We start from the raw sequence: 243,793 nt of genomic DNA on the forward strand, positions 1-243,793 counted from the left end.
AAAAATAGACCCAAAAACGGTAACTTGTTTTTTAAAATTTTAAATTAATAAAAAAAATGTTATCCATGAAAAAATTTAATTTTTCTAACAAATTTAAAACAATAGGAAAAAAATTAATTATTTTATCTTCATTAGTATTAAGTTTCCCACATTTAATAACACAATGTTATTCCACGAATCAACTTAATAATCCTATCATTGTCTTTTCAATTATCCAAAAGCATATTAAATTCACCTGCTTGACCACTTTGTTAATACATTTAGTTTCATATCAAAATTTCAATAAAATAAATAATTCTGCATTGGCTACGAAATTTGAGCTTCTCACATTGTTGCTCAACTCGTAACTTTAGTACGTCGCACATGACGAACGAAAAATTTCCCGGAACAAAATTTTCATCTAATGGCCTTTTAATTTTATTCATGATGATGAAAACAAAACTTTTCCTTTCTTGTTTATTTGCAGAGCAACATTTCCGAAAATATTTACAAATTTACGAGTCGCTTTGTAAATAATTGCCGAAACGTCGAAGTTCATTTCACTTCATTTCGAGTTTCGGCAATAATTTCGCTTTATTGCTGTGTTGATTTTATTGCCCTTTTTCACGTTGTTGATGTTTTATTTTTTCATTGCGTGCGTGAATTTCCTTTTTTTTGCTACCCTGACATGGTACTGTTGCCGGAAAGTTTTGCGCAAAACAAATAAACATCAATAAATTAAATTAAATTAAATGTTTCCACGTAAAATTTTGTCGGCACATCATGATATAGGTAAAAACATTCAATTATGCCATGTTGTTTAATTAATGAAAGCATTTAACGCAAAGTATGCAATTTCTGACATTTTTCCGTGTAGCCATTGAAAAATGGATGAAAATAGAAAATATTTCAACAAGCATCGTTTAAAAAAAGTGCGAGAAAAAAATTTTTCATTTCAAAAAATTAGTTTAATGACTCAGACTTTCTCGCAGAGAAAAAAAAATTAATTGAAATGCTTTGGTTTCAAAGTGGTAGGAACGTTTAATGTTTCAATCAGCACGAGTACATTGGTTCCGATACGCATCAATATCATGGACACGGATATTTTAGAGTAAAACCACTGCTTCGGCATGTTCAGCATTGATTTCATCATCATCCGTTGATGCAACACTAACAGTTGTTTGTGTTTCCTTGGCATCGTGCGTCGTCATAACAATGCTGTTTTTCTTCTGCAAATGCTGTTGCTGCTGCTGCTGATGAACTGGAGTATTGTAAATTGTGGTGTTTGATGTTAAAGCGGGCGAACTTGGTTCTGAAAAAAGCATGTTTTTGTATCAAAAGTTAAGTACAGTGTTTTTAAAAAAATTATTTAAAATTTAAAAAGTTTAGATTTTAAAAAATTTTCAAAAAACTGATGAAATCTAAACTTTTTAATTTTTTAAAAATTATTTTAATTTATTTTTAATTAATTAATTAATTTTATAACAAGAAAAATAAATTAAATTAATTTATAAAATTCAAATTAAAATAATATTTTTCAATTAAAATTTTTTAACAGTTATTTTTTATAAAAATAAAATTAAAAATAATTTCAAATAATTAATTATAATTATAAATTTTAATTTTATTTATTATTTTTTTTTAATTTTATTTTATTTTTTTTTATTTTTATTTTATTTTAATAATTTAGCTTTTTTTTAAGAATAAAACAATATGTGTCAACAAGGAAATTCTAGAAAAATAATAACCAAAATTTCTGGGTAAGTTTTGATTTAAATCAAAGACAAAACCTGGAATTGACCTGAAATTGACATCACTAAGCAAATAGCCTTTATGAGACAACAGTTCAATACAAAATAATTAATTATTATATGAACAATGTCATATTAGAGAAAATTGCTCCTGTCTAGACCTAGAGATCGAATGAGTATTTTGTACAATAACTTATTGATCTCTCAAAACACAACCAATCTTCACCACTTCAAATACAGGATAGAGAAGTGCAGACTACAAAACAACCTCTTAAGGTAAGTTTAATTGATTCTACGAAAAATATTTTCTTCATGTAACTTATTCTAGCCAATGGTTGAGCAATGCTTCAAATGAATTCCATGGAAACGCAGATTCAGTAAAAACGATCGTCATTAAATAAATTTTCTACAAAAGATGAGAAGAAACTTAGACAAGGATACTAAGATTCTTCTGTAGCTTTCAAAGATTTTGATGTTAAACCCTCAATAGAAAGTTGCTTGGTCGATTTCAGATGTTTGAAATTCGTGGCTAATTAATAATTTTACAAAAATCCTCAATGGATATAAACTTTCAAGAAGTGCTTTGTTAGAACTGAACAGATTCAGTGTAAAAAATATGAAATAAGTTGAAGGAAGAAGATTGTTAATTATAGGAAAGAAGTTAAAAGAAAATAAATAGTTGCGATTTTAAGGAGCACATGTGTTAAAGAAAAAACCAAGAAAAAATACCAAAGGCTTAAGACAATCTAAAAGATTTATTCGGGGTTTTAGCCAGGAACGTACAAATGAGTTACTAACTATGACAAAGAAGCAAATAAGATGGATTGTAGGGTTTTTCACAGTTTCGTTACCACCGATGAAACGAATGAAACTAGTACGTGATGAGCTTTACCGATACTGTTAACAGAAAAAAGAAACAGCAGAACACTTGGTATGCGATTGTATAGAACTCTGTGGCAAAAGGAAAGAAATCCTGCTGAACTATTTCTTGGATCCACCTGAACTTGAAGAACATCGACTTAGAAAAATTTATAAGTTTTTAAATGAATTTGAACTGACTGACTTCTACATCTGGAGATCTACATCTGAGCATCACATTTTGTCATAGCGAACACAATAGGTCTTCGGACCGCGGTGATGCATCCTCAAACAGAAAAGTAAAAAAGTGACATACAATCTATATCAAGTTGCTAATTTTTGTATGAAGTCTTAGGAAACGATAAAGAGCGAAAAGGACAGAATAGAAGGGAACCAGAAAAAAATCTTATAGTTCGACAAAAGTAAGAAATGATAGAAAAAATTGATTGTGAACTTGTACTGAATACTTTGCATTCTCAAGGTTCAAATTTGTTGTATTTTGAAGAAACATTGGTGAATCAGTCAAATCATCGACACAGGCCATAATTACTTCTTAATTCATATGACTGTAGTTCACAAATTCTTTCAATGTTAACTCTTAGGTTGTCTTTGTAATAAAATAACCATTAAAGATTCTTAACTTTGTTTATGGTTCTATACAACAAGATTTAAGAGCGAATCCTCAGAAACCTTTGAAAGATGGACAAATCTGTCATTTTTGTCAGTTTTCAGGTCTTTTTTGTAATTTTTAGTACATTTTGAGCCAAAAAGGATGTGTACAAAGCCCCGATGCCTCTGGATCCACCCTTGACAAGATTGTTTAAAATCAAGAAGATACTGAATTTTAGCTTAAAGCCTGTTATAAAGAGGCGCCCTCAAAATTCACTCAACTCTCCCAGAAGGTTCCAAAGCATTTCTAAAAGATCTTAGTAAATTTTGGCACGATTAGAGTCAGAGAAGTTTTTCATGATATCAATAAATTCTACAATAAAGCTTTTAGAAGACAGATATGTAAATTTAGGAAAAATGCTGAATCCTCTTGAATTCTCTCTATGTGAAATATTAAAGAAGTTTCGTTTTGAAACACTCTGTACACTTTTATACATACCTTTAAAAGCTTCCATCGCAACACCCGAATTTCCCATGGAACCATTTTTCGCATTCATCACGGGCGATTGTTCCGCATTGCTACTTTTGAAGCTCGCAGCAAAGTGTCCTCCTGCCGCTGCGCCAGGTCCGTAACTCGATGTCGTGCCAATGCCGCCCGTTGGTCCGCTGCTGCCACCCTTGCGATACGCCGCCGAGTTCATCGTCAATTTTCGAACATTTTTGTCCGGATGGAAGACCAATATGTAAACTTTAGGCGAATACAGGCAGATGAGTGCCACAGAAGCACTTAGATTGATTGATACACAAAGCGTGGTAATTTGAATCTAGCAAAAAATAAAAAAGAGGGTTTTGTTATGAAAACATCGACAACGACAGAGACACGCGCAAATATTGACTTACTTCATAAGAGTTACCCGTGCCAAAGTAGATCGGTATGAAAGCCAGCCAAATTATGCATGTCGTGTACATGGTGAAGCCAATAAATTTTGACTCGTTGAAGTTTTCCGGGATTTTGCGCGTTTTTACGGCATACACGGTGCAAATTGTGATTAAAATCATGTTGTACAATTGCGAAAATAAAAATGACATGTCTTGAATATTACACTTTAATATCACTTCTTTTCGACTCGGATAATAGAAACGTGTTCCTGCTGGCTCGACAATCATCCAAATCATTGTTATGAGAACTTGTATAGCTGGCAAAAAAAAATAAAATACGAGTTGAACAGATGGCAGGTGAACAGATATTGAAAAGAATGGAAGAGAAATAAAAAAAAAATTATATATTGATCAATGTGATGAATATAAAATGACAAATAGTAGATTTTGAATATGAATTTTATTACACAAAAAAAAACGAGCATAAAAGGTTGAATTTTTATGTCAGATTTGATTGAAATGGATTCGCAGAAATTTTTTCATTGTCTCTTTCTTTCTCTGTTTCTCTGTGAAAGTCTTTGTCATCCTTTTACGCAATAGAATTAATAATTTTTGGGAAAATTTATTACAAAGATTCCTGTGGCTGACAATCAAATTTGGAACATAAAAAGACTTCGATTCTCGCTTCAATTGTTTTATGAGAAAATTTTTGGTATTTATTCAGTTTGTTAGTTGCTCTCGGAAGAATATTGGGAAGAATTTAAACGCAAGTCAATCGTTTCTTGGAAAAAGTAGTTGAATATAATATTTAATTAAATTTGAAACTGATTTAAATTGATAACAAAAATTGGGCAATTTTAAATAAAAAAAAAACACTTTCCATTTTAAAGAAAAATTAAATTTTACATTTTTGTACTCCTCACGATATGAAGATTTTTTTTTTGATTATTTCTTTTATTTATTTATTTTTTTTTTTTTTTTGATAAATCCGATATCAAAATGGAGTATGAAAGAATTAAAATTTAACAAAAAAAAAAAAAAAAATAATAAAATAAATAAAAATCAATAAAAAAGAAATCTAATTAAAAAAATTTTTTGAGGAGTACAAAAATGAGAAATTTGGATAATTTGTTTTCCAAATTTTTATTTTTTTCCGTAAAAGCTCAAAAAAAATTTTTTTTTTAATTTTAAAATTACATGAATCACTTTTTAAAATAAAGTTTGTGAAAAGATTTTTTTTTATATTTTGAGTTCAAATTTAAAAATTACTTAATCTTAAATTGTTTTTTTTTTATTCAAACAATTTAATTTATTTTAATTTGAATCTCAAAGGTTTAAAATTGTTAAAAATCAAAAATGTTAAAAAACACAAAAAAAAAAATAATAAAAAATATTTATTTTTCTGAGTACAATAATTAAAATGAATTAAATTTGATTTTGATAGATTTTGAAATTTTTTTCGTTATTTTTTATAGCCTAAAATTTAAAAAAATCTCTAAATTTTGTAATTTTTTCCAGATTCTTACGGACCATTTAAGACACTCCAAATCCTCTCTTGTAAAAATGTTGCTTTCCCTTTTTTTAAAACCTCTATTTTCACAACAACAACAACAAATCTGCTTATTTGTTAAATGTTGACGTCAATTCCATCATTTTGCGAGTAGTATTGAACCGTAAATCATGATTCGCAAAACAACAATGCCAAATGGAGAGACATTCAGCCACAAGGCAACATGCACACCTAACTTTGTTATCCTCCCATTTTACAATTTTATCGGTTGTGAAAGGTATCTGTAGCGAAAAATGCTTCCTTCGACGTCATTCATGATAAAATGATGATGCGAGTGAAGCAGAAACCACTCAATTATGATATATTTTTGATATTTGCTTAGATTTTAACTTGCCGACTTTGCAAAACAATGATGGAAAAACAGATATTCGAGACGAATGCTGTGTACTTTTTACTTGTTTGAGATGATAAAATAGTTCAGAATTGAGAATTTTGTCGTTTTTGATGAAAATTTCGAAACAGAGACAGATAACCTTCTTCAACTCTGATTAATTTTCCGGTATTGTCAAATCATCATATTTGATTGCCTTAATTTTTTTGAGTTCATTTATGCATGAGATGGCATGACATGCAATTTTACTTGTACTTGCAACTGCTGGCATTGCCGAAAAAGAAATACGAAAATTTAAAGTTCTTGTAATCGCATATGTTCGTAATTTCGTTTTTGTACCTGAGCCTTTTTTGTTGCCGGAAGTGCATGTTTTTGAAGTTTAACAAGGCATTTTTATAACAGCCAGCAGTTGCGTTGAGTTAGATAATTTTTAAATAAATTTTTGACAATTTTTTGTTCAAAATTTCTTTTTAAAAAAATTAATTATTACCTAATTATTTAAAAAAATAAAAAATTGATCCGAAAAGAAAATTAAAACCTTAAAATAAAAAAAAAAATAAATAAATATTTAATTAAAATTTTTGTCACAAAAAAAAAATTTCAATAAACAAAACATAAAATAAAAAAGTTAAAAAAAAATAACGAAATTAAAATAAATTATTTAAATTGGCAAATTGGATTTACCTAAATTTTTAATTTATTTAAAAAAAGGCAAAAAATAATTCGTAAAGAAAATTTTTTGGAACGTTTTGTTTAAAATTTAACTTTTAATTAAATTAAAAGCTCAAAATTAAGAAAAAAAAAATTAATTGAAAATTTTAAAATTTTTTAAATATTTAATTTAAATATTTAAATGAAAATTTTAAATTTTTTGGCCTTGAAAATCATTTTTCATTTATTAATTAATTCAATAAAAATTAAAAAAATGATTTAAATCAAAATTTAGAATAAAACATTTTTTACTTTTATTAGCTTTAAATTTAAAAAAAAAGTTTAAAAAAATTGAAAAAAATTAAAAATAAATTATTTAAATGACTCTAAAATAATTTAATAATAAATAATTAATTTTAAATTTATTAAATTATTTTTTTTAGTGAATTATTTTTTAAAATCATTTTTAATGGATTTTAAATACTTTGATCCCATCTACGCTCCTGATTCTGACGATTTCACAAAAAAACAGAGAAAAAAGTGCCTTTTAACGATAAATTAATTTCCTTTTTCCGCATTTACTGTCACACTGCAGAACTTTCTTTTATTTCTCCTTCCCGTTTTAAGTGCTCATGAAAAATGCAATTTACTTACCGATCAGCGAAATCGTGATGACAACTTGTGACCTTGGACTAATGTAACTCGGTCTTTTTGCCGTTTTCGATGCCGACAGGAAAATCCTCGCGATGCGATTTGTTTTCGTCAAAAGTGCGCCATAAATGATGGAAAATCCCACGCCAACGCCAAATCGTTGCACGACGCACGTGCCAAGCGTCGGTTTTGCCAGCAGCACAAACGTGTTGCAATAACACAATAAAATTCCGACGAGCAACATGTAACTAAGTTCTCGCCCTGATGCTCGAACCAAGGGCGTATCGTGATTTTTGAGGAACAATCCGATCACGATGAACGTCACAATGATGCCGATGCACGAAAATGCCAACGGAATTAGGGCAAAAATTGTTTCCCATCGCATGTATTGGATCTCCAAGTCGAAACACGAGAGTTTATCGTCATGTGGCCATCTGCCATCGCCGCAATCGCGACACGTGTACTCGTCGTACACGTATTCGTACTCTTCGCAGTTGTCACATACCCAGCAACAGGTGTCGCCCTGCAAACGGAAAAAGTGTCATCAAAAGCGTTCAACCACAAAAGAAAACAGAGATGAAAATTTATAAAAAAAAATTAACATGTGAAATTTTGAAATGTGCATTGGGACAAAATGTCAAAATATACATTGGGGCGAAATTTAACAGCTTTCCCCTAATGTAAAATCTGAAATGTCGTCCCAATACACATTTTAAATATTTTTCCCCAATTCACAATCTAAAATTTAAAATTTTTGCCCCGATGAACATTCTAAAAATGTTCCCCAATGAATAAAATAAAATTTTTGCCCCAATGAGCATTCTAAAAATTTTTTCTAATGAATAAAATAAATTTTTTGCCCCAATGAACATTCTAAAAAATTTCCCCAATGAATAAAATAAAATTTTGCCCCAATGAGCATTCTAAAAATTTTCTCTAATGAATAAAATAAATTTTTTGCCCCAATGAACATTCTAAAAATTTTCCCCAATGAATAAGATAAAATTTTGCCCCAATGAACATTCTAAAAATTTTCCCCAATGAAAAAAATAAAATTTTTGCCCCAATGAACATTCAAAAAATTTTCCCCAATGAATAAAATAAAATTTTGCCCCAATGAGCATTCAAAAAATTTTCCCCAATGAATAAAATAAAATTTTGCCCCAATGAGAATTCTAAAAATTTTCCAAATAAATAAAATAAAATTTTGACCCAATGCAAATTCTAAATTTTTTTCCCTAAACCATAAAGGCAACATTAAAATTTCAATAAAAAAAAATCCAATAAAAAACACGAAAAATTACCTGTTGCTTTTTAATCATGCCAGCTTCGCACGGCAACGAACAGGCAGATGTCGGCAATTCGCTTGCATGATTCCAGACGACATCCTGCAAATTCAACTCCAGTTCTCGTTTCCATTTGCCAACCACCTAGAACGATACGAAACGAAACGAGTCAGGTAAATTATCGCGCGTTGTATGCACTCGTTCATTAATTATTAAAATATTTCCTCAGAGCAATTACAATTAAAGTTAATTGAGGACGTTAACGTGACTGAAATGCTGAGAACAATGTGCCATGTTTGACAAATACAAATAATGAAGAAATGGAAAAAAATGTTGTGGCACGGCAATTTACATGCAAATGAAATCTGTTGAACTTTGGTGCGACAAAAAAAAAACAATGAAATTATTAAAATTTCGTGTCTCGTGCGGAAAATCAAGAATGAGGAAACGACTGGTCATTTTTTTATGTGGAGTAAAATGAAAAGAAAAATTAATTTTATTTATGAAACAAAAAAAAAATAATGAAATTTATGGAAAACTTTGCCGAAAAAAAAAATTTAAATAAATTTAATGAAACAAAGCGGAAAACGAGAAATTACTGGAACAATAAAATTTCAACCAACAGAACTTCCTGCAAATTTCTCTTTTTCTCTGTGAAAATATCTCTGGTTTATTTTGTGTGATGCATTTTAATGAAAATCGAAAAAAAGAACATTTTTATAAATTAAAAAAAAGTTCATTCGATTTTTTAAATATGAATTTAATTTTTATTTCAATATTATTGTAAATATATTTTTTAATAAATTTTTTAAAATTATTTATTAAAAATTTATTTTAATTTAATTATTAATTAAAAATTTAGTGTTGAAAAATAAATTGATTTTAATAATTTTTTAATGTTTTTTCATTGAAATCTTATGTTTTTTTAAATATTTTTAACCGTGAGAAAATAATTTAATTTTAATATTTTTAACAAAATTAAACATTTATTAAATTAAATAAAAAAATAAATAAAATAAAAAAATAATAATTATTAACTAAATATTAAATAAATATAAAATTTCAATTTAATTTAATTTCAATTCAAGTCAATTTAAAAAATGACCGAATTTTTTTTTATTTTAAAAAATTGTTTAATTAAAAAAAAATAAATTAAATCTTTAAAATGAGAAAAAATTAAAAAAAAAATAAATTCAAGAGTTAGTTCTAAAACTAAAATTAATGAATATTAAAAAAAAATAAAATTAATAAAAAATTTATTCACATGAAAAATAAATATAAATTAATTTGATGAAAAAAGAAACAAAAATTTAAAAAAAAAGTTTTAAGAAAATCTAAATGCGCTTAGTTAAAAGAAAAATCTCAGAAAGTTGTAATTTGTTGTTCTATATGAAAAATTTGTTGAGTCACAACTATTAACTCAATTTTGTACAAAAAAAAAAATATCTCATAAATCTGGTAAAATTTTGTCCTTTTTTTACACATGAACATTTATACATTTGTTTTTTTTGCCAAAAAAAATAAATCGTTTTTCCCAGAAAAAAAAATTTGTGACAAAGTTTAGTGAATAGTTATTTATACAAAAGTTTGTAAATATTTTTGCTAATTGGATGTTCACAAACTGCGTGATAAAAAAGTTTGTCTCATTTCCATGTTCGGAAACGAACCCAATTTTTTGATACAGTTACTTTCACATGTTGCCAAAAAAAAAAGCAAAAAATAGCAAAAAATAGATGTAATAAAACCGAGATTAGATTTTTTTCTATCGTTCAATCAATCAACACTTAAGTATTGCTCAGAGGCTCTTAGAAGACGAAAAAAATTCTCATTATTTTTTATGTAGACAACTTCCGAGAAATGTTTATCCGTCGTCGTCGTCGTCGTCGTTTCATCTTATCATCGTTGACTGACCTTTGCGATCAATATTAGGTCAAAGTCATTAATTTCATTACTTACCTTATAATGGTATCCCGATGAGTTGTTTAGCTTTTGATAGTTCAGAATGTCGTAGCGCGCTAATCCGTCACCCTGTTTATCGAATTTTACTTCACTGCCAGCCAAATCTGCAAAAAGAATGGAAATTCGTTAAACGATACTTTCTAACTTAATTAAAATTTTGATCCCTTTTCATTTTTCGGGCATTGAAATTGCTTCATTTATTGTTTCGATTTTTTTTTATGTTTCTCCGTGAAAAGCGACGTCATTTATTCATCAAAATCCAAAATTAATTAATAATAATCTCCTTGGTTCAAAATTTTCTTTGGGCTCGTACTCGTGGCAACTGACGAATTATTATTATTTTGTTCTTTAAAATTTATCGCCAGCAGCTTTGGCGCGAATAAATGAATAGAAGTCAGGATTATGTCGTTATTAACAAAAAGACGGAAATTTAATTAATTAAATAACAATCCGGCGATTATTGCATGAAAATCGTATTAAAATTCAAAGTCCACGGGGGGTAATGCCCATGAAAAAAAGGTTCGTACTCACAGATGTCGAAAAAAAGCAAAAAAAAAAAAAAATCGAACGAATTCAAATCGAAAGTTAAGTAATTGATTAGGTAGATGACGATGAATAATTGATGAGATTCTAACAACACTGTGACTCTGTTTGTCACTCTCAAACACGAAAAAAAAAAAAATTTGGAGAATGGAAAGCACAGAGATGATTCGATTAATTAATTAAGTGCTGTTAACAGGTATGATTTTGGCAGAAAATGTGCAAGTGAATGAACAAATTTTTCAATAATTGGAGGGAAAAACAAAAGAGAGAGAGACAAGAATGTTCATTACGCAAAATGAGATTTTGGCATTTTCAATCAATTAAGGTGACTTGGATTGTAATTGGATTTAAGGTAATTTTAGACTTATGTAAATTTTTGATTTTTTTCCAGGTAAATTTTAATTTAATTTAATTTTAAAATTATGCTTTATTTGAGAAAAAAATATTTAAAGCGCCATCTATAGGGGAAAAATTGCAGAATGATCAGCTGATCCAGCACGTGGAGCAAAATTAAGGTAAAAAGCTTAACGTTTATTTTTTTTTTTACAAAATTTCCATATTGAAAAGGATTTTCATAATTTTCAAAAATCTTAAAAGAATAAAATAAAAATATTTTTTTTATAGAATAAAATAGAATAAAAAAAAAATTTTTATTTAAAGTATTTTTTTATGAAAAATAAAAAAAAAATAAATATGGCACGGAATTAGTTAATACAATAATCGAAAATGTTTCGGACTTTATAGAAAGTATAAAAAAATTTCTTATATTATTGAAATTTGACTATAAAAATTTTTATTCTTTATAAAATTAAAGGTTTATTTTTACTTTTTTTTTAGACAATTCTCAAGGAAAAAATTCCGTTCAAAATAAAAAAATTGTGAAAATTAATGAAACTTCATATTCAAAGTCAATAAAAAATATTTTTTCATTATTTTTTTTATTTAAATTAAAAATTATTTTTCATAAAATTAGTAATACAACACTAAAACTCCATTAAAACAATTCATTTTCAAAAAATTATTAGAAAAAATTAAAAATATTTGAAATTTTTCAAAACTAATGATTTTTAATTGATTTTATCGATATTTTATATTTTTTTTTTTAATTTTTTTGTTGTGTTAGTAGAATAACAAAAATTGAATTATTTTCCTACTGAAAATTAAAAAAAAATTAGGAAGTAGAAAATCTAAGACTTTTCGTCCTAAAACTATGCAATAAAGATTTTTTAAAAATTAAACTAATAAATTACTTAAAAAAACTTTATTGCATAGTTTTAGGGTGAATTTTTCTCTCTGTGGGTAAAACGAAGTTTACGGGTCCTTCAGTTTATCGTTAAAAATCCCTTTAAAAGCAAAAAAATCTCGTCCAAATTTTCAGTTTAAACTTTTAATGCTAAAATACATAAAATTATTAGACGTTCGATGAGATTAACATAAATTGACAGGAAAAGGTTTTTTAATCTTTCAAAATATTTTCTCTCACAAATCTGGATAAAGGAATGAACAAAAGAGAAAAAAATTAACCCAAATTTCTATCTGTCAAAATTCAAATTGAAATATCGAGTGAAAAGAAATCCTGAATAATTTTTCAAGCTTCACTCACAATTTAATTCGAGCCATTAAGAGCATTAACGTTGGAAACAAAACACATTCGTTAGAAGCCATTCATCATTCACCATTGTCAGACGTGAATAATCTCTCCATTCAATATTTAAATCACGAGTAATCATAATCAACTTGCATTGATTTTTCCCTTTTATCTCCGTCTATCAATCGACGATTACATTACTAAGCAAGTCTCTGTTGAAAATTCACATCAACATCACTCGTCATAACTCGTGAAATAAATAAAGAGAGAGAATTCTGGTCAAACGTTGATTTCGGTCCGATGATATGACGCGTTAACCTTTTCAATCATCGTTAACACAATTACTCGTGATTTGTAGCAGATTTGTGGGATTTTTGCATGGATTTCTGTGCCAAATGATTATTTGCGTCTCCATTGTTTTTTGACATCATCTTTCGTTCAAGGACATTGAGACAGGTATAGAATTCTCCCTTGTTTGACAATTCTTTTATTTTTTCTCCTTGTTGACATGTTTTGTTCTCTCTAGCGATCAAATAAATTTTTCACATCATTCTGACATATTCCTCGTTTTTTTTTGTGGGGTGTCATGTCGTAATCGTACGCAGCGCGATTTTATGTCAAAACCACAAAACAAAAGAAAAAACAACTCTTTCCGTAAATCCGCGCGCGTATTGATGTAATCCGAGGTAAAGTGAAATGGGAGAGAAAAACAAGCGACAAATCTCGTTTTTATTTGTGTTTTGCTGCTTTTTGACATAATACACCCGTGGGAGATAAGGAAAGTATCTGTTGCGTGAAGTTTTATTTTTATTACAAGATGATGATGATGACGATGGTGATGTGCGGAATTGGATTTTTCGAGCACTTTGTTAAGTGTGAGATGAAAAATGACAAAGGTTTTTTTTTTGCAGATCGGTTATTGTAGAAAAAAAATTTTTTTTAACAAAATTTAAAAAAAAAATTGAAATAATTTTCATATTTTCTTTAAAATTATTTAGAATTAATTAAATTATATTTTTAAATTTATTAATATTTTTTAAAAATAGTTCATAAATTTAAAAAACCTATTTTGAATTAAAAAAATAGTTAAAATATGAAAATAAGTTCAAAAATTAACAAAATTACAAAAATTATTTTAAACAATTTAAAATTTATAGAATTTTAATTAAAATTAAAATTTTTTTATTTTTAACTTAAATTTTTCAAATTTTATGAAAAAAATTTTTTAATGATTTTTTTTTAATTAAAAAAAAAAATTGAAATTTTTTTATTTTAACATTAGTATTTTAAAAATTAAAATTAATTTAAAATATTTATAATTAATTAAAATTAAAACAAAAAAATTTCGTAAAAACTTAAAAAAAATCATTAAATTTTTTTCAACGTTTTTTATTTTTAATTAAATTAAAAAAATTTTTATTAATTTTTATTAACAATTTTTCTATTTAAAATTTTTTCAAATATTTTTTTTTTTATTTAATTTGGATTTTCGATTTTTGAAATGGGGCAAATTTATTTTTTTAAAAAGATTTTAATTGGGAAATGCAGCTCGCAAAGTGTTTCGCATTATTTTATAAAAAAAAAATAAAATTTTTATTTTTAAATTAAATTAAAAAATTTACAGTTAATTTTATCAAAATTTTTCTACAAAATTATTTTAATATTTTTTTTATTTTAAAATTTATTTTTTTAAAGGAGATTTTAAATTAGTATTAAAAAAAATTAACAATTAATTTAAATAATTAATTAATTTTAAAACAAATAAAATTTGAAAAATTCGGGATAAACAAAATAAAAATCTCGAAATTATTATACAATTTAAAAATTATTATTAAAAAAATAGTTTATTGATTATTAAAAAATTTATTTAATTAATTAAAATTAAAATTATTTTTTTATTTAATTTAATTTACCTCAAATATTTTTTAAAAAAGTTTTTAGAAAATAAAAAAAAATATAATAAAATATCAAAATTTATTGAAGAAATTATTTAAATTATTTGAAGTTATTTTTTTACATAAATTTTAAAAAAGTTTGAAGTTAAGTTTAAATTAAATCTGTTTTTAGAGAATTTAAAAAAATGTATAAGACTAAATTTATTCATAAAAATTCAAATTTAAGCTTTTTCACTCTTCATCTCAAACATTTCATTAAAAAAAATCCCAAAACAATTCACGTCACATTTGCTAGAAAAAAACTTTTTTCCCCCAAATAAATAGCAAATGAGCAATAAATTCATCTTCCAACTAAGTACGTAAGGAGCCTTAACCTTCCAATCCATAAATTTTCCACACATGTGGTGTGTAAACTTTTTAAAAAAGCATTTTACTCGACATTTTGCCCACATTTTGCTCCACTAAATATATGATGGCACCATTTTTCTCTTCTTTTTATTTTTTTCTGTTGAACCTTCGTCGTCGTCACAACTCGCGCCAGTAATATTTTTCTGTCTATTTTTTCATGTCGCTCGTCAATTTTTACTACAATAAACCGGTGATGGAGGTAAAAACGCAAAAAAAAAAACAAAAAAGGAAGCAGATTAAGGACGTGTAATTGGACAATATTCATCATCCAACAGTTGACACATTTCCATTTTTTTTTTTTGCTCTTTTTTCCACTTTTGAATGACACCATTCAAAGCGCGCGAAACGAATAAAAGGAGAAAGAGCAAATCCTTAACCTTGTCGTAAATAAAAATTTCTTTTTTTTTTTTTTGACGTATCAATGCGAACGAATCAATAAACGGAGAAGAGGCACAAAAGTGCACTTCACAACACTTTCCATTTTACGTTTTTGACACACTTTTCAACGAGAAACGGGGGAGAAAAAAGAGAATTCCACTTACCGATGAATGACACATTCAATAAATAATTTTTGTAAAATTCGAATCCGTCGTAGCTGCCCATTTCGCGACAAATGCCTCCCGTTTGCCGATACATTTCCTGTTTGCTCTTCGGCTGGCCCTTCACACACAAATCGTTGTGCAAGTTGTGCAAGGCATAGGCGAACGCATAAACTGCATCAACGACAAATTGTGTTTTTGACTCTTGTTCGTAGCTGCAAAAAAAATAAAATTAAAAAGAAATCAATTGATTTTATGGACAGACAGCAGAAAAAAGTAAATTGGACTTGTTTCGGAGAGGAAAAATAAAAATTGGTTAAGGCAAGTACAAAACAGATAAAATTTTTCAGTTTCGTTCAATTTTGTTTTTATAAAAATATGAGGGTTATTTTATATTTTTCAGTTAATTTGGCTAAATTTTAATTGAATTTCTAAAAATTATTAGGTTTTTTTTAAATAAAAATTTTAAATTTATTTTTTTAATTAAATTATAAAAAATAATTATTTTATTTAAGTTAAAGTTTTTATGTAACTTTATTGTTTTTTAAAATTCGAAATTTAAAAAAAAATCATTCTTTTTTTTATTTAATTTATTATTAAATTAAAAGAATTAAAAAATAGTTTCAGAAATTTTTAAAAAATTTACTGAGTTGAAATTAATAATAAAAAATTAAATTATTTTAAAAATACTAAATAATTATTTTCAAAATTTTAAAAATATTAAATTATTTCAAAATTCATAAAAAATATTTTTGAGAGTTAATATTTAATATATTTTTTGGATGTTAGAAAATTGAAAAAAAAATTAAATAATTTGACAAAAATTTTAAATATATTTGTATAAAATTTTTATGAATTATAAATTATATTTTTAAAAAATTTACAAAAATAATTAAAAATCAGAAAATAATTAAAATTATATTTTTGACATTTTATAAATATTTTAAAAATTTTGTTAAATTCCTTAAAACTAATTAAAACTTTTAAATACAAAATTTTAAGTTTTGGAGTATTTTAAATTATTTATGAAAATTAATTATTAAATTAATATAAATAATTAAATATTTGATAAGTTCAAAATATTTAAAAAAGGTACAAGAATTTAAAAAAAAATATATGAAAATGAAAATATTTTAAATTAATTTTTTGACCATTGATAATTCTTAAAATTTTTTGATAAAACGCATTAAAACTCCATTAAAAAATTTTATTTATTTAATTTTTATTTTTTTTAAAGTTATTAAATATTTAAAATTAATTGAATTTAAAATATTTAAAAATTCTTTAATATATTTCCCGGGCGAAAAGGATAAATCGCACAACTAACATTTTTAACAAACTGAGAAAAATCGATTCAAAGTTTTTTACGGTTTTTAAGCTCTAAAAATTTTTTTAAAAACTATAAAAAAACAATTAATTAAAAACCTTGCCATATAAAAATGAATTTTTTTTTTCCAATTTCAAATTTTTTGGTTCAAGTTGACTTTTTATGTAATAACAGAGTCTTAAAAAAATTAAATTTTTGAAGATATTAATTTCATTAAAAACTATTGATTTTTATAAAGTAACAAAAAAAAAAAATCTAAAATATTCGAGTAAATTTTTTTTTATCCATGAAACACTTTTCATTATTGCCTTTGCCTCAAATTCGTCGTAAATTGGATTTCATGTAAATAAATTGCAAAAATTCACTTACTTGGCTACTTTTTCCGACAAACGAGCCGCCGTATCACAAACCTTCGGCGCTTCGGTCCCTTCCTTCACCTCCAACGGGTAATTCTTCTCCAGCACACACGCGAACGTATCTTGCCAATAATCCTCGAACCACGGATTCCGCTGATTTGTCTCTGGCGTCAGCCCAAACATGTACTCGTCAAAATCCGGAATATACTCGGATTGCAGTTCAACCGTTATCGCACCTTCCGCTTCGTCTTCCAGCCCTTCGACGAGTTGCGATTGCTTCCCCCACCCATCACTCGCTACCCAATGCAGCGGATGCGTCATATTCGCCCGTCGCGTCGCTTGCAAAATTCTCCTCGCATCTTCCGCTCGCGTAAATAAAATCACTCCTTTGGCATTCGGCTTTTTCAGCAATTTACTGATGATGGCGTCGAAAACTTTGTCATCCGCGGTACTTGGGACCTTTTCTGCAATGGCAATGCACACATTTCGTTCCGTCGCTTCTTTATGGAAGGCTTCGTAGCCGTATTCGCCATACGATCCTTCCGAGTAAATCACAGACAAGTAGCTCCAGTTGACTTTTTTCACAAAATCGACCATCGCGATCGACTGAAAGGAATCTGGCGGAACAGTTCGCGCGAAAAGATCAAATCGCGTCTTGTCACTGAGAGCTTTTGCCGTGGATGCCGGTGAAATTTGCGGAATGTGAAAGAGACGAAGTAAATTCGCTACTTGAAGCGATACGGAGCTATAAGAGCCGCCAATGACACCGAAAACGGGTCCCGTGACATTTGACTTCATTTTGGGCTTGGAGGTGTCGGCACACTCGAACAACGAGGTATCGAGCGTATTGAGGGCGCTGCGAACGAATTGCAAGCTTTGGTTGAGGGCGTAGGTGTCGCGCGAACACGTGTCGAGAATTTGTACGCCAATTCGGATATTCGGCAGCAATTGTGAGTCATTGTTGACTTTGTCGACGGCATAGAGCATCGCTTCGAGCCGCTGCACGCCCCGATTGTAGATTTTGGGACCGCATGGCGTATTTTCGCCCTTTTCGTGCACCGGAAAGAGCCCGCCGAGGATTATGTCGCCGGGTAACTGCACCGACTTGGCGTCATAACAAAATATGATAAAATAAAAATTACAAATGAAGTACGAGAAAAGGATCAATTTCATAATTTGCGGATCTGGGTTGCGAAGTAAGGTGAAGGGGAGTGAGGTTAGGTTCTTGTCGCGTCTCCCTTTCAACCTTTTTTTTTGTGTTTTTTTTTCTTTTATTTTTTTTCTTCTAATTTAATTATTTTTTTTTGTATTTTTTTTAAACGATCACGTTTCCTTCTTTGTCTCTTCTTGCAATAAATATTTTAATTTCATTTTTTCACGTTTTTTCAGGAAATCATTTTTATCGCGTTTCACACATTTTTGTTGTACTTTTATCTTCTCAGTACCTTTTGTTCCTTTTCCATTGTTCTTGCAAAAAAAAAATTATTTTTATCCCTATTTCATTATGTTTTGTGTGCTTTTTGTTATTTATTGTTGCTCATCGCTCGCTCCCTGGACCATGGACCAACATCACAACAATAAACTGCGTTTTGTAAGGTTACGCGTGGATTTAGTGGTGCCGCGAGTATTAATGATGATTATGATGTTGCTGTTGCTGCTATTATTACTTCTGGCGTCGTTGTCGTGTTCACTAATGTAATTTTTGCCTTTTGATTTTCGCTGAATATTCATTTTTATTGTTGCTCGAGCGTGAGGCGTGTGCTGGTTTTTTTTGTAATGAAAAATATGATAAATTGGTTGCTATTCCATTTTTTTGTTGTTACTTTTAAAGGATCTGAAATGAAAAAAAAATAAAATTAAATTGGATTTTTTTTCAGATTTTTTTTTTAATTTTTTAATGAAGAGGATGTCAAAAAGTGTAATAATAATTGAGACTGTTATTGATAGACTCTTGAATTATTTCACTTCCGGTGGAATAAAATTGAACAAATATTTATTAATTTTTTTTTTGTTGATATTGCTAAAAGCGAAATTTGATGAATTTCTTGCATTTATCTTATGAATTTAATTTTTCAGAGGTAATTTAATTTATTTATTGGCTGTTGGCGAATTCAAAGTTTTATATCGAAAAAATTCAATTTTTGTAGAAAATTTTCATTTTAGTAAATTTTTTGATTTTTTAATTTTAATTTTTAATTTTAATTATTAATTATTTAATTTTTTTTACTGAATTTTTATTTTTTTTTGAGTTTCGGGAATTTTAAGATTTTTAATCATTCAAAAAACTCATAATTTAGATAAATATCTGAATAATCGTTAATCATGAGAAAATAATTCATTATTTTTTTTTTAAATTATTTTTTTTTTAATTATTTTTTTTAAAAAATTAATCAATTAATTTTATTTTATTTAAAGAAATTTAAATGAAATAAAATCATAAAATTTAAAAAAAAAATTATTAAGATTTTAAAAAATTTTATAAAAATGAATGAAAAAAAAATTAAATAAAATAATTAATTAAATTAAATTAAATTAATTAAAATTTTAAATATTTTAGCATTTTAATATTTTTTTCTTTAAAATATTTTAAATAATTTTTTAAAAAGAAAAATAATAAAATACTAGACTATCTAAAATTTTAATTTAATTTAATTAATTATTTTATTTTAATTTTAATTAATATTTTACAAAACAAAATTTTTCAAACTAATCTTTTCTTTCTTTTATTTTAATAAACTATTTAATTAAAATTAATTTTTTTAAATAAAATTTTTTTCATCACAAAATTTTACTACATTTCCAAAAAATGCTTTTTATCACTTTTTCAACTCTCTGATGGCTTTCAAAAAACTTTCACTTTGATTTACGTACATTAACCGACTTTTAAATGTTCTTTTAATTACCTTCAAAGGTATTTTCTAAAGTTTTTGCAATGCTAATTGCTCGTGCGGGCGACTTTATTATAAATATACACGAAAAAAAAAGAAAAGTTAAACGTGGTTATAGTAAAAGTTAACGGAATGATGTGAAAATTTTATAATAATAATCTAGCTTGAAAAACTTTCCCTATCTCTCATTTTAAAAGTGGTAAAAGCAAAAAAAAAAGTTTTTTGTGTGTAAAATGAGATGTAAAAATGATGCAAAATCAAATAAATTTCTCTCTTATTCATCAATTTAAATAAAAAAAAAAAAAATACGGAGAAGAGGAACTTCTGTTTTGTATTCTTTTGACAAATATTTGTATATTTTTTTTTTGTTTTACGACGACACAAATGACAGCAAAATGATGGAACAAAAAAGGGAAAACTTTTAAATGATATTTAATTTTTTGTTCTCTTTCTGCGAAATTTTGCTAGTTGACGAAAAAGTTAGTTGTGGAATAAAGAAAGGCTTAAAGTTCGTTTTTTAAACAAAAAGAGAAAAAAATTAGCGTATTTTCTCTCGCAACTCAGACAGACTTGTATTTTTTTTGTTTCGTTTTTCTTGGAATTTTAAGAGAAAAGTAGGACCAAAGTTAAATTAAATTGTATTTAAATAAAGCGCGTCGTCTTCCATTGTCTCCCAGTACGCTTTTTTTTATATTTAATTAAAGTCATGTAATTACGACGAGAGTTAACGATGACGAGTAATAAAAACGGAAGGCGATGTGATGAGTCAAGTCAATTATTAGTAATAGAATAAAATGTTCGTTTAAAATGTAAACAATCGCAATGAAGAGCAAACAGACGAACGAAAATTTCTTTTTTTTTTTTGTTTAAATTTTGAAAAATTTATGATTTATTTGGAATTTTGGCGACTCAGTGTTTTTTTATTTAGGTGAAAAAAATTTTTATTTTCCTTTTTTTTATCATTAGGATTTTAATGAGAAAAAATTATAATATTTATTTTTGTTATTTTTTTAACGTTTATGGAAGTTAAATGTATATTTTTTGTTGAATTGATTTTATTAATTAATTATTTTTTATTATTTTTTTTATTAAATAATTAATTATTTTTTTAATTTTCCAAAATAATTATTAAAAAATTATTTTTTTTATATACATATTTATTAATAAAATATTTTATGAATTAATTTTTATTGAATAGAAAAAAAAATAACTTTATGTTATCTTTAAATTTGAACTCAAAAGTTTAGAAAAATAATTTGAATTAATTAAATAATTTTTAAAAAATTATTTTTTTTTATTATTTAAAATTTTATTTTTTTCTTAATTTTTGCAATTCAAAAAATTAAAAAAAAATTTCCCATTTTTTTTTTTTTTTTGATAAAATCCAAAGAGGATATTTCAACAAATATTGAAATCGAGTTTATTTAAAAAGAATCGATTTTCGTCGTCTCCGTTGGAATTTCTTTTCATTAAAGGTACGCTGATTTTCCGTTTTTTCATTATTATCTTTTTGTGTGCGCGTGTCTCCAATGGAATGCCCGTGAATGATATCTCCAAGTAAACAGAATAATATTGTGATAACGTGAACTTCCTCTCTCTTGTGGATGTCTCTTTTTTCCCTCTCATGAGGAAGTCGTTTTACGAGTTTTTGCATGCACGAACATTTCATTCACATTTATTATTCATTTGCTTGGTAATGACAAGGACGACATCGACGACACTCGGATGATGATGATGATGACGATGATGGGATGCATGATATGTTCGTTAAGTCATCACATCGATCATTAGAGATTTGACGTGACATTTCTGTTGACAACGAAAAAGAGAAAAAAAGAGATAACAATGACATTTTTTGTCATTTACGGGAAAAAAAGGTCAGACAATTTTAGTTAATATTTGTATTGTTAAAAAATTATTTCTCAGAATATTAAATTAAATGTTATAAATTATTAATTTAATTAAATTTTCGCCTTAAATTTAATTTAAATATTTTTTATAAAATTAAATCAAATAAAATATTATTAAAAAAAATTAATTGAAAAAAAAAATATTTTTACAAAAAAAAAAAAAAAATAATAATAAATAAATAAGAAAAAAATAATAGAATTTTCTCACATTATTCGCGGAAAATTTAACAAATTAATTTAAAATAATATTAAATTCTTTAATTTAAAAAAATATTATTATTTTTTTTAAATTTTATTGAAATTTAATTTTTAAAAATTAAAAAAAAAATTAAAATATAAATTTATTTATAAAAAAAATCGTAAATGGAATAAATTTAGAAAAAAATAACATAATTGGTTAAAAATTTACCCCAAAGCATATTTTAAATTAACATCCCAAGGCACATTTTGAAAGTTTTAAATTTGAAAAAAAATTTAAATAAATTAGTTTTTATTCTTCGATAAATTAAAGTTTTGAGCAAAAAACATTTTCTCCAATAATGAGACAAAAAAATTCTGATCACAAATTTTTGTTTTATAAAAACCTTTAATTGCATTTTCTTTCATTTTTCCCATTTAAATTCACACAAAAAAGCATTAAAAGCACACAAAACGATCTTTTTTTACATTTAATTGCCATAACTTGATGCAAAAATATCTCTCCCTTTGCGATGATGTTTTTTTTCTGCTGCACTTTTCTAATCAGGTAACGCTCATTGCCTCAAGTATATCATTAAGTCTTTATTCATGTTGTTGTGAAACGGCAAAGTAAAGCAAACAAAAAGCGAGAAATTGCAAAATCTTAACATTATTTTTCTTCTAAGAAGAAAAGTTTTTGTGTGTGGGCAAGACTAACATCATGTGAAACGAAACCTTTTCTAATAGTAAAAAAAAAAGTTAAAAGATGCAAGAAGGTGAAAAAATAAAAAGTTTTAATCCTTAAATGCATGCCAAAGTACAACGAAATGCATCTAAATTGTGTGAACGCATTAAAATGTCGGCAATTTTTTTCCCTTTTTTCTTTGCATGAAAATGGAGCATTTTGTTGTTGAAAAACAATTCCCGCTTAAAATGCATTTTTTTCTTTGGAATCGCAGTGAACCGTTTCGTGATGAAGTTAATTTGCAAACATTGTGCCTCATAAATATGTTCAAATTTAATTTAATATGACGGGATTTTGCTGTTTATTTTTTTTCCGCTTGTTTGAGAGACTTGTCAAAAGTAATAAATTTTACGAGGAAAACAATTTAAAAAACATAAAAATAAATTGTAATAAATATAAAAAAAAATACTCATGTGAGCCTTTTTTTCTCATTTTATTTCAGATTACGTTCGCATACTTTTATGCGTTATTTTTAGCTTCGTATGTAAATTTAATGTAATAAATAGACAAATAAAATGATGAAAAGAGAGAAACAAAAAGGAGAAAAAAATTCTCATTTTAATTTTATTCGTAATAATTTTAAATTATTTTTTCATGCAAAAATATATTTTTAAAAAAGTATTTTTTATGTCGGTAAAAATTTGAATTATTTTAATAAAAAAAAAAGTTAAAGTTTAAAACTCGTGAATATTAATAAATATCATTATAACTTGCATTTTTCATCAAATGAAAAATAATACTGTTGGACTTTGAGTTTGATTTTATAATGAGGGAAAAGTTTCATTTCATTCCGTGAATTATATGAATATAAAAACTTTGAAAAAAAAAACATAGTTTCAAATGAAATTTTCATATTTGAAAAAAATAATATAGAAATAAAATTTATTTAATTAAAGAAAGATCAATAGTTCCATCATTGGCCACCAGAGGTCTCTTTTAATTAAACAGATCTAAAAACTGATCATATCAGATATTTTTTTTTTAATTAAAAATTGATTTTATTAAAAGATCTTAACAGTTTGTCCTAAATATGGATCGATCTATAAAGAATATGAATAAATATGAATTTTCTGAATTCTTAGAAAATTTTATAAATTTGACCAACAAATCGAACCATATCTAGAATTTTTTTTATCTATTCTAAAATAAATTTAAAAAAAAGAAAAAAAAATATTATAAGATCAAATTTTGAAGATCTTTTTACCAAAGCGCCCCCTAGCGGCCGATGATAAAACTACCAATCAGCCAAAAACATATTTTCCCGCCTATTTGTCTCCTCGTTACTCTAACATGACAGGTAACTTTTCGTAAAATATATTAATCACATAATTGACACATGAACAACCACGTCAACTCACAAAAACACACTTTAATTAAATCAATTATATTGTCAGAGAAACCATCATTATTATCGCTTCATCATCATTTGATTGTTCTTGCGCGCGGTCAACTTTTATCATCAGCTACCTACTTTTTGACCATTTTGCCTTGAATTACGATTTTTATCTCTTCATGCGTTGTTCAGCCCTTGCAACAAATATTGATTTTGTTAACTTTTCGTTCGAAATTTCCGTGGGTTTGTCGGTTTGCGTGTCAATGTGGCACGAAGTTCGGAATGATTTATTTTTTTTTATTTGTGTGAACATCAGTCATCACTTACGAGACTCGGACTGAAATCATGCAATTCCCCGAAGAAACGGAAATGTGTAACTAACGCAAATATAGACCAATTTTATTTGGACAGATTATCAAGGATTTTGGGAGGAAATTGGAAAAAAAAAGTAACTAAGCTACTAAATGATTGATTGATTGTGCGATGTGGCGGTAAAGGACACTTTTTGACCTGTCTGATTGATTTTTCGATGAAAATCACAACTAAAAATAAATGGCAATTTTTTTTTCGGTCGATGATGATGAACTGATGTCGTAACCCGTTTTGAGTCGTTCAGGAAATTTTTTTTGTTTGTCAAAAGGAATTAAAAATAAAAAATTTTTCCTTTTTTTTGTTATGTAAAAAATTGAGGAAAATGAGGATGGAAGAAAATATTTTAAAAAGTTGACGTTCAACTAAAGACTAATATAATTATGGCATTTTGAAATATTTGATTAAAAAACTTATAAACCACGTGGTTTCTTTTATTTTTCAAACCACGTGGTTTATTTAAATTTTTAATTAATTGGTTAGTTATAATTTTTAATCACGTGGTAAACCAATTTTAACCACGTGGTTTGGATTATAACAATAATAATTTTATAATAATGTTAACCACGTGACTAAAAAAAATATGAAACCACGTGGTTTTTAAAATAAAATAATTAAAATAAATTTAATTGTTTTTAATTAATTAATTTAATTTATTTTTTTAAATTTAATTTTTAATTTTAATTTAAAAATTAATTAATCTATTAATTTAAAAATTAATTCATTTAATAAAATTAATTTAAATTTCGTAATTTTTAATTACAAAAATAAAAAATAATTTTTATATATTTTTATAAATTTATTCAAAATTTTAAAAATACAAGAAAAAAATTTAAATTAATTTTTTTAATTTTTTAACCACGTGGTTTCTTTAATATATTTCAACCACAGTCAAATTCCGAGTAAAAAAATATTTTTTCTTCGAAATGCGATAAAAAAAAAAGCAAGAAAAAGTTCAATGGCAAATCTTTTGTTCATTTTTTTCTTACTTTTTATTGTGATGATGATGATCATCATAACACATACCCTCCCTTGAATTGCCAAGTAAGCCAGCGAACAGACAGGCAGGCCATAGGAGGAGACAACAACAAAATAATAAAAAATCGATATCCTTCTTTTATATGGCTCCTCATTTTTTTTTCTATGGCTCTCGTGCCATCAGTGTCACACACAAAAAAAAAACGGGTGTAATCACAGACATGATTCCATTGTTGCATCATTCGATTTTATATTCATGTCTTTAAATCGACGAGTGACATGTTTATGTCTCTATTATTTGTTATCATTATTGACATAAATATTAATAATAGTGATGCGAGTGAAAGAGTGCGACGACTGAATGACATACCGAACATAATAATAACAATAAACGTTAATGGCAGAACTTGTGCATTATTATTTGTCATGTGATTCGTGATATTTCTCATGTGTTTGTTATTAAAAATTGTGCATTAAAATTGCTTTTTTCCCTTTTTTACGCGTAAAATTTCCAATCAATCGGATTACAAAAGGATGCTTTGTGGGAATTGTATTTGTTTTAAATTCATGGAAGAGAAAAACAAAAACTTTATTAATTTTGCAGCCATTCATTTGTCGGTCTATTGAGGGAAAACCAGGAAAAAATCGTTTCATGTTACGGAGAAAATTTGCCTTTTTGTTTTTTTTTGTTTTTATTACTATTGAGGTGAGTTTCGATAAAGAATCATCAAAAAAATTTTTTTTTTAATTATAAATAATAAAATTTTAAAATCTTTTCATTCTCAAAGCGAAAGTTAAAATTTTACATTTTTTAATTTTGTTCATTTCAGAATTAATTTTTAAATAAAAATTTCGAACTTGCTCATTTTCTTCAAATAAAGGTTCATTTTCGAATAAAAATTCACTCTTTTTTATTTGAAAAAAAAAAAAAAATTACCAATTTTTTTATTTTAGATTTTTAATTAAATTCAAGTAAAATTTTAAATTTGGATTTTTTAATTAAAACATTTAAAATATTAAAAATTTTTTAAATTAATATTGTTTTTTTAATTTTCAATTTTGCAAAAAAAAAATTAAATTAAAAAATAAAAAAAAATAATTTTTATTAATTCTAAAAAAAATAATAATTTTTATCAATATAAATTACAAAATAAAAAAAAATTAATAATTTTTATGAATTTTAAAATAAAAAAAAATAATTTGTATTAATATGAAATAAAAAATTATAATTTTTATTAATTTTAAAATTAAAAAAAAAATTAATTTTTAAATAAAAAAATAATTAATTTTTAATTCAATTAATTAATTTATTTATTTTATTATTTTAATTTTTCATTAAATTAATTTTTTTAAAATATGAATTTTAAAATAAAAAAATAATTGTAATTAATTTAAAAATTTTTTAATCAAATTAATTAATTTATTTATTTTATTATTTTAATTTTTAATTAATTTATTTTTTTTTAATTTTAACTTTTTTTTGATTTAAGATTTTTAAATGATTTTTAAAAAAATAAGGGTCATTCTCACATTTTGGTAATTTTTTTTTAAATTATTTTTGGATAAAATTATTAAAAATTTCAAACTTTTATTTATCGTGTTAAAAAATTATTTGTCCATTTTGATGAAGCTTTTTATAAAAGGCATAAAAAATTATTCAAAGCTGTAGCCGTAATCCGTATTCAAAACAAACAGAAGCTGAATACCCCGCACCTCTCATCAATCGCATTGAAAAACACGCGCTCCCCAGTGAGTGTTTAGTAAAAATTTGGTTTTTTGTACATTAAATCAGATAAACAGATTTTTTCCAATTTTTTTCTCCTCCGTTTCTCTTTTTGATTCCGATTTTTTTTTTACTTCACACAAACCGAACTTAGCATTGTGAATATGTGGTGTGCTGTTAGGCATTTTGCTATAAACTAATTTTTTCTGCTTCAACAGCATTTTTGACTGAATGGCACAGTGCGACAAAAACAAAAGTTTATCACCTGCGGGACTCTGTCAAACAAATAAATTTAATAAAAAATCTCTTCCTTTTTTCTGTGGACTTGATGCCCGATGGGAGTTGTTGTTTGTTTGTCAAAAAAAAAAAAACGAATTTCGGGACTCTTGTAACAGCGAGTGATAAATGACGGAAGTGCTTGATTAATTTTTTTCGTTCAGCTGTTGGTTGTTGGGCTGTTGAACAGCGATTCCGAGTGAAATGAGAGTAAAGTGCTTAGCAGTGAATGAACAAAAAAAAAAGTGGTGATAAATGATGCTTACAGCATCATAGAGAAAGAGGGCATTTTGTAGTCCCAGAAGATTCAATTACAGCTTTTTTGTTCGTTTTGTTTTCAAATCCTATAAAATTTTTCCATTTCAGTGTTCACTTTTGAGAAACAAAGTCCACGCGAATCAAATTCTTCAACATCATTTTTCATGTCTGATCACTTTATTCGTTATTTATTTTATGTTTTCGTTCCGTGTTTTGCCTTTTTCTCTTGTTTCTCAGGGCGAAATAAGTGAAGAAGTAGCGTAACATATTTGAACATTTATGAAATATGACTTTCAATCTTTCATGCTTTTGTTGTATTTCTCATCAACATTCTTCATTTCATCAAAAACATCCAGAAGCACGTAAAAGCAGGGACAGAAATTGTAAAATGCTCACTGGGCATGTTTATGAACTTTTAAAATTTAAATTTATTCACTGGGGTAAAGTTTAAAATTTTTAAAATGTGCATTGGGCAAAAATTTTGAAGATTTGTTGAAAAATAAAAAAACAAATGTGCATTGGGACAAAAAATAAATAAAAATTTTTGGAAGCTTTTTGATGAATTTCTGATGATGTTCTGATAAAATTCATTTTTTTAAATTCCCAGTGCACAATTAAAAAATTCGTTCAATACAAATTAAGGAACTTTTATCCCAATTTTTAATTTTTTAAAAGTTTCGAATTATTTTGAATTTTAGGCCTCACACATTTAAAAAGTTTGAATTAAACAGGGACAGAAATTTAAAAATGCTCACTGGGCCAGTTTATTAATTTTTAAAAATTAAAATTTATTCATTAGGGTAAAATCTGTTATTTGTCAAAAATTTTTAAATGTGCATTGGGCAAAAATTTTAAAGATTTGTTGAGACAAAAATATAAAAAATGTGCATTGGGACTAACATTAAAAAATTTTTTTTAAGCTTTTTGATTCGAATTTAATTTTTTCGTCCCAATGCACAATTTCAATTTTTATTTAATACAAAGTTTGAATTTGAATCCCCATAAAAATTAAAAATTTGACCAATGTTTGAATGAATTGAATTTGAATTTAAATTTTTTTTAAGTTTTAAAATTTTCTGAATTTTGTCCTAATGCACATTTCAAAATTATTCACGTAACAAGAAATCTTTGAATTAGTTCCACCTCTGTACAATCTAATAACTGAAAATTAAAAAATTCTCTCAACATGCCGCTGCTTTTTATGATTATATCTAATGAACATCCCTTCACTTTGCTCAGCTATGAGAAGAGAATTTCTCTCGTTCATTATCAATGATATCTTCATTAAAAATTTCCAAGAAGATCCGTAGCTTTTCATCTATTTCATGCTTTTTATTTATTAATGGATTATCTGCTTCGCCACAAAGGTGAAAAAAATGTCCTTTTAAAAATTCTCATAAATCATAAAAAAAATTATCTCCCTCATTCTCTCTTTTCTTTGCTCTCATTGGCGACAAGTCCATTGAATGTCCCTTGTTTTAACATAAAAAAAATAAGTAAATGCTTTATGACATAATTCAACTTAATTTTTCTTCATTAATTTTTTTCTCGGTACTTTTGTTTTGTTTCCTTCTTCCTCGAATGAATTGCAAAAGAAAGTGAGATATAAAAGGGGAAAGATTTACTGTCCAAAGATTAAGTTATGACTTGAAAATTTTTTCTTGTTTGTTAACTTTTTTGGCCTTTTTGCCAAGAAGAACAAGAAAAGAAAAGTAAAAACAACAAAAAAGTTTTTCTTGGTTCAAGGAAAAAAAAAGTGAAAGGAAGAAGATGAAAAAAAAAAAGATTTTTATTGTTGTGAGGCACAAAATGGGTAAATGGGCGTGCAAAACAATACAAAAACGATTATTAAATTTATGACGTGTTTAAAAATGGATTGCTGCGTAAAATTTTATTAACACTCTGGCATGGTATAATTTTTTAAGAGCGAGTGTAAAATATGGCTTCCGTGAAATAATTTTGTTAAAAGAATTTTTTGATGTTTTTAATGAAAGTTTTTTCAAATGTGCATTGGGCAATAATTTAAAATTTGAAGTTGAGAGAAATTATTGAATGTGCATTGGGGTAAAATTTGAAAAAAATATTCAGAAATTTTTTAAAATCTAAATTGGGGCAAAAATAATTTAAAAATAAAATTAAAAATCATTAAAAATGTGCACTGGGTTAAAAAAATTCAATAAATCATAAATAAATTAAATAAATTTTGAATTAGATAGAAAATTAAAATTTATTAAGACAATATTATTAATTGTGCATTGGGACAAAAAAAGTTATTCAACGAATATTGAAAAAATGCATTGGGTCAAAATTTTAAATTTCATTGAAAATCGTTAAAAAACAAGAAATTATTTCAAGAAAGTAAACCCCAATATCAAAAGTGTCTCAAAAATCAAATCAACATCCATCCCATTGCACACACACCAAAGTAAAGTTTAAACTTAATTAAGCACGTAATTCAATGAAAATACTCCAAAATCCATGAACAATTCAAAACATGTTTTTAATTGACTTGACTTGACTTGATTTGTCGCTGTTTCTCTTCTCTGCTTCGTCAATCTCCGCATCCATCTGCGTGACAAGGCGAAACTTTTGAAGCAAATGGAAAAACATGTTTACAAACTTAATCTGCAATTAAAGATGGGATAAATTGTTGGAAATTTCGTGTTGTGCATGTCATGTCACTCAAACAGCATGGCATCGTCCATCAACAAAACAATTTGTTGCATTGGACCGAAAACATAAAACGACAAACTTTTATCTTTTGTCTCTCTAATTCTGTCTCACCCCAAAAATTTTGGTTTTATTAAATAGATTTCAAGTCTCGGTTAGGTCTTTCTACATAGTTGACCGACTTTGAATGGAAATAAACCCAAAAATGTTTTCTCTTTACCAAAATGAAAAAAATATTGTGTGAAGCAGATGAAAAGTTTTTATTTTACTTTTGCATTTTCTCACAAATATATTAGGTATTTGCAGTTTACACAAATTACTTTTCAAAGTAAATACGTCTCTTTTTCGTCTCTTCTTTCACACACATGTAATGAAAAGCGAACCGAAAATTGATGCAAAGTGTGTCTCACTCTTTTTTAATATAAATTTTCCATCGTAAACTTTTTTTTTGTTTTTGTGTACATTTCAACTTTCATTTTACTTCTTAAAATTTAAGTGAAAATGTGAAAATTTTTATATGAAAAAAATCACTTTGGCGCATTTTTTTTTGTTCAAATTTTTTCTTAGAATTTTTTTTTAATTTTTGTTAATTACCGTAATGTAATTTATATTTAAAATTTTAAAATAAAAATTGTTTTTTCATTAATTAATTTTTTTAAAATTATTTTAATTTGAATTTAAATTTTATTTTTAAAATTTTTTATTCTTTAAATTCGAATTTTGTTAAGATTTTTTTTTTAATTTTTAATTAAATAAATTTTAATAAAAAAAATTTAAAAATTAAGAAAATATTTTTAAAAAACTTTTTCGAATTTCTGTAGATATTTTTATTAATTTTGATTTTTTTTAAATTTTTTTATTTTTTTTTTAAATAAAATTAAAATAAAATTTTAAGAAAAAAATTAAAAAAAAAATTGAGTAAATATTCCAATTTTTTTTAAATTTCTGTAGATATTTTTATTGTATTTTGATATTTTTTTAATCAAATAATGAACTGATTTAATCAATTTTAATTCTTGTTTCAAAAATTTTAAATTTAGGTTTTTATTGAAATATTTTAATTAATTACAGCAATCAATAATTAATTAAATTTATAAAATTTAATAAAAATTTATAAATTAATTTACAAAAAATTCTTAATTAAGTAATTTAAAAGGTTGATTTATTGATTTTTGATTTATTTTTTAAAAAATTTCAGAATTTATTTTATTTTAATTAAAATTTATTTTAATTTAATTTTTTTTTTTAAATTTTTTTAATTCATGTAGGTATATTTTCTTAAAAAATTTTTATTTCAACTTAAAAGACGAAAAAAATTACCTTGAAAAAAATACCACTAAAATGCTTTAAAAAAGTGGGAGAGAGAGATGAAAATAAAAAGATACATTTCAATTTGTTGAAAAACTTTAAAGTTTAAGAAGTTTTCTTCAAAAGTGGTGAGAAGTTATTTTTTTTGTTTATTTCTTTTCTCCTTTCATTTTGTTTGTTAGTTAGTGGCTGGCAAGGTTTTGGTCTTTATTTCTATTTTGACCTTATTTGCTTCTTACGATAATGGTCTTTGACTTTTTCTTCTTATTTTTTTCCTTTTTTACGACAAATTGAACTATATGAAAAGGAAATTACGTCAACGAACCCTTTTGTAACTCGATTTTCCTTTCAATTTAAGGATTTTCTTTTAAATCAAAGAAAAAGAAACTCTTTTGCTTAAAAACAAAAACTCTCTTGAGGAAATATTTTCGTTGCAATAATTCAATTAGAATGCACTTAACTAAAACTTGTAGTATATTCAAATTCACGGTTGGTTTGAATTTCTGCATGACTTGAGTCTCAAAAGATAACGCAAGGTAAACAAAGCGTGTGTTTGTGAATATTTTGCGACAAGAAACTTAATAACAAAGTTGTTGTTGTTGTTATTGACATGGTAATTTTATGCTGATATCGTCTAACCGCAGATTGTATGACAAAAACACTCAATCCTCTCGTCGTCGTCGTGAGAGGAAGAAAAAACATCAATTAATGACTTGGGAGATATTTAAAAATAAATACAACATTTGCATGTCAATTGAGAGACGACGAAAAGTGGTGCGAGAGGAAAACGTGCGGAAATGTTCTAGTTTAACTTTTATTTTAATGAGAGGAAAAGTTTCATAAACAGCGATAATAAACAAGAAATTCTTCAAATTCAGAAGTACTTAATATTAAAGTTTGTTATAACAGCATGACACTCAATGTGACAGAACATTTTACAAAATTCAAATCATGAAATGTTGAGTGTTTCTTTTCACAGTTATTTTGATGTTTTTTTTTGTTTTAAATTTTCGTTTGCATGGAAATGACATGCTACATGGACAACGTTTAAGTGGTTGTTGACTGATTAATAGTAAAATAAACGGAAATATTTTTTTTTATTTCATGAAAATTTTTTTGAATTGTTTATTTTTAGTTTATAAATGTTACAAAAAAAAAATTTTATTGTGAGATTTATTTAATTTAAAAATAAATTAAAAAAAAATAATTATATAAAGAATTAAAAGAAATAAATTGAGTACAGTTGAAGATTTTGAAAGAATTTAATGAAAAAATCTTTTTTTTTTTAATTAAAACCTAATTAAGTTCTTAATTTTTTAATTTAATTTTTTTTTTAATAAAAAAATAGCTTTGATGCTAATTATTTGCTGTTTGTTAAACGCGTGCCATTTAAATTTAAATTAAAAATTAATTCTAATAAAAAAGTAGCTATATATATTTTTTAAATTTAATTACATAAAAACACTAAAAATGCATTAATTTAAAAAAAAATACAAAAACTGATGAACATTAAAAAACTATTAATTTAAATATTTTCATAATATTGAAAAAAATTATTATTTCTAATTAAACTAAGTAATTCTAATTAATTCTAAGTAAAATAAAAAAGGTGTAAAGCGATAGGAAGAGACTAAATAAACAAGAATTAATGTGATTTTTAAAGTTAAAATATTTTTTTCTATTTTTATAATTTCTTTAAAATGTAGGTATTTAGTTGAAAATTTAATTGACTATTTTCTATTACATTTAAGTATTTTTATTTTTTTTTTTAGTTTTTGAATTGGGTTAAATTTTAATTTTTTTATGATTATTTTTATCCTAAAAAAATTAAAAATAAAATTTATTTTTAATAAATTAAAAATATTATATTTAAAATCAGAAATTAAATTAATTAAAAAAAAAGTTTAAAAAAAAATATTTTTTTCATTAATTAAATTAATTTAAAATAAATAAAAAAAATAAGGCAAAAAATATGGGAAAAAAATAATGAAAATTTTTGAATAAATAATGAGACTTTTTTTTTTGAAAAATAGGAAAATTGAAAAAAATACATAATTTAAAAAAAAAATGTTAGAAAATTATAATTGTTTATTTTTTTTTGAACTAGATTAATTTAGATTTTTTTAATTTCTTAAAAATAAAAAAAAAATGATTTAAAAAATTAACTAATTAAATTTATTAAAAAACTAAATTAATTAAAAAAAATATTAAAATATTAAAATTTAAAAAAAAAATCAATGGAAAAATTTTAATTTATTTATTTTTTTTATTAATTATATTTATGTTGATTGTTTTGACTTTTTAATCTCCGCTGTCAATAAAATATATTTTTTTTTAAATCTAAATCAACTTTAATTTTAAAGAAAATCAAAATTTAAAAATAAATTTTAATTTAAAGGATTTTTTATTTTTTCAAAGTTTTGAACAAATAAAGACAATGTTGCAAACTGCAGTTCAAACACACTCAAAACAACAAATAATCTCACTCCCGCTGTTGCAACCACTTTATTTCTTGTTTATTTAGTCTTCTTCTATCGCTCTACAGTTTTTCTTTCTATTAACTTTCAAAAGCAATATAATAGGAAAAGCCACAAGGACATCTGCCACTGGATGTTGTCTTCGGTCCAATAATGTTTTATAAACCGAAATAAATAAACAGAATCACTTTGCTGCTTTACCTTACTTGCTTGCACCAAATGCAGTTTATTTAAGATTTTTATTTTATTTCAAAGGAAAAAGAAAACAAAACAAGAAAACACCTTCCGGGATCGAAATTGTTAGAGTCATTGATATTGTTTCCATTCAATCCAATTCCGGACTGATCACTTCCGATTCGAGAATTATGTAACTTTTTTTTTTGCAATTTAAATGTACCAAAAAGAAAGAAATGAAACTAGATGTTTTTTCTGCTCCAAAAAATTTTTATGAAAAAATTTCCTTATTTAGAAAAAAAAGAAGAAAAAAGCCATTCAAGGATTTTTCTCAATGCAAAGTCGTCACAAAAGTTTTTATTTTTTAAATGAGAACGAACGAGTTTGGACAATTAATACAACGGCGACGCGCATCATCTCATGAATAGAGCACTTAAAACTTAAGATAAAGGCAAAAGGCGCAATTATTTTGTTTCATTGTTTTCACATCTCAATTCTCCTTTTTTTTTTATTCGCAGCTCCTGTCAATTGACACTTTGGGGGCATTATTATCGAAAGTTTTTGTTAACGTCGTGGGAACAACTAAAATTTTCGCAAGAGTAAGAGAGAGGCATAAGTTATGACAAAAGGAAACCCTGAATATAATGTGCTCGAAAGGAAATCAAATCGGAATAATATATGAGAAAAGCTTTTGTGTCGCCAAAAACTTGGGAAACGAGAGTTTGGGAACAAAAGAAATTTTTCGATTGATTAAATCATTTTGGAATTTCTGTTGTCGACATTTATTTTATTGGCTTTCGAATTATTTGCAGACAAGTTGTTAAATGCCAGACGTCTCCACATCGCTGATAAGGATTTTTTTTACTAAATTAGCACTCTTTGATATAAAGACCACGAGGAGAAGTATATATGGCGAAATGGAATGATGAACGGTACATTAACTGAGATAATTGAAAAAAGAGACACAATCTCGCTCTCTCTCTCATAGACGTAATCTCTCATCAGTAGAAGGAATGACAAGAACGAAGAGGTTGAATCTACTGTTTATCGTAATGTGAGAAATTCATGTTTAGTAAGTTTTTTATGGTTTGGAAGAATTTTGTTGGAACTTGGTTGAAAATGAAATTTAATTAAGTCAATTAGTTTGAGTCTTTTAATATTTTTTAAACTTCATGAGAAAGTTTGAAGGTTTCAGAGAGAAAATTGAGACCTCAAGAGAGAAATTTTAAACTCTCTGAAAAATTAAAAACCTCGAGAGAAAAATTTTAAGCTCTCAGTGAGAAAATTCAGACCTCAAGAGAGTAATTTTAAGCTCTCAGTGAAAAAATTGAGACCTCAAGAGAGCAATTTTAAGCTCTCAGTGAGAAAACTGAGACCTCAAGAAAGCAATTTAAAGCTCTCAGTAAGAAAATTGAGACTTCAAGAGAGAAATTTTTATCTCTCAGTAAGAAAACTGAGACCTTAAGAGAGAAATTTTAAGCTCTCAGAAAAAATAAAAACTTAAAGCTAAAAATTGAAAGCTCTCAAAAAATTTGAGAACTCAAAAGAGAAGTGAAAAATTCTCAAAAAAAAAATTGAAACCTCAAGAGAAAAATTTTAAGGTTTCAGTAAGAAAATTGAGACCTCAAAGGAAAAATATTAAGCCCTCAGAAAAAATAATTAAGACCTCAAGAGAAAAATTTTTAGGTCTCAGTAAAAAAATTGAGACCTCAAGAGAGTGGTAAAAATTCTCAGAAAAAATTAAGACCTCAAGAGAAAAATTTTAAGCTCTCAGTGTGAAAATTGAGACCTCAAGAGAGAAATTTTAAGCTCTCTCAAGAGAAAAATTTTAAGCTGTCAGAAAGAAATTTGAGACCTCAAGAGAGAAATAAAAATTCTCAGAGAAAAAATTGAGAGAAAAATGTAAAGCTAAGACAAATAAAACTCTCTTCCGAAAAAAAGTAACAAAACATGAATTTTTCCCATTTTTCGTATATGATACATCACTGTCTAACCAGTCACTGCCAAATTCCGTTATGTAGCCTTCTTTTCTTAGACATTCATTTTTTATCTCTTTTTTCATGTCTCACGTTATTTTATTTTATTTTCCCTTTTTTTTCTCTAATACATTTTTTTTTCGCAGAACGAGTGCTCAGAAAAATAGACAAGACAAGGCAAAAAAAAAAGTTTATCATAAATATAATAAAGACAGAAGGATAAACTGATTTGATATTTTCTGTCAGGTGTACGCTGAGATATTGGGGTAGAGAGAAGCTAAACAAAAGATTACGAGACAGGCAAAGAAGCTATAATCTTAATCTAAATTCGATTTGGAGCTCGTTTTGTATCTTTTTTCCTTTCTCCATTATTTTCTTTTTGTCCCCAACAAAACATTCGATTTTCGTCATCAATCACCGAACTGAATGTCTTTTAAGTGGCTGATTTGATTGTAGCCAAGCACGCCAATAACGTTACACGAGTTGATACTTTTTTTTTTGGCAATTCAATTAAATCAATTGAATTCAATTTGGTTCTGAACATTTATCATTTTTGCCACTTGAGAAAGTTTCGTTGCAAAAAATGCAATCTCAGCGAATCGAATGTCGAAGTAAACAAATCAAATATTGCCTGTTTAGCATTTATTTCATGTTTCATTCTTCTTCGAAATTCCCAGACAAGGCAATATATATGAATATTTTATAGCATCATGTTGCTTTTGTTGTGCAATTTATCATTTACAAACTTTTTTTTTCTCTATTTGCTGCGAAAAAAAAAATACATGAAAATGCATCACGAGATATTTGTTCGCAAATAATGACAACACCAAGAGCTACATTTTTGCACGATGTACGAGAAAAATTCATAATCTGGCGTCTGTTTGTCTGGTCTCGTAGTCGCTTACAACTTTTTTTTTGCTTGTTGCGACTCGTGTTTCATTCTGCTGCCAGTTTATTTGCGAAAAATGGCAGAGCAAGTACTTTGTAAATAATAGATGTGAGAGATGCAGTTGCTTGTTTGTGTAACACTCTTCAAGTCACTGTGTATTATTATTATTATTGCTTTTCAGCTTCTCTGTGTGTGTGAATAAAAGATAGTCGAGGTGACCGAAAGACGGCAAATAATAAGGATAAGACGATAAATTTTTGATGATTGTTTGTTCAGAATGCGTTTAAAGTTGAAACGTAAATATTTTTAACTTGAAGTGACATTCAGTGCAATTTTCAGTGATTTAACTGTTTTTTAATTAATGGAAAAAGTTTGGGTAAGTAAAATTATTTAATCTAGATATTTATTTCATGAAAAGTTTTCTATTTCAGACTAATGGAAAATTCTCAAAAAATGAGTTTAAAGTCAATTAAAAGATTTTACGAAAAAAATTAAAAATCCATCATGATTTTTTTCTGTAATTTTTTCCATCTTGAATATACTTCAACTTTAATATGATGGAAAGAAAAATACAGAAAAAAAATTCATGATGGAAGCGTTCTGAAACTTATTAACAAAATGAAAAATCGGATGCAAAAGAATAAAACTCTAATCAAGAGCGGATCCAGAGTGGAGGCTTAAAAAGCACTAAAAATCACAAAAATGACACAAAATTTAACAAAAAAGGTGATTTTATATAGATTTGCACTCCCCTTTGTAATCCGCTGATAGCCCTCTAGATATTCCCCTATGTGAAAATTTTAATTTTTAATTTAAAAAAACTTTAACCAGGCGTTTCCATAATTTTTACAAATTTTGCCGAGGATTCTCCAACTTTTACATTTTCCGATTCTCCAAATTTTTTTCACTAAAGTTGAAAAAATTTTCTTCCATAAGTTGTAGCTCTAATCAAGACCTATCCAAAAATATATGACTTTCATACCCTGTGATGAAAATTCGGGGAGTTATGCCCGGAAAAGCGGGCGGAAAAACCCCCAAAAACCGGTTTTTGGGAAAATTTAGGCGGAAAATGCAAAATCGAATTATACCATCTTTTAGGGTTTAAAAAATGCTATCTTTTGAGACAATGGAGGCTTTTGGAGGATTTCGAAAAAACCGTTAACCACGTGGTCAAAAATTTGTTTTCCCGATTTTTCACGGAATTTTCACTATTTTCGGAAAAGTTTCTTCCATGAGTTTTAGTACTCGCCGGGACGCTTCCAACGACTTTTAATCTAGCCTGATCCAAACGGAAGTTATGAGACACTCCGTTTTGAGATTATTTTCCCATTATCTCGGGGAAATTCGTGGAAAATGAAAATTCTGTAACCGCAGTTTTTCTTCTTTTTTCAAGTACTTTCAACTCACAAAGTTTCAGATAAATTGGGGGACCTCATTTCCACGAGTGGTATTAAACTCAAAGAATTACCCTTAAAAGTTATAAGTATGAAGCACAATAATCTACGGACTGAAAAGGTATGAGGATGATTCCTTTAGCGATCAGATTGATCCCTTAAACCTAAATTGAACCTCTTAAGAGATCAATATTGTCCCTTTGAGCACTTAAGAAATCAACTTGATCTCTTAAAAGATCAATTTAATACATTTTCTATCCGTAAATCAAGACAATGAAAACCTGCTACTTTCCTTTGAAGGCAAAATTCTCAGAACAATATTAGATAACAGCAAAGTGAGAAGACGGAGGATGGAGACGTAGATACAATTTTGAAACTGAGTAAAAGTTTTAAGACTTGAACGGGTCGATTGCTTGAAAATATCCTGAAGGTCATTCAAGGTCATTAAGGATTCGTTGACTTAAAACGATCTAGAGCGACTTTACCTTGATTCCAATTTTAAACATAAGAAAAAAAACCTTCATTTGACCTTTTGTAAGCCCTAATATAACCTAAGTAAACTGACAAATTTTAACTAAAATAACTTTTTTTAAATATAAAAACAGATAAAGACTGAATTTATCTTCAACACTCAGTTTCTTTCTAAGGACTTTATTTTTACTGATTTTTTTTTTCGGAAAATGGTAATGTTTAAATTCAAACAAATCTAAAGCAAATTCCTCAAACGAAATTCCATCTAAAATACTTTTAACTTTCTCAATGGAGACGCCTCGTTACAATTTCATATTTATTCAAACTCACGACAACTTCATTATCTCAGACATTTTCAGACAGATTATTATCATTAAATGTTTAACATACAAGAATTTATCGCGCACGTGACAATATTGTCTCCGCAATTTGCAAGATATAGGTAACGTAATTGTCATCTCATTTAAATTCCTCGTATTCATCAATTTATTTGATACCAAGTCATTTCCCTCCCATATTTTTTTTTGTTTTGCTTTGAAAAAAAAAATATTTTTACAAACAAATTGTTTCAAATATCACAGTTGAATGCATTTCAAAGACACAACAAGAAACACATTAAGTTACTTCTCCCTCTTATTTTATTTCTTTTTTTTCTTCATCTCTCATCTCTCTTGAATAGCTAGTGAGCTATTTCGCAAATGATGATGATAATTATGACAACAATGGAACAAAAGCCACACTGTTTCAATAACTTTGCGTTGTTGTCTCGTCGTCGTCGGTGGCTCGAGTCAGAACGAGAAACTGCATGAAATGGAATAATAATTGTGGAAGTGATTAATTAATATACGTCTCCGGCATGCTTTTCATTTGTGTCATTCCCAATGAAATGTGAAAAATAAAATTCTCCTTGTTCAATTTTATTTTTTTTCTAACTAACGTAATAAGTTTAAGGAGAACATGCTAGATTTTATTATTACGTAATCTACTACAAATGAGTAAATTTATGATAAAATTGTTAATTCTACCAAGTACAAAAGATTTCTCTCATAGAGATAGACATAAAGAGGAAATTTGTTGTCACGTGCGTAAAATGAAAGAAAATAAAGAGCTTTTTTTATCTTTCAAAGGCAGGTTCTGGCTTTAAACTTTGAAATAAATGTGAAAAATATCATAAAACTCCTTTCCACACATCATATTTTTGTTTCATTATTTATGAATTCTCTTTATCGTTGGCTAGGATGTGGTGGATAGGAAGGAGGAGAAACAAAGCGTAAAGAAAAATCCCTAAAGCTAAAAAATAGACAAGCAAATAGCTTCTCACACAGATTTTCATTTTTCAAAGAGATTTTGAAAAAGTTTTAGTAATAAAGGGTGACTTAATCGCATTTAAATTTATCATGTAAAAATTTTAATATTTTATTTTTGATTTTTTTTGTGCTCAAAGTTTTCTTCAATTCAAATTCAAAATTCTTCAAATTTAAGAAATTTATTTTTTTTAATATTATTTTTTTTTATAATTTTTCAAAGTTTCAGAGTTTTCAATAATTTTTTTAATGTTTGTTTAAATATTTTTTTTTAATAAAAAAAATAAAATAATAATTTTTTATAATTTTTCACAAATTTTATAAATTCTTAAATTTTTATATATCTAATTGTGAAAATTTTTTTTTTTCAATTTTTTTTACATAAAATTTTTCGAATATCTTTTCTATATTTTTCGCTGATTCTCATAGAATTTCTATATTTTAAAAATTTTTCATGGACTTCCGTATAATTGTTTTTTTTTTCATTACGAAAAATTGTTTGAAAAATTATTTTAAAATAAATTAAATTAAATTTTAAAATTTTTAAAACTAAAAAAATTATTTAATAAAAATTAAAAAAAAAATAATTAAATAAAAATATATTTAAAAACATTAAAATTATTATTTTTTAAAATTTTTCAGAATTTTTTAAATTCTTAAATTTTAAATAATAAAATCTAAAATAATTTTTTAAATAATTTTTTTTCGAAATTTCCGAAGCTTTCCTATATTTTAAAAATTTTTCACGGATTTCCGATTTTTTTTTTGCATTATGAAAATAATTTTTTTTCGGATTCCCCAAAATTTCATCGAATTAAAAAAAAAAATCCATGAAATTTCCACGATTTTCGGAGACTTTGTCGCCGCTTTTTACTTACAAAATGTGGCAAAAAGTTTGTTTCATAATAATGAATCCTTTTTTAACGCACAAATAAAAAAAAACAGAAACAACAAATGAATGGCTTTATGTGACAATAAGGTAGCGTTCAGTTGAATATAATGGAAGTGACGACAATAATAATGATGATGATGATGTGTGGTTAAGAGAAACAAAAAAAAAAAGAAGCGACAGTCTATGTGATACGATGCTCGCTGACGACAAAAATGACGATGATGATGATGATGATGAACAAGAAGTAGTAATAAAGTTTAATTGAAATTTGAAGGATTCTTCTATTTCTGTGTCGCTGCATGCAGAAAAAGGAAACAAATAAGCGACTTGAAGAGATCTCGTATGTGTCTCTAAGAAGCGAGCAGAAGATGCTAAATTAAAGCGGAAATATGTTCGTTTCTTCCACTTAATTTCGAAAAGAGCTTAGCTCGACATGCAATCCCACATTGGCGACGAGGAGGAATTTTCTACACGCGTTTTAGAGTCGAATGAAAATTATTGTAATGGATGTTTGTAATTAAAGTTTTTGAGAGAACTAAACGTTCAAGCCGTGATGATGTTTATTTTAAAAAGTAGATTAAAAGTAAAGAAGATTATACAACTTGTTTGTTTGTTCGGCAAACTACATCATTTAATAATAATAATAAAAAAAACTAAAATCATTCCTTCACCGGACGAGAAAAAGTCAAGGAAATCCGCCAAATGAATCATTTGTGAAATGCCGAGAGGTATTTTTTTTATGATAATGAGGAGAACGATTTAGAAAGTATAGAGATCGTTAATAATAATAATCTGGCTGAATAGATTTTTATTATAATGAGAAAAAGTTTGAGATAAATATTTAAAAAAAAAAATATTTAAAAAAGTACATTAAAATAAAAATAAATATTTTTTTTTCTAAAGGATTTTGTAGCTTTCTTTTTATTTTTTTTTTAATTAATTTTTTTAAAATAAATTTTTAATTAATTTAATTTTTAAAATATTTTATAAAATATTTTAGTATTTTAAAATAAATATTTTAAATATTTTTTCAACTCCAAAAATTTTTATTTTTTACATAAATAAAAAAAATAAAATATTTATTTTAATTTAAAATTTATTAAATTAAAATTATTTTTTATTAATTTTGTTTATTAAACTAATTTATTAATATTTATTGAATCATTATTTTTTATGCGAATAATTTTAATTTTAAAAAAATATTATTTAGATCAAAATTTTTTAATAAATTCCAATTAAAATTAGATAAATTAAATTAATTATTTTTTTTTTAAATTAAAAATTCGATTTAAATTAAATTAAATTTCATAATTTCAATAAAAATTTATTAATTTTTATTTTTTTTTTTAATATTTTCGTAACTGTAAGACATAAAACAAAGCTCAATAAAAAGCATTAAAAAAATATAATGGTAGCAAAAAAATCCTTAGAAATTTTTTAATTCGTTTTTTTCCTCGTTACCGTTAGTATCAAACAAAAGACACCACTTTAAAACACTCACGCTATTGTTATAATTTTCCGCAAAAAAAAAAAAAATAATAGTAATAAACAATAAAAAATCCTCCACACACACAAGAATAAGCGAACATAGATACTTAGACGAAGAGAAATGACGGATAAAAATCTTTCTTTTTTTCTGTTATCATTAAAATATCATTATCTCCGGATTTATTTTTCACGGATGTCGAAACGTTACTTCTCAAAAAGTGATGAAACGGCTAAAACAATAAAAAAAAAGAATAAAAACAAGGATTCATTCAAATTTAGATCAGTGCATTACAGTTGACTGGTCAATTTGTAGGCAAAAAAAAAATATCAACATCATTTATATTGATTATCGTTCAAGCGCCTACTTTTCTCTCAACTTGTCTTGTCTTGTTTCGTGCTCAAACAAAGTAATAAGCACAATAAAAACAAGGGAAAAAGCAATAAATTGAAGAAATGAAAGTTTTTAAGTGCGCTCGAGCTGTCAATATTACTTTTGTATTGAACGAAGTTAACATGCCGAAGCAATTTCTCGAGTCAAGACAAGAAATACTCACACGATCGATAATTACTTATCAAATTTCCGACATGATGGAAAACAATTAAACTGTCGCCAACAATGTTATTTACTTGATAAATTCAATTTAAATACCGATGGGAAGCCACATCAACCGGAATCCTTGTACTTTGGCGCAGTTTTTTAACCTTTAAACTCGAGCGTTTCGTTAAAATGTTTTTTTAGTTGAAAGTATTGGTTTATCGTTTTTTTTTTTATAAAAATGTAAAAAAAAAATCAATTTTTAAGTAAAAAAAAATAATTTATTTAGTAAAGCTTAAAAAAAAATTAAATTTAAAAAAAAAATGTTAATGAAAATTTTCACCTTTTATTTATTAAATTAATTTTATTTTAATTAATTTATTAATTTAATTATTTATTTATTTTTTTAAAAAAATTAAATTATTAATTTTGTATTGAAATTAATTTTTTTATTTGAAAATGTATAAAAAAAAATTGAAAAAGTAAAAAAATAAAAAAGTAAAAAAAAATATTTATTCAGTAAAGTTTTAAAAAAATTAGGCTTTCTAAATTTTTGAAGATTTTTTTTAATTTTAATTTTTTTTTAAACGAAAATTTTAACTTTTTTTTTTATTAAATTAATTATATTTTAATTATTTTAATTTATTAAAAAAAATTTAAAATTTTCCCAAAACCTTAAAAAAATAGGTACCAGTCGTCTCCATTTTTTAATCTAAATCTCTTATCTCAGCCCTTTTCACTTCATTTTACGTAATAACTCGAGATAAATCTTTTATATTATGTGTGAAAACAATTAAAGATTGTCTCAACGGGATAAAGTGACAATCCAAATAAACCAACGAAGGATTTTCGTAGCATGGCGTCTCTCTCTATTCAAATATAAGCAGCCGGATGAATAACAATGTTCAACAATTGTAAGACAGGCGCAAGGAACGACAGACATAGATGGGACTGACGAGATAAATAGCAAGTATGAACTTGCGGGTTAACCCGATCTTGCGTCAAGGTCGTTGGCAATTTTTTTTTCTTTCTTACCTCTTTTATGAATTTTTCGTCATTCATTGAGACATCAAATCTGAGGCAAAAGAAAAAAAAAACGAATGACTTCAATCCGATGGAAAAATGATTCTCATACACGTGTTGAGATTTATTCATTCATAAATTACTGATAAACATCAGACGACTTCTATTTCTAAGTAAATACATAAATATCAAACGAACATGATTACCTTTCTCTCACACACACACACTCTCTAACTTTTTGCCTTTTCTCTCTCCCTGCAGATATCAAGACATTTACTGAGCAAATCGTACGTGACACCTCCTGAGCAAACAGCTTTAACGCACACAAAAGGGATGTAGCTAAAATTTTCTGTGAGGGATTATTACGAATTTTTGAGCACTTGACAATAGAATGTGAGTGGCAGTCAAAAAATCTCCAAGGATTATTTAGTAAACTGAAACTCAAAATTCATATGAATCTTTGTAACGAAATAACTCAAATTCTGTTTTGCGAATCTCTTTGGGATTTTTTGTAAAGTGTCAGGTTAAGCTAAGAGAAGGTTCAGGAACAGAAAAATTATGAAAATTCATGGGGGAGTTTATGAAAAAAATTAAAAAAAAAATATTTTTTTTTTTGAAAATCAATATTGATTACAAATCAAGTCCTATCCCTTTCCGTGGCCAAAATTCATTTGATTTTTTGCGCGTTTTGAAATTTCTCTTAAATTTCAAAGACCAAAATTAAAAAATATTTTTTTGTTGAAAAGCTTTAAGACTTGACTTTCAATTACAACTTGAAATATTTCCCGGGCGAAAAGGATAAATCGCACAACTGACATTTTTCACAAAATTGAGTTAAGAATGAGAAAATATGCCTTAAGACGAGTATTTTAAGATACATTGAGAGATTTTCAAAAATTTTTCGAAAAATTTTTATTTCAATAACGAAAAGGATAAATCGCACAAATGGTAATAAGTCAAATATAAAAATTTCTCCAAATCGGTTTTTGTTCATGTTTTTGTGTTGTTCATGTTCTGTTAATAAAAAGTCTTGAACAAAAAAATTTTTTAAAATTGGAAGCTTAAAAAATCTCATTTTTATATGAAATTTTGTGCAATTGTGCGATTTATCCTTTTTGTCAAAAAACTTTTTTTTCCAAATTTACTTTTGTAAGTTTAATTCAATGTAGTTTTTAAAAAAAATTTTACTTAAAAAACCGATTTTTCTGTTTGGTTAAAAACTTAAAGTTATTGAAAAATTAATTTTTCCAAATTTTGAAATGTCTTCCTCTGTGGATAAAACTCGGAAAGGGACAATTCGGTTTTTTAATTGAAACTTTTATTTTTGACTTAAACTTTAACTTTTAACTCTGGGAAATATTTTTTTTATTGGTAATCCATTAAAGACTTTAGCAAGAGAACTATTCTTAAATAAATTTATTAAGTCAAACTTATAAAACTTAAAAAATTAAAAGTAAATTATTGAGTTAACGTTGAATTAACAATAAATGAACATTTTCGGTAAATAATATTTATTTTTTCAAACAATTTGTAATTTTTTAAAAGAAAATTTTTAAATTTAACTTAATTTTGACTTAAAATTTTAACTTAAGAATCAAGCAAAACAAACCATTTTGCAAGGCAAAAAGGTTTTATTCAAAGGATCAAGATAATTTTTAAATGAAAATAAAAAATATACTTTTTTTTAATATTTTTAAATTTTAAATGTTTCTAAATTTTAAGCTTAAGTTTGATGAACGCAAGAACTTAAGTTAAGAATTTTTTATGAGTTACTTTTATAAAAATTTCCTGATTTTTTACAAATAGAATTTTTGACTAGACTTTAAAACTTAAAATTTTTGACATATGACTTAAACTTAAGTAAAGTTCACTTGAGTTTGACTTAAGTTAACTTAATTGACTTAATTTGCAAAAGTTTTAAAAAATCTTTTTTTTTCCTAACTTGGGCCGGAAATTCAAAAATATTTGACTTTCGATTTATTTTAACTTTTTTCTTAAACTTAAGCTCTTGTCAAGAGTCAATTAAGTCAAAATATTCTTTTGACTTTAACTAAACTTAAAGCTTAAGTCACATTAGTTTTATAAGCTTAAGCTTAAGTTATAATTTTTTTAACCAAGACTGCAGTTTTTGATGCAAAAAATAATAAAAAAAGTTAACCCAACAATTAAGGATTCAAAAAAAAAAATTTGAAATCCTACGTTCATAAACATTTTTTAAGAATTCGACAAAATAATGTCAAAACTCAATATTTTTTTAAAAAATTACTCCTTTGAACTATTTTAACAACGCTCCATCCCTGCCACACACACACACTCATGAAATAAAATCAAGATTTATACGCCTTTCCCTTTCTGAATCGCAAATAACGAGACAAGCTATGAGCGACGTCTGTTCAATTCAATTCATTTTCATTTCCTCTCCTTTGAACTTTATTTATTTCCTTAATTCCTGAAAAGCGAAAGAAAGAAAAGAAAAAAAAGACAGCATAAGTGTGAAGCCGATTCAATTTAAAGCAAATCCAACAGTTTATTGCTTCATTATTTTTTCCCCTTGCTTTGAAAAAGGGAGTGAAAATTATAATAATAAATAAATAAAAAATAAAATAAAAACAATTCACGCGCCGTAAAAAAAAATACAACAAGTACCTGTTCGCAACACGATTATGATTACTTTTATTTGCGCAGGCATGTCAAGAGTGTTAATACCGACAATTTTTTCCTTCATTTTTTATTTATATTGCGTGTACCTGATCAGCATTCAAATCACCTTCAAATACTTTTTTTTTTTAAATAAAAACATTAAATTCGTGCGCTTTTTTTATTTTATGGCAAAAAATAGCATCTGGCAAATGCCGCATGAGACAAGAATCGGTTTAAAATTGACATTTTTATGACCTTTCTGAGGTAGATTTATTTTTTTTTATTTTTTAAATTAATTACCGATCGACTAAAACTGGATTTTTCTTTTTTTTTTTACGTTCTTTGGGAAAAAATTCATCCTTGTGCTTTCAAAGTTTTGTCAAAAGAGCTGACACAAAGGAAGAGCACAAGGAGGAATTCTTAAGTGTGTGTACTTTTATTACACAAGCGATTTCACGTCTACTATACTTTGTGCTTTTCATACAAAGAAGAGAAAAAAAAACGGTAGATTTAATTCAATAAATACGGTCTCAAAAGCGTGGAGAGAGCTTCAAACAAATATTTAATTAAAATACCGATTTCAATTTAACATACAAGAACACCGAATCGCTTTTCTTCTTTCTATTCAGGTTTTTTTTTCATAAATATTGTTAAAAAAAATTTCTATCGCTCACTTCACTGAGCTATAGAGCATTCGAGATTAAAGTATCTCTCTTACATAGGAGAAACTTTGATTGGGCATTATGATTGAAGAAGATTATTATTAAAAAGTTTTCCTCTTTTTTGTATTTTCTCATATCTTTAATATTGATCTTTGTAAAACTTCACTTTTTAGTTGCTAGGTTTTTCAATTATGATGTTTATTTACCTTTCCGTTCAGTTTGATTCAGTTCAAGCGTGCAACTTTTCTGATAAATCAAAATTTTTTATCATTTCGAGTCGCAGAACGGAGAAGAGATTGAAAGAAAGAGATAGTAAAAGGTAAAAAGTTTCCTTTTTTTGATCAATTTTGGTTGTCACATATTTTTTCTCTTCTTCCATAGTAAGTCACCCATTGTTATCATCTAATTATTTTTCGTTCGTCCTTTCTTCTCTCGCACTCGAATTGAATTGTAACAGATATTGTCTCGTCGGGCTTTATGAAAGGCAGCATAGAAAAAGGGATCGTTTTCTAAATATAAAACAAAAGACAATTCATTACCGAAATTGTTTGGCAGTGAAAAAGTATCAAATGTTCCGAATTAAAAACACAACAATAACAAAAAGTTTGTCGGCGCGGTTATTATTTTCGGCAAAAAAGCCAAAAAAAGACTTAGAGACAAAGGTGGAGCTGTAAATTTCATCCTTCCTATTGAATTGATGTATGAAACAATGGAAGTTGCGTAACAACTAACAGATGTTAACCTTTTGAGAGCAACCAACACATCAGTAAACATAAATAAAAACTAAGCCCATCATGTTGCTTTTTGATGGTTTACTTTTGAACGTACGGATGAAAAACGGGTGAGAATGATCACTATAAGGGTTTTTTTACTTTTATTGAGTCAATTTGACCTTTTAGGAGTCAAATTAAACTCTCAGGAGTAAAAATGATTCATCAGGAGTAAAATTTACTCCTCAAGGAGTAAAATTGACTCTTTAGGAAAAAATTTACTCATTAGGAGTAAAATTGATTCTTTTAGGAGACAAATTAACTCCTCAGAAGTAAAGTTGACTCCTCAAGAGTAAAATTGAGTTCTCAGGAGTAAAATTGAGTCCTCAAGAGTAAAATTGACCCATCAGGAGTAAAATTTACTCCTCAAGAAGTAAAATTGAATCTTCAGGAGTAAAATTGACCCTCAGGAGTAAAATTGATCCTTCAGAGTAAAATTTACTCCTCAAAAATAAAATTGAATTTTTAGGAGTAAAATTGACTCCTTAGGAGTAAAATTGATCCCTTAGGAGTAAATTAACTCCTCAGAAGTAAAGTTGACTCCTCAAGAGTAAAATTGACCCCTCTAGAGTAAAATTGAGCTTTCAAGAAAAAAATTAAGCCCTCAGGAGTAAAATTGATTCATCAGGAGTAAAATTGACTCCTTTTAGTCAAAATTAACCCTCAGGAGTAAAATTGACTCTCAGGAAAAAATTGAGTCCTCAAGAGTAAAATTGATCCATCAGGAGTAAAATTGACCCTTTAGGAAAAAAAATTTACTCCTCAAAGTAAAATTGACTCTTTGGGAGTAAAATTGACTCTTTAGGAGTAAAATTGACTCATTAGGAGTAAAATTGACCCATCAGGAGTCAAATTGATCCCTCAGGTGTAAAGTTAAGCTCTCAAGAGTCATTATTAGCTCTGATAAAAATAGAGGGATAGAGTTGAGCTCTTAAAAAACCTTAAAAAAGTCAATCTCACCAGTTTTTCTTCCACAGGACACAAAATAGGTAAAAGCAGTGCAAAAACGGATTAAATCTTAATTCATATTATGAACTGGCGGTAGGACAAAGTTCTATGTTTGTATATCTTCTAAACTGAACATTTCGTTGGCTTATGTAACATAACTAACAATGGTTTTGTTCTTGCATGGATTTTCATTGTTTATCCTATTATATTCGTATTTACTGAGCCATCCATTTATTGTCTAGTCTCTGGCTCCTCAAAAGAGGAGGATTTTATGTTATTTTAAGTGAATATTAAATTGTCATAACTTGGACATGTGTTACACATAAAAAAGGCATTTTTGTGGCTTTTTTTTAGAAATTTCATTTTAAGAGCATTTAAAAAGAAAAGTAAGTGAAACAAAGGTTTGTCTGTGTTCAAAGCTGAGATTAAAACCGTATAAAAATTCAAAAAAATAAAGTGACTCAAAAAAATGTCCAAAGCAACTTGAATTCTTGTTCAGAAATTCATTAAATTATTTTTAAAAATTTTAATTAATTAAAAAAAAATAATTTTAATTTTTTAAGATATTTTTTTTTTTAAATAAAGTACTAAAGTTTTTTCATTTTTTACAAAAAAAAAATGTTGAAAAAATTAAAAAAAAACGCTCACTTTATCATTTTTTTCAGCAAAAGGCTCTTCTTTCTCAACACGTTATTTGACTCATTTTTCTCTCGAGACCATCTTTCACGACACATGACAACATTTTGCATCTACCTGCTTATGAGGGAGGAAAAAAAAACTAATAAAAACCTCTTGACTTGAGTCAAACGTTTTCCCCAAAAAAAAAAAATAAATAAACATTTTACGATGACACGAAATAAAAAAGCAGGAAAAAAATAAATAAACAAACAGCTGCCGTTGTTTTTTGCTACCGATAAAAAAAAATACATTGATGTTTATTATATCAGTCATGATCTACAACAACGACGTCAACATCACCGACTCGACGTTTACTTGCAAAATTCTTTTTTTTTATTGCTACATAATTCTTTTTTGTATCCTTGAATTCGGAGGAAATTGAACGCAAAGCGAAATTGACTCACATCTCCATCAGCGTGTCGTCGTCGTCGTCGTTGTCGGCAATACCTAATATGCGAAAATAATAAATAAATAAAATGAGTGGAAAACATATTTTTAAGAGCTACAAAATACGTGATTTTATTGCTTTTTGTTACTATCATTATATTGGAGTGAGTGGGATAGAGCATTCACTCGTGCGAACATTACCCAGTGGGAAGAAATGGTTTTTTTTAAGGCCCTGTGGGTTTCAAAATGAGGTCCTTCAAATTTTCAAAGGAAATTTTTCCAAATTTCTCAAAAAATTAAAAATTTTGAAAATTTTTATTTTGAATTTTCAGGGCCTTAAAAATTTTTAAAGTACCTCTTTTTTAAAGGAAATAATTTTTTGAAATTTTTTTTGAAGAATTTTTTTTAAATTTAAAAAATTTTTAATTTAAATTTTTAAATTAAAAATAAATAAAAAATTAAATTAAATTAAATTAAAATTAAAAATTAAATTAAATTAAATTAAAAATTAAAAAATATTAAAAATTAAAAAATAAAATTTAAATATTAAAAATTAAAAATTAAAAATTAAAAATTAAAAATTAAATTAAATATAAAAAATTGTAAAAAATTAAAAAAAAAATTAAAAATTAAAAATTAAAAATTAAAAATTAAAAATTAAAAATAAAAAATTAAAAATTAAAAATTAAAAATTAAAAATTAAAAATTAAAAATTAAAAATTAAAAATTAAAAATTAAAAATTAAAAATTAAAAATTAAAAATTAAAAATTAAAAATTAAAAATTAAAAATTAAAAATTAAAAATTAAAAATTAAAAATTAAAAATTAAAAATTAAAAATTAAAAATTAAAAATTAAAAATTAAAAATTAAAAATTAAAAATTAAAAATTAAAAATTAAAAATTAAAAATTAAAAATTAAAAATTAAAAAAATAAAAATTTGAAAAATTTTCCTTAAAAAAATTGAAGGTCCAAATTTTCAAGACCCGGGGCCCTAAAGAAAAATTTCACACCGTCCCACTGAGTGTTCAGTTCATCATTCAGCAATAAATAAATACGTAGAATAATAGAGCAGCACTACGTTTCAACAAATATATAATAGGTAATTGATGTGCGAGTGTCTTCTATCAACAACATGCGTCTCCTTGTTCCCCGACTCTCGAGCAGCTTTAATGAATTTATTGAGTAGAAGCATTTATATTGCGTGCTATCGATGTGAATTCGGGTGAACTCGAGCGAAAATATATTTTACAAAAAAAAAAACGAGAGATACGAGACGTTTGTCGACAAACATTTGCCGATAGTGGAAATCTCTTTTTGATATTCAAATTTGCGATCGATTGAAAAATTTATCGATTTTTTTTCTTCTTCTTCTTTTTTTTTTGCGAACAAAGCAAGATTTTTTTTTTCAAGCCAAGTGCGGAGTAATAATTTCAACATGAGGCGATATAAAATCTGCAAATTTATTACGGAAAATTAGCATAAACGACACGACTGCGATACGCGCCACGAGAAATAATAACTCTCCTGTGCATTCGCAGCAACATTCCGCAATCGTCATCGCGATAAGAGGAGAAGAAAAAGAGGAAAAAAAAATCATCAGTTAATGCCTTTTATGACTATATTATGTTTCCCCATCGTTATTCGGGTACATAACTATCTCTCCCCTGTGGATGGGCATGTGTTGCCATATCACTTTATTTATTTATATGATTATTAGTATCATCTTACTCAAGTGCCGAGCTAAATGACTCAAGTGCTTGTAGCATCACTTTGATGATGAAAGTTGAGATTTTTATCAGGTTCGAGTGTCATCTAGCTTATATTTAACACTTTTCCTCGTCTGTCATTGACAGTCGACATGGAGCCACTTCAGATCTCATATCAAAATTTTTGGTATAATCCCGAAAATTTTCCTACTTAAAGTTTCTGATAGTCTTATTTTATGATGGAAATGCATAAATGATGAAACTTTATCATTTTCCAGTGAAATTAATTTTGCATGCGTTTTCGTAGAAATAGTAGTATTGAAAGGTATCTCTCTTATTATTGGTTTTTGGAATATTTTGATTTGCAAAAAGTAGAAAGTTATGTTTATTGAAAAGCTCTTCATGTGAAAATTTTTGAAATATTTTATATGGGAAATTAATTTTTGAATCGTAAATAGCATAATTGAAATTCTGTTTCATGAACTTTTGTGAGGTTATTTTGAAAGGTTTTAATTCAAAATGCTATCTATGAGAAAACGATTTTTTTTTACGATTTTACGAAGTAAATTTTAAATAAAATAATTATTGATTTGAATAAAAATATTAAATAATTTAAATTTTAAGGAATATTCTTTAATTAATTAATTTAATTCAAAAAAAATTAATTAATTTAATTTTTTAATTTATTAAATAATTTAATTTATTTTTTTAATATAAATTAAAATTTCCTAGTTTTTATAATTTTTAAGCTGTTAAAAATTTAAATTTTTAAATATACTTTTATTAAGAAAGTTTTAATTTTATTCACGAAAGTTTTAAACAAATAAATATAAGCTGACCTAAATTTTTTATGGTAGGACGAAATTTACGGGTCCAATCATTTTGATAATATTTTTAAATAAAAAGAATAAAAAAATAAATAAAATCTAAAATTAATAAATTTGATTATTTTTAATTTTTTTTTCTGTTAAGTAAGTGTGTGTTTTTTGTACACTTTTTACGCACTGGCATGATGCATTATAGTAGTCCGGGAAATCCGGAGTCGCAGACTGAGTTTTCAGAGGCTTGATTGCTCTTGTTACTTAACTTTGGCGCTACGTAAGGCAATTAGTATTGGTCACGACCAGGGATAGTTGCGAAAATTTTCCGATGATGTTCACTGACTGAACTGAACTATGAATATTATTTTATAAAAAATCACTGACAAATAAATATTGACTGTTTAAAAAAAAAATAAATTTGATTTAAAAAATCTTATGAAAGTTAAATAAAAATTAAAAAAAAAAATAAACAAATTTTAAAGTTGCGTTTTTTAAGCATATTAATTAATTATTAATTAAATTAAATATTAATTAAATAATTAATTAATTAATTAATTAAAATTATTTCATTAATTCTTATAAATTTTCATTAATTTAATATTAATTAATTAATGAACGAAACTAAATTGATTTCTTAAAATAATTATTTTTTAATTAAAAGTAATTAAATTATTTCTATAAAATTAATTTTTATACATTACTTTAAAAAATACCGGTAAAATAAATATTTTTGATTTTTAAACAAATAAAAAAAATATATATTTCGAGAACGAGAAATCTTTTTAAATTACTCAATAAAATTTAATTATTTTTAATTCTTTAATTTTTTTTTTTAGAAATAAAAACAAAATCTTTTTAATTTTTTTTTTATCTCGCAATTATTATAATAAATTAGTATAAATAAATTAAAAATAAATACGTAATAATTTATTTATTTTTTTTTTATATAATTAAATAATAAATTTTTTAAAATAAAAAAATCATAGTTTCTATTTTAAACTATTTTTAAAATTTTTCATTGAAATTCAACAAAGAATAGTGAATTTTTTTTCAAGTTACAAACTTTTATTTTTTTTTTCATGATAAAAATCCATAAAGTTTATACTCTATTAACGTTTCATGCATTTAAGAAAATCCACACAAAAGAAAAATCCTGCAACTTATCTAAATATAAATTTCATCTCATTTACTTTTATTTCAATTAAAAATAATCTCACGGCACCAATATTCGAAAAATCGATTTTTTTCTCATCTCTCCCAATGCGCTTGTAAAAAAGGGCTTCGTAATGATTTCATTTATTTCTTTCGTCATTGTTTCAAACTCTTTCCATCACAAGCAGACTCGGTTGTTTTGATGAATGATGATGATGATGATGATGTGGCGAAATTCCTTTCGAACGCAAGGCAAACCACAAAATTTCCTCGTTGTTCCAAAAATTTTACGCGAAATACTTTATTCAAAATTTTAAAGTTTGTAAATGACAACGTCGAGGTGTGAACACGAAACCTTTTCCGCTAATATTTGCCCCCATAAATTACATCCTCGTACATTTATGGCAATAAATTATTTAATCTCTCAGCAATTTAAAATGGATTAAAACGGAAAATTAATATAAATGTTTGTTTGGCGATACGAACGCCCAACTTTGCAAGATTTATGGCGATTGTCTGGCGTGTCTAGTAGTTGAAAAAAAGGTCAAAGTGCAAGAGCTTCATGAATGCATTTCTAAAGCCACACTCGAAAAATATTTTTCAGTAAATCACTTGAATATTTTGCGAGAAAAAAAATCTTTTCAAAGCTCTCACGTCCAATAATTCGATAGAGAAAATTTTTTGGTAACCATTCATGCCGTCATAAGTGGCAGAACGTGCCATATTTTAAGCCTCTTTTATATTCTCTCACTCGTCAATAATCCCCGATCAAACTTTTATTTTACTCCGAAATCGTAACTGACGCTGCTCTACTTTTCAAATAGATTTAGATTTGACCTTGCGAGTGACATTTTAAAATTTTGACGATTATTGACAGAGATCACTTGCACGTGACTCGTAGAAACACTTAAAAAAATGAGAAAAAATGTTGACAAAAAATATTCGGTTTCAATATTGAGACAACTTGCAATAAAAAAAAATGAAAATGGATGACGACGAACACACGCAAAAAGGGTCACATGTCAAAGTTTTGCCAAGTATAACGAGGGATGATCGGGCAACGTCAAATGTTTTATGAAGAAAATCTTTCTTTTTAGTAAGACAAGAAAAGCTGTTACGACGAAGAAGGAGATTAGAAAAATTTATACGGGAGAAGGAGATTATGAAAAAAAAGTTTTAACAAGGAAGCAATAGGAATTAGGAAGAAAGTTTACTTCGGGTTTAATGTAAAGGAAATTTTTAAAGATACTTAAAAGTCTCGAGTTTGTGATTTAATATTTTTTTTTAAATTTAGCTTTAAGAAAAATTTTTATAAAAAAAACTAAATTAAGGAAATTTACAAAATTTCAAACGAAAATTTTAATAAATAATTTTTTTATTTTTTAAGAGATTTTATTTAGTTAAAATTATTAAAATTTGACCCAGTGCACATTTTTTAATTTATTTTCATTTTACAAAATTTTTAGATTAGGTAATTTTAATTAATTTAATAAATACTTGTTTTTCAAAATTTTAAATTTGTTAAAGTGGTTAAAACTATTTTAATAAAATTTAGATAAAAACTCATCAAGTGTTTAAGAAACCCAGTGCGTATTATGAATAAAAACGACGTCAAATAAAATAGCCACATAAAATTGACCCAATGCATATTTAATTTTTTTACTGAGAAGATAAATTGTAACTTTCATGAATCAGTTTAAAATTTTTGGATGAAAACAAAAAATAAACTTTTAAGATTTTAAAAATATTTTGATTGAAAATTAATAAAAAGTAATTTAAAATATGCATTAAAAAACTGTAAAAAAATTCAAAATGCTCATTGGGAAAATTTTATTTTTTTAATTGTTATTAATAAATTCAACTTTCGCTAAATTTTTCATAAAAATTAAAAATTTGCATTGGGTTAATTAAAAAATGTTAAATTAAATTCAAATTATATTTTAAAGAAAATTTTAAAATACGCACTGGGCAAAATTTATTTTTTTATGATTTACGTAAAAATTTCTTCTAACACATTCACCCCTGGATAGAACCCATTAACCTCAACTCTAAATATTTTTCCCACAAATATTTTCGCGCTACTTTACCCTGAAAAAGCGAATGAAAAAAAATCATGTCATTCGACACCAAAACTTTTCCACTCCGCCCGACAAATAATCCGCCATAAGAGTTATGCAATTATCCTTATGCGACACAACTCTCTACATCAATATATCCATAAACCACTAACCTATCCATAAACAGAAAACCATTAGGAGCATTATTTGCTTTTTTACTGAAGAAAAACGAAGAAAGCGATGCGGATGACAACATCGTGTCGGAAAATCATGCAAAGGGAAAATTTTATACCTGAAACATCTCTATCTCATGGTTAGTTTTTTTTTTCTATTTATGAACTGAAGAGGTAAAAAAAAAGGTAAAAACTTTTCCCACACATAGATTTACTGAGGTATACACTTTTAGGTGGCAAACCAACAAACGCAATACACTCGAACACGAGAGAGAGAGAAAAATGTTTATGGGTATTTTAACACCCATCATCATCCAGTTTACTTAATATTCATACATCAGGATTTTTGGAGCATTCCGGAGAAAAAAAAGTTCATGGATCTGAGGTCTGACTTGTAAAAATCAAAAATATCAGCTGGGACATTTTGACAAAATTTCAGAATGTTTATTGGGACAAAATTTTTTAATGTGCATTGGGGTGAAATATAAAGATTATGGATTGGGATTTTTCATCCTAATGCCCATTCCGAATTGTCATCCCAATGCACATTTTAAAATGTCGACGATGCTGATTTTAATATTTTGTCCCAGAGCACATTTTAAAATTTTCCCAATGAACATTCTGAAACTTTGTCCCAATATATATTTAAAAAATTTGACCCAATACACATTTTTAATTTTTAGCCCCAACACATATTTCAAATTTTTGTCCCAGTGCACATTTTTATTTCAATATTGAAAAAATAATCAAAATGCGATATGTTCATTGTTCTATTTTCTGACGTCGACTTTTTAAAGAAAAAATGTTCGTCCTTTTGGGAAAGTGGAAAAATGCTCTGTGATGGCAATAAAAGTGGTAATTTAATTGAGTCATTAGTACAGTGTCAGAGCAGAGGTGAACGATAGTCACCTAATCACCCTTATATCAATAAATTTTGATTATTTTACTCCACTTTTTGTAGCGGTTCTCAGCAAATATGAACTGATTGATTTATCAATACTCATAATTATGCATAATTATGTAAATTCATTGCTTCAATTATGCTAATTAACATCGTTTTCCAGGTAAGTTAATTAAATATTTGTTTTATTTAAAAATTATATATAAAAAAAATTCACATACCTAAAATTTTGTTCTGACAAAAATTCTGATGATATATTTTGGTCTCCAATTAATTAAAAAATATTTAATTTTTCACATTAACATTATTTTTTAATGATCATAATAATAGCATGTTTTGCGGTTTTCCATCAATTTTTATCAATTAAACTGTTTATTGATCCTTAATGACTGCAATTTACTGTAATAATCTTTTAAAATGCATCATCATTATCGTAAGCTTTTAAGATGATTCACACTGATAAATTGTATCGTTCAATCTATCGATTCACTGCAAATAAAAAAAAAATAATATGAAAAAAATCATTGAGGATGTTTATCCAATTATTATTTAATATTTTCTTGAGATTTTCTATTATTAACTATTGAATTTATTTTTTCTGATTTTTTTTTTCGTCAATGCTGAAACAACATTTGCTTATCAGATGACTCGAAAGTCACTTTATGCATAAAAATATATTTTTTTAATCTTTCACGTCACTTCATGTTTGCGTGTGTCATAATTCACAGCGTGATTTATTGAGGTTTGTCTCGCGTCTTCTGATTATTTTTTTTATTGACTGTTTTATTGTTTTAGTTACAAGTTTTTATTGATTTTGATTTAATCAGGACTTTAATAGAAATTAATAAGAAGAAGCGGGAATATCGTAAAAATGTGTTAATGGAGTTACAAAAATATTAATTTGGCGACAAAAATCGTAAAAAAATTTCTAATACCTAAATAAATAAAAAATTATTTTTTTTATTTTATGCAAAAAAAATCTATATTGAAATTTTTAAATTTTTTAAGCAGAATTTTTTTTAAAGAATTTAAATAAAATATGATAAAAAAATTAAATCAATATTTAATAAAAAAAATTAAAACCAATATTTTTTAATTAAATAATTAATTTTAATAATTTAAATAATATTAATATTAAATAATATTATAGAATAATTTTTTAAATATTTTTTAAATTATTCAATTATTATTTTTATTAAAATAATTTAAATTTAAAAAAAAATTAATTATATAAAAAAATTTATTTTTTTTTTAATTTTAAAATAAAATAATTTTTTCAACTTAAATTAATTTTTATTTTAAAAAATAACTAAAAAAATTATTTAAAAAAATACAAATAGACGAAATTCGACCCTTTAAAAAAATAAAATCATAGCACATATATTTTTCGTCTCTAAAAAATAAAATGTAAACCACACAATTTTTTTTCTATTTTTATTTAAATTTTTTTTTTCATCAAAACAATCAGAAAACGGAAACACGAGTAACAGATGACGCATTCGTTCGATGTTTTTATGCGATCAAAATAACAAATATTAAACAATTAAATTCAATTTGTTTAATAGAACGCACTGCAAAAAAATGATTGTGATACAATTAAAAAGCGCCACGAGATAGAAAATTATTAGCATTCTATTATCTATTCAATAAAATAGAATATATATTTTTGTTACACACTTCCGATTATTCGTTTCACTAAACTCGGTGTTTATTTCAGCGAACTATCAATTTGTATTTTTTTTATGTTGTTTATTTATTTATTTATTTCACGTTTATTGTGTATTTATTCCTTCTTTTGTTTCATTTCATTTTCATTTGAAAATATTCAGAATCATTCATGAATAAATTAACGATGATTTATTAGATGATATGCAATTTTCGGGATTTTTTTTTAATATTTTTTTTTACTCGAACTACTGACAGTTTTAATAATTATAATAAATTAGTTTTTATTTTTTTTATTTCCTTCTCATAATTTTTTTTATTAATATTTATTTTTTTTTGTTTTTCCTTCTTCAATGTTAACGACTTGGAGTCCACGGCAGAACTGAAGTCAGTTACCCACAACCGATATTATTTATACAAGGAGGCAATATTGCACTACGCACACTGTAAGTAATCAGTTCATTACATTAATCTTTCGTGTTCTGGCATCTACAGACGTTTCGTTAGATTTTTCGAAAATGTGAGTGCCAGATGATTTTTCCGAGTACGAACTGTTATCAGTTATTTTCGAAAAAGAAGCGAACAAGAATTTTGGAACGCGAAAAAATTTTTTTTTTTTTTAAATAATTTTTTAATTAAAAAAAAAAAATTATAATTTTAAAATTAATTAATTAAAAAAATATTAAAATTAATTTTAAAAATTATTTAAATTAATTAAAAGATTTTTTTAAATTTTTTTTAATTAAGGAAAATTTTTAAATTATTTTTTTTATTAAAAATTATTAAAATTAATTAAAAAAAAATTATTTTAAAATAAATTTTAATTTATTGAATTAAATAATTAATTATTTTGAAATTTATTATAAATTTTTTAAATTAATTTATTTTTATTCATTTTTGTTTTAACTTTTTTTAATGAGGAAAATTTTTAAATAATTAAAAAAAAATATTAAAGCGAAGCAAAAAATTCCATTCAATAGAAACGTTCCTCATGCAATTTTCGAAAATATCAATGCGCATGCGCGGCATCTGCCAAAACATTCAATTATCTTATCAGCGCGCTTTTTTGACGTTCACTCATTTCGGAACTCATTCATACACGAAACATGTGAATAACAAATATATTCAAAAAAAGTAAAACAAATTAAAAGCGGAAAACTGATAAAGAAAATGCACTTTTTCTTCAACATATTTTTTCTCCTTAATGAAAGTGTCACTTCTGCTTAAAGTTGTTTCGTAACATTTATTTATAACTTTGCGTAAATTTCTGCTCAAGATAAGTTTCGATGGAAATTTATTTTAAATTGTAACAAAAAAAAAATTGATGCAAAAAAGTTCGTGGTTGACAAAAACAGCGCAATGCAATTTGCAATGAAGACGACGATGACTAAAAAAAAACTATGAATAAGAATTTGATGATAAGAAGTTGTTTGTTGATAGAACCGCAGAATGAAAGTAAGTTTCAAAGAAAAATATCATTAGCATTCAAGAAAAACGAGAAGCAGAAGAGCGATAAATAAAATTACTTATAAACACTATTTGGAATGGAAAGTTTTTCGAAAGATTATCCGTATCATTTACGACCGACGATTTGAAATAATGAATCGGGTGAAAAACGATACAAGAAAGTTTCGGTATCGATTGATAACGAAATTAAGATTTGCTCTTCAAGAGAATTTAATTTTATCGCATTGATATTTTTTTATTTATCGCAGGATTTTTGATTTTTGAGCAATTATTTTTTTTATATTTTTAATCATAAATAAAAAAAAATGTTTAAATTATTTTTTTTATTAAATTATAAAAATTAATAAATAAAATTAATCATAAATTAAATTTTTTTTAATCATTAATAGTTTTTTTTTTCAAAAATTAAATTTTTGTCTAAAATATATAAATTTTGTTTGAATTAAAGACAAGGAACATTAAAAAACAAATTTGCTAGAAATGTTAACAAAATTGACCTTCAATTTACTACCGCAATTTTTATAATTAATTTTATGATCAAATGAAACGTTTAAATCTTCATCGGTTATTTAATGTCCTTGAAATAATAAAAAAAATTAGGTGTCAAATTTAATTTTTATTTACTTATTAAACGGAAATATTTAGATATAAAAATATTTTACTTTTTTATTAATAAATAATTATTATGAGAGATATCATTAAAATTGAGATAAATTTAAAAATAAAATTAAATTACTTTAAAATTATTATTAAAATTATTTTTAATTTTATTATAAAAAAATATTTTTTTAAAAACCAACATTGAATATTTTTTTCTAAATATTTAAAAATTTAATAAAATTAAAAAAAAAAAAATAAATAAATAAATAAATAAATTTGTTTAAATATTTTAAAATTTAAGAATTTTTTAAAAATTATTTAAATTTAATAAGATTTATGAATATTTCAACCACGTGGTAATTTTTTTATACCACGTGACTTAATTAATTTTTAAGCCACGTGGTTTATTAAAATTTTTTAAACCACGTGACTTTATTTAATTTTTTTTCAAACCACGTGACTTAAGTAAATTTTTTAATTTTATATTTAATAATTACAAAAGTAATTATATTTTTTTCAACACTTTTAACAAAAAAATATCACTTAAAAATAATTTTTTCTTCTTGAACTACTATTAATATTATTATATTTGTAGAGCACTTGCTGTAACAACTTTTTCACTGTAATTTCAACTTGTTTTCTCAATTTTTTTCCCTTTCTATCTTAAACATAAAATAATAATGTTATTATGTATCAAGTGAGTTGATTTAACGAACAAAGTTTATAATGAAAACATTTAAAAGCATTGATGGTGCTTGTGGAACAACTCAACGTTTTGCCACAAAAACGAAACTTTTTACGCCATCGTCATTTATTCGAGTGGATACATAGCTAATTATTTGTATTACTCGGGTCAAGTAGCTGCTGCCTTTGTTTTTCTTTTTCGCAAACTTTTTAAAATAGTTTTAAATTAAATTAATTCCGTTGCGATGATCGTGAGCAATTTGTTTGAAGGATTTGCTCCAATTTTAGCGGTGAATCATTGAAAATGTTTGTCTCAAAAGATGTAACTGACCTTAACTAATTAAAAATTCAGTGGTTGTTAAAAAACTGTTAAAAAGTTGTCGTTCGGAGAGTGACTAAGGGTGATAACGTATTTCGATTTCGTTAGATATGTGAATATTTTAACCACGTGGTTTATTTTTTTAATATTACGTGATTTTTTTAAACCACGTGGTTTATTTATTTTTTTATACCACGTGGTTTATTTAATTTTTTTAAACCACGTGACTTTATTACTTTTTTAAGCCACGTGATTTATTTAATTTTTTTAAACCACGTGACTTAATTAAATTTTTTAAGCCACGTGGTTTATTTAATTTTTTTAAACCACGTGACTTAATTAAATTTTTCAAGCCACGTGGTTTATTTAATTTTTTAAACCACGTGACTTAATTAAATTTTTTAAGCCACGTGGTTTATTTAATTTTTTTTAAACCACGTGACTTAATTAAAATTTTTATGCCACGTAGTTTATTTAATTTTTTTTAAACCACGTGACTTAATTAAATTTTTAAAACCACGTGGTTAAATAAATTTTTTAAGCCACGTGGTTTATTTAATTTTTTAAACCACGTGACTTAGTCAAAATTTTTATGCCACGTGGTTTATTTATTTTTTTTTAAACCACGTGACTTAAGTAAATTTTTTAAGCCACGTGGTTTATTTAATTTTTTTTAAACCACGTGACCTCTGAAATTTTTTTCGAACCACGTGACTAAATTCACAATCGATTTATGAAAAACAAAACTTTTCTCCGAAATGCCGTAAAAACAGACGAATTGCATAATGACAAAAACCAAACGTCACACAATCCAATGAACTTTCAGAGTGCGTCACGTTTTGTGTTGGTTTTCTGTTTGTTTTCTTCATAATCGTTAATTTATGTCTGTTACTGTTATACGACATTCACATCGCGTATGTTATTCGCGTATGTACCGTTTGTTTGGGAGTGTTAATTTGCATTTTAAATTTTGTGTTTAAACGAGTTTATGGAGTCTCTGTTAACTCTCGTGACCATCAAAGGCGATTTTTGGTAGTTTCGGATGATTTTTGTCTCTACGTGAGCAGAAAAAATTGGCCGGCGTTACAAAAAGTATCATTGCTCGTGAAACAGGTCAGTTTATTTCAAACCATTCGAGTGTAAGCATCACAAAAATTCCGAAGACGAAGTAAACAAAAAAATTTCGTAAAAAAAATTCAATGTCAAAGTTTTTTGAATTTTAAAATCAAAACAAGGCGCAATAAAAACCACAACATGAGTAGCCTCGGTGATACTTTATTCGCTGTGAACATGGCGCAAAAATCTATGATGCTTTTCCTGGTAATTGGACCATTCCGACAACGCATGATGAACCGACAGAATTTACTGATTCTCGCACAGTGCGAATTGTGGGCAGATGCGTTGCAGCCGAATTCCGTAATTTACTCGACACTGCACAATTGCCAGCGAATGTTGATGGATTCCGTTGTGCTGCACCGAGAAATTCTCTTTAAAATGTGATATTTTTGGACAAGTTTGCCTGTTTGTGATGTAATTTAAGTTTAATTTATATTTGTGAATAAATTTCGGATGCAAATGCCGTTCATTCAATTGCAACACGAACTTTCACTTCCCACAAAAAAATAACCAAAAAATTGTTGAATAAAGTTAGTTCGTTCTTTTTGTGCAAAGTAAGGAGCACAAGAAGACAGAGGATCTGGTTTAGCCGCAGGAGAAATGTTGAATAAATGGAGATGTTTTCGTTTGGTGTCAAAATTGATGTTGTTGTTAGGTTCTGCTATCAGAGGAGCAAGGGTGTAATAAAATACGTAACTTGATGTATTCGTAAAAGTAAAGAGAAAGATTTTTAAGAAAATATTTTAGTAGAGACTTGAGGAACGCATAAGTTGATTAAAATATTAAAAACTAAATTTATCTTAGAGACTTTCTTGTGAGTAGTAAAGTTATATCGATCTAAAAAGTTTAACGGAATGCTAAAAGGAAAATTAAAAAGTTGCTCCTTGAACATTGTCTCGAGTACAAAAATATGAAAAAATAAATTTTAACCATTTCTTAAGCTTAAAGAACTGTGACTTAAGTTAAGTGACTTAAGTCAAAAAATATTTTGACTTAAAAAAGGTATAAAATAAGTCTAAATCAAATAAATTTTTGGATATTCACAGAAATTATGGAAAAAAAATTAAATCAATTAATTTGACTTAAATAAAACTTAAGTGACTCAAACTAAACTTAAGCTTAAGTCGTATAGTTAAGTGGTTAATTTAAGTAACCCTTTCCATGTTTTGTTCACAGAGGAGGACATTTTAAAAAAAATTGGAAAAATTAATTTTTCAATAACCCTAAGTTCAGCTATTAAAATAATTCAAGTTGTAATTGAAAGCCAAGGCTTCAAGCTTTTCAACAAAAAATAATTTTGGTCTTTGAAATTTAAGAGAAATAAAAAAAATCAAAAAAAAATTAACAAAATTTAATGTCTTAATTTTTGTGACTTGGTGACTTTTTCTGCTTTAGGATTTATTTAAAAAAATAAATAAATAAATATTTTTTAAATTTTAGCTTTAAGTCTTAGGACTTAGTCGACTTAAAAATTTAACTTAAAAATAATAAAAAAATAATTTTAAATTTTTTAATATTTTTTTTTTCTTTTGACTTTTTTCTATTTTTTTTTTGTAAAGCCAAATTTTTCATTGAAATTAATTTTTGATTCAATTTCGGATTGAGATCAATCTAAAAACTAATGTTCACACTTTTTTTTTTAAATATTTTTTTTTTTTTGAAAATTTCGTCATTGACATTTTTTCTCATTTGAAAATAAAAATTAATCTTTTTCGATGATTTAAGCCTTTTAGCAAAAAAATTGCGACACAATTTTTATTGTGTTTATAATAATAACTAATTAGCGTCATAAACCTCTCTAAAAGTTTGATCGCCCATAACGTAATTTAATTTGAACTCATTTCCACATAATTTAAACTGAAAATGAAATTTCGTGTTTTTTTTGTATTTTTCAGTTGCAATCTTAAATTTTTACTAACAAGATGAAATTTAAACATTTATTTTTTACATTTTTAATTTTTTTCTTCATAAAAATTGGATTTTCAGTTAATTGACTTTAAGTATTTTGACTTTAATGTTTTAAAATAATTTTTTTTTCTAACAGGAAACTAACTACCCTTACACGATCAAGTTCATTGGAATGTCCTGCAAAGGCGATCCTCATTACATCTTGAACGTTACTTGTTTCATTCGAGCTGTTCGTGGCAAATTAGGTCTCATTAATCTCCACTATTTGTTCCAAAATATGCCGCCAAATGACACGTGGATCAAAGCAAAACTCTTTTATCGTAATAGTGGGGGACATTTTCTGCCCTACATCATTGACACGGACATCGATGTTTGTACGGCAAAGGAAGAAATGCGATCGAGTGTTCCTTCGGTGCAGAAACTTGTGGTGAAATTTATGACAGAATACGCTAAGCTTGAATATATCAAGCAAGGTTGTCCGTTGAAGGAAGGTTCTAACGTGAAAGATATGAATTTTGATGATATCAAGGAGAACTTTTTTCCACCCGTGATTCCTGAAGGAAGGTTCATGCTTTATTGGCGGCTTTATTTTAGCAAAAGTAATCATACGATATTTGAGATCAAACAACATTTTGTGGTAAAGTCTACTGGAGGGGTTATGCAACTATCGATGCTGAATATGGGATGATTTTTACATCATTTAAGCTCAAGGACATTTGAAGGTCAAATTTCATAAAGTACTTTGAAAGAGGATTTTTTAGTTAGTTGAATTGAAAATTAGTCAAACTTCACTAAGCAATACGATTTTTCTCTTATCCAAAGGTTTAAAAATGTTTTCATTTCATTGAACTTCTTCAGGTAAAATAAAATCTTTCAATTTTTCTTCAATGATTGACAATCAGAAAATTGGTTGTGAATTAATTCCTTCCTATTTGTTTGTTTTTTAATCATTAACTGAAAGACCTTTAAAAAAAAGGTTGAAAAATTTGCATTTGTTTTTTTTTTCATTGAAACAACAAATCATATTTTAACTTTTTTTTTAAATACTTCGTCTTTGACGCATTTTTTTATTCCCATCTTCATTCAAAATAACGGTAGTCACTTTCATCCTGTCTCACCTCAAGTTTTTTGACCTTTTTCATTTAAAAATACTTTCAAATTTCAAAATCACAAGAGATTTATAATAAAATAATCATCATCATTCATTGGAGTTTTCATAAGTTTCAAAATAACAAAAATTGATCACTGTCAAACCAATATTGCAAATTTACTCGATAAACCAAACAAACAGTCAATCCGGTTAAATTGCGCGTAACCTCATGACATGATGAGTGCAATCAAATGAAATTGTCACAAAAATTAATTAAATTTGTTTTAATTATGCTGAAAATCCATAAAACCACTGTAACATATGAACTTGGAAATTTTACGAACTGCGTTATAAAAAGTCCAAGCCAAAATATTAAAAAAAAGCGCGAAAAATTAAAATTATGGACCAACGAACAAGAAGATTGTACATTGGGGCAAAAGTGAAAAATATGCAATGAGTCAAGATTTTGCCCAATGCACATTTTCAATATTGCCCCAATGCAAATTCTGAAATTTTCACCAATCAACATTCTAAGAGTTTGAATTAGAATGTTCATTGGTCAAAATTTCAGAATTTGCATTGGGGCAAAATTTCAGAATTTGCATTGGGGCAATATTGAAAATGTGCATTGGGCAAAATCTCATAATGTGCATTAGGTCAAAGTTAAAAATGTGTATCAGGCCAAAAGCAAGAATGGTCGTTGGGAGAAATTTCAGAATGTGCATTGGGGTATAAGCTTAAAATATGCATTAGTCCACATACATTTCGTCCTAATGTTCATTCTGAAATTTTGTCCCAATGCATATTAAAAATATATTCCCAATACACATTTTTAAATTTTCCCCAATGCACATTTTGAAATTTCTTTCAAATTTGTAAAATCTTGTCCCAATGCACAATTCTTATGTTAGTATGTACCTCATCTAGCAAATTTTTTTGTCTCACAAATTTCTCGCGTATGTTTAGCTAATATTTTACTTTGCGAGACATGAATTTTTTATAGTGAGTTGATTTCCGGATTATCCAAAATTTTGTCGATTTTAAACAATGTACCAAATATCATCGTTCAATCACCTTCACTTTCATCACATTTGCATATGTTTATTTACATTATCGGCTTTGATTTAAATTTTCTCTCGTTGTCTCTCTTTCTCTCAATTTTAAAACAATCAAATTAAAGAGGACGAAGATGCATTTTGAGAGAATTCCATAAAATACAACTTTAATAACTCACACTATGACGATTTTTGCCTCTTTTTCGTTCACATGTGTTCCCGAATTGCATATGTGTTGAACTCGTGAGTACGAAACATGAAACATGTGTGTTATTCTTAATCTTTTTCTACACTTTCATGTTTTTCAGAATTGTGCTCTAGTAGAATATTCGACGCGTTCCCATTAACTTTGTAGAGCAATGTTTATGTTAGATTTTAATTAAAAATTAGATTAAAAATACCGGAAGCTCGTTCGTTCGGGCGTTGACGCGTCATCTCGTCGAACAAATTGATTAAAAAGTTCCCAAAAAACGTTTTTGCTGCATTCAAATCAACATCAATAAAAGAAATTTACCTCACTCGAATTCCAATCCAGTCGGAATATTGAACGATGATGAAGGACCGATTAATTTCAATCGTCATATTGTCGCTCCTTTGTTTCGGTGTCACTCGAGCGCTCGACGACAAAGGTGACACTTTATCGACGGACGAGCCAATTAAATTAGGCGATGCGACCGAAACTGAGAATAATGAAAATAAATTATTAGCTTGGGACGCGCCACTTGCGAAGGAAAGTGCTGCCGATGACAGCGCAGGTTACAATCCGCTTTATCGCATGCCATTCACCGAACTTTATGACATCGGTGTCGGCGCCTATCTCGAGAATAATTGGAACGATTGCATTGTTTACTTGGAAATTGCGGTGCACGAATTCAAAGTGTATCGGCAGGCTGTCGTTAATTGTCGCCTGCAGTGCGCGTATCAAAGTGAACGCGAAGAGCCATTTTACGATGTGAAATCGGACAATTTGCAATTTTATGATTTGATGCTGAAGAGAACTTTTTGTCTCAATAGTTGCTATAAAAAAGTGCTGAAACCGCAATATTTGCCACCGTTTTTCGTCTCGCAGTATTATTTCGAGAGATTTAACAATTTGAGACCTTACGAGTATTTGCAGCTTTGTTATTATCGGGTAAGGTTTGATTATCAAGTGGGTTCTTCAAGTTTAATAAGTGACAAGGATTGACATTTAAGTGCTAGAAATGTTCAATTTCTATTCAAATTTAGTTCACAAAGACAAAATTTCGTAGGTTTTAATACAAAAAAAATATTTTTATTTATTTTTAATATTTTATTGAAGAAAATTTTGATTTTGATTATTGATTAAAAGTTCAAGGTCAAAAAAAAATGACGTATTTTTTAATTTAACTTAAAAAAATTCACATTAAGTTTTACAATTTTTATTGAAATTAAATTTTTAAAGTCCTAAAACTTAAAATTTTTTGTTTAAAAAAAATTAAATTAATTAATAATTTAAGTTAAATAATCCAGGGTCGAAAAAACTTTTAAGTGAAAAGTCGAAACAATTTGACTTTTGACTTAAGCTTAAGTAAAAGTCAATTTCAATTTTAAGTCAAAAATTGACAGAAAATTTTTCAAATTTTTTGCAAAAATCTTCAAAAAGTCAAAATGTAATTGACTTTTTACTTATTCTTTAACTTAAGCTTAAGTAAAAAGCCTATTAAGTCAAAATATTTTTGTGTTTTTACTCAAGTCAAAAATTAAGCCTTGAAAAGTCAAAAGTTTTTTCGACCCTGAAAAAAATTAATTAATTAATTTTTTTTTTAATTAAATTAATTTTTTTTTTTAAATTTTAAATTAATTTTTTTTTAGATTAAATGAAGGCCGCTCCAAATGAAAATCAAAAATTTTTTTAAAATTTAAATTTTAATCAAAAATTTATTGAAAAATGGCCGTTTTTAAAAAGTTATTTCAAAAATTTTTAAAATTGATGTTCAATTTTTACTTATTTTTGTTTAAAAAATCGTAATTTAACATGAATTTTCTTCTTTAAATTTTTTTTATAAAATTGCTGAATTTTTTTTTTAAATTTTTTGACAGTTATTTTTTATAAATTTTTTTCTTTAATTTTTAATATTCTGAAACTTATTTAAAAAAAAATAGTAAATCTCAAAAAAGATAATTTTTAAAAATTTTTATTTAACGCTAAAAAATATTTTGTCCCATTGGATTTTCGGCTTTTGAAATGGGGCATGGGACAAAAACATATAAAAAAATTTGGAGCGGCCTAAATTTAACTAAATTAAATTTAAACTTAAAAAAAATAGTTTACGATCCTTATTTGGAGACTTTCAAAACTCATTTCAACTTTTACTTATTTTTTGTTTTTTCTTAAGCTTTAGCTTGATTTAATTAAATCTAAAAAATTTTTTGAAAAGTTTTGTGAGCCTAAAATATTTAAAGTCAAGATATTTGAATTAGGTTATTTTACTTAAAATTTAAAATTGAGTCTCATTAATAGAAATTGAAGTCAAAAAATGTACAGCCCTTAATTTTTTTGCCCCTGAGGTATGCAATGAAGCTTACATTTTAAAATTTTGATTTTCACGTGTTTTTAAGAATTTTTTCCAATTTTTTTCATTACATAAACCTTCTTATTGTTCAGTCTGAAATATTACTTAAGGTCATTTAGAAACTCATGAACTGGATTTTAAGTTAAAACGTTACAAAATTTATGCGCCTTTTAAAAAAAGTTATTTAAAAAAATGTCAAAAAAAATCAGAGGCATAAATTGAATCATTTTTTAAAAATAAATTTTGCATCAAATTCACAAACACTCTGAAACTAAACGAGAGACATTAATTCAGATAAATTGTTAATTGGTTCTATTCCCATCATTTACACGTCGCAAGATAGTTGCACAAGAAATAGCCTCACTATTCTATGCTAATTACATTCCATTTATTATATTGCACACACAAGCCATCTTAAGTGTCATTAAATAAATGGTCCTGTGTGTGGGTAAACGAAGATAAGAAACCATTTAATCTTGATTTAATTATTTAAACATCCATCCAGTATTTCTCTCTCGCTCATTTACTCAATGCTTTTTTTTTCTTTAATGTTTTTGAAGGATACGGAATATGAAAAAGCGGCATCAGCTACTTATACGGTGCTCATGCATAACTTGGAAAACTCACTGCAAATGAGCAACATGCAGTTCTACTTGAAGGAACAGAAAGTTGACATTTCAAAAGTCAAGGACTTGGAGGAACAGGTAAGAGGAAATTGATTTGATTTCTTATCATTAGATGTAAAAGTAAAGTGCAGGAACATAAATTGAAACGAAGCACCCTTAACTATGCAATGAATGTCATTTATAAAAAAAGTTAATGTTCTTCTGGGGTATGCAATGAACTTTACATTCAATATTTTCAGTTTTTCATAGATTTTGACGACCTTTATTTAACTTTGATAGTACAGAAACCTTCTTTTAGCTTAAACGAACATTTTACAAAAAACCCAAAATCGTTTTATCAAAAATTACTTAAGTTATAGCGTTACAAATTTTGTATGGATTTGACTTCAAAGTCCATACAAAGTTTGAAATGCTATAACTCAAGTTTGGTTTTAAAAATTTTCATGCGGTTTTTTGTAAATTGTTCGTTTCAAACAAAAGAAGGTTTCTGTAAAGAGAAAATTAAAAAAAAGTTAATTTATCGAAAATTCGTATGTGAAGTTCATTGCATATGACCATCAAAGTTTTTACTAAAATTATTGATCTTCACAAAAGCTTTTAACATTTGGCAAAATTTTCAATTGTCATGCAACATTTTCTATAATACGCTCAGTCACTATGTGAAAAATCTGTGGGTGAAAATCTAATTTATGTAAATCCATAATTCCTCCCATTTAATGCAATTTCTTCGTCAATTACATTCCCTTCGATCAAATAATTTCCCGATAAATCTCAAACATAAATATCATAAATGCGTTGACACAAACCACTTTATGGCTTGTAATTGTGGCTTAATAGTTTGTGACAGAACAATTTAATTTATTTATGTATTTTAACATTGATGAAATCGTCGAGTTTTGAACAAAAAACCACAATTTCCTGGTTACATGAGTTGCCTTTGCACGAGAAAAATTTTAATAAATTATTTTCTGTGCTTTTTCCATAAAGCGATGGGGAAACCATGCTGGTTTGTTTGACTTTTAATATTAAAAAAATGAATAAAATACCTTTTCAAAAGCAGTTATTTAAGTGTATGTTCAGACGATATTTATAAAAAAAAAATCTTGTCTGCAAAAGAACTTGCGAGAGTTGTAAGAACTTGTCCGTTTTTTCAGAGACATTAAACGAACGAAATCTCAAATTCAAATGAAAAAAGTGCATAAATTCAAAAGAAAAAAAAATGGAAACGTTCAAGTTGCATGAAAAGGACATTCATTCGGCATAATTTTGCATGTAATTCAAGTCTGAAGGAGAAAGTCGTTTTTTTTTCTTGAATGAAAGAAAAAGAAAATCCTTTCTTAATTTGATTTTACATGAAAACGTTTCATCTCCACAGTTTTTTTTTCATGTTCATTTAAGAGCAATAAAATAAAATTTTATCTTTAACAGTTGGTGCCCATTTTAAAAATTTATTTTTTTTTCAGCCATTTGTCCAGCAATTCATGGATGGCATGGATGCCTATCACAAAGAAAACTTTGAGCAGGCCATTAACATATTGGAGGAATCTTTATTGAGCTATCTCATGTCGCAAGATGAATGTCGTGCCTTTTGCGATGGCGAATTCGATCATGCGGGATGGCAACCCGATTTTATCTCAGCTATTGGAAGTAAGTCTTCCCTATGGGCAAAAAACGTGTTTGAATTGATCTCTTAAAGGATCAGGTTGACCCCTTAGGAGTCAAATTGATCCCTTAAGGGATAAACCTAACCTCTTAAGGGATCAGCCTGATCCCCTTTCGAGTTACTTATCCGTGGACTCAAAAAATTGAATCTTTCAAGAAATCATTTTGATCCCTTAAGAGATCAATATGAACCCCTAAAAGGTCAACTTGACCCGTTTTTCGCCCATAGAATTGACTTTTTTTGTTATGAAATTTTGTATAACAATTTTTTAAATAACTTCATAGACCATTTCATCTACGGCCTTTATTGCAAGCAAAATTGCACGAGAGATCTCAACAATATTCGCGGCGAAGCGTACGACAATGTCCTGACGATCCATTACGAGTATTTGCAGTTTGCCTATTTCAAAAGTAAGATTTTTTTGCCACTTTTGACGAGAGTCATAAATTGAATTTAGAAAAGCGACAAATTGGATTTTCTTCTTTCCATTGACGTAACTATTAGTTGGCGACATTCAACGAGCATGCCGTGCGGTGTCGAGCTTCTTGCTGTTTTATCCGGACGACGAGGAAATGCTTTATAACGTCAAGTATTACAGGACAGAGCATCAAGCGGCAGAGAACTATTTCAAGGCGAGAAGTGTGAGTAATTTGCATCTAATTTTGGATTTTTTTTTCTTTCGCATTTCAAGGGAACGATGGAAAATGTAGATTAGTCACTCAGAGATATGACATTTAATGGAAATTTAATTATATGAAGGAAAATTAAAAGAAGCAGAATTGTTGACAGAAATTAAACGAAAATTGTTACGAAATGACAAAAATTTCAATTAAAAATGCAAAAGTATTTTTGAATATGTAAGAACAAGCTAAAAGAGCATAAAAATGTATGCATTTTCATCTATTAGTGATTTTCTGCTTTAAAACTAATTTCTTTTGGTAATAATGGTTTTTTAGAAGTTTTGAGTTATAAAATGATTAAAAATAATAAATTAGAGCCCTCTGACAAATTTTTATCCATTTGGAGCAAGATTTGACAAAAATTGCTTTGACACAGTTTTTGACACAGTTTTTGATTTAGTTTTGCTCTTGATTTAGTTTTCAAAACAAAACTATGTCAAAGAAAAAATTTTTTTTTCAGTTTAATTTTTTGGCAGTTTTGAGTTATAAAATGATTAAAAATGATAAATTAGAGCCCTTTGATAAATTTTTATCCATTTGGAGCAAGATTTGAAAAAAAATTGCTTTGACACAGTTTTTGATTTAGTTTTGCTCTTGATTTAGTTTTCAAAACAAAACTATGTCAAAGAAAAAATTTTTTTCAGTTTAAATTTTTTGGCAGTTTTGAGTTATAGAATGATTAAAAATGATAAATTAGAGCCCTCTGATAAATTTTTATCCATTTGGAGCAAGATTTGACAAAAATTGCTTTGACACAGTTTTTGATTTAGTTTTTCTCTTGATTTAGTTTTCAAAACAAAACTATGTCAAAAAAAAAAAAATTTTTTTTCAGTTTCAATTTTTTGGCAGTTTTGAGTTATAAAATGATTAAAAATGATAAATTAGAGCCCTCTGACAAATTTTTATCCATTTGGAGCAAGATTTGACAAAAATTGCTTTGACACAGTTTTTGACACAGTTTTTGATTTAGTTTTGCTCTTGATTTAGTTTTCAAAACAAAACTATGTCAAAGAAAATTTTTTTTTTTCAGTTTCAATTTTTTGGCAGTTTTGAGTTATAAAATGATTAAAAATGATAAATTAGAGCCCTCTGACAAATTTCTATTCATTTGGAGCAAGATTTGACAAAAATAGCCTTGACACAGTTTTTTTTGCTCTTGATTTAGTTTTTAAAACAAAACTATGTCAAAGAAATTTTTTTTTTCAGTTTCAATTTTTTGGCAGTTTTAAGTTATAAAATGATTAAAAATGATAAATAAGAGCCCTCCGACAAATTTTTATCCAATTGGAGCAAGATTTGACAAAATTCCTCAAACCTAGCCTAACCAAACACTGAACGATATTCAAGGTTAAATTGTAAATTAAAGGAGACTGAAAATTGCTTCTGGACCAATATTCTTTATGAAAAGTACAAAATTTCATATGACAATAAACAATATATACAATTTCAATGATATCTTAAGTAAAAGACAAAATAATTAATTATTATTTAAACAATGTCATGTAAGAGAAAATTGCATCCTTTTGAAAGCCCCAGGCTTTTGAGCCTAATTCAATTTTACCTTAAACGCATATTTTACATAGGCAAATATTTTAGCAAAGCAATAGACTTTCATTAAAATCTTGACAAAAATTGAAATCTATAAGTTTTAATTAATTTTTCTGCAAATAGTGAATAATGTTATTTTTTCAAATACGTGAGAAATTTATTTAAATTTTAATAATATTCACACATGTTAGCTCGAAAAACAGCGAAATTTATTTAATTATTTTTTAAAATTTTTTTGAAACTGAAAAATTTAATGTAACCAAACTTTTTTGGAAAATATTGTATTTTCACACATTAAAAAAATTACTTTTATTCAAGAAAAAAAATTATTTAATTATTGAAATTAGTAGCTATTTTTCCTTATTTTTATCCTAAAAACAAATTTTTGCCGAGTAAATTAGGTTTTGATAATTTTCAGTTAAATTTTCCTAAAAATGAAAGAACAATGCTTTTACCGAAAAAAGAGCTTCATTAAATTCCAAGAAACTTATCACATTTATCGAGATATTTCGTCTATAAATAAAATCGAGTCCAAATTGGATTCGATCATCAATCGATTTTTCCATCAAAAAACTAATTTTTTTTCTCTCATCAAATAAATGTTAAAAACTTTCCCCCCCAAAAAATGAAAGATTTTTTTCCTATTAACAGGAAGCAACTCGTTTCTATCAACGTGCCATGTACGAAAAGAAGCTACTTCAGTACGCTTTGACCGAGTTTAATCAACTTTATGGCGAGGACATGCGGAAAAGGGTGAGTTACAAAAAAAAAATATAGGGGAGACTTACAGATGTTCTGTCAAACTTATTAGAAAGTAATTAAGGACGATAATCGTCTCTCTCTCTTCCTCCACGTGTCTCAAGTTTTTGTGTCTCTAAACAAACAAACACTCAGGAATAGAAAAAAAAAACTTTTCAGACCGAAATTAGGTAGAAAACATGACACAACGATGATGGACAAATTCCTTTTAATTTATCATCCTTGTGAAAATTTCTTCGGAAACGAGACAGGGACACAAACTGAGTAATTTATTCATGTAAAATTGTTGTTCAAGTTGTTTTACTCGAGACAACACGAGGATGGAGAACGAGAACGATTAGCCATTTACGGAAAATTGTTTTATGAAATATGGATGACCTTTTAAAAACTTCTTTTCCAACTAACAAAATAATATTTTATTCAATATTCTCGTCTTTTTACAGGCAATGGAAGTTCAACTACCGTCACTCTTGCAGCTCTATGCCAAATATTCGACAAACGTGACTGACGAGCACGGCAATGGAGCGTGTCTCTTCAAAATTAGTACAAATTTATTCAAAAGTGCAGTTTTACAGATGAACTAAGTTTATAGAAAATTTCAATTTTTTTTTTCTCAAGTAATTGTCTCCAGCGAACGACAAGCAAAGGTCTAACGATGATTATTTTTACGGGTTCGCAACCAATAAAAACATTGCCTACGTGAAACACTTTCAACCTTTTATTTTCGTTTCCTTAAATTCCTCGTTTGCACAAATGATGTCCAAACACATGGCGAAAAAAAAGCGTATGGACAGTTTATTTTTCTTTACTTTCAAAAAGGTTCAAATTAGCTTGGATAACGACCTTATCTGTCTCTATCTCTTGTTGGTTTTTGGTTTTTACTTTTTTTTTGCTTTGCTGCGTATGTGTTTTTATTTCTCGGAATTTTATCAAAAGGGAAAATTGCATTTATTTGCTTTTATAGGACCTTGGATGGTTTTATAAATATGTGAATGACCAAATGGATTTTTTTTTGTAAACGAAAAAGTGGTTAATGATTACTTTTGCAGAATAAAGAAGAGGTAAATGTTTAAACAGGTGGAATTGATTTTTTTTTTTTTTTTTTTTGATAATATGAACATGATTTGGGTGCGATGAAAATGTCACACTAAAAATGATGAATTTTTCTGTTTAATCCTCAATGGAACTCAAATTGTGTTTTTAACTGAAAAGAAAATTTACAAAACTCGAAAGCTTCTACTACTTTGAAAAAAAAAAACTTGAATTTTGTTAGAATTTTCAAAAAATTAAATAACGAATTTTTCTAAGTGATAAAATGAGGCAAGTAACGGTTTTCGAAAGTAACTGAGGCAATTGGATGTCCATCTCGTATCATTTGTGGCAATCCATGTCACTTGCCTAAGATCTCAAAACGCAATTAAACGCTAAATATGGTTTTGGCGCTTTTATTTTTTTTTATGTCGGAAAATAACAGATTTTTTTTGTATTAACTATTAGAATTTCCCGAAAAAGTTATAATTAGCAATTATATTTTTTTAAAATTAATTTCTTAATTTTTCTTTTTTTTTGTAACTCTTTCTTCAAAAAAAAAAAAAAAAAAAATCTTTTATTTGTTTTTCTTTAACTTCTTATTTTTTTTAAATTTAAATTCGATTTTTTTTAGCTAATAATAATATTTAAAAAAAACTCTCGAGGATTTAACTTGAAATAAAATTAAACTTTACAGTAAAGACTTTAACTAATAACTACAAAATATTCTAAATGTGTTTGATTCACGAGACAATAATTTATTCATCATCACTTTGCGTCTCATTGCAATTTTGTTAATTTGCATTTCTGTCTGTCTGACGTTAATTTGTTGCAAATTCTAATAATAATCAATTTATTTTTGTAATTTATTCGAAAATATGTCAACTTTGAACTTTTCATTAATTAAGTCTCAAAACGTATGAAAATTTTCCATTAAACTTTAATAATTTTAAATATTTTGATATGTCAGGCTAAGCAATAACAGAATTTCTGTTTGAATTTCAGTTTGAAATTCATATTTAAAAAAAAATAAAAAAAAAATTAATTTTAAACCAAATCCTTTAAAATAATCAAGGAAGGCCGCTCCAAATTTTTTTTCCAATGGGGCAAAATAAAAAAAAAAGTTTAAAATTTCATCAAAATTGGCCGTTTTTTGGTCTTTTTTTCATTTTTTTTTTCAAGAAATTTCCCAAAATTTTTTAAACAATATTTAAGAATTTTTGTATTAAAAATCGTATTTTAACATGAATTTTCTTCTTTAAAATATTTTCAAAAAAATTATTTTTCAAAATTTTTTGACAGTTTTTTTACGAAAATTTTTTGTTTAAATTTTTAACTTGAAATACCCTGAGATAAATTTTAAATTATCAAATCTTAATGTAGATGCCATAAAAACAACTAAAATAATGATTAATCACAAAAAACTGTTAAAATTTTGTCATTTTGTATGAAAAAGTATTTCAAAACTTTTTTTTATAATTTAATAATTTTAAACCATAACTTTAAAACGTTTTTGCTATTTTCAGTTTAGGAATATATAAGTGATTAGCTTATTTTGTATTGATGAAAAATATCTAATGAAAATTTTATTTCCAATTTTACTTCAGGTTCCAATTTATAATTACTTCAGGTATCAATTCTGATAAAAATGTTAAATATTATTTAAATATATTTTTATGAAAAAAATTAAATTAAATTTAACCTTTAATTTGTAAAAAAATTAGTGATCAAATTTGGCGGGAAATTCAAATATTCAGTTATTCTATTTTTTTCTACACCACACTTCAAAAGTGTGAAAATTAATAGGCAGCTAGACATAGTAACAAATTTTAACGACAACTGCTAAATGGCAAAAGGGTCAATCATAGAAAACGTCGAACATATTTGAAATTAAATGATTATCACTTCCTCCGAAGTGTGTCAATATATATGCAAAACCGAAAAAAATGTGCTTCAAGAGTTTTGTTTTCATGTCGATCAAAAACAAAAGAAACCGGAAAGTATTACGAAAAAAAAATTTCAAAGGACTTTGTACTTTGCGAAGAAGAAAAACTAAAGAATCGGAAGTAAATGAAGGACTTGAAGTTCACCTGTTTTCTGCTTGGGCATTTAAAAAGATACAAAAACTTAATTATTATTTCACTCAACTGAGCTTGCTTCTTTTCTTTTTGCACATACGACAGAAATGGAAACAATTACATTTCTAGTCTCTATCGTTCTAGATATAATGTGCATAGAGGAGTCGTGTATCAGTTTACACTGTGTATTAATATTGTTCTCAATTGAAGAACATCATATATATTTTTGTGGAAGCTCTGTTATGTGAAGGAAGGTATGGCAACAGTGGTCAAAAAAATTATTTTTTTTAAAGAAATTTTCTTTTGAAAAATTTTAAATTTTCAAAATAAGTATTTTTAGAAAATCAAAAACTTCTGAAACTTCGAACTAAAAAGTTTAAAAAAAAATCCAAGTTTCCGAGACACTGTGTCGAATCATTTATAACGATGGTGAACCTCGCAATAACAATAACTACGAGTCGTCATCGTAGGTATGGAGACAAAATAATAGAAAAAGATTTATTGTTTGTGAAATATTCCATGTGCCTATGTACATACGCCAGCCTCTATGAGATCGAGATGCATGCTATTCTGCCAGCCACTATGCATGGACAACGTAAAATGATAAAATTGAAATCAGTGTTATCAGAGACCTCAAGCTGTTCGGGAGTAATTGTAAAGAATTTGTTGCTTGGTGGTTGTTGGCTGAATACTCTATAGGTAGTTGTTGTTAAATTGTTAACTACTTATCATTACCATACCATCAAATATAACGGGTCAGATAAAAATAGAACAAAATCTGGGATTTAACGTGCAAAAAGTGACTAAAAAGTGCTAAAAATTTAAAATTTTCAACTACTTTTGAAAAAAAAGGAGCAAAGTAGGATCAAAGTCCTTCGTCGGTTTTCGACTCAAATGTCCAAAAATACGGATAAATTATTTTGTGTACTCACCAGTTTCACAATTTTTCTCATATTTTACTGGCTAGCCACGCAAAAGTCGTCGGTGAACGAAAAAAAGTATAAAATAAAAATTTAATCGCGTTACCAAATTAAGGTAAATTAGACAAATAAGTGTCAACTATCTCGTAACTTTACACAATAAATCAAATTTTATGATAACTAAACTAACAAAACATGCAAACTAACACGTTTATTTAAACTTTAACACACAATAAATATCGTGTTTGTTTCAATTAAATCGAGTATGAAAACAGTGAGTGTTTTCTATTTCGACTTCACCCCTTTTTAGAACATTTTTTTTTGCCATTCAAACAGACACATACACACGATACTGACCGGAACTTGGAAATATAACTCGGCACTTTGTGTGTTGTCTATCATCATCTCGTCGTATCGCCGAGATCAACGGATTGAATTGGGGGACGCGTTAAAAATGAGCATATCATGTCTCTGATCAATTGAAAAATATTACTTTTTTTTTCATTCAGACTCGTATTCTCACACACGTAGAGCCAGCGTGAAAAGTAATTGTTTTTTTCCTTCCCCCCATCGTTATAGTTGGAATTTTTTTGGTTGCAAGTTCTTTCTCACAAAAGACTAGTCGGTGATCAGACACGAAATTGTTGGATGATCACTGGCTTTTTTTCGTCTTTTTTTTTTGTACAAAAGTAAAATTGTAGTAAAAGTGGATTATCATAAATATAATATATTTAATAATGAGGACTTAATATTGTGCAATAATTTAAAAGAATTAAAAGGTGATAAAAAAAAATTATGAAAATTTATTCGAGTAAACGAAAATTCAAAGAAAAAGAAAAAAAAATATAAAAGAATCAGTGAAAGTAAATAACTTCAGTTCAAATTGATTCACAAAAAACTTAAAAATTGATAATAGTGAAAAAAAAAACTTTAGTAAAAGCAAGTAAAAATTTTAAAACTTTGAAAAAATTTTAGTAAAGCATAATTTTTTGGAATTTTAAATTTTTTAAATCTATAAATAAGCTTTTTAACAATTTATTACACACTACATATCGCCAAATGAGAGGTGTGAGAAATAAAACTTATGTTTTAAATTTTATGATCCAATTACATTTGACCGGAAGTTAGTTTCCTGTATCACCAATATGTCGTAATAGATATCAATAAGTGCTTTTTTTGCGATGATGACGCCTGGTAGCTTTAACATGTTCTTTATATTGAACATTTATTGTATTTTTTTTATAAATTTTCCCATATTGTCTAATGGATGGATATCCAGCTATGAAAATCTTAACTGAATTCCAGTTATTCAGTATTATGACAAGCATCCAGTCCGGATTCCAAGTTTTGTTCATTAATTTTTTAATTGTTTTGTTATAATTTTAAAATAATTTCCCATATTGTCTAGTGGATAGAATATCCAGATAAATAAAAAAAATTAAAAATCTCACCTAAGCATCGAAGTCACTTCATTTAATAAGACTTTGCAAAATTCTAAAATTAAATATTAAAAAAAATATTTAATGATTCTAATTTTCTTTAAAAAACATAAACTTGCCAGTTTTCGGGATTCGGAGCATTTTAATTTGATGAGTTTAAGTTTTTTATAAATTTTAAATAATTTCCCATATTGTCTAGTGGATAGAATATCCAGATAAAAATCTTACCTAATTTGTGATTTTCCTAAAGAACCTCATTCATTTGATCCAAATTTGCAAATTTCTAAAATAAAACATAAAAAATAAAAATTCATGATTCTAAATTTTATAAAAAAAAAAAAAATTAAACTTACAAATTTTCAGGAAATTTTTGACCTGATTTGAATAAAAAGCTCAAAAATAATAAACAAATGTGACATTGAATTTTTTCATTCAAACGTCAAAAACCATCAAAATAATTAAAAACAACTTACGTACTTAAGATATTCTTAAATTGATATTATCTACATGTCACTTTAAACACTTCCAGTTCAACTTGAATCATATTAAGTACTTCACTTCACGAATATGAAACTAAAAAAAAGAGTCCGTTAGTAAATAACCCAAAATAGAATTTAACGATTGACATATGTAGATCAAGTGGATAATTGCTTGATTCTGAGAAAAAGACAAACAGTCTGCCTCCGTTTTATTTACGACGTGAATCATTTTGGTTGTTATTTAATTCGATTAAGCCCATTACCGTTTAAGTTAGACTCACTGGAGATTATTTATGTTCGTTTAATTTTTTCGTAAATTCTTCCAAATTTCATGATTCAGCCCTTTTTCTCGTTGATTTTTGCAGATTAGTGTGTGAGTCATCTGAATAGAGAGAAAGTTTTAGGAGAAACGTTTTTTTAGAGAGAAACGCGCGATGACAGACAGTACGCAAGCAACAGAGCACTTGGATGACTCCGTGCGGAAGAAAAATGACGAGCACGGCATCGAGATGCCAGTCCGGCGAAACGATTCGCACGAAACGCATGTCGTCGTAGCGAAAAGCGACTTACCCGAACGAGGCTCCTGGAGTACAAAATTAGACTTTATTTTATCGGTAGTTGGTTTAGCGATTGGCCTGGGAAATGTCTGGCGTTTCCCATACTTATGCTACAAAAATGGAGGAGGCGCTTTCTTGATTCCGTACTTTTTGACGCTCATCCTGGCTGGTGTGCCGATGTTCTTTATGGAGTTGGCGCTCGGTCAGATGTTGACGATTGGCGGTTTGGGTATTTTCAAAATTGCCCCCATCTTCAAGGGTATCGGGTATGCAGCTGCTGTCATGTCATGCTGGATGAACGTTTACTACATCGTCATCTTGGCATGGGCTATCTTCTACTTTTTCATGTCGTTGAGATCAGGTAAGAGAAAAAAATTCTCAGTCCTTAAAGAAAAACCTTAAAAATTTTAAATTTCAGACGTTCCATGGAGAAATTGCGATAATTATTGGAACACTGCAGCTTGTGTCAATCCCTATGCCCGCAAAGATCTCCTTTGCTGGGACAAAGTCAACACTTTTAACAACACAGTTGTCAAATACTGTCAATTAAATGGCAAAAATTACACAACGGCAGCTTTGAGTGATCCCGTCAAAGAATTCTGGGAGTAAGTCCTTCTCTCATTAAGCTTAAAAAATCTGAAATAACTCAAAAAATTTAAATTTAGACGTCGTACCTTGATGATTTCCGATGGCATCGATGAAGTTGGCGGCATCCGATGGGAATTGGCTGGAACATTGTTGATCGTGTGGATTCTCTGTTATTTCTGCATCTGGAAAGGTGTGAAATGGACCGGAAAAGTTGTGTATTTCACCGCTTTGTTCCCGTATGTTTTGTTGACCATTTTGCTTATCCGTGGAATCACATTGCCAGGAGCTGCAGAGGGAATTAAGTTTTACGTTATGCCGAATTTGTCAAAGTTGAAAGAATCTGGGGTAAGGAATTTGTTCAAAAGGTTTAATTGGAATAATTTGAAATGTGCTTTGGGCAAAAAACTAAAAATATTCATTGAAGAATTTTTTTAAAATGTGCATTGGGACAAAAATTTAAAATATTCATTGAAGAATTTTTATAAAATATGCATTGGGACAAAAATTAAAAATATTCATTGAAGAAATTTTTTAAAATGTGCATTGGGACAAAAATTTAAAATATTCATTGAAGAAATTTTTTAAAATGTGCATTGGGACAAAAATTAAAAATATTCATTGAAGAAATTTTTTAAAATGTGCATTGGGACAAAAATTAAAAATATTCAATGAAGAAATTTTTTAAAATGTTCATTGGGACAAAAATTAATAATAGTCATCTAACAAGTTTTTTAAAATGTGGATTGGGACAAAAATTATAAATATTCATCTAAAAAAATTTTTAAAATGTGCATTGGGACAAAAATTAAAAATATTCATTGAAGATTTTTTTTAAAATGTGCATTGGGATAAAAATTCAAAATATTCATTGAAGAAATTTTTTAAAATGTGCATTGGGACAAAAATTAAAAATATTTATTGAACAAATTATTTTAAATGTGCATTGGGACAAAAATTAAAAATATTCATTGAAGATTTTTTTTTAAATGTGCATTGGGACAAAAATTAAAAATATTCATTGAAGAAATTTTTTAAAAGTGCATTGGGACAAAAATTTAAAATATTCATTGAACAAACTTTTCAAAATGTGCATTGGGACAAAAATTAAAAATATTCATTTAAGATTTTTTTTAAAATGTGCATTGGGACAAAAATTAAAAATATTCATTGAACAAATTTTTCAAAATGTGCATTGGGACAAGCATTCAAAATATTTGTTTTTAAAATTCAAAACGCAAAATTTACTTACAAAATTCCAACTTTTTCAGGTATGGATCGACGCTGTCACCCAAATCTTCTTCTCATACGGTCTCGGTTTGGGAACATTGGTCGCCTTGGGCAGTTACAACAAATTCACGAATAACGTGTACAAGTAAGTCTCATTCAAAACCTTTACAAAACCGTTTTTTACTACTTTTCATGTCTCAGGGACGCCATTATCGTTTGTTGTGTCAACTCAAGTACGAGTATGTTTGCTGGTTTTGTCATTTTCTCCGTTGTTGGTTTCATGGCGCACGAACAGCAACGACCTGTAGCTGAAGTCGCAGCTTCTGGTAACTTTAAAAAAAATATTTTTTAAAGTTTTTACTAAAAAAAAATATTTTAGGTCCCGGTTTGGCATTTTTGGCATATCCATCGGCTGTCCTGCAAATGCCTGGAGCTCCGTTATGGGCATGTTTGTTCTTCTTCATGTTGCTGCTTATCGGTCTCGATTCGCAATTTTGTACCATGGAGGGTTTCATTACTGCCATGGTCGATGAATGGCCTCAATTGTTGCGTCGTCGCAAGGAACTCTTCATCGGTATCGTTTGTATTATCAGTTATTTCGTGGGACTTACGTGCATCACGGAGGTAAATAATTTTTTTTACAAAAAAATTAAATTTTTAACAAAACATAATTTTAGGGCGGCATGTACGTCTTCCAAATTTTGGATTCATACGCTGTCAGTGGTTTCGTCTTGTTGTTTATGATTTTCTTCGAATGTATTTCCATCTCGTGGGCCTTCGGTGTCAATCGATTCTACGACGGTATCAAGGACATGATCGGTTATTATCCAATCGGATGGTGGAAATTCTGCTGGGTATTCACGACGCCAGCTATCTGTGTGGTAAGTATCAAAATTCCCTAAAAAAAAGAGAAAAAATTATTTTTTTTTAACCCAACAGAGCGTTTTCATCTTTAACCTTGTACAATGGGCCCCCGTTAAATACCTTAACTACGAATATCCGCTGTGGACACACTTTTTCGGATGGTTTACCGCTCTTTCGTCGATGTTGTGCATTCCCGGTTACATGATTTGGTTGTGGCGTCGCACTCCTGGAGATACTGGAACGGTAAAATTTCAATTTTTTGACATTTTTTCTCTATTTACATGTGAATTTTCTTCTAGAAATTACGTCTGTTGGTCCGAATAGACGACGATGTTGCAACTCTTCGTGAGAAAATGCAAGCTGAACAAATTAAACTCCATCAAGGAATTTAAAAATTCATCGCACAATTTTTTTTTTAAGTTAAGCACCCCCAAAAAATCACAAAAAAAAATATAAATGTAGTGTATTATTTGAGCATTTTCTGGTCGTTCATTCACATTGACTTTGTTAAGAAAAAAAAATATTTATTTACTAATATTTAAGAAATATAAAATAATAATAATTAATAAATAAAAAAAATCCTACATAAATGCGCTTACAGAAGAAAAAAAGATAAATAAACTCCTTTTGCAAATATTTAAATTAATCAAAATATTTATTGAGTTATTAAAATTATTATAAAAATATATATTATTAACCAAAAATTATCTAAAATTTTATCATAACCAAAAATATTACAAACTCTATTACAAACTAATGTACTGCCAATATACAAGATCAATCAAATTGACCAATATTTACAAACATCTTCAAAAGTACAGCAACATACATAAAAAAAATATTATTATTATATTAAAATAAAATTATAAATTATTAGTTTGTAAGGACGTTTAGTGTGTAGATGAAAAAAGAACAAAAAAATCAATAAAATCTCGAAAAAAATCGAATTCGGCAACTGAAATATCCACAGCACAATACATATTTTATTCCAACAATTATATTTATTAAACGAAAAAAAATTATTATTATTATCCCAAAAAGTATTATTAGATATTTATATATTTATAAATGTATAAGTCACACGTATCTTCTATGTATTAGTATAAGAAGTTGTAGATGTAATGTTGTTATAGAAAATAAGGTTTCAAGAAAAAAATAATTCTTTTTAAGGTTCACTATCATGTTCATAAACTATAAATTAATGAAAAACCAATATTTATTATGTCTCTTAAATAAAATGGTGAGAAAATGTAATAAATAAAAATAATACCAATGTGGCCAGGACTAAAAAAATAAGTGTTTTATTTTAATGGCTTCTTGAGTGTTTTGATTTTTTTTTAATTAAAAAAATAATAATTTTGTAATCGATTAGACGGAAATTTTTATATTTTTAATAAAAATTGGAACTTTTTTAATTTTTTTTAAAATATCAATTAGATATTTATCATAAAATATAATTTAAAAAAAAATAAAAGGAACTTTAATTTAATTTGAATTATTTATATAAATTTTTATTTTTATTTTTTTTTATATTTTATATTAATTTAATTTTTTTAATTTAAATCATACAAAAAACTAAAGAAATTTGCTTAATTACGACATTTTCTATTGAAATAATTTAGGCCGCTCCAAATGAAAATCAAAAATAAAGTCCAAAATTTTTTAAAATAAAATGGGGAGGGGGCAAAATAAAAAAAAAGTTTTGAAATACTATTTTTATACCAAAAAATAGTAAAATAGAAATTTTGCTGATTTAAAATAGATTTCAGAATATTTCATATTAAAAATTAAAGAAAAAAATAACTGTCAAAAAATTTTGAAAAACAAAATTCAATAATTTTATGAAAATTATTTTTAGAGAAGAAAATTTATGATAAAATATGATTTCCAAAACAAAAATTAGAATAAATTAAAAATTTGTTAAAAAATTTTTGGAAATTTTCTTGAAAAATTATGAAAATACACCCAAAAACGGCCATTTTCGGATTTCGACTTTTAAAATGGGCATCGGACTTTATTTTTGATTTTCATTTGGAGCTACCTTACTCAAAAATTAATTTTTGTTTTTTCTCTTTTTTTTTATTTTTTCATAGATTCTTAAAAGTAGCATATTATCTTACCTTTCAGTTTTCATTCGTGGAAAAAATAAGAAAAAATAATAATTTATTTTTGACGTATTTTTAAAAAACGCTTTAACATAGGTATATAAAAAAAACATGAAAATTAAATATTATTCTAAGAGTTATTTTAATTCAAATTAAAAATTTTTTAAAAATAAACTAAAATAAATTAAATTAATTTATTAAAATTATTTTAAATAAAAAAATAATTAAAATTAAATTTTTATTTCAAATTAAAAATTAATATCTCAATTGCAATAAAATTCAAAAACTTGACAAGATAAAATAAAACAATAATTTTATAACATTTGATTTTTTTTATTTATTTTTGGATTCTTGCACATCAACAAAATTCTATTGGATTTAATCAATTTTTATATTTATTATTATATATTTTGTTTTTTTTAGTAGACATCATTTTAATAATTTTCAATATTTTTTTTCCTAAAATTCCAAAATTTTTTCTACTTTTTTTATTAATTTTTTATATATAATAAATTTAAATAATTATTATTTTAAACAATTCGAAAATATTTTTATTTTTTCATAAATTGAGCGTTTATAAACAAAAACAGATCATATAGATTATCTTGTTAACCACTACTTATCATTAATTCATAATATAATTAACTTTATCAAATTTTATACAAACATTCACTTTTTTTCTTCATCTATTTTTTTTTTTTTGTATTTCACATTAAATTTATTTTTGAAATAGAAAATATTGAAAACGTACATAGTCAACAGGAATATTTCTACCGTACATCTCTTTTTATTAAATATTAATTCTATGGATAAATTGTGTTATCGAGTATTATTTGTTATGATATATGATAGTTATAAATTTACACGGTTTATTAACGATAATAATAGACAGTTTATCCCGTTTAATCCGATCGGTTGTGTTTATTTGCGTGTTTATGAAATAAAATTAAAGCATTTTCTATTTATTTTTTAACAGTTGTTTATATAGTTTGGTATTTTCTATAAATATATTATGTTTTATGTTCATATTTATATAAAAAAAATAAGTAAATAATATACAGTTTTAGATTTCTAACACATTTACTTATTTAATTTAGATTTTATGATGAATTCACTATGCATTGCAATTTTTCTATAATTTTTTATTTATTATACATTTATATATGTTACAAATTTTAATGTATTCTATATTTTTTATCATAAAATTGAGTTTCAAGAATAATTATTTTAATTAATTATATTATTTATAATTATTAATTCTTTTATTTATCAATATTTTCAATATCTAAAGGAACATCATATTAGTTTTTTTTTTGAGTTTAATATACATTTTATATATAAATTATTGATATGTACAATTTTTCTATTTTTTTTTAAATAATTTTTTATAATTAAATATTTTTTTACTATAACTTTTTATTTAATATTAATAAATTTTATTAAAAAATATATTTTATTTAATTTTTATTGAAAAATAATAATAAAATAATAAAAATATTTAAAAATAATTTTATTTTTATTTAGAGGGTTATTTACATTTTTCATACATATATTGGAAGACAATTTAAATATATATATTTTTTTAAATTTCATGTTTTGTTAGTTTTTAAGGGCTCTAACGATATTTCATGATTTTTTTTAATAAAAAAAAAATTAAAAAAATTAAAATGTAGATTTTGTCACTAAAAAGTCGGCTCAATCATGTGATTTCTTTTTAGTGAGAAATCTTTATATTTTTTATTATTTTTAAATAACAGAAAAAAAAATAAATAAAATGACATGAAAAATGCATTAACTTTAAATACTGTACAAAAAAATTTCATTTTACAATTTTATATATGAATAGTTTACAAACACTCGCAACTCGTGTTGTAACTACTTTACTCTATCAAATACTCGTATTCAAACTTGGCTTCTTTCAATTTATTTTTTTTATTATATTTTTATTTACATTTTTATATTTATTTTAGGAATTATTTTTTTTAATTTTTCTTATTCTGTATAAAAAACGGTAATTTTTCAAAAATAAACGACAAAAGCTTTTTCAGTGCGCATGTTCCTACTTTTTCTTTTAAATGTGAATAGAGGTCCAGCCTAATGAGCTTTTTTTAAACAAATTGTCCGTTTCATTAAACTTTGGCTAGATTATTTTTGTTGTGTGATAAAATACAAAATTTTGTAATTTTTTTAGTTTATATGAATGTATGTACATATCACTACAAAATGCATATTTTTGGTAAATAAATGTTGCAAAATTACATTTTGTGCCAATAAATGGAATAAATTTTAATTCATTTCGATGTTGGTTCATACATATTAATTTTCTGTATGTTCGTCGCGGAAACTGATACGAAACACTGTCACATACTTAAAATTTCGATAACGCCGAATTTCAAATTGTGCAAATTATATTCACTGAATTACATAATTATTCATACATTTTTCGTGCATTTTCACTATTTGACCAGAGAAATTGATTGTTTCGCATTCGATGCATTTTTTTTTTATTTTTTTCTTAATTTAGAAAAATTAGAATCATGATACGCTGCTTCGTTCTTCGACACTTGGCGTAATGACGGAAATTTGGTCGTCGGTGATGCTGCGTTGCATGGTTTTCGGGCTGCTTGCCGACTTGGAGACGGAAGTCATTGATTGCATTGTTTGAGATTTCGGGGGAGCGAAGCGCATACTGTGAATAGGGCGATCTGATGGGCCCAACTGTGAAAAAAAATAATTTAAAAAATTTTGGCGAAGAACGGAAATTGATGCCAAACAAGAAGAAAGTCAATATTTAGTTAAAAAATTTCAATAAAAATCACTCATTTATGATGAAAACTGTTTTATGGAGCGTTCATTAGATGCACGACCGAGAAAATGTGGTTGAAACTTGTTGCAAGTTAAACAAAATGAAGAACGAGAAATTAATTTATTGAATAAATTAATTTTTAGCATTATTACGAAGCAGTAGCGTAGCTAGCCGAAAATTTTTGGGGGGTCACACAGAACAAAATTTTTTTTTTGCCCCTCAGATTCTGAAAATTTCCTTTGAATTTTGAAATTTCTGGAGGGCAAGTCAGTTCAAGAAAAAAATTGTGGAAAATATTGGGAAAATTTGAAGATAAACTCGTTAAAGTAAGGTAATTTTGACAAATCTTTAAAATTTTCAAGAAAATTTTATAAATCTGTGGGAAATCTTGGAAAATTTGGAAAAATCAACAACTTTTCATTCAAAAAGTCATTCAAATTTGAGTAGCTTTATAATGATATCTGTTGCAAATTGAAAAAAAGATTAAAAAAAAATTGAGGGAATTTTGGAAAATTATTAAAATTTAAAGGAAATTCAGAAAATTATAAAACTATAAAATATTCTTGAAATCTTAAAGAAATTCCAAGTAATTTAAGAGAAATTTGAAAAATTTAAAGGAATTAAAAAAAAAACCGAAAAATTTTTTGAAATTTAAGGAAAATTTTAAAAAATAAAAAATTCCAGTTTTACAATTTTTCAAGAAATTTTGAAAATTATTGAAGTTCTAGAGAAATTTGGAAATTTTTTGAACCTGACTAAAGGAATTTGGGAAAATAATAAAATTAAAAAAAAAAAAAAATCGGAAAATCGTTTTAAATAAAATAAAAATTGTAGTTCGCAGGATAGTTTAAAATATTTTTAAAATTTAAAAAAAATGCTAAAAATTCTGAAAATTTAGAAAATTTTTTGAAAATTGAAATTAAAGAAAAATAAAAAAAATTAATTAAAAAATTTAATTTAAAATTTTTTTAAAACAAAAATTAAAAAATTCAAAATTTAAAAAAAAACTTAAAAAAAAATTAAAAATTTGCAAAAACTATACTATTTTTGAAAAATCTATTAAATTTTATAAAAATCATGAAAAATTTATTAGCAAACCAAAAAAAAAAATAGTTTCTCGTACAAATAACTTATCTTTCTAATTTTGTTGCAAAATTTGGCAGCAATTCAAACTTTTATAAAACTTTCATAATTAAAATATTAATTTATCTCTTGATAAACATTAAAAATTAAATAAAAATCCCACTAATGGAATTTCTGATTTTTTTTAATGAAAACTCAAATTGTATGGTTAACAAATCTTTCAACTAGACACTTAAAAATTTTTAAAGTGAAATTATTTGATTTTTGTGAGGTAAAACGTTTCACAGCAACTTTCAAGGATAATAAAAAATAACCAATTTAAAAGTTTCTCGCAGAACTTACAAACAAATCTTTCTTCATACAACGCTCATTACCCGCAAAAAAACATCAAAAAGTTACTTCTTTTCTCTCTGAATTTCAATCAAACCACGCCAATTCGCACCAAAAATTAGTTTTTTTTTGTTCCACAAGTTTATTAAAAAACAAAGCCGTTAAAAAGTTTTCCATGAGACGAGGACAAATTTTACCATGTTCGTGTCTGTTTGAGAAAAGGAAAAGTTTATCGCTAAGAAAAAGTTTTTTCCTGTGCATCTGATATTTGCATTCTTCTTGTTTGGTGAAAAAACTTTTTTTTTGTGTGTGTGAAAACTCACCTGATTGCCATTTGTACCGGGTCGCACATTTTTATAAGGCTGAAAGATGACAAGGTAGACTTTTGGTAGGAAAAGGCAACCGAGTTCCACGGAGGCGCTTATGTTCAAGCACATGCACAAGCTTGAAATTTGAATCTGTGGAAAAAATAGAAAAAAGACATAAAATGAGACATTTGAACAAAAAAAAAAGAAAAAGTTTGGTGACATTTAAATTGCAATCTCAGGAGATAATGGAACATTTTTCAATTTTACTTTGAAGAACTTTAAGTTTTTTTTTTTACGTGTTTTGCCATTCCGACATGCATTCAAGTAGAGACGACAGTTTTAGTGCCGCCGCTTACAGGAAACGTAATAAATTATCTCTGAAAAGCTCTTTTTGCTTATCTTCCGAAGAAAAAGTGCAGTAATTGAAGGACTTTCAAAAGGAAGAAGCAAAAAATTCTATTAAAAGTTTCTCTTTCAAAAAACATGCACAACAACTATCGGACCATTAATCACCGATATCGCTTAATTTTTTGAAAGCCACACATGGGATTTTAATTTAAAACCAAAAACTTTTAAAATCACACAAAAATTTAAACAATAATTATTTCGATTAAATTCAAAGTGAGAATTTTTGTGGGACTCGTGAACAATTTGTATTTTTTTTTTAAATAAATAAATAACAAACGAATACAAAATAATTTTTTTTGAAGGTGGAAACTTTTGTAACCCACTCATGCGGAACATTTGGTTTCCCAAATGTTGAATGCTTGAATTCAGTGAGGTTTTTCGAAACAAAAGTGAGGAAAATCGTGCGGTTTTTCCCCATATTTTATTTATTTATGAATAGAAAAAAAAGTTTTTTTTTCATGTGATTTGCTGTTGAGTTGAATTAATAAAATAATGCAGAAATTCTGATGGTATTGAGGTCAGTTTTTGTGCAAAAGAACAATAGATGCAAAAAAAATTTAAACTTTTGTTTAAAGTGAAAACGATGCTTTAAATTTATTGCAAAAGTCTTCAACAAAAAAAAATATTTGAGATAAAAGAAAATGTGAACTGGGATGAAAAAATATAAAATGTGCCTTGGGTAAAATTATTAAAAATTAATTAATGATTATTTTAAAATTTAAAAAAATTAAATCCGTGAAAAAAATATATTGAAATTAATAAAATGTGTACTGGGTCAAAAACTCAAAATGTTAACTGGGGTAAAATTTCATATTGGGCATCTAGATTAAAAATATCAAAATGTTCATTGGGAATTAATTTATAATTATTTTTACGTTGAAAGCAGAATTTTCAATATGTGAAATTTTAAAATATTCACTGGGTCAAAATCTCAAAATGTGAACTGGGGTAATATTTAATATTGTGCATCAAAGTAAAAATATCAAAATACTCAATGGGATTTAATTTTACATATTTCTTTAGTTGAAACATAATAATTTTTAATATGCTGAAATTTTTAAATGTGCACTGGGTTTACTTTTAAAATGTTCATTAATAAGATAAAATCAAGTTTTTAATTTGTAAAATCTCTTAAATATTCGATAGAACAATATTTTAAATATATTTTGATATGAAATATCTGAGTTTGCAATTTTTAGACATTTTAAATTGCTAACTGGGGCTGATTTTAAAATGTATTAAAAGTACGAATTACAATTATGAAATGTTTAGAAATTCAAAATTATTCATTAAAATAAAAATTAAAAGAATATTTGAGATAAAAAATAAAAATTTACTACTTTAAGACTTTTTAAAATGTGTACTGGGACTGATTCTAAAATGTTTAAAAATTACGAAATTCGATTATATTATTTAAAATTATTCATTTGAATAAAATTTATATAAATAATAACGAAAAATAATAAAAATTCACAGCTTGTAGACATTTTAAAATGTGCACTGGGACTAACTTAAAAATGTTTTAAAGGTACGAAATTCGATAATGAAATTTAAAATTATTTATTGGAATAACATTTAAAATATTATTTGAGATAAAAAACAAAAATTTGCAGCTTAAAGACATTTTAAAATATGCACTGGGTCATGTCACGTGGTTAAAAAATCAATTTTTTTCAAAAAAAGTTTCTCACTTACCTTATAATCATTATTCGTGCCAAAGTAAATCGGTATAAAGGCCAGCCACACGATGCATGTCGAGTACATTGTAAATCCAATATACTTTGCTTCGTTAAAATTCTCGGGAATTTTACGTGTTTTGAACGCATACAGCGTGCACAGAACAATGAGAATTATGTTGTAGATGAGTGACATCATCAGGGAGAATGTCGATACGCGACATGTGAGCACCGCCGTCAATGGATACGGATGAATTTCCTTTATGTCTGGCTTCTCGTAAACCAACCAGCCAATTGTTCCGATTAACTGAATGGAAACAATTCCTGTGAAACAAAAAAAAAACATTTTTTTTTATTTTTGGCCTTGACATGCTGCGAGGAAAATTTCGTTGCCATCATTTATCATTCGTTATGAAAAAAAAATTATAATCTTGTCTTTTTCATCTTTTTTTCCTTCTTTGAGATAAGAATAAACATAAACAACCAAACAATTGCAGAAAAAAATAAAACAAACGGAAATCATACAAATTACGCCTCCGGTTGACATCAAACCAACAACAACTGGGTTACTCAAAGCCACTCTGATAAATAAAAGGAAAGCAGATAACCAACAAAACCCTAATTTTAAAGGCGGAACAAAGCAAAAAAGGTACGATACGGGTTGTTTCAAAACAATTCTCATTCAAAATCAACAATTCTAAATTCGTCATGTAATTTCTTGTTAAATTAGAAACAAAAATAAATTTTTGACCTGTACAGACAAAAATGCACGTCAAATTTGTCTAAAAAAAAAAGAAAAAAAAATTTGATCGATCCTCAGGGATATTTTTTCTGTATTTGACTGACTTCAGGAAAAATTGCAACAAAATACGAAAAAAAAAACTCAGGAGATTAAAAAAAAAGTTTGTGAAAAAAAAATGAAGAAAAATGTCGTATCTATGAGCAGGCGGATATCAAATCTTCCTGTTAGTTAAGACGATGCCAAAGAAGAAGAAGATAAATTGAATTGAAGTTAATAATTTTCTGTGAAGGAACATCGGCGACGAGAAGGAATCACGGAAGTTTAATAACGTAAAACGAGTATTGATTGACGGAAAAAAAGTTTTTTAAATGGATTAAAGTGAGGTAAGAAAAAATACAAATAAAATGATGTAAATATTTAAAAAAATAAATAAATAACCAAAAATTTGAATTTTATAAATTATGAATTTTTTTAAATATTTTAACTAATTTTTTAAGAATAAAATTAATTTAAAATAAGGCGAATAAATTTAATATTTTCATTTTTTGTCCCATGAGGTTTTTCTCGAGGGGGGGGGGAAATAAAAAAATAAATATTTTTGAATTTTTTAACGTTTTTAGACGTTAAACGTTGATTCTTAACATTTTTTTAATTTTAGTAATTTTAGTAAATAATATTTAGTAAATAATTTTGGTCACGTGACTTTCAAAAAAATGTTTTTCAACATTTCAATAAAAAATGTCGTAATTAAGCAAATTTCTTTAGTTTTTTGTATAATTTTACCATAAACAGTAATTTTTCATGATTTTTTAATATAAAAGTTCCAAAATATGTCAAAAATATTTGTATTTTATATTTAATTTTTATTTTTTCCCCTGAATTTTTTCGACAAAATCCGAGGGGGGGGGGGAGACAAAAAATGGATATATTAAATTTATTCGCCTTATTTAAAAAAAAATAAAAAAAAAACTGAATTAAAATTTTAAAAAAATATATTAATTCAAATAAATTTTAAATTAATTAAAAATTTAAATAAAAAAAAATAAATTAAATTAAAATTATAAAAAAAAATAATTTTAAATTAAAAATTTTAATTAATAAAAAAATTAAAATTAAATTAAATAAATTAATTAAAAATTAAATTAATTTATTTATTTAAATTTTTATTAATTTAATTTAAATTAAAAATAGCATTTAAAATTAAATAAAAATGAAAATTAAATTTTATTTTATTCCAAAAATTAATTAATTATTTTAAATTAATTTTTTTTAATTATTTTCACTTTTTTTTTGTTAAATTGATTTAGACATCATCCAATGAAGATAATTTTTTTCTCATTAAAACCATTTTTCTTTCATTTTCACATCAAATAGAGATATTAGATAATATATTTTCACCACAACACTTTTCCATCTCTAAAGAAGTCATAAATCACTCTTCTCTTTCCCTCAACACAAAACCAAAACCAACAAAAAATGAATAAAAATGTTGCAGACGACCCTCACCTTAATTACACCTTGAAAGTGTTTATTTTACCCCTTTTCTCATATTTTTTTACAATTCATTTCTTTTTATCGCCGTTTATGATAATTTACGAACAAAAGATCGTCCTACATTTTTTTTATTGCGAAAAGCGGCGTGACAAATGTGAAACAGGAAAATAAGATTAATGCGCGTTTTATGAAGCTCATACATGATATTCAGCTTAATGCCACTTTTGACACCTCTTAATGTGTTCATTTTTCGCCCTTTTTTGGATTAAATCATAAAAAAATTATCTCCTCCTAAAAATCCCTTTAAATTTATTAAAAGCAATTATGCATCAAACCCGTGGCATTAGGTTGTGCAAAAAGCCATAAAAATCGGTTGTTCATCGAAAAATTGAATTAAATTTAATTGGTTTTGCGATTCACAGAATTGTTGCGGTTTTGACAGATGGTTCAAAAATTCGTAATTAATCTGGAAAATTAAATTATGAAACATTTATTGCACTTACCGAATGAGATTGCAATTTGCGATAATGGCGAGGTGTAAATGGGACGTTGGACACTTTTGACGCCGCGATTGAAAATGCGCGAAATGCGATTTGTTTTGGTAAAGATGGCGCTGTAGCAAATGCTGAGACTGATACCTAAGCCAATACGCAAGATGGCGCAATGTTTGACAGTGGGTCTTGCGAGAATGATGAAACTCATGGCATAGCAACTGAGGATGCCGCTCAAGAGGACGTAGCAGAGCTCGCGACCCGATGCCATGATCACGGGAGTGCGATTGTATCTGAAAAAGAGTGAAATTAGCAGTTTTTGAAACCACGTGGTTGAAAAGATCACACGATCTTATGGATCTAACGATCGAAGTGATCTTTTGAGTAGATAGATCACGTGGTAAAGCTAATAATAGAAATATTTTAAGACTAAGTGGATTGAAAGATTTTTATTTTTAGCTTAACCACGTGATCTATCTACTCAAACGATCACTTCGATCGTTAGATCCATAAGATCGTGTGATCTGTTAAACCACGTGACCTTTCCAAGAGCGATCTTTCTTAACGGATCTTATTTTGGAAAAAAAATTATCAAATCCTTTCTTATGAAGTTCGTTTCACTCCTTTTAGATCCGTAAGTTAAAGAGACCACGTGGTTAAATAAAATCGTTTATACATTTAACCACGTGATCACTACACCTTACGGATTAAAAGAAAAGAAAGAATCTTTTTAAGAAAGTATTCGATTAATTTCTTTTCCAAAATAAGATCTTATGATCAAACAGACCACGTGGTTATTTAGATCTTCTTATCTCTTTAACCACGTGACCTATTTAGCTTTTTAGATTAAAATTAATTCTACTTACTTGATAAAAACTAATGTAGTGAAAAGTGTGAACAAAATCCCGATACTCGAGAAAATAATTGGCACGAGTGCCCACGGACTCAGCCAATCGATAACTTCGGGCGTTAATTTATCACAGCCATTTTTCAGGAAGTTGGGCGCCCATCCCGGATCACAAACCATGCACGTGTCATTGTGCACGTAGGCATCTTCGCGACACTTGACGCAAGACCAGCAACACTGATCCTGATAGTTGCGTACATGCCCAACGGGACACGGATCACTGCAAATGGAACGCGGCATCTCGCCCGTGTCCCATCGCAAGTTCTCCGCTTGCAGGTCTAATCTGAAAGAACGCAAGAAAAAATCGCATGAGATTTTTGACACACAAATTTGCGTGATTTACGATAAACAGCAAAGCAAAATAAGCGGAAGTTGCGGGTTGATTAACCGCCGAATAAATCGAGGAATAAAAACAAGAAAATTACAAGAAAAAAAAACATTCAATCAACTTCAGATTCGAGGATTTTGCGGGGATAAAAAAAATTAAAAGTCATGCTTTCACGTGCTGTTAATAATTAAATTAAATCTAATGATTATTCTCGATAACGAGGACATCAAAAAAGATTCTCGTTGATTGAAAATACATTTTCCTTTAATCATCGCCAGGCGTCTCCATTTTCCCCTCTGTGTAATTGGAACAACTCAGGTGTAAATTTTTATTGATAGACTCTCATAACGATTTCAATAAAATTCAATATTCCCTTTATATTTATCAATATTGCGCGATAAAAGCAATGCAAACATTCAGAATAAAATCAAACGAGTCTCGAAAAATAAAGCAAAACACAAAAAAAAAACAACAAAGCAGTCAGTGTTACAGATAAAGACTGGAATAAAGTGAAAAATAATCTTCCATTTGTAACTGTTAAAAAAAACACAGCAAAAAAAAACTAAACGAGCAATTTATTGGTAACATATTGCAACTTGGTGAAGTAGTGACGCAAAATGAAATCCGGGTGATTTTGTGTCTTTCGGGTGTGTGTATTCGGGGTGTTGTGTGATGTGAAATGGGGAATAAATGAAAAACAACTACCGCCAAAAGTAGTAAAGATGGAAATGAACAAATAAATAAAGTTGAATATGTACACAAAATAGACAAATATTTTGAAATAAAAGGCAATGTTGTTAGGGGAGATGTTCGTACAGGGCGTTAACAAGACAAGAACAACATGATTTCAAATGTTTTTAAATTTTTGCAGAGCAGTTTTATAATTATTAGATCAAAATTTGTAAAAAAAAAATAATTTAAATAAATAATTAATTAATTAAACTAAATGTTTAATTTTTTTTAATTAATAAAACAAATCAAAAAATTTATTATTTTATTAAAATAAATATTTAATGAAAATAAAAAAAATTAAATATTTTTTTTTAAATAAAAATTAAATTTTTTGATTAAAATTAATTAAACCAATCATCTAAAAAAAAATTAATTTTAAAAGAAAAATATTTTTTAATTTAATTTAAACTTTTATATTGAATTAAGCAAGATTACCAATTTTTGTATATGTTAATATTAAAAAAAATTATTTCCAAAGAAAATTTCGTATTTTTCTTAATTTTAAAGAATAATGAAAAATATATAATTTAAAAATTAATAAAAAAAATTAATTTTTTTGAAAATAAGTTAAAAAATAAAATTTTTTTTAAATTTTTGTTTTTTCATTATGTGTCCAAAAGCTCGAAATTTTTAGAAAAATAATTTTCAATTTAAGTTCCAATCATTATCAAAAAAAAAAAAATAAATAAAATAGAAAAATAATTTTCCCCTAATTTAATTTAAACTTTTATATTGAATTGACTTTTATTGCAAGATTATCAATTTTTGTACGTTCATATTAAAAAAATTATTTCCAAAGAAAAACATTTTTTTTATTACTCTTTCAAAGAATATTATGAGAAATATGTATAATATTAAAAATTAGCATCACAAAAAATTAACTTTTTGTTTTTTATCTTTTTTCATTTTATATAATACATAAAAAAATAAATTTATATTTAACAAACTATTTGTAAAACAAATCTGAATAAATAGGTTTTGCGTAAAAATTTTAATGAGAAATTTTCCTTTTTGAAGGCAAGTAAAAAAAATAAGATTTTATAATATTTATTATTGAATTAAATATTTTTTCAAAATAATTAAAAAAAAAAAATTTCCAATTTTTATTTTATTTTTTTTTTTATTTAAAAGTTTTTTTACCTAAAAAATATTTTTTAAAGAATTTTTTTTTAAATATTTAAATTTTTTTTTAATCAAAGGAATTAATAAAAAAAAATATTAATAATTTATTTGAAATTATTGATAATTTTTTGTTAATATTTATTTTTTTTTAAATTTAGGTCGGATAAAAAATAAAATAAAAGAAATATTTAAAAAAATAATTTTTAATAATTTATATAAATATATTTTCTTAACTAATGATTTTTTTTAAATTTATTTTAATAAAATTCAAGTTTAAATGAAAATAAATAAGAATAAAAGAATTAATTTTAAAAATAAACTAAATGAGTAAATAATAACGAAATAATAATTTAAATATAAATAAATTTAATAAATGCAAAAAAATGAATAAAATTCATGTAATTCCTTAATTCATCCGTAAATATCCTTCTTATCCTTCGAGTCAACACCCTGTTTTTCGCTTCTAGTTAAAAAAGATCGCTCTGGAAAAAACATGACACAACAACTAAAAACCATCTGCCATAAATTATTGAGCAAATGCACTTAGTCTGTAGCCGTAGAAGATTACATTAGCACAGAAGACATTTCTACATTTTATAGATTAATGCAATGTCTCTCTCTGTCTCACCACTTCCATTCTGCGTGTTATTATTATTATTATTGTTGTTGTTGTCTTGTCGGTGCTGCACCGAAAATAACAAACAAACAAGAAAACTTTTGTATTCAGTGACAACGATTTAAAAATCTGTTTCATTTGAAATTCAATGCATATCCTTAACTTGATTTTCCATTTCTTCGTATTTTTTTCTCTCTCTCTCCATTTGCAATAAATTTATTATCATTGTGTTTGTTACCCTGGACGAATGACAGAAAAAATTGGCATAAGCTTTTTTTTTTGCTGCGAATCGAATAGAAAAAAATATCAAATTCAATGGCAATTCAATCAATTTAATGCCGAATCGAATGCACATCAAGAGTCATGTTACGGTTCGACCGAATTCGCATCCATCGAGAATTTTAATAAGTAGATCGATTCAGTGCGGATTTGCTGTCCGGATTGACCGAAAAAAAATCATTACTTTCTGTTTTATCGGAAAATAAATGCTAGCAATCATCGTTTTTTCTCCTTTTTTTGTGATGCCGCCTCGACCGTGGATAAAAAAAGACAAGAAAAAAAATTCTGCCAGTTTTTATGGCATCTCATCTGGATCTGAATGTTTTGCTCGGGATTATGTAAGGACAATAAAAATCAACATAAACACCATTTTATTGTCCTCTATCTCTTGCTCGATGTTTTTTGCTTGCTTCGTCGTCGAGTGGATTCGAGTTGTTTTGTTCTTTGTTTTTTTTTTTTTTTTTTTTTTTTTTTTGGTAGCAGACTTTTATTGGAGAAGTTGATTCAATTGTTCTTCGTAAATAGTTGGTTGGCTAGGTCGACAGCTGTGAGGAATGACATTTGTCTGGTTAATAATCCACTCGATTAGACGTGAAGATGATGAACATCGTTAAAGTGGTGCATGAACTTTGAGTGCAAATTAGAGGTTAATTTTCTTTTGATGAGAGAATAATTACTTTTTTCAACTGAAAATTATCAATTTTTGTGATTTTTAACAGTTTTTTAAGAAAAAAAAATTAAATTTAAAGAAAATTTAGGAAAATTTAATTTTCTTTAGAAAATTCTCTAAAAATTAATTAAAAATATTAAAAAAAATAAAAAAACATTTGATAAGAATCAAAAAACTCTGAAAATTTGTGAATATTTGAAACAAAAAATTAGATAATTTATAAAAAAATAAATAAATTTGAAAAAAATAAAATAAATTTAAAAAAAGGGCTTATAATTTTGTTTTAATCAATTAATTAATTTTTTTTTTATTAATTAATTTTAATTAAATTTAAAAAAAAAATATTTTTTTAAACTTTCGAAGAATGTGAAAATTTCAAACATCATAAAAAAAATAATAATTTTTATAATATTTAAAAAAAAATAAAATAAAAATTCAAAAAATGTGTGAAAAAATTAACTTTAATAAGAAATAAAAGAAAATTAATTAATTTTAATTATTTTTAAAAAATTTTAATATTTAAATTTAATTTAATTTAAAATTTTTTAATTTAAAGTTTTAATTAAGTTTTAATTAATTTAATTAATTTTATTTTTTTTTTTCATTAATTGATTAATTAATTTTAATTAAAATATAAATTAATTTTTAAACCTTAAAAAATTGTGTAAATTTTCATATTTGAGGAAAAAATATATAAATCAAATAAAAATTAAATTAAAGAAAATTAATTAACTTTTTGATAATTTTAAAAACTTTTAATACTAATTTAAGGAATTTTATTTAAAAATCTTTGAAAAAAACTTAAAAAAATTTGTGAAGATTAAAAAAAATATATTAGGCAAAAATTAGTTGAAAATGTCAATGCAAGTCTTTTTTATTTAAAATTTTTTATTTTATTTAATTTTCTTTAAAAGAAAAATTAAAAGTTCTTTGGAAAACTGGCAGAAAATCTCAATATTGAAAACTTTAACTTTAAAATTAAAATTTTTCCTTATATTTTTTTTTTTACATCTTCTTCATTTTATTAAATGCCCCTTTAGAACCCCCAATTCTCATCAAATTTCACGTTTTCAGCATAAAACCCTTTTCTTGCCCAATAAAATCGCTTATAAATCTCATCTTTTCCATTTTTTCTCCAAATTTTATGACTTCCTTGATTTTTTTTTGTTGTCCTCGCATCACCTTGCAAAGGTATAAAGAAAAATTTGATTCCAAATCCTCCTTCAGCAAAAAAGGGATAACACTCGTGAGCTCGTGATGTGTGACAAAACGTAGATAATAAAATCACCATAAACGACGAAGAGCGATGAAAAAACGGGGGCACTTCATGTTAATCATAAAAAATAAAAACGAAACAACGACATCACTCAACAACACAAAAGGAGCCAACTTGAGAGATATAATTTGCTGCAATAAAGATCATCCGCACCTTTTCATCGAGATACGAGAGAAGGAGAGCCACGGTGATGGTGTAACAGATGGTAAGTCAATTACCTGCCACTTTTTATAGTCTTTCTTTTTATATTATTATTAGTGTCGTCGTCAAGTTGGTGATAAAAACCAAAAAAAAAAGAAAAAAATTGGCTTTTCCTTTGATTTTTTTTTCTTTTTCTTTAACAACTCAAAAAAAAATTTTTTTTGTCGAGTAATGAGAGCTCTTGAAGTCATGAATGAATGACAAAAGTCACAAGAGACTGTTGGCGTTAACAAAAGTGAATGTTCTTTTGCACGCTTACTTGCGTCTGATTATTCCAATGCTGAATGTGCTTTCCAACAAAGAACATTTACGAGGCATACAGAAAAAATAAATAAACAAACTATTTACGGAGAGCACCTGAGTTGGCTGGCGACACACAGTCGCTTCACTCACAAAGCGCTACTTGAATCTTTTATTCTGCAAATCAACGACGGCATATACTAAAGTGCGATGTGTTTACATAAATAATGCAGATAAATGCATTTATGAATGCCTCTTCAGTGAGAAAGCTCGACGAAACACTTGGGGAAAAGCACGTGTAACACGAAATAAAATAGAAAAATAATTTTTGTAAAAATTATTGGCTTTATCGCATTATTTAGGTTTTAAAATTTTTGAATTAAATTTTTTTTATATTATTTTATTTTTTAAAATATTTATTTTTTAATTTTTTTAAAATTTAGGTAATTTATTTTTTTATGTGATTTTATTAAATTTATTCAAATAATTTAATTCATGTATTTTATTTTTTTTTTTAAATAATTGTAATTTTTTAAAAAATTTTTTTTAATTACCTTAATATATTTTTTTTTCAAATATTTCTTGATGTTTTGGTACTTAATTAATTTTTTTTAATTATTTTCGCAAATTTAATTTTTAGGTATGTGATTTTAATAATTTATTTTCTGAAAAAAATTAATATTTTTCTATTTTTTTTCAAGCTTTAATTATTCAAATTATTTAAAATTATTTTGAAATATTTTTAAAAAATTATTTTTATTAAAAAATTTAAAAATAATTAAATTAAAAAGAAAATTAAAAATTTTTTTTTTTCATTTTTTTGTTTTGCTCCAAATTTTGAAGTTTCCTTTATTTTTAAATTCCTTGAAATTTTCAATGTTTTTAAAAAATATTAAAAAATTAAATTTTCTACAATTTAGAAAAATTTTAATTTGTCTGAAGTTAGTAGTTTAATTTTTTTAATTTAAAAATTTTACAGATTTTTTTGCAAATTATTGAAAAAATACTTTTTAATAATAACTCACGGACAATAATTCCATCACAAAATCTTCTTTTTCCTTCAAAACGTGTTTAAGTTCAAATATTTTTCAAATACGAAAAATAAAAAAAAATCCATCTACGAAAAAGGAAAAATTTTAGTGACTGACTTTTCTACCACAATTTCAAACCTTTGGGGAAATTACGAGAGAAAAGTACTGATGATGATCACTAATGTGACATTTTTTACTGTCATCGCAGTCGTCTTCGTCCAAAAATTGTTTTTCATCCTCGAGGAATTAACTTGCACGGGACACGTTAATAGGTTGTGGAAATGTGTCAGAGTTGCAAACATGCGGGAACAAAAAAAAAAAGAAAGAAGCGGAAAATAATCATCATGCACTGCGAACAATGCGTAATTGTTATTTATGAAGAGGTTTTTTGCAGTTTCCATTATGACACACGAGAGTTAAGAATGCACGATAATTACTGTGAACAAAGCAGGTGACTGACAAGCATGTGCCACTAAACTGGTTCTAAAAATATCTGCTGCTAAAGACCGACAATTCATCTTGCTACATGCCACACGTCTCTAAGCTTTGGAGGCAATTTTCTACATTTTTCATGCGGCAGATTTTAGATAAGCCGTTTATGTTCATTTTACTTTCATGCCGCGCGACGCACACAAAAGCTCCGAACAATGTAAATATTTCACGAACCTTAGAGTTCATTTTTCATGCTAATCTAAGCAAAATCAAGTATTGTAATATTTTTTCTTGTTGTAAATTTTCAGCTAACGTGAAATTTTTCGACTAAAAAAATTTTTTAAAAGTCACTTTAGAATTATTTTATTTTTAATTTAAATAATTTTATTTATTTTTTAAATAATTTTTAATTAAAATATTAATTTTTTTATTAAAAAAAAAAATAAAAAAAATCAAATTAAAATTTTTATGTAAAGATTTTTAACTAAAATAATAATTTTTCTTTAAATTTAAATTTTATTTATTTATTTTTTTTTTTTAAATAAAAATAAATTCGGACAGACATCAAAACACTTAAAATAAAGTAAAAAAGTATAACAAAAAAAAATCATAAATTTCGTATTTTTAACGTTTTTACGTTGCCATTTCATGAAACTGTTGAGAAATTGTGAAAAATATAAAAAAGTTTGTCTTTTGTTACTAAATATCAGATTCAGTTCAGCTTTTCTCAACATAATGTTCAACCTTTTTTCCCCCGTTTTTTGCTATTCCTTGAAAAATATATAATTTTTTACATTTTTTTTACATAATTCGTACAAAAGTAAGACACCAGGCCAAAGTAAAGGGAGAAAAAACGGAAGAACATAATAACATTCATTACAATTGAAGTACATGACGCATGTCGTTGTGATAAAAAAAAATAATGATGATTTGATCTGGGATGCCGCCGCCCGTTTTCTCGACAGATGAAAAAAAGTTGAAAAATTTAACGCAGAATTTTTTGTTATTATTTTTTTCTTTAATGAGTTCATTTTATTTTATATTTTAAAGTATGAAAAAAAATTATGAAAAATCTGGAAAATTTAAAAAAAAATGTATAGTTTTCTTCAATTTTTGAGCTTAAATTTAAAAAAAAATATTTTTTTATTTAAATAAAATTATAACTTAATTTAAATTAATTAATTATAAAAAAAATATTATTTAAAATTTAAAAAAAAATAAATTATTAATTTAAAAAATTAAAAAATAATAAATTTAAAAATAAATTAAATAAAAAGCACTTTTTAAAAATATTTAAACAAATAATTAAAACAATTAAATAAAAATATTAAATTTAATTTTAATTTAAAAATTAAAATTAAATTCATTAATTAATTAATTAATTAAAAAAATAAATAATAATTATATTATTTAAAAAATTATTTTAAAATATTTTTTGTTTTTAATTTTAAATAAAATTTTTATTATAAAATTAATTTATAAAATTAATATTTTTAAATTATTATTTAAATAAAGTCTGAAGACAAAATATTCAGCAATGATTTTTTTAAAGAAATATTTTTAAATTAAATTTCGCTTCAAGCAAATTTTAATAAATGTTCAAGTGATGAAAATATCTTCAAAAAGGAATTCCTTGCTGAGTTTTCCCGGAAAATGTCGCAAATTTTTCCATAAATTTCCGAAAAAATCAAATAAAAACGAGACAAGTAATTACCGCATTTAGTTCATTGAACCGTAATCGAGATAAGATGCCAAAATTAATCACAACTGCTCTCTAACTTTGTTCAATATTCAACTTTTGTATATCTCCGAAACACTCCAAATCGTGGTTCTTAATATGCTTAATGATGTTGAATAATTTATGATTATGACCATTTAATATCACGTCATGATGACGTCATTTTGGCACTTTTCGCAATGAAAAATGATATTTTGACAGACACACACACGTTCTGCGTAATAATTGGCTACTGACGATTAAATTATGTAATGTGATAAGGAAACTGCGACTTGCTCTCATAAGTGCCATTTTTCTCGCACAAACGTCATGTCGTGACAATTAATATGCCAACGACGTCTTCCTTTGATCGCATTTTTATGAGAAGAACAAAAAACGGAAACATAAAACTCCTCGCACGAAGGATCTAAGTACAGCGGAGGTAAAATCTACTTTTTAACTGCAAACACTTAAAAAGAGCTTTTACCGACGTTTTCCTTGTTTTTTTTTTGTTACATGGCAATAAAATGTAATGCGTGCCTGAAGAAGATGAATGAACAGAAAAAGAGCGAAGACACTAAAAAAAAGTAGAAGAAAAAAAATCATTTAGAGAGAAGTGAATACTTTGCATAAAAAATTAGATTTAAATCTTTTAATTAATTTATAGAAAAAAGAAGGAAAATTTCATTCAAGACAAAAAAAATGTGAAATCTTCATCGGTTTACATAATTTTTTTTAATCACGTTGTCTGAATAGTATTTCCTTCTGTGTTTCTAATGACTTTTTCCTCAATTTTCATTTAAATTAAAAAAGATAAAAGAAATGTGTTCTCACGTGAAATATTTTTTTGCACGCGACTCATTTAAAATTCTTACTAATTAATATTAAGTCTTAGTTTAATTAATTTTATAATTTTTTTTTCTGACTTATTTTTTTCCTTTAATAAAGAAATATTTAATTAAATAAAGTAAAAATTAAATTTAAATTTTTCAAAACTATTTTAATTATTTTTTTAACTTTATTAAAATTATTTAAAGTTTCGGTATATTAAAAAATATTTTTTTTTAATTTAAAACAATGTTTCATATTTTTTAAAGGTTTCTTTTTAAATTTTCGAAAGAAAGTAAAATTTATGCCACTTTTTCTAATTATTTTTTTTTTTAATTTAGTTAGACCTTAATTTTATTTAAAAACTTAAAAAAAAAATCAATTAATTAATTGATTTTTACGTAAAAAAAATCTTTTAGATAAATATTTGCTTCATTAATTTTTTTAAAGATTTTCGTTTTAAATTCTAATTTTTGTCTAATTTTTCTGTTTTGAGCTATTTTAAAAATAAAAAAAATAAATTTCTCAAAAAATTTCATTCTGAAAAATTTCAACAATTTTTCTTAGAATTTTATTTTATTTTTTTTTGTTTAATCTTTAATATTTTCTCGTCTTAAATTTTTCCATCATATAGAAAGAACAAAATGTAATAACTCAATTGAGATCTATTACTTCACCATCACCGCACAATAGCACCTACATCTAGGTAATAACAACATTTTCACTCGATGGAAAAATTTATAGGTTTATTTATTTTTCTTCTTTTCCCACACACATCTAGATGGTTCATTTTCGATCAGAGGTGTTACTTAATTTTCAAAATTTAAAAAAAAATATTTAAAAAAAAATTAAAAAAAAATAATAATTACTTAAATAAATAAATTTATTAAAATTAATTAATTTTTTTATTTATTTTTTTAATTTTTTTTTTAATTTATTTATTTTCTTTTATTTATTTATTTTTTATTTTTTTTTTTTTTAAAAATTAATTTTTTATTTTATTTATTTTTTTTCGTCTCATGGGGGCGTCTCAACCCCTGTTTTTATTTTCCTCAACCCCCGTGTTTTCGATTGCCTTCCAAGAAAAAAGAAAATAACATAATTGACATTGAGCTCATACCAAGAACTGCACCGAGTAACATTCGATTATTTTTACCTGCATCCAACGTCATCCGTGTAACATGCGAGAAAGAAAAACAATAGGTTTTGCTGTGATTACACTGCACTTCAACTATTTTTCTTCTTTTTCTGATTTTTTTTATGTAATGATAATAATAGACATCTAATTTTATTTTATTTCGTACTTTACTTCTGTGACTGCCGTTGGACGTCTTCTTCACGTGCGATTACATTTGTAACGTGAATTGCGAGCAAAAGTTCCTTGCATGCGGCAAAGATGCTCGATAATAATTTTCGATTTATTTTTAGATCAATTCTACTTTTTTTTTTCCCACATTTTTATTGCTCGATGAATGAGAAATGTGAAATGGAAACAAAAAGAAATCAAATTATGGAAAGTTTTTAGTGGATGGTATCGTCTTCATCTCTCTATTTCTCTTGGCTAGGCAATCAAAGCTGTCAATTTAAATTGCTTCTGCTTAATAAATTAAATCACGGAAACTTTTAAAGGAAATTCAAGGACATTTATTGGTCATGAATGACTTGCAAAAATCGCACGGAGGCGAAACTTTTGAACTAAAAAGGTCGAATGTTAAACGAAAAATTTACGTTTTTTCAAACCACATGAAAGAAATTTTTTGTTCAAAAACTCAAATGGAATTTCTCTCGACCTTTTTTGACTCAAAAATTTATTTCCGAGTTTTTTTTTTGTTCTATAAAAAGACTCGAGAATACTCGGAAAAGTGACAATAAAAGCGAAATAATTGTCACTTTTGTGCCACTTTTCGTTTTTTTTTCTTTCTTCATTAACAAACAAATCGCTTTTTTTGATCTCATTCTCGTGCGGAAATGGCGTGGAAAGATTTCTCTTTCAACAAGACGGAATCCACTTATTTACGGAGTCATGTAAGGCATTTTTTTTTTCGGCAGTTTATATGAAAATAACGAGATACCTACAAGGATTATGATAATAGACGGATATTATGTGAGGCAATAAAATTAATACTTTAACATCTTCGTAATTAGTTCGGCTTTCACAACGTCTTCTTCGTGTTCTTAGGGACTTGGTTACGAAGAAAAATGAACAAAAAAATTTTTTCGAAAAGGTTTTGTGAAGGGAAATTACTTTATCGTATTTTTGTTTAGTTTGTGAGATTTTTTAATTTAAATTTTTACGAAAGTTTCAAAAATTTAAATAAAATTCAATTTACTTTTTTTTAAATTAAGAATATTAAATTAAATTAAATTAATTTTTTAAAATTTAAATTTCAAAAATTTTCGACTTGATTGTATTTTCGTTTTTTGAATTAAAATATTTTCATTTTTTTGTCCTTTAAAATTAATTATTTAATTAAATTTAATAAAATTTATTTAATTATTTTATTTTATTTAATTTAATTAATAAATTTAAAATTTTTTATTTAATTAAAATTAATTTATTTTTTTAAGTTTTAATTTTTTTTAATTTAAAGTTTCTTTTATTTTTTTGATTTTTTTATTAATTTTTTTTTATTTTTTTCTGATTTTTTTTTTAAGTTTTCCTTGATTTTTCCAAATTTTTATTTTTTTTTTTTAATTTTCAATTATTTTTGAATTTATTTCTTTTCTCAACGAATTTTTCTCCATATTGATAGAATTTTCTTTTTTTTTATTTTTGCCCACAAAACAGGATTAAAGTCGTTTTTTTCAAAAATTCCGCAAAACGCGTTAAGAAAAAAAAAGAATGATACACACCGACAGCTAGCAAGACAAAAGTTAAACAAGCAAGAAAAATACAGTCCCTTGTTTGTTTGTTTATTTGTGTTCCGAAGACAATGAAGATGATGATGATGATGACATAACATAAACACACGTCCCAAAATAAGCGGAACGAAAAGCAAACAGAGCGTTAACCTCTTATTTTAATGTTTTTATAAGCGAAAAAAAAAAGAAAAACAAGAATGAGCTGATTAAGAACATGCAGTTAAGCGCAAAAAGCCAAATAAAGCGAAAGAAAAAGAAGCTTAGAGGTCGAAAAATTTCTCCTACCAAAGGCTATCTTTGTCTTTGTTGAAGTCATCCTTCGGTTGCGTATGATCGACTTGCTCATTGAATATCCTGCCAAGAAATGACGAGAAAAAGGGAAGAAAAAAAAGGAAACATTTTATTGCTGCTTAGGGAACGTTAAACAGAAACGATTTTCGTTACGCATTTTAACGGAAATTTTATTTAATGACCGTTTTAATGCTTTTCTTATTTTTTTTTTTCGTTCATCGCCGCATCACCATTGATTGTATAAGTAATGATCCAGCGGAATTCTTTATGGGCAGGATTTGTCGAACAAATGTCCAAAGTTTTTTTTCCACGTTAATCAACAAACACATAATCGTCAAAAGCGATGCTTTTGTGTTCATGTTTAATCAATTACGAGGTAAGAATAACAGGATTTTTATTTTCTTTTCTTTTATGGGATTCGTGTATTTGATACTTGGCCACAAGCATTTCTTGAATACGTAAAGAGGGAGGGAAAATTTCTTTTGGTGCACTGAATTGGAAAAATTCTGCTTTATGGTCTTCTTAACTTGAATCGGGTGAAAACCCCATTTTTTGTTGAAAGTTTAATCTATCGGTTAGAAAAAAATTTTAATCGGTTATAAATTTTTCTTTAACAATTATTTTTTTTTTATTTTTTTTTATTTATTTATTTTTTTTTTATGAATTAAAAATAAATTTTATATTTTCAAGGAAATAATACGAAAAAAAAATATTGAAAAATATCAATCGGTTATAATCGGTTTTCAAATTTTAATCGGTTGAAAATATTTCTTTTATTAAATTGAATATAAAAAAATGTTTAATTTTGTTAAATAAACATTTTAAATCTTTTTATTTATTTTTTTATTTTTATTTTATAAAACAAACATTTTAAACCGACTAAATTAATTTTTACCGATGGATTAAAATTTTAACAAAAAAAAAAAATGTTTTCAACCGATTCAAGTTAAAAAGACCATTATCTAATTATTAAATATTAATTAAAAATAATTATTATATTTTCCGAAAGATTTATGGAGAATAAGAATTCAATCGGTTATAATCGGTTCTCAAATTTTAATCGGTTCATGAGGATTGCTATAAATATTTTTTTCGATGACACGAAATTTTTTCTAAATACTGTAGAAGTGTAAAATATGGTAAATTTGTCAAAAATAATTAATTAAAATAAATTTTTGACTGAATCGGTTATTTTAATTTGTTTATTCAAATTAAATTATTTTTGTTTTTAAAAATTTTTATTCTTCTTAAAATTCAAAGTTATTCATTTTTTATTGAAAATATTAAGTTTCCAAAATTAATTTTATTTTTTTTAATAAATATTAATCGGTTATCAAATTTTAATCGGTAATAAACATTTAAAACTAACAAATTGAGTGAAAATGCATTCAATAGGTGCAAATTTGACTATTTTGCTAACTAAAGCACCAATTTGTAAACATTGAATGAATGAACGACGACTATCTAATATATCAATAAACAAACGAAGGGAAAAGAGAGAAACGAAATGAAGCAACATCTGCTGCAAAAAAATGATCTCTATAGAAAAATATTTACAGAGAGAAAAAAAATTATTTACATTCTTCCTGTTCTTTCGTAACTTTTCTATTCTAGTATTCTAACATAACAACAAGTATCACTTTTCTTTATCACGTCTTTATTATTGGTTTGTCGCGCTGTTAAGATATTACTTTTTTTTTCTCTATTTTGCTTTGCCTTTTTCTTGACACATTTTTGTCTTTCGTTCTATTCTAGCTGTGTATTTTTTTTTTGTCTTCGACGTGTCACATAAAGACAAAAGTGAAAACAAGTGACTTACCGCTCTTTCCACGTTCCAATCGGAACATAATCATACTTTTGCTTGTCTTCGAGATATTGATACTGATAAATGTTGTAAAATCCATAAGCATCGCCGTCCTTATTGAATCTTATCTGTGCGGATTTAATGGAGCAAGAGAAAAAAAAAGGAAATGAAATTGACACAGATGGACATCATTTTTTGTTATATAAAGGAAAAAATTCGACGAGGCAGCAGAAGTTGTTGTTATTGTGTAACAGAAATAAATACGAGACAAGATGTTGTTAAATTGCGAGTTAATCTATTACTCTTGTGATGTCATTTACAAGCGACAAGTCGAAAAAGTAGTAGTGAGACACAAAAAAATTCCGAGAAGGATATCAATTTGTATGATAAATTTTATGAAACTTTTTATTTGTTCGTTTTGTATTTCAGCAACAAATAACAACATAAAGTTTTGTCGAGATATTTCCTGTTTATAGTGCATTTACTTATTTCGAAGAATTTGTTATATAATATTTTTTTTGTCCGAAAAAATCACATGCTAAAAATATTAAACTTCAAGAGCTTGAATTTTAACCACGTGACTTAATATATTCTCAAGATCTTAGTTGAACTGATCTTAATTTATTCTCAAGATTTAGTTGAACTGATCTTAATTTATCCTCAAGATCAGTTCGACTAAGATCTTGAAGTTAAATTAAGTCACGTGGTTAAGTTATTAAAGTTCATATTCCAAAATTTTAACCACGTGACTTAATGTATCCTCAAGATCAGTTTGTCTAAGACCTTGAGGATAAATTAAGTCACGTGGTTGAGTTATTAAAGTTCATATTCCAAAATTTTAACCACGTGACTTAATTTATCCTCAAGATCAGTTCGACTAAGATCTTGAAGATAAATTAAGTCACGTGGTTAATTAAAGTTCATATTCCAAAATTTTAACCACGTGACTTAATATATCCTCAAGATCAGTTCAACTAAGATCTTGAGGATAACTTAAGTCACGTGGTTGAGTTGTTAAAGTTCATATTCTAAAATTTTAACCACGTGACTTAATTTATCTTCAAGACCAGTTCAACTAAGCTCTAAAAGACAACTTAAGTCACGTGGCTTAAATTTTAATCGTTAAATGACATTATTTTCAATTTAGAAATTTAAAATTAATCTAAATAAAAGGTAAATGCACTTAAACATCCCTTTTCGAAAACTTTCTATATTTTTTTTTTTCGTTCAAAAAGCCGTTCAATCAACTTTAGAAAACTTCTTGACACATTACTTACCGAAGTATTTTGTCGTCCCACGAACGAAACATTGTGAATATGTCGCAGCAACTCATACCCCATGGGAGACGGTTGAATGTCCTCGCATTCGTGGAACGGAATGTCTTTGCACTTTTCCTTTATCATGTTGTCAATGGCATGTGCAATTGCATAAACAGCATCCACTGCAAATAAAAAAAAAAGTTTCAATCAATAATAGAAAAATATCATTATTAACAATCTCACATAAAAATCACTTTTATTTTCATATCCATATCGAAACGCAAACAAAACGAACGAGAAAGAATTCAATGAAAATCAAATTATCATTGTTAATTGGTGCCACATTGTTCGAAATAGTTCAAGTGTGATAAATTTAAATTTATTTTTAGGTCGTTGTCGTCGTCGTGCGAAAATTGTTGCGTCACAGAATAATATTTCATGTAGCCGAAAAGTGCGAAATAACAAACAATTATAAAATAAATAAAAGTATTTTAATGGAAAATTTAATTTTCAGCGAGAAATTCGAAAATGAATGTAAATAAAATCAATTAGAGGAAAAAGTTTGAACAAAGAATTTTAAAATAGGGTTTGATGGAGCTTTAATAATGTACCACATTTTTTTCTCTTTTCATCTCGAGTATCAATAAATAACAAGAATTGCGTCTAAGAACTCGATAAATCTGCGAGGAAAAAAAAATATTCAATTTATGGCTTCTTTTATTTTAAAATAATTACACAATATAATAGTTTTGCGATATTTTATTACAAAAGAACATGAAAAAAGTTGTGCAATATTAAAAAGTTTTTTATTGATTTACTATAATTTTCCACTATTTCTTGCATGGACTTGTAGTATCAATTACAAATTCATGTTGAGAATAATCTCAAAGTTTTTCTTTTGTAGTCAGATAAGTTTTGAAAACTTTTAAAAATTTGTTACAAAATTTAAAATTTTTCTACTAAAGATAAAAAAAACAACTTTTAAACATGAGGAGTACGAAAATGTGAATTTTCGTTTTTGAGGAGTACGAAAATGTGAATTTTCGTTTTTGAGGAGTACGAAAATGTGAATTTTTGTTTTTGAGGAGTACGAAAATGTGAAATTTTGTTCTTGAGGAGTATAAAAATGTAAAACGCACATTTTAGGTCTTAGTTTTTGTCCCAAAAGTTTCACTAATCGATTTGACTTAAAATATTTTAAAATTTATTTTTTAAAGTAGAGCAAAAATAAAAGAAAAATTGATTTAAAATAAAATTTTGTTCAAATGATTGATATTGATCGATGATTACTATATTCAAAAAATTGAATTATTCCTCTAAATTTCATTCTTCTCGAAACAGAAAAAATTTTTACAAAGATAAAATTCTGCACTGAAAATTTTGCTGCATTTGTTGATTATATCTGACGGAAAATGAAGATAGCTCGCAGTTCAATATCCAATTTACTGCATCATTCATTTCGCAAAAAAAGGAGAAATATTTTATTATTACTCGCACGTTTTGAGGCATCGCGCACGGCAAATGATGAAATAATGAAAGATTTTCATTTGATTACAATAATTTACGGGAATGGAACGAAACGTTGCATTGGACAAAAAAAAATGCAATTTTGCTGATATATTTGAAAAAAAAATTAGCTTTGCAGGATTTTCAATCAAATTTATGAATTTTACGAAAAAATGCTTTTAATTGAAAAATAAATGGCCCGTGAACTTCAATTTTTGAAAACTTCCTTTTGATCAAAAAATTTAAAGCTTTAAATCCGATAAAAATTCTTGTATTTCTTTCAAAAACCAGAAATCGGCTTGATTGAGTGCATCGACTTATCTTTGGAAAAAATCTTCAATTTTTATCATTTGAATGAGCATCAATGGAAAAAAGGGAAGAAATTGCACATTTGATAGACAGAGAAAAAAAATCGCATTTGAATAAACATAAAAGTCATGAAAGGCTTATCGTAATTGAAATGCATCAAAGAGCCTCAGAAAAATAAAATTTCCAAAAAAAAAAATAGAGAGGTAAAAAAAGTTACGATGCACAAATAAAACAGAAATTAACTTCAACTAAACTTTTTTTCTTACATTTTATATTTAATGTGACATTCGAAAAGTTTAGGAAGACGAAAAAAAATTGAAAAGAAAAAAAAACTTTTGTGGGAAATTCAAACAGTAAAAAAAACGATTTAAAATTTCAACACACCGACGATGACATCGGAATGCAATCCAAGACAAATTTAATCGAAAACACTCAGACAGTGGATGCAGGTAAGGATGAACGTTTTACAAATTTATCGACTATTTAGCAAGTTTTTTCATGAACGAAGAGACAAAAGAAAACTGCAGACAAATAATAGAAAATCACTGAATTGTTAAAAATGCTTTCTATATTACAATTTTGATATTTTATAAGAGAAATTAATTTTGAGGAAGATATTTTGTCTGTCTGTTTTTTGAATTTTTCAAATTATTTTAAAAAAATTAATAAATAATTTAAGAATATTTAAAAAAAATTTTTTTTAAAGAATTTTAATATTTTATTTTTAATAATTTCAAAAAATATGATTAAGATGGGGGATGACAAAAAAAAAAAAATGGAACCTGAATTAAACGTAGATGAAATTTTAGAATTTAATGTTGAAGTCACAGATTTTCTTGTCTTTTTATGTACCTTAATTTTTAAATCTTAATATTTAATTATGTTCTTAAAATAAATAATTATTATTTAATCCTCACCTATTATTGAGAAATAGAAAAAAATACGTCTTGATTTGTCTGTAGTTTCTCTCAAAGTGAAGAACTCTCGCTTAAATTGTGACTTTTTAACATTATTAAAATTCTTTAAATGCTACTTGGAAAAATTTAAAAATTTAAGCGGATATTTCTTGTTGAAAATAGTTTGAATTTAAAGATTTAATTTAAAAAAAATTAATTCCCGTCAAATTAAATTTAAAAAATTTTTTAATTTATTTTTACCTTTTTATAGTTTTTTTTTTCAACTTGCTTCGAATGTTAAAAATAAAAAAAATGTCATTTTCATTTAAAAAGAAAATTCTAATTTAAAAAAAAATCAACACTCCAAAGTATGCAATTAATATTATAAAATAAAAAATAATTTTTATTCTCTTTCGGTATGCAATGAAGCTTACATAACTTATTTTCAATTTTCTCTTCTTTTCTTATACTTTTTTCTAATTTTTCCTGTGTAAAATCTGTTGACCAAGTAATTTAAATATTTTACCAAAAACTTAAGAGATTTTTACAAAAAAGAACTTGAATTAAAGCGATTTAAAATTTGTATTGGACAAAAGAGACCTCTGGTGGTCAATGATGGAATTTTTGATCTTTTTAAATCTTTAAAATGAAATTTATAGAAACTTATTCAAAAGCAAAACAAAATAAAAAAAATAATAATTGAAAGCTTGAACTTTTTTTTACTTTTTCTCAAAATACGCTAAAGTTGAATTCTTAAATAAAAAAAATGTTAAACTTTTTGCTATTGTTACATGATAAAGTGCGAAAAAACCACAGGGATAAAGGACAGAGAACTTTCTTTAGTCATCTTATTAAAAAATAGTTTTCTTTTTCTCTCGGTTTGGCAAGCAAGAGTAAAAAGAGCAAGAAAAAAATGAAAGAAAGCAATCTTCCTTTTTAGTGCACCATTATTTTTTCCATGCATGAATGGCTTTAGTCCGTTTTTTCTTTCGTTCTCTTTGAAATATTACACCACCGCAGAAACAATGCATTTAGATGAGAAATTATGCAAGCAGAAAATTTTTCACACACACGACACGAATGAATAATTCAAAGTTGAAAATTACAGCTGTGACACATTTCCTTGTTAATCTTTAATCATTTAATGACTGTCACACCTTTGCAGTTCGTAAATTGTCTCCTTGCTCCTACATATTAAGGACACGTCTAAATCGTCTCTTCGTCATTCGTGTTCCATATTTCGAACTTGCCACACGCAAAAATGAACAACTTTGACGATTTGTGGAAGGTTTTCGTGCAAATTTGTAACGCCGCCGGGATTTATTCCTTCAACAAGACTCTTTTTGTGTCTTATTGGCATCAAATTTTTCGGATTTTCTGCATTTCGGTACTCACGTCATTCGTTCTTTCCATGCTTTACACGCTCGTGACGGTAAAAGATGATTTTGTGGTGACAATTTTCACGGCAGCTGGCTTGATGATTTACCTCACAGTCACTTTCGGTCCCCTCAAACTCATCTGGGAACGCAGGAAATTCGTCGCCGTCATCGAATGGTGTCGCAAAACGCACGAAAAATCAACATTTGGCGAAAATTGGCTAATCGCCGAACCAACTATCGCCAAGGCAAATAAATGGTCGATGATGATAACGAGATTTTTGACGCCGTTATTGAATGTCGATGCGTTCATTTTGACCGTTGTGTGGGCAATTTGCGGTCATTTAGTGCTACCGCAGAGATTTAAGCTCGAAAAGTACCAAGCTCCGTTACCGTTCAAGCTGCCGCTGGGGAATGAGAATTCGTGGCTGACGTGCGTCGCTAATACCATGTTACAATTTTGCGGTAATTATGTGGGAACGACTCTCGGAGGACTTGTGATGTCGATTTATGTGACGATTTTCCTTTATATGGCGGCTTATTTGGATATCGTTCGCGAAATTGTCGAGAAATTTGAAGTAAATGACCGCAAAATCACAGAAAATGTGGAAATGACAGAAATTTTGCAAGAAATTAGAGAAGAACTTTCAATAAATGAGCCAAAGAAGGATTTTGACTCTTTTATCGCAAATATCGTTGATTTATTGGCAGATTTTTACAAGTAAGTGCTTTTCAAGTTCTTTGGAATTTTGAGTTTTTTTTTGCTTTTTAGGACTCATTCGACGTTTTCTGAAATGTCAAGCGGTACGTTTCTCATTTGGGAGCTTTGTTCACTTGGGACGACCTTTATCAGTGGCATAATTATTTTGCTCGAGCGAGAACATTATTTTTTAGCTGCTGCTGTTTTTCCTGCAAATATTTTCTTTCTCGTCATCTGTTACGTGAATGATTGTTTATCGGATAGAGTGAGTAATTATTTTGAATTTTTTTATAAATTTTTTTCTATACCAAAGAAAAATTTAGAAAAAACTTTTTAAAATTCTGAAATCTATAAGGAACTAGTACCTACAAAAAATTATTTTTTTTAAAAAAACTAAAAAAAGTAATTTTTTTGTAATTTTAATCCCTTAATTTTAAAAATCAAATTAAATTGATAAAATTTCATTAAATTAATTTTAATTATTTATTTTTTATTTAATTTAATTTAATATTTATTTTTTAATTTAGTTTTTAATTTTAATAATGAATTTATTAATTATTTTTAATTTTATTTTTTTAAATTAATTAATAAATTAATTCAGAAAAAAATAAAAATTAATTAATTTAACTTAATTCCTAATTATCGGTACAAAATTTTAAAAAAAATATTTAAACAAATTTAAAAATTTTATTTTTAAAAATATAATTTGAACTCGAAAAATTAAAAAAAAATCTTGAATAAACAAAATTTAGAAAAAATCAAAAATTATTTGTAAAAAATTTGAAAAATTTATAATTCAAATATTAAAAAAAAGGTTAAAATTAAGTGAAAACTTAAAATTAAAAAAAAATTATGAATAAAAAAATTTGAGTTATCAGAAAAAAGCAGAAGAAATTTTTCTTGAAAAACTCAGAATATAAGAAAAATGTGAAATAACAAAAAATCTTCAAATTGAAAATTTTTTTTCTCATTATCGACAGATTGATGCCATCGACAAAGCACTTTACAACCTCCAATGGTACAAAATGTCCCCCTGCCAACGCAAAAAAATCAACTTGGCCAAACAACAGTTGGCAATAAATGCGCAATTCAACGCCGGTGGCATTCATAACCTAACACTGGAACGCTTCAAAAGTGTAACGGAGATGGCAATTTCCAATTGTCTCGCTTTAAAGGCAATCGCTGAACAGTAAAAAGTCATCTAATGAGAAAGTTTTGTGGTTATCTTTAACTTTTCCGCTTGTACGGCAAATTGATAACCATTAAAACTTGCCTTTTATTTAACACCAGTTAGCACGTCGTCGTCGTCGTCTCTCGCTTAATGACGCGCCATGTAAACACCATTCAACTGTCATTTATCTTGTTTCTTGATACCTCCTTACAAAAAATAATAATAATAAAATATTACTCAGAACGTTCCTTCCCTCCGCCTCATGCCGTTCCGCGGGAGAAAATATTTGCAGACCAAAGAATAATTTATTGCGAAAGCTCTTCACCCGAAAGCAGACGATATTGTCGTCATTTTCTGCGTATTTTATCGGTGTCCTCGCAATATTCAATTAATATTTGACGTTATAGTCGGCGCGTCATCAAGTAATAGATAAATGACTTTGAAAATTAATTTTTTTCACGATGACAACCCGAATATGACAAATTCCGACAATTATTGCGGGGCGTTGATGTGGGTCGCTAGAACGGAACTTTGCGACACTTTTTGTGTATGCACGACAGAGTTACAACATAAATTTCCCATCAAATCATAAAAAGCACCCGATTTACTTGTACAAAAGGAGAAAGGATGAAGAAAAAAGCAAAAATTTATGGGCACTTCAATGGCACATTTTGGTTAGCAAAATGTTTTCTTTATGGTGATCGATATGAATCAATAAACAAACAGTGAAAACCATTCCAAGTGATTTTTTTTTTGCAATCATTGTAAGTGAGCAGGGAGAGAAGGGAGCAGACACAATGAAAACAAACAATGCGATAAAATAATAAAAAGAATTGAGGAAAAATATGGAATTGTTGGAGAACGATGAAAAGGCAAAAAAAAAAGACATTTTGGACCATTAACAATTTCATTAAGAAAAAAATTGAGAGAATTGAGGCTTTTCGTAGGGTAAGTTTATAAAAAAAAAGTGACATTAAAAATCAATTTTTAGATAACCTTTTTTCTCAGTTTAGAAATGCGGAAATTAAATTTCATTCGATCGCGAAAGATGAAAAGTCAAAAGTTATCTTGAGTAACATTATTTTTTTCAGCGTAAATGTAACTTTGGAAAGAGTCAACTCTAACACATCACCCGGTTTCATCATTTCATCGAAAAAAAATATATTGCATGAGATTTTTCGATGGTTTTGTGTTAGTTAGGCCTAAAATTATCGAAAAAACTTAAGTATAAAATTCTGAAAAGAGTTTTTGAGATTTTAGACATTTTTTAGTGGATTTGGGAGTTGTCAAGTACCTAATTGGCACACCCAACTCAACTAAAAGTGCCTAAAAAATGAAAAAGAATTTTGAATTTAGGTTTTTTCGATTACTATAGTTTAGACCTTGAACAATATTACCTGATGATTTTTTTTAAAAATTGCCCTATGAATAATTTGATTTAGATTTTTACGCTAAACGCCACAAAAATTAAGAAAAACCTCACTCTGAAAGAATAAGCGAACGAAAAAACATGTAATTTTATTCTTCTAGGTGAGGATTGGGAACTAAAATTAATTTGAGTACTTGACTTAATTTTATTTTTTTATAAATTAAGATAAAATTTAAGAAAGAGAATCATTTGTGACTTTGAGAATCATCAATTAAAACATTAATTTTTGTTATCAGGCCATCTTGGATCCAGTGTGTCATCCATATCATCCCCCATTTTGTTTTGTCCAGACCTATAACCCAAAACCATGAAAAAATCTCATTTTACATTTTTTTCGATGAAAATGCTTGTTGAGAAATTAAGTATTGAGCTACGATTTTCAAATAAAGCATCAACTGAACCGATCCATAAATTTTAAGCACAATTGGAGTCAGAAAAGTTTTTTTTATGATTTGATTCTTTGATCTTTAGCTGGCTTTGCCGATAGGGAAACTACTGTTCAGAAAGTATTAAGAGTATTAACGAAGCTCACTTTAAAAAGTATATCTCTTTATGTTCGACTCAATCCAGTATCTATAGTAACACAGTTTATTGAACGCTGCATATTTACCAGTGCTACATCCTCTAACAGCACTGGTTACCCCTACAAGTTTCCCATTGTGAACTAATGGACCACCAGAATCCCCAAAGCAAGGAATTCCAGGTTCACTTTTTTGTGTACAAACTATTGAATCAGTAACATAGGTTGGGAACATAATTAAACACATGAAAGAGAAATCCAAAATTGTTTCGATATAATGCAACTGATTGGGTCCTTCTTGCTTTTCATTGACACCCCTGCAAAGTTCATAGATTTGTAGTCAAAAGACCTAAATATGGAAATCAATTACTTTACGGATTCAAAAGGAGTGAAAATATCATTAAAAAGAGTTAATCTTGAGTATTTAAGGGATCAATTAAAACTTTTAAGAGTTATTTTAACATCTTAAGAGTTTAAATTATTCCCTTAAAAGTTATTAGATTAGCTTCTTTACCAAAATGAGGGATTTAAGGATTTTTTTAACCCCTTTTCAATCCGTAAAGTAGCTTTTACCATCCACTAGCATTTACTACATCGCCAGGTAGAAAATCCCAATACTGGATTGCGATACTTATGGGTTTCGTAAACTCATCAAAACGAATGTTTTCGTTAACTTGAATCAATCCAAAGTCCTGCTCAAATATCCAATAATCTCCTGGATACGGAATTAGTCGTTTAATATCGTAATAAACGCCTCCATGATCCAAATAAATACTCCCTGCATAAATTCGTAAATCTTCTGGTTGACTTTCTACGATACAGTGCTTGGCAGTTGCAATCCATTGCTCTGCGATTATTGCGCCTCCACACAAATGCCAATTTGAACTTTTATATCTAATTGAAACTTGGTAAGGAAATGATCCTTCTTCCGCTGGTAAACCATCATAAATCAATGGTTGTAAAGAATTTTGGCTGAGTGAGGCTTTGATCAAAAACACGACGAGAAATATCGACTTACAAAACATGACTGAACTGGTTCGTTAATGAAAAATTTAAATTATCAATTCGTTGCGATTCTAATTGATTTTCAGCTCGTTATCGAAAACGAAATCATTCTCTCCAACTTATTTTTAGCGAAAATGCCTTCCCACAATTATTTTTAGCAATCCAGATAATTACAAAAAAAGAATGAATTTGAAAGAATGATCTACGAAAATTTTTCAACTTTTACTGCCTACGGGTGTTAAAAAAGTAAAAACTTGAAGAAAAACATTTTTGCTATAAAAATCATCTTGAACAAAAATATTCTTCATTTCCATCTTTTCATCATCATTCAAAAAAAAAATCAACATTCCAGAAGATAAAATTTACGATAATAAAATATTTTTTCAACTTACCCACAAATGGCACCAATCCTTCCTGCTCAAATTGTATTTGTTCCGTTCCATCGCAGTGAGTCGACGTTTTTGCATTTACTGTGGCACCGTTTGCGGTTTTATCAAAATCACATTTGTTGTGCTGACTCCAAAATTCGCGAAACCAAATGTTTCGACAGTTTACAATCAGTTCGTCATCGGCATGTTGTTGTTGTTGCGGCATGAAATAATTGGAGCCAGTATTATTGCACTGTTCATCCTTTTGTTTCAAACGAGGCCGAAGTGATTTATAATAGCGGTCAAAGTCTATAGATAACAAAAAATAGAAAAAAAAAAATTAGTATTTAATGCCTTTTTTTACATTTTGCAAATATTTTTTTAAATAAATTGTTTTTATTCGTGGAAAAATGTGATGAAATTTTGTTTGTGCGGAAAATTTATGGTTAGACAGTTAAGTGAATAATTGGAGTGTAAATTTAAAATTTATCGCGAGTGACAAACAAAAATCAGATGAGTTATCACTTTTTTAACGACCTTAACCTTTCACAAAAAAAACATGATATTTTACAAAATTTTCATGATTGCTTTCGTTAACACAAGAGGAACAAAAAAAAAGTACAAGAATAAGTGAAAGTTATACAAAATAAATAAATTACAGGCTTTATTGAGTTAGCAACATCATCATTTCATTCTTACAGCTTGATCGTCTGCTTATGGGAACATGACTTTGTAACAGATTACTGGCATAATATGGCAAAGACGAAGACAAAGCAAGAAGAGAACAAATTGAATCAAGAATTTGGTATTCCTTTTATTAGGAGGTTGGGTGTTAATTGTGTTTGCTCCTTCTTCATCTTGCTTGTTCCTGTTTGATATCAAACAGCCAAATAAACACAAACACGACGAAACATAAATAAAGTAATTGAATGGAACTATTAAAGTCCATAAGTTACCCTTTTCCACGAATCAATCAACGTAATGTGTGGAGATGAAAAATAAATAAAAATATTGCCAAAGAGAAAACTTTTTGTCTTGTTCAGATGTGGGATCGACGATACGATGAAAGCAAATGGCACGAACTTTGTCTGCGAGTCATGTAATTTTTTTATGTTTATTTGATGTAGTTACTTTCAATGACGAGGACGCCTGACAAGGAAATCAAGTGCAAAAAGCACACACATGAGGAAACAAAATTACGTAATAACAGTCGAATAAATTTTTTGTTGAGAGAAAAAGAGAGAGAGAGAGAAGCAGTGGCGGAGGAAATATTTTAATGAAGAGGGGCTTACAAAATTTAGAGGTAATTTTTCAAGAAATTGTTTATTTATTTATTTTTTCAGGTAACCCAGATTCAGAGGTAAACTCATCATAATTTTATCAAATCTGAAGGAGCTGAATTCAAAATCTATCAAGTTTGTCGAATTTCAACCATACATTGGAATATTTGTGAGGAACAGCCAAAGACTTTGATAACCCAGCTTCAAAGCGAAAAACTAAATCATCATATACCAAAATGGAAAAAAAAAATTTAACAAATTTTTCTCATCTCTAGAAACGAAAAGCAAATTCTTTCAAATGTTTTAAACTTAAACCATGAACAGAACTTACATCCTACACTAAATGTATGAAGGTGTTCGAAGGCTTCTCAAAGTATTTAATGAAGAAATTGTTACATTGTGAGGATCGGCAGAAGAATAACTTAAACCATTCAACTTATCATATCATATTCTCATATTAATACACCCTGAACGGTCACTCAGTGGAACGAGTGAGCAAGATTTTGGACCTTGGAGTACTCTTTACCGACGATCTCTCGTTTTCCTCACACATTCAGTTGATAAGATCAAAGGCGTGCTCAATGATTGGTTTTGCTTCTCGCCAATTGAAGAACTTTAAGGACCCCTACGTCTTCAGGTCCATATACTACGCGTTTGTGAGATCAAAGCTGGAGTACTGCTCAGTTGTATGGTCACCTCATCAAACGACATTCGTCGTTCCCTGATGTTGCTCTTTGTTAATTTTTGTGTATTTATGTTTCCGGTGGCCGTCACAAGAAGGATGCAGGACCTTTACTCTGAGAAGGATGACGAAACACTATGAATAAATGTTTTTTGAAAAGATGGGGTTTTTTATGCCGGCGGATTCTCAAATGGATTCTCTAAAAATTATTTTTTATTAAAAAAATTTTTTTTATTAAAAATTAAATTATTGTTGTTGCAATAAATAAATAAATTAACAACGAAACATATAAGAAATGAAACATGGAATAAAATGATATCCGTATTAATAAATATAAGATGAAAGAAATTTTAAAACGACATAAAAAGAAAACAAAAGGAATAAAAATTTAAACTTTTTAAAGGCGAAGTATGTAATCTTAAAAACCAAAAACAAAACTCAAATAAATAAACTTAGAAGAAATTTTTTCTGAACCTTAAACAAAAAATTTAAAAAAAAATTGCATTTTAAATTAAACCATCAAAAGTAAAAATGGGGGTCCATGATACGCCACTGTCGAATTGGCAACTACCAGCCAATAAACATTTTTATCTGATTTTTTGTTTCATCCTACCAAATTGACTTATCAAAAAATATGGGTGACTATTGGCAGGAAAAATATGTCGTTTGCTAATAAATTATTTTGTCATTTCCGTCGACTACGACGACGAGTTCGCTCAATCGATGCTTTAGTAACATTCATTTTATTTACAAATTCATGCGAATCTTTCATCATCAATCTTGCCATCACTCACACGAAATTTGTGCCGCTTGATATTTGTCAAATGTCAAATAAGGAAAACTAATGTTATGGGGAGACATATGTACGATAAAAAAGGGGAAATAACAAATAAATTTGGATTTGTTCAAATCAACATAAGCACATCATTTGAGAGAAAAGCGAGAGAAGAGATAACAGAAAAAAAGGTTAAAGTCATATAATGCGATTAGACGTGTATTACAAGGGGATTTTGGAGCACGATTTTGGTAGCAGTTTAATTGAAATATAATTCATGTTTTGCTCTCTCTAAGGCTTCGAGAAACGCTGCATTTGTGAATTTATCCAGTTTTGATAGTAATGAACTTTAGAGTATACGGAATGGTATCCGGTGCTACATTTCCATCCGCCGCTTACAACACCTACGAGTTTCCCCTTTCGAACTAACGGGCCTCCCGAGTCACCATAGCAGGCATTTCCCGGTTGAAATTTTTGTGTACAGACAATGGCATCGTTAGCATAAAGTGGAAAGATAATCAAACAGATGATGGAATAATCGAGAAATGTTTCAGTATAATGCAATTGATTGGGACTTTCTTGTTTTTCATTGACGCCCCTGTAAATTTATAAATCGATTACTCTTCGGATTCAAAAGGGGTGAAAAAATCCTTAAAAGGAGTTAATCTATTCACTTGAGTATTTAAGGGAACAATTTAAACTTTTAAGAGTTATTTTAACATCTTAAGAGTTTAAATTATTCCCTTAAAAGTTATTAGATTAACTTCTTTACCAAAATGAGGGATTTAAGGATTTTTTAACCCCTTTTCAATTCGTAAGGTAGCTCTTACCATCCACTAACATTGACCCTATCGTCAGGTTGGAAATCCCAATACTCGGCTGCTATACTAATGGGTTGCGTAAAGTCATTAAAGCGAATCTTTTCGTTAACTTGAATCAATCCAAAGTCCTGCTCCAATATCCAATAATCTCCTGGATACGGAATTAGTCGTTCAATATCGTAATAAACACCTCCATGATCTTTATAAATACTTCCAACATAAATTTGTAAATCACCTGGTTGACTTTCTTCGATACAGTGCTTGGCAGTTGCAATCCATTGTTCCGCGATTATCGCGCCTCCGCACAAATGCCAATCCGAAATTTTATATCTAATTGAAACTTGATAAGGAAATGATCCTTCTTGCGCAGGTATTCCATTATGAATTAGTGGCTGCAAAGTTTCTTCGCTTTTAGATGTTCTGATGAAAAGCACGACAAAAAATAGCGACTTGCAAAACATGACTAATGAACCAAATGAGAAAAAAATTAATGCATCTCGTCATGTCGAAACGATTCAAATTGATTTTCATGCTCATTATCGCAAGAACTAAACAAAGCAATGAATTAGGTCAAAAAATTTACATGGAACCCACAACAAAGGAGAGGAACAAACCAATATACTAATCCAGGACGATAATTGAATTGAATTATTCATGAAAAGATGCATAATTTAAAACTCAATTTCCTTGTTTATCCACATTTTTGCCTCTTTTCTCCTTGCATAGTGGCGTGGAAACATTGAATTGAGGTCTCCTTCGATTTATTCGTTAAAAAATTAAAGAAACGACACGTGGAAAAGTAATCATGGCTTCCTCATAAATGGAAAAATTCGTTAATTCTTCTCATTTTTTCTACTTTTTCGAACGGAAGGACGTTAAAACAAATATCGCAGCAGATGTTTTTGCCTCAAATCTTCGTAAATGAGCAAAAGTTGGGACGGATAAGACAAACATAATCATCATTTATTACGAGAACATTAAGAGAGAGGGGGGAAAAAAGGAGACGCCAGGTAGATTTATGAAAATTACTAATTAATGTCAAAATATTTTTCTTCTTCTTCTTCTTCCAGTGAAACTGTTTAAATATTTACAGTTTTTCTTTGGATTGTTTTTGTTTAATTTTGATAGTTTTCAACTTTTTTGCTTCGTTAAAAATAATTGTTTTTTTCGGCGTCATGACGTTATTTTGCTTTACTCTCGTAATAACAATTAAGAATAACAAACAAACAGAAATCAGCCTTAATTGTATTTCAACTTTTTTTTTCATTTATTTTTCTTCATTTTCTTCTCTTTCATCGCCTTCGTTTCCTTTTCTCCGGACATTTGATGTAAATCACGTAAATGGTTCCGTTTTTATGAATATTTTATCTTTTTATTTCGTTCGTGTTTGCCCATTTCTTATTTGCTTTTCACGGAGCAATTATTTTTTGTCAGTCACATTTTTGCGTGTGTCCATCAAATATTTGCTGTTTTTTCGTGCCTGGTCACGTAATTAAAACCACCAATTCAATTCAATTTTTCGCTTTTAGCATTAAGTGAAGAAAATTTGTGTCGTAATTAGAATTTCGATTGATTAAACAAGGTACAATTGATTAGAGAAAATCATGAAGTACAATGAAAATTTCTTCGCATCGACTTTGACAAGGAAAGGAAAGGCAAAGAGAGAGAGAGAGAGCATGCCTAATCTCTACTAATTTTCCGCATGATTTTTCTCATTATTTTGTGTTTTTGTGATTTTCTGCTTTTTCGTTCATTTTTTTGTTGGTTTATTATTTGTCATTATTGTTTTTCTCCTTTAAGTTTTTCTCTGTATTAAATGCGGATTATCTTGTGATTCGAATCGCTTATTGGATGGATGAAAAACCGACGCTTGGAAACCTGTTGTGTGGGTAAGATTTGCGTTTTAAACAATTTTTAACGAAGATTCCATTTTGTAACGTTTTAACTTAAAGTTTAAATTTGGAAAAGTCTGACGATTTTTTTAAAAGACCTTGTTAGACTTTTAAGAAGGTTTTTGTTTAGATTTTTTTTAAAAGCATGAACATCCGTGAAATTATTCCTCAAAGAACCAATCTCATTAGTTTTCATCTAGTTTAGAACCATCATTCGAGTTATCGTTCAATTTTCTTTTCTCAATCCTTAATGACGTCAGAAATTGACGAGAAGTCGAGATAACGCTTGAGAAAATAATTGGTTTGGCGGTTTGAACTTTCATCAAAATGCAAATGAACGTCGGCTGAATAAACATTGTTCGCCAATATTACTTCCGTTTCGTGAGCAGAAACTGCAACTTCCATTAGTTGTTCATTCATCACAACGGATTTTTAGTTCGTTCCGTTTTTTTTTCGTTGTTGTTGTTGTTGTTTGCATATACAAAGATAAACTCTGTCAAGCACGTGTCAGATTAGCATTTGTCTTTCCATTGTTCCACAAGCAACAATGAGCGGCAAAACAACAAATAGTTGGTAAGATAGTTTACGGTTGCCTCTGCCATCCAACATAAACAATGCATACGATGCTAAGGAATGCTGTTCGAAGCAGAGATAGAATTACGGGGCAAAGTAAATTATGTGACATTACTTCGTCGGTCGTCTCCACTCCTCTTCGCCTTATTTACACAAATTATTTCTTTCTTATCTCTCGCTCATTGCACATGACGCCTTTCCCATGCATATTCATCACATATTCGGAAAATGTGCAGTTTATGCAAAGTAAGAACAAAAAAAAAGGAACGACGAGGTAATTTAACTCTAGCGAAGCAAAAAAACATAATGGCAAGCAACATTGTGTCATACGAACGTGACACACATTTTAAAAAGCGAGAAAATGAACAATGGAGGAAAAAAGAGGTGTTGAATCTCTTGTATAAGCGAATTATCTTTTTGTTTAATCCATTAATATGTTTTTTTTGCAGCGTTGGACGAGAACACGAAATAATTTTGAATAAATTTGCTTAAGGCTATAATTAGCGAACGAAAAATGAACTGTTGAAACTTACGCAGCTTAAATTTTTTGCACAAAAATGACCAGATAACGAACTTGTTTTTCATGTAAATATCGAAGGAAGCAAATTGGATTTTTATGTCGTGCAGTTTTTAATGGAAATACTGAATTAGCTGTGGTAAGTATTATTTTGCCATCGAAAGTTTAATTGAATAGGGTAGGGTAGGGTTTACTAGACTTAGTCTAGTATGGCTCGCACCGCGGTCTCTAAAGAGTCCTATTGTACTTCATACTGTGAAATCGTAATCTTTCTCAGTAAACGCGAGGAATGGGTCTTAGCTTTTTACCTGTCATCCCAAGCAGGCGCCCTCAAAATTCACTCAGCTCTCCCAGAAGGTTCCAAAGGGTTTCCAGAAGATCTTAGTAAATTTTGAGCACGATTGGAGTCAGAAAAGTTTTTCATGATTTCGAGTCTCGAACCGACGACCTTACGCTCATCAGTCAGATACGCTAACCACTGTACTAAAATTTCAAGCAAAGACTCCCAACGATGTTTCTAAAAAAGTCTCGGAGTCTCAAACTGAAAAAATTGAGCCAACAATAGTAAAGTTAAGGTAAGTGAAAGCTCGACGGGTACATCAACTCACGATCATCATACAAGGAGACATTCACTCAACAGAATTCCAAATTCCAACACCAATGCAAGCCGCTAAAGTTTACAACACGAATAAGTGAAATTCTTGAACTCTTTTCCTTTATCACTGAGACATGCAATGACCATACAATCGTTCAAATTCTAACTTCAATCGCACATCTTACTTAATCGTTCACAAACCAGATGACGACAATTCGTGAACCAATTTTGTTCAACTAGATGACTCCAAGTCTTCTATTGGAGTAGTTAAGTATCAAATGAAGCTCAAAAATGGTTATTAGAACTTGATTTAAATTTGTAAATTGATTTTTGTATATACATACGATGAAAAAAATTGGAGTAGTTGAAATCGAGAACTGAAAAACTTAAGGAAAGTATAAATCCGACTTCAAATGTTTTCAATTAATTCAAACCAAGCAAAACCGATCGAAAGTTAAAGACATAAACTTCCCAAATCCTCTTTTAGAGCATAAACGAAAAATCCTGCCAATCCCCACAAATCAACCGAAAATGTCAACAACTAACAAAAGTAGAAAAAGAGGTTCAACAACCATTCAAACAACCCCGTGGGACCGATTCTGTCAATAGACCTCGAGTTTTTTGTCCCATGTTTACTTTTCTCTTGTCATGTCTCGCTTTAAGGCACTCGAACTCCATTGTCAATGGTCAATATATCGAAATTAATGTCGAGTTCTGCGAATCAGATTAAAGGCAAAAAAAAAACTTTTTCATCAGAAAAAAAATGTTCAGACAAACAATCGAGAAGTGGATGCGAATGAATGAAAACCAAACAAAAAAACGTAAATAAAAATCGATGAACAATATACGGAATGACAAAAACTATACAATGTCGATAAGTTGTTAAACAATATTTTATAAAGTACATGATCCGCTTTTGTTATTTATTTTTTTAATAACTTTGATCTTCTAAATTGAATTTTATGGGAATCTTTCGCCTTGTTGGAAAACAAAAAAAAAAGTTTCATAACCACAAATATTTCCTCGCAATTTAGTAATCATACTACGGATTCCAATCAATTGCATGTGTTTCATCATCTACTTTATTAAAGCCGATAAAATCAATCGGTTGGCATGTAATATCATCCCTCTGCGAAAGGTAAACAACAATCAATGCGTATGCCGGATGAAGATTTGCAAAATTTTTCACCAGAATCACAGAGAGAGATAGCAAATTTTTCGTGTTCCTCTCGTGTGATGGCATGCAGATTGCTGCTCGGTTTTTGTTTGTGTTATATCTAAATAATTTGCATAACAAAACATATTATTACAAGGTAGCAACCGTGTCGACATCGTCTACCCTCTGGATGGAGGAAAAACTTTGAGTGTGTGCCGAGATATGTGACACTGGAATCACCGCCAAAATAATAAAAATAATAGAATTGTTGTGTTTACCTGAGGATTGTGTATTTTCGCAGAAAATAAAATAAAACATAAAAAAGAGTTTCTCGGTTGGAAGTGAGAGAAAAAAAGAAATCGAAGAAGAATGTGACACATTTTGATTTTTATCTCGAAGGAAATTTCCTTGTGTGAAGACGGAAAAAGCAGAGAAGAAAATGAAATGAAAATAAAGTGTCACACGAAAAACGAGATAAACAAAAATTGAAAGTTTATGTTCTCTTAGATAATGAACTTAAAGGCGCTTCTTAAATTCTCTTTGAAGGAAGTGAAAGTTGTCAAGTTTTAAAAAGGCTCAAAAGGAAAATCCATCATTTAATAGGATTAAATGACATGAATATTATTTCACAAAGTAAATTCAAGTGAAACTTTTCGGAAAGATCCCCTTAGTTAGTAGAACTTTTTAAAATTTTATTAGTTAAAAATGTATTTTTAAACGGAATAGAGAACATGGTAAATGTTTGAAATTAACGGCAACTGGCATTTGTTAAATTAATTATTAAAAAAAAAATAAATAAATAAAAGCAAGCGCTTTAAGTAAAATTAAATGCTAAATTTTTTAAAAGTTTCCTAATCTAATTTTTACAAAAAAAAAATAACTTAAAAAATATTTATTTTAGAAAATATATTTTGAAAGCTTAAGCCTTCAGTCTAAGTTGTTGAAAAAAACTTAATATTAAAAATTAATTTTTTTTTTAATAAAAAAACTAAAACTAATTTTTTAATTTATTTTTAATTATTTTTTTTAAATTAATTTATTTAATTTTTTATTATTTTTTTTTAATTAATAATTTTTTTTAAATTAATTTTTAAATTTTTATTTTTTTTAATTAATTTTTTTAATTAATTTTTTTTTTAATTTTTAATTTTTTTTTTAATTAATTTTTTTGAATTAATTTTTTTTAAATTAATTTTTTTGAATTAATTTTTTTTATTATTGTTTTTGAAATAATTTTTTTGAATTAATTTTTTTTGAATTAATTTTTTTGAATTTTTTTTAAAATTAATTTTTATTTACTTGTAACGCTTTAATTCACAAACCGTCTGAATAAAAGACTTAGTCATAGAGATAAAATTTGTTCATTTTTGTCTAAAGAAGGTTTAGGAATCAAAAAATGTTAAAAAAACCACAAGAAATTTAAGAAAAACAGAACTTTTAATTTTTTTGATTTTTTCAAACATTTTTATTTTTTAATTTTAAAAAGTTTTCATGAACAAGACGAAAAAAAATAATCTCTTGGTTTTAAATAGTAATATAACAAAAAAACGAATGTTAATTTTATATTCGATTAAATTGTAATTTTTGCTTCAAGCCTGCTATAAAGAGAAAAACTAAGCCCTACAATAAAAAAAATTTCTTCCGCAAAAGCAAATCACAAGTAATCACGTCCAAATCCAATTACTGCGAAATAAATCCTGTAATTACTATTTCATCCGCTTCCACAATGAGCCAATGAGATAACAAAAAAACACAAATTAATTCACTCGCACACACAAAAAATGAAAACTTTTCAAATTAATCCCACTTTGATATTTTTCTTCACCATTCATTCACTTTAATTTAATTTTATTTTACTTTCCTTGCATTCCAGCAGCCAAGTAGCTTCTTTTCTCAGCACTCTTTATTGCTTTTTCAATTATTCAATCTGCCATTATCTGGCACTTAAACTTTTTATTGCAGCAAAGGATTTTTACTCGCATCGACCGTCATCATCGACGAAGGACCAACTTATGAGAGTCAGCCATAAAAACGACATAAATGCTTTTATTTTTCCGAGCGCACATAAAAATCAATTTTCTGTTTAATTTCAACTTTTTTTTGCAGCAACATTAAATTCATAATAATCATGAAAATTTATGAAGCTCAGTAGTAATGTCCCGAACACTTCATTTTGTTTAATTAAGTTTCAATCAATTTTTTTTCTGTTTTTAATGTGGATTGATGGGAATGTGTGTCTGTGTGTGATGCTTTCATCAATCAATTTGTCGAATAAAGTCGATGGAAAAAAAGGGAGAGATAGAAAGACTTACCGTCTAAATTGGTACGATGTGGCAGCACCGTGATTGCATTGACAGCCGCAAACTCCTGATCACGTACCGGATAAACTTTTGCTCCCCATGAATCGCTAGCCACCCATATAAAGTGATTGGTTTTGTTTGCTTTGATGCTTGCCTGCAGCAATTTTCTACAGGAAAAAAAAACAAGAAAGATAAACAAAACGGTTTTAGAAAGATTTTTTTTTTTAAACATTTTTCAAAAGAAGTAGAAAAACAAAAATTAAATTAATCGAGAGAAAATTAAATTACAAGAAAAAAGCATTGAAATTGCCTGTCAGCTAGATTTAAACAAATACCTTTTACATATAATTAATTGAATTGAATGAACGAACAAACGAGTTACATGGAAGTATTTAATTTTGCCTCACACGCGCGCCAATTTTGCAGAAAACAACAACAGCCGCTAACCTTTTTCACTTCATGCCGTATGCAGACAATTAAATTGATGATACAATTTATTTTGAACGTCATTTTAATTTATTACAGTTTAACTGGCGTTCTCCTTGCCGCATACAAAACATTGCGTTATGTAACGAACGAAAATGCTGCAGCAACGACAATGAAGTGCAAGCGATGTAGCTCAAAATAAATCTAGTGTAACATATTTTATTGTTGTCATCGCAGTTACTGCCGGGAGATAGCGAAGAAAGTTAAGGAGCATATGATTTGCCTTTGTTTCGTTCGTATTATTATTAATAATAATGTCGACATTGTCGTTTAAACAATGCGATGATAAATTGTTAAAACGAGAGGAAATTTTGCGTTTCACGAGACAATTTGCGGATACATTCTGACAGAGGATCAACTCTCTGGATGTCATGTAAGTTATATTTTATTATTTCATTAATTGAGTCGTGTAATTTTTGGTTTTTGAATGTCATAACGACGAGAATTTGTGAGCAAGAATTTTGTCAATTCAATTAAAGGTAATTTTTGGAATAACTCACAAATTTTAAAGTTTTACCAAAAAAAAATTCCTAGTTCGATTCCAGATGTCTATGTCGAGATTTTTTCTGTTATTTCTCTTTAAATAAATCAAAAAGGAAAAAGAAGAAAAAAACTTTTCAATTCAGAAAATTTTTCTTGATGATCAAAATTTGACAGCACAGAAAAAATTTGATTGATAAATTTTGTTGATAAACCTCAATAAAATATTATTGAGAATTAAATGAGAGCTAAAATTTGATTCAAAGGAATTCCAAAGATGAGTTTGTCAAAATGTATTCCTTGAACAGCGATCAAGAAATAGGTTTATGTTGATTTCAACCGAAAAAATAATTTATGAATAAAAGTCGATCAGTAATATTTAACTAAGACGCGAAAGATTTGGAATATTTTAATTTTCTATTTTCAAAGAAGAACCTTCAAAAATTTTAAATGGATCAGTTTTTAAAGATTTTTGGTCCCATAACCTATTACAAAAATTTTTAAAAACCGATCCGTTTTTGAAGGTTATTTTTTGAAAATGGAATTTCATTTACTTCCAATCTTTTCGCGTATTATTTAAATATTTTTTCAAAAGATTTGTGATCGATTTGTAATAATTTTTTTTCGGTTAAAATAGGTCTTTTCGATATAACGGTTCTTAACAGTATGATTATTTATTCTTTATGAGTTATCAGTTATAAAGTATCATTCTGTTAAAAATCGTTATATCGAAAGGACCTATTTAAAAGGAAAACTTCAATCACTAGGTTAGGTTAGATTTGAGGATGCATCACCGCGATTCAAAGACCTATTGTGATTTTAAGCACTATTGGAGTCAGAAAATTTTTTCATTATTTTGAGTCTCGAATCGACGACCTTAAACTCGTATTTGAGTCAGATACGACAACTACTGGATTCAGCTTGGGATTTAGCTGACTTCTTAAATCCAATAGTAACTACTACACGTCTTCCTAAGTCATTAGACGTCAAAAAGCATGCTTTTTAATCATTTGACACCCATTGTGGAGTTTAAAATTTCTATTGTGTTCATACAATGAAAGTCTCTAACATTAATTTAAGAGCCTTTGATACTAAATTGTCATTTCGTTCTCTTAGAGTCTCAAAATCAGGATCTGAGGTTGCTAAGTGACACTTGAACACGGCTATAGCCGCAAAAGAACAGAAAAAATTATCTGTTCTGAGTCTAAATCGATCACTCGACCTTTAACTCATCAATGTTAACCCATTGTTCCACAGCAGCTGCCTTTGTATTTAGTTCATTTAACAAAGTATGTCAAAGACTTCATCTGAGTTCTATATTATTATTCTTCATCTATATTACAGTTAGATATAAAGTAAAGGTCAAAAGTAAGTTAAAGTGACATATCTTTCTGAAAACAGCAACCACAAAATCACGCTTCACAAAATTGAATTTCAAGTTCCAAATTAACATCTTTTATTGAACATCTTCATCTGAAAAATTAACATCTTCTGAAACAAGACTTTAAATGACTTACCTCACATTATCTTCGTCGACAAACATAACAACAACTCTTGCTTGCGGCTTCGAACTCAAATGTTCGATAATACGATCAAAGTCATCCGCCTTTGCATTTCGCGAGACTTTTTCCGAAACAGCTATGCAAATGCCAAGATTGGCTGCTATCGATATGAAGGAAGAAATTCCCTGAAATGATAAAAAAAACAAATAAATGTCTTATTGTTTGAAACGAGAAAAAGAGAAGAAGAAGAAGCCTCGAAGAAATTAAATTAATTTCTTGTATGGCTTTTCAAATCGAATCAAACTGAAAATTGCGTGTCTCCTATCGACTATAAAAATAAATATTATTTATTTGTGGCATGAATCCGCAAGGAAAGTCATACTGCTTAATAAAGTATCAAAAACAAGGAAGATATTTTGATGGCTCACGGCAACTTTTTTCCCACAGAAAAGAACGCGGAAATTTTATTGCCAAAAAAGCGATATATGAGATTAAAATTTCGATGGCGTAAATATTTTTCGAGTAAAATGAAATTACATCTACGAGGCGTTTGCGTACGTGCAAGAGAGAGCTTCTATTGTTTTATCGAAATTTTATCGTCTTAAAATCGTTTTTTTTACATTTCCTTCGTTTTTTCGCAAAATATATTTTATGTAGGAGGCAAGAGACGGAAAAACAAACACACGACGCGCGTAATAATAATTTTATTATCATTTTTATATCCGTGCCGTTGTTTGTTTTTCTATCATTTTTTTATTTATTTTTGCCAAGAATCCCTGGGCGTATTTGATTTGACGTGAAATAACGCTCACACATAAATTTTTTCCCATAAATTTCTTGCCAGAGCTTAAATTTTTATCTAAAAAAAAAACTATGGGAAAATTATTTCACGTCAAACTTCAATTAGCGTTGAATGCAATTTCCTTTTGTAGATTTTTGGTAAAATGTTAATTAGTCGCTTACCTTTTCGCCGTATTCTCCTTCAACCGCTAACGTGCTCGCGTACCGCCAATTTAGCTGCTTCACTAAGTCCGCCATTGCTTGGGCTTGGAAATTATCCGGCGGAACAACTCGACTGAAATACTCGAAACGTGATTTGTCTGACAACTCAGTGCTTGTTGAGGCGTAACTAATTTGTGGAATCTGTAAATAAAAATCGAGATTTTCAGTTATAATTAATTCTAACGAAATGAGAATATTTGACGTCGTGGTCAATTACGATAATTCACACCTAACTACCCAGCGGGAAAGCTAAGATTTTTTCAGGACCTCTAGGGTTGAAAAAAATTTTTAGTTCTTAATTTAAGAGGTCTTAATAAAATACAATTTTTTTAACGTGTTTTATAGTTTTAATAACTTTTTTGTTCATTTTATTTAAAAAAATGGGATTTTGGTCAAGGAAAAACGATTTTTAATTTTTTTAATTCTGCCGACATTTCGAACAATTTAATTGTTCATCATCAGGGTTATTATTTTAAAATTTTTAAAAAATGATTTTTAAAGACAAAAATTTTTTAGTTATTTTGACGGTTTCAAAAAATAAATGTTTTTGTCTTTAAAAATTATTTTTAATTTTTTTTTTAAATATTTAAAATAATAACATGAACATTTAAATTGTTTGAAATGTCGGCAGAATCAAAAAATTAAAAATCGTTTTTTCTTAACCAAAATCCCATTTTTTTTTTAAATAATTTTTTTTTTACTTTTTTATGGTTTCTGGATATATGTAGTATATTGAAGAGCTTTTCAATATTTCTAAAAAAAAATTAAATGTTAAAAAAAATTTGAAACCCTGATTTTCAACCCAAAGGGTCTTAAAAAAACAAAATGTTTCAAATTGAATTTTTTTAAGGACCTCTCAGATCAAAAATGAGGCTCTTTAATTATTTTTCAATATTTTTAGAGATTTTGTTAATTAAAAATATTGAAAAAATGAATCGAGAGCCACATTTTTAACTCGAAGGAAAAAAATTTGACATCGTATTTTTTTAAAGATCTCTCAGATTGAAAATGAGACTCTCGAACAATTTTTTTTATGTTTTTAATTTTTTTTTTTAAATATATAAAAAAAAAACTTCGAGAGTCTCATTTTCTGATTTTCCTCAGGTTGAAACTCAGAGACCGAAGTTTCCTACAGGGCAATCGCAAATTTTCACCAGATGAGAAGAGAGTTAAGTCATGCATGAATTTGTGTAACAATCGCGTCGTCGTCGTCGCACATCGCATATTATGCATTCTAATGAGGTGCTGATAAATTCAATGCTCGAAATTCAAATAAGCACGTACGTCATCGCCGTCATCTGCGAGCTAACAAAATGCGAGACACAACGAAAATTTGTTACCCATGTTAATCCCGTTAAAAAGACACACAAGACAGAAAAAAAACGTCCGTTAAACCACCTCGATGTCACGCTCATCTTTTCGCTTCATAAAATTTGAGTTTTTATTATTTTTTAGTTAAGCTTCTCATATTTGTGTCATATCGTCAACGCGGAGAAAGAGACACACAGAAGATTTGCAACTCATTTGGAATTTTTATCTTTAAAAAAAAGAAAAATTACTGAAGCAACAACAATTTCCGCAGATTTTCAGCGCTTATGAAGAAGTAAATCTCACACACATCGTAATCGCGAGCAGGGAAAAGAAAATCTCATGCAAGGAAGAAGCGCCATCGAGACAAGGGAAAGATACATAAATTTTTATTAACATTGTCTGCGATATCACACGCGTAATTCCGGGGGATTAGATAAGGAACGGAAAAATGAAGACAGCAGCATCATGACGATGATGTTAGCAAAAAAAAAAGTGAATAAGCGGAAGTTAAGTAATGAATTTGTACTTATTGTTATGAATATGAGTTCAGAGAATGATTTTGTAAATAATATTCAAGGCTGTTAGCTAATTATTTATTAACAAGAAGAAATTAAGGGTGCTCGGCTTTTATTGCGATGTATACGAAACAAATAGCAGAGGAATGTTGTAATAAAACAAAATGAGGATAAATGCTGGAGTTATTAAACAATTTGACTAATTATGGACGATTAGTTTACACCCACGGAAGGTAACTTCTTGATTAATTTGGAGTTTAATGAAATGCTTTCTATTTTAGGAAAAAAGTATATGGAGCAACTTTTTCATAGCAGGTAACTTTATTTGATCTTTTAATTTTGTAAAAGTTTTTCCAAAGAAATTCTTTTCGCCAAAAGCAACTTGAACCAAGGCTTATTAAGATGAAGCAATAATTTATTAACATTCAAATACAAATACAATTCAAAAGAAAACAATTTTAAAACAAACTAAGGCAAAAATTACTGTAAGGATTTCAAAGTAAGAGGTAAGTAAATCACCTTTAGAATCACGCAGAAATGAATACAAAATCTTATCGACGAATCGTCAAAATTCTTATGAAATTATCACCTTTTTATCTCTTAAAAAGATAAAAAAAATAATTCAATAATTCTAAAATTTATAAAATTCAATAATTCAAGATTGATAGAAAAACAAGACTGATGCTATATAAATCTATGGTTGGGTCGTGCATAGACTATTTTAGCTCAATTTTGATATTGAATAACGAGACTGATTTGAATGAATTACAAAAAGTGCAAAACCAAGCTTTAAGATCTCTGACTGAATCAAATCGGTGTACTAGAATCTGTGATATGTTGAAACAAACTGAATTATTGAGTGTCAAACAGAGAATAAACTTTAATGTGCTTGTCCTTACTTATAAATGTGTAAAAGGTCTCTTGCCCGACTACCTAAGAGTAAACATATCACATGTTGGAGACGTTCAGCCATACCTTTTGAGAAGAAACCATCAACTAAGACCATCAAGTAATCTACAAATTAACTCAGTATTTTACAAGGGATCAGCATTATACAACGAATTATCAAAAACCTGTGATAATAGTGAACTAACATTGAATCAATTTAAAAAAGGGCAAAAGATTAAAAACATTAAAATATAGTAAACTAGCCCAAATTAAGAACATGAAAAAGTAATATATCATCTAAATGATGGAAAAAAATACAACAACAACAACAATTATTTTTCTACAGTCATGAGGAAAAATACTCAAACGTATTTACGAAGACAAATTTACAACTTTCTAAACTCATAAAGTCAACAATATCAAAGAAGATCAAAGGAATTATCTGGAGAATCTTGAGGACTTCGAAATCAATCAATAATTTTTCAAAACTGAAATTTTTTGATTTGATTTGAAAATTGATTTAAATCAAAATTAATCCAAATCAAAAAATTTAAGTTTTGAAAAAATTTTGATTGATTTGCAAATCAAATCGAAATTCAAATCATTATTTGATTTGTCTCTTAAAAAATCAGATCATTTTTATAATTTTTTTATTCTCGATTTTGATTTAAATCATACAAGCCTGCTCCCAACAACAATGTTGCTCTTTCAATAAAATTACTCATTCCGTATCTATAAACATTAAGGGTCTATAAAATATGGAATAATTTAATCAAAACTAGCTTTGCCGTCACAACAAACGAAGAAAAAGCGAACTCGTCCCACAAGACAGAGTAAAAAAATCAACGTGCCATCGACAGATGGTCTGTTGTCGAGAATATTGACGAGTTTTAACGAAACAAATCTGAACATTGACGAAATTTTAACAATCGATAATATTAAGTTTAAGATCATATGTTTGTTTAAAGACAGAATCATCAATTTTTTTTCATCAGACAAAAATGAAACCATAGCAGTGTCTGACACATTTTTTTCAAACTTAACCAAGGTCTTAAAAACCTTAACCAGTTAGAGACTCTAAAAACTAAACAAATTCAGTAAATTAAAACGTAAAAGCTATTAATTAAATCGTAAAAGCTTTCTGATATACGTGGAAATCAATTATTTATCACATTGAAACGTTATCTGACATGAATATATAAAGCTCTTTGGTCAACATTCTCTATAAAAATTGATCCATCGCATTTTTAGAGCGAAATTCTTTAAAGTGATTCCAATCGACCTTTTTATATGGCTATTTTACTGAAAGAATTCAGAGAAAAAAAAAGATTCTCAGTAATGTCCATCACATACTTTTCACAACTAATTTTAGAAATTTTCTGACATTCTTGTCGTTTCTTTCGTTACTCGGAATCGGCTCATTACTTTGTCATTTTTTCTGTGGAATTTTATGCTTTCGAACTGCAAGTCAGCCAAAAGCAAAGAAAATAACAATCTGATAAACATTTTTTTCATTATCCTCATTCGGGCGCACAGAGGAATCCACAAAATCCACTAAATCATAATAAAAATGCGACAGAAATATTTTATGATCCGATATTAAAAAGGAAAGAAAAATGTCACAGAGAAAAAAAAACACAAGAACAAAAAGAAGAGCCTAATTCTCTGCAGAAATATCTTTTATTACTTAATTTACTTTGGACGTCGCTCGCTCGATGAACGATACGAAAAATACAGGCAGACAAAATATCTCTTCATTTATCATTCATTGCATGCAGCTACACACCGACACATAAAAATTCTCTCCGCATGCTGGAAAAATTGTATATTTTTCCCTCGAATTTGATGTGTAACGATCATCTTGTGTATGCGAGTGAAATAAATCTGCGCTGCGTCGTGCATACAGAGCGCCTTTTTCGAAAACTAGAGCGAAATTTGCATCAGTACTTATCAAGATTCTGCTAACGAATTGTAACAAAAGAGTTACTCTCGCTCTTTTTTTTTTGTTTATTTTATGCGATGTGGATTTTCAGTTTTACATTTAAATGAATAATTTATTCAAAATCTAACTATATTGTACATTCCCTTGCATTTCTAGTCTTTCACTTAATTGGAAAATATTTCACATTCTGAACTTTCGAGCGATATTTAGGGATTTGAAAATTAAATAAATCCATCAGAAAAATTTGGCTTCTCATAAATTAAAAAAATTTTTCGAATGAGACAGCAAAACTTTTCCCGCAATAAATTTTAAAATCATGAACTTACCTTAAATAGCCGTAAAATGTTTGCAACCATAATTGAAACAACGCTAAATGATGCACCAATTACGCCGGCTACTGGCTTGTGCTTCACAAAAGTTGGTGCTTTGCCGTTCTCGCATTTGTACTCTGACATATCCTGCGAAAAAAGAGAAAAAAATTGTAAAGTTAATATATGAGAACATTTTGCATCGGAGAGAAGTTGGTAGAAAAAACAACAAAATTTATGAGGTAGTTATCAGGAAAATTTATCGTTCTCTGCGAAATGAACAGGTTTTGACATTTCTCATGTTTTGGGATTTGACGTTATTTATTTTTTATTTAAACTGAAGTCGAAATGCAAATTTACTTTTGTTACAAATATTGTTCTTTAATTTATGACGCTTTGTCTTAGTCTCATTATTCATGAAGCAAAGGGAAATTTCTCGTATTTACTTTGAAAAATTGTTATATGTGACAATAATGATATAGTTTAAAGCTAAAATCCAGATTGAAACAAAAGTTTCCATTTTACATATCAAGGATTATGACGTAAAGTAGAATATTATATCATCTGAAAATTTACAGTGAGAAGACTTTTAAAGGGAAAAAATGAATGGAAAGAATTTAATTAAATTAAAATAAATTAAATTTTAATTAATTTAAAATAAATTAATTAATTTTAATTTAATCAAATTAAAAATTTATTAAATTAAAAAATTAAAATTTATTTAATTTAATTATTTATTTTAATTTAATTAAATTCTTTATATTTAATTTTTTCCCTAAAAATTTTCTCATTGTAAATTAAAAGGTAATAAAATATTCTAATTAAATATTAATTTTTATTTATAATCGAATTAAAATAAATTAAATTATTAATATAAATTATTTTTAATATAATTAAATTAAAAATTAATTTATTTTAATTTAATTAAATAATTAATTTTATTTTATTAATTTTTTTTATTTTTTAATTAATTTTTAAATATTTTTTTAAGGTTAAAATATAGTGAAATTTTGGTGAAAAATTAAAAATTCTTTTAAAAAAATTATATTTATATTTCATTAAATATAAAGAATTTAATGCAATTAAAATAAATTAAATTTAATAAAATAATTTTATTTGTTTAATTAAATAAATTAATTTATTTTTTTTTAATTTAATTTAATTTTATTTAATTAAATTCTTATTTGAATTTATTTATTTGAATTTAATTAAATTCTTTAAATTAAAATTTTTCCTTAAAATTTTTAAATAAATTAAAATTTATTTAATTTATATTAATATTCGAATTAAAATAATTTATTAATATAATGAAATTTGAAAATTTTTATTTTATTTATTTTTTTTTATTTAATTAATTTTAAATTTTTTTTTAATAATTAAAAACTTTTAATTAAAATTGGAATTCAATTTTTTAAAGCTTCCGACAAGTCAATAAAAAATCTTTTCACTGTAAATTTTTCAATAAAATCATTCAATATTTGATATTAAATAAAAGTAGAAAGCAAGAGAAAATTGTCATCGGCGACTCTTTCAAAGAGAATCCATTCGACATTCAGCTCGAAACAAGGACAAGCTAATGCATAAAATTTAAATATATCAATCCACTCAATAGCTCTAGACATCCATGACTTTATTTTCCCCGACAAATTATCATAAAACGTCAACCTTGGATGACGAAGATTCAACGAACAATAACATCGACGAAGGAGATCCCGAAGTATATGCTAATCCCGTCATCACAAAAATATTCAAATTTGTCAAAATTGTTTGTGCGAAATGACCATTTGTTGGGGACACGAAATCCGTAATCGATATGCATGGGTGTGAGAAAATGACCACACTTGTTGTCGTGATTTAATCTTTTTTGCATTCGAGAGATTTCCAAAAGTGTTCAAATATTGGCACACACAGAGGATAAACAAGCAAAGATAGAAATTTATCTCTAAATTTGTGGATGTGGGTTTGGAATTCATAGAAAGGACTTGAGGGAGACAAAATATCCCGAAGGCAACAAACACACAAACAACTCGTTATGCAAGGAAATAACCCTAATTAATAGTTACATAATTCCTCTTTTGTGTTTCATTTCGGATGGAAGGAGCGAGAGAAATCTTGTAAAATAACACCCGAAAGCGAGAAAACTATTATTAGGTTACGCACTTTGTTTTTGATATGCTTGAAGTTTGCTTTTTGTTGTAAAACAAAAAAATTGTTGTAGCCTTTTAGCGCTTTTGAAACTTTAAATTGAGTCAAATTTACTATTAAAATTTGAAGTAAGTTTCAAATTCAAATTGAGTTAAAATTACGTTCAATATTTTGTTTGATTTTTTGAGCAAACAGATGAACGAAACTAAGCAAACAAATCCTTTTTTTAGTGCATTTTTATTTTTTAATAAAAAAATCAATTTTGATGGACTTTGAGTCTACAGCAAAAATATTTAAATGTGCACTGGGCCAAAAAAAAAATACATTTGATTTAAACAGAATCTCATAAAAGTTTCTACGAATAAAAATGTATTTTGGGATTGAAAATAATTAAAATTATCAGTTAGTTGTCAAAAAATCTAAAATATGCATTGGGAAAATTTTTAAAATGTGAACTGGGACAAGAAAAATTAAACGAACATTTAAAAAAAAATTTAAATTAAAACAAAAGAAAAAAATAAATGTGCATTGGGCCATTTAAAAAAACATAACAAAAAATAAAATCGAATTGTGCATTGGGTCAAAATTATCTAATAAATAATTGGAAAGATAAACACATTTCAGTTCATCTCCTCGCCAATTTTTTTTCATCATATCGATAGTAGCTCATTTATGTCTACAAAAAAAACCTAAAAAGGCGTTAAATTAAATTTACTTTTTGCCACATACGCTAAATTCTATCGGAAATCGTACAAAGAGACATGATCAAACCTTTCCTCGACAAACGGTTTCTTTTTGAGAATCGACATAATTTGTGACAATCTGTCGAATCAATACCGTCCACTTCAAAAGATGTTTTTCTAAATATTATATCCTTTTTTCTGTGATTTTTTTTTCAATATTGAATTTATTTCTTCAACAAGAAAAAAACGAAAAGAAAGTTTTTCTAACAAAAGAAACGACTTTAAAATGACATCTTATATAAATTTGTTCGTCTTACTCCTAGATTATGTTCCTCCAGGAAATAAAATTAAGTTAATTTAATTTACTGCTTCTTTGTCTGTCTCATAATTTTGTCTGTTTTGAATAATTTTTTCTTCTCTTCGTCTTCCGCTAAATTAAGAAAAGATTTCTTGCAAATAATTCAATGTACACCTTAAAAATATGCTTTTGCATGCTAAAAAAAAGTTGCGTTAACTTTGAATTAATTTTTTTTTTCATCCATGAGGGAGGGAAGGAAGTTATGAATGAAAGAACATGAATAATGAAGATAATTTTCTAACCATTCATATTCATTCGCCATTCAACCATTGACCATAAAAAATAACGTAAAAGAGATATATTTATGAAAAAATGAAAAAAAAGTAAGAAAGACGAGAAAATGATTTAATCTAAGATAATTGCTTAGAAATTTTTCTTAGAAAAATGATATGAATTTAAGATTCTTAAGTTGAATATTTAACAAAAATTTCCCGCCTATTTTTTTTTTTTATTTTTTTCTGATTTTTACCTGAAATATTTAAGAAAAAAAAAATACTAATAAAATATTTTTTTATTTTGAAAAATAAAAAATTCTAAAATTATTTAAATATATATTTATTATGTATTATTTTAATTTTTTATTATTTTTATTTATTAATTTTTTTTTCTAAAATTTATTACAAAAATCTATGTTTGTACTTAAAAGTTATACAACTTAATGAAAGTAAAAACAAAACTTATATTAAATTAATTAAATAATACCTAAATATTAATTAATAAAATTATATTAAATTTTTAAATGAAATTAAATTGAATTTTTAATTAAATAAATTATAAAATAATTAGAATTAAAATATTTCTATAAAAAAAATATTTTTTTAAATGATTTTTTATTTATTAGCAAATTTATAAAAAAAAATAAAATCTATAGGGGAAGATCCCCTTAAGATGGGGTAATTTCATACATGGGGCTATGTTCAAACAGCCATTATCTCCATGTTCCGGATTAAAAATCAAAAATCTAAAAATGTCAAAATGACGGCATTTTTTTCCCAAATGATTTTTTGAACAAAATTTATAAATTTATTTATACCCCATCTTCCCCTACAAATTTTTTAACGCTATAACTCAAGTTCTATTCGAGGAATTTCTTTAAAATTTTTTGAAAAATTTTTATTAGAAATATCGGAAGGTATTCACATAAAAAAAGATAAAAAACGAAAATTTATGAAAAATTTAAAAAACGATATGAAAGTTTCATTCCATACCCATAATACAAAAAAAAATTAATCTTATCTCTTTGAAATACGATAGGAATTTTAATAGGTTCCAATATGACTAATGAAATAGTTTTCCAACAAAATTTTTGATGCCGGCTATTTACCTTCGAGCCAAATCCAGATAAAGTATCATCATGAGAGGGCACAATTTCGTAAAAAGCAACAATAAAAAAGGAAAACATCCAATTATCACCGCATTCAACCTTCTCAACTCAATTCAATCTGTTAACTTTGCATCGTGCTATCACACCAATAAATCTCGACCAAAAAGGTAAATATTCAAACGAATAAAACAAAAGGTAAAGGAGATGGGGCACTCTCTCTCATGAATAAAAACAAACCACCGACAAACAAACAGAAAATCTAAAAAGAACAATATCCTTTAAATTTATGATCATTTTATTGCCGCAACCAACACACGAGGGTATTATTTAACATTTGAATACAAAAAAAAAAATAAAATAAAATCCACAACCACACTAATCAAATTCATGAAGCTCGTAAAAAAAGAGAATTCCCAAGTCAGGTGACGGAAAATACCTCATGCGGATATTAATTCGAACAGTCAGTGAAAAAGGACTTACGACTCACCAAAGGGACATTTTCCAATTTATTTTTATTCACCAACTCACGGATTTTTTTTATTTTTAATGCAAACTCTGCAATTTCTCTTCCTTCTAATTTTTTTTAAACTTAATGAAAAATCAGCAAAAATCCGTTGACAAGATTAATTTGACGCATGTCACAATGACACCTCATCTCATAATCGAGACTGACATGGAAAAAAAAATCAGTGACATTTATTCCTTAGAAAAAAAAAGGATTCATGCAAATTAATATCAAAATATTTTTTTTTATATGTAAAAAAAAAAAGAAAAAAAAATCTTATAAATTTTCCACGACACTTGGTCACAACGGATTTCCACACATAATTTTTTCATTTCATGCAACGTCGACAACAATGTTTTTTCGCTCTCCTTCCCCAAAAAAAAAATGTGGCAAACAATTTTTGGCAGTTTTCCCACTTTTTTGGACAGAAAAAAATTTAATGAGACCAGACGTGGAAAAATAAAACACTTTCATTTTTTCACGAGGATTTTGGAGCGAATTACTTTCTGTTTGATGATGCGGAGAAAAATGTTTATTTCCTCGGACATGGAGTGAAGTAGTAAAGTGCGTTCATTGTCATGATGACTCGTTAAAATTTAAGAGTTATTGACTTGCAGAGGGAAGGAGATTAAATATGTGAAAATGGATTCTAATGAATTATTTATATGTTGTGGTTTTTTGGTTTTATTTTTAGACAGTGAATCTATTTTCGCTATTTCGTTGTCAAGGAATGGCTTTTAAAGCAATTTCATTAATTTAAGAAGAAATGTTGAATTTACGATTTTTTTCAGAATTTTACGAATTTTTCAGAATTTAATTTTTTTTTATTTTAGATTTTATTTTTGATTTTAAAAATTTTTCTTAATTATTTTTTTTTCTTTATTTTTTATTAATTTCTTCAATTTTAATTTTTTTTATTTAAAAAAAAAAAAATTTTTTTAAAAAATAAAATTTTTTTTTTTTTTTTTTTATTCGTTCTGTCATGCTTTCAAAATTTTCTTTTTCAATCTAAATTGCCAACAAAAAAAATCAACTAATTGTCAAAAAATTTTCGCAAATAATTTTGATTTATCAACAAATTTTAAGAGCATCAAAGAAAAAATAAAAATTTAAATTTTTAAAATTTTTTTTCATTTCTTTTAAAAAAAAATTAAAAAAAAGAATTTTTAAGATTTTCACAAAAATTTATATAAAAATAAAAAAAAATCTTTTTTTTAAAATTTTTTTTTTTAAATTTTTTGCAACAATTTAATTGAATTATAAAGTTTTTTTTCAATTTTTTTCAGTTTTTTTAATTTTTGATAGAATTTTTTTGAAAGCTCTAATTTAAAAAAAAAATAAATGAAAATTTTTAAAAATATTTAAAAAAATATTTTTTTTTAACTTCGAAATAAAAATTTATTTTTATCCTAAATTTAAAAAAAAATAATTCATTTTTTTTAATTTTCATAATTTTTCGTTGTGATGATTTTCACAATGAAATCTACCTGACTTTCCACTAAATTAAGCACATTCAACTGAAAAACGCTTATAACACAATAGCTTTGGTCATAACTTTTCATCACGAAAAACCCTTTCTACGTCTCTATTTCTCCATTTTTCCATTGTAGAATTTAAAATAAGTCTGGTTTTTGTGTGTTTTTGACATAATTGGACGATAAGTTCACATAAGTGTACAGTCGAGATGATTTATGGCACATGTTTTAGAGGATTTTTTGGTGAATTTAGTTCATAATAAGCTGTGTCTAGACTTATTTTTGGCTCGCTCTGCCACGAAAAAAAAATTTACACAGAGCAACTTTAATCCCCTTTGTCATAACTTTCAATTGAAAAATTCTCATTGTCCTTTTATGTATTTATTTTTGTTTATATGAATACAAATGCACGACATTTATTTGACAAGTAATCTAAACTTATTTCCTTTGTTGCCGTAGTTTTTGTTTCGACATGGAGACGCCTGGTTTATTTTTAGCTTGATCGTTGCCATAACATTACTTATGCAAACAAATGAATAATTCTGTAACAGGTTGTAAAACATAATTTGTTCGCGTCATGCTTCCTTTTTACCTTTTTTTTTTGCTGTATTTTATTTCGTTTCATAACAGAAAAAATAAAAATGAAATTCAAAGAAGCCACAGAAACCTCAGTAAAAATACATTATTTACCGTTTTGTTCCCGTATTTATGTTTTGCTTCATTTATCGCGCATCACTCGTTTGTTTGTTTGTCACACGAGTGAAAAAAAATATTAAAATTTGTTTATATCCTTTTATGATATGTTTTGAGGGGGCGAAGGCATGATGACATTTGATATTAATGATACGAGAAAAAAAAAAGACAAAATAATATCATAAAGTTATACAAAAACATGTGTCGACTCATGCCACAGTGTTCAAAAAGTCGGGAATTTACCATTAAGGTATTTTTTTTTTTGGGAATAATATTTTTTTAAATTTTATTATAATTTGATTTAAAATTATTTTTTATTTAAATCTAAAAAAAAATTAAATTTCATTAATATTATATTAAATTTAAATAATTAAAATAAATTTATTATAATTTATAATAAACTTAAATAATCATTTTTTTATTTATTTTTTAAATAATTAAATAAACTTTAATTTCTATTTAATTTTTGATTTTATTTAATTTAAATTTAAAGAAAAAAAAATTTAAATTACTGTTTTTTTCAGTTTTTAAGCTATTTAATATTTTTTTTATATTTATAGAAAAAATCAAAAATGTGATTTTTTTAATTTTTTTTTATTTGCATAAAATAATTTCTGTTTTTTTAATAAAAAAATTAAAGAGAAATTAAAGTATTCGAAATTTATTTAAAAAAAACGAAAATAAACGAAAAATTAAATTTAATTTATTAATAAATTATTTAAAATTAAAATTAACTTATTTAAAATTAAATTTAATTTATTTAAATAAATTATAAATTATTATAAAATTATAAATTTATTTAAAAATAAAATTAAAATAAAAAAATTTAAAATAACTTAATTTATTGTTATTTGATTATTTAATTATTTTTTAAAATAAATATTATTCTCAAAATTTTGATTTAAATGAGAATTTTTGAACTTTAACAATGCACTGTGATATTCATTTTTTTTTTGTGGTTTGATGGCGTTGCGATTTGGTTTCATTTCATTTGAAAGTAGAATTAAATTTACGCTTTTTTTAAATAAAAATTTGTATGAATAGTAACCACATGTTGTCACCCACACTTCTTTCTTTGTGATTTTTTAAAATTTATGTGAAAAATTTCACAGCGAGAGAAGTAGAAAGAGAAGCATTCATCAAAAAATAAAAAAAAAGATAAATTTGACGCTGATGACAAAATTTTTCAACAAAGGACGCCATGTGTGAAGCATGAGATGAAAGATAATTAATTTAAAAATCGTTTGTTTACTTAAATTTGATTACTTTTCATTAACTTGTCTTATCGTCAGCGAGACACGCGTGAATTAAGTAACTCGACACAAAAATGATCAAGTCTTTCCCTTTTTTCATCTTCGCATTTCATGAAGTACTCAGTTCATCAATTATGTGTCAAAGAACTTTTGTGCTAGTATTTACTCTTTAAAAGCAAGAAAAAAAAACACTGACAGTCATAAAAGTGTTTGATGCGTATTTTTCTTTCTTTCTCTTTACTTTTTCCCTTTTTTTCGCTTGTTTTTCTTTGAGTAGCGTCATGTGTGTGCGAAGAACAAACAAAACATGGCGAAAAAATTGTCTGTCAATCTTTTTTGCGACGCCAACGAGGACGTCGACTTGTACATATGGAGCGAAAATGATGAAGCAAATCGATAGAGCATGTAACCAGGACAGGATAAGGAGAACGAAAACGCATACCGGAACAAGAAAATAAATAAATGACACTCTTTATATCTCTCGCTATGATGTGCTGTGTGTGAAAGTGTTTATTGATTCATTCATTTTCAAGATTTTTTTTTTCATTAGGTGAATGTAAAAGGTTTCATAACGTTTTAATAATGCATGAAAGAGATGTAATTCGACGAAAGAGGAGGTAAAGGCGGAATGAAAATGAATCAAAATTAAAGTTTATTGCATTGCTGAACGTTTTTTGCTACGTGTTTCGCATTTTAAATGCAATTCTGTCTCAGGTAGTTTAATTTTGTGAGAAATGCTTCTGGGAAATGTTTGAATTAAAGTAAAGAGACGAGAAAATGCAATAATAAAAATAGGTTTCAGGAAAAATTTAACTCAACATTTTTTTCTGGAACTCAACTTTTTTAAAATGCCCATTTTTTGCCCACATGGGCAACTTTTGCCCTTTTGTTACCCAATTGTCCCATTTCATAAGTTAATTTTTATCTTCGAGAATAAATTTAAAGGACATTTGACTCATAAAATATATTTGCCCATTATTGCCCAATTTTTACCCAATCATTGCCCATTACATTTAAATTTAACCCAAAAAGGGCAATTTTCAAGATATTTTTATTCACAATAGTAAAATTTGATTTTTATTTCATTTTAGGGTAAATTTTCATATTTCATAAGTTTTTGTCCTTTAACTGCCCTTTTTGAATTAAAATTGCATTTTGTTTCCCATCTTGCTCAAAATTTTGATCTTTAGGGGCAAATTTTTATAATTCTCAGTAAAAATATATTTGAGCCCTTTCAGTGCCCCATTTCATTAATTTTTGTACTTTGAAGGGTAATTTATCAATTAACGGGTTCAAAAAGAATTTTTCTAAATTTTCTTACTGATTTTATTAATATTGACGAAAAAATTTTATGAACTTTAATTCCGTATATAAAAATTCTTAATAAATTAATAAAGTTGTTTCATGAATCATAAAATATTATTAAAAACCGAAAGAACCAAACTTTAAACCAGAAATATTTTTAATTAAAAACACACAGAAAAAAAACTTTATTTTTTTTCATTTTTAATCTTTGCTATGAATTTTTAAATCCAAAGCCATCTGTGACAAGTTCACAAAGGATTACGAGACCAATATATGTTTATTAACAACAAAGTTGTCGTGTTCTGTGGGGAAACTCGAGAAAAACTTTAATAAAATCGAGACAATGAAAAGGTAACTTAATTAAATTACCATAAATAGTTTGCAAAATTTCCATAAAATTAAATAAAGAAACTTTTTTGTTTCATATTTTCCATGTCAGAGTTTACATGAATAGCATTAAAAGTTATGATTTTTTTCTCCCGTCTGTTCCCTACTTTTCATTGTTAAACATCAAATAAAATCCGAATAAAAAAAAATTTTCAACAAAAAAAAAAACGTTGGCAAGGATGAAAAGAATAATAAAAAAATAACTTTTTTTTCCTTTTCTTCCTTGTATTATTTAACTTTTTCATTTTTTTTTCTTTATTCAAGGAACCTTTTTTTAATTACCTTTTGCGTGTTTACGAGTTTATCAAAACTTTTGATTATTTTAATATTAGCAAATTATTAATATTTAATTTTTTCATTAGTCCTTCTTTTGTTCTTCTTTTTTTCTGTTTTGCACGCGTTCGCGTAAATAATAATTATAAGCATGTTCTGTTTAATTAGCAATAAAAAGAGCATCCATTAAATTTTATCTTCGCGATAAATTTATGAAATTTGAAATTTTCATTATTTTTGACACTTTTGAGCAAAGTTTGCATTAAAACATCAAGAAAAAAAAACTTTTTTCAACAAAAAATAAATGCAAATTCATGACAATTTGAATAAATGTAAAATCAAATCGTTTTCTTGCCTCTTGTAATAATAAAAGAAATGAAAGAAAAGAAGAAGAAAAGTATAAGTTTAAGTATTCATTTTAATTTTATTCATCTTTCGTCCTCCAAAAAAATTTTTTTTTAACAAAAAAAAATATTGTACGAGAGAGAAAAATAATTGTTCAACTTTTTTTATACAGTAATTAACAACACGATAATTGAATGTTGAATAAAAACAACGAATAAATGACAGACATAGCGAAAGAGAGAAAAGAGATTAATTCACTCTCAAAATACAAACAGCAAAAGTACTCTGAAAGTTTTAATTAACGCTAAGAGAGAGACGAACAAAGTTTGGTGAAAATGGAATGAAAGCAGCTTATTAACAAGTTAACGGTCATTTAGCTTGCAACAGCAATAAAAAGTAATATTTGTTTAATTTTCTGTGTTCAAGAGTTGTTTTCAAGAAAATGTCAAAAGTGGCAAAAGGGGAGATAAATGGACAAATTGGTGACAGAAGAAATTGGATGAAAAAAAGTTTTTCAAGTATTTTTGTTCATAGTTGGGTGATTTTAGTAGGTGTTGAGGAACTTGAATAGAAAGAATTTTTTTAAAGTTAAGAAGTTTGATTGAAATTTTTAAGAAAAATATGTTTTTACGGTTTTTTTAAGTAAAAGGGCAGCAAGTGGGCAATAAAAGGGCAAAATGTTTTTATTTGCGGTTAAAATTTTTGTTTTAAAATAAAGTTTAAAAGTAATGAAAAAGGGCAAATATTTTTTTTTGATCATTTCGAAACCTAAAAGATAAAAAAAATAATTAGATGGGCAATAAGTGGGCACTTTTTTAAATTTAAAAATTTTGCTGGAAAATCATATTTTTAGACATGTGGGCAATCAAAGGGCAATATGGGCAAATTTATACCCAAAAGGGCAGCAAAAAAACAAAAATTAAACTGCAAAGCGCTAAGTCTGAAAATTGCTTTTCTGGAATAAGTTTTAATGGAAAATGTAACAAAAGGGCAAAATTGCCCTTTTAGATAAAAATTTTAGAGAGATGGGCAGAAAAAGGGCTCACGATTGTTTTTTGAACTCTAAAATTGCAAAATTACCCTTCAATATCAAAAATAAGTTTTATGGGCAGTAAAAGGGCAAAACATTAAATAATTGCCCAAAAGGGCAATCTAAACGTAAAAATTCAAGCCAATAGTAGAAATCGGAAAACCTTTGGAGATAATTATTTTTATATCAAATTGTTGCTTTTTCCAAAGGATAATAGAAAAACTTATTTCAACTTTTACATTTTCGATGCATTTCCTGACAAACTTTTTTTTTCGAAACTTTCGTTAATAATTCGACTGTTTTCCTTCACAAACAACATTTATTTACCGAAAAACTTTTGAACGAAAAAAAATATATATTCTCTGATCACGTTTGTCTTTTTGCAGTTTTTATCTCTTTTTTGTTGTTTTTTTTTCTATTCGTCATCGTCTGAAATTGTTTGTCTTTCGCCATAAACGGAAATGCCTTTTAAAAATGTGCGTGAATAAAATTTTTCGTTGTCCATTAAAAGCATGTTTTATGTTATTTCTGTCATGTCTCTCTTCTCAATTTTCTGTTCATCATACATGCATTCACATATTTCTCGGAAAGTGGGCTGGCGAAGGAAATAAAAATGGAAAAACAATTTAGCAGAAAATGATGAATACAAATTAGATGTAAAATAAATGATGAACGCATTTTGCTGCGATGTTACAGCGGCGAATGAAAAGAGCACTAAGCTTTCCTTCTTTTTTCGTTGCTGCGATGTGAAGAGCAATAAAAAATAAAACAAATAAGAAAATTTCGTCCCATTTTTATTTATTCGATGCCGCGCGTTACTTGAGACGAGGGTGAGTTACTTCAACTTTAGTCTCGAGCTAATTTATCATTCATGTGACAGGACGTTTGTTTCTGCACCGAAATGATGGGAACGAAACAACTGAAGTGTTATTTTATTTTTTTTTGCAAGTGCAAAAATAACCGAGAAACGTGGAATTTTATATCATGATGATGATCAACTCTCGTGATATTATTTGTCTCCGTAATGCTTTTATTTGATGTGGGAGCATGCCACAAAAATTTACTTCAAAAAATTTAAAGTTTCTGAATAAAAAAATAAAAAAAAATGTTCCATTAAAGGATTATTCTTTTTATTTTTTTACGAGAAATAAAAGAAGAAAAGCAAAAATAGTCGTGCAACAAAGTTTCTTCTGGTATTTCGACTTTTTTTTGTGAGATTGATTGATTTCGTAGATAATTTTTTTCCTTTTAAAAGTTTTTGTCGTTCAAATGATCAAAGTTTGGCTGCTGATTGATTAACAAACCGTGGAAATGAATTTATTGTGAAAATTAGTCGTTTTGCAAATTAAATAGTTTTAGGAGGCATTTAATTTTTATAAAAAATTGTTTAATTCACTTAAAAAATAATTATTTAAAAATAAAATAATTTTATTAAAAATTAAATTAATTTAAATTAATTAATAAAAAAACAAATAATTAATTAATTAAAAAAATAAATAAAAAAAATTAATTAATTAATTAATATATTATTTAATATTTAAAAAAAAATCAAAAATTCAAATTTATTTCAAAATGATGTCAAAATTTCTTAAATTTAAAAAATTTTGACATTTAATTATTTTTGAGTTATTTTGAAGATTTTATTTTTAAATAATATAAAATTAAAAAAAAAATAATTTTTAAATATTTTTTCTTTTAAAAAAATTTTCAACATTTTTCTTTTTATTTTCAATATTTAGAAATAGAGGGCGCTTTATCAAATGTGTTTTCAACATTTTTTCACTGGAAAAACTCTTTTTCGCCTGAGAAATCGTTCTTGTTGAAAAATAAAAATCCATTTAGAAATAGAGGGCGCTGTTATCAACATGTGTATAAAACTTACGTATCCCATAGATACAGAATCATAAATTCGTCAAAATCATCACAAACCCTTCACTGATTTGAAAAACTCATCTTTCATCGCCTCTTTTTTCCGTCGATTGATTTTCCCTTTTTTTTTCTTCTATAATTCTACATGTCTCATGTTTCTTGTTGATGAAAATAAAAATCCATTTCACATGGGGACGAATGAGCAAAAGGATGTATGGAAGACGAAACCATGTCATAATTAACCTTTCTCGATAGGCATTTGACGGATCTAATTTAGAAAAGGGGATCGACAGCTCACGTTGAGCAGCAAAAAAAAAGGAACGCAAAAAAAATATCACTCACACAACAAAAACAGATATTTCGCACCGAATGCATGGCTCGAATGTCAAATATCTTATTTCACACATGGTTAGATAGGAAGCGTCAACACACGGCATTCATTTAATCATCATCTATTATTATTTATTTTGCTGCGTACTTGTGTCTGTGTGTGTGTGTGGGAGAAAATGTGCGGCATCGACATGAAAAACGGTCTAAACAACCTTTGAATAAATATCAAGTTATGAGCTGTTTTTGTTGATGTTGTTATTTGTGTTGCGCGCTGAGACGAGATGATGGCTTAGGTGACCTGGATAAATAAAGAGGGTGTTTCAGCCAGTAGCTATTAGTTAAAGGGCGACAAGTAGAAATAGATATGAAGTTGTCTTTCACGGAATGAACAACTATTTTGCATTTTGACGTCATTAAATGATTGTTTTCTATTTTTACCGAGAAATTTTTACTTTTTGGTACTCATTTTAATTTTTTGTTATCCTAATTGAAACTTTTTAACTCCTCATTGAAATTTTTTTACTCCTTATTGAAAAGTGTTACTCCTCATTGAAAATTTTTTACTCTTCATTGAAAATTTTTTACTCCTTATTGAAAATTTTGTACTCCTTATTGATTTGTTTTACTCCTCATTGAAAATTTTGTACTCCTTATTGATTTGTTTTACTCCTCATTGAAAATTTTTTACTTCTTATTGAAATTTTTTACTCCTCATTGAAATTTTTTTACTCCTCATTGAAATTTTTTACTCCTCATTGAAAATTTTTTACTCCATATTGAAATGTTTTACTCCTCATTGAAAATTTTTTACTTCTTATTGAAATCTTTTACTCCTCATTGAAATTTTTTTACTCCTCATTAAAAAATTTAGTACTCCTCATTCTCATTTCCTTACTCCTCATCACTCACAAATCAATTTTCTTGGTCCTTCAAACTAAAGAATCTTTTTCTCATCGAATTGCGATAAAATAAATCAATGAACAGAAGATTTCCCTTCTCGTCTGGTTTCGTTGCATGAACAAACGGAAGTATTAGCATAATAAAAACGCGTGTCTAACATTATCTTTTCTTGCATAGGGGCGCACTAATGGAAAATCGTACACGAGAGTCAACTACACAAATTGATGGATTGTGTCAAAGTTCGCAAAAATCATTTTTTCCCATTCATTCATGGGAACTAGAACTAAATAGTCATCAATCAAAGTGGCAAAAAAAAACCTATACACAAAATCAGCCTTTAATAAATAAATAAATCAAAGTAGGTGATGAATGAATGAGTTCGCTACAAAAATCGATACGGATACAGGTTCAGATGTACAAAAGTGAGAGATAAACAGCGAAACAATGGACATCATCATTAGTGTCAGCGGTAATTTAATATTAATCATGTAATTTAAGGTATTAATTAGATACATTTTTGCTCTTGGCTGAGTGACAGGTAGAAAAAAGCGCAATTTAATGCAAGAGACAAGCGAATGGGCAGTTATCATTTTCACAAAGGTTTACCTTTATTCATTCCTTGAAGATATGACAAAAGTAAAATAACCAGAAGCGAAGGAAATTTCAAAGGAAATTATTGACTTTTAATATTTGTCACATACAGAAGATTATTGAAATTTAAATATTTGAAATTCCAATAATAAAAAATACGAAAAATATTAAAAGCTTCAAAAAATATGAAAATTATTAAAAATTAAGAAGACTTAGATAGTCAATGAAAATAAATTCAGAAAATAAAATATTTTTCAAGAAAATTTAAAAAAGATTATTTATTATATTCAAAAATTTTAATTAAAAATTTAATTTAAAATAAAAAATAAATTTAATAAAAAACAAATAAATTTGAAATAATTTTATTTTAAAATGTAAAAAAAAATAATTTAAATCAAATATAATTTTATTAAAAAAAATAAATTTAATTTAATTAATAATTAATATAATTTAAATAAAAAAAAAAGAAAAAAAATATATCATTAAAAAATATGAAAATTATTTTATTAAAGCTTTCATTAAAAAGTCAAATTTTTCAATATGACAATTTTTCGCTTTGCGGAACTTGTTAAAAAAAGATCGAATCAATTTTTTATGCTGATTTTATCTCAAAGGTCCAAGTTCATTCATTTTTTTCTCTTTGCTATTTTTGTATACCAAAAGCATCAGTTATTTATTATCGTCTTATCTATTCTTTATTGTTTTCATTTTTTCTCTCTTCCTCTGTCTCTTTTTCCTCTTTATTTTTCTGCAACGCACGTTTCTCAATCGAAAAAAAAATCCTTCAAAATATTTTCCGGCAACAAAATTATCACAAAACATCATTTTTTTTCTCTCCCGAGGGTCTCGACATAATAAATATGAAATTCATGGAAAAGCGATACGAAAGCCCTTTGAACAAAATAAACATGCGCGTGACTTGGAAACCGTCATTTATTATCGCCGGGCAATCCTAAACTGTTTTAAATCGCTTTGCCTTTTTATGTCACGAGAATCATTTTTTGTGCCATTTTTTGTCTTGTTTTGCTTGAACTTCATAGTGAACACTTGTCCGGCCTTAATGTAGAAAATGATTAAATGATGTTCTTTCGCCCTGTTTGCCTTTTAACGAGATTTCATGGTTTGCTGAATTTTTTGTAGCAACTTTTGGCCGTAAATGCGAGTAAGGGCACAAAGTAAATGAAACAAAGAGCGGAAACCGCGATTTAAAATTAACTTGTTACCATAATTGTGTTAAAAACAGTGAAAAGTTGTTTGTTTCTCGCTTTAGAAATGCACAAAGGGCATCAGAAGCAAAGAAAGTTCGTATAAAGTGGTTTCGTTGCTTTTTGCAAAAGAGTAAAGGTAAAATAATGGTTTTTGAATTGAACTTATTAAGGCGCATTTTGATGTTAAAGGACTTATTTTGTATAATTTTACATTTTTGTACTCCTCAAATATTTTTTAACTAATTTTATAATCAATTATGACAATTTTAACTTTTTGGTACTCCTCATGCACAATTTTGTACTCCTCGTGATTTAAAATTAGTTTTTGTTCATTTTTTTTTATTTTCTTGTTTCAATTGCTTTACTTTTGTATACTCCTCATAATTAAATTTTTTATTTACTTCAATTTTTCGAAACTCCTCATTTCAAAATTTAACACTCCACATTGATTTTTTTCCATAAAAAATTCAAAAATTTTTATTTGTGTATTCCTCATTTCACAATTTAATACTCCTCATAACTGAAAATTGATTTTTCGCTCCAGTTTATCGATTTTTTTCAATTTTGTACTCCTCTTTTCACAATTTGATACTCCTCATAACTTAAAATTGATTTTTCGTGTCAAAAATTTAATTTTTTTCATTTTTGTACTCCTCATTTTAAAATTTAATGACACTCATAGCTAAAACAAAACTTTTATTCCATTATGTTTTCTTCGAAATGCGTTAAAAATTCAAAAAGAGCTTTTCTTCTGTTTTCCAAGTACTCAACATTTTAATTACTTCCTTTTACCATTAAATAGTTCGCTTTTTTGATTAACTTTTACTCCTTTTTTCTTACACCAAAGGAGCCATAATTACATTATACATGTTGATACTTTACCGATGAATGCAAAGCGGTGCCTTTCTAATGTATTTAAATGAGTACCTCGTTGCTCATGGAACATGTCGATGTGTAAGGATTGATTAAGAAGTTACATGGAACCGCATGTTGTTTGTAATAATCTCACGCTAATAGAAAAACGTCTTCAGAAAAGACATACATGGAAAACTTAATGAAAAGATATGTTTTGCTTAATTAAATTTCGTTTTCTCTCGCACGCTCGTTTTGGTTTGATGAAGAGGCGAAAAAGTCTTTGCGTGTGGCGTCACATGAGGCAGATGATGATAAACCACTTAATATTCCTGTAGTGATTTCGTGGGTAATTTGTTATTATTAGAAACATCAGAGTCAAAGTATCAGGCGTTTCCTCGTTATTTGAGAACGTGTCGAGTTTCAGATTCAGTTGAATTTAATTGAGTTAAGTACTTCAGATTAAGTTTAAATAGTGGTTAAAAAGGAAAATTCTTAATTAAAAAAGTCTTGTAGACATTTTAAAATTTTATCCCAGTGCGCATTTTTGAATTTAAAAAAAAAATAATAAATAAAATTTCTATAAATTTGACCCGATGCACATTTTAACTTTTTTACCCAATGTACATTCAAAATTTTTACCCAATGCATATTTTATTCAAAAATTTTGACCTAATGCATATTTATTTTTTTATCAAATACAAATTTAAAAATTTTTACCCAGTGAACATTCAAATTTTCTTTACCCAATGCATATTAAAAATTTTGACCCAATGCATATTTATTTTTTTTATCAAATACAAATTTAAAAATTTTTACCCAGTGAACATTCAAATTTTCTTTACCCAATGCATATTAAAAATTTTGACCCAATGCACATTTTTTCCTTAATTAATAAGTTAATAGATAAAAAAATTAAAATTTGGTTTATTTGAGTTTTAAAATAAAATTTTTGTTGAAAATTTAACAGTTCTCATATTTTTTTTACAAAAAATTTCAAATGTAAGTTTCATTAAATTAATTGATAAATTTTATCTGAAAATTTTGATTTGAAATCTGTTCACCAAAACTATAAGTCGTATAAGTTTTCCAGTTCTCTAGACATGTCTTCATGTAATTTAATTAAGTTACTGACTTATTAGTAGAAGCAAACAAACCGCGATCTTCTTTTGTTGTTTCTCACCACACACGAAGAAAACTCAAAAGTTTTCAATTATTCGCAAGATAAATACAGAAACTCTCTGTTCTGTTCTGCAAGTGATAAACGAACGCCTTTCCGATGAACAATGATGATGATGCGATGACGATGATGAATTTCTTAAGAAATTGAATTCTATTGAATTCATTTCAATTTACATATTTTGCCTCGACTCGTATTTAAATGTTGGAAATTTCCTTCGTGCTTCGTAGCAAAAAAAAATCGGAGAAAGTTAAATATGCGAACAGATGGCGGCTGTTGGAATGCGATAAAAAGGGATCGAACACGAATGAACCAATGAAAATATTGACAACTGGAGGATTTTTTTGCATGTCAAAGGTGAATTATGTTTGAAAATTTTTCCTTTTTTAATCCGTTAACGAAAAAAAATTTGAATGGAGACGCCTTGTCCTTGTCTCGCCTGGCAATCTAATTAAGTGTTGACGACTTAAAATCCTCAATGAAGTGTAAAGTGCGTCATGGTAACAATAAAAAGCAATTCAGCACACGTGCGTTCCTTCCTCTCGTTATAAAACTAATTTAACAAGTCCCAAAAACTACTAATATCAAATTAGCAAAGTACGTGCTTCCTGCTTGTCTTACAACCTTTTTGTCTTTTCCGCTGTACTGCTTCTTTCCTTGATGATCATCAAAATTTCAGGCAACAGAAGAAAAAAAAAGTTTTGTATTTTATGAGCATTCGGGAGAAAAATCATCTTCTTCGCATCATCGTCTTCTTCTGCATCATCATTGTGCTAAATTTCGTTTTAATGAATAGAGAAGAGGAAAAGTTTTTCCATCTTCTTCCTCGTTTTTCTTTATTACACAACAACGACTGAATTTTTCATTACATTTACTTTACTTAAGAAGAAAAAAAAATCTGTTAAAAACCCGTAAACAGATTATAAAATATTTTGCATTCGGGGATCTGGAGAACATGCCTATGAATATCTTAAATTTATTGGATTGGGAAAAAACAGAAAAATCAATCAAGTGTGAATCACACAAAACTCGAGAGAAGAATGCTGTGACGATGAATTTATGATGGGTACCGGAAATGTGTAGTAAAAAAGGATCGTTATCGGGAAAAAGTGAATGTCGATACATTATTAAGTTTTATCAGAGGATGGAGAACAATAAAAGTATCAAAAGATAAGGGAAAATTCGTTACAGACACATATGAAGAAGTTGAGGAAATCCGAGTTGAATGAGAAACTAAAAACAATCACAGAAGAGATTATATTAATTATGAAAAACTTTGCCATTTTCTGCTAAAGTTTGATGCTTGAGGAAGAAAATTGCTACGGTAAGAAGAAAATTGGGCTCAAATATTTATTTGGTACTTTAAATTTTATTATTCAGCTGTTTTTGAAATTTGCTGAATATATTAAAATGTCTTTTGGAGTTTGCTGAATATCTTTTGACGTCTATCGATTGTTGCTGAATAATTTCAGAGGTCTCTGAAAAGCTGCTGAATAATTTCAGTGGTATCTGAAAAGCTGCTGAATAACTTCAGCGGTCTCTGAAAAGCTGCTGAATAACTTCAGCGGTCTCTAAAAAGCTGCTGAATAACTTCAGTGGTATCTGAAAAGCTGCTGAATAACTTCAGTGGTATCTGAAAAGCTGCTGAATAATTTCAGGGGTATCTGAAAAGCTGCTGAATAACTTCAGAAGTCAATGAAGAATTGCTGAATAATTTCAGTGGTCTCTGAGAAGCTGTTTAATAGCTTTAAGCATATTTGAGAATAGTAGAGAAGAGTTCTCTGGAAAAGTGCTAAAAACTTTGCTGAATTTGTCACAGATCTCATTCTAAAAACACTGGATATATTTGAATGAAACTAATTTGAACTTCAATTGTACCTTAGAGTTTGCTGAATATCTTCAACTGTCTCTAAAAAGTCCCTAAAAGTCTGCTGAATATTTTCAGAATATTCTCTGAAAAGCTTTAAAAATTTGCTGAATATCTTTCAGTTTTTTTAAGTTAAAAGATTCAGCAAGTCTTTGGAGAAGCTGAAAGACATTCAGCAAATTTCTAAAGCGTTCAAATATATTCAAAAGCTTTTCAGAGAATATTCTGAAGATATTCAGCAACTTTCCAGATGTGAAATAGAGTATTCAGCACTTTTTGAACAACAATTAGACCTATAAGAACATTTTCAACAAGATATATTGATATTCAGCAAATTCAGCAGATATTTTAAAAGTTTTAATAAATATGCCGAATATCAATATATCTTGTTCAAAATGTTTTTATAGGTCTAAATGTTGTCCAAAAAGTGCTGAATACTCTCTTTCACATCTGAAAAGTTGCTGAATATCTCTCATTTTGTCTAACGACACTTCCTGTTTCTTTCTTCTCATCACAAAACGTTTTGAACATTGCATCTCTGAACGAAAACTAAGTTTTACTGAGCTCGTTCAGAAATTCCTTTATCCTCTATAAGTCTTCATATTACACTTTTACAATCTCCTTTCACAAACATTCATGAACAATCCAAACTCAAGTTTGTAATATACTTCCCCGTTGTTCCAATATCATCGGAAGACATAAAATTTTTGCCAAACTAAAAACTACTGTGTATTTTATATTCCGCCCGCATCGATTTCACACATAATACATTTTTCGGTTCCACTTACCTCGTCAAATAGTTCATAAACTATTCAACATGCTACGACGAATTCCGTTGTACGTGGGAAAGCGAATGTAAAACTTAATAAATAAATTTAAATTGAAAGGGAATTAAAGTGCCAACCTGCCTCCTTTGCTATGCGAATCTCATCCAATCAATTCAATTACGGGCATTAATGAAACATCATCGGCAGCATATCGCTCGAGTGGATGTACGGAAAAAGGATCAAACAACTTTCTTATTACCATAATAAATGAACAGTGGGTGCGAGTGACTGACAGGCATTTCATGTTATTTCAAACTCTGTGTGGCTGTGTTATCGAACAAATATCGAAAGTTAGCCAGAAAAAGGTCAGGCACATAAATTTTGTATCGATAGATGGACCGATCAAAAGAGGCTTTGTACGAAACTAATTGACTTTACAATTTTTGCTTCAATGGTTGGACATGGGAATGTGACGATTGACTGACTTGTCACTTTGGTCCAATTAAAAAAGAGAAAAAAAAATGTTCAGTCAACAAAAATAAATAAAAGAAAATTTTTCCTCGTGAAAAATAAGGACAAGGAAGAAAGATAAAACAATCTCGTCGACGTCAAATTTCAACGTAAAATATTTGTTTCACCAACCATAACTGCCTTTTAATGTTAAAAGTTGTCTCTTTTTTCTTTTTTTTTTTTTTTTTGGCAAAACATTTTTGGTAAAAGATTGACAATTTTCTAGACAAATTTGTACAAAAATACGCTCATGTAGCATTTGGAAGGGTGAATCAAAAGACACAAGAGAATTTTGTTAACCACACTTGACAACTGAAACATCTACTTACGCTACATCATAATTGCTAGAACAACTATTCGGAGCATAACGATGCATTTATATCATTTAGTGTAACATGAGATTTTGTGTCAACAGTGACTAAACAGTGTCGTATTTTTAAATTTTGTTAAAAGCTCCTTAATTTTTTTATTTATTTTTTTTTTTAAATAAAGTTTTTGAAATTAAAAAAAAATAAATAAATTAAAAATAAAAAAAATTAAAAAAAAAATTATGGAAAATCCGGAAAATTCATGGAAATCAATGGAAAATTTGTAAATTCCTGAAATCTTTGAAATTTCGGATTTCGGAAAACTTTTAATATTTAAAAAAAAATCGAAAAAGTCATCAAATATCGGAAAATGGAAAATATTTATTGAATTTTAAATATTTTCTTTCATTAATTTTTTAAAATTTTTTATTTTTAATTTAAAAGCTGGAAAAACTCGGAAAACTCAAAAAAAATTGAAAATAATGAAATTTATAAAATATTTAAAGCTAAAAAACAAAATATTAAAAAAAAATATTGGAAATTTGGGAAAACTCATGAAAAATTCTAAGAGAATTTTCCGACAGTTTCCCGATTTTTTTTTATTTTTTTTCTCATAATTGTTCGTCTCATGGCATCAAAAAAGCCACCACTGACAACCCACAGCACAAAGTACATAATAGAGAATATGTTAACTTTGTACCCGAATCATTAAAGTACTACAGCAGTGTTATATAACCACAAGTCTATTATTAAACAGACTTTTATTTTTCTCTTCTTTCATTCTTTACCCACATTTTCCCTTTGCACATGTGTTAGGTGTTTCTTCAAAGTAGTGACATTTTGATGATTACAGGATGTGGTTTTCTTGTTTTTCATTTTTTTCTTCTTCTTTAAAAGGAAAAATGGTCATTGTTGTAGTTCCTGTCTAAAAAAAAATGTTAAAAGATGAAAAATAGAACTTGACAAATGTTTAATGTATCTTCATTGACATTCTCATATGAGACGAACTATTTACTCACAAAAATAAATGAAAAACATGGGAAAACTCAAAGTCAGCCACAATAATGGAATTTTTTTCTAGCCGGATAATATTTCAAGAGAGTTTACAACAAAATTGTGCCATAATAAGAGTACGAAAGAGAAAATTGACGAAAGAAGGAAATGCTTTTTTTAGACTTTTTTTTGTTGCTATTTTAATTGTGAATTGACCTGGAAAATGAGAATTTGCGAAGTAAAAAAAAAAGAACACATTCGATGTAAAGTTTTCTCTGCTTCTAGCGAAATAGATACAATACTCTATGGAAGTTTTGTGAATATTGCAATTTTTTTCAAAGTTTTTTAGGTTAGTCAGTTCTTGATTTTCTGTTCAGTCAGTTTAGTTTTTTAAATTTCTTTTTGAATTTAGAATTAGAAAGTTAGAATTTTGATCAGTTTTTCAATTTCAGTTTTTTGAGGTTAGAATTTTGATCAGTTTTTCAATTTCAGCTTTTTGAGGTTAGAATTTTTGTCAGTTTTTCATTTTCAGCTTTTTGAGGTTAGAATTCTGATCCGTTTTTCAATTTCAGTTTTTTGAGGTTAGAATTTTGATTAGTTTTTCATTTTCAGCTTTTTGAGGTTAGAATTCTGATCAGTTTTTCAATTTCAGCTTTTCAAGGTTCGAATTTTGATCAGTTTTTCAATTTCAGCTTTTTGAGGTTAGAATTTTGATCAGTTTTTCAATTTCAGCTTTTTGAGGTTAGAATTTTGATCAGTTTTTCAATTTCAGCTTTTTGAGGTTAGAATTTTGGTCAGTTTTTCAACTGCAGCTTTTTGAGGTTAGAATTTTGATCAGGTTTACATCTACAGCTGTTTGAGGTTAGAATTTTGATCAGTTTTCCCATTTTTAACTTTTTGAGGTTAGAATTTTGATCAGTTTTTCAACTTCAGCTTTTTGAAGTTAGAATTTTGATCAGGTTTACATCTACAGCTGTTTGAGTTAGAATTTTGATCAGTTTTCCCATTTTCAGCTCCTTGATATTAGATTTTGAATCAACAAAACTGGTAATAAAAACCTTTTTTTTTAAATAGAAAGCATTGAAGTATATCGAAAGTTTTTCAAGAAGATTTTCCAACACTCAAAGCAAAAACAAGGAAAACATCTGGATAGTTGTTGTCGCATCGTCATCATTCAGCAGATTAACACCGTACTGGCTGACTAGCTCTCTCCGTTACTCGTCACGGTGTCAATTAAGCGGATTAAATTTATTTGTCTTGTTATTTTGCGCTGTCATGCCACGACAATGGACGTTGGTTGGAACTCCAATAAAACGAAAATAACACTTCAATTGAACAATGCCATCAATTTTATTGCTTCACCAATGACGCAAAATTTATGGAAAGAGAGAGCAACGAGGTACAACAGGTGTTTAATAATGTATGAGAGCAACCGTATTTCATGTTGTCATGACAAGCGCAACACCACCCGATAAGGCAATAAGTACACAATTGTCGTCGTCTTACGGAACAAAACCGAAACTCGGACCGAAATTAAAAGGGACAACGACGTGTCATCATACTAACTACACAAATTATCACTCATCCCATTTTGAGTTCGGTGAATAAAATATTAAAAATCCTTGTGTAAAGAAACCTTTTTTTTACACACAGTGACGAGTTTTGTTTATGAATCTGCGGAAAATGATGAAATTTATAATTTAATTTTATGCCTGTAGGGCTCCCTGCCATCAATGGACCATTTTTAGCATGAAATTGTCATATTTTGATGAACAGAGAAAAAAAAAGGTAATTTAATGGACAATGTATCGTCATGTGATGTAAGTATATCATTCCAATCCCCATTACATGAAAAACCGAGAGCGTGGGAGAGAAAAAAGGGTCGTTGCCTGAATAATAAAGTAAAATAACTTTTGGAACAACAACAACAACAAAAAATGTGTATGCGAAAAAAATTTATATTTTTTTATGATTGCAGTGCGAATTAATCATTTTTTATGTCTGTATGTTTTGTGAAAATCTGTTGACAGGTTTTTATGTCAATGGATGATTTATTTTAACTGATGAAGCGATTTTTTGTTACAAAAAAAAATACAATTTTATTTGCATGAATTAAAACAATTGTATCGAAAAATGAGTCAAATTGGATATCAAAATTTTACATAACTTTTTTTTGTTTTTTTTTTAATTTTTATTTAATTTATTTAATTTTTTTTATAATTTTATTTAATTTAATTTAAAATTAATTTTATTTTATTATTTTAATAAATAATTTTTTTTTTTAAAAAAAAATTTAATTAATTTAAAATTTTAATTTAATTTTAAATTTAATTAATTTAATTTGATAAAAAATATTTTTTGGAAAATTATTTTAATTATTTTAATAGATAATAATTAATTAATTAATTATTTTTTTATAAAAAAAAAATATATTATAACTCGCATTAGTAATTTTTAATATATTTTTTTGTTCTCTACAATATTTTTTTTTTTTTATTAATTAAAATATAAAGTTTCAAATTTTAAAAATTTCTATTCAAATAAATTAATAATAATTTAAAACTTAATAATTCAAAATTGGAAATAAATGTTTTTTTTCAATTTTAATTAATTTTCAAAAATTTATTTAGAATTATTATCAGAGAGAATTTTATATATATTTTTTGTGTTTTCTTTAAAAATGTTTTTCATGTTTATTCAATAGTTTTAATTTAAAATACATAATATTTTAACAAAATTAAATTTAAAATTTTCAAAAACCATTTAATTCTTACTAAAATTATAAACAAGATTTTTCTTTGATTTTTTGTGGCGCCATAGCGTTTGTGGCGTTAGCTCATGACCACCAACATTTTAATTGAAATCTGAGTAAATAAAGTAAATTCATAGAAATTATTCATTACATTTCAAAGAAAATCATTCATTTAAATTTAATAATATTTTTCCTTTATGAATTTTCAATAAAAAATAAAAATATTGAACAAAATTTAATATATTTTTTTCCAAGTATCGTTAGTAATTTTATACCAACGCACAAATAAAAATTTATTTATTATTTTCCTAAAACAAACATTTAAAAATAGAACTCACAGAATCAATACAAAATTTATTGATTAAAAAATTCTCAATCATGAAATCATCATGAAAAAATTAAATTTTTTTAAATTTATGAAGGGGATTTTCTTACAAAATGAATCATTTGCCGTTATGCGTAAGCAAACTTTGTTGCCTTTTCTTGACTTCTCATCATTTTCTACTTCATACTTTTTTTCTTGCGTAATTTATCTCCGGAGAACTATTTCTCTCTTTACGCGTTAAAAACTTGTTTGAGGAACAAAATCGTATCACAACTATAAACGCATCAACATTCTCTCGTTGATTGTCGAGCAACGAACAACAAGCCGGAGTTATAAAATACGCGGATTCGCGATATTTGTTGTCTGAAACAATAAAATAATAAAAAAGTTTAAAAAATTGATAAATAAATAAAAATTTATGTGCAAAAAAACACAAAAATGCAGTTAAAAATTATTGTTATTATTTTTAAAATTGTGTTATTCCTCTTTTCGGTCACCATTGACTTTTCAAGGTTGGATTTACATTTTATTTGCGATCAATTGTTTTTATATTATTTAATAAATATAAATAATACAAAATTACGAAGATGACCTTCTAATAATTAAGTGATTTTTTTTTAATATTTTTTTAGTGCTGCAATAATTCATACGATACCAAATTGTCAGCCAAATCAAGTGCCTCATATAGGAAAATGCTTAAAATTACATCGAAGGAGTGGATAACTAATTAATGGATTAAATTATAAGCAGCTTTGTACAAAGAATGTGTCTAGTCAACTTATTGATAAAGTGTTAAAAATTAATATGTAATATAAAAAAATAATAAAATTTAAAAAAAATAATTTAAAATAAAAAAAATTAATTGAAATGAGTAAAGTAAAATTTTATTTAAAAAATCAATTTTTAAAGTAAAAAAATAAATTTTAAAAAAAATTATTATTGTTGGAAAAATTTAAAATTCAGTAGAAAAAATAATTTTGACTTACTAATAATTATTTAAAAATAAAAAATATTTTTTTCAATATTAATTTCGATTATAAATAATAAATAAATATTTATTTTATAAATTATTTAAAAAAAAACTAAAATAATAAAAAAAAATATTTATTTTTATAAGTGATGTGATGTAAAATAAATACGTAAAAAATAAATCTAATATTTTAAAAATATTTTTTTTAAAAATATATTTCCTTTATCATTATTTTTTATTATAATTCATTATTATTTATTAACGAAAAATTGTAATTTATAAATAAATGTTTCAATTAAAAAAAAATATTCAATTAAAAAAATTATAATTTTTAAATAAATAATAATTTTTTTTTTAATAAAAAATCACTTCTCGTGCGATATAAAAATGTAAATTAAAATGCATTTTTACACCAAAAATTAATAATTTTTCGTAACAACTACAATAATTGTCTAAGTACACGGCATGTCATAAACTACTGAATAATTCATTTATTTATTGCTGTAAATCAGTCATTTGAACTACCTCAACGAGTCAATTAGTTGATTCTATCATAAATGGAGTTCCTTATGAATTTTTAATTGATCAAAAATGCAACAGGACGTAAAAGAGAAGTAAAAGTGTCATTTTCTATTAATTAATCCAATTGTCAGCATCGAGTTAACCAATGGAGACAACAATAACAACAACATCGAAGGGCATTACTATGCCAATTAAGTTTAAATATGAGCACGATAAATTGTTTTCGTTTATCATTAAAATTTATTACATTTTTCTGTCTCACACGTGATGAGATGCTTGAGATAAAATAGACGGATAAAATATTAAAACAAAAGTTTTACCACTAAATTTGCATGAACGTTAATTAAAATGTAACAATAATAAAAAATTATATCAAACTAATTAAAAAAATTAAAATCGCATGTGGAAGAACTTTTTGATGAGTTACAGGATTTTCCCTCGTACATTTGCATGTCAGTATTTAATATTTTTTAAAATAGATTTTTTTTAATTACAGCGAAAAAAATAAAACCAACTATGGGCGCCATGGTAGTTAATTTAATCCAAACATGTAAATATGATAATTTAATTTTGCATCCATGCAAATTACTCATCAATTGTATTAAATTTCAAAAAAAAAATGGTTGCGGGATGGGTGCCATGTTATATAATATTTTTTTCCCTTTTATTAAATGAACCAGGATCGATCTTTCACCTATAGGATGTTAGGTCTAGTGACCAAATGAGGACTAATTAAATTAAATTATTATAATTTTATGAATTTACAGTAAATTATCTCTGTTGGGCAAAATGTGAATTTTTTTTATTTTATTTATTGACACAATGGTTGAATAATTAGTTCATATTAAAAAAAAGATGAAAAATGTAAATTATTTTTCATGTGAATTTTTTTTTTTACTTTTTATCTGAAGCTATTGAAATAATTACGATAAGTATATGTTTTTCTAAAAATTCAATGAAAAATTAGAAAAAATTGACTTTTTGTCTTCTTTTATTGATAAAATCTAAAAATCTTAATAAGAATTTTTTCTACCATGTTTTTTATTATTATTTGAATAATTTTTGATACTTTTGGAAAAATATTCACTGAAATCAAAAAAGAAAAAATTAAATAATAAAACTATATTTTAAAAAATAGAACTAGGATATTTTTTACAAAAATGATAAAATTGACTCAAGTAATTATTAAAATTTTATTTAAATTAATTTTAAAATAATTGATAAAATTGAGATTGAAATTTTTATAAATTTTTATTTTATTTTATTTAAATTTATTAGGTATTTATTTTAATTATTTTTTTAAAATAATTTTTTAATTATTTTTTAATAATTTAATTTTTCAAAATTTTATATAAAATGAAAATTTTGGTAAAAAAAATTATTGCATAATTTTTTTGTCAAATAATAATCCCATATTCTTTCAGAATTTAAAAAAAATCTACAATATTTTACAATTCTTATTTTTATAATTTAAGATTCGTTATTAGATTTTAATTAATTAAATAGATAAATTTTATTTTATTTAATAAATAAATAAAAGTTAATTGTAACCCTCGTTTTATATTTCAATAAACTATCAAAAAATTCATTAAAAAGTTGCCTTAAGATCCTTAACTAAAACGTAAATTTTATAAAAATTTTCCATTAAAACATTAAAATCAATTGAAATAATCAATTTAGGTACATATAGATAAATTATATCAATAAAAATAATAAATTTCATTGTGATGTTCATCATAAAATAAAATAATCGACTAAATAGCCTACTGCAACGCCAGGGAAGAGGTTATTAACAAAATAATTTATTTTACAATTTTGTCAGGGCAAGATTTAATTTTAAACTGTTTTAATTAATGAGAGAAACATCTCTATAAAACCCTCTATTGAACCGTAAATAATTATTTTTATTACTATAATATGACAATAAAATCAATAATGATTAAAAACAAATAAAAAGTGACCTATTTTAATTAAATTATAAACTTACAACCAAAGCACATGATTTTTCTGTACAAATTGATTAAAATAATTTGTTCATAGAGAGGTCAAAAAATTTAAATAAACTTTTTGAACTCGTTGAATTTGTAATAAAAACCACTTTTGGTGATTTTTCTTCGGTTCATGGTACTTTACAAATCTAAGAAAGATCTTTAAAGAGAAAAAAAAATTACAAAAGCTTCGATAAACAAACACAAAGAATGTCAAACGTTGGGAATCCCCTCGTCAACATCACGTTTCATTTTTTTTTTGCTTCGTTCAAACAAGAAACAGCATTCTTTGAGAGACGCCAACACATTCATTGTGCGTTGGAATATTAATGAAGTGCAAAAGCCGGTGTACGTCTGTCGATGGTCGCCGTTCAAAAATTTATCGCGTGTAATTGTCGCAAAACGAGAGAACACTGAGATAATTGTATAAATTGATCGAAACGTTTAATGAACGCAACGCAGAGGAACCAGTTTTGTTGATTGCAGGGATTTGTTGCTATTTAAAGTGTGGTCGTCGTGCAACAGCATAAATTTAGCTAAGTGCTCAATGGTTTGTCATGTTTAATTTGCGTTTTCAATAAAATTATATTTGGACATAATTCCACAAAATTCAAAGTGAATTATTAGAAGATTTCTTATTAAAATGAGTGTTTATCAAATATTTTATTTTGTCAATAAAGTATTTCAACTTATTAGAGAAATTGATGCGAAATCTTCCATTAGATCACTAGCAGGAAGTAAGATAACAAATATTGAAGACGTAATAACTTAATGTTCAATTAGTTAAGCTTCTAGTTCTGGAAAATATTTTTTTCTAGAAATTAAATTTTTTAAAGGGTTTTAAAGATTTTCTTATTAAATTTAAAAAAATCAGAAAAAAAAATTTTTTTTTTCATTTTTTTTTTTCCTATGAGGGTTTAAAAAAATCTAATGTTTTGTCAACATGTTTATATATATAAATTAATATATTAATTATTAGGAAAATGTATATAAAAAATGCAAAAAATTAATGTTTTAATTAAAAAAATTTTTTAAGAAGATTCAAAAATAAAAAAAATATTTAATTTTAATATTAACTTTTATTATAAGGTAAATATTTTTTATATTAATTTTAAATTTATTCAGATTTAAAAATAAACTTTTTTAACAACTAAATATGTAAATAAAAAAATTAAAAATAAAATAATTCATTTTAAAGGAGCTGTTTGTGGGATTAAAAAATATTTATTTAAATAAATTCTTTTTTTAACTTTTGAAATTAAAAAAAATTCTAAAAATATTTTAATTTTGTTAAATTTTTTTTAAATCTGTTCATAAAATTTTTTTTATTCATTTAAATCTTTTAAATTTTCTTTTAAATCACATCTCAACTTTTTCTTGTGTTTTTATTTATTTATATTTGTTTATTAATATAATTTTATTTTTATTTTATAATAAAATTGAAAAAATATTTAATTAGAAGAAAATAAGAAAAACGTTATGAAAATATTTTTTTTATTTTATTTTATTTTTTTTTTGTTTTTGATGAACAGTGAAAATTAAAATGTAAAATGAATCTTATTCCATGCTATCTTGAATATTTTACTTTCAAATCTTCCAAAATCTAATTTTCACACATAACCATTGTTCACATGATAAGCTTTTATATTGCCAAATCTATTAATTTTCTTCTAGGTGTCCAATTTACTAAATTTAAATTTCAAAAGAATTATATCAGAATGCAATTTAACACTTTCCTGAACGAATTTCTTTGAAGCCAACACCACAATTAAGGCTTTCAAAAGATTTAATTCTATTTTAATTGGACTTGTAATAACCAAAAGACTTGTTAAAGGAAGGAATATCAAGTTATTTGATACCTTTAGTTTTAATAGAAATGTTACCTCTTCGATATCTACAAGATTTTTTTTATTAGTTTCAAGCTAATAAAAAAAATATTTCAAGTTTTGCATTCTGTTATGTGAGACGAAATAAAATTGTTGTCTGGTCTCGGTCATTGATACAAACGATAATGAGTAATAATAAAATAAAATAAATAAACAAAGTCTAAAAATATCTTTCAATAAAATACATTTTTTCAATGATTCAATGAAAATATTCTCTTTGATAAGTGGTCAGAGTAATTTGTAATTTATTATAAATCGATTAGAAAGTAAAATTAATTCTAAGAATTAGAAACGGAAACTTACAACATTCATCATGAGACTCTTAGGTCATGGAAATTTCCATATTAATATTTAAAACTTCCGATTTTAAATTATTTCATGTTGGAAAAAATTGAACTTTGTAACGCAATAACTCGAGTTCTGTTTTAAAATTTTCTTCAGGGAGTTTCCAAATTATTTAGAATTTGATAGAAGAAGGTTTTGAAATAGAAAAATTAAAAAAAAATAAGGAAGAATTTTTAAGCTTATGACGGATAGAACGAAGTTCACGGGTTCGCTGGTTTTAATATATCACTCTCATTTTTTCTCTCATTTTCTATTTTTCTAAGTTCACGAGAGAGAAGGAAAGAGAGAGAGAGAGAGAAATTCTATTTTTTAAGTAAACTTTCATCGTAATCATCTCACTGATGTCACAAATTGTGGCTACCGGGAATCATTTTGCTTATTTTTACAGTTTAAATTAAATTCAAGTTATTCTCGCCGGTTATTTTTCTTGTCTAAGAATATATTTTCTTATCCTCCAACAACAGAAAAAAAACTGTTCATAGGATGACCGACAACTTTCTCAATAGCTATAACTAAAACAACTTGAATCACCTTCGTGTGGTAGGAAGAAGGGCTCATATGTCTTCGTCGTCGGTGTGTATCTTTGAACGTTATTTATTCACCTGAGGCTGTAACATGAGTCAGTATGTACTTATGTAATTCGTCGTGTTGAAATGAGGAGAAATTTTCATGAAAAATATTATTAAAGTAGGCAAGGAAATGCTCTATATCAACATCCCATGTTGTTTTTTCAATGCATGAAAGTCAAGATAAAACTCGAATAAACAATAACAACGAGTGTTATTTTTTAAAGCTTTTAGAAAAATAAATTTAAAGGTAGTCTAGACATGAAATATGAGGAAAAACTTCAAATTTTAACTTTTTTTCCCGAGTAAAATGTTGTTTTTAACGACACCTTGTCTCGGGTATAAAATTGAACTCAAAAGCGGAAAATTGGTAAAAAAAAATTTTCAAGAAATATCAAATCCAACTCGAAAAATATTCCATGAGGTAAGCTAACGATAAAATGAACAATTTCTCAAATGAAATTCAAAGAATGTTTGTTAATAATTTTGTCTTATACGAAACGTATTTTTGGCATCCCCTTTTCCGTTGTGACGATGATAAAGTAAAATCTCGTCTCAACTCAAAAGAAAATGTAAATTTCACATTTTTAGTTCATTTTGATGTAAAAACATTGGTTTTAACAAATTAGTGTCTGTCCGTTAAAAGTTTAAATGTACACTGGGCTAAAAAATTTAAATTTTCATTGGGTTACATTTTAAATGTTTACTGGGTTCATAAAATTTTTTAAAGGTATTATTTTATTTTTTTAAAGGTTTTTATTTATTTTTTTAAAGATTTTTAATTTTTTTTAAGGTTTAGTTTAGTACAATTGAATGAATTGAAAACTAAAAATGTACACTGGGCTAAAAATTTAAAATTTTTATTGTGTTAAATTTTAAATGTTTACTGGGTTCATAAAATTCAAGGTTTTAAATTTTTCAGTTGTCAAAGTTTGACTCAAAGTTTAGTACAATTGTTCATTTGATGGAAAACTCAAAATGTACACTGGGCTGAAAGAATAAAAATTTCATTAGGTTGAACTTAAAAAGCTCACTGGGGTCATTGGTTTTCAAGGTTTGATTCGAAATTTATTACAATTAAAAAATACAAAAAAAAAACAAAATGTACATTGGGCTAAAAATTTAAAATGTTCATTGGGTTACACTAAAAATATTTACTGGGAGCGAAAATTTTAATGTAAGAATAATATAATTTTTATTTGGTTGAATCCTATACGAGTAAAGTTCTTTTATTTTATAAAATTTAAATTAAAATTAAGAAATTTTTCTCTGAAATCTCAAATTGCACACTGGGTTCAAAAAAAAAATAAAATTTGTAAAAGGATTGAGATTTGAAATGCAAACTGGGATAACATTAAAAATGTTCATTTGGGAAAAAACTCAAAAATATTTCAATGCCTTTAAGGATTAGATTGAAATTTTAAAATTTGCACTGGGCCACTGTTTTAAAATGTAAATGCGATCACGTTCCTTATCCTTCAGACGAAAACTTCAAATTTTGTTTTTACATATTTCAGTATTCAGTATCAAAGTCATTGGAGTGGGAGAACTTCGCACATTTTTCATTTGCATGTCATTACGACAAATTTGCTTTAATTTTGCTTCCGTTTCAACCAAATAAAGAGCATCTCATTTCAAAAGCCTTAAAATAGACAAATAGACAAACGAAAATGAGAAAAAAATGGACATACTTGAAAATAAAATTTACATGTCGGTCTCTCTCCTCACTGGCAATATCGATTTAGAGACTTACAGAAAAAGGAAGCACATTTTCCGCCCATATTTCGTTGGCTGCTGCCTCGTATGTGAAACGACGATGGAAAAAATGTATGAATATGTAAAATTTTCTAATGGTTTTGATTTATGTAAATCTGTCTAAATTATTTTCTAACACGTTTCGTTCCATTCCATCTTCTTCCTTTTTTTTTTGGTGAAGTGTGTTTTTGTTTTTTTTTTCGCACGTAAAATAAAATAAACACACACAGACACACAAATGAAATCGATAAATTGATTCAAGTGGGAAATTTTTTGAATAAAATATGGAATTTATTATGCAATTTCGGATCGAATGGGATCCAAATGAAACCCCGAGTAAAACCGTAAAATAAACTAAAATGGGAAATTTATTTTTTTTCTCTTCTTTGAAAGAAATAACAAATGGAAAAGTTATTATTATTTAATCGGATTTACAGGAATATGTTTGTTTGTTAATGCAATGCTTTTAAGAGGTCTTTTGGCTTTGAGCAGAGATAATGAGTAACTGAATTATGGTATTAAATGTGAAAATTAATGTAGATGTAACAACATGTTACATTTTTTTTAAATTTTTAATTATAAAAAATATAACGGGAAAGCAGCTTAAAATTGATCAGGTAAATAATTAAAATAAATTTTAAAACAGAAAAACAAACTTTATAATGGTACTGTAAATTCTTTAAAAATAAATTAAATAAAGAAAAATAGTAAATAAATAATTAAATAAATTAATTAAAAAATTTTTATAAAAAAAATTAAAAATAATATAAACCACGTGACTTTTATCTCTATGCTAATTTTTATTAATAATTTATTTTGTTTAAAAAAATTAATTATATTTTAAAAAAAACTAGTGTCAAACGTGTACTTTATTTCACCCGTATTTTTTTAAGAAACAAAAATTTTCTCCTAAAATTATGCAATCAACGCAATTTTAGATTTTTTTTTTAAATTATCTTAAATATTTTTTAAAAAACTTTTTTTTAGCCAAATCTGAAACACTACAAAAAATTTTTTTTTTTTTAAAACAAGTTTTGAATTTTAAAAAAAAATATAAAATTAATTAAATAATTTAAAAAAAAATAAATTATATTAATATTTAATTTAAATTTAAATAAAATAAATAATTTAAATTAAAATAAATTAAATTAAAAAATTAAATAATAAAAAATAATAATAAATTAATTAATTAATAAAAATAAAAAAAATTATTAGAAAGCACGCGACCTCTAAGCTGATTTGATTATTCTATTTTAAAATAATAAAAATTTATTTATATTTTAAAAGAAACTAGTGTCACCCATGTACTTCGTTTCACCCGTATTTTTTTTAAGAAACTCCTAAAATTATGCAATCAATGCAATTTTCAAAAATTATTTTTTAACATAGCTTATTTGGATTTTTTCAAAATTTTTTTCTAACCGAATCTGACACACTACAAAAAATTGAAAAAAAATCGTGAATAAAAAAAATAATTAAAAAATGAAATAAATTAAAATTTTTTCAAAATAAATAATTAAAATTAATCAAATTAAAAATTAATTGAATTTACTAAAAAATTAAATAAAATTTAATTAAAAAATGAAATAAATTAATATTAATTTAATTTTAAAAAAATGACTAAAATTAAATCAAATTTAAAATTTAAATAAAATAAATTTTTAAATATTATAATTTATATTTTAAATAAATAAAATAAAATTTAATTGTATTAAAAAAGTTTAAACATTTTTTTAAATAATTTTTTTTATCAGAAAATTTTCAAAAAAATTAAACTCTAATTTATGTAAAAATTTAAAATCTTAACCTCTAAAAAATTTTCATGAATTTAAATTTAAAGAAAAATTGATAACATAAAATTTTCCACATCATCCAGAGACAGAAAAAATCATAAAATTCGTAATTTATTTTTTGCATTCACATAACATTTTTCTGCTACGAAAAAAAGCAAGAAAAATATAAAACGAAATTGCTTCTGCAGCAAATATCCGCTTCAATTGAGAACAAGGACGTTCCTCCAATTTCATATATATATATTTTAGTATATTATCATAATTATGATGTTTACTTTCGCTCTGTATGAACGAGTGTGTTCTGCTGTCTTATCTGGCGCTTCGCTCTGAAACAATCGTCGATACGACCGTAAAAATAATGTTACGATAAAACAAATGTATACATTGCATATATTTCGCTCTTATGTGTCGCGTTAGATGCTGGCTCAGTAATTCAATTTTCGCTGTGTATGCGACGACGCGACGATTTTCAGAACATGTATCTGTTTAGTTTAGGGAAATAATGAAAAATAATATTCTGCAATCAGCTTCTGTTTCGTTGTAGCTGCTGTTTGCGTATAAATTAAATTATTTTCTTTGGAACGGATCACAGTTTGCAGAGCGAAAAATAGTTGATAAAAATCTTGCTTTGCCGCAGAAATTAGAGATATTTTTTTTACTGCGAAAAAAAAATTCTCAATAAATAAAAATGAAATAACCAGAAATAAAATCAATTAAATCTTCTTTTATGTCGCCACTGAAGCCGCATGGTGTGGGTGTGAAAAGGATACGAAAGACCAATAGCATGAATTTATTTAAAGGAATTATTCTTTGTGAATACACTTGACCTTAATTGAATTACTTTATAATTGAATTTTCTTTTCACTCATTTTGTGCCTGTTATAATACATTAAACACTCATCTTACACAGGATGCCATGGATGGATTGCCATTTATTGTTGCTTTGTTATCAATTTTATCGTAATGAAGGAAGTAAAGAATTAAAATGTTGAAAAACTTTTCTTCGTAAAATTGTGATAAATTGGACATTAAAGGAATGTATGCAAAAAGTTGAAAATTGCATCTCATGTTATTTGTTAAATTCGAAATAACAGTTTTAATTAATTGAAAACTTTTAATTTAGACAAAAATATTTTTTGATACAACAAAAAATGTGCATTGGGTATACAGATTCAAAATGTTAATTGGGACGAAATAAATTTTGAGTTTAGGAATAACTCATTAAACCATTTTAAAGCTGTAATTTAAAAAAAAATCTAAGAAGAAAATCTTAAATTTGGCTCAATATTTGTGCATTGGGCAAAAAAATAAAAAAATAAATTTACTTTTCTCATTTTGGGAAAAAAGGCCCTTGTTTTAATTTAAAAAAATTTTTTTGCTTCTGTTTGAATTTATAGCAAAAAAATTTAATATGTGCATTGGGTCGAAAATAAATTTAATAAAAATTTTTTCATTTTAATATAAAATTGTGCCTTTTAAAATATATCTGTGTATTGGGTAGAAACAATTTTTTAAAAGACGAAATCTCAAATCATTTCTTCTTTCAAATTCTAAAAATGTGCATTGGGTCGAAATTTAATAAAAGAAATTTGGCTCATAATATAATTTTATAGCTTTTAAAATACTTTCTTTTCTTTGCTTAATATATGTGCATTGGGTCCAAATAATTTATTAAATTTGAAATTTGTTTTCGAAAAAATTAGATGAACTGGAAAAAAATTGTTTTTGCTTAAAATATGTGCATTGGGGGAAAAATAAAAATTTGCATTGGGTTAAAATAATTTTTAAAATAGAAAACTTTGTACAAAAATATAATTTGAGAATCGTATCAAAAATTTAAAAAAATTAAATTTGGCTCAATATTTGTGCATTGGGAAAAAAAATAAAAATGTTTACTGGGTCGAAATAATTTTTTAAATAAAAATTGTGCTTAAAAAACAATTCAAGATTTGTTCAAAAAAAAAACATTTGAAAAAAAATAAATTTTTGCTTAACGGTTGAATATTATGCAAAAAAAAACTTTAATTGTGCATTGGGCCGAAAATTTATATTTAATAAAAATTTTTCTCAAAAATTAATTTTACAGTCAAAAATTTAATAAATATCTAATTTTTGATTAATATATGTGCATTGGGTTAAACATTTTTTTTAAAGGACGAAATCTCAAATTTTGATTCTAAAAAATTGTGCATTGGGCCTTTTAATTAATTTTAATTCGAATTTTGATATGAAAATGTGTCTCGAAAAAAAAATCATTTAAAGGCAAAATTTCAGAAAACTCTTTAATAATTGTCACGTGTCATGATTTTCTCTTCCGAAAATTCTGTTCATTATTTTTCGCTTACATTATGAATAACAATTTCCATGAAAAATTAATTATATTAATTACAGATGATGTTCTGATATCTGCCTCAGCAAAAAGAAAAAAATCACAAAAAAACTCACCTGGTTCATGTAATACCGCACAAACTCCATCGATTGCTCCAACGCGTATGTGTCGCTGCTGCACGAGTCGATAATGAGGGCACCTAACGTTACATTCGGCAACAAGGTATCATCATTGTTGATGGAATCAATGGCAAACAACATCGCCTCTAGACGTTGAATGCCCTTTTCCTCCTTGACTTTGCCGCACGGATAATCGGGATTATCGGGATTGTGTTCGTGCATCGGGAAAATTCCGCCCAAAATTATGTCGCCACGTGTTCGCATGAGACGCGCATCTTTTTCCACAAAAACCGCCGAGCATGGCGACAAAATTTGAAGCAGCAGCAGCAATGGGAGGAAAATTGTCCCCGGAGGACGACGCTTGAAAATTCGCTTCTCTGACGGAAGCAAATTTAACATTCGAATGATGTTATTACCAATTAAAAGTGACATTTTTTTTTTGAAATTATTATTTTATTTTTTTATGTCTTGTTTTGTTATTGTTCGTTAACGTCAATAACGTTCACTTTGATATTTTTTCCATTTAATTATTTTTTCTAAAAATTTTTCACATTTTTTTTTTTCTATTTTGTTCGACAATTATTATCTCACAATATTTTTTTTTATTTTTTTTTCTTTTCACGACAAATGACACAATTTTTTATTTATTATTTTTTTCTGTCGAATCCTTTCATTCATATTATTTTTTATTATTTTATATGAAAGTCACAATAATTTCACATTTTCTTATTTTTTCTGCAAAATAAAAAATATTTATTTTTTTAAAACAACTCCGAGAAGAGAAAAAAAATTAATTATAAATAAACAGAAAAATAATACAACAAAAATAAACGAAAAAGGAATAAAATAATATTTTCTTTGTGTTCATCATGAGTCCATATTCGGCCCAAGCGATAATTTTGCATTGATTGTACGTTCACAAAAGGAAAAACTTTTCTTTTGAGTAATTATTATTTTTTCTTGTGTTTGGTCGTTCTTGATTGAGTTTAAAATTGGAATAAAGGAAGTAGCCTAAAAATAAAATTTATACAGATAAATTCGTGGAATTTTAAAGTACACCAAAAAATTTATAAGAGATTTAAGGAAAGTTTGAGTCAATTGAAAAGTTTTCTGTTATTGGGTGAAAAGAGTTAAAAAAATTTAAAAAATTATGAAGAAAAGGCGAAATTGATTGGAAATTTTTGTATCAATTTAAACTTTGACTGCAAATGGAAATGCACTCAAGAAAAATTTAATTTAAGTACTTTAATCAAACTTTAATTTTGAAAAGAATTCAGAGAATTTTGTAATATTAAAAATTGTTGCAATTCTGTTGATAAAAAATTTTTTTTTTATTATTTTATTTTTTTTTTAAATTTGATTTTTTTTCTGTAGTGTTTTAAAGAAATTTTTATTTTTTTTTTTTACTTTTTTTTTAAAAATAAACATTATTTTTTTATTTTTAAGTAAAAAAAAAAGTATTTAATTTTTTTCTATTCTATTCTATTTTTTTCTATTTTTTTAATTTTAATTTTTTTAAATTTAAAATTAACTATAAAATTTTAATATTTTATTTTTTACTTAGAATTAATTTTTATTTATTTTTTTTTTTAATTTTTTAAAATTTTTCAAAATAAATTAATTATTCTTAATGTTAAAATTTTTTTTATTTTAATTTATTTTTTTTTTAATTTTTTTTTTTTAAAATTAACTATAAAATTTTAATATTTTATTTTTTACTTTTCAATTTTTTATTTATTTTTTCAAATTTAATTAAAATTTATTTTTTTTAATTCTTTAAATTCCCGAATAAAATATTAATTTCCAAAATAAATATTCATAATTTCCTTATTTTTAAAATTATTTTTTTATTTTTTTTTTTCAAAACAGTTTAAAAAAATAATAAAAAAAAAATAATATTCTCATTCAAAGAAATTGCACGTCAAATCCCAATCAATCTGCGATAAATTAATAAATTTTCCTCAATTGATTAATTTAAAATAATTTAATTTTCTCTTGTAGGCCAATCACGTTTTCACCAAGTTTCTCATTGTTCCTTCTTCTTCATTGTTTTTTCGCTACAAGATGTAACAAGTCTTCAAATTAATCGTTTTCGTTCGCAGCAAAATTATTAATAATAAAATTAAATAATTTTGAAGGAATTCGGAACACAAAAACTAATTACTTGTAATCACTTTTCGTACCCTTTTTTCGTCCGAATTAATTTTAAAATAATAAAAGGAGATTTTTCACTTTAATTTTCGGTTTTTGTGTTTATTCACAAAGAAAGGTGATGAAAAAACACTTGAAAAAAAGTAATAAAATTTCAATTATATTTTTTTTACTTTTTCCTCAATTTTTTTTTTAAATTGAAAATTTTTATCTTTAACACCTACTTGAATTTTTTTATGATTTTTTTTTTAACTCAAGCACTTCACTTCATCATATTGCACTAAATTGATAGTGAGATTTTGCTCAGACTGAGAAAAAAATTATCCGCACGCTTTTTTTCATGTTACAATTTTAACCGATGATCGTCAACGACTGAGTTATTAGGAGCATTTTCACATCCTTTTATACCAAATTCCGAAATTTTTCCCACAGAACGTTTGGCGGCTACGAGGAGATTTTCCTCTCAATCTAGTACACTAAGATGCTGGGCACGCGAGATAACAGTTTTAATGCTCAGCAACGTTACTGGTTACTGATAACACACAACAAAGGACGAGAATTGGCGGAGAGTGATGCGGTAGTAGATGGCACCGGGATGTAAATAGAACACGTGAGTTTTGTTGTTTTTTTTGTTATTAATTTTTTTTCTTTAAAATTAAAAAAAAAATAAACAAAAAAAATTTATTAAAAAAAAATATTTTTTTAATTTTTTTTTACTGATTCTGAGCTGAAAATTGTAGAAAAATAATTTTATTTAAAAAAATTTATAAAAAATATTTTTTTTTTAAATTCTTATCATGAGATGCGCACGCAATAGAAGAGATGCTGGATATACGGAACACATCAAGAGAGTTGAGGTAATAGATTTTTCGCGGAGTTACAAATAATAGGAAAACATTTTTCTAGGTAATCTATTGTCCGTTACTTGTAAGAAGATATTAACTGAGCACATTGAATGGACTTTTCTCGAAACTTTTCGATTGTAAGTTTTTTTCTGTCTAGACTCGAAATCTAGAGAATTTATGGTTCACTTCAAAAACTCTATAGAATATTTTTTTAAATAAAATTTAAATAGGATGAAAAATTATTTAAATATTAAATTCTTGAAAGAAAAAATATGAATATTATTCAAAGCTTTTTGTTGGAGATTTTTTTTATAGAAAAAAATTAAATTTAATTTATTTGTTGTTCATTGATGTAATTTTATAGTGTTCAAATAAAAAAAGTAAATAAAATAAAAGGTTTCAATATTTTTTTCATTTTTTAAATAAAAACACATTTTCAATAAAATTAATTAAATTAAATTAAATTTAAAAAAATAAATAATTAAAAAAAAAATAAATAATTTAAAAAATAAATTTTAAAAAATTTTTTAAAATTTTAATTTAGGTTTGATTATTTTTTTTTTTAAATTTTAAATTTAATTTAATATATTTTTTTTTGTTTAAATTTCGAAATCAAAAAATAAAAATTAAATAAAAATTTAAATATTTTTGACATATTTTGGAATTTTTAATTAAAAAATCATGAAAATTTAATGTTTATTAAAATTATAAAAAAACTATAAGAAATTTGCTTAAATTTTCTATTGAAATTTGAAAAACATTTTTTTGAAAGTCACGTGACCAAAATTATTTTTTTTTCAAAAATTTTTATTTTGGGAGATTTTGTTGATTTTTCTTTACTTTTAAGTTCAAATTTTAAAATATTATAAACTAAAATTAAATAAATGTTAAGAATCAATTTTAAAAAAAATATTACAAACGTAAAATTCAAAAATATTTATTTTTTTATTTCCCCCCCCTCCTAAAAATCCTCATGGGACAAAAAATGAAAATATTAAATTTATTCGCCTTAAATTTATATTAATTAAATAATTAAATTTCATTTAATTAAATTTATAAATTTAATTAATTAAAAAAAATTAAAAAGGAAATTTTTTAAAATGTAATTTAGCTCACATTTTGAAAAACTAAACGCTAGGAAACAAAAATTAAATTCTATTCATTTATTTAATTCGATTTTATTTTATTTATTAATTTAATTAATTTTTCATTTATATTTATATTTATATTTCATTTTTAATAATATGTAGGTAAAATATTTAATTTAATTAATATTTAGTTTAATATTTATATAAAATTTATAAAAGATTTTAAAGTAAAATATTTTTATATTTTAATTATTTTTTTTTACCGAATTTTCAATTTATTGACAAACGGTATTGTTTGTTTAAATTATTTTTAATTATTAAGAATGTAAAAAAAATATTAAAAATTAAATTTATCAGTTAATTACCTATCATTAAATTAAATTAATTTATTTATAAAATTAATTAATTTTAAAGTCAAGCTCAATTTTTAAGTAAATACAAAAAATATACAAATTTAACTATTCTAAGCTTTAACTCTTTAGAATAACATTTTTTGTTGGCTTTAATTTATTTTAAATACATTTTCTAGTTTTTTTCTTTAAATATTATCTTTCAAATTTAAGAAAAAAAATCTCTTCATTTCGTTAAAATATTATTTATATTAAAATATTTTTAAATTTTCTATTTCTATAATATAAAAATAATAATGTCCTAATACTACATATATAAACTTTCCATACAAATAAATTAACGACTTTTTTCAAATTTTCAATTCAAAAACATATGCTTACCCAACCCTGTTTCTTATTAGATTCCCAGCGAACATCACTTTTTTCAAATAATTTTTCATTTTTACTTCAATTTATGAACTAAAATTTAAAAAATCTTCAATTAAATTAATTTAATTAAAATTAAATCAACATTTTCATTTAATTTTAATTTACAAACTTAATTTTTAATTAAATTTTCTGTCATAAAATCAAAAAAATAATCATCGTTAAAGCATTCCCCATGTAACAAAAATCCCATTACGACTCGTGCCAGTTGGGACAAAAAGAAATTGAATTTGTGTGTATTTTTGTTGTCTCTCGAGTAGTTTTCTAATTGTCTTTCACATATAAATAGTTCACCGAGGTCCTCTTATATCTCAAAAAAATCGGTAAATGTCGTAGACGATGACTTGCAAATTAAATTTAGTGGAATGTCTTCGAGATTCGCCGAGTTTTAGGTAAATATTGAAGGAAAAAAATGTATTGGAATTTTTTTTTTGCATACATTACACACATTATTATTATTATTAGTCATTAATGAGCAACATATATCTGTTGTTTGTTACGATGTTGGTTGAATAAGTGCCTCTGTTATTTTTTTTCGCTGTTGCGTCGTCGTCGTCGTCGTGTTGGTTGGTGTACGAGCAAATCAGATCATAATAATTTTTTTTTATAATTATCTGAGTCAACATATTTCCTGTGTTTACAAGTTTCGTTATTTTTGTTACAGATTGAACTTGGAAGAGGAGGAACGGGGCATCGAACATCTCGAAACGAAGTTAGATAAAGTCGTGAAGGCATGTCAAGCTGCCGTGGACCAAGGAAAGGAATTCGTAGCAGCGCAATCTGCGTTCGCGACGTCTTTGTGGGACCTCCAGAAGCACTTTCAAGACGACAAAAGCTCTCATAACGCCCTGGCGAAGTTAATTCATCTCATCCAGGAAATGAATAAATTCCACACGACGCTTCTCGATCAGGCAAATCGGTCCGTGCTGAAGACTCTGACAGCTTTTTTGAAGAAAAACGTCAAAGAAGTGAAAGATTCCAAGATTTTGTACAACAAAGTGTCGGAAAATATGGACACGGCACTGTACAAAAATGCCCAAGTCAATAAAAATCGCCCGCTGGAGATCACAGAGACGGAAAATTATTTGTCCGCGACGACGTCGTGCTTTCGTCACACCGCTCTGGACTACGTGAATGCGATCACGTTGCTGCAATCCCGTAAAAAAATGGAAATTCTCTCGGCTCTCTTGAGCTACATCCAAGCCTGCAGTACTTACTACCATCAAGGCAGCGATTTGTGCGAAGATTTTGCGCCGTACTTCAAAACGCTCGACGACGAAATCGGCAATATGCGGACGGATCACAACCAGTTGGAGAAATTGATGCAAAATCGACACGCTCTAGTCACGGAATTCACGGAAAAAAATGGCGACATCAAGAATCTCATCAACAATTTGGAGCCGAGCGACGTTGAGGCGAGTAAAAATAACAAGGAAAAATGCATCATGGAGGGATATTTGTTCAAGCGGACCTCGAATGCGTTCAAGACGTGGAATCGACGATGGTTTTGCATGAAAGACAACAAGCTGTACTATCGCAAACGCACGGGCGAAGATATGCCGACTGTCATGGAGGAGGATTTGCGCATTTGTCACGTACGGCGACTGGCAGACAGTGATAGACGGTTCTGTTTTGAAGTCTTATCGCCGAACAAGTGAGTGACTTTTTGCACTAAATTTTTGATTTTTGTCACATTTTGAAGGTCGTTAGCAACGTGAGTTACGAAAATTTTTAGAAAATCTCAAAAAAGATGCTTTACGAGTTGAAAAAAATTTTTTTAAATCAATTTTTGCAAGTTAAACTTTTTTTATTTTTTTTTTTTTAATAATTTTTGTTGAATTTTAGATTTTTCATGAAAAAATTTTACTAATTTTCCCAAGTTTTTGCGAAGTTTTGTAAAATTTTAAGTTTTTTTTATAATTTTTTTCTTTAATTTTCAAAATATTATAAAAGTTTCAATTTGTAAAAATTTTTTAGGAAAATTTTGGAAAACTGATGAAAAATCTTGAAAAATTCGTTAAAAATTTATGAAAATTCAAAAAAAAAAATCAATTTTTTTGCTAATTTTTTTTTATTTTTGCTCTTATAAATTTTCATAAATCTTGTAAAAATTAAAGAAAAATCCAGAATATTGTAGAAAGAAAAATTTTTAATGGAAAACTCGGAAAATTAATGGAAAAAAATTTTCACTTACTAAAAATTAAAAAAAAAACTATTTAAAAATTATGAATAAAAATTCGAAAAATCTCACAATATTTTAAATTTTCCGAGAAAAGAAATTTTTAAAATTCTTTGATATTTTTTTATAATTTTTCAAATTTTTTTTACTTTAAATTTATTTAAGTGAAATTTTTTTTCTAATATTTTATTTGTAAAAATTTTCCGAGTTTTCTATTAAATTTTTTTCTTTATGATTTTTTTTTTTTGATTTTTGTAAATTTTTTTTCTAGACTTTTTTAAATTTTTTATAAGATTTTTCGTAAAAAAATAAAAAAAAAAATAATTAATTTTTTTTAAATTCTAATGAGGTTTTACGACTTTTTTTATATAATTTTTCAAATTAAAAAAGAAAAAATTATTTCCAATAATTTTTTTCAAAATTTTTCGAGTTTTTTCCGAAAATTCTTTTTTCATAAATTTTCTTTAATTTTGTCAGTTAATTTTAATTTCCAAAAATTTTTTTTAAAATATTTTCGTTAAAAATAATAAAAATTTTAGAATTTTTTTAAAAAATTTTGTAAAAATTTATGAAAAAATCACAAAATTTTATTAAGAAAAAAAATTGTTCATGATCTCTTTTTAATCTCAGTTTTGCTGTAAATTTTTGATGTTTGTTGATTAATTTATTGCTTTTAGGTCACACACATTACAAGCCGACACTGAAGAGCAAATGCAGGCATGGATCGCAGCACTTCATCGTGGCATCGACAACGCCATACACAAAGCGAGCGTCTACAGCGAAAACATGTGCAACGTGCCAACATCGTCAACGTCGAAAAATGACTCGGAAAATAGCATCAAAAAAATGTAAGTGCCGCAAAATTAATCTGTCAATTAGCGAAAAATTCACAATTTTCCTCCCCTAATTAGTAATTGGCAGCAAATTTTGACGATTCCGGGCAACAAGAGTTGCTGCGATTGCGGCAATCCCGAACCAAAATGGGCTTCGATCAACTTGGGCATCACACTTTGCATCGCCTGCAGCGGCGTTCATCGTAGTTTAGGCGTACATTACAGCAAAGTCCGTTCTCTGACTCTCGATGTGTGGGAACCGGAAGTACTGCGAGTCCTTTTTGAGCTCGGCAACGACACGATCAACCAAATTTACGAATCTTACATTCCATCGACGTGCGAACTGGAACGCGCCACGGAACATTGTGATAGGACGGTGCGCGAAGCATGGATCCGCGCCAAATATATCGATCGGAAATTTGTGATGCCGTTGCAGTTTGGCGATTCGCCGCGCAATTCCGCAAATGTGGCGAATAACAACAACAGAGACGCGGATGGCGTGACGTTGCGCGGAAATGTGCCTGGAAAGTGGAGTGTGCTGAAGACGAGACGACGTTCGTGTCAGCGACGCACGAAACCGCGCATGGAAGTTGATGAGGACAAAGATTTGGACAGCACGTCGTCACAACGATCGGATATTTTGATCATTGGGGAGAACTTTAAAGCTGCTACGACGCCGGGATGCGGGAATGATAACGACGAGACGACAAATAATACGCCGCAAGTTAGTATTGGGCATTCGGATCAGGAAAGCACGAGCGGAGAAGAAGATATTATCGGTAAGAAAAATATTTTTTTGTTAATTTTAACGATTTTTACTGCATTTCAAGTAAAAATTTGGTCAAAAATTTCAAAATATGCCTTGGGGTAAAATTTTCAAATGTGTACTGGGCAAAAATTTGCACTGAAAAATTTTTATTAATTTTAGGTAGCAAATTTTTTGAGAAAAATTTAAAAAAAACTATTAAAAATTTATAGAATGTGTATTGGGAAAATATAATTTAAGAGAACAAATTAAGCGGAAAATTTTAGATTGTGCTCTGGGGTAAAATTTTTAAGTGTTTAGTGGGCTTAAATTTAAAACTTATGAGAAAAATGCATTAAATTAGTTAAATTTTATTGAATACACATTGGGATAATATTAAAGTTTTAATTTAAAGCAAAAAAAAAATCTTAAAATTTTCAAAATGTGCTTTGGGACAGATTTTAAGAATTTAAATTCATTCACTGAAATGAATTTTTCGAATAAAAATATTCATAAATGTATTAAATTAAAGTTTTTGGAATGTGTAATGGAGTAAATTTTTTTAATAAGTGAGTATTAAAATTTGTGTAAATCTTAAATATTTAAAAAAAAATAAAATTAAATATTTTAAATAAAAATGTGCATTGGGATAAAAATTTAAATTTGCACTGGGGAAATTTTTAAAATGTCTATTGGGACAAAAATTTAAAAAAAAATGCATTATGTACCTTGAGATAAAAATTTAAAAAAAATCCGTAACAATTTTTTTAAATTTTCTGTGGGGAATAATTTTAAAATGTGCACTGGGCAAAAATTTAAAAGTGAAAATTGAAAGTAAAAGTAAAATTTTATTTTTCTATTTCAGACGAGGAAGAAATGGACAAACTCAATCCAAACTACCTACTTTACAAAGCAGCATTGGCTCACAATATTCCAGTGATGTGTCAGGCACTCGCTCTTGGCGCCAACAAAAATTGGGAAAACTCCCAAGATTTTGATCGTACGGCATTGCATCAAGCAATTCTCTCGGTAAGTCAAGAAAAAATCTCTTAAAAATTAAAAAAAAAAATAAATTTTAAAAATTTTTTTAGGGCTCTCTAATGTCATGTGAATTCCTCCTCTTGAACGGCAGTAACATCGACGCTGTTGATCGAAATGGCGAAACGGCGCTTCATTTGGCGACTGAAAAAGGCTTCACTCAACTCGCCTATTTGCTTTTGAAGCACAAGGCGAACTACAATATCGAAAATAAAAGTGGCAAGAAAGCCATTGACATCGCCGTTGATCAGGTAAAAAATTAAAAAAAAATATTTTCAATTTAAAAAATATCAATTTAAAATAAAAATGAAATTATAACTCGCCTATACTTTTGAAGCACAAGGCGAACTACAATATTTAAAAAAAAATTAAATTTAATTTAATAAAAATTTTAAAAAAAAAATTAATTTAAATAAAAAAAAAAAATAATAAATTAAAATTATTAAAATTGATTTAATAAAAAAAAATTAATTTAATTAAATTAAAAAAAAAAAATTAAAATTAAAAAAATTAAATTAAAATTAGAAATTAAAAAAAAAAAATAAATTCAATTTTAAATTTTAATTTATAATTTAATAAAAAATTTTTTTCAGACGAACGCTGACATCGTCACCATGCTCCGCTTGACGCAACTGAACGAGGAAATTGGCAACGATGGCGATGGCGATACCATCGGCGACAACACATACAATGAAGTGATGCGCGACTTTTGTAACTTGAGTCATAATCAACCGCAAAAACTCGTACAACGGAACAACATTCGTGGATCGGGCGAAGATTCCGGCTTGAATTCCGACACTTGTACCGACGACGCATAAGCGCATTTTTTTAAAAAGACAAAATAAGCGACGAGCATTTTTCTTTCGTATTCTGATCAAATCAGAAATCTGGTCTTGTGATCTGGTTAAAAGATTTAAATAATTTAGCAGTATTGTTTATCCATTCTTGTAAATGACTCACATTTTTTTTTGTTTTGTTGTACATTTATTTACTTAAAAAAACGTAAGAAAAAAATATTTGTTAAGTAAAAATTATAATTAGTGTTCAAGAAAAAAATATAAAACTCACCTCTAAAAAAATAGAGCGAAAAAAATCAATCAATGTTGTTAATGTTAACCAATGTTAGTTGTCTATATTAAGATAATCATTTAATTATTAAAAAAATTAACGATACGTAACTGAAAATAATCGAATATCAAATAAAAAAATATTTATACATAGAAGAATCTCATGGTGACAATTTTTACGTAGAAAAATTTTATTAAAAAAAATCTCAGTGATCTTTACGAAAATTAAAAAAATTAAAGTTTGTTGTTAAAAATGATATTTTTTAATAGAATCCAGTTGAATTTAAAAACTCAAAAGTAGATGGACTTCGAAGTAGTGTTCGGAGTGTTGGATGCCAAATCTACAATGTGCTTTTAAAAAATTTTTAAAGTTTGAAAAAAAAAATTATTATGACAAAAAAATATATCAAGCACCGAAAAATATTATTCATTATTGAAAATTTATTCTAAGTCCACCATTAAATATTATTGAAATAAAAAAATATTAATAAAATTAAATAATATTTTTTTCCTTTTAAAAAAATTCAATTTAAAAAAAAATATTTTTTTTTCAGATTTTTAATTATTAGGGAGGAGGAACAATGTTCAACAATTTTTATTATATTTTTAAAAAATTTTTTGAATTATTTTTCAAGTTTTTTTTAAATATTTTGAAAACATAAAGTCCATTTAAAAAAGGATTTGATTAATTAAATATTTTTTTATTTATTTTATTTATTTTTTTATTTTTTTTAAATAAAAAAAATTTAAATTATAATCATTTTTTTTATTTTATTTTTTTTTTTTTGAGATTTTAATTTAAAAGCAGAAATTAATTTTTTTTTTAATTAAATTTTGTCTAAAAATCTTTTTAACACAAAAAAATCTTAATTTTTTTTTTAACATAAGAGAAATGATTTTTTTTATCAAATTAGCGAAAAAAAGGTAAAAATGGTCAAATTAATTATTTTAGTAAAAAAGAAATCAGGAAAATTCGTTAAAAAAATTATAAAAAAAACTCATTCGTAATATATAATAATAGTTTTTATTCATTTAATATTTTAATTTCTTTAATATTTTCTAAAGTAAATATTTTTTTTCTTATAAATGTAATATTGCAACGAAATCTTTGAATTTTACTTCTACATAAGTCAGGAAATTTCAGAGCAAATTTTTCTCAAATTTTTTCCAACAATTTTTTTTTTTTTTTGTAAAAAAAGCATAAAAAACATAATTTAACGCAAAATTTGACCTAAATTTAGAACCTAAAGTATTGGCAACAATTTTTACTACTTTTTTTATAATAATAATTCTTAACTTCTACTAGATTTTTTGTCTAAGCATCCAAATTTAGCACCATCCAAAAAGAAAAATTATCCAATTAAATTAAGTCGACTATTTGTTTTGCGTAAATGTGCTCGCCATGGTATAATTTGTTCTTCCTCGTCGTCGTTTTTACTGCTATTTGTTGGTTCCTGCGTCATTTGTGGCGACTTGGCATCTCGTTCATCGATTGCGATTTGATTGAGTTGATCATGGGAGCTATTCATGAAGTTTCCGTTGTTGTTTTCTTTATTGAAGCGCATGACGTCTTCCTCGCGAATGGAGAAACTCAAGTTATCGATAGACATTGCACGTTTTGACATGTAACGCGAGCTGCCGTTTGAGTCGACGCGTGGCGTGTGGACTCCTTGTCTGTAAAAAAAAATAATTTTTATAAAAAAATTTTTTTTTAGAAATTTTTTGTGGTTTACTTTTGTTCCATTTCTTCCTTTCGTGCGATCAAATCGCGTTTCCATTTGGGAATTGCCGATAAACGTCTTTCTTCGGCTTCTCGTGCCATTCGTTCCTCGAATTCTTTTTTTGCTTTTTCCGCCGCTTTCTTCGCCAACATTTGTCGTTTCCAATCGGGAATGATGTTGCCGCTGCTGTCGCGTTCAGGTACCTAAAAAATCATAAAATTTTTCATTAGAATCGGGAACTTGATCGATTTCGGTGCAAAAAAAAGAGAAAAATAAAGTAATAAAAAAGTGTGCATTTACTATAAGAAGTGGAGAACAAGTATTCGATACCGTATCAACGAAATTATTTGGTGTGAATTGTCTTGTTGCCTCGCTGCTCGAATATCGATCCTCCATTTTTGCGCGTTCAACTTTCATCTTTTTGATGCCCGTGATGTCCTTCGAAGCCTTCAATTCGGCAATCAAGTCGACTTTTTGGGACATGAAGAGCTCCGCCGTTGAAGACAAGCATTGCATGCTGATACTTCGTGTGGGAGCCGAAAATGTCTTCGAGAGCATTTTGTCAGTGCGACGAAGCTAAAAAATTTAAAAATTCATTTTTCTTTGAAATTTAGTTCAATTTCGTTAAAACTCACCTGCACACTGTTCAAATCCTGTATCGAGATCGCAGACAAGGGCTGCTGTTGTTTCCGCGTTGCGGGATCCTGTAACGCCGCCGTCGTGGAGCCGTTTTGCGCAGTATTTGTCGTCGACGAATGACTCGCGTTGCTTTGGAGTGTGTTGAATGGCAACGCGGGCGGGGGCGGAGGCGGACAAGGGGGAGGCAATTGCGTGCCAGTATTGCCAGGACTCGAAATTATGACTGGCATATAATCTTCGGCATCAGACGATCTGGGAGAAAATGAAAATTTTAAATTAAAAACACCTTGATTTGAGGAACGTCTGTTCGAGAGTAAGTAAAGATAACTATTGAAAACTAAAAATTGTTTTTTGTTCCGGTCTAGAAATTAATCCGTGGCGCGTTGTTTCGTGTAAATTTTTAATTTCGAATTTAATTAAATGAACGCACGCAACGTCACTTTCTTCACACTCCTAATGTTGGACCAAAACACTTTTTTCGAATGATATAAGGCCGATACAATATTTGAAAATGTTTTTAATCTATTCTCAACTAATACGTGAATCAATTAATTTTTAAGCCTGGCTTGTTATCCAAAAACTACGACCATTCAAAATTTTATTAGTAGAAATTCAAGTTATTAAAATTTTCATTAAAGTTAGTTCAAAAGTAAAAAAAATTCTTACTTTTTCAAATTTGAACAAAAAATGTTCAATTTCGTAAAAAAAATATTCCAAAAGGAATTTTAAATATTATTCTTCATATCCTGATTCTTAGAGGTATATTTAATAAAATTTTACATATTAGCATAATTACGGAAGTTCTTTGACATGATTTGAATTCGACCAAAAAAAATTTTTCAATAATTAGACTTCATTTAGTTTGATTTTGTTTCTAAGCTTTGATAGTTTAAAGGGTTCGAAAGTTTGTTTTGTAGCATCTCTAATTATAGAAAATCCATTTTTAATATTTTAGCAGCTTTGCAAGAAGTGGGTTCTTTGTTCACGAAGGCAAATAAACAAGTTTGTCTTTATTGATCAGTTCTCGTTCGATTCTTCGGTTCTTTGGAGCGCAAGAAGTTAGTTTTCAACATTCAGGAGTTTATTTTAGTAAATCATCCATATTAAAGTCATCTTTCCATATGTCTTTTGAAAATATCATACTTTGGTTAACTATTGTTTTCGTATGTTGTTCTTTCATGCATTCATGGAACTCTTGAATTGAAATGCTTTAGTTTTCCTTAAGATATGCTGCTTTTTCATAAAATTCAAAGTTTTGTAGAAACTGCTTTCTGCAAAATGTAAATTTGTTGTTATTTTGATTGTAGTTTGGTCCATATCCCTTTTTCAAAAAATGTTAAATAATTTCTTATCACTTTAGAATTTCTCATAATTTTTTTCACACATGGAATTTTTTTATATTCTCTCAAATTATGCTAAAAAAGATTTTAAGAATGATTTTAATGAATTTACTGAAACTGAAATTATTTTAAAATATTTTATAGAAAAATGTTTCTATTTAATCCAAAACATTTTTGATAATTGTATCAGCCTTTTGACACTTTCAACAAATTTCATTAATTTCTTTTGTTCGAATAAAAGCCATTGGATCACTGATACTCACCTCGAGGATCCGCCGCCCGCATTCGAACCTGCCTTCCGATCCGTGATACTTTTCAGGTATTCCGACGGCTTAATGAGATGATTCGCGCCGTCTGCACTATTTGTCGGGAACGATGGTGGCACAAATGGAAGTACGAGTTGCTTGTTAACCAATTTCGGGCCGCAAATGCTGCTGTTGCTAGAACCAGGTCGCGTTATGTCTTGTTGCTGTGAATAATACTGTTGCTGCTCATCGACTGGCAAATACGATTTCATCGAATGTTGCTGAGAGTTGTTGTTATGATGAATTAGACTGTTGTTGTTGTTGTTATTATTATTGCTTGTGGTTATGAGTTTAGCTTTCTTATTCGCTGTACCGCAAATTTGCGAAAAGAAAAACAAAGAAAAAAATTAGCAGGAGCGAGAGAGATGGAGAAACCGTCGGATCTACCCGAGTAACTTAGAATCGTGTGCAGATAAATTTCTTGCTCAATTCTCGGTAATTGATCACTCGAGTAGAAATTTTCTCTCAATTTGAGGTTTAATTTTTTTTGAAAGTTACCTGAAATAATGGACATGCTCCTGTTGTGATTTCCTCTGACCAAATCGGATGGTCGTAACGTCGGTTCTTCGACAACTTCCAATCCGGAATCCGAATCAACGATCTCTGCTGCGGTTGTCTCGTGACTTTCATTATTTTGTGTTTTTGTCGCGTTCGTCACCATTGTCGAGCCATTGCTTTTGTTTTCGTTGCCATCACTGAACTGCGGATGCTTTTGATGTAAGAAACTCTTGTTGCTGCCGATTCCATGGTTCGGTGCCTTTAACGGCGGAGGCAATGGTGGAGGGGGAGGACCGGACACTGTTTGTGATGCGGAAGAGAAAAAAAATATAAAATTATTTTTTGCTTGACTCGCTTGGACATTTCACTTTTATTTCGTCGCTTTTTTAAAGCCACAACAAGGCACTAATAGATTTTTCGATACATTTTTTATTGCCTTTTTGTGTAGTTAAAGACCGTAATTAATGATAAAATATGGAAGAATAACGATAATTGTGCTAATTAGAGGCACGTTTTATAGAGTGTGAGAGCGTTAATTGTCGGTGTGACGGAGCCCTTTCACTGTTGTGTGCGATTTGGATCATTGAATTGTTTAACGTGAATTTTCCGCACAGAAAATTCAAGTTAATTTTTCTCAATTAAATTCATGAAAAAAAATATTCTAATAAAAAATAAAACTCAAAAAAGTTATTTGTTTAAAACATATATATAGAATTTTTCATTTTAGACAAAACAAAAAAAAAAATCATAAATTAAAAGTCAAATTAAAAATTAAAAAAAAATGTAAAGTTGTTTCTTCAAACATTTTGATGTATTTTTTTTCTCAAAATTTTTAAAAGAAAAAAAAATTAACAAAAAATTAGAAAATTTTTGCTTTCTACAATATTTAATTTTTGGTAAAGTAAAATATTATTAAAAATTTATTTTATTTTTTTTTTTAATTTTTGAAAATTAATTAATTAATTTAATTTTTAAAAATTTTTAAATAATTTGAAGTATAAATCATTTTAAAAAAATATTAATTTTTTTAAGGAACAAAGTAAAATTTTAATACAAGTATTTTTTAAAAACTTACTTAATATATTTAATTCTTTGAAAAATCATGTAAATTTTTATTAGAACAAAATTTTAAATGAATTTTTCAATAAATAAAACAATTTGAATGTTTTTAAAATAATTTGAATAAAATATTAAAATAAGAAATAAAAATTTTTTATAAATTTTCAATTTTAAAAGCAAAATTTATTAAAAAATTAAATAAAATTTTTAAAAACGAAAAAATAAAAAAAAAAATTGTTAAAATTATATTTTTTTATTCGCTTATTAATTAATTTCTTTAAAATAATTAATTAGTAATTAAATTAATTGTTAACTTTTTTTAATAATAATTTAAAATCTCCTTTAAAAAAAATAAATTTTAAAATTAAAAAAATATTAAAATAATTTTGTAGAAAAATGTTGATAAAATTAACTGTAAATTTTTTAATTTAATTTATTCTTTTAAATCTTAAAAAATCTTTTTTTTTTTTTTTAAAAAAAACTGCCTTAATTTAATATTTTAAATAATTTTCAAAAAAAAAAGTAAAACTCACCTTTCGACATTTTCTCCTCTTCCTTAAAGTGATTTCCTCGTTTCTCGTTATTCTTCTCCTTTTCCTTGTCTTTCCGTGTCTTATTCACCTTCTGTGCTATTTTATTCCTCTCTTGGATGTCATCGGGCGAACAAATACTATCATACGTGTTATGTTTATTATTGTAAGAACTTTGACCAGAATTGTTCATTTTTCGCGGAAAATCGTAGCTATTTTTCACGTTATTTTGCTGTTCGTAGATTTTATTGCGTTTACTCAGCAAAATGGCCTCTTTCGTCGTTTGCGGTTTCATTCCCGCCGAAATAATTTCACTGCGATTCGAGCTCGCACTTGCCGATCTACTATGCGAACCGCTATCCCGCGAACGACTTCTGCCGTGAATTTTACTCTTAATCATGCCATTTGTCTCTTCGCGTACCAAATAAATGTCTTCGTAATCGTGATCGCTGCGATTGGATTTCCCATTGCCGTTACTTGAGGCCCTTTTGACTTGCATGTGCGTGATAACGGGACTATTTTCGGAGCTCGTACTCGATTCCACGGAAATATCTTCGTCGGAGGCGGATGTCGCGCCACTACTACTTGAATGAACTTGCGCTTGGATCGTCACATTGCGATTATTGCCAAAGAGATCCTTGACTCGGTTGTAAATGACTTCTTGCGGGTCATGCAGGAAAAATGATTCGCCCGAGACACTTCCGCTGGGGCTGCGGGGCGAAAGAGAGCCATGTCGCATGGGATTAATGAAAAGTCCGTCATTCGGAGGCACGCCATGATAAAATGACTCCGCCGAGGATTTTCGATAAACGGGTTCTTTTGTGGAGCGTGGCGTGTTCACGACACTTCCTGGCGAATTTCCACTCGTCGGCGGATGCAAATAAAACGGTTCCGAATCCGAACTGCCTGACGAACTTTTGCTCATGACAGTCCCATTGCGTGTCTTATCCGCCTGATGTTTCTTGTTCGGGCGCTTTGTTTGATGATGACTTGGCTTTACGACAACTTCCCCGTAATCTGGCGTCGTGCCATGTTGCACCAAAACGTTCAAACATTCCGTTTGTTGGTTCTCGGCGGCGTCATTTATCGGCGATTTGCCGTATTTGTCGAGAGATAATTTGGCACCGACACTCAAAAGCCATCGGACAGCAGCGAGATGCCCACGCGATGCCGCAAAGTGAAGCGGAGTAGCTCCATCTCCGTCACGGAGATTCGGATCGACGCCTTGGTCTTCCACCTTGAACGACAGAAAAAAAAACGTTAACGACACATTTTCTGCATTGTTGCAAAAGAAAAAAGAAACTCGTTTTCTTCCTATATAAATTTTACACTTTTTACATGTTCATTAACGTAGTCTCATTTAAGGAAAAAGTAGATCAGAGAAAAACTCGTTTCTTTCTTTTTTTGTCACACATTCTTCTTACCATCCACTTTAAGCAGTCTAAACAGCCCATTTGCGATGCAGCGTGAATCGGAGCCATGCCATCGCGTGCACGAACGTATAAAGAGCCGCCAGCTTCGAGCACGAGGAATTTTAGCACTTCCAAGTGACCTTCTTGGGCTGCCAGGTACACGGGAGTTACGTCGTTGTCCATTTGTGTATTTGCGCTAAAAGAAAAAAAAATTGGTAAGAATTATTTTTTTTATATAATTTTTATTAATTTTTTCTCATATGCAAAAAAAATTCAAGTTAAAAATTCTTAAGAGAGTATTTTTCCAAAAATGGAAAATTTTTAGTTTAAAGTGAATTTTTACGTTCAATTTTTTCGAAAAATAAATTAAAAAATAGCTTATAAAAGCTTTTGTTAAAAAAAAAAAACGTTCAAAATTTTGAAATTTATTTATTTATTATTTACAATTTTTTTCATTACACTGTTCCACAAACCCGGAAGTTGCGTCTATCATCAACCGGACCAATTTTATTTGAAAGTAGGCTAAAAATGATGAATTTCCTCATTTTTAGATTTTCTATATCGGGTCTGGGAGCTTTTTTATAGCTATCGACATTTTCGACCCAAAGCAATCATTGAGTACCATAAATTTCAGTTTTTCCAAAGAGATCGAGCTCTAACTTTGCACATAGGCTTAAACTAGCTAAAATAACAATTCTGCAAAGTTACAGCCTTCTAAGACTTCGAAAACGGGAGTTACCGTCATCGTCATTTTTCTAAGAAAAAATTTTTCCTCCAAAATTAATATTTCAAAATGATGATTTTTTGAAACTTCAAATTTCAATCAAATTTCTATTGGATCATATTAAATGGCTCAAAAACTAAAACTTTTTTTCCAACACTTTTGAATTTTCGGCAACAAAATGTATGAAACGGAGGTCGAAAATCTCATTTTGGCTTGTTTTCATACAAAATCTCATTTTACATAGAAAAGCTCCCAGACCTGATATAGAAAATCTAAAAATGAGAAAATTCATCATTTTTAGCCTACTTTCAAATAAAATTGGTCCGGTTGATGATAGACGCAATTTCCGGGTTTGTGGAACAGTGTTATTTATTAGAGTATAAAAATTGGTAACTTTATTTTTTTTTTACTTTAAGATATTTAATGAATAATATGAAGTAAAACTTTATCATCGAAGAACTGAAAGAGTCTGAAATCAAAAAAAAAAAAAAAATTTTAATTTCTTAGAAATTATTCATTTAAAATTGTTAAAATTTCTGAATTTAAATGAATTGAATAAATAAATTAATTAATTAATTAAATTTGAATCAAAAATAATTATTTTAATTAATAAAAAGTTTAAATATTTTTTTTTAGCAAAAAATTGGATTTAATTTAATTTTAATATATTTATTTTTTTTTCACTTTTTACTTTATTTATTTATTTTTTTTTCCTTTTTTTGACCAAATATGGTCTAACAACAAAATTTTAAAAATTAAGTTTAAAATGGCAATTTTTCAGCTTATTGTTAATTTACAAGAAAATTTACAAGAAAAAAAGTTCAAACTCATATTTTTTTCAAATTTTTTCACACTGAGCTTCCTCAGAAAACAAAACTATTCGTAAAATCGAACAAAATTCCTACAAATTATCACAACTGACGAATTTTTATCAATTTTTCCATCATTTTCTCACACAAACTCCTCACCTAACATAATTCGCTCTCGCTAACGACGACGAGATATATTGCGCTTCACCCTTTTCCGTATTCTCGTCGCCCGCCGTCACCTCAGTCGCGTCATTATTACTCGTAATTAAAGCCACTTCGCCGCTATTTGACGCGATACTTTGATGCGAGGAATCCAAACTGACAGGCACTGTCACACTAATTGGACTTCCGATTTCCTCGTACGAATCACTTTCGTCAATTACTTTCGGCAAGTCTTTCTCCTGCGACGGCGACGATGACTTTGTTTTCTTTTTACGCCTATTGAGGAGGGCCGACATCGCTTGCGTTTTAATTTTCACAAAATTATTAGCAATTAAAGTGCACGCTCGATTTGTCAAGTATTTTGATTTGCTTTCACAGACGTTGTTGCTTTTTCTACGAGAAAATTTTTATTTTTTTTAATCACTTTTTAATTGAAACGGTATCGGGTGTCAATTTTGCATCACGAAAAAAATGAAAGTCAGAATGATTTTTTTTTTAATAAATGGCTTAAAATGCAAATTTTAACACCCGATAACCATTTTCTCTTTTGTTTTTTGTTGTTGTTCGAAAGGAACGAAACATACGTCGTAAACAAGTCTTTCACTTTGAAATGCATAAATAATGGATTTGAATTTTCATCATGACTAAATTAGAAACTTATGTAAATAAAAATTGCACTTGTCAATCAGTCTTGATCGATTTCACTATCTAGGATCGTTTTTCAGGTACATCAGATTTTTTTATCACAATTTTTTTTTTTAATTTTTATTTTATTTTCAGTAGTTCACATTTTTGAGCTTTTAAAGCTTTTTTTTTATCACATTTCCTTCAAAAAAATTTTTTTATCCAAAAAATTCCATTATAAATATTTAAATTAATGAAAAAATTAATTTTTTTAATTATTCAAAATAAATTAAATGATTAATCCAAAAAAAATATTCGATCCACTTGTACAATGTTAACCGTCCGAAACGTAAACCGTGAATGCGAATTAAGTTTAACAGTGGAAATAGTATTGGTCTAGTTGCGTTTTTTTTTTGCTGTTCGTAGCCAAGTGACGATAATGCAGCTTGCGCTATTAATGCAAGCTACGAAAGAAAGAAGAAAAGAAAAAAAAATGAAACGGTGTATGGTGTGCCAACTAGTAAACAAGTCTACTAATCATATCATAAATAAATGAATTGTTGTTACATGTTGCTTCTTTTTGGATATGCTTTGGCTGCATACTTGTTATTTTGCGCTAGAAATTGGTGTAAAACATGGAAAAGTCATGTTAGTTATGACTAACAAAAAATAACAATGAAGGTAAGTTTTTGTATGAATTCGAATAATTATCAACCGAACCACATATTTTTGTGTTATTTTGTGGTTAAAAATAATGAAGATCTGATTTTTGCCTTTCTTCGAATTTTTCAAGGCACGGTTAACGGGAAAGTGAATTGGGTAAGTACTTTTTTTTAATTAAAAAGTTTTCTTAAGTCCTTTATAACATATTGAAAATTTAAGATGAAAACTAAACATCAAAATATTACTAAATTATTTTTTTGTAATTTTATGGCTAGAAAAGCCAGCAAATAGAAACACAAACAGGCAGATCCCAATAAATTATGACAGGTATAATTTTCAAAACCGCTTTAGATTCCTTAAAGTGATATAATATTGTAATTATTTAATCTATACACTTTTCTTGAAGTAATAAAATCCTGTTTGCTACAATGTTATCTTTCATCAACGCAAGGAACGATAATGAAACAAGATAAAAACACTTTGTTTTCTATGAATAAATTCAACGGCTTTAGCACTACTGTTACTGATGATTACTTTAAGATCATCAAGACTACATGATATAGTAAAAATAGGCTCTTAATGGCAAGCACTAAAGTATCTCAATGAAATTGATTGTTATCAATAGCAGGTTAGATTTGAGAAAAGCATCACCGTGGTCCGAAGAACTATGTTGATCGCTATGACAATATGTCATAGTATGCCAAAATGTAAATATATCGAACTATGTCCATTGTTAAGAAAAAGCTGTTTTATAGCTCAAGCGCCTAATAACGGCTTCAAAAACGATCTTTTTCTAAATTTAATCTATCTTCTTAATCGCTAGTGTTGGTTTTTTTCTCAGTGCTTAATAGATGACCTTGACATAAAATATCTTAATTTGTCTCGTTCTTTGCCTTTTGCTCAATTTTCAAGCCAAATTAGTTATTTCTCCGCTAAAAAATTTACATGTCCTAACATTTATCTTTGGTCTTTAGACGGAATCACTAATTCTGACTTTTTCTGTTCTATCGAACACTTTTATGCTGAAGTGACTTTCAAATTTTAAATTTAACTTAATTTTCAATACGTTATTTCTTAACATCCATCCTGATGCTTCGACAGAATACATTGAACTCTTGAATTTTTATGAGCAGATGGTTTAATTTCCAAAAGCCTTGAAACTCAGAAATTAAAAGATGTGCATTCTAATAAATTTGATCTTTCGTGGATTTTATCACAGTATCCTCAATGGCTCATAGACTTCTGAAGGTTACTTATTTAATTGATTTTGAATAAGTGACCTTGTTAGTTCCTTTGTCATTTTTCTTCTTCTGTAATTTTCTGTCTCATTTTCTTGGATCAAAAAATCAAAAGATCCTATCGTATGTGAACCAATGCTCTGAGATATTTACGGTTTTAAGCACCTTTAAGTACCTTCATGAAGAAAAATTTTCTGGATTTGGACATTAAAAATATTTTAAAAACAATGTAGATACTTACTTCAAATTTTACCGCAAATAACTCATTCCGGTGAATCGTGATCGAAAATTCACCAATTGTAACTGTCATGTTCACTCGTATCACTTTTCAACCTTTCACATCTTCATCACGTTATGTAAGTTTCATTTCATGTACCATTAATCTATTCCCGTCGCAACTCTCTGTAATTTTCCTCTCTTACGAAAATAGGCCACCTACGGAATTCCTATAAATCTTTTTATCTAACTTGGTCAGTTAACGTTTTCTCAAACGAACATGCAAAGATGCAAGAACATTGTAGTATACGTTCAACTTATGAATTTCTGCTCCAATTTCTGCGAGACAAGAAAATCCTGTTTGCAACATATTGTATCTTTTTTCTACTCTATTAGAGCAAAAGTAAGTAATTATAGCGATATACCGGCGATATACTATTCAGAACGGCCAGTTTAACGGTTTTTCCATGTACGATGATGGCGCGTTGTTTTGGTCTAATTTTTTCTTCTTCTTCTTTGAAGATAAGATATTGCAAACATTAATTATTGGATTTTATTGACCATAATATTATATAAGGTTCTTCATTTCATTTGATTGCATTCAAAGCAATATAATGAATGTTATTTTCTTTGATGCGTATTGAATATGTGAAGAAACTAGAATTTATGTAGGTGAGCCACATGCAATTTAATCATCAATATACGGTAAAAACTTCTTTCTTTCTACATTTGTAATTTTTTATATTCAGTTTCGTATGTGAGTAGTTTGCTTGAATAGCCAGGCAATAAAATAACAAGAGAGATGCACCATTCGTCGCAATCCGTTTGAAAAAGTATACAGTAAAAATTCAACATCTCGCGAAAAATCACATATTTGACTTTTTTGAAGCAGTTTTAGGTTTGCGACTATATGTTTCAAGGTCAAAAATGATCTAATTGAGACAACAAACAATCCTGCTGAAACTTCGACCTGATCCTTTGAAACTCCCAAAATTGCCCTAAAATCAAAGGTTGGATTGATTTTTGACCAATTTTGGGAATTTTGAAGGATCAGATCGAAAATTTTTGATTTTTTTTTTGCTTTAGGATTGTTTGTTTTCTCAAACAGATCATTTTTCACCATGAAACATATGTTCGCAAACCTATAATTGCTTCAGAAAAAAATCAAATATGTGATTTTTTACGTTCCGCGAGATGTTTATTTTTTACAATGCACATTTTAATTTTACACATACTCAACTTGTTGCATCTTTTTTAATTTTCTACCCGATTGTATAACTCGATAATCAAAATGACATTGAATGGAATGTTCCATGCTTTGCTTTGCATATTGACTGATCTACTTACGATTGTCCTGTTATGTTGTTTTCTTCATCTTTACCAACTGATACTACTGCAGAAATGGGACAATCAACCGTTCGAATGACACTGACACATTTTCCTCGTACCTTCGTGTTTGCGGGTATGTGGACAAATCGCATGATAACTCTGCATTATGTATTCACTAATTACCCTTTAATATCAAGACGATCTCGAAATTTAATTCAATTTAATTTAAAAAGCTCGTCAAGCGTGCCATTTTTAACTTTCATTTGTTGTTTTATTAGATGTAACGATTTTTTTTTGCATTTTATTTATTTATATAATAAAATAAAATCATAAATCATCACCAAACATCATCGACTGAGGTTTGCAAATCGGGGAAATAAAAGTAAAAAAAAATGCGTTTTTACGATTGAATCGATGTAAAAACAAAACAATAAAAACCAATGAATAAATGGTTACTTTACTTTTGAACAATGACATGCTTGAATGAATGGTTTAATTTATCTTCGTTCAAAGAAAGCGATTGTGGCTTTAAATATTTTGCCTTTTTCGTGAGTCGATTGCATATAATTATATGCATCGATAATGTGTCGTTTTTACAGAAGAAATGAAAATTAATTAAGTGGCTGTTAGACGGAAGGAGGATTTTTATGGTTAATTGTTTTTTTCTTTTTTGTTTCGACATGCGATAATTTGATTTAAAAATAAAAATGTTTTTGGTAAGTAACTTTTTATTTGAATTTTATAAAAATTTTGAATATAACAGTTATAACAAAATTTGAAGTATAACAGTTTCTGTTGATCTAAAGAAATTTATCAAAATTTAATCCTAAAAAATTCATAAACTTTATCTTTGAAATTTTATGAATTTTAAAAGATATTAATTTTAAAATAATTTTTTTTGGATTAAGAAAAATTGTTATACTTCAAATTTTGTTACAACTGTTATACAATTTAAAATTATTATAAAAGTCGTTCTAATAAAAAAAAATTAATTTGGTTTTAAGATTTTTTGAATTAAAATCGAAGCAAAAAAATTAAACAATTCATTTAAATTAAATTAATTAATTAATTGACGTTAAGCTTTAATAAAAATAGTCAATTAATTAACTAATTTAATTAAATTATTTTTTTTTGCTTTGATTTCAATCCAAAAAAATCTTGAAAAAAAAATTCAAAGTTTTTGGTTCCTATTAAGACGACTTTTAATTTATAAATTTTTATTTATTTTATTTTTTTAATAAATTAAGTTTTTATCAATAGTTAAAAGAATGATTTTAAATCTAAGCTTCAGTCTATAAATAATTTTTTTAAAATTTTTAATTTTTTTTTTCTCGATTTAAACTCGAAGATATCAAAGTAACTTTTAGGCTTATCTTGTTGTTTTTTTTTGCATATGAGAAAATATGAACATGTTAAAGTAAAAAATTAAAACTTACCTTATTTCTGGCGATGCTTCCACAAGTAACTTAACACAATCAAGGCAGCCCTAATTCATGATAAAAAAAATAAAAAAAAATTAGTTAAGCCTTTTTAAAAAGGATTAAAAGGACAAATCATACCCTTGCAGCTGCATAATGCAACGCAAGTGCTCCCCCTGTAGGTCGTTCATAATTCGTATCCATGTAAGGAAGGGATCCAGGAATCAGCGAAGGATCCAGATGGGAGTGATATCTGGAGTCGCCAAGGCCGTTACAGCCCGCTGATGTGCTGCAAAAGAAAAGAAAGAAACTTTATAAAAATTCGCCTTTAGCTAATTCAATTTTTTTTATCGTTAAAAGTTGAATTCATTGCATACTTTTTGCAACTTATCGTTATGTGATACAAATTGCATATTCAAGTAAAAAAAATATATCGTGAAAATTATCGGTTGATTACCTCTTACACTTTGCACAAAAGTTCTTTGAAAACTTTCCATTGTCCACGAAACAATATGTGACAATGGCTTTTGATCTGTTCACCTTTTTGTGCGCACTCAGTCTCTTGCATTCACTCATTCTCGACACATTCGACTGTACCGAGCTAAATTTATCCGTTAACAATTCACTTATGTTTATGTTTCTTTGGCTAAAGTATCCCCAATGGTTGGTTTTGCTCTCGAGCTCTTTAATGGCAACATAAACAGCTTCGGTGTCATGTTGCCATAGTTCGTCTTCGGGAGTTTTTTCGCGCTTTGGTCGACGTTCAAAGGTTCGTGTTTGTATCTTTGGTCTGGAATCTGATTTCTCATCGTTTGAGCTTTGGTCACTTTTCTTACCTCCCATTTCCATTTCGAAAATAAGTTTCACTTTGACGTTATTTTTCTTCGTTTTTTCCTGCTTGAATGATCGTCGAACGAGGGAGTCGCATTTTTGTTCGACCTTGTGAAGTTTTTTGAGGATCCTGTTCTCTTTTTGTTCATTCCATTGGATTAGCATGTCGCGACTTGATCTGGGCTTTCGCCACGGTACAAGTTCAAAATTCAAGTAGTTTCGAGATTTTTGCCAGGGATGCGATTCCGTGGCTCGAGGAGCTTGTTTCAAGTACCAATCACCGTCTAAGATGCCAGATTTGCTTGGGATTATCACGTCTAAGGATCGAACAGGACCATGAACGATACTTGGAAGTACTTCAGTAACGTTAGTGGATAAGATGCTTTCGTAAATTGTATTGCTCGGATCAACGGGAGCTTCTTTCTTATCACCTTTAGGACTGCGAAGCAATAATAAATCTCCAAAATCTCGAAGTTTATAACACCATTGACTCAGTATCAAGCCAAAACATGTACTCATTATTATTGTTCATCTGTAAATTTTGCTGCGTTTCAGCGTTCTGAGTTTAAATTATGAATTATCGCAAAGCACATCAACGGAAATGCCGGTCTGGATCATGTTGATTAATGATCACTTTTGCAGGAATTTCATTCATTGGAACAATTTTTGGTAAGTATTTATTTAAAATTTTTAATTTTAATTCAATTTTTTGTTAATTATCGTATCTAAGCATGACTCGTCAATTCTTAACTTTAGAATTAGGTCGTTTAGTCAATTATCACTCGAAAATTTGCATGTCACTTTATCAATTTTTTTTCTCACATGATGTCATTTGATGCATTTTCATTGATTTTTCGAACATCTAATCCACATTTCCGGCACATTTTTTTCCATCATGCACTGATTTTGATGATAATTGACATTTTTTGTTTATTTTTCGAACGAAAGTCGACGACCGGAAAATTTTTTTGATAAACGCGTCGTGCTTTAAAACTTCATTAGTCCGATATCCAAGTGCGACTAAACAATGTTTGCACACGGCAGTACTGCTAGAGTCTCCGCAGTCACGCAGACAATGGAAGTGTAGTTGAGTTCATGTTGAATGAAGCACCAAAGCACCCAAAAACTACACACAAACACAAGCACAAGTACTCAGGCTTGTGCATTTGTGCTGGATGAGTACATGCAAAATTGAAGTAAATGTTTATTTTTTTGCTATTTTTATGCTTGGACGAGTAACGTTTTTATTCGTAGTATTTTAACATCTGTTTTGGTTATTTTTGTTTTATAATTTTCGGTGAATGAATGAATTTTATTGCTTCCTTGAGTGATTTGCGTAAAAAAATCGAGGAAGCAAAAAAAAAATTCTAAGCGATTCTCATGAGAAGCTGCAAAGTAGGTAATTAAAATCTTTTCCTCATCGAGTGAGTGGTTGATGAGAACAATTGTTTTGAAATTCTTTCAAAAAACAAAAAAAAAATACTTTTACTTCTTCTTCCTTCACTTCCATCATTCGACTCATTTGCGACTCAACTATGTAATCAATTGTCTAACTAGCTTTGCATGTGAAATAATTTCTCACAATAAATGCCGGTATTTGTGAGTTTTTCATCAAATGATGGAAGATGAAGAAGAAACGATCATCATCATGATACAAGTCTTCTTTTAATTTAACATTAAATGAATTAATGTTTGTTTGTTTAATTTTTTTGTGCTTGTCAGTTAACGTAAAAGGAAACAAAAAATTATGTAAAAATAAAGACAAAAATGTATTTTTTGTCATGTGAACTACGTTTAAATACTTTTTTTTTATGGAATTGAAATTAAGATGAAGAACAAAGAGATCTTTGAACCAGGTGAGTCTGAATTTTTAATTATGAGCTTAATTTTAATTTTTCTAGTTGTAAAATTAACTAAGATTTTTATTTTTAGAACTTCAGATCTTTTTAAAAGAAAATATTTGGAAGTAGCAATAGTTTAGAGTTAACAGGTAAGTCCTAATCCTAAAGATGTTCAGATCGTTGAAAGCCTGCTTCGAAAATTTACTAAGTGTCAAACAAAGAATAATGTACAAAGTCCTGATAATGATTTACAAGTGCATCAAAAACATGCTACCTGAATATTTTAGTAAAAATGTGTCGAAAATCAGTGCTATCCAACCGTATATTTTAAGAAATAGACGTCAAACAAGAATCCTAAGTAACACGATATCCTACTATAGTGCACAAAATTGGGATCTAATTGAAAGGCTTCAGCATATGGCTTCAACTGCGGGGTGTTGAGGGGCTTTGGTATATTGCACGGATAAATTGAGTTGATCCAGTTGAAGTATTGGCGGGGAAAAAGATAATTGTTCAGAGATCCATTGAGTGCCGGTACTATTGTATTGTTGTTATATTGGAAGGGACCATTGGGTGTTTACAGTAGGCTGTTGAGACAAAGTTTGCACTCCTGCATCATTTAAGTTTACTTGCAGCGACCAATTAAAATCAAATGACTGATTTGGCAACCGATTTTCCATGTAATACAGCCTTGTGACGTCTTGCACGCCGAGCAAATGGAGCTTCAAATCGTTTCTATACAAAGTTTTCAAACAAAAGAGTTTTTATTTTAATCTATCTCATGGATTTTCATGACTTAAAAATTACCAGACTCGAGTATTTTGGTACCCGAGTATTAAATTTCCAGTTTTGTAGTCTCTCTTTAAGACTAAAGATATTAAGCATGAAGGTGAGAGCTGTCAAATTATTTCCAAAACTTGAATCTTTTAGCTAATTAATTTCAAAGCTATTTAATTTGAATCTTAGCTCTGCTTATAAAATATTTCTTAGTTTAGCATTTTGTTGGAAAGAAGAACTTTAATCTTTATCTTGGATCCGTAAAAAGATACGACCTTTTTCTATCTGTACTAAATAGCTCTTTAATAAAGTACAGAAGGAAAAAGATCATATATTTTGAACAGGATCCACGATAAAGCTTGAGGTTCTTCCAACAAAATGCTAATAGTTGAAAAATATTCTATAAACCAATCTAAGATCCGAATTAAAAAGCTTTAAGACTCAAAAAAGCAATTCAAAGAAGATCATTAAATCTCAAACCAGGATCAAACCGATTGACACTTCCGAAAACGAACCGCCAACAAAGCTCAAATTACTTTAAAAACAATAAACTTTCATCATCATCATCATCGCAACAACATTTGACTCGAGGCAATGAAATCACTTTCATTTGCAGTTACTTGCTTGCATTGTTGCTTCTCTTACAGCATTAACATCGCCAATAATAACATTGCCATCGTTAACTGTTAAATAACAGGTTTGGATGAATGTTTCGATTAAGTTATTATCACCGCCGACGTCGTCGTGCACTTATTAGAGACAATGTAACGCCAATTCGTGAAACAAACAAAAGAGTTATTGACTTTGACTTTAATTTGGTGTTTAATTCACTGTCATTTGCTGCCGTAAATTTGAACTTTCACGCTCTTCGTTCCTACTTTGTAGCAGAAGAATTTTGCCATGTTCGACGCTTTTGGTTATCGGCGGATGACAACGTGATTTATTGATGCATGCTTTCTTTTTTATTTCTCGTGTGTGAGATAAAAAGGTTATTGATCACGAATTGTCGCATAAAGCTAAAACAAATACATGTTGCCATTACCTAACACAACAGTATCAGGTGATTGCACTTTTTGTGTTTGAAAGACAATTAACACGCATGGCAAGACATTAATGGCAGGTAAATTACATGCCGGTGACATTGAAATGCTGGACAGATGAGCATGGGGGAACTCCGAGTCACGGTAAAGCACTGCGACGAACAAGATCTAAACACATAAATCGACATTTAATCACGGAAGATGACTCACATGGCATGCAAAAGACAAATGTTTTCACATCCAAAGAGAATAATTGAAACGAGGAGGATTTACAAGACACGCAATGCTTCTTTCTATGCTAATGAATTGTTTTTTATTTGAGCTGAACTCATTGACGCTTGACCTTTGTTAATTGTCTTTAGTCTTTAAAGGTCTCTGAGAATTTTTTTTTTAAGTTTTTAATTTTTTTAAACAATTTTTTTTCGACTTAAACTTTAACTTAACGATAAAGATTTAAAGAAAATTGACTTAAAAAGCTTTTGATTTAAACTTCAAGTGAAGAGTAAGCCAATTAGAATTTTAAAAAATAATTTAATTAAATTGAATCAAAATAAATTTAAAATAAATTTGATTAAATTTATTTAAAAAAAATAAATAAAAAAAGTCAATTAAAAAAATAAATTAATTAAAAATTAATTTTTTTTTAAATTTAATAAATTTAATTTAAATTTATTTATTTTTTTTTTAAATTTATTTATTTAACTTGACTTTATTAAAATAATTTAATAATTTCAAATTTTTTGAATCAAAACAAAAAATTTAGTTAAATTTAAAACTGTAAATAGAACCAAACAAATTTTCTTGAAATAAAATTTCACTTTTAAAATCTTTTTTTACAAACTTTTATGACTTATGTGAGTAAAAAACATTACAATCGATAATCTCTCTTTAACTACACTTGCCATTTAATTTTTACAACATCAACAATCAACTTTTCGAGCTAAGCTGAGTTAAAGTTATTAAAAACATAAAAATTCAAATGAAAGTAAATTCGATCGAAATTAATCTTTTTTCTGTACGTCTTTCGAAAAAAACTGTACATTTAAAATAATTGCACTACTTATACGTGAGAAACCCGTAAATCATACAGAAAAACAGCGACGACGACAAGCAAGAAGAAATTCATGAAAGCAAAATAAAATAATCGGATGATAAATCTTCGAGTAGTAAAAAAGACGAGAAAAACGACGCATAAAAATGATTGAATTATGAAGTAAAATAATATCTCTGTCGGAGATTCAGAAGACAATGTTGCAATTTACAATCGTTTATCGAGTCATTAAAAGAAAATTATAATTTTTTATCTACATAATTTTTTTTTCCTATCTGCGGTAATAAAAAATTAAAACTTATGACGATCAACTTCGATTAATTTCTGAAACTGATATTTATTTAAACATTATGTAAATATAAATTGCAACAATTTTTTGGTTCCTCATGTAAATCATAGCATGCAAACACGCATCAAAAAATGTAAATTTAAATTCCTCTTTTTCATCAAAAATGCGGAAAAATAGTTTGTCAAATACAAACAATCGAAAGTTTTTATCCGCATCCCAAAAATGATGTACAGATGGACAATTAAACGCACATTTATTATTGAAAACATTGCGGAGAAAGTGCTCATCTCATCAAAATATCGAATTACAAACGCATGCTTTTCCAAAAAGAAACGAGTTTTTCTCTTATTTACTGAAATTATTGTGGTTTAGCGTTAAAGTACGTACAAAGAATTGCAACCATGTGTGACTGAAATCAATAAAACTCATAATTTATGCTCCATAAAATTGATTTTCATTAATTTGTATACAAATAAAATTATGTAAATGTCTTGCGCTAATGGGGAAGCTTATTCATTGGCCAATTATTTACAACTTAAGTTGTGTCGCATTTCTGATTAAAAAGTGTGAAGTAATGGGAATTTATTGTATGGAAATGGTAATTTGATGTTTTTAGATGTTTACAAGTTTGTAATTGGAAAAATTGTGACTTTGACATTGACAGTATTTTATGGAAAAATTTAAGTTCGATTTATTGAAATTTTTGAGTTGAAAATGGAACATTTTTGATTCGAAAATGGAAATTTTTGAAATTTTTGATTCGAAAATGGAACATTTATGAAATTTGTTATTCGAAAATGGAACATTTATGAAATTTGTGATTTGAAAATGGAATATTTTTGAAATTTGTTATTCAAAAATGGAACATTTTTGAAATTTGTGGTTCGAAAATGGAACATTTATGAAATATGTGGTTCGAAAATTGAACATTTATGAAATATGTGGTTCGAAAATGGAGCATTATTGAAATTTTTTATCGAAAATGGAACATTTATAAAATTTGTTATTTGAAAACGGAACACTTTTGAAATTTGTTATTCAAAAACGGATCATTTTTGAAAACTTTGATTTGAAAATGAAACATTTTTGAAATTTGTGGTTTGAAAATGGAACATTTTTGAAATTTGTGATTTGAAAATGGAACATTTTGGAAATTTGTGATTTGAAATTTTTGGAAAAATGGAACATTTTTGAAAATTTTGATTCGAAAATGGAACATTTATGAAATTTGTGATTTGAAAATGGAACATTTTTGAAATTTGTGATTCGAAAATGGAATATGTATGGAATTTGTGATTTGAAAATGGAACACTTTTGAAATTTGTGATTTGAAAATGGAACATTGTTGATATTTTTGATTCGAAAATGGAACATTTGTGAAAATTTTTATTTGAAAATGGAACATTTATGAAATTTGTGGTTTGAAAATGGAACATTTTTGAAATTTGTGATTTGAAAATGGAACATTTTTGAAATTTGTGATTCGAAAATGGAACATTTATGAAATTTGTGATTTGAAAATGGAACATTTTTGAAATTTGTGATTCGAAAATGGAATATGTATGGAATTTGTGATTCGAAAATGGAACAAAGACAAAAATGAAATTGTTCAAATCAATTCAAACGTCAAACATTTTGCATGAAATTCATTGACATTGTCCAGAAAAACGACAACATTTCAAATGAATTTCACGTCTCTTGCATGTCTGAATAGTTGAACACTAAACAAAAACTCTCTTCATTTATGGCAAGGAAAAAAACATTCAATAACAGACGAAGAGACGACCATTTAATTCCCATCACCTTCTTATTCATGTTTAACAAATGTTCAAGAAAGTGCGATGTGAAAAATTTCACTTGATGGCATGGGGATTTGAAACATTTGCTACTATTTACATTACAAATCACTCTAATAACAACAAAAACAACTAAAAACACGTACGAACAGCGATCATGAACTCCACATGGTCAAATTATTACAAAAAAACGAAAATTATGACGGATTCGGTCTGATAATTGTTTACAAATTATCAACGATTATTTTATCATCAGCGGTGTCCATTTTTTAACTTTTTTTTTAATTAAATGGAGAAATTTCAAAAGACACGAGACAAAAGAATCGAAATCGATTGAAACCACCGATAACCGATCAATGCATGTGCCATGAATTAATTACAAGTCGTTAATTAAATACTTTTCTCTTTGTCTGCGGTTCGGTTCGTTTTTTTTTTCGCGAGATTCAGATCATGCTTTATTGTTATATTGTCTTGAAACTACCGTTGCACATCTCGCGTTAAGCAACCGCGAATTTGTCTGGCAAAAAAAAACTCCAAATGTTAAATTAACCGGAAATTAACAACAACACAAAATCAACAGATGCAGCTTTAATTGATTGTAAACGTGAGAGCAGTGAAAACCGTAATTCACGTGAAGCGAGAAAGTAATTAGCGCTGCACTTGTCAATCGATCCAAAGTATTTTTATTGGGTGCGCAAGTATTTCGTATTTGTTAATTGTTTTTCCGAGAATCTCTGTAAATGTTTAGATTTCATGAGAAAAGCAATTTGTCATTAAAAAACGTCAGACGGATGCTTCAAGTGACATTTTGATTGACAGCGAAGACTCTCCCGCAGCTTAGGTGGTATTTTATCTAAGAGAGGAAAAAACATTAACAACACCTTTAATTGAAGTAATTAAATACGAACGAAGAGCCTCGTTAAAAATCTTGTAAGAGGATTAAATGAACATTTTTTTACAGAAAAAAAATTGAACAACAGTTTCCATTAATTAATAATAGTAAAAGGTAAGTAAACATTACAATCTCTTAAAATCTTTCTGAATTTTGTAATTTGATCGATTTATGTAACAGAAATGCAAACAAAAAAAAAATGTTATAAATCACCAAACATTTTTTATAATTTTTTTTTCTGTTCATCTTATAAAAGTGATCCAGTTATTCACTTGCGTTGCAGTGTTTTTTTATGAAAGGTGATTCAATAATTTTATAACTGCTGTAAGTTACGGAAGTTTAACGACATGAATTTAATACAAATTAAGAGATTTTTGAATTTTTTTGGTAAGTTTTTTTGAATACAATTCTTTTCAGAAAATTAAATAAAACTTTTTTTATAGGAAAGCATCTAATTGTCTTTGAAGGTTAGTAAATTTCTATAAATTACGCAAAAAATAAAAATTTTGCAACATATCGATGTTGGTATTAAAAAAATATTGTGATTATTAAGGTGAATCGACTGATATAGACAGGTCATTTAGCACGAATGAATTAATACCTTGCCCATGGTACTCTTTCAGGGACTAAAATAAAAACATTTTAAAGTTTTCTTAACAGTTTTTCAACTTTTTGAAGGTTTTTCGAGGAACTTATTTTACAAAAATGAAAATTTTAACTCACCAATTATTGAGAAAATTCTATGTTTGAGCCCAAATTCTATTAATCATATTATTATTAAAATTAAATGGAAAATATAGAAAATTTTGACTGCTAATCATAAAATTTACTCAATTTTTCTTTTTTCAAAAAAAAAAATTTTTTAAATCTACAAAATGTTGAAAAAGTGTTAGGAAAACTTTAAAAGGCTTTTATTTTAGTCCCTGATGGTCTAAAAAAGGCCCAAATTTCCCACTGATATGGATAATTCCGTCGAAGCCGACTTGAAAGTGCTGAATGTAAGAAACTGAACAATTTTGACACAAAATTGATCTGAATGGGACAATATTCTTCAACAGACCAAGACTAATTTTCTCTTACCTTAAAATTTCTTATTCTCAAATATAAACCAACGTTTTCAAAAATTTAACAAAACTTTTAACAAAAATCTTAAAAAATTGCTTTAGTCATTTGACTCCAGAAATTATGAATTTAAAAAACTTCATTTAATTAACTATTTCAAGAATATAGAGATAGTCATTAAGGATTAATTTTTAAAAAATATTTTTTTTTTAATTTTTAATATTTTCTTCCTGAAAGTAAACAAAAAACTAAAAAAAAGCTTAAAATCCATCTATCGAAACAAATAATTTTTCTTTAAAAATTAAGTAAAACCTTCTTTTTTCGTTACTGCACCTCATCATTCCTCTCACCATCCAATAATGCACCTGAAGTAACGAACAATTTCCGTTCCGTATCTCACTCGAATCGAATTGAAACCAACAATCACCGCACATTAAGACGATTCTCTGTTATGATAATTATATTGTATTTAACTTCATACTGTTTAATAAGCTTAACGCAGCTGTTACTTTCCTACCTTCCGTATATTTGTACAGAAATCCCATCCAGACATCATAACGGGCTCTTGCTCTTGAAACGTGCACTTTTAAGTAAGTTACTGTGCTTTTCTTGAAATCACCAATTAACGAATTAAGAACTTAAAATTGTGTCATTTTTGAAAGATTAGAATCAGTTAAAAATGAAAAATGTTTAAAATAAAACATTCACTTTTTTACCAAAAAAAATTTAACAAGAATAAAAAGTACAGTTTTAAAAAACTGGCTTAAAAAAATTCGCAAAATGTTAAAAAAAATGTTTGTAAAAAATATTTTTCTTGAAAAAAAATTAAATAAATAAAAAAATCTGACAAGAAAGAGAGCATAAAAATCATGAATAATAACTCATTCCATGAAGAAGAAGGTTTCAAGTAGATGATGATAATTAAAACTAACTATTGCATAAGAATTCTACACGATGACATAAAATCAACTTACCGTGACGTCAGTTTGGAAGGTTGATGGTAACAGCTAAAGAATGGATTCGCGTAAATTTTGGTAAGTTTTTCTTTGTCTTTTCTTCAAAAAAATATTTTTAATTTAAAAATTCTTAAAAATTATTATTCACATCACTTTTCAATCAATTTTTTGCACTATTTGCACAACCACAGAGCTTACAATTTTGTTACTTTGTAACAAATTTTTTATCATTTATTTTTTTTCTTTATAATCTTCTTGTTTTGTGTTGTTTTACAAGAGAAAAAAGTGATCGAGATGCATCATTAAAGTTGTTTATTTATTTATTTATTTTTTTCTTTTTCAATTTTTTCTGTATTGCGTGATCTGATCAACTTTCCTTATTATAATTTTTTGTAGCTGAATGACGAATTCATTTGTAAATTGTAACAAATTCAATTTTTTTCTTCTTCACACTTTTTTGTTGTTGTTATTTTTTTTTATTTATGGAAAAAAATGATAAGATAAGTAACACAACAAAATTTTATACATTTTTCATGATTTCTACTTTTTTATGATTTAATTTATTTGCTGTTAGTTTTCTGTGTACTTCTTTCAACAAAGACACGCGGACAAAGCAAAAGCACTGAGATAAATCACGTCTGAACTGTGCAATTGTTAATTCACGTTTAATTTTGTTTGCGAGATGAAATAATATCTTAGCAGCCACCACCCGACTTGAACACCTGTTTGGTGTACATTGCTCGTGCAGAGAAACATCATAACGCGAGTGAGATGAAAACCGCAGAAGAAAAAAAAGAAAGGTAGTAGCGTATGAAGTATGAAGCTGTATGGAATTATCACGGTAGGAGAAAGAAAGAAATTGAAGCGAGATGCGGAGAAAAGTTGGTGAGTATATGGAATGGTAAGGCTCTCTTTCTCTCTCTTGATCAATTTTAATTTTTTAAAAGAAAAATTATCATTATAGGAAATTTTCTTTTAAGATTTCAGAATAACCTAAACTCGAAGTGGACTTATTAAGAAAGGAACCTTCAAAGGAAACCTTAAGGGTAGGGTTTACTAGACCCTAATTGGGTCTAGAATGGCTCGCAACGCGGTCCCTAAAGAGTCCTACTCTATGGGCCAAAAACGGGTCAAATTGTTCTCCTGAAGGGGTTAAATTGATCTCTTGAAGGGATCAATTTGATCCGTTTTTCGCCCAAAGGGTACTGTACTTCATACTTTGGAATCGTAAGCTTTCTCAGTAAGCGCCGAGGAATGGGTCTTAGCTTTTTACCTGTCATCCCAAGCAGCCGCCCTCGAAATTCACTCAGCTCTCCCAGAATTTCTCAAAAGGTTTCTAAAAGATCTCAGTAAATTTTAAGCACGATTGGAGTCAGAAAAGTTTTTCATGATTTCGAGTCTCGAACCCACGACTTTACGTTCATCAGTCAGATACGATAATCACTGTACTAAGCTGACTTCCTCAAACTCAATGAAACCCTCATGAAAAAATTCTTATTCAAAATTCCACCTTTTTCATGAAGCTTAAAGCCAAATAAACCTCAATCCGTTATCAAAAACATCCACAAACCATCTCTGCTATTTTTTATCATCACATTTATAAAACCAAACAACGAGCTATCATTACGAACATTGTAACAGAAATATCTCGAAGTTTAATGCTCCAACATATACGCATAAAAAACTTACTTACAAGATAACTTTAATAGCAGCTTGTTCGTTTTCGATTTCATTACCGTAGAGATCGTATCGTTCCATACAGAGATGAAGAGATGGAAAAATGCATCAAAAACAGCGGCAAGGTCTTGTTAGGTTAATAGCGAATAAAAAATCAATTTGTTTGTAGAGATGGGAAAATGGGAAGAAGATTTAACATCATTATTAAAGTAATTTAACACTGAATAACAAAATAATTGAAAGAAAAGAAATACGGAAGCTGATTTATTGTTGTTTTTATGAAAATTGAAGACTGATCAATGAGGTGAGTTTTTGATCATTTATCAGGTTTAATTTTCAATAAATTTTAAAAACTTATGAGATTAAACACAACTAAAAAATATGTTTTTCCGAAAAAAAATTTAGTCATTTATCAATTTCTATTTTATTTAACATTGTAACATTTTTGTTATGAATGTCAAGTTTACCGCGAGCGCAAATCAGTCATTCGAGTAAAATGCAAATTAATTTCTTTTTTCTTATTTTTCACTGAACGCCTACATACAGCGACTGACCGACTACACGTACTACCGACCGTACTTACGGTACGACGAACGCAGATAAAAAACATTAAAAAAACTAAAAACAAGTTGCTTGAACATAAAACTTCTCCTAAACATCGAAACAACATTGCAAGAAAAAAAGTGAAATTTTCCTCCACATTTGTATTTTGCATTTTAATCGCTTACTTCATCATCATCATCATCACCAAAGCCATCAAGATAGATGTATGCATGTCTCAAATGCATTTCGCATATTTTGCATGTGTTATCGCAGTCTCGTGGATGTTAATGGTCGCGTTCATTGACATTGAGCTTGCGACTAAGAGCGCTGCGTTTAAGAGGCGGTAAAATTAGACGATAAAGAAATTGAGAGAGAGAGGAAAAATAAAGTTGGCGAGGATTTGCGTAAAATTGACAGTAACTGGTTCAATTTTTGCCTATTAGCATTGTATTACATGGCTAATTAACGCGGCGAGATTTGTAATAAAAAGTGACAGATCGCGATAATGGATGAAGATATCTCGGAGCAAGGTCGTAAAACTGTTGCATTTAATGGAAATTAATAATGTTTTGGCACGATGACAGGAGATTGTGACAGGTTAATGAAAACTAGTGAGATGATATTTTTTTAAAAATGTCACGAAAGCCTTTTTTAGTAGTTGACATTTTTTCTTTAAAATGGCGCGAAAATTTTACTAATGGTTTAATATTTTTTTTTTCCAAACCAGGGCAAAACGTTTCTGAACTTCGATTTATTGAAGTCGTTTAAATGGAAAGGCAATCTAAAGGATCTAAATCAGTTTTGACCTCTTCAACCAATGCCACTTTTTTGTTTGACGATATAAACCTCATTAAACTTTAGATTCTTAATTCACGTCACCTAATATCAGAATTTCATCGAAAAAAAAATGGCATGAGATTTTTTAAGAGGCTTTGTATTAGTTAGACCTAAACTTGTCCAAAAAACCTAAATTTAAAATTCTAGAACGAACCTCAGTGTTTCTATGCATTTTTAGTGAGATCGGGTATGTCAAAGAGGTACTTGAATATACTCAAATGCACTAAAAAAATGTCTAAAATTCGTTTGGTTCGTTCCAGAATTTTAAATTTAGGTTTTTTGGACTAGTTTAGGCCTAACTAATACAAAACCATCAAAAAATCTCATGCAATTTTTTTCTGATGAAATGCTGATATCGGATGATGTGAATTAGTTCTTTATTTTTGACAATTCAAGTCGCATCAGTCTTATCCATTATTTGGGATGAAAAAGCCATTGATGGATGACCGCCGGCATAAAAAACCAAACTTTTTGTCTTCATCTTAATGGCTGCTTCTATATTCAAATAGTACAGATTTCTTAAAATTGCAGGCAGATATTTCATTTGTGTACAAGCTACTAAAAGGGTTAAAGGAAAATTCACATCTATAAAAAAAAACCGTTCTAGCCAACTCATTCTCGCAATGCTTCGGCTCAAAGAAACGCTCGAATCTCAAGTTTCTTGCCAGGCGAGATCGTTTCAGTTATGAATCAGGAAAATTACTCATGAATTCATATTACCACGGTAATAACGTTCATAACCGAAATTTGAATATGAACGCATTATGAACGCTATAGCGTGTACGTAAATTTGTACGTGTATACGAGAGAATTATGAATTTTCATAATTCATAATTTTCGTGTGATTCATCAATAGTGCAAAGAATGATTCATTGAAATGAAAAGATTTTTGTACAATATAATTTTCGATGTAAAATATGACATTCGGAAATAAAAAAAATTCAGAACTTTTATAAATTATGAAAATTAATAAATTTAAGATTTATTTTTTTTAATTTTTGGAATATTTACTTCCGTATGATCAAATATTTAAAATTTATTGTTGGGAGTTGCTCGAATTTCTAAGTCTAATTTAGAAATTTTTAATTAAGAGTTTTTAAAATTCTAAAATTTTAATATTCGCTAAAATAAATAAAGATTAATTTTTTGAAAATAAACTAAAAATGCTTAACATTTTTATGAAATTTTTCATGTAATTTTTAAAAAATATCTCAAAAAACTTTCAATTGTAGGGCAGTTTGCTTTTAAAATTTTTCAGAAAACGACCAATGATTTCCACAATTGAAAAATCCAAATTCATCCAAATCTATCTAAATTTTGAAAAATAATTTTTTATTTCACTTGAAACATGTTTTCGACAAAAAATTAATTATATTTTAAAATTTTTCACTAAAAACAAAATTTTTATAAAATCCATTCTTCATAAATTCATAATTTGTTTAGAAAAATTATGAACAAATTATGAATATTATGAATCAATTATTACCATTTATGAACATGAACGTTCATGAACGATATGAACGCATATTTGTACATGAATTGGTACTTTTATGATTCATAATGGTTATGAATTTTTTGTAATCCCGCCTGGGTTTCTTGTCGGTTGATGGCGTATCATTTTTGCTCTTTAATTCTTTTCATTTCATTCATCAGATCAATTTTTCCATAAGAAGGGAAAAAGCCATTTCAGAGTTTTCTTTCTAACCAAAAATCTTCATAACTAATAATCAAACAACTAAAAGAAAAGTTTTAAATATAAATGTTCGTAATTTTGTTATTGAACATATTAAAGGCTAATGATGATTTTAGGCTTACTATTGATGTTTCATTAATAAACCACGATTAATGATTTGACATTTTTCACAAATTCTTCTTCCATATACGAAATTCAGTTTTGACCTTGTCTACCAATGCTACTTTAAATGATGATTTGAAGTGTTCAAAAGTCCTAAAAAGATGATACTTACATATTTTTATCACCCAGACTTTTTTAGACTACTTACCGAAATTCCGAATTTTTTTTTTTGAAAAAGATTTTTTTATTTTTATCACCAAAATAAAGCATAAAACTTTAAATCTTCCAAAAACTTCAAGTTCAGCAACTTTTCCAACACGTAACATCAGCGTTTGCATAACTTTCCACTAACCATAAAAAACCGGTAAGAATCCATTAAAATTTCTTTATCAATAAACAAAAAGCTGCACTCGTAATTACTATTATTCATGCAATATTCGGAGAGCAAAGAAAAAAAGATATATTGTCTCCCATACGGCAGTTAACGCACTTTAATGCAACGCATTTAATCAGTTGCAGTTAGTAATTCAACAAACACGATGATTGTTTTTTGCGATAATGAACGTAATAATAAATAAATAATGAATGACTTTCTGATCAAGCTTACAAGCTTTAGTTGTGTAAATAACAAAAACGACGACAAACGGTTTTAAAAACAAGAAACAATTGCTCTTGTGTGCATCTTAATGCGAGAAATTGAGACATCAATCATCTTTTTTCTGTCGTCAGGTGCCAAGTTAGGCGCGTTAATGACTAACTGCGAGTTTTAAGACAAAAGTAGAGACAGATTTGTGTCTCTGGAGTCTGGCGTCATGTACCTGGTTTTATGTAAATGTAGAAGGTATTACTCATCATGCTTACCTTATCCTTTAGAGATCCAGGTAAATTTTTTTTTTGTATAAATAGTGACGTTAGTTGTCAAATTTTTATCAGTTCCTTAACAGACTTTCATAGAAATGGATCTCTTCGTGTTTTTATTACTCTTGACAAGCGCTTCAATTGTTGAAAGTGTCTCTTTAGCTCCAAAAAATATTTTTACTCGGCTCCAGTTTCATTGTGAATACAAGACTAACGAACTTCAAAATACTTCAACTTGTGTTATTCGAGATTTCCATCCAGGAACGTCTCTTTTTCACATCGAGAATCCAGAAAATTCCACAAGACTCGAATTTGTCAACTCTCAACATGTAAGAATTCCAAAGGCAGTTTTCTTGGAAGTTCCTTCTTTGGAATCCTTGAATCTTTCATCGACTGGCGTTCGTCGCATCCAGAAGTCATCTTTCGATAACGCCATGTGCCTTGTGAGTTTGGATCTTTCGCATAATTTGCTTCAAATTATTGCCAAAAGTACCTTCAAGCGAGCCCTAAACTTGCAAGAACTCTACTTGGACAACAATCAAATCGAAGTCGTCGAGTACAGCGCCTTCAAATATTTACGTAACTTGACGATTTTAACACTCAACGACAATCGCATCAAATATCTCTCGGATCATGCGTTTGAGCAGCTCTCCAATTTGCGAACGTTGTTACTCAATAACAACGCGATTACAGTCATCAGTAGTGCCCTGAAGCCACTGCTATCGTTGGAGACATTGACATTGGATAATAATGCGTTGCACTATGTTCGCATTAAAGTGTTGAATAAGCATTTGAGACACTTGAAGAGCATAACGTTGAGGAAAAATGCTTGGATTTGTGCCGGAATGAAAATTATGACGGATTATTTGGAAGCGAATATGGTAAGGAGTGACTTGGAAGATGATGGACAAGAAGTTTGCACGCAAGACGAGGATGTGATGTTGATGATGAACGAAAAGGATTTGATGGAAATTCAAGAGTTGTCGGTATCAACATTCGTTAATCCAGCATTCAGTCGACATTTTAACAAGAAACGATCAAATGGAGTTTATTTTTAAAAAGTAATTTTTTTTAAGTTAAGTTAATAAAATTTCATTGAAACGAAACGAAAGACTTGTTTTTGAACGACGAACCTGAAGTTTGCTACCAAAAGTATGCAATGAATTTTGCTTTTCACATTTTTGTACTCCTCAAAATTTTCTTTTTAACAGTTTTCTGTACGACTATGAGCAATCAAAATGAGAAAAATTTAAATAATAAGTTTTGATTCGTGAAATTTTATCAAATTTTGAAACTTTTAATCAAAAATTTCAAAAAACTGTAATTTCTTACAAATTTAATTGAATTTTGATAGAAAAATGTGACAGATGTCATAATTTGACTTAAAATCTTATTAAAGTTTAAATCTTTAAACAATTATCAAGACAAAATTTTCTATTTATCTTTAAATGACAAAAAAGTTCTATAATTCAGAAAAATTGACATTCTTAACCATTTTAAAGGAATTCTGACATCTGTCATTTTTGACAATTAAAAAATTTGACAAACTTCAAAAATTATTAAAAATCTTTTATTTTAGAATTTTTTAGACAATTTTGTGTCATTTTAAGTACTTGAATACTTTAAAAAGTAAAAATTTGTTCAACATTGAGATTTCAGTTTAAAATTTTTGTCAACAAAAGTTGACAGCTGTCAAAAAATTGCTTCAATTTCTTTGTTTTCAGAACTTTAAGGAATTTTTTTAGACATTTTGGCGAAATTTTTAACGATAAAAATGCTTATAGAGTTCAAAATTGAATTTCCATTAATTAAATTTTTGACATCTGTCATTTTTTGACAGTTTAAAATTTGACAAGCCTTAAAAAATGATTTATATTTTTCAATTTAAAATTTTTCAAATAATTTAATGTCATTTAAAGGACTTAAATATTCTATGGACTTAAAATTTTTTGAAATTAAGGTTTTAGTAAATAATTTTTGACAGTAATAAAAAATTGACAGATGTCAAAAAATTCTTTAAATTTTTTAGTTTTTGAAATTTTGCATCATTTTTAACAAAAAAATGTTTTTGGAGCTCAAAATTGAATTTCCATTAAAAATTTTTTTGACATCTGTCAAATTGTTAACTGTCAAAAAAATTTTTTAAAATATTAAAACAAAAAAAAATCGTTACTCACCTCTTACTTTTCCCGCAAACATGCATCTGCTCACTACTGCACTTCGACCCGCACGTATTTTCCGGGCAATTTTCGCAATTGTCAAAACTGAAGCTCGAAGTGCACAGCGTACAAAACGAGTCATTTGCTGAGCTCGTTTGTATCGCAGAATCGCTAAAATCCACACGTTCGTCGGCACTTTCGCCCGAAGTTGTTGGCGTCATTCGATCGTCCGAAGAAAAGTCAAAACTGACAGTTTCGACGCCCCATTCCCGAAAAGATCTCCCGTTATTTCGTGCGCCTCCAATTAACGGAGCTGGAAAGGCACTCACGAGCGACGGACTCGATTTGAACTGCCTCGTGTACGGAACGAATTTGATATTTTCCATGCGATTCACCATCGACATGTTCTCGTTAAAGTGAATGATGTTGATGTCATTGTACTTTTGCAGGACATCCACTTCGGGATAACGTCCGTATTTGCTACTTTTGGGCTTTTTTGTCTTCGAATGCCCATTGTTGTTGTTGTTGTTCGACTTGATCAAGTCAAGCAGGCATATTTTCAAGTCGAACATGGCATCGCAATTTTTGCGGTAACACGAAAACGACGAAGACGTAATAAGACGACGCCGCAACTGAAAATGAAAGTAAAAAGAGAGATAAAATTTATTATTTATTAATTTTGGATTTGTATTCGCAAACCGAGTGAAATGCGCTGATCAAGATCGTTTGTTATTATTGAAAATTACAAGGCATAACGCAAAAGTTTAAAGTTAATAAGTGTGGAGTAAAAACAGAAATTATGATTTTTTTTTTCATGATTTAATTGGAGTTTGACAAACACTTTATCATTCGAACGATGAAGAAAAGCGGTAAATGACGTCGCGTCATTTTTTGAGTTAATTTGTTAAAAGCGAAGGTAATGACTGTGATGAAGACGATGATAATTGCATTTCATTCATAAAGTCGCATTGTGTGGTTTCTTATGCAATAAAATTTGGATCAGGTTTTTTATAGTTTTTAGATGTTTTTGTTGAGTTGAAGAGCTTCATGAACATTTTTGTTGTTGAAATTTATAATTATTATTAATTTATAAAAAAAAATGAAATATATTTTTTTGATGAAACTTTCGATTTTTGATATAATTTTAATTAAAAATAATAAAAAATAATTTTTTTAAAATATTTAAAAGGAAAAAATTTATAATTAATTCAAATTTGGCAAAAAAAATTATTTTATTTTAAAAATTTAAAAATTATTTTTTTTTTTTTAAATTTTTTTTTATTTTTAAATAAAATTAAATTAAAAAAAAATTAATTTAATTTATAAATAAATAATTTAAGTAAAATTTATAACAATTTTTCAATTTTATTTTTTTTAATTTAAACTTATTAAAAATTTAAAATTATTTTAATGATTTAAATTAAAATTAAATAAAAGAATTCATTAAATAATTTTTTTTTAAATTAATTTTATTTATTTATTTTTTTAAATTAAATTTTTAAAAACTTTTTAAAGTTTAAAATTTTTTTGATATCAAAAATTTAAAATAAAATTATTCAATTTTTCAAATTTTTTTTAATTTTATTTTAAAATATTTAATTTTAAAGTATCAGATTTTAATAAATATCTTGATAAAATCCGAAAATAAAAAATTTTATAAGACAAATTCAAATTTTTATACTTTTTTTTTAAAATTTTTAAAAAAAATTTTTAAAAATTAGCAAAACGCTAAAAAATTTTTTTTTTTGAAAACGGTTAATATTAAATAAGTATAAAAAATATGTTTTATTTTAAATTAAAATCAAATTAGATACAAAAATTTTAAAAAAAAAAAAATAATATTTTTATCCTATTATTTCCCAAAATATGAATTGATGAAAAAAACTAGAAATATTTTAAAAATAAATAAAAAAAAAATTTTAAATAAAATTTAAAATTAAAAATAATTTTTCATTTATTTTACGATAAAGTATTTTTCCACTATTTCATGCAATAACTAATATTCAAACATCGGAAAATCGCCAGAAGCCACCCAATAAACAACCATTACACGGCACTTGGACCGTCATAAAATCAATAATTTTTGTTCCGTAAATATTAACGATGTGTCGTATTTTATTAACCAATTTTCACAAATCATTTCACGGATTTCACATTTTTCGTATTTTATTTCATTCTTTCTCATCATCTTCTAACTAACGATTATTGCTCCACAATTACGGCTCAATTTTCAGATTTGCCGTCATAATCGTATATAATACGCTTTCTTTGTGTAATAAACACTTTTTATTGTTTTTTATGCGCGCAATGCTTTTGTTGAGCGCACCAAGAGCACGTCATGTATTAAAATTCCTAAACATTTAATGTTTTGCAAACATCTAATTTTTCCACTGTTTCTTCATTCATTGACACAGTGGTATACATAAAAAAATTTGTCCTCATGACATTTTTCTCTAGTTATCTTTCACTTTTTATTTTTTTTTCGTCGTTGTCTTATCTCCCACAGACAGTTACATCATCGGAGCTACCGCAAGAATGACAAGCCACATGATGATGAATGGGAATCTTTAAAACATTTTCTCAGTGATTTGCTTTGAAATTTATCAAAACTATCACATGAGTTTGTTTTTCATGTTTTCGAACGTGTAAGAAATTTTTCGGCCAAATTCACACAATAATAAATGTGTAATAATAATTTCACTAAACGACCAACAACGTAAAAAAATGTAAAACAATGAATTTATTTATTATTGTGGCAACGAAAAAAAAGAGCCAACTAAGAAAATTACTTTTTGGTACAAAAAAAAATAAACTTTTATTATTATTTAATAATAGACACAAGCGACTACCGCAAAAGAAATGCTCACATGTCTGTGTAATTTTGCGGCTAAGACACGTAGGGAGCGAAAAAATGAAAACAATTAGATGTGTATGCAAATTACTATTAAATATTTGGAATTTTACTTCCTACATGACGTGCTCTTGGTGCGCTCAACAAAAGCATTGCGCGCATAAAAAACAATAAAAAGTGTTTATTACACAAAGAAAGCGTATTATATACGATTATGACGGCAAATCTGAAAATTGAGCCGTAATTGTGGAGCAATAATCGTTAGTTAGAAGATGATGAGAAAGAATGAAATAAAATACGAAAAATGTGAAATCGGCGAATTGATTTGTGAAAATTGGTTAAAAAAATACGACACATCGTTAATATTTACGGAACAAAAATTATTGATTTTATGACGGTCCAAGTGCCGTGTAATGGTTGTTTATTGGGTGGCTTCTGGCGATTTTCCGATGTTTGAATATTAGTTATTGGCATGAAATAGTGGAAAAATACTCATATCGTAAAATAAATTGAAAAATTTGACTTTTTTATTTGATTTAATATTATTTTTATCGAATTTCAACAAAAAATTAAACTTTTTAATAAATGCCTTTGAATGAAAAAACTTTTTGTGCATTGTAGGTTCCGTAAAATATTAAAATTTTAGAAACAAAAATATTTTTTCAATCAAAAAACAAAATTAAGTGGCTTGTGAAAATTGTTTTTTTAGAACGGAATACGGATGTAATGCTTAATACTTATGGCGCTGTAACTCTTCATCGCATTAGGTATTGGATCAGTAAAATTCATTGGTTTAAAGACTTCAAATTCGCATTGGGCCAAAATTTCAGTATGTGCATTAGGGCAAAGTTTTAAAATGGGTATTGGGTAAAAATTTTAGATATCCATAGAACATTCGAGAAAATTCTTAATACAGTGAAAATTCTATCATAGGGCACCCAAAATTCAAATAAGGGAATATTTATTCTCTATTAGGGCATATCAATATTCAGAAATCCATTTTTCAAAGAAAATTCATAAAAAATGTAGGATTTATAAATATTTTTGATCAATAAACTAAATTTTTACAATTTTGATCAAAAATTATTCGAAAATATGGAAATTTATTGAGAAAATTCAAAATTATTAATTTCTTTGAATTTTTAACTTTTTCAAGTTTTTCTTCCTTAATTATCATATTTTAGACAATTTTCTTTTAGAAAATAGACTTTTTTCTATTGAAAATAGTTAAAATAAACCCGAAATTTTAGATTTTGAATGAAATTCCTTAAATAAAGTATAAAAAAATTAAAAAAGTGGTTTTCAAAATACTGACCCAATGTACAATCCAAAACGTTGCCCCAGTGTACATTCTAAAATGTCCCTATACACTTTTCGAGTCTGCAACCCAATGCATATTGTCAACTTACCTAATGTGATTTAAAAAAAAAGTTACAGCGCCATCTCTTACTTCAATATATAACTTAAAGTGTGACTTTAAGATAAATTAAATTTTTAAAGTTTAACTTAAATTTTTGAAAGACACTTTTGGAATTTCAAAAAGAATTCAGAAAATACCAATTCAAATTATCAAACAGCAAAAAAAAAAATTTTTTCCCATAAATTTGATCGTCACTAATAACTCAATCAATCTTTTGCCATAAATTCCACATTTTTTACTCAAATACTTCTTATTACTTTAGAAAACAAAGAAGCACAAAAAATTAATAAATCATAACGAATTGAATGGATGCACAAGTATGTTTATAGTGTTATTATTATGTTTAATTTCTTTCGCTTTAATTCTCTTTTTTTTTTTAGCTGAAACAAACCTTGCTTCATTGATTTTAGGGGTCAGTCCAATAGACAAATAAAACTAAATCCGGTGCTGTTCGTGATCGATTTGTATTTTCACTAACCTTGTCAAGATAATTACGTCTTTCTCTTCACTTTTGTGCTTTCGCTGTCGTACAGAAAAAAATTTTTTGTTTGTTTTTTAATTTTAATTTAGATCCAGAATCGTACTTTGCTTGCTCATTAACATAATTAGAGCATGATAAAAACCTTATTGTATTGTGAAAGTCTACGTACGATTTTGAACTTTATTTTTATTGTTCGCAAATTGGAAGAGTATTTAACAAAAAAAATCAAATTATTTAAATCTTGGATGTCTTGTTGAATAATTGTTTAGGAAAGCATGCAAAATTGCAAGAGACCGTCTGTTACTGAAAAAAATTGAAGTTTTTCGTTAAAAATTCACGCCAATTTTTGCATGAAAAAAATTTTTCCCTCTAAAATCATATAGAATTCAAAGTGAAAGGAGGAACACAATCAAGCAAGTCTAATTGATTTTCTTGATAATATTATTTTTTCCACAATTTTGCAAAAAAAAAAAATAAAAGTAAGTTGTCACAAAAGTTAAGTGCTTATCGCAGCAACTTTTGTTAATCTGCTCAAGTGCACTCATTCTGTAACATGAAACGAAATGCACGCGATGACAGAAATTACCTCCAAGTTATTAAGACGGATTACTTTTTTTACATTTAACAGCGGCACGTTCCGAATTCGCTTTTGACATTGAACCTGATTTTTTGACGAGTTTGACGTTTTTGTTACAAATGTTGCAAATTTCAAGTAGAAAGTGTAAAAAAATTGTAACATTCGCTGTTCTTAATTATTCTTTATGCCCTATTTGCATAGATGATTCTTATTATTCTTCTTCTACTTGGCTCAGATATTGTTGTGCGAGTTATGGTAAATAAGCACGACGCTTTGTTGTTATGATTTTTTTGATGTTCCTGAGCATGAAGAAGATGTTAACAAGCAAATTGCATGAAACTGAGAAGCAAGTGATGAGCAATGACGTGAAGTTTATGTTATGAAATAGATTTTATTGATCGACAGATGGGTCGAGAAAAAAATTTTGATCGATATTTAATTAAAATGTTTGAAAAAGTGTTATAGAATTTTTTTAAAAATATGAAAAAAGCTAAATTTTTGTAAATTTTGTGATAATATTTGTGATTCACAGTCAACATTAAATTTTTTTTTTTTTTTTATTAATATTTAATAACTTAATATTTTATATAAATACTTAGTATTCATAATATTAGTATTAAATTTGGCTTTTGAAATAAAAAAACATTTTTTTGACCAATTTTGGAAAGCTAAGCCTATTATGAGGTTTAAATCTTAAAATTTTGCAATATTAAAAATTTCTTAATATTTGATTTCATAAAATTTACTTAAATTTAATTGAAATAATTAAATTAAATAATAAAATTTAATACTAAAACAAAAATAAAAAATTATAATTTAATTATTTTATTTTTTAAATTTTTTAAATTAATTAATTTTTTTTTTTTTAATTTTTTATTAATCAATTTATATTTTTTTATTTTAATTTTTTTTTAATTATTTTTTTTTATTTTTTTTAATTTTTGAAATAAATATTTTTTTATTTATTAAATATAATTAAAATTTAATTAATTTTTAAAATTTTAAAATGAATAAATAAATTTAATAATAAATAAAAATAAATATTTTTAATAATTTTTTTGTCTCAAGTTTTATTTTTAAATTATTTTATCAATTTGAACAGGTGCTGATTATAATTTTTTTATTCATTTAAATTTAAAAAAAAATGTTCAAATAATTAATTTAATACTTTTTTAAAATGCAAAAAATTTTTTTATTTATTTATTTTATTTTTTTTTTTAAATTTTGTTAATATTTATTTTTAAATAATTAAATATATATTTTTTTTATTAATTAATTATAATAAAAATTTAATTAATTTTTTTAAATTTTGAAATATAAATATTTTTCAGAAAAAATCTAAATTTTAATTTTAAAAAAATGCAAAGGTAGCAAAATACTTCATTTTGATTCATATATAAAAAATTCTCAAAAAAGTGTTCATTCAAAAATTTGTCACGCTGCTTAATTTACTTCTACATTCTTTATTTCTGCCACTTCTGTTCAACACTCTCTCTTAACTGTTAAATATTTATTTATTTATGTACATTTATTACTTTTCAACTTAACAGTAAGAATAATAACAACCTGCCAAATCAACATCCAGAACCAAAAAATAAAAATTCGACTGTCTCGTCATCATATCAGTTAAAAATATGATAAAAAAATGCAAAATTCTTACTTTACACAAATTTACACGCTTAATGCTTTCTAAATGACTTTCAGAATTTCAAAATAATTTAATACTCACTTTGATATTTTTTTTTTTTTTTTTAATATCCAAATCCAAAAACAGTTTTACTGCAGCAAATAACTGAACAACGAAAAAATATTTAAAGTAAATAACCAGCAACAATCACAACCACTATTCATTAACAATAAATATCTTTCATGATTTTTTCTCTCATTTTTTGATTATTCAACATATTTTTCCATGATTTTTTTTCTTTAAAATAATTTATAATTTTTTTTTGTTAAACGTTATTTTTGCTTACACGCGCGATTGATTTATCACACAAAAAATTTTTAAGTCAAATTTTTTTTTAAATTGTTTCATAACGCGAAACTTGACTTGTATGAATAATTGAAAATTTTAATTTTAAAACAATAAATTTTTGAAAGGTCGTTGAATTTAACACATGTTGCACTTGTTGCAGTTTTGCAATAAAAAAATATTATTTTTCAATTTTCTGCACTATTAGCTTTTGTTTACATTTTTTTTTAATTTTTTGGAATTTGTTCCAAATACTTAATTAATTTTTTTTTTAATTTTTCAGATTCTCGGAAGTATTTTAGAGATGCACGTGATTTACATAACTCGAAATAAATTTCTCGGAAGCACCAACCTCTGCACTTGTAGCTCTTTCCGTAGTCGCTCGATAAATAAACAAAAGTGTAATTTTTTTCGAGCAATGAGCTAACGAACACTTGCCGAAGGCGGATTTGCTTTGTGTATGCGAACAGCTGTTAAGTAGCTACACAAAACGAGTAAAGTCACCGATAATAATACGAGAGAAGTGTTTTTATGATTTTCTTTTGTGCGGTATTTTTATGTACATATGCATGAAAAAATGGAGATCTTCAACTAAAAGTAAGTTTTTAATTTTTTTTTAAATAAAAAATGAGAAAAATCCGAAGTTGAGTAACTTTGAAAAGCAATTGTTTACTTTGAATAGTATACGGCCTTTGAAAAAAGTTTAACACTTCTTCATCTTATCTCACTTCAATGTTAACTCTTAATTAATTTTAATGCAGATTTATCTCGATATTGATCTATTTTTTGTCCAATTCATTAAAACTACAAATTTATTAAAAAAAATAATTAAAAATTAACAATAATGACATTTTTTTGAAATTGAAAGTCGCAATGAACAAGCGAAAAAAAACTGAAACATTAATTTATCAAAGACAACATTACCTTTACTGTTATTTTATCACTTATTTACGAGTTTGGGCCTCTCTCTCTCCTCCATACTTCACGTCAATTGCAATAAATTTTATTTTTTATGCGGTTTTGCATTTATTTTTTTTTATGAATATTACTTTCATTTTAGAGACTTTCCGATATTCTTGGGTGGATTTTATTACGAAATTGCAGTTGATTTTCATGTAATTTGGTTGTTAAGAAGAGAAATATACAAGGAGAAATTTTTCAAGTAAGTCAAACAAAAAGTTTTATGATTATTAATTATTTAGGTTGTCAAAAAAAAAAGAACGAAAAATTAATTAATTAATTAAAAAAAGCTTTGAAAGCCTCTGAATTCATTTTTGACTTAATTTGTTATCCATTTTTGGATGGTTTGATTTTTTAATTGTTCACATTAACTTTTTGACGGGCAAATGAGAGAAATTTTCTTTTGAAATCACACAATCTCTTACAAATTGTATTAAAATTTGGTAAAAAAAATTTCTAACACCTTTATATTAAATAAAATTTTGCTCATAAAAGGTCTTAATTATTGCTTCTTAATTCATACAAGTGCCCTTCTTTAACTTTCGATTTTATGGTTTTCAAATAGTTTGAAAGAACATTTTTCATTGCATTCGTAATACTCTATTCTGTATTTTTTGAAATGGTTCAATTTATTCACTTTTGGTATTTATTTGAACTTAGGCTTTCGTAAAAAAAATATAGTCACTGAACTTCTTACTATGCATTCAAGTTCGAATGAAATGAATTATTCTCAATAAGACCCGTGAATTTTGAGAATTTTTTTAATAATTTCTTATGAAAATATAAATTTTGCCACACTAAAAGTAATTTTATCTCATTTTTGTATTTTTTTTCACAAATCTGTGGTAAAAACTATCGAGTAAGAATAAAATAACCTTTAGGCGAAAAACGGGTCAGATTGATCCCTTAAAGGATCAGGTTGACCCCTTAGGAGTCAAAATGATCTTTTAAGAGAATTTTTTATCCCTTAAGAGATCAATTTGTTCCATTAAGTGTTTAATCTGATCTCTTAAGGGATTAACTGAATCTTTCAAGAGATCATTTTGATCCTTTAAGAGATCAATATGAACCCTTGAACGTTGTTTTTGATAGGTCCATTTTTCGATTAAATGTACTTTTCACGTATTTCAGGGCATTTTTCTTGAATTCATTTATATTATCACAGTAAGTTTCGTACAGACTTGACATTTCATTGAATATTTTGACACCTTTGTACCACACTGATCCTTGTTCGCAGTGGCGGACTTACCTTTAGGCTGATACAGCTAAAGCCTTAGGCCCAGAGCTTCCTGTAAAACAAAATTCTTTAAAATGGGCTCTTAAATTCCCAGTGCGACGAAATTACCTTTTTTTAAGGCCATGTGGTCATAAAAATAAGGCCCTCAAACTTTTACAAGGAGATATACCGAAATTTTTAATTTTTTGAAAAAATAATAAAAATGAAAAAAAAAATTTTTTTTCAAAAAAATTTAAATTTCGGGAATTTCTCCTTGTAAAAGTTTGAGGCCCTTATTTTCAAGACTCCAGGGCCTTAAAAAAGGTTATTTCGTCCCACTAGGTTCAGTTTCAGTTAGATTCAATTTTCAGTTAATCCGCCACTGCTTGTTCGTTGTTCGATTTATCTTATTTTGGTCTAAGGTTTGAGCTATTTCTTAATTTGTATGATTATCCATCGCCCATTTTTTCGATGTTAGTTGTCAGATACATTGGAAGTAAATTTTTCATCGCTTTGAAATAAAAAAAAATATTAAAATGAACATTCAGATTAATGTTAAGATGAAGAGCCTTTTTAAAAAAAATTAAATTAAAAAATGTTTCAAAAAGTTAAAATTTTTTTCTATTAATTTTTTTTCAACTAACAAAGAATGGTAAATTTTTTCAATAAATACTTACTTGGCATGATTTAGCTGAATCTTGAATATCCTCTCTTCTAATTGAACTTACAGCATGAAAATCCATTAGAAGCAGCAACGACGATAAAACTATTTCCTGTTTATTCCTTTAATGCGCCACGTGTCCTGCAAGAAAAACTTTCGGTGCATAAATTTAAATTTTTCAACTCATTCAACCAACGAAAGACACGTGACCATTTAACGTTTTGAATTATTGCAACTATATTGCTTCCTACTCATGCAACATCATTGCTTATAGATTTAAAATAAGTCGTTGGAGTTTCCCGAGAACTCTACAAAAAAAAAGCTTTGAAGAGGTCATAAAAGTGCAACTTAAGCATGTTCATTTTGTGGCATAAATTCAAAAAAAAAGTGATCATATCAGTAAATTGGATTTCCTTATCTGTCCCTCTTATGTATCTATGCTATTTATAGTTGCATGTAAATACATAGTTGTCGGCAAAAAATTTGTGACATATACAAGGCCTATACCGTAGACAGGAACTATGCGACTTAAAAAATGTTTATATTTGCTTACAAAATGTGTAATTATAATAATTTTATCGATCCGAACAGATGTTTGACGCACGCGCACCCTTTGTGTTAAATACATACATCCATATACCACATACACGTACAGCCTATAGACGTACGTACGTGTACGTGTACTTTTTGCTTAGACAGCAGAACTAAACAACAAAAGGAAACATGTGTCCCCTTTGCATATAAACATACATTTCGTACTACTGCAATGAAAAGTAAAAAGAAACATGCAAGTGATTTTTGTTCCCTTTTGATAATAAAAGCACCACTGACACGTGTGAGCATCCATGAAGCGTAACACGGTACGTGGAATGCATTCTCGATGCATAAATACATAATCAGAGTAAAATTTTTTGTTGTCCATGTGAGGATGCAAAGTGAAAAGCAAATACGAGAAAAGAGGAAGGAAAACAAAAGTTTTCAAACAACGAAGCTAATTCTCCGAAAGTATGGCTCAAGGGCAAATTTCCTTTTTGTCTCGCACTTTTCACATCGTATCAAAATAAAAATCAAGTTACCTGTATGTACGTTCCGCTTCGCCACATTCGGTCCTTTTAAACAAGACATTTAAACTCCGTTCGTCCTTTTCATGAATGAACGAACGACGATCATACGCAGGTCAATGTACGAGAAATGTTTTTTAATTGTAATCGTCAGACTATATTTCCCTGCTGTGTTCTGTGTCTGTCACGAGAAATTTCAATTAATTGAAGCAGTCCCTATTACATCATCATCCTCGTTTGATCGTTGATGATAAATACTCGATCACGTTCACCGAGGGTTTCGCTCAACCATTGACGACGAATTGTTAACCAAGTGCAGCGCACAAAAAATAGGGGTAATGAGATCCTCTACGATCGTATTTAACATTTAGGGACTTGAGCCGGTTCACTGTAACAATAAACAAATAGTTGTTCTCGTTTAACGCTTGGTACGAAAAAAAATATGAAATCCTCGTTTACTATTACTTTTATATACTTACCTACAAATCGTATGGAACATAAAATTTTTATGGTATCATTTTTGTGCGAACGTCATTACCCCGAAAAAATATGGTCTTAGGATGTCTGTCAATCAAATCATAGTGAATCTTGGAAATCACAGGGACACCCTAACCTTGTAACATGTGTCACTTTGGAAGTAAAAGAAGTATATTTACAATTCATTACCTGGTTTGCGTTTTTCCATCATAAATATGAAAGTGAAATAATTAACACGTTCAAGTCTGACTACGAAGAGACAACAGACAGAAAACAGCATGAATACTGAATAAATAGCCGAAAATATTTTGGGCAATGACCCGTCTTTGGTTGTAGAGTGTAATATAGTTGAAGGCATGAAAATGTTTCTAATGTTTTCTTTTTACTTTACAGGGAACAAGATATGATGGAAGAAAGGTAATAAAGTTGATATTTTCGTAAGGTACAACTTTATACATCATGGGAATGAAGGTAAGTATAAAATTAAAAATTGGCTAAAGCGCTTAAAGAATAAATCTTTTTAGGTTTTCAATTTTATACATTGATGAGATTTTAACTTGAATCCTATGTAAAAATACAATTTTGAACTTAAAGATTGAACTTAAGCATCTCGGTTGATTTTTAGGTTATGGTAAGTCACTTTTTGTAAATTTGTTTAAGGATCAAATTCGTTCAAATTCTTTCGTTTTCAGAAGTTCAAGGATGTCAGAAACTTCTATATTTTTCTTCAATGATAACGAGTCAAAATTAAAGTTAAAGAAAATTACAGTCTATATAAGATCTCTGTTGAAGCCAATAAGCATAAACACCTCTGCCGCGGATAATCGTAAAGGAGTTGGACTTGGTTGTTGGCCACTTTCCGCTTGGTAGATACTTGGATGAGTTTTGGGCCTTGCAAGAATGACAACTGTTCGAATTACGTTTTCAATTTGTAACTTTCAAATGGGATTCTGTATGTAATGTAAAGGCTTTTTACCCTGCTCGATTAATTAAGAAATATTTGTTCATTGAACAGAGTAGAAGTTCAACAAAATGAAATTTACTATTACTATATAAAATGCTTCAAAAACTCTTCAGATCATAACTTAGAAAAGTTTCCAGCCAAAAAAAAAGTGATTTATACGTAAACTAAAAGCTTCAAATACAATTAGTAACGAATTAAATTTTTATAAAAAAAAATGAAAACCCATTATGGAGTCTCAAGTATGGAAAAAGGATGAAAATTTACATCTATTAAAGATTCAAACTTCTATAATGGATCAGATTTTCGAACACCAATACTCGTTTATCAAAGGAAGCCTACGATTCTTACTTTACCTCATATTAAACGAAACAAATTGACGAGTCCTGCAATAATAAAATAGTTTTCAATCAAATTATTAAGCACTCATAAGCAAGAAACAGTATATGGTATTTAATCTTAATGTAAATAAATTACAAACATTGTTTCCAAAAGTTAAGGCGATTAATGTAAAACTAATTATAACAAAACAATGTCAGCTTTTGGATAAGTTTTAATATATGAAACTTTGAATCTAATTCTAGACTAGACTACTAAATCATAACAAAACATATTATGAGCTATTGTCATTTTAATCCTTCAAATCAAGTTAATGGCTTCAAATTCATAACATACTATAAGACAGACCTCAATTTCCCTTTAAACCACATTTTCTATTGACAAAAATTTCTCTAATGCTTTGCGATAAATGATGAATTGAATATGAATACGAAATAAAAAATAGCATACGAAAGTTATGACTACCAAACACACACAGAAACAACAAATGAAAAAACAAACAAAACAAAAAGGTTCAAGTAATGTAAATAAGTCGCTGTATGAAATTGGTTCTCATGATATATTCGTGTTATTTATGATATCCTCCTCCAACTCCTCACGAAATGTTCACGAACATACAAAAAAAAATTAAAAATGTAAAACTTTTAAAGTAAAATTCGCTTCAAGGGGTTTTCATCTCTCTATCAAAAATTCTTTAAAATTACTTATCAATTGTTCTCATAAGAGAATTTATGACATGTCGCATATACTGACTGACGAAAGACAAACATGACATTTTTGTTGTTATTTTTTTGTCGTTAATTCAACGAGGTATATATTACACAATACGAAGTAGTAGTATCCTTATTCCGAAAATGTGCACGAACGACCTACTAGCGCGCGACTGTTACGCACTGTACATTAATTTCTTGTTAGAAGTTTGATAGTGTTCTATATGCGCTTATATAATAACCAAGTCTAGCACCGCGGTACAGCTATAGCAGGTACATTGCGTCGTCCTGTCTCTGTAGTGGTGAGGATGTATTTGTGTGCGAGAAGAAAAATAAAATAAGGGAGTCGCAGGGGAAATTCATGTTTCACAACCCTTAGTACAAAACCATTGCTGCTAACGCGAACAAATGCGGTGTGTGTACAATAATAAATATAATATAATAAAAAAATACACATAATATTATTATTAAATATAATAAGGCAGTGACTAAAGTGCATATATAACATTTATTATTATTTTTATCATTTTTCTAAAACAATATTTGCAACCTAAAACTTCTAAAACGCGAATTTCGTGTACTTATCACATTAAAAATCTAAAAAAAAATATAAATAAATAAAAAATTAAAAGTTAATACAAAAAAATATCATCAAAACCCGAAATTTATACAAAATATTGGATGTGATTTGTGTTATTGTCACTTAATTATTCAACAAAAACCACAATAAAAGGATTAAACCGCAAAAAATCCAAAAAATTTTGCACACCGGAATAAAAAAATTTAAAACGACGTCATTAGTTTTGTGGTTTTGTACAAAAAAAGGAAAAAAATTCTCATCAAATAACCAATCAAACAGCAATAATTTTAAATTTTCACCAAAAAAACCTAAAAAATCATAAAAAATCACAAAAATAAGAGGAATAAAGTGATAAATATACATTTAAAAAATAAATGCATGGACAAAATATTAAGATGGCGATCGTGAGTTAGTGCGCAATCGTGTGCTTGGACATGCGCCGTACTACTTTCGGAAATGCAAAGCACTGACAGTAATAATAATGAAAAAGGAAAACAAGAGCTTATGAGTATTGTGTAGAGAACACATTTTGTGGACATATATATAAAAAAAAAGTGAGGGAGAGAAAATTTCTACTTCACTTTTAATTTCTTGTTTTTTTAATTTTTTTCGGTGTTTGAATTTTTGTGATTAAATAAGTTTTAAGTTTTGAATTTTAAAAACAAAACAAGAGATAAATAAAAGGAATAAAAGGAAAATGCTTTCGTGATACACGTATGAAAATGCAATGACGACCTCCATCTTTGAAATTTGCTGTAATACATGATAAATAATAAAGAAAAATCAAAGGACATTTTCGGTTGAAATTTGAGTTTTTGTGGTTAACAGTGTGAAAGTTTTTAATAAAAAGGAATTTTTTGAGACGAAAGCAGTAAAAATTGAAAGAGATATCAAATGCTTACACTATCAAGCATGGATAATATCGGGGATATTATAGAGCAGGAGCCCATCGGTGAGACTCTCATCGTGGAAACGGATGACTCGTCGTCGAATAATGTCGTAACGCGATCCCATCATCATCATTCGCATCACGGAAATCACGGTACTGTCGTCATGATTGGTGCCGTGCCACTCGTAACAACAGCAACGACCGTAACAAACCATCATCATGGCTCGTCGTCGTCGTCGGCATCTCGTCGTCACATTGTGGAATATCGCGAAGTTGGCGACAATATTGTCGAGCAGCGAACAAGGATAATTTCCGCTCGCACAGCCCACGGCTTGGAATTGCTCAAAGGAGGCGGTGGCGGCGGAAGTACGACAGTATCTCCGACAAATGACGGCGACTTAATTAGTACAAATAACAGCGAGGATTTGTCGTCGACAGACGAGGTAGAAATTAGTCTGGAGCATAGTAGCAAGCAAGAAATATTATCTGTGATTGTGCAACCGCAGGAGGATTCGCGTGACAGCCAGTTACTGAGTCCGGGCAAACTGACGCCCACGTCATCCGAAATTATCGACACAGATTTTCGGAATCACCTGAACGAGCCGACATACCAAACGTTGACATCTGTCAATGGGGGTCGCATGTCGCCACCCGGTTTCAGTCCGAGTTCATCGTATGCCACATTGACGCCGTTGCAACCCTTGCCCCCGATCTCGACAATGTCGGACAAGTTTGCGTACGGAGGACACGGAAGTAACAGTAGTTTCCAAAACAATAATATGAACATAAATTTAGGCCTTAATGTAAATTCCCCCTATCACTTTGATAAGCTGCCTTCAATTGGTATTTCACCGCCACACAGTTACTCGTCGCCCACGAATCTGGGGCTGCAGCAACCGAGCCCGCTCTCGCCGCAGAGCAGCTTCAGTCAAACGGAGATACAGTCGCCGGCGAAGAGCATGTCGCCCAATGGCTACGAGTCGCCCTACAGTCATCGCGACATGATGCGAAATAACCTACAGAGTCAAAGTCCGCAACTTTCGCCGCAAGAAAGCTCTTTACATTCGCCGGGCGGCACGAATTTCTGCTCCAGCAGTTTAAGCATGAACGGAGGCTTACCCTCGATGGGATCCCATCCGCATGACGGTACGCCGCCAGGTCTCGTGCAAATCTCCCAAATGCATCGCGATGTGCCGCCCCAGTCGCCGTCGCCGCCTTTGCTCGCCATTCAACAGTCGCAAGTGCATCAACATCTCCTCACAACGGCACCCAACAACAATCCCAAATCACTCAATACCATAACCATCGCTAATCAACACATTAATCTCAATAACAAAAATGGTCTCAATTCGAACAATCTGCATGTCGCTACGAACCAACAGCAACAACAGCAGCAGCAGCAGCAGCAACAACAAACGCAGCAGCAGCAACAGCAAACAAACAATGTCAATGCATCATCATTAAATTTGACAAACGACGTGGAAGAGATTAACACGAAAGATTTGGCTCAACGGATAAGTGCGGAACTCAAGCGTTACAGCATACCGCAAGCAATATTCGCGCAACGAGTTCTCTGTCGTTCGCAAGGAACGCTCTCTGATCTTCTGCGGAATCCGAAACCTTGGTCGAAGCTAAAGTCGGGGCGAGAAACCTTTCGACGGATGTTTAAATGGCTGCAGGAGCCTGAATATCAGAGAATGTCAGCGTTGCGACTTGCAGGTACTATAAGAGTATTTGAATTTCCATTTAAGGCAGATACAATAATTAAAAATGTTTTCGATTTCCTCTGATCTTAACAAAATTATGAGAAGAGAACTCTGTTTAATATCGAACAGGATCCAATAAGATTTTGACTTAATTTTAAACTTTAGCAAAAGGATAAAGCTTTTGTTCAAGAGCGTATCTTTAAGATTTCTTTTTAAAAAGAGTTTCATATAGAAAGTCAATAATTTCTACCTTCTAAATGACTTATTCAGCTTCAATTTCTCAGAAACATGTAGAAACGTGAAAATATCAGAAAAAAGCTTTCGACATAGACATCTGGAAGTTAAATTAATCCCTTAAATGAGTTCTACAACCTTTCAAGGGATTAATTTAACTCCTCAAGGGGTTAATAAGATCGCTTAAGAGGTTAGATTAACCTCAAATTGAAGTTTTGCATTCAAATCTCTCAGAGTAAAACGCTTTATTAAAGTAACCTCCTAAATGGGTTTAAAAAAAAACTCCATTAAATATTTAAATTAATTCTCAAATCTCCCAATGTCAGCATTTCATCGAAAAAAAAAAATGGCATGAAATTTTTTGATGATTTTATGTTAGTAAGGCTTAAAGTAGCCCAAAAAACCTAAATTTAAAATTCTAGGATGAGCTTTTTTGAATTAAGGTTTTTTGGACTACTTTAGGACTAACTAATATAAAACCATCAAAAAACCTCATGCCATTTTTTTCGATGAAATGCTGATATCGAGTGATGTGTTTCCTGATTAATTTTTGGAGATATTGATGCAAAATTTCAATTTGAGGTTAAACTAACCTCTTAAGCGATCTTATAAACACCTTGAGAACTTAAATTAATCCCTTAAGGATTTAAAAAATTCTTGTAAGGGATTAATTTAACTCCTCAAGGGGTTAATTGCACTTCTTTTTTACCCATTAATTTAAATTTATCAATTCTGTTCGATAAACTTCCTCGAGAAATCGAAAACATTTTCAATAATTGTATCGGCTTCAAATTTACACAAATTATTTCCCCATAATTATCACTTCCTTTGGGTATTGCTTACTAAATTATTTTCTATGTTCTCTTCCATTTACTCTACAGCGGCTCAAATACCTCAACGTGGCAATAGTAAGTAATTAAATAATTTTTTATCAGAATCAATTCTTAATTGCTTTCGTAATTTTCTGTAGATATTCATACATCGGGTGTCGTGAAGAGAAAAGAGGAGCAAATCCAACACGATCATATGCCGAACCAGAAGAAACCGCGATTGGTGTTTACGGATTTGCAGCGTCGTACTTTGCAAGCGATCTTTAAAGTAAGCATTTAAATCTTGTAAAACCACGTGACTTTGCAATTTTCAAAAACCCACGTGACCTATTTTTGAAAACCAATTAAATTCCTAAAATTTTCTTGAAATTTAATTGCTTTTTTAAAAAAGGTCACGTGGTTTTTCTGAAAATATTTGCGTTCTTAATAAATAATAACGTGATAACTTTTTTGAAATAACCACATGGTTTGAAAATTTGTTTAACCACGTGACTTTCTTAGAAGAACTTTCTAAATATTTTTACAAACCATGTGAAAAATCAGAAACTTTTCAGAATAAATCACGTGGTTTTATAAAACATTTACGAAGCTCTATGAAAAAATTTGCGCTGTATTTCAAAATTGGTCACGTGGGTGCAGAATTTGAAGAACCTGTTAAATTTTTACGAGTTTCTTATGAATTTCGAATTTTATTTTTTCAGGAAACCAAACGTCCCTCAAAGGAAATGCAAGTAACAATAGCACGTCAATTAGGCTTGGAACCGACAACCGTTGGTAACTTCTTCATGAATGCCCGTCGTCGTTCGATGGACAAGTGGAAAGATGACGATCCAAAGTCCAGTCAATGCGGCATGTCGCCAAATTCGCGTCAAATGGAATTCGATGATGACGACGACGACGATCTAGATCTCGATTTAGCGAATGACAGTGACATGGACTCGTCCGTCGATCATAACCATCACAATCGCAGTCACGATTCCGATTTGATGTGACACGAATTCGCGAGCAATGATTACTATTCGGGAGGCGGGGGAAATGCGGGCAATGCCGGCACAGATGAGGACTTGAACAACTTGGATGACATGTACGACACGAAAAATAACTACGACTTGTACAGTAATTCGCAATTTTCCGAACAAACGGTTATGATGAATCATCATCAGCAGCAGCAGCAACAACATCAGCATAGCAAGAGATTCAAAGAGGGAAATTTTCAACAGCAGCAGCAAATACAACATCACGGTGCGTTAATGTCCGATCATATCGCGAGCGGCGGCGCACGAGACAGCGATCTAATTGATGAATTGCATTTTAATGGCGATGGCGGTGACCAAATTAATAGTAATAATAGTAGTAATGATATTCCTAGATGCATTAGACATAGTAATGATACAAATAATAATAGCTTAAATAATACAACATCAACTAGAAGCACTGATAGTATAAATGGTAAGATATTTCATTATTTATTTTTAATTAAAATAATATTTAATTAATTTATATTAAAATTATTATTTTTTAAATTATTAAATTCATTTTATTTAACCTCACCTAATTAAAATTTAATTTAAAAAATTTAATTATTTTTTTTATTTTATAAATTAATTTATTTAATAAAATCTAATTATCTAAAATTAATAATTTACATTTTTTTAATAAAAAAATAAATTTATTAATTTTTTTTAAGTTATTATTAAATTTATTAATTTATTATTTAAAATTAAAATTTTATTCCATTTTTTTATTCATTAAATTTTTAATTTATTTAATTTTAAATTATTTAAATTTTTTAAAATCTAATTATTTAAAATTGATAATTTTAGTTTTTTTAATTAAAAAATTAATTTAAATAATTATTAAATTTTTTTTTAATTATATTTTTTAATTTATTTAAATTTTTAAAATTTAATTATTAAATTTAATTAATTTTTTAAGAAAAAAAGTTATTTAAATTTTTTTTTATAAATTATTAAATTCTAAAATTTTTTAAAAATTAATTAATTTTTTATTTATATTTTTCAGGGCAATAACAATGGATATATGCAAGAAAACACAGACATCTATAACATAATTTGTAGTGAAAAATCAACCAAAAAAAGTAGCAACTATAGTGTTTTAGAGAGACTTAGAAAACAAAAATTATTGTACCTATAAAAAAAGACAAACAAATCGGGAAAATTATAGAAAACCTTCACAAATTCCGTAATGTACAACGTTACCTGTACCCTTCATATTTACCAACAAAAATGAAAAAAAAAATCGGATAAACTATATTTAAAGCTTTTAAAAAATAAAAAAAAAATAGAAAGTGAAACGGAGAAAAAAATCATTAAATAATAATTAATAAAGTAAAAAAAAAATACTTAGACATAAAAATTAAAAGAGGAAACTTTTTTGAGCAATACTAACTTTAATTAAGATGATGAGCAAATTTGTTAAATTCAACATATATTATTAAAAAAAAAACAATTATGATAAATTTGCGTCAAAAGTTCTTGTGTATAAATATTTAACTGTGTCAATAGTTTACATTTAATTTAAAATAATAACAAAACATCATATATTGGATTACTTACGAGATGTATTAATAGTGAAAAACCCGCTGAAAATATCAATGAATGACAGGAAATTTTCATCCCTTATGAAAAAAGCACAAAAAAAAAATAATAATATTTATTATCATACAACAAAGAATTGCATATTTAGAGATATTGAAAAAAAAATACAGAAAAGATAAATTTTATATCCGTAAAAATTAAGAATGAAAAAAAAAAACAATAATAATATGCACGTGTATTGACCAAAAAAATTGCAACATTATACAATTAATTAAAAAAAAAATATGAAACAATTCTAAGTCATTTTATTTTTATTTTTTTCTAGTCAAAAATTGAATTATTTTTTAATTTATTAAAAAAAATTAATAAAAAATAAAATTAACACTCAGTCATATAAAATTAATTAATGGTTAATTAAAGAAT

General features: G+C 27.2%; 10 protein-coding genes across 12 annotated transcripts; 5 read left to right on the forward strand and 5 right to left on the reverse strand.

Annotated features, from left to right (window-relative positions):
• Positions 1 to 1,055: 1,055 nt before the first annotated feature.
• On the reverse strand, positions 1,056 to 18,643 carry LOC134835416 (metabotropic glutamate receptor-like). The gene is made up of 9 exons (XM_063850292.1): positions 18,626 to 18,643; positions 17,194 to 18,284; positions 15,501 to 15,712; positions 10,522 to 10,628; positions 8,584 to 8,709; positions 7,283 to 7,802; positions 4,098 to 4,393; positions 3,697 to 4,021; positions 1,056 to 1,291 (listed from the first exon to the last, which is right to left on the reverse strand). The coding sequence occupies exons 1-9, from the start codon at positions 18,641 to 18,643 to the stop codon at positions 1,086 to 1,088; spliced, it is 2,901 nt and encodes a 966-aa protein (XP_063706362.1). The 3' UTR covers positions 1,056 to 1,085.
• Positions 18,644 to 67,572: 48,929 nt separating this feature from the next.
• LOC134833130 (prolyl 3-hydroxylase 1-like) lies at positions 67,573 to 213,025 on the forward strand. Of its 2 annotated transcripts, XM_063847352.1 has the most exons (8): positions 67,573 to 68,371; positions 70,334 to 70,477; positions 71,863 to 72,046; positions 72,347 to 72,472; positions 72,567 to 72,703; positions 74,942 to 75,043; positions 75,493 to 75,674; positions 213,013 to 213,025. In XM_063847352.1, exons 1-7 carry the CDS (start codon positions 67,790 to 67,792, stop codon positions 75,631 to 75,633), a joined length of 1,416 nt encoding a protein of 471 aa, XP_063703422.1. In that variant the 5' UTR covers positions 67,573 to 67,789; the 3' UTR covers positions 75,634 to 75,674; positions 213,013 to 213,025. The 2 variants fall into 2 exon arrangements, with proteins under 2 accessions (XP_063703422.1, XP_063703421.1); XM_063847351.1 differs by lacking the exon at positions 213,013 to 213,025 and having other exon boundaries at positions 75,493 to 75,745.
• On the forward strand, positions 78,784 to 85,434 carry LOC134833595 (sodium- and chloride-dependent GABA transporter 1). Of its 2 annotated transcripts, none has more exons than XM_063847960.1 (10): positions 78,784 to 78,855; positions 81,360 to 81,912; positions 81,970 to 82,156; positions 82,217 to 82,484; positions 83,408 to 83,511; positions 83,568 to 83,692; positions 83,746 to 83,990; positions 84,044 to 84,247; positions 84,306 to 84,473; positions 84,530 to 85,434. In XM_063847960.1, the coding sequence occupies exons 2-10, from the start codon at positions 81,429 to 81,431 to the stop codon at positions 84,620 to 84,622; spliced, it is 1,878 nt and encodes a 625-aa protein (XP_063704030.1). In that variant the 5' UTR covers positions 78,784 to 78,855; positions 81,360 to 81,428; the 3' UTR covers positions 84,623 to 85,434. The 2 variants fall into 2 exon arrangements, with proteins under 2 accessions (XP_063704030.1, XP_063704031.1); XM_063847961.1 differs by lacking the exon at positions 78,784 to 78,855 and adding an exon at positions 79,712 to 79,855.
• LOC134834868 (metabotropic glutamate receptor 8-like) lies at positions 88,871 to 179,509 on the reverse strand. Its single transcript, XM_063849666.1, has 13 exons — positions 179,072 to 179,509; positions 140,592 to 140,723; positions 135,571 to 135,750; positions 134,623 to 134,792; positions 132,152 to 132,306; positions 121,573 to 121,857; positions 112,287 to 112,450; positions 111,025 to 111,137; positions 96,540 to 96,863; positions 95,686 to 95,966; positions 92,966 to 93,270; positions 90,878 to 91,012; positions 88,871 to 89,053 (listed from the first exon to the last, which is right to left on the reverse strand). The coding sequence occupies exons 1-13, from the start codon at positions 179,504 to 179,506 to the stop codon at positions 88,871 to 88,873; spliced, it is 2,862 nt and encodes a 953-aa protein (XP_063705736.1). The 5' UTR covers positions 179,507 to 179,509.
• Positions 124,577 to 125,567, reverse strand: LOC134833394 (chymotrypsin-1-like). Its single transcript, XM_063847703.1, has 2 exons — positions 125,116 to 125,567; positions 124,577 to 124,883 (listed from the first exon to the last, which is right to left on the reverse strand). The coding sequence occupies exons 1-2, from the start codon at positions 125,565 to 125,567 to the stop codon at positions 124,577 to 124,579; spliced, it is 759 nt and encodes a 252-aa protein (XP_063703773.1).
• On the forward strand, positions 184,159 to 190,248 carry LOC134833150 (arf-GAP with coiled-coil, ANK repeat and PH domain-containing protein 2). Its single transcript, XM_063847377.1, has 7 exons — positions 184,159 to 184,326; positions 184,599 to 185,588; positions 186,791 to 186,961; positions 187,025 to 187,725; positions 188,557 to 188,720; positions 188,783 to 188,980; positions 189,323 to 190,248. Exons 1-7 carry the CDS (start codon positions 184,274 to 184,276, stop codon positions 189,545 to 189,547), a joined length of 2,502 nt encoding a protein of 833 aa, XP_063703447.1. The 5' UTR covers positions 184,159 to 184,273; the 3' UTR covers positions 189,548 to 190,248.
• Positions 191,149 to 205,479, reverse strand: LOC134835417 (ras guanine nucleotide exchange factor Y-like). Its single transcript, XM_063850293.1, has 11 exons — positions 204,941 to 205,479; positions 204,625 to 204,772; positions 204,502 to 204,551; positions 197,313 to 197,496; positions 195,892 to 197,125; positions 194,300 to 194,599; positions 193,760 to 194,108; positions 192,153 to 192,408; positions 191,848 to 192,093; positions 191,530 to 191,720; positions 191,149 to 191,470 (listed from the first exon to the last, which is right to left on the reverse strand). Exons 1-11 carry the CDS (start codon positions 205,477 to 205,479, stop codon positions 191,149 to 191,151), a joined length of 3,819 nt encoding a protein of 1,272 aa, XP_063706363.1.
• A 7,801-nt stretch (positions 213,026 to 220,826) lies between the features above and the next one.
• Positions 220,827 to 221,786, forward strand: LOC134835418 (chondroadherin-like). The gene has a single exon (XM_063850296.1). It carries the CDS (start codon positions 220,827 to 220,829, stop codon positions 221,784 to 221,786), a length of 960 nt encoding a protein of 319 aa, XP_063706366.1.
• A 1,064-nt stretch (positions 221,787 to 222,850) lies between these two features.
• Positions 222,851 to 223,459, reverse strand: LOC134835419 (uncharacterized). The gene is made up of 2 exons (XM_063850297.1): positions 222,906 to 223,459; positions 222,851 to 222,854 (listed from the first exon to the last, which is right to left on the reverse strand). The coding sequence occupies exons 1-2, from the start codon at positions 223,457 to 223,459 to the stop codon at positions 222,851 to 222,853; spliced, it is 558 nt and encodes a 185-aa protein (XP_063706367.1).
• A 14,606-nt stretch (positions 223,460 to 238,065) lies between these two features.
• On the forward strand, positions 238,066 to 243,086 carry LOC134835420 (hepatocyte nuclear factor 6). The gene is made up of 6 exons (XM_063850298.1): positions 238,066 to 239,307; positions 239,425 to 239,761; positions 240,864 to 240,890; positions 240,953 to 241,080; positions 241,514 to 242,261; positions 242,835 to 243,086. Exons 1-5 carry the CDS (start codon positions 238,066 to 238,068, stop codon positions 241,802 to 241,804), a joined length of 2,025 nt encoding a protein of 674 aa, XP_063706368.1. The 3' UTR covers positions 241,805 to 242,261; positions 242,835 to 243,086.
• Positions 243,087 to 243,793: the final 707 nt, after the last annotated feature.

The sequence above is a fragment of the Culicoides brevitarsis genome, chromosome 3 (genome assembly GCF_036172545.1).
Source record: "Culicoides brevitarsis isolate CSIRO-B50_1 chromosome 3, AGI_CSIRO_Cbre_v1, whole genome shotgun sequence".
In the NCBI taxonomy this organism is placed as follows: domain Eukaryota; kingdom Metazoa; phylum Arthropoda; class Insecta; order Diptera; family Ceratopogonidae; genus Culicoides; species Culicoides brevitarsis.

Excerpts from the sequence above, each read along its gene's own strand:
- LOC134833394 (XM_063847703.1), bottom strand. The coding sequence starts at position 125,567 with ATGTTTTGCAAGTCGCTATTTTTTGTCGTGCTTTTCATCAGAACATCT. Across the intron at positions 124,884-125,115 it reads AGGGTCAATGTTAGTGGATG|GGGCGTCAATGAAAAACAAG; the intron begins GTAAGAGCTACC and ends ATAAATTTACAG.
- LOC134835416 (XM_063850292.1), bottom strand. Across the intron at positions 15,713-17,193 it reads TTGTCGGAAAAAGTAGCCAA|CTACGAACAAGAGTCAAAAA; the intron begins GTAAGTGAATTT and ends TTTTTTTTGCAG. Across the intron at positions 4,022-4,097 it reads GCACGGGTAACTCTTATGAA|ATTCAAATTACCACGCTTTG; the intron begins GTAAGTCAATAT and ends ATTTTTTGCTAG.
- LOC134833130 (XM_063847352.1), top strand. The coding sequence starts at position 67,790 with ATGATGAAGGACCGATTAATTTCAATCGTCATATTGTCGCTCCTTTGT. Across the intron at positions 68,372-70,333 it reads TGCAGCTTTGTTATTATCGG|GATACGGAATATGAAAAAGC; the intron begins GTAAGGTTTGAT and ends ATGTTTTTGAAG. Across the intron at positions 72,047-72,346 it reads TTTTATCTCAGCTATTGGAA|ACCATTTCATCTACGGCCTT; the intron begins GTAAGTCTTCCC and ends ATAACTTCATAG.
- LOC134835418 (XM_063850296.1), top strand. The coding sequence starts at position 220,827 with ATGGATCTCTTCGTGTTTTTATTACTCTTGACAAGCGCTTCAATTGTT.
- LOC134835420 (XM_063850298.1), top strand. The coding sequence starts at position 238,066 with ATGGATAATATCGGGGATATTATAGAGCAGGAGCCCATCGGTGAGACT. Across the intron at positions 239,762-240,863 it reads GTCAGCGTTGCGACTTGCAG|CGGCTCAAATACCTCAACGT; the intron begins GTACTATAAGAG and ends TTTACTCTACAG. Across the intron at positions 240,891-240,952 it reads AATACCTCAACGTGGCAATA|ATATTCATACATCGGGTGTC; the intron begins GTAAGTAATTAA and ends AATTTTCTGTAG.
- LOC134833150 (XM_063847377.1), top strand. The coding sequence starts at position 184,274 with ATGACTTGCAAATTAAATTTAGTGGAATGTCTTCGAGATTCGCCGAGT. Across the intron at positions 187,726-188,556 it reads CGGAGAAGAAGATATTATCG|ACGAGGAAGAAATGGACAAA; the intron begins GTAAGAAAAATA and ends TTTCTATTTCAG. Across the intron at positions 188,981-189,322 it reads TTGACATCGCCGTTGATCAG|ACGAACGCTGACATCGTCAC; the intron begins GTAAAAAATTAA and ends AATTTTTTTCAG.
- LOC134835419 (XM_063850297.1), bottom strand. The coding sequence starts at position 223,459 with ATGTTCGACTTGAAAATATGCCTGCTTGACTTGATCAAGTCGAACAAC.
- LOC134834868 (XM_063849666.1), bottom strand. The coding sequence starts at position 179,506 with ATGTCACTTTTAATTGGTAATAACATCATTCGAATGTTAAATTTGCTT. Across the intron at positions 96,864-111,024 it reads ATTGGAACGTGGAAAGAGCG|ATTAGACCTGCAAGCGGAGA; the intron begins GTAAGTCACTTG and ends GCGTTCTTTCAG. Across the intron at positions 95,967-96,539 it reads ACTACATTAGTTTTTATCAA|ATACAATCGCACTCCCGTGA; the intron begins GTAAGTAGAATT and ends ACTCTTTTTCAG.
- LOC134835417 (XM_063850293.1), bottom strand. The coding sequence starts at position 205,479 with ATGCTAATCCAATGGAATGAACAAAAAGAGAACAGGATCCTCAAAAAA. Across the intron at positions 197,497-204,501 it reads GAAGCATCGCCAGAAATAAG|CGCAAATACACAAATGGACA; the intron begins GTAAGTTTTAAT and ends TTTTTCTTTTAG. Across the intron at positions 192,094-192,152 it reads AGGATTTGAACAGTGTGCAG|CTTCGTCGCACTGACAAAAT; the intron begins GTGAGTTTTAAC and ends TAAATTTTTTAG.
- LOC134833595 (XM_063847960.1), top strand. The coding sequence starts at position 81,429 with ATGACAGACAGTACGCAAGCAACAGAGCACTTGGATGACTCCGTGCGG. Across the intron at positions 83,693-83,745 it reads AGCTGAAGTCGCAGCTTCTG|GTCCCGGTTTGGCATTTTTG; the intron begins GTAACTTTAAAA and ends AAAATATTTTAG. Across the intron at positions 84,474-84,529 it reads CTCCTGGAGATACTGGAACG|AAATTACGTCTGTTGGTCCG; the intron begins GTAAAATTTCAA and ends ATTTTCTTCTAG.